The 283601-nt window shown below is 32.4% G+C and overlaps 39 protein-coding genes, 2 long non-coding RNA genes and 1 pseudogene across 59 annotated transcripts in view; 20 read left to right on the plus strand and 22 right to left on the minus strand.

The window, feature by feature from the left end:
• Window positions 1–2881: 2881 nt before the first annotated feature.
• LOC123907368 (probable methyltransferase PMT2) lies at window positions 2882–9299 on the minus strand. Its single transcript, XM_045957593.1, has 7 exons — window positions 8948–9299; window positions 7278–7929; window positions 6720–6930; window positions 6300–6594; window positions 5784–6152; window positions 5437–5514; window positions 2882–3591 (listed from the first exon to the last, which is right to left on the minus strand). Exons 2-7 carry the CDS (start codon window positions 7920–7922, stop codon window positions 3360–3362), a joined length of 1830 nt encoding a protein of 609 aa, XP_045813549.1. The 5' UTR covers window positions 7923–7929; window positions 8948–9299; the 3' UTR covers window positions 2882–3359.
• An 11763-nt stretch (window positions 9300–21062) lies between these two features.
• Window positions 21063–23805, plus strand: LOC123909042 (protein FEZ-like). Its single transcript, XM_045959824.1, has 3 exons — window positions 21063–21612; window positions 22182–22483; window positions 22981–23805. Exons 1-3 carry the CDS (start codon window positions 21432–21434, stop codon window positions 23686–23688), a joined length of 1191 nt encoding a protein of 396 aa, XP_045815780.1. The 5' UTR covers window positions 21063–21431; the 3' UTR covers window positions 23689–23805.
• Window positions 23806–27494: 3689 nt separating this feature from the next.
• Window positions 27495–45147, minus strand: LOC123905400 (telomerase Cajal body protein 1-like). Its single transcript, XM_045955001.1, has 13 exons — window positions 45031–45147; window positions 44852–44925; window positions 44483–44565; window positions 43953–44059; window positions 43742–43884; window positions 43613–43660; window positions 43364–43416; window positions 42445–42583; window positions 39996–40439; window positions 39751–39909; window positions 31823–32239; window positions 31578–31736; window positions 27495–27863 (listed from the first exon to the last, which is right to left on the minus strand). Exons 1-8 carry the CDS (start codon window positions 45086–45088, stop codon window positions 42517–42519), a joined length of 633 nt encoding a protein of 210 aa, XP_045810957.1. The 5' UTR covers window positions 45089–45147; the 3' UTR covers window positions 27495–27863; window positions 31578–31736; window positions 31823–32239; window positions 39751–39909; window positions 39996–40439; window positions 42445–42516.
• LOC123904417 lies at window positions 28808–34052 on the plus strand (annotated as a pseudogene).
• On the plus strand, window positions 34363–35404 carry LOC123905401 (TMV resistance protein N-like). Its single transcript, XM_045955003.1, has one exon. The coding sequence runs from the start codon at window positions 34706–34708 to the stop codon at window positions 35171–35173; it is 468 nt and encodes a 155-aa protein (XP_045810959.1). The 5' UTR covers window positions 34363–34705; the 3' UTR covers window positions 35174–35404.
• On the plus strand, window positions 37083–41657 carry LOC123905397 (TMV resistance protein N-like). Its single transcript, XM_045954998.1, has 5 exons — window positions 37083–37714; window positions 37844–38942; window positions 39329–39604; window positions 39693–40520; window positions 40858–41657. The coding sequence occupies exons 1-5, from the start codon at window positions 37215–37217 to the stop codon at window positions 41353–41355; spliced, it is 3201 nt and encodes a 1066-aa protein (XP_045810954.1). The 5' UTR covers window positions 37083–37214; the 3' UTR covers window positions 41356–41657.
• A 210-nt stretch (window positions 45148–45357) lies between the features above and the next one.
• Window positions 45358–54693, minus strand: LOC123905398 (bifunctional riboflavin kinase/FMN phosphatase-like). The gene is made up of 12 exons (XM_045954999.1): window positions 54439–54693; window positions 50965–51147; window positions 50780–50850; window positions 50489–50675; window positions 48419–48549; window positions 48242–48311; window positions 48070–48135; window positions 46571–46725; window positions 46379–46474; window positions 45986–46137; window positions 45824–45907; window positions 45358–45736 (listed from the first exon to the last, which is right to left on the minus strand). Exons 3-12 carry the CDS (start codon window positions 50841–50843, stop codon window positions 45611–45613), a joined length of 1131 nt encoding a protein of 376 aa, XP_045810955.1. The 5' UTR covers window positions 50844–50850; window positions 50965–51147; window positions 54439–54693; the 3' UTR covers window positions 45358–45610.
• On the minus strand, window positions 51213–54425 carry LOC123905399. The gene has a single exon (XM_045955000.1). It carries the CDS (start codon window positions 52608–52610, stop codon window positions 51849–51851), a length of 762 nt encoding a protein of 253 aa, XP_045810956.1. The 5' UTR covers window positions 52611–54425; the 3' UTR covers window positions 51213–51848.
• Window positions 54694–60088: 5395 nt separating the features above from the next.
• LOC123905402 lies at window positions 60089–67810 on the minus strand. Its single transcript, XR_006808368.1, has 3 exons — window positions 67653–67810; window positions 64958–65413; window positions 60089–64871 (listed from the first exon to the last, which is right to left on the minus strand). It is a non-coding gene; the product is annotated as an uncharacterized LOC123905402 (long non-coding RNA).
• LOC123905396 (disease resistance protein Roq1-like) lies at window positions 61737–66349 on the plus strand. The gene is made up of 5 exons (XM_045954997.1): window positions 61737–62294; window positions 62404–63502; window positions 64290–64565; window positions 64655–65494; window positions 65604–66349. The coding sequence occupies exons 1-5, from the start codon at window positions 61792–61794 to the stop codon at window positions 66120–66122; spliced, it is 3237 nt and encodes a 1078-aa protein (XP_045810953.1). The 5' UTR covers window positions 61737–61791; the 3' UTR covers window positions 66123–66349.
• Window positions 67811–70071: 2261 nt separating the features above from the next.
• On the minus strand, window positions 70072–71994 carry LOC123905017 (60S ribosomal protein L34). The gene is made up of 4 exons (XM_045954625.1): window positions 71834–71994; window positions 71666–71745; window positions 70478–70587; window positions 70072–70374 (listed from the first exon to the last, which is right to left on the minus strand). Exons 1-4 carry the CDS (start codon window positions 71910–71912, stop codon window positions 70281–70283), a joined length of 363 nt encoding a protein of 120 aa, XP_045810581.1. The 5' UTR covers window positions 71913–71994; the 3' UTR covers window positions 70072–70280.
• A 2965-nt stretch (window positions 71995–74959) lies between these two features.
• LOC123905006 lies at window positions 74960–78869 on the plus strand. The gene is made up of 2 exons (XM_045954608.1): window positions 74960–75542; window positions 75615–78869. Exons 1-2 carry the CDS (start codon window positions 75338–75340, stop codon window positions 76352–76354), a joined length of 945 nt encoding a protein of 314 aa, XP_045810564.1. The 5' UTR covers window positions 74960–75337; the 3' UTR covers window positions 76355–78869.
• Window positions 78870–82913: 4044 nt separating this feature from the next.
• On the minus strand, window positions 82914–88502 carry LOC123905005. The gene is made up of 5 exons (XM_045954607.1): window positions 87794–88502; window positions 85920–87688; window positions 84585–84995; window positions 83900–84102; window positions 82914–83451 (listed from the first exon to the last, which is right to left on the minus strand). Exons 1-5 carry the CDS (start codon window positions 87913–87915, stop codon window positions 83197–83199), a joined length of 2760 nt encoding a protein of 919 aa, XP_045810563.1. The 5' UTR covers window positions 87916–88502; the 3' UTR covers window positions 82914–83196.
• Window positions 88503–101895: 13393 nt separating this feature from the next.
• LOC123905012 (lipoate--protein ligase 1-like) lies at window positions 101896–104398 on the plus strand. The gene is made up of 4 exons (XM_045954620.1): window positions 101896–102123; window positions 103166–103404; window positions 103582–103730; window positions 103929–104398. Exons 1-4 carry the CDS (start codon window positions 101939–101941, stop codon window positions 104139–104141), a joined length of 786 nt encoding a protein of 261 aa, XP_045810576.1. The 5' UTR covers window positions 101896–101938; the 3' UTR covers window positions 104142–104398.
• Window positions 104399–116023: 11625 nt separating this feature from the next.
• On the minus strand, window positions 116024–119537 carry LOC123905011. Of its 2 annotated transcripts, none has more exons than XM_045954617.1 (8): window positions 119370–119537; window positions 118993–119276; window positions 118311–118382; window positions 117423–117490; window positions 117104–117260; window positions 116807–116890; window positions 116614–116703; window positions 116024–116430 (listed from the first exon to the last, which is right to left on the minus strand). In XM_045954617.1, the coding sequence occupies exons 2-8, from the start codon at window positions 119257–119259 to the stop codon at window positions 116299–116301; spliced, it is 870 nt and encodes a 289-aa protein (XP_045810573.1). In that variant the 5' UTR covers window positions 119260–119276; window positions 119370–119537; the 3' UTR covers window positions 116024–116298. The 2 variants fall into 2 exon arrangements, with proteins under 2 accessions (XP_045810573.1, XP_045810574.1); XM_045954618.1 differs by having other exon boundaries at window positions 118993–119304; window positions 119370–119431.
• A 5721-nt stretch (window positions 119538–125258) lies between these two features.
• On the plus strand, window positions 125259–126035 carry LOC123904418 (PHD finger protein PERSISTENT TAPETAL CELL 1-like). The gene has a single exon (XM_045954085.1). The coding sequence runs from the start codon at window positions 125259–125261 to the stop codon at window positions 126033–126035; it is 777 nt and encodes a 258-aa protein (XP_045810041.1).
• A 2814-nt stretch (window positions 126036–128849) lies between these two features.
• Window positions 128850–131983, plus strand: LOC123905014. Its single transcript, XM_045954622.1, has 6 exons — window positions 128850–129000; window positions 129279–129362; window positions 129755–129811; window positions 130721–130810; window positions 131225–131433; window positions 131549–131983. The coding sequence occupies exons 2-6, from the start codon at window positions 129359–129361 to the stop codon at window positions 131636–131638; spliced, it is 450 nt and encodes a 149-aa protein (XP_045810578.1). The 5' UTR covers window positions 128850–129000; window positions 129279–129358; the 3' UTR covers window positions 131639–131983.
• Window positions 131984–134524: 2541 nt separating this feature from the next.
• On the plus strand, window positions 134525–136044 carry LOC123904419 (metacaspase-5-like). Its single transcript, XM_045954086.1, has 2 exons — window positions 134525–134900; window positions 135518–136044. Exons 1-2 carry the CDS (start codon window positions 134525–134527, stop codon window positions 136042–136044), a joined length of 903 nt encoding a protein of 300 aa, XP_045810042.1.
• A 357-nt stretch (window positions 136045–136401) lies between these two features.
• On the plus strand, window positions 136402–137382 carry LOC123904420 (heat shock cognate 70 kDa protein 2-like; the record flags this gene model as incomplete). The annotated part of the gene is made up of 3 exons (XM_045954089.1): window positions 136402–136794; window positions 136942–137051; window positions 137370–137382. Coding segments are annotated over 3 exons (516 nt in total), but the record flags the coding sequence as incomplete, so codon positions are not given.
• A 1188-nt stretch (window positions 137383–138570) lies between these two features.
• LOC123904421 (PHD finger protein MALE STERILITY 1-like) lies at window positions 138571–141816 on the minus strand. The gene is made up of 3 exons (XM_045954090.1): window positions 141663–141816; window positions 140753–140894; window positions 138571–139995 (listed from the first exon to the last, which is right to left on the minus strand). Exons 1-3 carry the CDS (start codon window positions 141814–141816, stop codon window positions 138576–138578), a joined length of 1716 nt encoding a protein of 571 aa, XP_045810046.1. The 3' UTR covers window positions 138571–138575.
• Window positions 141817–142734: 918 nt separating this feature from the next.
• On the minus strand, window positions 142735–143518 carry LOC123904422 (heat shock cognate 70 kDa protein 2-like). The gene is made up of 4 exons (XM_045954091.1): window positions 143507–143518; window positions 143381–143422; window positions 143159–143278; window positions 142735–143058 (listed from the first exon to the last, which is right to left on the minus strand). Exons 1-4 carry the CDS (start codon window positions 143516–143518, stop codon window positions 142735–142737), a joined length of 498 nt encoding a protein of 165 aa, XP_045810047.1.
• On the minus strand, window positions 142918–146633 carry LOC123905010 (protein SHORT ROOT IN SALT MEDIUM 1-like). Of its 2 annotated transcripts, none has more exons than XM_045954616.1 (8): window positions 146507–146633; window positions 146341–146420; window positions 144478–145552; window positions 144313–144387; window positions 143542–144178; window positions 143381–143422; window positions 143163–143272; window positions 142918–143058 (listed from the first exon to the last, which is right to left on the minus strand). In XM_045954616.1, the coding sequence occupies exons 3-5, from the start codon at window positions 144757–144759 to the stop codon at window positions 143594–143596; spliced, it is 942 nt and encodes a 313-aa protein (XP_045810572.1). In that variant the 5' UTR covers window positions 144760–145552; window positions 146341–146420; window positions 146507–146633; the 3' UTR covers window positions 142918–143058; window positions 143163–143272; window positions 143381–143422; window positions 143542–143593. The 2 variants fall into 2 exon arrangements, with proteins under 2 accessions (XP_045810572.1, XP_045810571.1); XM_045954615.1 differs by having other exon boundaries at window positions 143163–143278.
• Window positions 146634–146653: 20 nt separating this feature from the next.
• LOC123905007 (60S ribosomal protein L34-like) lies at window positions 146654–165881 on the minus strand. Of its 4 annotated transcripts, none has more exons than XM_045954609.1 (6): window positions 163672–164740; window positions 163507–163581; window positions 162736–163372; window positions 162575–162616; window positions 162357–162472; window positions 146676–146795 (listed from the first exon to the last, which is right to left on the minus strand). In XM_045954609.1, exons 1-3 carry the CDS (start codon window positions 163951–163953, stop codon window positions 162788–162790), a joined length of 942 nt encoding a protein of 313 aa, XP_045810565.1. In that variant the 5' UTR covers window positions 163954–164740; the 3' UTR covers window positions 146676–146795; window positions 162357–162472; window positions 162575–162616; window positions 162736–162787. The 4 variants fall into 4 exon arrangements, with proteins under 4 accessions (XP_045810568.1, XP_045810565.1, XP_045810567.1 ...); XM_045954611.1 differs by lacking the exon at window positions 146676–146795 and adding an exon at window positions 162112–162252 and having other exon boundaries at window positions 162357–162466; XM_045954610.1 differs by lacking the exon at window positions 146676–146795 and adding an exon at window positions 162112–162252.
• On the minus strand, window positions 151972–155103 carry LOC123905015. The gene is made up of 6 exons (XM_045954623.1): window positions 154956–155103; window positions 154594–154677; window positions 154145–154201; window positions 153146–153235; window positions 152522–152730; window positions 151972–152406 (listed from the first exon to the last, which is right to left on the minus strand). Exons 2-6 carry the CDS (start codon window positions 154595–154597, stop codon window positions 152317–152319), a joined length of 450 nt encoding a protein of 149 aa, XP_045810579.1. The 5' UTR covers window positions 154598–154677; window positions 154956–155103; the 3' UTR covers window positions 151972–152316.
• A 1251-nt stretch (window positions 165882–167132) lies between the features above and the next one.
• LOC123904423 (metacaspase-5-like) lies at window positions 167133–168651 on the minus strand. Its single transcript, XM_045954092.1, has 2 exons — window positions 168276–168651; window positions 167133–167659 (listed from the first exon to the last, which is right to left on the minus strand). The coding sequence occupies exons 1-2, from the start codon at window positions 168649–168651 to the stop codon at window positions 167133–167135; spliced, it is 903 nt and encodes a 300-aa protein (XP_045810048.1).
• Window positions 168652–171503: 2852 nt separating this feature from the next.
• On the minus strand, window positions 171504–174579 carry LOC123905013. The gene is made up of 6 exons (XM_045954621.1): window positions 174464–174579; window positions 174113–174188; window positions 173663–173719; window positions 172666–172755; window positions 172054–172262; window positions 171504–171938 (listed from the first exon to the last, which is right to left on the minus strand). The coding sequence occupies exons 2-6, from the start codon at window positions 174114–174116 to the stop codon at window positions 171849–171851; spliced, it is 450 nt and encodes a 149-aa protein (XP_045810577.1). The 5' UTR covers window positions 174117–174188; window positions 174464–174579; the 3' UTR covers window positions 171504–171848.
• A 932-nt stretch (window positions 174580–175511) lies between these two features.
• On the minus strand, window positions 175512–176288 carry LOC123904424 (PHD finger protein PERSISTENT TAPETAL CELL 1-like). Its single transcript, XM_045954093.1, has one exon. It carries the CDS (start codon window positions 176286–176288, stop codon window positions 175512–175514), a length of 777 nt encoding a protein of 258 aa, XP_045810049.1.
• Window positions 176289–178715: 2427 nt separating this feature from the next.
• Window positions 178716–179193, plus strand: LOC123905018. The gene is made up of 3 exons (XR_006808296.1): window positions 178716–178730; window positions 178839–178948; window positions 179053–179193. It is a non-coding gene; the product is annotated as an uncharacterized LOC123905018 (long non-coding RNA).
• Window positions 179194–181584: 2391 nt separating this feature from the next.
• LOC123904425 (metacaspase-5-like) lies at window positions 181585–183104 on the plus strand. The gene is made up of 2 exons (XM_045954094.1): window positions 181585–181960; window positions 182578–183104. The coding sequence occupies exons 1-2, from the start codon at window positions 181585–181587 to the stop codon at window positions 183102–183104; spliced, it is 903 nt and encodes a 300-aa protein (XP_045810050.1).
• A 357-nt stretch (window positions 183105–183461) lies between these two features.
• LOC123904426 (heat shock cognate 70 kDa protein 2-like) lies at window positions 183462–188402 on the plus strand (the record flags this gene model as incomplete). Its single annotated transcript, XM_045954095.1, has 2 exons — window positions 183462–183832; window positions 188291–188402. Coding segments are annotated over 2 exons (381 nt in total), but the record flags the coding sequence as incomplete, so codon positions are not given.
• On the plus strand, window positions 184374–188117 carry LOC123905008 (protein SHORT ROOT IN SALT MEDIUM 1-like). 2 transcript variants are annotated; one of them, XM_045954613.1, is made up of 8 exons: window positions 184374–184500; window positions 184587–184666; window positions 185483–186557; window positions 186648–186722; window positions 186857–187493; window positions 187613–187654; window positions 187757–187872; window positions 187977–188117. In XM_045954613.1, the coding sequence occupies exons 3-5, from the start codon at window positions 186276–186278 to the stop codon at window positions 187439–187441; spliced, it is 942 nt and encodes a 313-aa protein (XP_045810569.1). In that variant the 5' UTR covers window positions 184374–184500; window positions 184587–184666; window positions 185483–186275; the 3' UTR covers window positions 187442–187493; window positions 187613–187654; window positions 187757–187872; window positions 187977–188117. The 2 variants fall into 2 exon arrangements, with proteins under 2 accessions (XP_045810569.1, XP_045810570.1); XM_045954614.1 differs by having other exon boundaries at window positions 187763–187872.
• Window positions 188403–192335: 3933 nt separating the features above from the next.
• Window positions 192336–195265, minus strand: LOC123905016. Its single transcript, XM_045954624.1, has 6 exons — window positions 195104–195265; window positions 194751–194826; window positions 194452–194508; window positions 193453–193542; window positions 192832–193040; window positions 192336–192716 (listed from the first exon to the last, which is right to left on the minus strand). Exons 2-6 carry the CDS (start codon window positions 194752–194754, stop codon window positions 192627–192629), a joined length of 450 nt encoding a protein of 149 aa, XP_045810580.1. The 5' UTR covers window positions 194755–194826; window positions 195104–195265; the 3' UTR covers window positions 192336–192626.
• Window positions 195266–197741: 2476 nt separating this feature from the next.
• Window positions 197742–201287, minus strand: LOC123905019 (PHD finger protein MALE STERILITY 1). Its single transcript, XM_045954627.1, has 3 exons — window positions 200981–201287; window positions 199952–200222; window positions 197742–199169 (listed from the first exon to the last, which is right to left on the minus strand). Exons 1-3 carry the CDS (start codon window positions 201276–201278, stop codon window positions 197747–197749), a joined length of 1992 nt encoding a protein of 663 aa, XP_045810583.1. The 5' UTR covers window positions 201279–201287; the 3' UTR covers window positions 197742–197746.
• Window positions 201288–204742: 3455 nt separating this feature from the next.
• On the minus strand, window positions 204743–216633 carry LOC123905020 (probable apyrase 6). Its single transcript, XM_045954628.1, has 8 exons — window positions 215821–216633; window positions 210465–210577; window positions 210175–210282; window positions 209433–209487; window positions 208455–208646; window positions 208248–208345; window positions 207495–207691; window positions 204743–205566 (listed from the first exon to the last, which is right to left on the minus strand). Exons 1-8 carry the CDS (start codon window positions 216407–216409, stop codon window positions 205293–205295), a joined length of 1626 nt encoding a protein of 541 aa, XP_045810584.1. The 5' UTR covers window positions 216410–216633; the 3' UTR covers window positions 204743–205292.
• A 953-nt stretch (window positions 216634–217586) lies between these two features.
• On the minus strand, window positions 217587–222577 carry LOC123905021 (putative disease resistance protein RGA4). Its single transcript, XM_045954629.1, has 3 exons — window positions 219109–222577; window positions 218839–218982; window positions 217587–218193 (listed from the first exon to the last, which is right to left on the minus strand). Exon 1 carries the CDS (start codon window positions 222503–222505, stop codon window positions 219146–219148), a length of 3360 nt encoding a protein of 1119 aa, XP_045810585.1. The 5' UTR covers window positions 222506–222577; the 3' UTR covers window positions 217587–218193; window positions 218839–218982; window positions 219109–219145.
• A 736-nt stretch (window positions 222578–223313) lies between these two features.
• Window positions 223314–227581, minus strand: LOC123905022. 3 transcript variants are annotated; one of them, XM_045954632.1, is made up of 6 exons: window positions 227330–227581; window positions 225706–226127; window positions 224903–225307; window positions 224206–224724; window positions 224001–224121; window positions 223314–223558 (listed from the first exon to the last, which is right to left on the minus strand). In XM_045954632.1, exons 2-5 carry the CDS (start codon window positions 226049–226051, stop codon window positions 224003–224005), a joined length of 1389 nt encoding a protein of 462 aa, XP_045810588.1. In that variant the 5' UTR covers window positions 226052–226127; window positions 227330–227581; the 3' UTR covers window positions 223314–223558; window positions 224001–224002. The 3 variants fall into 3 exon arrangements, with proteins under 3 accessions (XP_045810588.1, XP_045810587.1, XP_045810586.1); XM_045954631.1 differs by having other exon boundaries at window positions 223315–223558; window positions 224001–224124; window positions 227330–227461; XM_045954630.1 differs by lacking the exon at window positions 223314–223558 and adding an exon at window positions 223594–223610 and having other exon boundaries at window positions 224001–224124; window positions 227330–227438.
• A 2359-nt stretch (window positions 227582–229940) lies between these two features.
• On the plus strand, window positions 229941–234721 carry LOC123905023 (pentatricopeptide repeat-containing protein At2g02980, chloroplastic). Of its 2 annotated transcripts, XR_006808297.1 has the most exons (2): window positions 230015–232113; window positions 232898–234721. XR_006808297.1 is itself a non-coding variant. In XM_045954633.1 (1 exon), exon 1 carries the CDS (start codon window positions 230162–230164, stop codon window positions 231986–231988), a length of 1827 nt encoding a protein of 608 aa, XP_045810589.1. In that variant the 5' UTR covers window positions 229941–230161; the 3' UTR covers window positions 231989–232584. The 2 variants fall into 2 exon arrangements, 1 of the variants encoding a protein (XP_045810589.1); XM_045954633.1 differs by lacking the exon at window positions 232898–234721 and having other exon boundaries at window positions 229941–232584.
• A 5821-nt stretch (window positions 234722–240542) lies between these two features.
• On the plus strand, window positions 240543–242926 carry LOC123905024 (ribonuclease 1-like). Its single transcript, XM_045954635.1, has 4 exons — window positions 240543–240733; window positions 240997–241152; window positions 241797–241995; window positions 242479–242926. Exons 1-4 carry the CDS (start codon window positions 240623–240625, stop codon window positions 242700–242702), a joined length of 690 nt encoding a protein of 229 aa, XP_045810591.1. The 5' UTR covers window positions 240543–240622; the 3' UTR covers window positions 242703–242926.
• A 5871-nt stretch (window positions 242927–248797) lies between these two features.
• Window positions 248798–251345, minus strand: LOC123905025. 3 transcript variants are annotated; one of them, XM_045954638.1, is made up of 3 exons: window positions 251012–251345; window positions 250310–250472; window positions 248798–249428 (listed from the first exon to the last, which is right to left on the minus strand). In XM_045954638.1, the coding sequence occupies exon 3, from the start codon at window positions 249420–249422 to the stop codon at window positions 249006–249008; it is 417 nt and encodes a 138-aa protein (XP_045810594.1). In that variant the 5' UTR covers window positions 249423–249428; window positions 250310–250472; window positions 251012–251345; the 3' UTR covers window positions 248798–249005. The 3 variants fall into 3 exon arrangements, with proteins under 3 accessions (XP_045810594.1, XP_045810592.1, XP_045810593.1); XM_045954636.1 differs by having other exon boundaries at window positions 251008–251333; XM_045954637.1 differs by lacking the exon at window positions 251012–251345 and adding an exon at window positions 250849–250958.
• A 7713-nt stretch (window positions 251346–259058) lies between these two features.
• On the plus strand, window positions 259059–261361 carry LOC123905026 (ribonuclease 3-like). The gene is made up of 4 exons (XM_045954639.1): window positions 259059–259247; window positions 259436–259591; window positions 260275–260473; window positions 260955–261361. The coding sequence occupies exons 1-4, from the start codon at window positions 259143–259145 to the stop codon at window positions 261176–261178; spliced, it is 684 nt and encodes a 227-aa protein (XP_045810595.1). The 5' UTR covers window positions 259059–259142; the 3' UTR covers window positions 261179–261361.
• Window positions 261362–266028: 4667 nt separating this feature from the next.
• On the plus strand, window positions 266029–267732 carry LOC123905027 (ribonuclease 3-like). Its single transcript, XM_045954640.1, has 4 exons — window positions 266029–266202; window positions 266302–266457; window positions 266569–266767; window positions 267375–267732. Exons 1-4 carry the CDS (start codon window positions 266095–266097, stop codon window positions 267596–267598), a joined length of 687 nt encoding a protein of 228 aa, XP_045810596.1. The 5' UTR covers window positions 266029–266094; the 3' UTR covers window positions 267599–267732.
• Window positions 267733–280879: 13147 nt separating this feature from the next.
• The window catches only part of LOC123905028 (beta-1,3-galactosyltransferase GALT1), a 5899-nt gene continuing 3177 nt past the window's right edge, over window positions 280880–283601 (plus strand). The window contains exons 1-4 of one of the 8 annotated variants that reach the window (XM_045954647.1): window positions 280926–281095; window positions 281780–281943; window positions 282706–282867; window positions 283042–283601. The exon at window positions 283042–283601 is cut by the window's right edge and continues 236 nt beyond it. In XM_045954647.1, coding sequence (XP_045810603.1) covers window positions 283072–283601 — 530 coding nt within the window. In that variant the 5' untranslated portion in view covers window positions 280926–281095; window positions 281780–281943; window positions 282706–282867; window positions 283042–283071. Of the gene's footprint in view, window positions 281096–281759; window positions 281944–282705 lie in introns of all 8 variants that reach the window. The other 7 variants (XM_045954648.1, XM_045954649.1, XM_045954646.1 and 4 more) reach the window with 7 other exon arrangements.

Raw genomic sequence — 283601 nt, forward strand, 5'->3', positions numbered from 1 at the left:
CAAGTAAAGATGGTTCACAAAACATACATTTCTCCTCTGAATTCCTTTCGTTCGATCGCTGAGTACTTAGAATTTTAGAGAGAGTGTTTTGTATAAAATTTTGTGACCCTTGTTCTGAATGAAAAACTACTATAAATATTACTACAAAGTGGTAACTGCTTCTTGATCATCTGGACGCTCTTCGATCTGCCACGTCGACCACGTTCTCCACTTCCATCTTCCATTCCTTCAGCGCGCGCCAATGCCTCTTGGGCCGTTCGTTGTTTCTATTTTTTGGGCTTGGCCCAACTATCCCTCGATTCGATTTCGCGCTTTCGATAGCCTCCTGGTGAAACCAAAACTGGACGCGTTTTCCACAGCCCTCGAAACGCTCCTTGGCTTCGACATAGTTAGCTCTCGACGCCAACTTTGAAAGTTTTATTTTGACAATATAACCTCCAAATAAATATTGGACCCACCAATTATATTTAATTGATAAATACCAAATTTATATCCAACAGAAACACAGAGTCAAATCATAGTTTTGACATCATCAGTCATTGGAACCTGAATTATAGAAGAAACATAGTTAGAAGTCTCCTCAAAATGTATAAAAATTCTAAGTAAAATCATACTTTTTGAAAGGTGACATTTCAAAATTTGTTTCCCCTTCAATATCGGGATAAAGAATGACAATGCAGTGATAAATAGTCTAATGCATCTAGATATTTAGTAGCCCAATAACAATGATACGTTCATTTTTTTCTTTAATTTGTATTCCATTCAATTCATCGATCAATTGATTTATAATACCTAATTAACGATGAATTGAATGGAATACAAATTAAAGAAAAAAATGAACATATCATACGATGTTTGGTGGACAAAAGGTTATTTTGGTATTTTAGACAAGTTGTGCTGAGGACAAAAAGTGTCCCGTGGTTATCTGGGGGACAAGAATTTCAGTTTTTGTCTTGTCTCTTGGCCCCCATTTTGTCCAGTACTAGGAACAGATTTTTAAAATCAAACACAGTACAACAAAAGTTGTCCTGTCCAATCCCTTATTTTTTAGCGGATCAAACGCACCCTAAGTAAACTTAAAGGCCTTCTCTTGTATATTTTGTTGTGAGGATTTCAAGACCAGACAGGGACGGAACCACCAAAAATTGAGGGTGGTATAAATATAACACACCATAAACAACATTGATTAATATAATTTGGAAGACTTCATCAAGTCTTCCATGGTGCACAAGTTGCTCATATTATTATAACGAATACGAATTTTACAAAATCGACCGTTGGATTGAAAATTTATATTGTATAGATCATCCATAATTTATTTTAAAAAAATCGAAAATCGTTTGATATGTTATTGAGACCCATCAAAATTAACGGTTTATGAGTTTTTATTGTATACCGTTAATCTTGATTGGTCTCAATAACATATCAAACGATTTTTGATTTTTTTAAAAAAAATTATGGATGATCTATACGATATAAACTTTCAATCCAACGGTCGATTTTGTAAAATTCGTATTCGTTATAATAATATGGGCAACTTGTGCACCATGGAAGACTTGATGAAGTCTTCCATGTTAGCCAAAGCCTATTTTGGTACATATACATGAAATGACAAAACAATAAAATCTTACACAAAGTGAATGAACTAAAGTTCGAACTTCAGTCATGACATCCGACTTAGTAATTTTAGCATTTTTATCTGTCAATTGAGCTAGAATTTATATAAAAGTTGTCCAACAAGCTATTGATTTTAACAATTCTTTTAAGTGTTACTTTGGTTTTTCTTTGGGCGGATTCTATGGTGGGTGAGTGGATTAGGTCTCCCACAGTGGGCAAGCTGCCTGAACCGTTGGATGAAGAATAATACCGTGCACCATCAGTACCTTATGCTTTTCTCTGTTTCTCTTCCCATAATTTCTCTCATCCGTCTGCATTTCTTGTTCTTGTATCTTGCTTCCTTTCTTCTACCTCACATCCACACTCTCTTTATTTTCTATAAATCAATAATAATACACAAACCTCGCAATTTAATCTCTTATTAATTTTATTCAAATTTCAAACCAAGGATATAAATAAGACTAATGTTTTGTGTTTTGTTTTTGGTTTGTGCTTTTTGATTTTCTGGTGCTGGCCTTCCTATTAGCTTTGGAATCATCTTTGTCTTGGTGCTTTTCATGATGTTGGGTGTTTTAGTTTCTTTTGGGGTGCCATTTTTACTTATTTCCTGTATTTGTTTTGTGAAGCTTTGTATTTGACTTTGATGCTTTCTCTCCCCATCCCCCGTGTTTCTTTTATACCCCCTGAATTTCCAATTTTACCCTTGCAAAAAACTTCGGTTTATAGAAACCGAAGTTTTTTTTGCCTTGAAAACCGAAATTTACTTTGAATTTGTACTAGAAAAAATTCGGTTTCTGCGAACCGAAGTTTTTTGCAAGGGCAAAATCGGAATATTGGGGGGTATAAAAGAATCACGGGGGGTGGGGAGAGAAAACATCTTTGACTTTGGTCTTGTATTTTTTATTTGGTAAAAATTGGTCTTGTATATGTTAGTTTTACCTGTGCTGAAGATTGAAGTTTTCATAAGAAATAACAAATTATAGAAGTAGTTGTGAATTTTGTGTTTAATTAATTTGTGAACAAAAACAATTGAACGGAGAGATGAAAGAAAATAGAGTTACAAAGCCTATAGATGATGAAAGAAATATATGGTACTGACGGTGCATGGTATTATTCTTCATCCAACGGTTCAGACAGCTTGCCCACGGTGAGAGACCTAATCTACTTACCCACCCTAGAATCCGCCTTTTCTTTGATGCAAAAGTATTTCCTTAATGGAGCCATAATCAAAGAGCAATTCAATTTTAGTCTCATTTGCAAGCAATGAGGGAATTCTAGCAAGGAAGATATATATAAATAACCATACAGTATAACAAAATAAGCCAGTACAATGGGATCAGTAGAGAGGCTTCAACTTAAAAAACCAGTGTTTGCTCCCTATAACAAGATAACTAAATTCTTAGAGAGAAAAAAAAAGAGCCTAATACCATTAACCTCAAACTAAGGGACAATTGACCATAACTTATCAGCCCCTATAAAGCACTAACACAGACACACTACACGGGACATGACACTGACACGTAGACACCGTTAAATATAACGGCATGTGCAGATGTCGGACATTAGACACTCTTTCAATCTGAAATGTTGGTGCTACATAGATCATCCCTCCTTGTACCATAGATGTGATGATAATCAAGCCAAACTGCTCATATCACAAGACCATATGAACTCTATAAGGATTGTATTGTGAAAGGCACCAGCAACCTAAGGTCAATCCCTCCAATTTTCCTTTTGAGTAGTTACTGTGTTGATGTAGCATTTGTATCAGCAACCCAATACTGCTTAACAGCAATTAGTATCTTTTCCGGAACAAGTGGACCATCCTCATGGTCAACCAATTTAGTATCCCATCTCATTCCTCCAACAATTTTCTTTACCTTGATTAAGATATCGACTTCATCACGGAATATTACGGCACCTTCTGGTCGTAAAATCCGGTCCATCTCCAGAAGAATGTCTTCTATGTTACATCTGCATTTCATCATTAGATACAGGTTTTTGAGACACGGAAAGCATACAGCTCAAAAAGCTAAAAAGAGAACCAAAATCAAGTGGTTCTACTGCTAATACTAGACTAGATAAAGATGTTATAAGCTCCAAATTCTATTGAACCTCTTCGTTGTAGCTCTTCAAGAGCGTTTGTAAAAAAAGTGACGATGAACAATATTTAGTGAACATAACAACCAGTTTTAAATTGTGGTCCGCAACCGCAATTGCGGCGAATAATGCTAGCAACACACTCTTTAACAAACACACTCCAACACACTCTCTTTTATTGGTTGAAATTCACATGGGTCCCATAAAAAAATGTGGACCCGTATAACTTTTATGGGACCCATATAAATTTTAACCAATAGAAGAAAGTGTGTTAGAGTGTGTTTGTTAAAGAGTGTGTTGCTAGCACTCCTCGCGGCTGCAATATAAAGGTTTTAGAGGTCTCTTCAACGGCATCACAACTGCACGTTGACCGCAGACACAATTTTTAACCATGATGATAAGCATAAAAACTGTAACATCAAACTCATTTTAAGGTTTGACAACTAGCTGATTCCCAGAGCGAACTATGACGCTCGGGATTCATGATAAGAATTAATTATAATCTATTTCTAAATGCTAGTTGGTTACTTGCAAGATCCTACGCATGGTTCCATTTTCTCTGGCATAAGTTAATCCTTTTGTGTTTTTAAATTTAAGCAAATCTGATCCTCAGGTCAATTTTCTTCTACTTTAAATTCTCAATTTCTCATTTTAAAAATTGACCTGGCAATTAACTCACAAAAGCAACCACTAAACCATTTTCTATGTCTCCGTAAAAAATAAAAATAAAAAACTTTTCCATGTTATAAGAAAAACTTTTTTCCATGTTAATGAAATTGTGTAGCAACCACTAATAAAGCAAATAACTTTCAGATTTCTTATGCATTTCGGTTGTTTCCCTTTCCTGCAGATTGTAGCATGGGCTCTTCCCAAGTTTCAATCAACCATGCGTTATCACACCTAGAGATGCAAGGTTGCAGTAGGGACAAATATGGAAAAGAAAAAATTAACATCACTGTTCCCTTTCTTCGCAGTTTTGGAGAGAAATGAAACAGGCATGGGTCCCATGAAATTTTGTCTCTCTCCTTTGTATCTCTCCTAAACCAAGCAGGAGAAATTACCTCTCTCCTCTCAACTTCTGTCGCACCTCTTTCTCTCTATCATATTTCTGCTCTACCAAACACAGGCTAAATGAAGACATTACTGCAAAATTTTGGTTCTCTAGTTCTAGGCTTTTTGAATTTGGGAAAGAAAAAAACCTTAAAAGATCAATCCGGAAAATGTTCAAATTTAAAGGACTGCATGCATTATTTTGCCAAAAAAATATCATTGCAACAAAAACCGAGGTCCAAGGCAAGGAACTGGTGCTATTTGCTTAATGATATTCGTCTATGCAGTTGCTTTTGATTAGTTTTGGTTTAGAGAATATTGTTCCGTCACTAATAATTTAATATTATATACTCTGTTACATGTCTATGAATTAAACTGACATACATAGGTTCCATAATGTTGCATTTATCTTGTTAGCTACATATTGTAGTTTCTCCTAAACATGTTTTTTAAACTAACATACTATAATTGGTGAGGTATAGATGAGAAATGGGTGTATTTTATACAAAGTCGGGTATACTTGACAAAAATTGGGCGTCGAAATATCAGTGTTGAAACAGCAATTTATAATGCACTCTCGATGCATGAACTATTGATTAAGACTTGATATCAAATTCAAAAATAACTAGAAGGGTAACTACATAGCCATAAAATCAAAGGAATACTCACTTGTCCTTGTACAGACTAAAGAGACCATTGCTATGAATGAGGTCGTATGTCCTTGGATAGGTGGAGAAAGCTTCGCACCTGGATCATAAAGGGACAAATAAATAAGAAAAAACACGAAATAAGAAAAAACACAGAGAAAGAGTCAACCCAATCACATATTCTTTTTAAAGCTAGTAACAATACAAGACAGTGTTTCTACATTTTCATATTATTTATCATGAAAAATAAAAATCAAATAATCATAGAAGATTAATATTATCTAAGATTCTAAGCAAGCATTCCAATGTAAGTATATACAATCAAGACATGCCGTGAATAAAATAGAAGGAAGAATTGGAAAACTATACCAATCGTGATAAATGCCTATAAGTCCTCGCTGATATATGGCACCCAGTGTATGTTTCTGTGCTATGGTAGGCACGACATTCATGACCCATAACTTAGGAGATTGAATAGCAGCAGCAAAACTACCCAAACCAGCATTCATATCCATGATATTGCGATACCTTCCAGAATCCAGGAGTCTATTTATTTTCTTGTAAGCACTGACATGTTTTTTCCACTTTTTGTTGTCATCTTGGTATGTCTCAGCTGAAACTCCGGGAACAGAACCACTGGCAATTTTAGGAGGAACAGCATATAGTCTCTGTGGAAAAGGCTTAAGATCACCGGATACTTTAGAATTAGGAGTAACACATGCCTCCATTTTCTTATACCTGAAACCACAAAACAAAGCAAGTTCGACTCAGAACACAACTTCTGACCTGATTATATGCTAATATTGTTAACTTTTCATCTCATGGTTAGTAGAAATAGATACATGGAATATCAATAATCGATGTTAACATATATAAAGCACATACCAAACATCATCAGCATCTGTTGATTCACAGAATTTTGCACCAGAACTTTCTTGTCTGCTTCGACATGTTTCAGTGTCAACCGTTTTTTGCCAGATGGCAATTTCATGTTTCTCGGACTTCTTCTCCCAGCAAAGGAGCTTAGCTACCTCTTCAATCTTTCTTTGTTCTTCCTCAAGATCCTCCTTAGGTCTTTGCCAGGCTTTGTAATTAACCTTCCAATGGATTGGAGGTCCCGAAAGCACCCAATAACCACCAGGTCTTAGAACTCGGTCAACTTCCATCATATAAATTCCACCTACCAAACACAGCCAGAAATGCACTTTTAAATAGCTTTTATCACAAGTCAGGTGATATATGGGGACAAATCAAATAGAACATGAATGCACCAAGGAATTATAGTTCTTAATGTAAATTTCTCACCATTTGATCCCCAAGGAATTAAGCAACGAGAACAATGCGCCATGTCAAAGGCTGCAGATGGATAAGGCAATCTTATTGTTCCCAGGACACCAATGACAGCAGGTACACCCCTTTCAAGTGCAAATTGTACTTGTGCTTCATGAGAGTCCCTCGGTGCAAATGACATGGCAATAACATTTCTGCTCCAAAGATATGCACCCCAACTGGCAACCTGTGTGAAACAACCTTGCATTATGGATACATCATACATATACATAGCTGAAACAAAATAACTAAGGGGTGTCAATTGCGGATTGTGGAATATAGTGGTTTGTTCAAATTCTGCAATGCTATAGTGCCACTATAGTCGCTATTTGACAATACTTTGTGCTATGCTAGCGCATTGCGGAACAATCACGATTTGTTCAAATTCTGCAGTGCTGTAGTGGCATATTGCCACTATAGCCACTCTATGACAACCCTGAACTAACCATGCTGCTGATCAAATTAACATGAACAAAAACGACAAAAGAATGTGATACAAGCCCCAAGGAATTCACGATGATAAACGGAACGTACCCCACAACCAGTGTCCAGTGCTGTCCTGACTGTTCCATTCTCTATCGGTATCACAGAAGCAATTTGATCAATATACTTGTCAGCCCCTTGAGGGAATTGGGTTCCACCACCAGGGAATCTAAACACATTTCCCTCATACTGGATCCAGTTCTGAATAGCCTTCTCAACGGTAAGACTCTTGTAGGGTGCATTTGCATACGGAACATAATCACGGCTCTTTGGCCATGGAAACGGAGTTACATACCCTTTAGGTGCTGGTATCAAACAGTGTAACTTCTCTTCCTCGCGGGGGCAATGCCTCTCTCGATAAATCATATTTTCTCTAGAAAATGTCATGGCACGCCGTTGATCATGGCAGGGCGTGTAATCAATATATCGGGCCTTGCAAGGTTTAAATACCTTAGGTTTTGAATCCACCTCATCAATTTTGCTAACTTCACCACCATGGTGAGAATCAAAACTTAAATTTGGAACTATATCACAGCCACCACTTTTCTTAGTGATCTCCAATGCTAAGCTATCTCCCTTTCCAAAACCACTTCTTTGCCATGCGCCTAATATGTAGAAGAAACAGCAAAGACCAACTACTATAACGATATGCACAAAGCTTCTAGTTCTACTACCAGATGAACTTGGTTTTGCCATCTAGAACCTGAAAAACGCCAGTTCTTGATCAGAACTACATAAACTACATGATTAACAAATTCAAAAAGCTAAGTTCTACACCATCCACTCAAGATCCATAACAAAAGTCTTTTAGTGAAAGCAAGTTAATTGCTTCCTATGAATAAATAAACTAACAACATATGCTCATTCCAATAAACAAAATTAAGCTCCAACAAGTTGCAATCAGTTAGTTTTTCACTATCACGAATCAATTATTTGACTTTGAAAGGTCAGTTAACTATGAAGCACGGACACTCCTCAAATAGGCGTGTCTCCGGTGTCGGACACATTCGGTGTCACGTGTTCAACTGACACTTATGATTACACTGAATTATGTCATTTTTTTCAAATTATTATCGGTTTCAAATTATTATCGGTGTCGACAACTCGACATGTCAGTATCTGTGTGTGTCCGTGCTTGATAGTCGGTTAGGATTGCCTTATTTGAGCTTATCTAGTGGCATAACCACTTGTGAGACTGGTTAAAAGAGTGTATGAAAATAGCTAATGATATGTCCATAAGCTCTCCAGAATAGCTTATACGGAAACAATTCAAGTTTATTCTATCTTTTGTTATAAAAATAGCCTATACATAAGCACTTATGCGATTAATTAAGTTGTTTATCCAAATAGTGCTTAAAAGAAGAAGGAAAAAAAATACAAAACAAGGTTCAGATCTTCCCAACAGCATTGAGCTTAAGCAGCATGAGTAACAAACACATGTTACACGTGGCAATCAACAAATTAAGACTGTGCATTAGTGCAAGGTGAATCATATGGGATCTATCTAGCTATAGTAATTGCAATAGAAGATTAATGGAGAAATTCGGTGCTATAAATGAAGACCCACAAAATCTTACTAAACATGAATTACTAGGGACACGAAATTGACCTCAAAAAACTGAACTTTCGAAGTACCCATTTGGAAAAAAAGCATTTTTATAAAAAAAAAACAAAAAGAAGCAAGAAAATGGGAAGAAGAAAAAGAGAGAGGTTAGTATTACCGATTATATGAAGCTGAAGGGAGCAATTGTTGAGAAGATCTGGAAGAAAGAGAAAAGACAATAGTATAGTATGTATCTAAGAGGTGTTTTTGTATAGTACTATGATGATCATTATTGTTTTTTTTTTCTTAGGTTGTTTGGTGAAGTGAGTGAGAGAAGCTAAAGGAGTTCAATGGAAGTGTATCTAAAACCCTACGATTCAACAGCGTCAATCATGTTCAGATGAACAACTACCGACACAGGAAAAGGGAAAGAATTTAGAACAACAAAAACAAATGGAAATTCTGTATTTTTTTACACCCCCCTTATTCTATAAATTAACTTCTTCTTTTTTTTTTTTATTATTTCGATCAGCATAATATTGTTACTAACTTTTCTTTAGATGCGGTAAGTTCTAAAGTTTGGTCTAGTGGTCAGGAGTTTGGGTAGTATGTTATAAGTCTTAGGTTTGATTCTCAGTTCATTGTAAACAAAACAAAAAATGTTCTTATGTACCAATCGAATTTTTGTACATGTAACCGCTCGGTGGTCCCGACACAGTCAACTCCTGATCTTCTCCACCACATTTTTAGTGGAGTTTTTGTCTTCCGTAGAAATTGAAATATATACTTGAGGATAAGCACACTTACCCGTACTCGTACCTGCACTCATATCCGCTCACTTTTATAGGTAATTACTCATATCCGTGTCCGTACACAAAATGCAAATTTTTACCCTATACGTTGTGAATATTTTTTGTGGATACCAATGGGTATGTTCAAATTGTCATCCCTATTCATGGGTGAGAGTTCATGGGTATGAGATCTAAAGTGGAGAGGAGAGTTCATGGGTATAAGAATTATTATCAAACAAACAAATATTTTTTTTTTGAACGGCAGAATAGATGGAGGTATAAATAGGGATGGTTGGAGATTCTCGGTTAGACAAGCTTATCGTGATCTTAGTCAAAAAATCATTATGCCTTTTTCTTTAAAGTCAAGAGAAGTGTCAAGTTTTGAGTTCTTTCTGGGAAGTTTTCGCTCCATCAAAAGTCATTGTTTTTTCTTTTTATGAAAGTTTTTACTACATTGGTTGCAAACCAAATTTAACTTATTTAGAAGGAATGTTATTATATCTCTACACGCTGCTTTGTGTCAGTATGAAAGGGAATCGAAAGCTCATCTCTTTTGCAAATGTAACTTTATAGTGGGGTTGTTTCATATGTTATTCATAAGTGGATGGAAGTTTCAACCGTGATACCGGCAAATTTGTTTGTTCTCTTTGAATCTTTTACTTCTCATATCTTAGAGATAAAAAAGGAAGAGAGGGTCTTTATTTGATTTGGAACGTCATGGTTTGAGTTATTTGAAATGTGCGAAATCGCCTCACATTCTCCTCCAAAGATTTAAATGTTGAAGAAGTTGTCGATGCAATTAAATATCTTTCTTGCAATTGGCTCTCATCGTTAGAGTCGGGTAGTCCGTGTCTATACTATGAGTGGTTTACATACCCTCTTGATTGCATTTTTCATTAGTTTTTGGGCTTCACCTTTTCCAGAGTTTGTTAATGTTCTTTGGGAAGGTAAGAGTAAGAGTACACCCTATTGGACCATTGAGCATTATTTTGTGTGAATTGAAAATGAAATTCTTGAGTTTCACTTCGGGTACTTACTAGAGCTAGCATACTAATGGGGTGTGTAAAATATACTTAAAGGTTATCAGAATTTAGTTTTTACGTCAACTTATTTTGGCTAAGTGGAATCAAAATGTATATTCAACTCGTAAACTCGTAGAGTTTGACTCATATTAAAATAAACATATATAATATATATTTCATTATTTAATTTTGAACGAAATCGAAAATTAATAATTTTATTTTTAATTTAGAAGTTTAAGTGTTATGAATATTATTTAAAGAAAATATAACAAAATTAATATATTATTAATTTTAAATAAAAATAAATTTTAAATATTAGATAATTCACGCGTAATTGAATTTATCTCATTCTCATTAGTTAAATATGACTATATAGTTATGCATTTCAATAACAAATAACACAACAAATATATGTCCATATATCTTTTTAAAAAATAATATCTCTCATTTATTCATATATTAAATATGACTCTTTTTTTATAAGGTAAGTATGATATTCTTTGAATCATGCATGTCATATGACATATTGAATATTATATATTATTGAAATACAAAGTGATTGTATATTTTAACCCCTGCTTTTTTTATTTATTTTTACGAAAACCCTACTATATTATATCTTTTTTTTTGACAATATTTATTTATCAAATAACTTATTATATTTAAATGTCCACAAATCTTAGCTCAACTGGCAGAAATATCGATATTGCTAGGTCAGACGTCATTTCTGCTATGTACAAAAAAACTTATTATATCTAAATAATCGCATAAATTTTGCAATATTATATTATTTTATCAAAATATAATAATTAATTAATTATTTGTTTTGTTTCTCACTCTTTTTCATCTATTCTTTTTGTATTGTTTTTTTTTTTTTGCACATGTGCATAAAAATAACTAAAAATTATTATTTGTCTAATTCTTAAGGTATTCTATGTGTTCTTGTCCCCTTATATAAGCAAATATTCTTTTTTTAGGATCATTGAGAAATCGATATACCAACGTATAATATAGACCATATAATTAATTATTCAACTATGAACTTTTGCATAAAAAAAAGAACAAAGAAAATATACTATTATAAAAAATAATCACAATTGTAAATAATTGTTACTCCTAAATATAAACTATTATAAAAAATAAATTGCCTTTTAGATATAATATTGTATTTATTATTGATATGATAAAATTGAATTTTTAAATTGACTAAAAATAATAATTAAGTTTTTGAATTGTTAGGTGAAAAGTTTAAGTGATTTTACTAATTTTATAGGGAGTTTAATCGTGTAAACTCATTTTGACTTTTGATTTTACTCAATAATTTTAGCTCCGATTTAAGGTTTGTTTGGTAAAAATAAGCTATAAGCTAGCTGATAGCTGATAAACTAGCTGATAGCTGAAAAGCTAGCTTATAGCTGATAGCTGAAAAGTTAGTTAATTGAAATTAAAGTGTTTGATAAAATTAGCTTTTAAAGTGGTTAATAGATATAAAATGACATAATTGATAGTGGGTAGTTTATTTTTTAGAGTGGGTAGTTATTAAATTAAAGGGTAAAAATGGAATAAAGTGTAGAAAGTTATAAGCTATAAGCTCAAACGCTACTTGAAATAGCATCTGGAAAAAAGTTATAAGCTAGTAAAAAAAGTTTGTTACAAAACACATCTAATTTTTTGAAATAAGCTTATAAGCTCATATAATAAGCTATAAGCTAGCTTATTTGTGTTATCAAACACACCCTTAACATAAAAGTCATACATAAAAACGTAGAATTCATAGAGTTTATAATTTAAAACGAATTCTTAACAACATTCATGATAGTTAATGATTAGATTTTCTTCGATAATGTTCTAAACAATCATTATTTAAACAACCCTTAATGGTAACTCGTGGTAGTAAAATACAATCAATGTTTGATGTTTATAAGAGGCTAAAGAACCATGCCGCCTTTTTTCATGCTGTGTTCATTACTTTGTTCTGGTTGTATCTCATATAATGTATTTGTCCGGTTGTCTCGGTTTGGTTGAGTTATTCTTTCCAAAGTCTGAGATGGTGTTAGTGGCAATACGCGAGATCCCAAAACTTATGTAGTGTCGAAGCGGTTGCTGCTGGATTGTATCTCTGGTTTAGTTAAGGTTGCGTGTGGAGCTTTTGAGAGAATTCGCAACAGTCTTGTGCGTGTACATGGGCAAGTAGGGTGGTGTTGGTGCTTGACTCTTGTGTAATGGAAGCATTTGAATTTGGTGTATTGGTTTTTTTTATTTGTTTCTCATCTGTAGTGAGGCTGCTCCCTAATTGGATAGTAGATGACTTTGTAAGCTCTCTGATTGATCACTTGTAAAAAGGGAGGCCTCTTATTTTTGTAGTGGTGGTTTGTTCTTGTACTTGACTTGATTTTAGTAGTGTTTTAGCATATCTTGTACTAATTCACTCTTTAACAATATTTTTGCTTTTCGAAAAAAAAAAAAAAACAATGCCGCCACCATGTCCCACTTGTAGGAGGAGTGGACAACCTTGACCTCCTTGTTTCATGGCTCAATTCTTTCCAAATGACACTCTTATACCCATATACATCACGGTATTGTAAGACTCTTAATTGGTTAACAGCTATGTCGCGTCAAAACCGTCAGTAACTTTGCATTGCCCTCCATCGAGAGGCTCAAAGCAGGATGACTTTGATGGACTCGGTTTTTTTTTTTAATGAAGTAAAATGTAAAAATAGTAGTTATTAACTGTAGTTATCTTCCAATCTTATATTATTGATAAACAAAAAAACTAACACTTGAGAATTAACTCCAATTTAAGAATTAACTCGTACTCGTAGATATAAGTTCTTCCTTGTTTCTTTTTCTCTTCTTTAACATTCTCATTAGCAGTGGCAGTGGGGGGACTTGTGGAGGTTATTATTCCCCCCAAATTTTTCAATTTTTTTACTATCATTACTCTATATTACAATATTATATATATTGAGTTGAGTCTCGGTCTTCAACTATAAAAGCCTCTTTCTTATATAAAAAGATAATACAATAAATTAAATCATATGAAAAGTTGAAGCATATACTAGGCTACTAAATAAAATAAATAAAAAAGACAGTTCTAAAAAATTTTGTTTTTGACAAAATAATTTTAAAAAAGTTGAATACATTGATTTTTGTAACTTGTACTTTAAGGACACTCGTCTATATTCTCTCATTTTTTATAATGGACTATATTCTCTAATTTTTTATATTGGATGTTTGTGTTTTTCCATTCATTGGTCCGAATTGATTATGGTAAACAAATTATCAAATTTATCATTCTACTTTTTAAAAAATATAAAAAAAAATTATTTGTTCCATTGTGAATTTATTTCTTTTAGTGCTGAAAGTATTATTTAGTATGACACTTAAATAAATTATTTATATTAGGAAGAATGATTACAAAGGAAAGATAGAACAATAAACGAAAATGAGACAAAGTCACACAAATTCAAAGATAGACAATATATTAATAAAAAAAATAGGGTAGGCTAAATAGCGTCTTGCCGTTTCTAGGGCAATGATTAAGTAAATAAAATAGAAACAAAAGAAAATGTTTTAAGTAAAAAAGTATTTGTTTTCAAAATTATTTTTTTCATGAATGCATTACTTTTAAGATTATATTTTATTTTTATTTTTTAATTATTGCTCTAAAAATACTATTTAGCATTTCTCAAAAAATAAGGGGTCAAAGGCATTAGTGGCATTAGTAATAATATGGACCTGGATTTTCTGTAGGCTTAAATGATCAATTCGTCCCTCTATAAGTTCGCAAGTTTTTGGTTTTCGTCCCTGTATCTTTTTTTGTTTTAAATTGTCCCTGAATGTGTAAATCTTTTTGGTTTTAGTCCCTAATGTTAAGTGTCGTTTCAAAAATGATAACGTGGTAAACGAAGGCTGACGTGGCACTGCGTGACGTGACAAACGAGGATGACATGTCAATGATGATGCACAATCATCCACTTAGAGGGACCAAATCCAAAAATAAAATTGCAGAGATGGAACAAAACCAAAAAAACGAAATTAAATCTAAAACATATTTTTATTCTCTTTTCTCTAAACTCAGAAATTGACTCATATTTCAATGAACCCATAAATTGCAAAACAAGTTTTAATGGATGCGATTTGAGATTCAAAAGAAAAAAAGGACTATAAGGGAGTCATTTTATCTTAAAAGTTTGTGAATTTTTTTGTTGACATTTGAGGATATAATGAAACTCAAATTTTACAAGTTGTTTGATTAAAAATTCATGTCAAATTTTGAAGATGGTGATTAGTGAATATGGTCTTTTGATTAAATCAAAATAAATGGTGTATTAGGAAACTCAATTTTCTGTTGGTTAAAGAGTTTTTTGGAATTTTAGGTTGGGGAGAAGAAAGAAAAAGAAAATATTGGTCTAGTACATTCAACACTAATTTTTGGATTTAGAGAAATACGAGTCCATTTTTGAGTTTAGAGAAAAAAGAAGAGAAATATGTTTTTGAGTTTAATTTCATTTTTTAGTTTTGGTCCCTCTCTGCAATTTTATTTTTGGATTTGGTCCCTCTAAGTGGATGACTGGACATCATTATTGAAACATCATCATTGTTTGTCACGTCATCATTTTTGTAACGGTACTTAGCGTTAAGGACTAAAACCAAATAGTTTTGCATATTCAAGGACTATTTTAAAACAAAAAAAGATACAAGGATGAAACTCCTGAACTTACATGAACGAATTGATCATTTAAGCCTTTTCTGTATTTAAGTTTTCATGCATTTTTTTTTTTCAGACAAAGTTTTCATGCATTCATGTATTTGAGGAAATTTAGATAGTTTGCAAGATTTATGCAACGACTCACAGCACATCAATAAGAAAATATTAATTTTTTGAATGACTAGTGCAAGATTAATTTTTTTAGATTAATCTTCTGTTTTTTTTTTTTTATCTAAAAATAATAATCTTGCAAATCTTCTAACGGTAGGAAATCTAAATTCGCAAGAATACACTTGATTTTGTTTTTCTTTATTTCTTTTCCCTACTTGCTAATTCAATTTAATTTTTTTGTGAAGTAAACTATCTCTCGACAAAGTGACGAGAAACACATGACAAACCAATTTATTATTAATTTAAGGTGCATCCATTTTTGTAACATGTTTAAATGAGGCCATGAGGCAACTCGTTGTTAGCATTAATTTGTTGAAGTAATTCATGAAACTTAAGTAATTGGAGTTTGGCCCCTAATTAGGGTTGGTGGTGACGGTGTGTGTTGCACATAGAAAGAGGCATACATGTGTGGGTTTTGAGAGTTTGACTATGTTTTTAAACTTTTGTTACACGCTTGGGTAACAAACCCAAGGTCAATTATGGTTTAAACCGAGGGCTAAATTTTAGGGTTGATGGAGCTTTCACTGACTTTTGAGTCCCAAGTTTGTCATTTGACTTCATCAACATTTTTCATTCAATCAATGGTACGGTTTTGTTATCCAACCAGTAGACATATTTGGCAAAGAAAAAAAATGGAGAAAATCTAGATTGTAGTATTAATAGGTGTGTGTGTCTCGACTCTTGAATGAGGATCTTATTAAGATCCTTAATGAATTAAAATAGGTAAAACCGTTTCAAATTTATTTTTTAGGCCTCGTTATAATAATTTTTTTTTTTTTTGGTAGAAATAATAATTTTGTTTGGTCTGATTCAGCATGTTACCCGTCTATAAATTTCAACGTTGAAATGGCTATAACTAAAAATGGCATATTTAAGAATAAGAAAAGTCTCATCCAAAATTGCATTTGAAATGTCTTTGGGACAAATATATTTTATATATTGTCCAAATGTGTCACTAATTGTGTGAAGGTGGATGTATCATTTTTCATTGGTCCACTTAATCTCACTGTATTAGTATTCAGTACAAGTGTAAAACAATTAATAATGCAAGGGTATATTGATCTCGTAAGTGTAACTTAGATGATAGTTATCAAATATATTATTTATAACGTGTGGATTTTATAAAATTCGTATTCGTTATATTAATATTTATGACTTGTGCATAGTGGAAGACTTGGGGAAATATTTCACTGTAAAGATACCCTTATAATAGCAAAAACTTATGTGCATTCCTTATTAAATTGATTGTATGACTTTTTATCTCAAGCAAAAGCTAACTAAAATACCAAATCATCCTTTCAACAATAAATAAATATTCTCTCTCATGTTATCTTTCAATATGTTATCTTTCAATGTCTGATATAGATTTCATGCAGAGAAATGGTGCACTCATGTCAGTGTATTATGTGTTATTTCATTGAGATTAAATGATACAAATTTAACACTAAAATGTATTGATTTGATTCAATTCACATGTCACTATTTAACGGCAAGAAATCTATATCCTTCTATCACCTCTCCTCTATACCTCTCTCTCCCTCTCTCATATTTCACACTCCTCTGTCGTATTTCTCCTTTCTTTATCATATCTTTGACCTATCTCTCTCTCTCACTCACAACACACACTTTTCTCTCTCTGCCACTTTCTCCTCTACATATATTTACATCCAAAAAATACATTTCTTTAAACTTCACATTATTATATTTATATTGTACATGGTGAGCGATAAATATGATATAAGGCAAAAATATACCTAATAAATTAAATATTTATCTTCCATAAAAAAAAACAAATTAAATATTTACATTTTATATTGTTCTATACAATATTTACTCTACTGCGACTCTAATTATATCCTATCAATGAGTTATGATCCTCCTTCAAGAGTCGAGACATATACCTAATTAATGCTACTATCTATATTTTTTCCTTTTTTTTTTTTTTGCTTTGCCAAATATGTCAACCAGTTGAATAACAAGAACCATACCAAATAACACTATGGCAAGTAAGAGGTAAAAATAAATATTTTAAATGTGGGGTAGAATTAAAATTTTAGTATAATAAAATTTAATTATTAGTTTTTCATAGGACCGTGGTGGAGCTACTTGCTGACTAGATCGGGGCAGAGTATATAATTTAACTATGTTTTGAATGAGGAGAAAGTTTCAAGTTTAAAAGTGCTATTTTTGCAATTCCTTTACATTTTATTGTGAAATAAATAAATTAAAATCTCAAAATACAAAATCTATAATTTCAACCACGTTTTTACTTCCTACATAATCGATCACTTGATCTTTTTTCTTTATACATTTTTATTTACTTATTTATTTTGACTCTTCCATAAAATTATTTGAAACTGATCACTATTTTTTTTTGTTTACAATGTTGTTGTTAATGATGATCGAATCTAAGATCTCATGCATATTACCCAAATCATTTACCATTAGACTAAACCTGGATTGAAACTCGCTATTGTTGGAGTACACATAAGTTGGTTAATCAGAGTTTGAATTCTTTTTTTTTCTTCTCCTAACTCTCTTAATCTGACTCTCACTCTTCATTAAAGAGTATATAATAATATAATGAAGAGAGAAAATATGATTAAGAGAAAGATTATAGTAAGTTAATTAGGGGGGAGAGAGAGAAGAAGAAGAAGAAGAAAATTTAAGTCGTACATCAGCTCCATGTGTACTTATCACATCATCATCATAGTTAAGAAATGAATAACAACTTAACATAATAATCTTGTTAAAATATGACTACTTTTCAGAGGAAACCCTATACCCTGTCCAAAATCCATTAAACATAAAATAAAAGATAGGCAAAATTACATCAGTAGTCTTTTATCTTATTTATTTGTAATACTTTGGTTATTTATATTTTATTTGTAACATATAAGTCATTTATTTTATATATTTGTAACATTTCAGTCATTTTTCTCATTTTTTATTAAAAAAATGTTGATGTGGCTTGCCACATCAGATAATTTTATTTTTTAAAAATATTTCTATTAAAAAAATAAAAAAATTTAAAAAAAGATGAAGATCTTCATCATCTTCGTATTCTTCCTTATATAAAAAAAAAAATAAGAAACTCAATACACCTCCATATAATATAGATCTATATATTATGTTCATCTAAACTCAAAAATCCCTAAATATATCATTAACCCTAAAAATTGTTAAGATTGGAAATTGACTTTAAACATTAGTATTTTTTAGGGCATTTGGATCTGGAAGTGATATGATATACATGTAGAAGCAAGATGATTGACCAAGGATTGCTCTGTTTCCTTTTGAAAATTTATGGAATTAATTTCCAGATTTTTTTTTCCTTAAAAATCCCAAATTTGTTGACAAATCATTTATAGGTTTAATGATAATTTGGAGATTTTTTAGTTTAGAAGACATAACACATAGATCTATATTAAATGGAGAGGAAAAGAAATGCTTTGAAAATTAGAGATGAAGATTCAAAAGAACATGATGGAGATGATGAAGATCTTCTTTTTTTTTTTTTTTAATTTGTTAATTTTTTTTAATAAAAATAGATTTTGAAAAAATAGAATTATCTTTTTGTAAAAAAAAAAATAGAATTACACATCAATATTTTTTTAATAAAAAATGAAAAAAAAAGGATCGAAGTGTTACAAATATACAAGATAAAAGACCTATATGTTACAAATAAAAGATAAATGACCAAAGTGTTACAAATAAATAAGATAAAGGACCCTTGATGTAATTTTGCCTAAAAAAGATATTACAAAAATACTGGGGGGACATCAACCTGACTCAGTCAACCACACAAAAATGTAGCAAAATAAAGATAAGACAATAAAATCCAACTACAAGTGGTTTTAGAACCAACACTTTTGAGGTAATAAACCAAAGCAAACACAGTCACATCGAGCACTATCCAGCGAACCCGCGTACGGGCGCGAAACCAGATAGCAAAAAAATAGATGTATGAGCATTTGTGAGGTATAAAACGGTTAATGAATCGACCGCCAACACGGACAAATTCACGTACCACGACCCCCTACTTAACGTGCATTTAAATTAACACAGTCATATTTTATGTTTATAACTAAATAATTTTTTTTAGCCTAAAATTTGGGATCTAAAGTTCTTACTTGGATCGCTTGATCCTTATCCGACTCTATATATTGTAGTATAACATCTAAATTGCCTACTTAACGTGCATATAAGGGTAAATTGCCTATGTTAAGTTTATTACAATCCTACTCTGAAAAAATTTCAAAGAAAACAACTTCAAGTATAGTGAAACACCACATTGAAAATAAGTTTTACCTAACTCTCATGTTTGACACATTGATAGTAGTAAAAAAAGAAATAGCTAAATTGGCTTTTCAAGATTAAAATTTGGACACAAACACAATGTTCCTAAAAGGGCAAAGCGGTCCCCTCATGCATGCATATATTTTAGACTTAGTACACACGCTTGCTTGTTTTTATTTGAAATTTTATTAGATTAATTAATAATATTATTACTACTGATTCAAACCTGGTAAAATCAGTAGAATAGAAGCTGTGAGAATGGAATAGAAACTGGATTTTATGATTCCAAGAAGCTTACAATAATATAATCCTAAATGTGTCACAGTGGAATTTGCAGTTGAATTATAAATTTGAGCTGTTTTGGAATCTGGCTCACTACCACGTTTCCAAATGTTATTTCAAAGTTTCAAACATTTTATATTGTATTAATTACATGGAACTTTGATCTAGTGTATTGACTTGTAGTAATGGATATAGACCAAAACTTTCATGACATTAATGTGTTTAAAGGGTTATTAAATACTATATGATCATAATCCCCAAACCTACTATAAATTAGGCATTTTATTGAGATTCCACCATTAAGGTCATAGTCTCATAGACAAATCAACATTTAAAAAATGTTACAAGTGGTAAAGATTCAACTCATTTAATTAAATTTGAATTTTGTTGTTGATGTGATGATTTTATTTGTTCTTTGAATTTTTAGGTTTTTTCTAACTCTAATATAATGAGTATATCTGACTAAGACCCAAGTCATTTAAATTTAATTTAATAAATAAATAAATAAAAGATATTGTACTATCATATTTAGTGTAGCCTAAGGGATATATATTTTTGGTGATCTTTATGAAAGATTGGTCTTTTAAATAGTTTCAGTTAGCTATATATATTAATTTTTATATTAGGTAACACATCATTACAAAATCGATTGACTTTTAAAATAACGAGCGTTACTCGGTATAACTTCATTTAAGCAATATCTTTACATATGCTATTTATGCTGTAAATAAATAGTTAGTGGCCTAAATGAATAGTTTTCTGATAGCGGCCACATTATGCTTTTAATTATAACATAACGTATTCTTACAAAATCGATTTATAAGGTGAACGTGTCTCTTTATAAACTACTATATGTATTCTAAGTTGGACTACTAGTTTTTTTCATACTAAAAAAAGAACTTATGAATAATCTAGCTAGTATAGTGATCTCTTATTGACTTGAATAGTAAGTGGCTTTAACTATACATATATTTCTTGGTAATTGTTCATTTTTAATTAAGACAAATTGCCCTTTGCTTGTTGTCATAAACCAAATCTAAGCAATCCTCGCAAAACACACAATGCTTTAAAAGTCACCAGAAAAGGTGGCTGATCCTTCGGTACCATACCCCTTATCAGGAACCATATAATCACTTCAAATTAACTCTAAAACTTCACTCTCACTTAACCCTTCATTTTCTTCCATCTTTTCAAAAACTTCTCATATCTTTCATGCACTTCTAGGGTAGTGGTTCTTCTTGTTTTTCAAAACAGCTTCCACTTCTCTACCTTGTTTTTTAGCCTTGTTTTTTCTTCTTACTAGGTTTGGCTAAAAAGATTCCTAAAGAGAGTTAGTTTAGTTAGGTTTTATTTTTTGTAGAAAGAAAAAATAGCTAGGTTTGAAATATGGAAGAAAAAAATGATGGTGAAAAACTTGATGAAGTTATGTTACCAGGGTTTAGGTTTCATCCAACTGATGAAGAGCTTGTTGGTTTTTACCTAAAGAGAAAGGTTCAACAAAGGCCTCTTTCTATTGAGCTCATCAAACAGCTTGATATCTATAAATATGATCCTTGGGATCTTCCAAGTAAGACACATATATATCTCCCTTGGTTCTTCACATATAAGCACTTTTTTCAAACCCTGTTTGGATAAACAACCTAATTAAGCGCTATACGATTTTTATCATGTTATATGCCCTTATGTGTAAGATATTATGTTTATAACAATAGATAAAATAAGTCAAACTGTTTTCGTATAAACCGCATGTTGTAGAGAATTGGTAATAGTTAAAGTGTTAACCTAGTTGAGATTTTATCCGATATCTTGATGTTTTGCATGTCTCTAGCTTTTATAAAAATAAAAATAGAAGATAGTTATTTTCATAAGTTATAATGTAGAGCTTACAGGAATAAGTTGTTTTCATAAACTCGATCTTAATCAGTATCACAAGGAATTACTACTCTTATTTTGAATATAAGCAAAATATAATTTTCTAGGTTCATTGAATAAAATATGTAATTGGAGACAATAAAATGGTCGAGATACATGTTAAGTATATCAAGTAGATGCTTGACTAGTTTAGCTAGCTAGAAGTATTTAAATATTATTTTCTTTTGTCTAATGCAATATGTTTTTATGATTTTATGTGTGCAGAGTTTGCTAGTACAGGAGAGAAAGAGTGGTATTTCTACTGTCCAAGAGACAGAAAATACAGAAACAGTGCAAGGCCTAATAGGGTAACTGGAGCTGGATTCTGGAAAGCTACAGGTACTGATAGACCTATCTATTCCTCAGAAGGTTCAAAGTGCATTGGCCTTAAGAAATCATTAGTCTTTTACAAAGGAAGAGCTGCTAAAGGAATCAAAACTGATTGGATGATGCATGAGTTTAGGCTACCTTCTCTCACTGATCCACTTTCACCTAAGAAGTACTTGGAGAAAACCATTCCTGCTAATGTGAGTAAAACTTGTTCAAAATTTATCATTATCTTAGCAAAGTTGTTGGTTTTGAGTGTTGTTTCAAATGGATTTGGATTTGGATTTGGTGCAGTTACTGCATGATGCAGTAATGCATCTGAACCGTCCGAGCACGATCTGACAGATGAGATCTTTAGTTTGAGACATCCGATCATAAATTGACGGTCGAGATTCAAAACGTGTGAAACCGCATGCTTTCTCCAAATTTGTTTCAAATGGGGTAGCAGTCGTGTTGCGATACATGATATTGTGGGGAATCGCAATCAAATGTGACTCATGCGACTTCAACATCCATAGCATGCATGCATACTTCCTCTATCTCATTATAAAAGTGTCTTTTTAGATTAATGCACATTTCTTAAGAAAATGATTAGTTATTTTAGTTTTGTTGTAGTAGTTAAAAAAAAAATTATGTATAGCCTGATACCTAAGATTAATGAACATCTTAATTAACATGTTTGTTTTTTGACATGTAGGAATCATGGGCTATCTGCAGAATATTCAAGAAAACCAATTCTACAGCTCAAAGAGCTTTGTCTCAATCTTGGGTTTCTTCCCTTTCTGAAACAAGAACCTCTAATATACTAACTAAAAATCAAGAAATCACTCAATTTTGTTCTAACAACATGTTATTGACAAAGAAAACTACCTTAGCCGACAACTTTTGCCCTAACAACAATGATAACCAAAATTTTGATGTTACCCCTTACAAATCCAATATTAATCCATTACTCCACAAAGCCTTTGATAACTTATTACCAATATCATCAAATGAAGATCTTAATGCAAGCATGATATTCTCATCACCATCTCAACTACAAACATCTGATAACAATAATTTTATCTCCAAATCTACATTAGATGTTTCATCAATGTTGTTGAACATGTCATCCTCAACGTTTGGTGATGAGGTTACAACTACAAATTTCATGAATGGTGGGTTGCAAGAGCAATTTAGTGAGTACTACTCATTACCATATGGTAACAATTATGAAAATAATAATGCATTGGTAAAGGTACCTTATAATGTGAATGTGAATGTGCCTCGTATTGATGATGAACAAGAATTGATGCATTTCAATATTGGTGATGCATGGAAGTCAAATTTGCTTTGGGATACTTCATTTTGTCCTTGTGATGTTCCCTCTAGTTATTATTCTACAACAACCAAGTGTTACACTTAATTAGGATCTTTTTATTTATACATAATTAGAATTTAGAAGCACTTGTTTTTTCTAGCTAGCTTCTATTGTAGGAAGTGAGAACTAGTAATTCTCACTTTTTTAACTTTAAATTTTGTGTTCAATTTTACATTAGCATGTAGAATTTTTTTTTTTTAGTTGATGTTAGTGATGTACTTTTAAAGTTTTTGTAACTTGAGGAAATATGTGATGACCTCAAATCAAATGTCTATGGAATAGAAATTTGACTGCAATATGGGTGAGTTTCAAAATGAGAATGAAGCTAAGCAAATAAGGCCAATATAATATGGGTGAGTTTTTGCTCTAACGAGCTGTCCACGATTGTTCCGCAGACACATTCCTTTTTTTGGTTTTTCACCACCAGTTTTATCTGATTTGGGGGTCAGTTCTGACATCAAGTGGTTTCAGCCCCCTCCCGATCGCAGTTGTGGGGGATCGAACCGTGGTCCTCCCTGCCAAGTTCAGCGTCAATCACCACTGAACCGACTAATGGTTGGTAACAGACACGTTCCTATTCCAAACTTAGTATCTGTTGCGCTATATCCACTCAAATTTTAAATATAAGACTATGTTTTTAGATTTAGATATAGGAAACCAAAATTGCAAATAAAAAATAGAGATGCTATCCGATAACTTGTATATCATTTGACTATATATTCACGTAGATTGCCAGCTACACAATATTAGAAAAAAAAAACTTAAATGCAGTTTTGCCCTCTATTTTGATTAAATTGGAATTTTACCCCCCGTTTTAAAATGCAGACTGTTACCCCTCCTATTTTATAATTTTTTGGATTTTGCCCCCCACCAAAATTCTGCACAAAATCTGCTTTCGAGTCTCAATTTCAAAGTTTCGCACAGAATTCAATTTGGATCAATAATTCACCAAATTGGTACCGAAATGACCAAATTAATTGGTATCATTTTAGTGAAGGTCTGTCCAAATTAATTATTGTATGGAACTATTACTGGTATTTTTGTCATGTCTCTCACTCTGTAGCTCATTTTTTAATAGTATTTACATGTCTGGAAAGCTAACAAAATTACCCTTGTTTTAATTTCAATTTCGTCGAATTTGGATTTACGATGTGTTTGGTAGACGATGTTGAATTTGAAGATCGGAAGTAGATTTCTGCAAAATTAGTAATTGGACAGACCTTCACTAAAACGGTAATTAATCTCTCTTTGTAACTCCAAATTTAGTGGGGTTTGATTCAGTGGAAAACTAACTCGATTACGGTCATTTCGGTATCCATTTGGTGAATTATTGATCCAAATTGAATTGTGTTCGAAGCTTTGAAGTTGTGACTCGAAAGCAGATTTTGTGCAGAATTTTGGGTGACATACCTTCACTAAAACGCTAATTAATCTCTCTTTGTAACTCCAAATTTAGTGGGATTTGATTCTGTGTAAAGGTAATTCGATTACGGTCATTTCGGTATCCGTTTGATGAATTATTGATCTAAATTGAGTTGTCTGCGAAGCTTTGAAGTTGTTACTCGAAAGCAGATTTTGTGCAAAATTATGGGAGACATACCTTCACTAAAACGGTAATTAATCTCTCTCTGTAACTCCAAATTTAGTGGGGTTTGATTATGTGGAAATCTAACTCGATTATGGTCATTTCGGTATCAATTTGGTGAATTATTGATCTAAATTGAGTTATGTGCAAAGCTTTGAAGTTGAGACTCGAAAGCAGAATTTTAGGGGAGGACAAAATCTAAAAAATTATAAAACAGGGGGTAAAAGTCCGCATTTTAAAACAGGGAGGATAAAATTTCGATTTTATCAAAAAAGGAAGGTAAAACTGCATTTAAGCCTAGAAAAAATAATTATCAACTACACATTATAAAAATTGTGTCAAAAGAACAGCACATTTTAAAAATAAAAATTGCTTGACCTATAAAACCCACATAAATTAGAGAGAAAAAATTCATCATAGCACTTTTGAAAAGAAAAAAAATCATAGAAAATGGATGAGGAAACTAGTGAAGTTGTGTTGTTGGGATATTAGGCAAGCTCTTACTGCACTAAGGTTGAACTAGCCCTTAAGCTTAAGGGCATACCTTACAAATACGTTGAGGAAGATTTGTGAAACAAAAGTGATTTTCTTTTAAAGTACAATCCTGTCCATAAAAAGGTTCCAATTCTCTTTTACAAAGGAATACCAATCTGTGAGTCTCAAGTCATTCTTGAATATATTGGTGAGAGATGATTTCTCTCCCGACCCCACCTTTCTTTTATACCACCCAAAATCTTATTTTGCATCTTGTGGTTTGAAAAAAATTTGCCAACAAACTTCGGTTTTTACGAACCGAAATTTTTATACATGAAAAAAAAATCCGGTTTATATAAACCGAAATAACATAAATTTACCCCAAAAAGAAGAAAGATTTATGAGAAAATTCATGTAGCGCTACTTGTGGTAAATTTAGCATATCTCTCTGAATATAAGTCGTATGCTAATGATTTTTAATCTAGTGTAAAGAAGACAAAATTTACTACAAGATTGTCACCGGAATTGTTAAATTTCATTAAATATAGTATGAGAAAATCTACCTACAAGTTTGAGAAAAGTTTCTGCAAAATGTTGTAGAGATACCTGTGGTAAATTTATCATAGCTCTCTGAATATAAGTCGTATGCTAATGATGTTTAATCTAGTGTAAAGAAGATAAAATTTACTACAAGTTTGACACCGAAATTGTTAAATTTCACTAAGTATAATATGAGAAAATCTACCTACAAGTTTGAGAAAAGTTTCTGCTCTGTTTCTGTGCCAGTATCCATTATTTGGTCAAACTGAACCAATTGGATAGTTAACCCTCAAAACAAAAATTATATTTGTATTCTTGACACCCTAACCAACGAGTAGTCGTTTATGCAAATCGGACATCGTTTAGTATTTCAAATAAATTGTGGAACACAATATTTCGGTTTATATTAACCGAAATTTTTTAGCATGACAAAAAAATTCGGTTCGTATAAACCGCAGTACCCCCAAGAACAAAAACGGAAATTCAGGGAGTAGAAAAGAAATGCGAGGGGTCGGGAGAGAAAACTTCTTGATGAGATTTGGGATCACACTCCCAAACTGTTGCCAGAGGATCCTTATCAAAGGGCCAAAGTTCATTTTTGGGCCAACTACTTTGATCAAAAAGTATGTATCATTACTTGGTGTTTTCTTTATTTTTTTTCGTTTTATATATATAGACGAAATTATAAGTCATTAAAAATTCACATGTAAAATGGAGAGGATCGAGGTTGGAACCCCGACCATGACGTTTTACCTACCAATTTGGATATTTACGTCGGTTGAGTTAGAATTTGTGGACTGTTTTTCAACTTTTTTATTATTTGGTAAAGAAAAAAAAATCATGGAGTAAAAATAATTTTGGTCTTTGAATTGTCACAGCAATTTTTTTTATAGATTCTCTTCAAGCCTGCCCAATGGGTTTAGCTAAAACTAGAATTTTAGGCCAAATATAAAACGTAATAAAAATCAATTTAGTTAAGATAAAGGTACCAGTTCATTTTGAACTTAGCAAAACATTTTTTTAATTTTGTTAATATAAATTGTGTTATCTTTTTAATTATAAAATTTCTCACTATAAAATTTGCTTTGAACCTCTAAACAAATCGTTCAAATGTAATTTTCATTAGACAGTTTATTTCTTAAACTTCCGTTGGTCAATTTAATATCCAAAATTATTAACAATATAACAGTAGACACATTCCTAGATGTTATTGCGATTTCAATATGATGGCGACTTATCACACATTTAGACATCAAAATAACTGTCATATGCAACAATTTTTAAGTACTTACCATATAGTTTTTATTTTAACAACTTAAACGTATTACTTGAATATTCTAATTTCTAATAATAACATATGTTAATTTTGACAATGTTTATTTAGATCCAGGAAGGTTTTAACTTTTAATGATCAGATCCAATTCTTCAACGGCGAAACACCAGGAATCTTGGACATTGTGGATGCCGCACCTTGTTGCACCCGCAAAGCATTTTACGAGGCTTGCAACATAGAGGTCTTCACGCCCGAAATGATGTGAATTTTTTCAGGTGGGTAAATACCCTGAAGGAACATCCTTTAGTGAAGGAGACACTTCCTCCTCATGACAAGTTGGTGGAAAAACTGAAAAGCATTGTTGGAAATTGAATTCATAAGATTGAATATGAATATTTGGTCACCTTATGCTACTAAATAAAGTAACTAGCTTTTTATGTAATTTACTATTTGCTATAATATGTTTATATTTTGGTTTCACATGTTGGCCTGATTGATTCTAAGTATGTCATAATTTATTTGGAATTTATTTGAAACACGTTTGCTGCAATAAGGAAATATATTCTTCCTTCCCTGAAATGTCTATCTGCATTAGATATATTCACTATGAAACAGACAGTTCAAGCTAATGCCAAATTGCCAGCCATATACCTGCATACATTTTTTCACGAAACTTACTATAAATTTCAATCAAAAGACTGTAAAACATTGACGGGAATATTGTCTTAAGTTTCAAATAAAATAGTTGCTGAAATATAGTAAATATATAAAACATCACTTTCTTACGTTAAATATATTCAAAAATCTGTAAAACGTCACTTCTTATGTGAAAAGTTTTGTCTCATTTGACATATTCTATGAAAAACGCGTTTGTTAGAAGTTAAACGAAAAAGTTATTCTACAAACCTGCAATTTCTTACCTATTTAATCACAAAATTTAAAAAGTTCGACCATACAACTACAAAATTTGATGAAAGTTGTTTGAAGTTTCATCAAGATAGCTGCTAAAGTATTGGACAAATGCTTTCCTCCCTACGTGTTGCTCACATACCCTGCCAGAAGATAGCCTCTGGTAGTGTATGTTAGCAACTCCGCGGAAGAGAGCAAAATTTGAAATATTATTACATACACAAGGAAGGCCGGCCTCACATTTTCTAAAGATAATGCTAAACTAGCTTTATATAATTGGTCCACTATTTGATAACTTAAATATAACTGCAAATGCTAATCACACAATAACTTACATTCATTTAAAAAGTTGATATCTATTAAAAAAATATTTTTTGCACTGCATGCTTAAGAGACGCGAATATCTATCGTTTGTGTCAAGAACAAATATGGTATCTATAAACAAATATTGTTCATACTGCAATAACTAATATGGTATCACCTTGATTAATTGCAGCTGCTACATCTTTTTCCTTTTCAAGAATCATAAAGGCTACAATGAAAGAGTTAAAACCTCAGTCCTCCTCTTCCTTTACCTGTGAATGGGTTTACGATGTTTTCCTCAGTTTTCGAGGAGAGGACACTCGAAACGGTTTTACTGGAAAATTTTATAATGCTCTTTGTGTAAAAGGAATCAACACTTTCATAGATGATCAAAATCTAAGAAAAGGAGAAGAAATCAAACTAGCTCTCATGACAGCAATCCAACAATCAAGGATGGCAATTGTGATTTTTTCAGAAAACTATGCATCATCCACTTTTTGCTTGGAAGAACTTACAAAGATCATGGAGTGCATAAAACACAAAGGCAGGTTGGTTTGGCCAGTTTTTTATCTAGTTGACCCTTCTGATGTGCGCCATCAGAAAGGGAGCTATGCAGAAGCACTGGCCAATCATGAAAGAGAAAAAACCATAAACAAGGCAACAGTCAAACGGTGGAGGTTAGCTTTGCAAGAAGCAGCTAATCTGGTAGGTTGGCATTTCAAACACAGGTGCGTGGCTCATCAGCTCACTCTATTTACTAATTAGTTTTCTTTCAAATTAGTGTATGCAACATTTACTATTATGAAATTAATGCCACTTCAGACTTAAATTTGGCAATTGACCAGGAATGACTGCGAGTATGAGTTCATTGGGAAGATCATTCAAAAGATCTCAGAAAATATTAATCGTAGACATTTACATGTTGCTAAATACCCTGTCGGGTTAGAATCGCGAGTGCAAAAAGTGAACTCGCTTCTAGAAGTTGAATCAAATGAGGTAGTTCAAATGGTAGGGATTTATGGAATGGGTGGGTTAGGCAAAACAACAGTTGCATGTGCTGTATACAATTGCATTGCTGATCGATTTGATTGTCTCTGTTTTCTTGCTAATGTAAGAGAAAATTCAAAAAAGTATGGGTTGGTACAACTCCAGGAGATGCTTCTTCGTGAATTAGTTGGGGAGAAATATCTTAAGTTGTGCAGTTTAAATAAAGGAATTTCTATTATAAAAAGTAGACTTTGTAGGAAAAAAAATCTATTGATTCTGGATGATGTTGACAGTTTGGAGCAACTAGAAGCACTTGCTGGTGGACTTGACTGGTTTGGTTCTGGTAGCAGAGTTATTATCACAACAAGGGATAAACATTTGCTGCATGTTCATGGCATTGAAAGAGTCTATGAAGTAGATGAATTGAAGAGTGGAGAAGCCCTCGAATTGTTTGCTTGGAATGCTTTCAAAACAAAAGAAATTGATCCTAGTTATGTCGACATTTCAAAGAGAGCAGTGCTTTATTCTAATGGCCTTCCATTATCTGTTGAAATAATAGGTTCTGATTTGTGTGGTAAAACAAAATTGGAATGGAAATCTGCTTTAGATACTTATGAAAAAATTCCTCATGAAAAAATTCAGGAAATCCTAAGAGTAAGCTATGATGGCTTAACAGAACGTGAGAAGGAAATTTTTTTAGATATCACTTGCTTCTTCAAAGGATACAAACTAAGTGATGTCAAGAACATACTATGCAGTGGTCGTGGCTTTTCCCCAGACTATGCTATCAAGGTGTTGATTGATAAGAGTCTGATTAAAGTTGGTGGTTATCGTGTCAGGATGCATGACTTGATTGAAGATATGGGTAGAGAAATTGTGCGGCTGGAAGCACCCTCAAAGCCAGGTGAACGCAGTAGATTATGGTTCTCCAAAGATATTCTTAATGTTTTCAAAGAGAATAAGGTATGTGTAAAGATTGTATCTAGAATTCTTATTCTTTTTCCTTTTTTGAGAAAACACATCTGACTTATAATCTAGCATATCTCCATTGTTTGATGACTCTTAGAATTTGAATTGGCCTCTAACTCAAACCCAAAAGTTTGCTCATGAATTGAGGTTGGGCTCCACTTATAACCATTGTTCAACACATCCCCCACGCATAACATTAGATGCCAGGAGGGTGAAGTTTGACATCTGCATCTGTGGGTGGCCAACTTCAACTCGGATAGATTCTACTATCATTTTAGAATAGATTTGACCTAAACTCAACCTCAAAATCTAGTTCTTGGGTGGGGAGAAGATTGACACTACTTATAACCATTTATCAGGTCATATCATTGTCCAAAGTGGGATTGTTATTCAAACCATTGACAATATTTATTAGCGCTAAGATATCCTGTATAATCAGAGGTGTATAATATTTAGTGTTTTGGTTTGAAGGGATCTGATAAAACTGAGATCATCATGCTACGTCTACTCAAAGATAAAGAAGTCCAATGGGATGGAAATGCATTGAAGAATATGGAAAACCTCAAAATACTGGTAATAGAAAAAGCTCACTTTTCCAAAGGACCTAATCATTTCCCAAAAAGTTTAAAAGTGCTAACATGGTGTGATTATCCTGAATCGTCATTGCCGGCTCATTATGATCCAAAAACACTTGTCATACTTGACATGTCTATGGGCCTTTTTACATTCGGCAATCAAAAAATCATGGTATTGATATTTTATATGTTTTCTGAGTTTAAATAATAAGATAAAGCTACTTAAAAAGTCATAAAATAGTTATTGATTTCATTTTTCAGAAATTTAAATCTTTGACGGAAATGAAGTTAAGCAGTTGTCAATCCTTAAAGCAAGTACCTGACATGTCTGGAGCTCCAAATTTGAAGAAACTGCATCTTGATTCCTGCAAGAATTTGGTTGAAGTTCATGATTCTGTTGGGTTCCTTGGAAAACTTGAAGATTTGAATCTTAATCGTTGCACTGGGCTCAAGATTCTTCCCCGTGGCATCAACTTACCTTCACTTAAAACCATGTCCCTTAGGAATTGTACATCTCTTAAGAATTTTCCAGAAATTCTAGGGAAGATGGAAAACATAACATACCTTGTTTTGAGTGATAGTGGAATAAGTGAATTGCCTTTTTCCATGGGACGTCTTGTGGGGCTTGCAAACCTGTCTATAGACAGATGCAGCAAGCTACTTGAACTACCAAGTAGTATTTTTATGTTGCCAAAACTTGAGACCTTGGAGGCTTACAGTTGCAAGGGGCTTGTGCGAATCAAGAAGGGAAAAGGTCAATTGCAGGAAACAACGTCTTCAGGTGTGAGAAGTGTTGTTGACTTCAGCTTTTGCCATCTATCAGATGAATTTCTCGTTGCACTTCTTCCTTGCTTTCACTGTGTCACATATTTATCCCTTGATTACAGCAGTATCACAATCCTTCCATCATGCATCACTGCCTGCCACTCTTTGAAGGAACTTACTTTGAATAATTGTACAGAGCTTCAAGAAATCAGAGACCTGCCACCAAACATAAAACATTTTAGTGCAATAAATTGTACATCATTGACTTCCCAATCCAAGAAAATGTTACTGAATAAGGTATCATATCTTTAACATCATCAATAGTTTTTCCTTTAAAATTAAAATAAATGTATTCCATAATCCAACAGGTTTAATTCAAACTTTTTAATTATATTTGATCGACAGATACTTCCGAATTCTGGGGCCAAATATATCTGTTTTCCAGGATCAACTATCCCAAGCTGGTTCCATCAAAATAGACAGGCACTGTCTATGTCCTTCAAGTTCCGAAACAAATTGCCACCGATGGCTCTTAGTGTTGCGGTAATTGCAGGTGGTTGTTATTGTTCAATATGTTGTCTGAAGTGTGACTTTGACCTGATCATTAATGGCAGTAAACGGCTCACGAACTTTCTCCATGTTAGTTGGTCTAAAACTAATGCAATTGATACAAATTTAAATCATATAATTCTGCTGGATCTGCAGCTCAAAGCTAGTCTTGATATGATTGGAAAACTACGTATTAAGAATGGATGGAACCATGCTGAGATTTCATTAGTAAAAAACTGTGGACAAGATATGAAATGGATGAAACTTCATGTACAGGAACAAAAAACAAGCATGGCAGATATTCAAATTATCAATCCTAAGGTTGCAATAGAAGGAAAAGAAAAGAAAAATGTCACGCGTGGAAATAAAAGATAACCCAATAATATCGCAAGGTCTAGGCGGTAGCTACTCTCATCAGGTATGGTTTAAGATAGATGAGTGAACAGAAGCTCGTGAACATTGATTCTGTTTTATGGTATTTGTAGACCTGTAAAAAACTAATGAATGTATGATTTCCTCTGTTTTCTAGTTTAAATTTTCTTGCATTTATTTAAAAGTGCAATATATCCTATCAAAAAAATTATCCTTTTACATATCTCTAACTGGATAAATATTTCTGTAAAAAAAAATATCTTCCTGGTTATTTGATTGCTTTTCTCCTTAACAGTTAGATATCAATGTTAGTACAAAATAATTGAGATATCAAAATAATTGTCTCGCATGCACCAATGTTAGTACTTACCCATGTAGTTTTAATTTTTAACTTTTTAAATATAATAACAATAACATGTTAACTTTGACAATGTTCAGTTAGATCATTCCTAGTTCCTACCGCGTTCTCCAGTTAAAAGGGGAAGATAGAAAGGAAGCTATTGGAGGCATGGTTGAGATACTTGGGTGTGTGTTTGAAGAAGGGGTCAAGAAAGGTTTTGATGAGAAGTTCTGATTCTTCAACAGCGAAACATTGGAACTCCTTGACATTGTGCTCGCCGCAACTTGTTGCATCTACGAAGCATTTTACAAGGCCTGTAACACGCCGAAATGTTTCATGTGGCTAAATTCCATGAAGGAATATCCTCTTGTGAAGGAGATACTTCCTCCTCATGACAAGTTGCTGCACTGTATATATAAATAAAGTAACTAGCTTATTATGTAATTTACTATTTTTGCTATAACATATTTTTCTTCACAAATAAAAGCTTTGTTTATATTTTGGTTTCACATGTTGGCCTGATTGATCTTAAGTATGGTCATGATTTATTTGGCATGCTTTAAAACAAGTTTGCTGCAATTAAGAAATATATTATTCCTTCTCTGTAATGTCTAACTGCATTAGATATATTCACTATGTGCTAAAAATTCAAGCTCTTAATCAAAAAAAAGTTCAAGCTAATTGTAACCATATACCTGCATTTTTTTCTCAGGAAATTTATTAAAATTTTCAATCAAAAGACTGTAAAATTTTATGGTAAATTTTTTTATTAAGTTTCAAATTAAATAGTTGCAGAAATATAATAAATATATAAAATATCACCTTGTGATAAAAAAATATTATCTAATCTTAGTATTAAAAAATGTGTAAGACGTCAGTTATGTGAAAAGTTTTGTCTCATATATTTGTCACATTTTACGAAAAACGCATTTATTAGAAGTTAAACGAAAAACTTACTCTACAAACCTACAAATCTTACCTATACAGTCACGAAATTTAAAAAGTTTAACTAAACATAACAAAATTTAATGAAAGTTATATTGAAATTTCATCAAGATAGCTGCTGTAGTATTAAATATACAAGGAAGGCCGGCCTCAAACTTTTCTAAAGATAATGCTAAACTAGATTTATATAATTGATCCACTCTCTATGAACCAACTCATTAGAGTTGGTAAAAATATAGTCAATCTCAAGTGTAATTAAGAATGTGTTTATCTATCTCTTATTTAGAAAGAAAAAAATGGTATCTTGTATTATAGAAATAGAAAACATATATCAAACTGCGTAAGAAAGGAAATGGTATTTAAGGCAATGCAATTGTCTGATACACAGATTCCATTGTAGCTCAACCAAATTCCTACATATCATATACATATTTTATCTAGTTGCTACATCTTTTTCCCTCTCAAGAGTCATTGTTATGTCTATGATGAAAGAGTTAAACTTTGGGACTTCATCTTCCTTCACCTATGAATGGGTTTATGATGTTTTCCTCAGTTTTCGAGGAGAGGATACTCGTAATGGTTTTACCAGGAACCTTTATAATGCTCTTTGTGGAAAAGGAATCAACACTTTCATAGATGATCAAGAACTTAGGAAAGGAGAAGAAATCACACCAGCTCTCATGATGGCAATCCAACAATCAAGAATTGCAATTGTGATTTTTTCAGAAAACTATGCATCATCCACTTTTTGTTTGGAAGAGCTTACAAAGATCATGGAGTGCATAAAACACAAGGGCAGGATGGTTTGGCCAGATTTTTATCAAGTTGACCCTTCTAATGTCCGCCATCAGAAAAGTAGCTATGCAAAAGCACTGGCCAATTATGAAAGAAAAAAAACCATTGACAAGGAGAAGGTGAAACAGTGGAGGTTAGCTTTGCAATAGGAAAAGAAAAGAAAATGGTCACCTGTAGGGATAACAGATTGCAAAAAAAGTTACAAGATATAGCTAGTAGTAGCTACTCTCATCATGATCAGGTATGATTTAAGATAGAGGAGTGGATAGAAGATTACGAATGTTGATAATGCTTTGTAGTGTGTTTATAAACCACTTAAAAGTCAATGAATGTATGATTTCCTTAAAAGTCAATGAATGTATGATTTCCTCTGCTTTCTGTTTAAACATTTTAGCACTTAAAAGTGTCTTTTTACTCTATAAAAAAGAAAGTGTCCCTTCATGTATCTCTACCTTATAAATAAATATTTTATGTAAAAACACTTATATAAATATAACTATATAAATAATATAATAGTATGTATCATTGTTAATATCATCATTATATTAGATTTTTATTATAATGTTATCTCTTTTTTTGAACAAGCCAAAATGATATATATTAACAAAAAAGCCTCCTCGGCACAAGATGTGCCAAGATAGACTACCAAAGTTTACAAAGAGTCACAAAGAGAGATACAAACAATCATACAAGGCCCAAACATAATAAAGGACTAGACCACCAACTATGGTAGTTTGAGACTTATTATATATAGAGTTGAGTTATTATAATGTTATATATGTTGTAAAGATTTAAACATGTTATATTACATATTTAGTTGAGTTTATAAATTAATTAGTAATAACTTTATGACTTATTTAAATGCCTTGTTACATAGATTTAAATGTCTTTTGGCCTTATTGTAGCAACAATATGAACTTAAATGACCTTTCCATCCAACCAAACTTTTAAAAAAGTCAAATGATACCTTAAGAAAGTCTGATAAGATATACGTGGCAATATGCCGGGCTTAGGTCTAAGAAAGCTTATTTCCACCTTTAGTTTTAGCAAATCCAGGGATTAAACCGTTTAGCTGAGGTTAACCATTTGATTAATCTAATGACTAAGAAAATTCATCTCTCAGTTATTTGATTAATCCAACAATCGGCCTCTAGCTGGGTGTGCTGCAGAAGTAGGAGAGGATCACTACACTGGATCCATACATATGTATGTGTGTCTATCCTAACTGTTAAAGAAGTCCCACATCGGTTGGGATATGGTCTGACTAACTGTTTATAAACTAGAGGCAATTCTCACTTTACAAGCTGGTTTTGTAGGATTGAGTTAGGCCCAATACTTCCGGCTTGTAAAGTGAGGATTGCCTCTAGTTTATAAACACTTAGTCATATGAATGGTGGAGGGGTGGGCCCGATCAGAAACCTGATTGCAGGCGGCCCGACGAAGTGGCCCAACGAATCGTGGATAGGCTCTAATACCATCTTAGAAATGAGTATTCGGCCTAACTAATCCTTACAAAACTAGCTTGTAAGGTGAGGATTGTCTCTTACTTATAAACTCTTGTTCGGGTCATCTCACAGCCGATGTGGGACTTCTTAACACTAACTATACACACATAACAAGAATCAGTCATTTATCTATTTATGACATGTATGATCTAGCTTGAGCGGGAGTGTTAGAATTAAGTAAATCTGCCAATATTCATTTAATTGTACAACTTCCTAGATTAGTGCTAATTCATTAGCCATTCAATATATGTATTATAACACCATTACAAATACAATTTGTGTGATCACGAACGTATCAAAAAGTTGTGTGAGCTTATGAAAAAGTAATTAATTAAGAATCAACTAAATTGACAGCTTAAAAATAAAGCAATCACAAAGTGTGATCACGAACGTATCAAAAAAGTCGTATTATAAGCATTTATCATGCATATATAGAACATACATACAACTCTTTTTTTTAAAATGTTATCTTGTATTATAAGAAATAGAAAGTTATAACAAATGTTATTAAAAAAACAAAAGTCAACTCACTAGGTGGACAAGGAAACGGTCTTTAAGGCATTGCAATTGTATGACCTCATTGCTGATCAACCAGGTTTCTAAATATCATATATATCTGGTCTCTCTCCATGATTCATGAAGCGGCTACAACATATCTTTCCTTCTCATCTCAAGAATCAATGCTATGGCTACCATGAGAAAATTAAAATCCTCATCCTCTTCTTCCATCACTTATGGATGGGCTTATGATGTTTTTCTCAGTTTTCGAGGGGAGGATACTCGCATGGGTTTTACCGGAAACCTTTATAATGCTCTTGTTGGAAAAGGAATCAACACTTTCATAGATGATGAAGAACTTAGAAAAGGAGAAGAAATCACACCAGCTCTCATGATGGCAATCCAACAATCAAGGATTGCAGTTGTGATTTTTTCAGAAAACTATGCATCATCCACTTTCTGCTTGGAAGAACTTAGAAAGATCATGGAGTGCATAAAACACAAAGGCAGGTTGGTTTGGCCAGTTTTTTATAAAGTTGACCCTTCTGATGTGCGCCATCTGAAAGGGAGTTATGCAGAAGCACTTGCCAAATGTAAAAGAAAAACCTTTGACACAGAGAAGGTCAAACAGTGGAAGTTAGCTTTGCAAGAAGCAGCAAATTTGGTAGGTTCGCATTTCAAACACGGGTGCGTGACTCATCCATATTTTTCACTTATTAAATTTCTCTATCATAAATAATTTAGTGGATGCAATGTTCATTACTAATTTACTATGATATCAACTTGATTTAAAATTTAAATTTGGCAATTGACCAGGTACGAGTATAAGTTCATTGGCAAGATCATTCAAGAGGTCTCTAAAAAGATTAATCGTAGACCTTTACATGTGGCTAAATACCCTGTTGGGTTAGAGTCTCGAGTACAAAAATTGAACTCACTTCTAGAAGTTGAATCAGATGAGGGGGCTCAAATGGTAGGGATTTACGGAATGGGTGGATTAGGTAAAACAACACTTGCATGTGCTATATACAATTGCATTGCTGACCAATTTGATAGTCTCTGTTTTCTTGGTGATATTAGAGAAAATTCTATGAAGCGTGGTTTGGTACAACTACAGGAGATGCTTCTTTTTGAATTAGCTGGAGAGAAAGATCTTAAGTTGTGCAGTTTAAATAAAGGAATTCCTATAATCAAAAGTAGGCTTCGTGGGAAAAAAATTCTATTGATTTTGGATGATGTTAACAGTCTGGAGCAACTAAAAGCACTTGCTGGTGGACTTGATTGGTTTGGTTCTGGCAGCAGAGTTATTATAACAACAAGGGATAAGCATTTGTTGCATGTTTATGGTGTTAAAAGAGTCTATGAAGTAGAAGGATTCAATTGTGAAGAAGCCCTTGAATTGTTTGTTTGGAATGCTTTTAAATCAAAAGAAGTTGATCCTAGTCATTTGGACATTTCAAAGAAAGTAGTACTTTATTTTAATGGTCTTCCATTGGCTGTTGAAATAATAGGTTCTGACTTATATGGTAGAACAATATTAGAATGGAAATCTGCTATAGATACTTATGAGAGAATTCCTCATGATAATATTCAGGAAATCCTACGAGTAAGTTATGATGGCTTAAAAGAATTTGAGAAGGAAATCTTTTTAGACATCGCTTGCTTCTTCAAAGGATACAAACTAACTGATGTCATGAACATACTTTGTAGTGGTCGTGGCTTCGCCCCAGACTATGCTATCCAGGTGTTGATTGATAAGAGTCTAATAAAAATTGATGAATATAGTGTGAGGATGCATGACATGATTGAAGATATGGGTAGAGAAATTGTGAGACTGGAATCACCCTCAAAGCCAGGTGAACGCAGTAGATTATGGTTCTCCAAAGATATACTTCATGTTTTCAAAGAGAACAAGGTACGTGAAGGGATTATTGCTCTAGGAACCTTATTCTTTTTTACTTTTTTGAGAAAACCAATCTGATTTTTAATCCTGTATATTTTCATATTTTGTTGACTCTTAGAATATGAATACGGGTCTCTAACTCAATCCCAAAAGTTTGTTCATGGGGTGAAGTTAGAACCAACTCCACGCCCAAGTTTGTCATTTGCATCTGCAGGTGGCCGACTTCAACTTGGATAGGCTCCAATATCATCTTAGAATGGGTTTGAGCTTAACTCAACCTGAAATTCTAGCTCATGGGGTGGCGTGAGAATTGCCACCACTTAAAATCATTTATTAGGTCATATTACTATGTTGTATAATCAGAGGTGTGTATATTATTTAGTGTTTTTGGTTTGAAGGGGTCTGATAAAACTGAGGTCATTGTGCTAAACCTACTCAAAGATAAAGAAGTCCAGTGGGATGGAAATGCATTTATGAATATGGAAAACCTCAAAATACTGGTAATAGAAAAAGCTCGCTTTTCCAGAGGACCTAATCATCTCCCAAAAAGTTTAAGAGTTCTGAAATGGTGTGATTATCCTGAATCGTCGTTGCCGGCTCATTATAATCCAAAGAAACTTGTCATGCTTGACTTGTCTATGGGCCTTTTTACATTCAGCAACCAAATGATCATGGTATTTTATTTTTTTTGTTTTCTATGTTTTAATAATAAGACCTAGCTACTAAAAATTCATAAAATAGTTATTGTTTGGATTTTTTTAGAAATTTAAATCTTTTAAGGAAATGAAGTTAAGCAAGTGTCAATCTTTAAAGCAAGTACCTGACATGTCTGGTGCTCCGAATTTGAAGAAACTGCATCTTGATTCCTGCAAGAATTTGGTTGAAGTTCATGATTCCGTTGGGTTCCTTGGAAAACTTGAAGATTTGAATCTTAATCGTTGCACTGGTCTCAAGATTCTTCCCCGTGGTATCAACTTACCTTCACTTAAAACCATGTCCCTTAGGAATTGTACATCTCTTGAGAATTTTCCAGAAATTCTAGGGAAGATGAAAAACATAACATACCTTGTTTTGAGTGATAGTGGGATATGTGATTTGCCCTTCTCCATTGGACTTCTTGTGGGGCTTGAAAAGCTGACTATAGACAGATGCAATAAGCTACTTGAATTACCAAGTAGTATTTTTATGTTGCCAAAACTTGATACTTTGGAGGCTTACTGTTGCAAGGGGCTTGCACAAATTACGAAGGGAAAAGGTCAAGTGCTGCCAGAAACACTGTCTTCAGATGTGATAAATGCTAGTTCTCGTTTGGTTCCTAGATATGTTGACTTGAGCTTTTGCTATTTGCCATATGAATTTCTTGCTACACTTCTGCCTTCATTGCACTATGTAACACATATATCCCTTGATTACAGCACCATCACAATCCTTCCTTCATGCATCAATGAATGTCATTCTTTGAAGCAACTTACTATGAATAATTGTATGGAGCTTCGAGAAATCAGAGGCCTGCCACCAAACATAAAATATCTTCATGCAATAAATTGTGAATCACTGACTTCTCAATCCAAGGAAATATTACTAAATCAGGTATATCTTTAATTTCATCGGTTCTAATGGTCATTCAGTATAAAATAAGGTTTTAAAGAGTAAATGTCTAAACTGATCCTCGATAAAAAAAAACACGGACACTTATTTGATCCCTAAGAAATACAAAATACCAATTTGATCCTCCAAAATATCAAATGTCAGACAAATTTGTTCTTTTAAGGATAATTATTTGGTCCTATTATTAGAGACTATTTTGACAAATTTGTTCTTTGTGTTTTGCTCAATGACAGATTTGACTACTTACTCTAAGAAAAGAAACTTATCTCATAGTGCCAACAGCTTTAATTCAAACTTTTTAATTATATTTGATTGACAGATGCTGCTCAATTCCGGGTTCGAAATCAAATATATCATTTATCCAGGATCAACTATCCCAAGTTTGTTCCATCAACATACATGTGAACCATCCCTGTCCTTCTGGTTCCGTAACAAATTGCCAGAAATGGCACTCTGTTTCGTCGGAGTTTTGGGTGGTTCCGTAACAAATTACCAGAAACGTCTTGTTGAGTATAATTTTGACCTGATCATTGATAGCAATCAACGAATCAGCAACATTTTCCATGTTGATTGGTTTGAAAATAGTTTATTTGACACAAATCATATATTTCTGCTAGATGTGCAGCTCAAAGCTAGCCTTGATATGATTGGAAAACTACATTTTGAGAATGGATGGAATCATGCTGAATTTCGGTTGATGAAAAATGGTGGCGAATATATGAAGCAGACGAGAGTTTATGTACAAGAACAAATGATAAACATGCCAGACATTCAATTTATAAATCCTGAGGTTCCAATAGGAAAAGAAAATAAATAAATCACCTGTGGGGATAAGAGATCGCAAAAAAAAAGTTACAAGATCTACGCTCATCATGAGGTATTGTTTAAGCTATAGGACATCATAGAAGATCGTGAATGTTGATAATGCTTCTTAGTCCGTTTATATACCACTGAAAATCAATTAATGTATGATTTCCTCTGTTTTCTGTATTAAATTTTCTAGCATTTAAAATTGTCTTTTTACTCTATCAAAACAAAAGTGTCCATTCACCGACTGTATCTCTAACTTATAAATAAACATTTCTGTCAAAACACTTAAATAAATATAATTATATAAATAATATGTATCATTGTTAACATCATCGCTAACTTACATTTTTATTTTAACATGTTATATATGTTTGTTGACTCGTAAAGATTTGAACATGTACATTACATATAGAGCTGATTTTATAAATTAGTGAAAAAATATGTTTGTGGTCTTTTAAGTTTGACCATTTTCCCAGATTTGTCTTTAAGTGTTTTTACGAATTGGTCCATTATGTTATACATTTTGTTTGCACGTTAGCATTTTTAACAAGTTCAGTTAAAAATTACCTATGAAGCACGGACACTCCTCGGATTAGGCGTGTCCCGGTGTCGGACACGTGTCGGTGTCCGACACCGACACTCGCGATTACATTGAATTATGTCATTTTTTCAAATTATTATCGGTGTCAACGTGTATATCAAACATTTTAATATTGAGATAACTGGCATAGACATGTCAAAACCATCTCCTTCCTTTCTCCGGTAACTTCTTTAAATCTAAATTTCCAAATTAAAAAACCCTAGAACCAGAAAACCTAACTTTTTTACGGCAATGTCTTCATTCATTTAAGAGCAATGGTTCTAATTCACAAACCTAAAAAAGTGGATCGTTCAACTCTAGTGTGAGGAATGATTAATAGGCACCTGAATGCCATTGTAGAAATCCAACTCTAGTGTGTTTAATTGAACTAATTATTATAATTAAGTAGGTCTCTGTTTAAATTGAAGTAGTTTACTAGTATAAAACATGAAGCTAAATCGTAAAAATTAGGTCAGATTGAGTGGTGAGATGTAAAAGGAGGCAAAAGCAACTGACCTGAGGCGGCAACGGCAGCAGTGAAAATTGAACGCGGTGGTGATGATATTGCAAGAATTTATTTGGTTGAAGTTAATGATTACGTTGATGATTTGAATATGAATCGTTGCACTTTGCACTCGTCTCAGGGTTCTTCATTCTTGGTAGCATCAAATGTAAAGTAAAAATGCATCTCAGTCCTTACATTAGTTAATTTGACAAAATAATGGATAAATAATTTTATTTTATTTTTTGACAGAAAATGGATAAATAAATTTAAAAAGTTAGTTTATTATTTTGGAAAAGATTGAAGATAACTCTTTATTTTTTTATGGGTCAGAATTGAAGATAAGTTTTTAACTAGTGGTTTTAAATTTATTACTTACAATGTTATTAACCGATCGAAACGTTAATACTTCCTGATCCCACAGGAGGGGTTCATGTCTCATTGACAAGCTATTTTTTTTTATGTGTTATTTCATCTTGAGCACAATATTGGTTTTGTTGTTCCATTGATTTTAATTCGATATTCATTATATATAATGTAGAAAATTAATTTAGAATAAAATATTTAAATTTGTTATAAAATATTGTTAAATATAAGTGAAACTATTGTGTTATTTTTTTGTAAAACTTATTTATCCAATTTTTTATATTTCAGTGAAAAATAATGGTCCCGTATATATTTTTTAATCGAAAATTAGAAATTTTATTAGGAATATCTAGGGTAATTTAGTAAATTTGATAGTAATTAACTTTATTTTATTATTATTAATAGTTAGTACTTAGTAGTAAACTTGGTAGTAATATTTTTTATTTTATTTTTGATAAAAAATATTGTTTGTTTCTTTTTTTTAATATAGTTATTGTTTATATTTATATTTCTATATTCCTTTTTTATGAGAAAAAACCAGAGTCAAATGAGAAGAGAGAATAGTACTTGTAGACACAATCAACAGCTTTGCACACATCCCAGCAGAGTATATAAGGGTCCTTCAAGAAATTTGAATGTTAGACATTGCTTAAAATCATACATGATGTAAAACTGTGTTAAAAAACAACCATGAAATTAAGAAGGGGGCACCCTGCATCAGAGATATTAATATTATGGTTGAACTTGAAGTAATAACACGTGATCTATAGAGCTGACTGTAATCTAGATAAAGAAAAGGAAAATTGCAAACTTTACCTTCCAACCTCCAGTATATAAATAATTACCATCTCTTGAAAATTGGACCTGAAGGAAGGGAAACGTTAGTCTGTGCTAGGTTTCATAATGAGAATCAATCATATACAAATTGCAAGTATCCTAACTTACATGTGTAACTCCGCCTTCTTGACCATGCAAAACATACAAAGGTTCCATGTTATCTTCCGTATAAATAGCAGTAGTTTGGCTATAAGAACCCAAAGCTAGCATCCCATTATGAGATGGATAAAAGGCCAATGCAGATATAATACCTACATTAATATAGACCACTGAATTATAGCCATTAAAATAACAATTTAGTAGCCCTATCAGAAATTACCTGTTTGGCCTTCTTTTTTATCTTTTACTGTTGAATGCAATTTAAAATCTCTACCAGGGCGATGTAAATCAAACATCCTAATACATTTGTTGTATCCAGCAAATATCCTGCCAGAAAATGTAAGATCTCTGTTAGTGACTTTCATAATTTAAGTTGATACAATCATCAATCTGATCTAAGTAAACCAAAAATAATACCACATTATGAAAAACAAGAATCAGATGTCAACTCAGACAATCACAGACAGGAATCTCAAGGATGTCATTTGACATGTCTTCCAAAACCTTAACAATGGCAGCTAACCAAAGAAATGTTTATTTACTTTCTAATAGCAGTTTGAACACAGCAGCACGATGGATGATAGTATATTCAACTATTTAAGTGTCCAAAAGAAAGTTTACGAATGCTCGAAGGAGAAAAAACTTGGTATTTGTGAGCACGAAGTAAATGTTATCAAAGAAACATTGTGCTATGTAAAATGTAAATTGAATGTGCCAACTTCTGGTCCTTGAAAAGAAACAAGTACTTACTTAGTTCCAGCAGGATTAAAAGCGACAGAAAAAGCAGCAGTAATTTCATCCATAGCATCGTATGCCCGATATGTGCAGCGTAACTGCAAGTTTCATTGTAAAGCAATGATCAGAAAACACAATAGCATACAGAAACAACAATGTGTTTACGAAGCTGATAATAGTAACATCAGTATTCAACCCATAAAAGAACAAACACTTTAAAGAGAGAAGCTATATCCAACACCTCAAAATGCTACTCCCCTACTTTCAATTTTGGAGTAAAGAAGAATTTCAGACTTGAACGCTTTTTAAAATCTTTCACGCAAGGGTGATGTTGATTATTTGGATTCCATAGAAAATCGGAAAGCCGTGATAAACTAAAGTTACCTGGCCTGATGTAGCATCCCATAGATGTATAGGATGGCCGCGAGTAGTAGTCGCAAAAACATTGGTCACCGGATCTGAAACATTCATTAACAATCATCAAAGAATACAATACATTAAGCCTCTCTCTCTCATCATCCAACAAAGAAAAAGATACAAATATCATCAGATAAAAGAAAGACCTGAGGCAGACATGTAAGGATACCAACACAAATCATGTATAGACTCTCCTTCACTCATGACTAGACTCGCAGCATAAGAATCTGCAGCCAATTAACAACAATAAAAACAGGAACCAATAAAAAATTATATAATGCAAAATGATTAGAGCATGGTATCAATTATTTTTCATGGTGAGAGATGACATTTTTTCTCTCATGTGGAAATTAGAGAGAATGCATTCCCCTCAAGAAACAAATCATGCTAAAAACATATGTAACAAAGTTTATCATGAAAACTACTTCAATAGAAGGATTTGGATTCTATAACATGAAATTACCATTTTAAGATTGAAAGGACAATACAGTTTGTTCATTCAGAGGAACAAAGATTTCATATATGAAACAAGAAATTGTTAGGAGTTCAATTAAGGATTCAAACCCCTGATGGACACATCACATATTCAAAGTGAAATAGTGGCCTTTTTCATTACAATGAATGTAGTTTGGTGATTAAGAATCACAGGGAATAATACAACAGAATTGTTTTTGGCACTAGTACAAATGATGAGTATCTCCCTAAGAAGCTAAAAAAATATCAGTATCATGAGACTCTCAAATGTGAATCATTCTTGTAACTTGAATACACGGGAAGATCAAGAGCTTTTTCAGCAACTCTGCGGTCTTCATGAATCTTAGCAATCAAGCTTTCAAGGGAGGGAAAATTGAACTGCAATGCACAATGCCCAATTTTAGAGAAACTCAAAAGATGAAGAACAAGACAAGCACGACGCATAAATATTATAGGAATTTATACCTCAGGACGTATGTAACCAACTATAACCAGCCGCAGTTCTTCACCATAGAAATCCTCAGTGAATTCATGAAGCAACCATGGTTCCTATAGGGAAAAAAAATATAGATCATGACCATAGGTTTAAATTAAACAACTTTTGACAGATTAAAATAAACAACTTACTATAGTCTTTTCTTTGTTGCTGAAATATGGATTCCAACCAATGCTCATGACCATTTTAAAAATACCTCTTGTTGATAATCCAGCCCAACCAAAATAAACTCCTGAAGGATATTGTGCAAGGAGATCCGAACAGTCCTTTGTTGACAAATTGGCTAAAAAATAGTGCATCAACACCCTTAGTATAAGTATATGCTAAAACAAACTTTAAGATGGCATAATCCTCATATATTCAGGGGAAATTCCAAAATCAGGATCTCAAGCTTATTAAACAAGCAACGACTAAATAGAATTGCAATAATCTCAGGGCATCATTTTGAATACCCATCTTTTGCTCCTCTACATTTCAGCTCCATGCCATACAGCACAAGAAATAAGTGAGAACGGAAAACAAACCTGTAGGAATCCCGAGTACTTTCAACCCACGACCAAATCCCTTGATGACAGGACCACCAATATACCAAGGATCTACAGGCAAAGTTCTCTCCACCCCTGCAATAATTTATAATACTAATTCAAATGTAAATGTCATACCAATAAAGGAAATGCACAGACACAAAGCGTTATCTTAAGGTATTCAGGATTTACAATCTGCAAATGGTGGTAGACCCCACTTTTCAAGTTGCAAATCAAGTAGGGAATTTATCACCTCATCTGCTGCAGTATAGAGATGAGACTGTTTCGGGAGTGATGGTACAGCAACCACTTCCATTTCAGCAGCCTTACCTGCAGTAACACCTGGTCTGAAGTAGCCAAGTAGATATTTTTTAGGAAAAATATATGGAGCAAATAGCAGTCTAACATATTTTCAACATAGAAATCATTGTAGAGTGTAGACCATGATGGAAGGGGAAGATTCAGCCAAAATGTAACAAGGATCAAACAGATTATTTTGTCTATCAAGTTATAAGGATCCTTTTTTTCTTTCTTTTTCTGATAGGCAAATGTTAGTTGTTATGTTATTATATGCTGGAAAAATCCAATTAAATTAAGTGAGGATTTTAACCAAGTCCCATAAACCATGATGAAAGTATTAAAGAGTATATTTGTGGGATACAAGAGTATGGTTCTTCCACAGATAGTTGTAACAGGACAGGACCTAAATTAATTGAGAACCATGAAGATGTCATAAAAAAAAGTTTAAATCATAATAACAAAGAGCATTCAACCTGAGCATGCATACACTAAATAATATTATGAAAGATTTTCATTAAAAAAAAATCATGGATTCTCTCAAATTTCGATTACAAGTCTCAATGCACTCAACTCAAATCATCTGCTTTCTCTATTAATCAATCACGTGAATACTGCACCTAAATAACCACTCATTAAATACAAAAGCGGCAATTTAATATGTTTCACTTCCTCAAAAACAAGCTATCATATTTATAAGTAAAAAATGAGTAGTTCTGTCTGGCCAAGCTATCAACATAGCGATAGTCCTCCGCCACTAGATCTATTTACTAGTTGAACATCTAATTATAAACTTAAATGGGATCACTAGGCTAAAAAATTCAGACAGTCAGAATCACTGGAGGGGGGTGTAGGATGTTTAACGGTTCTCCCGTAATATTTACATTCTTTTCTTTTTATAAGAAGAGGCAAAAGAAAGAAAGGATATCTATAATTCTTTTTATAAGATCAGGTTTCAAATTTTACTTTAACGCCAAATCCTATCCCTCCATTTTTCTTGAATCTAAAGACTATAACCAATTTAGTAAAATAGCAAGTGACCTACGATGTCTCTCCTTCAGTGTCTCGCTATTTCTTTCTTAGTTCCCCCTATCACACCCAACAATCAATATTGGTTCTACTATGCCAATTCAACACAAATAAGCTATCATGTGCCATCAGATTAAACACAAATAAGCGAGCGTGATTTGGTGTCAAAGCTAGCCTTAATAATCTAGTGTCATTTGACCCTATCCTATATTACAAATTTAATTAAGCGAATATCCAAGAATTTTGAAGAAATTTCTTTTTGAAGTATAATGACAGGATTAAATTTTCAACAGAAGGTTTAGCCATCAAAGAAGACTTGAAGCCGGCACATAAACCAAACAGAATTAGAACAGAAGGAAACTCACAGAGAGTCTTCAATGACAAGACAGCTGGAAGGCTCCATCCTTAACCTCCTTGCAGCTTCAAAGAATCTGACGCCATAAATCACAGTTTTTTCAGAAGAAAAGTATCTTACTTCTATAGTAGACAAGTAACCCTCAGTAATCAAGGCTAAACAAAACATTATTTGCATCTCACATGTCAGGGGAAGGTTTTCCTGTTCGAACTTCGTCTCCCCCAATTATGACAGAGAAAGAATCTTTCCATCCTGCATGGAAAAAGAATATAAATTAAGAAACTAGCTCATACTTTCATTATCACAAACAATGACGAAAGGAGTACAATAAGCCTAAGGTTTCTGAAATAAATCAACACCATTATGAAAGGATATTTTGGCATCAATGCTTTCCCTTGGAGAGTTTGATGCCAAGGCCATTGGAACTCCATTGCTCTTCAAATGTTTAATCAATCGATTAGCACCAGGAAGTGCTTTAATATTGCACCACCTGAAATGAGAATCAAGCAAAAACTTCATAAAAAATTCCCTCATAACTTTGAAATACAAGTTGAATTGGATTGACCAACCAAGTAACTGTGTTTACAGAAGCTTTATAAAACAGTATGATTTATTTGCATCTCCAATATGAAACATATAATACATAAAGGTTTCCAATTGAACGAAGATCATATTGGACCATAAACTAATTGATTGGGGACATATTTTCCAAATGTTGGCTTCATACATGTTAATAAATTTCCCAAGGTAAAGAGAATTGGATACGGTTCACTATGAAATGAGGGAATCACTTTATATAGAGAATGTGTACTTATAGCCAGTAATTGAAAATTTAAAATAATAAAAAATTGAGATTGTAATCATATTCTTATGTATAACTGTTAGGAACCTTGACTCAACATTCAACAATGCTATTTAGAAAGAACAATTTATTACAATTGGAATGATGAATAAAAATTTTAGTCGGTGGTTTATGACAATATTGGTTTAGCAAACCCAAACACATCAACTCCCCATAGTTACATTTCTAGAAAGGAGGTTTCCTCTATTCAAATAAAACATTAAAAAAAACAAAAAAAAACCTTCTGCACAGTGCATACAGCCAAGAAATGCACCGATGAATATGCTATTCAATTAAGATCACAAGAGCTAACCAACAAAAAAATTAGAAAACAACGTAACAGAATAACATCCTACAAAAAGATAAAGATAAGATGGAGATATTAATACCAACAACCTTGAACAAACTAAACCTGCATAGCTAAGTATTGTGGGTCAGCGGTATAGCAATGGTATGAAGTTATTTAAATTTCAACAGCTGATTTATCAATCAATGACTACAATTCTGCACTTTCTCTTAAAGTAAATATCTCAACGGTGAATATAGTGTGAACCTTCCCCTAAATAATGATGCAGCAGGGCGTCTTCTTTTACATCAAATATTAACTGAAGAGGCAGTTCTCAGGAGATATTATCAGCATAATGTTTGCAAAATAAGCTCCAACGGTGCATTATTTAGCCTTGAAATTTTATAAGCAACTTGGAAGGTTGTAATGTAATACATTAATATTGTATCTATCTATTATCTATATATTAAACCAATTATCTAAGCTAGACGTGGGCAAATTCAGAATTAATTTGTTTCTCATCCGTGTTGAGCACGGGTTTTATACCACTGGATAAGAATGACACAAGCCTATGCAGCAAAAGAGGATTTAAGGCTTTAACATATATCTTCTACACAATTATGTTCTTAAATACTACTCCCTCCGTCCCATTTTATAAGAACTATTTTGACTAAATGACACTATTCATTTATCTTGCTTTGACCACATTTTTTTAATGATGTGTAAATATAAAAATTAGCATATAAAATCTTGTTTGATTTGTTTTGATGAGTATTTTCAAAATATTAAGTTTTTATAATTTTTACTAATAGAGAATTGATGATATTTGTGATCAAAATTGTGCGTTGGCATACGTGCATTAGTCAAACTAGCTCTTATATTTTGGGACGGAGGGAGTATTGTGTATGTTTGGTTCCACTTTTAGAGGGGCCAAAAGTGATTCTAGAGGTATAGAATTGATTTTGCCTCCATAATTGACTCTACTTGAACCTATAAATTGTAGTTTATGGTTCTAGCATTGATTTTTACAATCAAATTTAATGTTCAACTCACTTTTATTTGAATGTAAGCAAACATAAATCACTTTAACTTCAACTAAATTTTAGCCCGAATCAACTTTAGATAATCAATTCACTCGAAATTATTTTTTCTCACTGCAGGACCAAACATAATGTAAGCAGTTTTTATTAATTTAACCATAATCAGCCCCATAAAGCACCCGGCACCGCAGTTCAACATTTAACTAACAAGATATCTCTACTCAGACTAAGAACAATGATGCAAGGGTTAAGAGATAATTACTGCTGAGAGAATAGCGGCGAAAGCTCAGAAACAAATTCAATTGGTGAGCAAGGAAGTCCATAATCGTCAACAACAGCAGAAGCAGCTTCAAACGGAGTCTTCCCAACAATTTTAAGGGTTTCTCTTCCATCCCATTCTTTTCCATACTTTCCTAATGAAATCTTCAAAACGTTACAAACGATGCCATCTGTTATTAATTCAAACGCATACATTAATGAAACAATTAACAAAATTAAATCTCAAGCATGAATAAAACAAATTTAAAAATAGTTGCAGATAGTTGTTATTGACCTGTGTTGAGTAATGTTCCATCCAAATCCAGAATAACACATTTAATCAACTTTGTAACAGACATATCGTAACTGAAATTGATATATGAACAAAAAAGTATATGAAAAATATTTGAAACAAAAAAGTATATGAAAAATTTAGATAATTGAAAGTAAGGGGATGCACGGTGAAGAAGAGTGTTGAACCTGTGATGACAGCGAAGAAAACGATTGGGAGAAGTTGTTGTGAAAGATGAAGTAATCGCCCAATCATATGTATTGGAAATGGATTGCCTACGGTTGAGGCGCCAAAAGCACCCTGCCTTTGAAACTTTTTCAGCCTTGAGATCAATCAGGTGTTGTAAATGAAACCACGTGGCCCTCTCTTCACTGTTTTAAGAAATTAAACTCAGATGAAGTAACAAATTCAGTAAAGAAAATTCTGAGAACGAGATTTTATGTACAAGAACAAATGATAAACATGCCAGACATTCAATTCATAAATCCTGAGGTTCCAATAGGAAAAGAAAATAAATAAGTCACCTGTGGGGATAAGAGATCGCAAAACAAAGTTACAAGATCTAGCTAGTAGTAGCTACGCTCATCATGAGGTATTATTTAAGCTAGAGGACATCATAGAAGATCGTGAATGTTGATAATGCTTCTTAGTCTGTGTTTATATACCACTGAAAATCAATGAATGTATGATTTCCTCTGTTTTCAATTTGTCTTTTTACTCAATCAAAACAAAAGTGTCCATTCACATACTGTATCTCTAACTTATAAATAAATATTTCTGTCCAAACACTTAAATAAATATAATTTTTTTTTTTTAAAAAAGGCTAATTTTATTAGAGTAAAACAGTACAAGGAGTACTACAAGTTTACAAGATACAACAATAAGAGGCACCACCTGCCCAACACCAGTAAAACTACCCCAGAGCAAAAATAACACGTAATAAGGCAGAAGCAAAGCCACCAGAGCCAGACCAGCAGAAGCAAACAACGCAAAACTGAAAAAAGGCACCAAAACAAAGGCCTGCAGCTCAAATCGAACCACGCCACCACCCCGAACACCACCTCCGTCGACCTCAGCGCCTTAAGCATAACCCAGGATCCCAACACCATTCATAAAATAAACACACCGGGATTTTATGCTGTCTCAAACCCCATTTCCACGACAACAGTTTAAGCGCATTGACGACCTTCTCCAGGTCTTTCACTCCATTTGAGAAGATTACCTCGTTTCTCAATCTCCAAATCGACCACACCGTCGCGTGCCAAATCAAAGAGAATCCACTCCTAATATTCTTACTACTCGCAGCACCTAAGAAACAATCAAAAAGCAAGAAAGGATTCGGCGGAATGACGATAACCAAACCAAGCCAACGGCAGATCGCCTTCCACACTAGATCAGCAAAATCACAATAAAGGAAGAGATGGTCAGAAGTCTCCTCCCTCCCCCGACAAAAAACACACTCCATACCTCCGTTTACATGAATCCCATGATGCACTAAGTTCACTTTCGTCGGGATTCGACTCCGGAGAATTTTCCATGAAAAGGCTAACACTTTTGAAGGAGTCGGGCTCTTCACAATGTTTTTAAACACTTTCAACTGGGAATCATTGAACACCGATTCCGAATTAAACACACTGCCCAAAAGTAGATAAACGGATTTGACCAAGAACCTTCCATCATCTTCAAGGTCCCAAAACCAAGCATCAGCCGAGTCCGAAAACTCAATAGCCGGAAGAACCTCCAGGAGATCGCGAAGGAGGTCTTGCTCCCAAACAAACAACCGCCGCCGCCACCCCAACTCCCACTGCGAAGCACCCGACCCATTACCTGCCATCTCCCTCACAGTCGAACGCTGATGAGAAGAAACCGAGAAAAGACGCAGGAAACGCAGAGAACTGTTACCAAACCAGCAATCAAGCCAAAATCGAGTCGATTCGCCGTTACCTATTCTCCTGCTAATATGCTGGCCGAACCAACTACATCCATCAATAACATCAACCCCACAAATATCTCTCCACCAATTAGAGGGTCTTCTAGGTAACACACTCCCAATCCAATTCACCCTTTGGCACGCCTCAACACCATACTTTGCCACTAAAATATCTTTCCATAAAGCATTCTCGCTATACAAAAGCCTCCATTTCCATTCAATTAGAAGACTAAGGTTGACCTTACCGACATCTCGCACTCCAAGGCCACCTTGACCTCTCGGCTTACACACCTCTTTCCAACTAACCTAACTAATCTTCCTACCACCCTTAACACCTCCCCAAAGGAATTCACGTTGGATTCGCACAATCTTCTTAATAACCTAAGCCGGCATTTTCATGAAAGAAAGATAGAAGATAGGTATTGCATTTAAGACTGAATTTATAAGGACAATTCGACCTCCAAGACTTACAAACCTATTCCCCCAAGAGAGAAGCCTACTCCTAAGCTTGTCAACCAAAGGATCCCACATGGAAGCGCGCCTCGGATTAGCCCCCACCGGGAGGCCTAAATAATTAAACGGGATCGCACCTTGTTTACAATTAAGGAAGTTGCAAGCCAGTATCCATGAATTGAGGAGACACATTAACCCCTATAAGCCAACTCTTCCAAAAATTCACCTTGAGCCCCGATGCTAACTCAAAGCCTCTCAAAATAGCTTTCAACGTCCACAAGTTATCGTAAGACGCTTCTCCTATACACAAAGTGTCTCGGCATATTGAAGGTGGGAGGCAACCGAACCATCATTTCCAACATCAAACCCCTTAAAGAGGCCCTTTGTCACCGCACTACGCATCACACCCGCGAAGCCTTCCGCCACTAGAAGAAAAAGGAAAGGAGCCAACGGGTCCCCTTGCTTAAGACCCCTTGCTTATTATATTTATTTATATAATAAATAAATATAATTATATATATAATTATATAAATAGTATAATATGTATCATTGTTAACATCATCGCTATCTTACATTTTTATTGTATCATGTTATATATCGCTAAAGATTTGAACATGTTACATTACATATAGAGCTGAGTTTATAAATTAGTGAAAAAATATGTTTGTGGTCTTTTAAGTTTGACCATTTTCCTAGATTTGTCTTTAAGTGTTTCTCCGAATTGGTCCATTATGTTATACATTTTGTTTGCACGTTAGCGTTTTTAACAAGTTCAGTTAAAAATTACCTATGACGCACGGACACTCCTCGGATTAGGCGTGTCCCAGTGTCGGACACGTGTCGGTGTCCGACACCGACAATCACGATTACATTGAATTATGTCATTTTTTTCAAATTATTATTGATGTCGACGTGTATATCTGACATTTTAATATTGAGATAACTAGCATAGACATGTCAAAACCATCTCCTTCCTCTCTCCCATCACTTCTGTAAATCTAAATTTCCAAATTAAAAAACCCTAGAACCAGAAAACCTAATTTTTTTAGGGCGATGTCTTCATTCAATCAAGAGCAATGGTTCTAATTCACAAACCTAAAAAAGTGGATCGTTCAACTCTAGTGTGAGGCTGAATGCCATTGTAGAAATCCAACTCTAGTGTGTTTAATTGAACTAATTATGATAATTAAGTAATTTACTAGTATAAAACATGAAGCTAAATCGTAAAAATTAGGTCAGATTGAGTGGTAAGATGTAAAAGGGGGCAAAAGCAACTGACCTGAGGCGGCAACGGCGGCAGTGAGAATTGAACGCGGTGGTGATGATATTGCAAAAATTTATTTGGTTGAAGTTAATGATTACGTTGAAGATTTGAATATGAATCGTTGCACTTTGCACTCGTCTCAGGGTTCTTCATTCGTGGCATCAAATGTAAAGTAAAAATGCATCTCAGTCCTTATATTAGTTCATTTAGAAAGTTAGTTTATTTTTTTGGAAAAGATTCAAAGATAACTCTTTAACTCATGATGAACTTATATCAAATAAACTAACGGTTTTAAATTTTAACTTATATTACTTTGGTTGATTTCTCATTGACAAGCTGGTTTATTTTATGTGTTATTTCCGCTCTTTTGGGCAAAAATAGCTTTTGGCCGATAAGCTAGCTGACAACTGATGACTGATAGTTGATGGTTGATAGCTTCTAATTGATAAGCTAATCAAAGTGTTTGATAAAATTAGCGGTTCCACTGATTGATAAATATAAAATGACATAAAAAGATATCTTCAATTCAATAAAAAAAAAATATCAAATTTATACTACTTAAGATATTTAGAATTTAATATTTTAAGTTTTTTTTTTTACAATATTTTAAGTTTATTAATTCAATAAATATATCTCTTAAATATTATTATTAAACTAATTTTTATATGCTGATTTTTTTTAAAAATATTATTTTCATTTCAGTTGATATGATTTATGAAAAAATAACAACAAAATATAATGGTTAATTATAGTAAGGTATGTTGTTTCAAAAAAATTATAGTAATGTACGTACTTAATAATTGATAAATATATATATATATGTGTGATTTTAAAAGAAGCAACGTTAAAACATGTATTTACTTATTTTATTTTAAATTCTAATGATAACAAATTATAAAGGGTAAATGTGGATTTTAGTTAAAATAACAAGGGTAAAAGAGGAAGAAAAAATGAAAAGCTATAAGCTCATAAGCTACTTGAAATAGCTTATGAAAAAGAAGCTAAAAGTCAGTAAAATAAACTAAAAGCGCTCTTTCTGAAAAGACCGTTACCAAACAGATTTTTTAGCTTATAAGTCATAAGATAAAAGCTAAAAGCTAACTTCTTTGGTTTGCCAAACAGACCCATCATCTTGAAGACAATATTGATTTTGTTGTTATATTCTCTAGTCATTAATTATGCTTGTTTTTTTGTTGGTTTGTTAGTCTTCTCATGTGCTAATTACTCTAGCACAACTTTAGTACTGTTGTTTCACTTTGTAGCCATCTGATCTTCTGGCATTCACTAGTTGTGCTTCTGTCTCGAGTGATTGAGCGTTCTTGATGGTTAAGCTTTGTTCCTTTGTTGGCTTTATTGATGTTAGCTTCTACCATATGATGGTTAAACTTTATTGCTTCTGTTAAATGGTTAAGCTTTAAGTTATGACTTATGCTTAAATGTTATTAATGTTAGCTTCTATCATATGGTGGTTAAGCTTTATTGCTTCTATTAAGTGATTAATCTTTAAGTTATGACTTCGGCTTAAAGGTTAAGCATCTTGCCTTATGGCTCTTATTTTAGTCGATGTATTTTCGGCATCTTTCATTCTATTTTCTTTCGATTTGATGTACTCTTGTATTGCTTATTCCAAGCTAGAAGTGTAGTGAACACTTTCTACTAGCTAGTTGGTAATTAGGAGGATTAGTTAGTTGATGCCTATATAGGCTTTGATGTAATCTTTCACACTCACTTTTCTCATTTGTGATATTTATATTTCATAAATAATACTCCCTCCGTCCCAAAACTTTAGTCTTTTTGAAGTTTTGCACGGAGATTAAGAAATGATAAGTAAAGTCATTTTTACCCTTACTTTATTAAGAAAGAGAAAATATATCATTAATGCTTTAACTTTTGTAAGGGTACAAATGGTAAAGTATCATTAAATGTGCATTGGTTTCTTAAATAGACTAAAGTTTCGGAACAAAATTAAAAAGCTAAAAATACTAAAGATTTGGAACTGAGGGAGTATACTTTTGAATTTTTCTCTCTCATTCTTTCATGGATGTCATGTTTCTTAACAAATACCTTATCCAAGTGGCAGAGCTAGAAATTTTATTGAGTTTGGACAAAATTTTAGTCTAACAAATTTTTTTTAGTTTTGTCTTAAATTAACCTCTAAAAAATTCGGTTTATCTCAGTGTTGAACAAAAAATCTCAGTTTTAACATAAACTAACCCCTAGAAATCTCAAATTTGCCCTAAACTAACCCACTAAAATACCAAAAAATTTGACAAGAGCCTGAACAACTGTCTGGGCTTGCCCATGTGTAGAATCTCTTATTCCTTATCCCATTGATTTTTTTGTTTACCACAACTAATCTCCACCAAAAAAACCTATTGATTTGTCTCATTCAACCGAATTTTTTTTCTATATATACGCACCAATCAGAATTGGACGTTTGACCACGGCTTATGAGGCCCAAATTTCTTACACTTAAACATATTTAATATTGTTGGTTACCTCGTCCCATTGATTTGCAAAATTACAGCCCTCGTGCTAATTAAATCACTCAAGCAACGACGTAATTACAAAATGCTTTGAGCATTAAGGTTTACCAATTTCTCTTTCCTTAAAGAGAGATTAATGTGTAATTTGTTTTTTGTGTTAAACATCTGGTTCCTAGGTGAATGGATCATAGTAATCTAGAATTCGGCTGTGAATTACGTAAGTTCTAGCCAAAAAATTGTTCCATCTAAGAATCAAACTTTGATTCTTCTGAATGATTCATCCTTTGGTGAAAATCATTAACCACTTGATTCGTTCTTCTAGTGAAATGGTGTTGTTGGGATATTGGGCTAGCTCTTACTACACCAAGGTTGAACTAGCCCTTAAACTTAGACTTATTCTTTTCGCGTCCTCCGAGTTTTACACGCGCCCCCGAGCTTTTCAATTTTACCCTTCTTGCAATGTAAGATGCAAGTGTGTAAATATTAAAATTTAGGGAAAAATAGTTGGCATCTTAGAATGCGAACTGTTTTTTTTTTCCTTTCAGATTTTCTTTCATAAAAAATATGTTCATTTTATGTAGTAGTAAAGAGATGAAAATAGAAAGAGTTTAGAAACAAGTGGGAGAATATGATTTGATTAAAGAGGTGAGGAGAGAACAGAGATGAACTTGTGTGTGATGGTGTTCAGTGTTGCGTATGGTGTACGTTGTAACTTGTGAGAGAGAACAATTGGAAGATGAGAAGAGGTCTCTTCACTGCCTTGAAGAGAAACAAAGTGAAAGGGTAACGTGTATATATTTGTGTCTAAATGGTGTGCATATGCAAGACTTCCTCCATGTAATGAATGTGATAATGAAATTAAAAAGGAAAATGCTAAACAGTGTCTCCGGGGCACTGATTAAGCATGTTAAAATAGAAATTTTGTCTCGAAATACGTGTATTCAATGCCTCAAAAGTACAAAAAATTGTCTTTTCAATATAAATTTTATTTTTATTTCCTTTTTAGGTATGCTTAACCAGTGCCCCGGGGGCACTGTTTAGCATGACCCAATTAAAAATAGTGTACTTTGTGATTTTTGTGTCTTAAAGAGAAGTATGTGTCAGCATTCAGTAGATGAGTAGAAAAAAAGAGCAACTCTTCAGTTTTATTGGACAAATATTGGTAGTAGACAAAAAATTACTACAATAAACAATTTTTTTACACTTATAAATAATTTATTAAATAATAGTAATAAATAAATAAAATTTATGGGTGCCGTGTGACCGACTTGTGAGGATTTGAGGTGAGATTGACATGTGATGAGTACAATTTAATTTTTATTTAATAGATAGGGGTGATGGAGGAATTCTTGCTTGGACACAAATTCAAGAAATTAGGCACATATACATGAAAAAAAATTAAATAAAAAATACTAAATGATGTGATAATATTAATTTTATTTTAATTTAACTTTTATTCATTTGTGAGTGTACGCCTAAAATTTTTTTTCTTGGGTTTGTGCCCAACGGGTGATATGTGTAGATTTTTATATTTTACTGGAGTTTTACTACTATTATTAATATTAATAAATAAAATTTAATTTTATATATTACTTCTTCCGGTCTTTTTTATAAAAAATAATTTATGTTTTAGACTCATCGAATAATTGATGTATTTGGTCTATATTATAGTTCATACTATATATTAATAATTGAATGAATCTAAAAAGTCAATTATCTCTTATAAAAATGACGGAAGAGAGTAATAGTGTAAAAAGTTTTACTATTCCCATGTAAAAAGTTATAAAAATGATATAAACTCATTGCAATGTTCAAACACTTGAAAATTTGAAATTGCTTACAAGTAGGGTTTTCAATTTGCAACCGGTGGAGCGGATCCTCATGGGGATTGCCCCGTTCAGAGCTCCGAAAACAAAGATTTTATCCCCGTGGGATGGGTTTTATTATTAATATATATTAAATGTTGATTTTTTTTTTTAAAAAAAAGAAGTAACTTGAGGAGTCATCCACTATTTTCTCCACTGATTGTTCGTTAATTTCAAGCGTTCGTTGCGTATTTGCGTTTTCCAAGTTCCAACTCCCAACCGTAGAAAAGTGGCTACTTTCTCCTAGACCCTAGAAGTAATTTTATTTATCTAATTTGGTTGGATATTTACAAATTACCAACAGTTTTGAGATATTTTGGTTATGAATTTTTGTATGATTATTCATATTTTGCTATGGAATATTTTAGCTGTTGGTTTTTGTATGATTATTAGTAGCCAAATGTTTTTTTGGTTTTGAATGCATCATGTGTTGTTTTTATTTTTTAAAAAAGAAAGATGCAACATTTTTTTTTAAATAAGGCAGAAAAAATAACATCATACTAGTGTCATAATTTGACCAAAAAATATAAAAGTTTTGTTAATATTTGATATATGTGAATCTCCGCGGGAATCGTAGGGATCTCTGGGATGGGGATGTGGACAAATATTGCTCGTGGGGACGGGGATGGAGACAAAATCTCCCCCATATGCACTTTGGGGCGGGGAACGGAGAAGTTTCCCCCGCACATTCCCTGCCCCGTTGACATCCCACTGAGTTAAAAATATTTGAATTTCAATGTGTCACTAAGTAAAATTTTTACGGTAAAAATAGTAATTGCAACCATGTGTATGTATCGAGGATATAGACACATTGCAATTAAACGGAGAAAGTATTATAGTTACACATTCAAGCACTCGAAAATATGAGTTGCAAACTAGTAATAATAAATTAAAAATATTTGAATTGCAATGTATGTCATATCACCAAGTATAATTATACGATTAAAATAGTAATTACAACAATATGCATCAATAATACAGACCCATTGCAATTATACAGAAAGAGTGTTTATAGTTACAATTATTCAAATAGTTGAAAATGTGAGTTGCTAAGTTAAAAATATTTGAATTTCACCAATATAATTATTCAAATAGTTGAAAATGTGAGTTGCTAAGTTAAAAACTATTATGTCCACCGTTTCTCACTATAATGTCAACAATTTTTACTACACTTTTAATACATGCTAATACTATTATATTCCCACCATTAGATTTCTCAATCATAAGATTCTCTACTTTCTTATCAAGTACTCTATTCTTATCATCAACCACTACACAATTATTTTAATTTTTTACTAAAATAAACTTAATTCATTTCATCAATCAAAGTGTTCTCAATACAATGAGCAATCAAATCAAACAAACAGTGACTAGAGTGAGAATAGGCCGCCCTTTTTAAGGTACGAGAACTTCACCTCAAAGTTGGGATACAATAATAATAAAGTTTTGATATTAAAAATTAAAATGCTAAACTCGGATGTACCAACACTCACGTATTGCTTCCTTGAATGCCACAGCTTCCCCTTCAATTGTGTTGAGCCTTTGTTGAATATAGTTCGAGGCTGCACTAACGAAACAGCCCTGGTAATCCCGAACACACAAGCCCCAACCAGTTACACCTGCTGCATTGTAGAAGCTCGCATCCACGTTACACTTTAATCGACCTTGCATAGGGGGTTGTCACTGTGTTGCTGTCATCTCAGACAGTAGCTGCTGGTGCGCATCTTCTCCATTGTTCACTGCTGCCATTCGTCCCAAAGGTTTGCTGCTTGATAACCAACTTGCCGTGCATTCATTTTAGTATCATTCCACACATAATTTTTCCTATTGTTCCATATTGTCCACATCACCATAGCCATTCTTCCCACCATTTTCTTATTTTCATGACAGCAAATATCGAAAATCAAATCATTGATATTATTAAAGAGTTGCATTCTTGGATAAATAATATGTTCTAATCCCATCACACTCCAAGCTTCTCTACTCCCTTCACATTCAAAGAAAAGGTGTCACTCTTTCTCTTCATGATGCAAGCACATTGAACATTCCATTTGACAGTTGACATGATGATCCGTTAATCGAGAGCGTGTTGGTAAACAACCTTTGCAAATAAATACACCAAAACAAGTGTTTATATTCTCGGCCTCTACCCAAGCTTGCTCCAAGCTTCATTACCTCTCGGCCTGTACCCTCCTTCATTCTCTCTCATCAGTTTGTTTCATGCTACAATTTTTATATTCTCCCCTTTACAGACATTTTTTCAATGCTAACATTTTAAACTTTTTTATACTTTTCAATTCTAATCTAAATTAACAATTTAATCTAAAAACCTTTTCTATTTTTTCATTTATATAAAAAAAATAAAAAATCATTTTTTAAATACGCACAGCAACTACGGCGCGCTCCCCGTACGGCAGCACGGGTATCCTACTAGTACATAATTTAAAAGTAACAAATTTAAGAATCAACTAATTTGAAGTAGTAAAATAATCAATCACAAACTATAAAAGTTAATGTGTATGTATAGTTGAACTTTGGTCATCCCATTTATCTACCTTAAGAGTGGAATTTCTAGCCACTAGTCTACTTGACAAAAAAATATTATTAAGTCACTAGACTTAATAAAAATAAAATAAAATAAAAACTAGAGATCTTGGGTTCGATCCTCAACTACATTGTAAATTAAAATAAAATAAAAAAAGCATCAATAACAGAATATGGTATATGATTGAATGAGTTAATTGTTCTAATTCGAGAAGGAATATGTCTTGATAGAATAGAGAAAAATCTTTTCGGAATAATTTTCTTCATTCTTTTTACACATACAATACAAATATTTTAAAACTACTAATAACTTCTGAAAACTACCAATAACTACCTATATATTTAAATACATAATTAATAATTTAAATTAGATATTACATATAAAATACATTTTTAATAATTTATTTAATATACGTAGCATATCACCTTGATTAATTGGAGCATCTACATCTTTTTTCTTTTCAAGAACCATAATGGCTACAATGAAAGAGTTAAAACCCCAGTCCTCCTCTTCCTTTACCCATGAATGGGTTTACGATGTTTTCCTCAGTTTTCGAGGAGAGGACACTCGAAAGGGTTTTACCGGAAACCTTTATAATGCACTTTGTGAAAAAGGAATCAACACTTTCATAGATGATAAAGAGCTAAGAAAAGGAGAAGAAATCAAACTAGCTCTCATGACAGCAATCCAACAATCAAGGGCGGCAATTGTGATTTTTTCAGAAAACTACGCATCATCCACTTATTGCTTGGAAGAACTTACAAAGATCATGGAGTGCATAAAACGCAATGGCAGGTTGGTTTGGCCAGTTTTTTATCAAGTTGACCCTTCTGATGTGCGCCATCAGAAAGGGAGCTACGCAGAAGCACTGGCCAATCATGAAAGAGAAAAAACCATTGACAAGGAAAAGGTAAAACAATGGAGGTCAGCTTTGGAAGAAGCAGCTAACCTATCGGGTTGGCATTTCAAACACGGGTACGTGGCTCAGCAGCCTTCTTTCATAGATAAATTAGTTTGTCCAACATACATAGTTAATATTATGATATTAATTTCACTTCAGACATAAATTTTGTGATTGAACCAGGTACGAGTATGAGTTGATTGAAGAGATCGTTAAAGAAGTCTCTAAAAAGATTAATCGTAGGCCTTTACATGTTGCTAAATACCCTGTTGGGTTAGTGTCACGAGTGCAAAAACTGAACTCGCTTCTAGAAATTGAATCAGATGAGGTGGTTCAAATGGTAGGGATTTTTGGAATGGGTGGGTTAGGCAAAACAACACTTGCATGTGCCGTATACAATTGCATTGCTGATCGATTTGATAGTCTCTGTTTTCTTGCTAATGTTAGAGACAATTCAAAGAAGTATGGTTTGGTACAAGTACAGGAGATGCTTCTTTCGGAATTAGCTGGGGAGAAAGATCTTAATTTGTGCAGTTTAAATAAGGGAATTTCTATTATAAAAAGTAGACTTTCTGGGAAAAAAATTCTATTGATCCTGGATGATGTTGACAGGTTGGAGCAACTAGAAGCACTTGCTGGTGGACTTGACTGGTTTGGTTCAGGCAGCAGAGTTATTATCACAACAAGGAATAAGCATTTGCTGCATGTTCAACGCATTGAAAGAGTTTATGAATTAGAAGGATTGAAGGATGGAGAAGCCCTTGAATTGTTTGCTTGGAATGCTTTCAAAACAAAAGAAATTGATCCTAGTTATGTGGACATTTCAAAGAGAGCAGTGCGTTATTCTAATGGACTTCCATTGTCTGTTGAAATAATAGGCTCTGACTTGTACGGTAAAACAAAATCGGAGTGGAAATCTGCTTTGGATACTTATGAGAGAATTCCTCATGATAATATTCAGGAAATCCTACGAGTAAGTTATGATGGCTTAAAAGAATTTGAGAAGGAAATCTTTTTAGACATCGCTTGCTTCTTCAAAGGATACAAACTAAGTGATGTTGCGAACATACTAACCAGGGGACGTGGCTTCAACCCAGACTATGCTATCCAGGTGCTGATTGATAAAAGCCTGATAAAAATTGATCATTGTCACGTGAGGATACATGACATGATTGAAGATATGGGAAGAGAAATTGTGCGGCTGGAATCAGCCTCAAAGCCAGGTGAACGCAGTAGATTATGGTTCTCCACAGATATTCTACATGTTTTCAAAGAGAACAAGGTACGTGAAGGGATTATTGTCTATAGGATTCTTATTCTTTTTCCTTTTTTGACAAAACCCATCTAACTTATAACCCAGTATATCTCCAGTGTATGATGACTCTTAGAATTTGAATTGGGGTCTAACTCGGCCAAGTCTATGGTGCACAAGTGATATATATCTTGCATAATGCACAAGCTGGTTTCTACCATTGGATTTAAAAGATCACACCCTTGGAACAAATGAGATATGACGTGACTTATTGATCCAATGGTAAAAAACACACTTGTTCATGATGCAAGACAATTTTGTTTGTGCACATTAGACAAAGCCATCTAACTTAACCCCAAAAGTTTGCTAATGAAGTGAGGCTGGCCCCCACTTATAACTGTTGTTCAACACACACCCCACACCTAACCTTAGATGCCAGGAGGGTGAAGTTTGACATCTGCATCAGATAGATAGATTCTAATATCATTTTAGAATAGGTTTGAGCTAAACTCAACCTCAAAACCCAGCTCCTTGGGTGGGATGAAGATTGCCACTAATAACCATTTATCAGGTCATATAGTCTTGGGTGTGAGGGTGAATCCATTTATATCCACACACTAAACCCAATAGTCTTGGGCGTGAAGGTGAACCCCCCACGGAGAATAAGATAGAGCCTGCAATGAGTTTATCAAGAGTGATACCCTTTACCTTATAAGGCGGTTTTGTAAGAATGAGTTAGACTGAATATAAAAACTTGATAGATAATATCCTGTTTAATTAGAGGTGGTGTATAATATTTAGTGATGTTTGTTTGAAGGGGTCTGATAAAACTGAGGTCATCATGCTACGCCTACTCAAAGATAAAGAAGTCCAATGGGATGGAAATGCATTGAAGAAAATGGAAAACCTCAAAATACTGGTAATAGAAAAAGCTCACTTTTCCAGAGGACCTACTCATCTCCCAAAAAGTTTAAAAGTGCTAAAATGGTGTGATTATCCTGAATCGTCATTGCCAGCTCATTATGATCCAAAGAAACTTGTCATACTCGACCTGTCTATGGGCCTTTTTACCTTCGGCAAACAAAAAATCATGGTATTGATATTTTATTTATTTTCCGAGTTTAAATAATAAAACCTAGCTACTTAAAAATTCATAAAATAGTTATTGATTTTATTTTTCAGGAATTTAAATCTTTGACAGAAATGAAGTTAAGCAAGTGTCAATCCTTAAAGAAAGTACCTGACATGTCTGGAGCTCCAAATTTGAAGAAACTGCATCTTGATTCCTGCAAGAGATTAGTTAAAGTTCATGATTCCGTTGGGTTCCTTGGAAAACTTGAAGATTTGAATCTTAATGGTTGCACCGGTCTCAAGATTCTTCCCCGTGGCATCAACTTACCTTCACTTAAAACCATGTCCCTTAGGAATTGTAAAGCTCTTAAGAATTTTCCAGAAATTCTAGGGAAGATGGAAAACATAACATACCTTGTTTTGAGTGATAGTGGGATATGTGATTTGCCCTTCTCCATTGGACTTCTTGTGGGGCTTGCAAACCTGGCTATAGACAGATGCAACAACCTACTTGAACTACCGAGTAGTATTTTTATGTTGCCAGAACTTAAGGCCTTGGAGGCTTACAGTTGCAAGGGGCTTGCACGAATCAAGAAGGGAAAAGGTCAATTGCGGGAAACATCTTCAGATGTGAAAAGTGTTGTTGAATTCAGCTTTTGCCATCTATCAGATGAGAAAAGTGTTGTTGACTTCAGCTTTTGCCATCTATCAGATGAATTTCTCGTTACACTTCTTCCTTGCTTTCACTGTGTCACAAATTTATCCCTTGATTACAGCAGTATCACGATCCTTCCATCATGCATCAATGCATGCCACTCTTTGGAGGAACTTACTCTGAATAATTGTACGGCGCTACGAGAAATCAGAGACCTGCCACCAAACATAAAACATCTTAGTGCAATAAATTGTACATCATTGACTTCCCAATCCAAGAAAATGTTATTGAACAAGGTATTATATCTTTAATATCATCAATAATTTTTCCTTTAAAATTAAAATAAATGTATTCCATAATGCCAACGGGTTTAATTCAAACTTTTTAATTATATTTGATTGACAGATGCTGCCCAATTCTGGGACCAAATATATCTGTTTTCCAGGATCAACTATCCCCAGCTGGTTCCATGAAAATAGACAGGCACCGTCTATGTCCTTCAAGTTCCGAAAAAAATTGCCACTGATGGCTCTTAGTGTTGCAGTAGTTGCGGGTGGTTGTTATTGTTCAAAATGTTGTCTGAAGTGTGACTTTGACCTGATCATTAATGGCAGTAAACGGCTCACGAACTTTCTCCATGTTAGTTGGTCTAAAACTAATGCAATTGATACAAATTTAAATCATATAATTCTGCTGGATCTGCAGCTCAAAGCTAGTCTGGATATGATTGGAAAACTACGTATTATGAATGGATGGAATCATGCTGAGATTTCATTAGTAAAACACAGTGGACAAGATATGAAATGGATGAGACTTCATGTACAGGAACAGAAAACAAGCATGGCAGATATTCAAATTATCAATCCTAAGGTTACAATAGAAGGAAAAGAAAAGAAAAATGTCACGTGTGGTGATAAAAGTTAGCCCAATAATATCGCAAGGTCTAGCCGGTAGCTACTCTAATCAGACATCAGGTATGATTTTAAGATAGATATGCGAACAGAAGCTCGTGAACATTGATTCTGTTTTGTGGTATTGTAGACCTCTACAAAATTAATGAATGTGTATGATTCCCTCTGTTTTCTGGTTTGAATTTTGTTGCATTGAATTAAAAGTGTAATATACCCTATAAAAAAAAATGTCCTTTTACATATCTCTAACTTAATATGAGCATTTGTCAAAAAAAACAACTTAATATGGGCATTTATAGGCATGTTATCTAGCAACGAAGAATCATGAACATGTAAGTAACCCTTGAATTGGATAGAATTACTATACTACTTATTTTCATGATGATATCTTAAGAACGACTTAAATAATTTCCCTTTCTTTACGGAGCAAATTAAACTCATGGGAAGCCACAATTTGATAACAATTTTCACTTTATAACATAGTGATCCATAAAAGAACAACATATCCTACATGTGAAGGCCAACTCCAAATTATCATTCAGATCTACAATATAACATAAAAGAAGCATGTTACCACCATGAATATTGAAAATCACTGGTTGTCAGTGGCTATATATGTTAGAAGTAGACATTGGCTGCATATCCAAACATGTAAGCAGTGTTGTGAAATTGCACAGCTGCTGATTGGGTTTATTTTTGTAATTTTGAATTTTCTAAAGAATAATGGTTGTGTTCTAACATGATTGGGTAGAGATGGTGAGTTTGCTGTCGCATTTATGGGACGGCATCATTGCCCTGTGTTGGTGGGGTTGAAAGACTAGATTCAATGCTCGAAAAATAATGATGATTTCATTTTGAAAATAAACAGCGGAACAAAACTGCATCATAATCTTTGATAATATCCATAACAACATTGCAAATCATCACGTTAGATGGATGAAGCAAACAAAGATTTAAAGGCAAATGAATATAAAAACTCATCTATCTTTATTATTTAAGTATGATGCTTTTTCTGGCATGGTTTCAAACAGATACTATATTATGATATGAAATGAACAATGGTTATGAAGCACAGACACTCCTCAGATTAGCGGGACACCCCGTATCGGACACCGACACTTATGATTCCACTTAGTTATGTCATTTTCTCACATTATTATTGGCGTCACGTGTCAGTGTCTATGTCGTGTCCAGACTTCATAGTAGTAGACTTTCAACTTGAAATTGAAATCATATTCATAGACAGAAAATTTTGCGAATCACTTCATTCCAATTGATTTCTAAAATTTAAAAATACATCCATGCCTCACTAAATAATGTTAGCAAGTAGCAACACAAAGTCATGAGTTACTTGTACTATTGGTATCTGATTTTTGTATTCAAACTCGTATTAAATTGAACTAATTATGAAAATTAAGTTGAACAAGATTATGATAATTGAACTAATCTACTAGTCTAAAATATGAAGCTAAATCGTATAAATTAGGTCAGATAGAAACAATATGGTGAGTGGTGAGATGTAAAAGGGGGAAAAGCAACTGACCTGCGGCGGCGGCAGTGAGAATTGAACGCGGCGGTGAGAATATTGGTAGAATGTAGTATTTGGTTGAAGCTAATGATTTCGTTGGTTTCTTTTTTTTTATACTGATTTCGTTGGTTTCTTTGAAAGCAAAGAAATGAAAACAAAAATATTTCGTAGCCGGGGATCGAACCCGGTAATTCACCCAAAGAATTTATCAGTTGTGCTACTACGAATTGTTGATTACAATGTGCAATGTATCATATATATATATAATAACTGTAACGTATCATATACTTATGAGACAAAAAAAAATGTATTGAAAAGAAAACCAATTTTTTATGTATTTGGATGTCATTTATGAAAATTGCTGAATCGAATTTTGGATTAATTTAAGACATCGAAAAGTTCCTTTCTCAAAGTAATATTATTCTATGTCATGCATACTTTCATAGAGGGAATCAATTGTGCAATTTTCTTAGCTGAGTTTGGAGTCTCTTCAGATTCCGATTTCACAGCTCACGTATCTCCCACAGGAGGATTCTTTGATATTCTTAGGAATGATGCGGCTAAAACTTTCTTAGAGAATAGTTCTCATTTCTTTTTTCTTTCTCTTGACTTTTGTTTGTTTTGATTAGTCTTGTAACTCAAAAAAAAGCTATCAGCTGATTTATAGTTTAGTTTTACCAACTTAGATTTTTCTTCTAATTCTTTCTTCACTTGAAATGCATGTGTTTATCAATCGTTAGTTGGTTCAGTGGTGATTAGCGCTGAACTTGGTAGGGAGGACCACGGTTCGATCCCCGCAACTACGATCGGGAGGAGGCTGAAACTACTTGATGCTAGAACTGACCCCCGAACCAGATTCAACTGGTGGTGAAAAACAAAAAAAAATGCATGTGTCTTTGGTTGCCATCCAAAAAAATGTCCCAATTAACCAAACAAAATTAACTATCTAAATAACTTACGGTGCTTAAGAAACATGAGATCCGGATTGCATCCGGCCAATACTTATTTCATGCAGTTCTACAGTTATGATCTAACTGTCAAATCAAGATAAACAGTTCAAATTTAAAATAGATTTATTCTTTTTATTAAAATAAAATGTTTTAAATCTAGACCATCTAATTTTGATCGGATGATCAAATCCATCCTGTATGCAATCCAAAAACATGGGTGTGTTAGAAGCTGACCCAAGCGTTTTAGAGAATAAACTTCACCTTCTTTTTAAGTGTTTTATTTCTTTTACATTCACCAAAAAAGAGGTAATTTTGTGTCATTTTATAGTTGAGATCACCTCACTGCATCTATTTTTTCTCTTCTACTTTAACTCGTGGATGACAGACCTTCAATTTGTCAAGGTTGTCCTGAAGTTGGCCAACATTGTATGTGGAGCAGCTCTGAATCGAAATTATAATTGATCACTTGGTTCTGGAAGTGTTTGTTTGTGGTTAAGCTTATTGATTTAAATATATATATATATATGTGTGTGTGTGTTGTGATATAAATGTTTGACTTTATTAGTTCATCTTTGCTGGTTTAAGATGATATTTACGAGACACAATGAAGATTGATTAGTATGTGCCTGTGCGGCAAAGTCTAATGTGCACAAGTCTACCAAGTTGTGGACCATGCACAAGTCATCAAAAACACTATAATGAATACGAATTTTACAAAATCTACCGTTGGATTGAAAGTTTATATCGTATAGATCATCCATAATTTTTTTTAAAAAAATTGAAAATCATTTGATATGTTATTGAGATCCATCAAAATTAACGGTTTATGAATTTTTATTGAATACCGTTAAACTTGATGAGTCTCGATATCTTATCAAATTATTTTCAAAAAAATTTAAAAAATTTATGTATGATCTAATTATCTAAATGTTATAAACTTTTCATCCAACGGTGGATTTTGTAAAATTCGTATTCGTTATAAAAATATCGAAGACTTGTGCACCATGCACCACTTAATCAAGTGGTGCATGTTAGACAAAGCCTGTGCTGCAAGCTACTCTTTTATTGTTTCGTGAATGAGCACAGTTATGATGAACTTGGCCTTTGGTAATTACAGGTACATTTTTAAATGGCAATAATTTATATAAGTTTATCTGTGTTGTGGTCTTGTTTTTATTTTATTTCTTGATTTGAAGCTATTCGTGCCAACTAAAACCAACCAAATGTGTTTTTGTAAGAACTAATGACTAAAAATAGTAAGGAATTAGATCTCAAATTTTGTGCAATTTTAGCTCTAAAATTTGAACAAAAACAGTAATAATTTCGCAATTCAACCAAAAGATAGTTTTCTTTGACTAAATATGACAACGTTTCCCTTTTAAAAGTGTATTGCCAGTTTTTAACACAAGATAAACATCGTTTTTGTGGCCATACATGGGAAATAAAAAAATGTTGAAATTGAAACAATTAAAAGCAAATGGAAGTGGCAATAAAGCATCAAGAAAATTGAGATAAACAAAACTGTATCACAATGGAATAGTAGACAATGTTAACAATAGCTCTGGAATGAGTTCAAACAAAGCCAATTAAACACAATTAACAAGGGAAAAACTAATAAAATTTGTGATTTACTATAATCACCCAAATCTAAGAGTCCTCCAAAAAGATCTGTATCTCACGCTTTGCTCCAAAATCATGCCTTTGTGGCAAGCTTTTCCTTTGCCTTCTGAATTTTGAGGACCTTCTTCACTATCTTTTGCTCTTCAACCAAGAAAGCCCTGATGATCCTATAGAACAAGAGACAAATATAATCAAATTACACCCGCAATTTAACCAAATAAATAACTGTGAAAGTTATAACAGCCTTTAAAAGGTGAGCAGCATACAAACCTTTCCCGAACAGCACCTCCAGACAAAACTCCGCCATATGCACGGTTAACAGTCCTACGGTTTCTAGGCAACCTTGATCTCTTGTACTCTGTAGGCCTCAAGTGTGGAATCTGCAATTGTCAAGTGTATATAACATTAATAATCTTGAACGATCAAAATATCATTGGATGACCAAAAGCAAGAAACATAGTATGCCTCCAAATAATGAAAACATATCACTGAGGAAAATCACACATAATAGAAAATACATTTAGCATCATAGGTTCATTCAATGCTATGCTGACAGAGAAAGCAAAGACTGTTCAATGTTTATATTTTTTCTGGAAACAAGGTGCTCACGAGTCATTCAAAGGCAATGGAAAGAAAAAATACTATCAAGTTTAATTTTCCAAATGTATATGTTAGAAACCCCAGTAATATTAATTAAAATAAAGGTATTCTTTGCCTCTCAACCTTGTTAAGGATACAGGAATGAAGGCATGTACATATCTATAAAGAATCTCAAACTTTTACCATGACAATGGAAATGCTATTCACAATGTAATTAAGTATTCCAATTATATCTAATATCTAATATATATGATTAATCAAGGTTTGTGTTGAAAGCCAAAGATGTGCATAATTTTTCTAGTCAGTGTCTAAAAGATAGAAGAAATCAACATCATAAACAAAAACTAGTTGTTAACCAAACACTCATAACCACATTTACAAGTTTGAAAGGTAGGAAAACAAATCAAACAAAAGATAACAAAACATATCAAACTCCAGGTTGCAGTAAGTTGCAAGCATTATCCAAGTTAGATAATCATGTCAATTCAGCTAAAATACAACCAAAAAATCCAATTCGCTACAAATCACAACATTAAGCTATGAAAAATGGTAACATCTGTTATTTCATACAATACATCCATATCCATGAACTTGAAAATTTTCCAATTTCTAATTCCCCATTTCTTTAATTACACACAGCTCAGTAACACAAATTAATCAAACACCATACTAATCAATTATCATAACTAATCACACACAAATGAAACATGCATAATCACAATCATCAAAGTATCAAATCAACGTAACACAAACAACAAAAATAATTAAGAGCAATAAAAAAACACATATAAAATTACACAAACACAAATAAAAAAACATTTCAAATCGAAAAAAAAAGAAGAGGAATAAAATGCATACTCCTTGAATTCTCTTGCCAGTAACAGGGCACTTAGGTCCACTAGCTCTCTTTTTGGTAGTTTGATAAACAAGCTTACCACCTACATTTTCAAAACACAAAATCAAAATCAAAACCAAATTCATGAAACGAAACGAAATCTGAGATTGAGAATTTGGGAGTGAAATTACCAGGGGTTTTAACAACCCTGTGTTGATTAGATTTGGTTGCGTAGCTATGACGCCTGCGATAGGTGAGACGCTGAACCATCTTCGATCAAGCTTTTGCTGCGTCTCGCTAAAACTTTGCTAGGGTTTTCAGAGAAACAAAACTATGCGCCGTAGTCACATATAAAAGCGAGCGATTCTATTTGATACCCTAGATCTAACGGTGTTAAATACGCATTCATCATTCACCGTTGGATGTCTGCTATGTGTATTATTTTAAGGCTTAATTAATAATTATGCTTTTAGGTGTCTGGGTTTCTCAATTTTGCAATTTTAACCTCATAAAATTCTTTTTTGACTGATTTTTACCCCTTTCTGATTTTTTAAGCAATTTTTAATGACGTGGCATTCTTGTCATGCGACCACAATGGATAATAGCTAAATAAAAAATTAAAAAAAATCATTAAATATTGTGTGTTTGTCTTTCTTTTCTTCTTAATTTCTCAAATATTAACCTGTAAAAAGTAAAAAACTTAGAAATGACTAACAAAAAAATGAACCAATTCGCTCATAATAAAACAATTTCTCGAACGATTTACGATGGCCTTGTTGAAACAAGGTTTCAATAGTTGGATGAATAGGGGTGTTGAACCATGTGTTGAAAAATATGTGGATGTAAACAAGTTGAATGTATTCAACACGTTGAAACAAAGAATGGTAGGGGAGTGGTAGGGGAGTGAGTCTCCTTCCTCCGCTTGAAAACATATTATTGGTTCTGTGATTTTTATCTCATTTTTATTATTTGGGGTCAATTATTTTGTAGTAAATTAATTTTTTTTTATTTTTTTTCCACCAAAATTCATCATTTTTTCCTTCTAATTTTTTTATTTAGCCTTCAATAAACTCTTGTTTGTAGCTCTAAACATCTTTTTAGTGAAATGGATCCCAACAATAACCTTTTTAACACCCAAAATTCTACTAATTACCCTTTCAACTACCCAAATCCAATCATGATTATTGAGGATGAACGAGATACATATGCTCAACATTGGACAGATTATGAAGAGAGAGAAGATGACGTGGAGTGTAAAAAGTGAAAAAGGTGAGTGTTGAGTTTTTTTTTTTCCATTGTATATAGTCTCATAATCATCATCTTCAATAGTCGATTTTGAAGCGGCAACCTCTATTTCAAATCACTCACAACCTTCACAGACCCATCCTCCTCCACGTCATCGTCGTCATCATGTCAAATATGTCGTTGATAGCGCCAAAATTTCATTGAAAATTTTCTCTCTTCAATTTTCCCCTAAGTATTTTGCTTGTTGGGCTTCCTTTAAGTGGCAAAAAAAGCAAGAGTTATTATTACTAAAACGACCGGGCTTCGTTTTTTCCCATGCAATGCAAGAGGTATGCATGAACTAAGTTCTATTGATGATAAATGGGTGAAATCTTTTTTTAAGGATGCAAAGCAGTGTTCACTTTGTGTAATTTTCATCGATGAAATTGATGCCATCGGTGAAAATCCAAAGGACCGGGCTATAAATGCATTGAGCGAAATTAGAAGAAAAAATGAACACATCTTAGTAATTGCCACAATTCAATCATAAGTCTGAAGAAGACTCTATCATTCTCTTGATCCATTACCAAATTGTCATAAATATCATGCGGTGAGACTATCACATTTTCTGCACCATTTCTTATTTTAGTAAACAAATAAGCAATAGATTCACACGCCGCAACATATATGAAATCAAAGTTAAATAAAATTAGTAATTTTAATTAAACATGTGTATAAAAAGAACATATTTCATCTAGTTTCCTTATTCCGACTATAACCAGTTATTTTATAGCTAAATTGTTACCTCCACCAGCTTAGTCTCTAATTGGGTTTAAGTAATCAATTATATTTTTAAGGATTTTATTTGCTCTTTCTAGGAGTGTTACTGAATAACAACAATCTACTATGAGGGTAATGATAAACTCCAATTTAGTGTATTATATATAGATACTTTTTGTGGTATTTTAGTATAATTACTTATTATTATATAAATTACTAGCTTCACTTAAGTATTTATTATTACTAACTATTATTAGTATATATATTACTAATTATTATTAATATTAGTCACTTAAATATATATTTGTGTAGATATAATGGGAAGCCCGAATGATGCATACGATGGCCCAATTAATTGAATGAGAGCTTCTACACTCTGGTGGACATTGGTAAAAAGGAAATAGAAAAGGCTATAGAAAAGGCTTATGAAATAAGAACTTAAGGCATAAGAAAACAATTTGTCTTCTACCAGCAGCACAACACAAAGGGATGGCAAGTTGAAAAGGTCTGACAAGCTTAAATCAAGTTGATTAGCGGTGATACAAGACTTAATGTTGAAGATTTGCGAAGGCGGCTAAGCAATTGGAAGGCAGAGTATAAATAGAGCTCTTTGGTGAACACTGGAGATCACGCTTTTCTTCTGTTCTGCAAGCACGTTGTACATAGAAGACATATTTTTGAGAGGCAGAGATTGAAGAACATAGAGGAGAATACCAACAACAATTGAAGCATTTTTGGGTTATTCTCTTCTCTTAATTTCATGAATCTTTTAGTGTTCTTCATGATTATATGTAGCTAAATACTCTTCTAGGGTTTATGGTAGATCTTGTAATTGAAATTCCTTATACTATGTCTTAGTTTTATGTTCTAGTTTCTTGTTTGGATTTCTATTTTTAGTTCAATTAATTTTATCCTATTGATTTTATCACATGATTAGGAATGATCAACCTGTGAATGTTTATAATCAATTGATTGATCAGCGACCGTACTGCAGTTAATTGGTGGACCTATAGGATAAATGAGACTTAGATTATTGCATGACCAAACCTTAATCTTAGTCTTCTAATCATTCAACCTTTTTGCACTTTATGCTTTTCTTGAATTTAAACTCTTTGCATGACCAAACAAGGGGTTAATTTAGGAAAAAGAATATTAATCACGAATGACCAAACGGATTAATAGTTTTAGTAAAGGGATTGGTAATTGAGTTAAAATAATGGAATTCAAGTGGAACTAGACATAGGGAATCAATGATTGTGAGTGAAACCATGACCCTAGACCTCTCTATTTTGAATCACAACTTTTACTTTTGTTCTTATTCGTTATTACTTTCTATTTACTTATTTAGCTACTATAAACAATGAAATCATCGATTAGTCTAAATAATAAATAATCTTAACTAGTTTGGTAATTGTTAATTAATCCCTGTGGATACGATAATCTTTTATACTACTTCTGCGCTAGAGTACACTTGCTCTAAGTGTGTTTTTAACGCAACAAGTTTTTGGCGCCGTTGCCGGGGATTAATTCAACAATATTAGACGAAAAAGATTTTTTTTATTAATTTAGACATTGTACAGTTTTTGTCTATTTATTTTGTTATTTTCCATTCTTAATATCACTTCTGCGTACTCACCTGCTCTCAAGAGCCTGTTTGTAGTTGATTGTATTTTGCAGGAAAAGAAAAAGTCATGGCTGAGAGAAAAACAATGAGAGATTACATCATAGAAGCTAAATTGGATGCTATAATAGCTAATTTGGAAATTCTTAAAAGACAATTTGGGATATATACCTCTCTTCCTTGTGAACATTGTGATTTAGTGGGGCATGAAAGTGAAGAATGTCCGACAAGAAGTATATGGGATGATGGTGAAATTGTCCATAATGGGGAGCAACATGATCCTCACCCTCCCAAGCGGGACATTAACTATATACCACCTTGCCTGCGACGTTGGTCGCAGGAGCAACATGATCCTCACCCTTTCAAGAGGGACATTAATTACATACCACCTTGCTTGAGACGTTGGTGTCCAGAACAAGCGGAAGAGCCATATGTTAATGAGACACTTACAACCTTGAACCAAAACACTCTTACTGAGTTATCTCAAAAACCTCAAGACTCAATATCCACACATGTTGAGCCCAAACAAGAGGAAGAATACGAAAATGTCACTCTCATTAGTGGTGTAGACTTAAATGAAAAGCTTGAACATGAGGGACTTGTATCAGTAGGATGTGAACAAGCTCTTACTGAAGAGAGCAATTGTGAAGAAAAATACCTTGTGGTTCAAGACAAAAAAGAAAGTCTAGAAGCCCCGATCATTTTGGGTCAAACTCTAGTAACCATTGGTGATGTGGTAATTGAGGTTCAAAAGGGAAAGGTAAGCTTAAGGCATGGTAAGGAAGATGATGTTTTGAAAGCTTTAAATTCTGTTGAAAAATTCTCTCATTTTATTTCTTCCTATTTTGACAATCTGGTTATTACTAATAATTTTAGTGATTTAAGGATGCAGGACCCTTTGGAAAAGACTCTTATTTTGCAGGATCCTAGCATAATGGTGGATGTTATGGAAGTGAAAACTTCACTTTTTTTTGAAGCTCATCCACCACATGGAAAAAGAAAGAATAATATGAACCACATGATTAGAAAGTTAAGAAGGGGCAATGCATTAAAGGTGAAATTTGCCCTTGGAGAGCCACCTGATTGATTATTTGGCTCTCGTCAAGCTCAGGACGTTAAATAAGCGCTTCGCGGGAGGCAACCCGTGTTTATTGTTTTATATTTTAGTTTATTATATTTTTATTATGTTGGTATGTTTAATTTTATTTTGAAGAAAATCAGCATCTTTATCCCGAAATGTTGCACTCAAGATGGTTCAGACGTTACACTGTCACTGGAGTTCTTCCTCACGGAGCACTTGAGGTTTCTAAAGAAGATGACACTACTTTCAAAGTTAATGGGCAGTTGCAAAACATTATGATGAAGGGTTGCTCCAAGTGAGATATGTCGCTCGCCTCAATGGTTGAAAGCTTTCTCAGGGAAGCTACTTTTACTCTCTCTCACTTATTTACTTTTGTGTCTAGTTGAATATTTTGTTTTGAATTTTGACCATGTTCTGAACTAGTGTGGGGGAGGGTCTATATTTTGGCACTTGACATTTGCTAGTTCTAGTTGATTGCATTTTTCTGGCTTGTTTTGATTGAAATTATGCTGAACAATTGAAAAATAGAGATTATGCCTTTGAAAATTTTATTTGACAGACTTGTTCAATTGAGATAATGGGGTTGTCTTTAGGTAGCTAATAATTAGCATAATGGTTCGTCTTGACTATCTTTTTGTGAACCAACTTCTATATGTGAGATTTGAGCCTTTATAAAGGGGATTACTTGTTAAGTATATGTTTTGACCCCTTCTTTTTGTGTGAGTGTGTTTCCCATTTTGTCACATTCTAGAACTTGTATTGTGACCGTGCTAAAGCGAAAATTGATCTGCATCATGTGAAAAATGTTGGGGCATTTTGTAGGTATTCTTTTGGCCTTTAATTTTGTTGTTTTAAAATCATCCTTAGTTGCCCACTTTGAGCCTATTGATTATTTATTCATTGGTACCTAGATATGATTAAGTATATTGTTTTTTTTTGTGGTAACCATTTGAAATTGAAAGTGGAGTAACTATTCAAAAGAAAATTTCCTATATTTGAGATGTTCAATTGTATGTGCATGCTACTGTCAAAAGAAAATATGTATGATGAGCAAGAAGGAAAGAAATAAAAGAAGTAGGTTGTGTCATTATAGTGAACATTTCTTTCAAAAGAATGAGAATTGCAAAACAAAAAGTCCAAAAAGAAAAGAAGAAGAAATAAGAATTTTCATGTTTGAGTTGCTCAATTGTTTTATGAGCATGATAGAAAGAAAAAATAAAAATAAAAAAATAAAAAAAAAATAATAAAAAAAAAATAAATTGAAAGAGCACATTTTTGTAGAAAAGAAAGGAAGAGGGGTTGATTTGGAGTTTGAAGCAACAGTTAAAAGTATATATAGGAGCTCCATTTTGGTTTCAAATGTTGCTATTTGTTTCTTGTATTTTTACCCCTTTGATTATCCATTTCTTCTTATATCCCACCTTGCACGAATTAACCATGGCCCCGTTACAACCCGTAAGACCCCATCTTTTGCATGCATATGGACTATTTAGTGGAGATTTGGTCAAATTACAAGCCTATGGTAATGTGCATTTTGTGGAAACTTGAGTGCTTATTTTCCAAAGTCCCTAAACACTTAAGAGAGATTGTGAGAGAGCGCTCCTGTTCATTTAAAGGTAGTCTTCATGGACATATAAGACTCTAATTGGGCAACCTTTTGACACTCCATATATTTTATATTGTCTGTCATTGTTGTTTATGATTTTTGGTCTCTTATTTGGCTATTTGAAAATGTATTGAGCTAGGAAGTTTGCTTGAGGACAAGCAAAGGTTAAGTGTGGGGGAGTTGATAAACTCCAATTTAGTGTATTATATATAGATACTTTTTGTGGTATTTTAGTATAATTACTTATTATTATATAAATTACTAGCTTCACTTAAGTATTTATTATTACTAACTATTATTAGTATATATATTACTAATTATTATTAATATTAGTCACTTAAATATATATTTGTGTAGATATAATGGGAAGCCCGAATGATGCATACGATGGCCCAATTAATTGAATGAGAGCTTCTACACTCTGGTGGACATTGGTAAAAAGGAAATAGAAAAGGCTATAGAAAAGGCTTATGAAATAAGAACTTAAGGCATAAGAAAACAATTTGTCTTCTACCAGCAGCACAACACAAAGGGATGGCAAGTTGAAAAGGTCTGACAAGCTTAAATCAAGTTGATTAGCGGTGATACAAGACTTAATGTTGAAGATTTGCGAAGGCGGCTAAGCAATTGGAAGGCAGAGTATAAATAGAGCTCTTTGGTGAACACTGGAGATCACGCTTTTCTTCTGTTCTGCAAGCACGTTGTACATAGAAGACATATTTTTGAGAGGCAGAGATTGAAGAACATAGAGGAGAATACCAACAACAATTGAAGCATTTTTGGGTTATTCTCTTCTCTTAATTTCATGAATCTTTTAGTGTTCTTCATGATTATATGTAGCTAAATACTCTTCTAGGGTTTATGGTAGATCTTGTAATTGAAATTCCTTATACTATGTCTTAGTTTTATGTTCTAGTTTCTTGTTTGGATTTCTATTTTTAGTTCAATTAATTTTATCCTATTGATTTTATCACATGATTAGGAATGATCAACCTGTGAATGTTTATAATCAATTGATTGATCAGCGACCGTACTGCAGTTAATTGGTGGACCTATAGGATAAATGAGACTTAGATTATTGCATGACCAAACCTTAATCTTAGTCTTCTAATCATTCAACCTTTTTGCACTTTATGCTTTTCTTGAATTTAAACTCTTTGCATGACCAAACAAGGGGTTAATTTAGGAAAAAGAATATTAATCACGAATGACCAAACGGATTAATAGTTTTAGTAAAGGGATTGGTAATTGAGTTAAAATAATGGAATTCAAGTGGAACTAGACATAGGGAATCAATGATTGTGAGTGAAACCATGACCCTAGACCTCTCTATTTTGAATCACAACTTTCACTTTTGTTCTTATTCGTTATTACTTTCTATTTACTTATTTAGCTACTATAAACAATGAAATCATCGATTAGTCTAAATAATAAATAATCTTAACTAGTTTGGTAATTGTTAATTAATCCCTGTGGATACGATAATCTTTTATACTACTTCTGCGCTAGAGTACACTTGCTCTAAGTGTGTTTTTAACGCAACAGGTAACCGAATAACCTTCTGAAAATGTTTAAATAGCTTGGTGTATACCCTACAAAAGGCTCGTATTAGTGGTGGAATTCATCAAAAAATCAATTAATTCCATTTTTCTCTCTCTCACATGTTTCCATTTTGTTTTACATTGCAAATTATCAGATGAAGTGTGTGTGATTTGTTTTTTAACAGAAAAATTATGTGGCACTTGAAAAGTGATAAAAATGGCGTGTAATAATAGTACATAATTTGAAAAATTACGTTTTAGGTTCATTGACTACAATTTTTTATTTATAGTAAACGAACCTTGAAGACAAGCAAAACTTTGTTCAACGGCGTCGTACGTGATGTTGTTGTTGTGTTTGATGTTGTTGTTGGTAATGTTAATGATGTTGTTGTTGGTATTGTTGTTGATGATATTCTTTAAAATCGATTTTTTTTTTAAGAAAATTATGTTTTTATAAAACAATTTCAAGTGGCATTAAAAATTAATCGAAAAGAAATTAGAATTTCAACTAAGCTTGACACGTCATCAAAAATAAAGATTTCAAGTCATAGTTGTCTATTGAGGGGTTAAAATGATGGAATCTTTACGTTATGAGGGAAGAATATTTTTTTTATAGAGGGTAAATCAAAATTCGCTAATATTACAAGGGGTAAACGCGTATTAACCCTAAAACTTTTGTTGTTGACTATTATTCATCTCAATATCAAGATTTGAAAATCATTATGTTTCCATTCCTTAAGATGTTAGAAGTTGTAATGTGTTCAAATGATTTCAACATAAAAACTATGAATGATATTTCTCCCTCACAAACTTGTCAACCCTTAGGGATGACAATTTGACCCATACTCAATGGACACCCGCAAAAAATACCTATAACGGGTAGAGTAAAAACTCGCATTTTGGGTACAACCACGAGTATGAGTAATTACACACAAAAATGAACGGGTATGAGTGCGGGTACGACTACATTAGTACCCACCCTGTCCCATATACCCACATAATAAATATTTATTTATTTTATATATATTATTATACAATAACATATGTATATCAATTTTTTAAAAAAAAAAACTAAAACACTATTAAACTATTACGCATTTTTAATAAAAATGTTTATTAATAACATAATACAATGACAAACACAATTGGAATATGTCAACAATGAAATGAACTTTAACATGAGATTAGTAAAAAATTGCTTTATAATTTTCATGAGTCAACGTTAAAATCTTAAAAAAAAAATTATTAAAACGATATGATATTTTATAATTGATCAATTTATTTTTAGCAAAAATGCGGGTAACGGGTAGGGTATGTGTACTTAGGTACCCATAGGGTATGGGGACGGGTACAAAAGTTGTTACCCACGCAGATATGGGGATGAGGATATGGGGATGAGTACGAATATTTTTTCAAACTGCGGGTATGAGGATGGGTACTATAGTACCCTACCCATTGTCATTCCTAATTGTGGTTGAAAAGCATGAACAAAATGTTTTAGGCACAAAAACTCCGAATGATAATCCTCTTACAAAAACTTGCCAACCATCTGATGTGGTTGAAGAGCATGAATAAACTTATTTAGTTATTTAAGGGGGAAATGTAAGACAACAAACACAAATTGTGAACAAAATTTTGATGGTGTAATGATTTTGGGAAATATTAACCTTACATTTTTATATAAGGATGATGTCATTAACAAAAGAATATGTCAAACTGTTAGCCATTTCAAGTTTCATAACCGACAAATTGTTCCAAAACCAGTACTTCCATAAGTGTGGACAAAAACTTCAGCTTTGATAAGCACAAGCGACCTAATGAATACTATATGAACTTTTTAAAAAGCACATAAGGATATCCGTTAACAATGAGAACGATGATGAGATAAACCAAATAACTAAGAAACTTTTCAAACTTCTTGCCCAAGATCACACAAAGTTGCCGCAAGAAAGAAAAGATTATACATCATCAAAAGGAAACAAAAACCAATTTTGTAGTATTACTAAAGTATAACATCAATAATGAATTTCAACATGAACTCGAACTTTACAGTTTACAGTATTACTGTCGATTATATTATTAATGAATTGCAACTGTAACTCAGTTTTTGTTCCTTTTAAGTTAGCATGACTCTAATAATAAAGTTTTACTACTATTTTTTGGTTTTATAACATGGAAAACAAAAAGAACAAAAATCGAGTTTAGTTGCAATTCATTAATAAATGTATCATACTTGTTATATATATATTTTTATAGACAAAATGATAAAGCCATTGAAAACTCACACACACAAAGTGGAATGATCAGGGTTCGAACTCTTGTCCTGACATCCGACACTAGCAATTTTGACATTTTTTATACTTATTATAATTTAGCATTAAGTACAACATGGTATTCAACATTTTCCTTATTAAATGGAAAACAAAAGGAACAAATATATTTTTAAATTTATTACACTATGTTCTTCAATATTTTCCTTATTAAGTTGATGCCTTAACATATGCCCTAAAAACACTTCTTTAAAATATTGATTGATATGTTTTTAAGTTGATTGACTATTTTTTTATTATCATGTTACCGGTACAAAATTATGACTAGATGGGTTCATGGGTGCGGGTCAATCTGCGAATCTACCGACCCAATCCATTATTTACTTGAACCCGTTCATTCGCGGGTAGAACCTGACCCAACCCACCATACTAGCAAGTAATCAGTTCGAGTATTGGATTTGAATTTTTGAATATGTCTACCGGTGTACCCAACCCGGTCATGGAAATGATGTGTTATGTGAAAATTTGCCACTCTTATTTATTTTATTAAGTGTTATATTATTTGAAGTTAAATGAGTGTGTTTTATTTAATTTTTTTTATCAAGTAGTCTACTGGCTAGAAAATTCACCTTAAAGGTGAATAAGTAGAGTATCCCGGGTTCGAACCCGAGCTCCTGCACATATAGTACGATGTCCCTACCAACTGAACTAAGCTCACGGGGATTGTGTTTTATTTAATTTAATTGCTAAAAATATGTCACAATTGTGTTATATTGTATTATAGGTTTTTTTAAAAGTTTTTAAAAAATGTAATTTTTCTATAAAAAAAATTATTTTTGATTTTATGAACAACACGCGAACCCAACCCATTAATAACTGAATGGTTCGGATTTGATAGTGAAAGCGCGGGTTTGATGATGAACTCAACTCAATGAATATTGAACGGGTTGGGTAATGGATTAGGCCAAATCCGGTCCAACCCAACCCACATACACCCCTAAATTGTTGACTGCCACATTTAGCGATGATTAATCTCTGTTAAAGAATCTATTAAACACAAGTTGCATTCTCGCCCTAAACTTTTTTGTTTTGTTTTGAGGAGATAAGGCCTTTTTTTTTTTGGTACAAATAGATAAGTCCTTTTTAAGTGAATGTGATAATACTTCATGGAATAACATTAATAAGTTACTACAAGCCAATAATAGGTTCATACATTTATTGAGCTGGCCAAACTTGTTCCCAATTAACACAAAAAAAGTTTGCACTTTTATTAGACAATAACTATGATGTATGAGCAAGGACCTTCTATAGTTCTATATGCATATATACAAAAGCTGGGAATTTTATAAAGACTCTTCAATTTCTGTATAAGCTAGTATATATCATTTTATGTAAAAAAAAAAAAGTATATCTCTAAATTGGTTGAATTAATCAACATGGAAAAAGCAAAAAAGAAGGTTCCACATGAACAATCTTCCTGCTTAAAAATTTAATTCCGTTCAACTTTTCACTACACCATAGTACTTGTTCTTTTCTTAATTGTGACATGTTTATCACCCTTGAAATCAATTTCAACCCAACTTGAGCAACTAATTGCTCGTGATCAAGTTGATCCTCATGGTGCTTTTGGAACTTTTTCACTATGCAATTCCCACTTCTTACTATGTCCTTCAGCTTTCTCTCCTTCTGCAACATGTAACACAAGATTAGGGACTATAAAATTACGAGAGAATAATTGATACAATTTGTAGTAAGACCTTACTCCCTTCGGTAAGGCTTGGAAATGAGTCGAGCTGAGTCAAACTTGAGTTTAGTTCGGCTCAACTCGATAATAATTAGCTCGGCTCGAAATTCAACACGAGTTTGTGACAATAAAATTATTGAATTGAATCTCAAACCATTTTCAAGTTGGTTCAGTTCAATGTCAGCCTCCGATTTCATTGAGTATCAATGAATCTAAAAAATTATTTTTTTCTTATATTTGAAATTAGAGAGAGAGTAGGTCACTAAAATTAGTTTGCAAAATCTAATCATTTAAAACTAAATTTGTAGAACCTCAAGCTTATGCAAACACACAATGAAAAGCATGCAAGTGTGTCAACACAAAAAGTGGTAATCTAAGTAGAAATCTAACCTTCAATAGTTGTGTTCGAATGTCCACTAGAAGATTTGAAATTGCAGGGTCTTTAAGATCACTTCCAATTTCCTTAGAAATCACATTCCCATTATCTTTATTATCTGTTCGGACAAATTCCCAAAACACCCGCATTGATTCCTTGATGATATCTTGCAATCTTCCACTTGCAGTAGGATCCTCCTCACCCCCTTTACTATCATCTAAGAATCACATTCACATAAAGAAAAAAAATTAGCATCTCACTCGAGGTTTGCTATGCGCAAAAAAAAAGTTTTTATAAGTTCTTAAAAATTAGATCGAGTCTGACTCATTCTTACAAAATCGATTTGTAAGATGAAGATTACTTTCAGTTATACATATATGTTGTCAACTTAGAACTCATTCAATGTTATAAGGTAAGTAGCATCTTAAAAATGTCATAAGCTAGTGAAACTTAAATGCTATAAGTTATCTGCTATAAGCTAGTGATTCAGTCTAAATAAATCGAATCCAAGCATAGTCGATACAAAAGGGTTTTATGGCCATGTTTAGTTTTTGTTTTGGTTGTGAAAATTGTCATGTATACTTAGTCTTCGAAATCACCAAATTGAAGACTAAACATGAATGAAAATATATGTAGAAGATAAACTATATAACATGAAATTAGGGACTAAAAATATATTCAACGAAATAAATGTGTCACCTTTTATAGCTGGAACATGAAGTAGGTTTCTAATCACACAACGATTCTTTACATAATTTTGAATCCTTGGTCCACCTTGAAATGGCTCATTCTCTATGAACCTTTGCATCAATACTTGAAAAAGTTGAAATTCACCAGCAACATGGTTATACCTATGAGACCCTTTTGAATCATATTGTTGTAACTCAATGGCTTTCATGTGTAGCCAACATAGAATTTCCCATGAGAGGCAAATTTGTCCAACATATACCAATTCCAAATCTCTATGAAGTTGATGAACAAGTTTTAGAAATGGGTCAGATGTGATCTTTGTTGATTTTCTTGGCCACAAATTTTGAGAGATTATTGCATTTGAGATGGTGGATTTTGGTATTGAAATTAATTTAAGAGGGTCTTTTAGTTGAAGTAGACCTACAATTAAGGGTAAAGTGGAATGAGTTAGTTATAATAATCAAAGGGAAAACATGATGATTAATTTGCTTAGTGCTAAATAAATAAGTCTTCTTTGCTTAGAGTATAATATTAGAAACAAATCCCAATTAAAACTTTTTTAAAGTAATATTGAAGGTTCTTTATTCAACTTTATTGAGTGCTTTGAATATTAGGAGGAAAAAAAAAAGAGAACAAATCTTAGTCACTGATTTTGATGTCTTTATAAAGTAGACCTATGAAGAATAGGAAAAAGATTACTAGAAACTTGAATTTAAATCCATGATGTAGATTTGTCACTATCTCTAGCTTAATTATTGAATTGAATAAATAAACAAGATAACTTTATGTGCACATAATTAGCAAAATATGTTGGGTGTGAGTGAGATGAGTAATGGCCCACTATACTAAAATTGATTTGTTTTAATAAATCCTCCAAATTGATTTACATGTCAATAAACTATTTTTAAGCTTATTTTTATAAGTCACTGTAATATCTTACGAAAATAATTGGGGTAGGGAGAGTAGCTGAACCGGTTTGAGCTAAGAGTGAAAGAAGTAAAGATTAATGAAAAAACTAACATTAATAACTAATTACTAACTTTGCCGTTTCAATTTTTTTTATGAAAATGACTTATAACTTCTTTTATAAGCTTGTCATGCTTAAGTTGTTCATCCAAAAATAACCTTAGACTAAAAAAGATTTCAATATGCAATTTTTTAAGTGTGGAAAATAGAACTTAAAATTAAGCATATATGATCATTATGGTAAAGACTCATGACTTCATGTTGTAAATTTTAAGCATCATGCTAAAAAATTTACTCTAACAAATATGATATTGCATAAATTTAAAATGTTCCATGGCAAGAAATTAACAAAAAAAATGAAGCTAATTTAATTCTTACCTAATGCATGCATGGTTTGATAATTCAAGATATCAAGTTTCCTCATTTTCTCTGCATAGCTCTTGTAAACTTTTTCAATCTCATTCATTTGATCCTTGTGTTCTAATAACTTCACTTCAATTTTCATTGGTTTGAATTCTTCAAACACTTTTGGTGATTCTTTTTCATCTTGTTCTTCTTCATCTTCAACTTCTTCTATGATTGTAGCAAGTCCACCTTGTCTTGAATTCTTCAATTCTAACTTCAATTGTTCCACTATTTCTTCATGCTCCCATTCAAATTCATCTTCATCAGATTCTGATTCTGACTCATTCAACTTAGCTTCTTCACTTTTCTTCATAACTTCTCTTTGATCTTTCACTTCAAAACCATGTTCTTGAAATGATTTCAAACCCTTCATTTCATGTTCTATTTCTATATACTCATTTTCAAAATCAGCTTCATGAACTTCAAATTTTGAAACTTTATCATCAAATGAAGATTGGTTTTCTTCTACACCTTCTACTTTTTCATCTCTCATCATCAACTTTCGAATCTCCGACTCAAATTTTTCGCTACCAAGAAACCGATAGGAAAATGAATCATCAATTTTGTTATTGGTGTTGCTCCATATTAAACCACTTGAACAAGATGATTCTGACTCAGAATCAGATGTAACTGAATTTTCATTGAAAATGAAATAATCTTCATCAGATGAATCAGTTACACCAAACGTTTCACTCTCAAACACTAATGGAACATCATTTGAATGAATAGATTCCTCTTTTCCTTCTTCTTTTTCAGTTACAAAGTCTTTCTCTAAATCAAGCTTTGAAAACTCTTTGTATGCATTATTAGAAATGGATGAAACTTCTGGACTCGTGTAAAATTGTCGAAAACTGAATCTCAATGTCGTTGGTTCTTCGACGAAAACACTTATATCTTTTGCTGAAAAGAATTCATACTTACTTGTGATTGTTTTTATAGTATCACTATCCACAAAAACAGAGTCCCCTGTTTCTTGCTCTGTTTCCTCTGCTATTTTACTATCATGGTGAAGATCGAAAATTTCATCGCCGAAAACAAAGTTCTCTTTTTCAATTTCATCTTTGTTCATACTAACATCATGAAGATTAGAATCACTGCCCTTAGAAACAGAGTCCTCTATTTTCTTACCATCTTCATTTGCATCATTCTCGGCGAAAACAGAGTGCTCTGTTTCATTTTCATCAATTTTGCATCCATCTTCTTGAACATTAGAGTCAATCTCCAATATATCATCTCCTAATTCTTTTTCTTCTTCCTTGTCTTCATCTATCTTCATACTACCATTATATAGATCATAACCATTCTCCATGGAAACAAAATTCTTGTTTTCAATTTCTTGAAAATTTGATTCACTCTCTTTTGAAACAAACACTTCTTTTTCTCCTCCATTTTCCTTGCAATCTTCATGAACTACAAAATTTTCAAACTCACTATCCAAGAAAACTGATTCAATCTCCTTTGAAACAGAGTTGTCCATATAAACCTCTGTTTTCACACTATCATCAAGAAAATTGGAGTGAATATTCTTTAAAACAGAGCACTCTGTTTTTTCTTCATGAACATGATCCATGAAAACAGAGCACTCAGTTTCACCTTGATGAGAATCTTCACTCCAAAAAAGAAAATTAGCCAACTCTTCTGGGAAACCATCAACCTTAGAATCATGAAAATTTCCATCAACTAGTTGTTGTTGTGATGGTGAATTTATGACAGCTTTTTTAGCATCTCCTAAATGAAGAAACCTGAAATTAATCAACCAAACAAAATTACTCATTTTTCATGCACTCATAATAAATAAATAAATAAATACATAAAACCTCAAAAGGAAAAAAAAAAATTCACCAAACCTGAAGAAGTATTTGAGGATCAATCCAAATGAATAGAACAAATAATTGCTTATGAAAACCCTCAAAGAATCAAAAGCCAAAGACATGTTTCCATGAACAAAATCATTCAAAGAATCAAACATATTGATGAAACCAATGTGAAGGTTTTTCTTCAGCTTAAAAAATGGTCTTATGAGTCATGACCCATCGTTCAAATACCACTCAACTTTAAAATTAAAAAAAAAAAATGTCAAAAATTTTCCATGGCCAATTTAGAGTATGGAGAAAAAATGGGTCAAGGAGAAAATTCCAATATCAAATCTAACATTCTTCATAGTGGAAAAGGGGACACATTTTCCATCTTATAGAATGAGAACTTTGAGGCATAATTTGTATTTGGACCAAAAAAAATACCGAAATTGTAGGAGAAGATTTTGCACACATGGACAAAGAAAGAAAGCAACGTGTGAATTTTGATTAAGAAAACAAAGAAATGAGGATGTTTTATTTTCACTTGGTTTTGTTGTTGTTGTAGCATAAAGCCATGAACAGTTTTGAAGTGGTTAATGGTTATAATGTTTGACACGTTTTGGAGAATTGAAATGAAACGGACTTTGTTATTATTGATTGATTCCTATTGAGCAGTTTACCTATAAAGGGTAGTGTTTGGAAATTGGAATCAGTGAGTCAGTGTGTTGAATGCTCCTAACAAAACTGGAAGAAAAACGTTCATATATATATATATATAGATACATAGATAGATAGATAGATATGCTTAGACCTGTGATGAGTTTGACGGAATCACCGTAATACTATAATTTTGTTGAATTTCTTTTTATTTACAATAAAGCTGAGGATCGAATCCTAGATTTTGTTATTTTTACCGCAAATCTCGTTGGGTTATGAGAGAGTCCATGAATCATCACATCAGACCTTGAACAACTACACAAGTGAGTTAAACATCACACTTCTACCAAAAATCTTAAGACATTAGGTTTATGGATCATCTCACTTGTAAAGTATTCAACATCTATTTTTTCATTCAATGTGGAACTCAACTCACACTTGAAATATCAATAAATCTAAACACACACAAGTAGCGTTGTCAATATTATGGCCTAACTAAATAGGTTGTTCCGATTGATTTGTTTATTAGGATGCATTGAGGTGTAAAAATATAAGTTAAAAATTATCTCTCTTTTTTACTTGATTTCAGTGAACTTTATGTTAATCAAATATAGTGAAATGATTTTCTTTTTGTCAAATAGTCTAATGACTAAAAGTTTACATTTTCAGATGAATTTGTGGGAGATCTAAGATTTGAACCTGAGTCAATTTTTCTATTAATTGAATTTTGGTCACGGAAATAAATAATGTATTTTTTGACCAAACTTCAAATTAGCGAGAGTCTTTTTTCCTGTGACAACCGAAAATTAAGACAAACAAATAGATATATTTTGGTCTCTATTTCTGTTACAACTGTAATTTTATTTTTCTACTATTGAAGGGACAAATCGAGATTGCCAGTAGTATCTATTTTTTTGTTCCCACATTTGCCCATACTAATTTAAAACGATAATATTTGTTTGCTAGCCCAAAATAATGAAATGTACTCCCACTACCAATACCATATATTAATTTATGCAAATAAACCAACCCCACCTGCTTGAAGAAAATAATGGATGATGAATCAACCTTAGAAGAAATATCATACATCAATTTAGGCACGCTTCATGCATATATGTTTATTTACTATAAAAAAATACTACACTACAAAAATTTGTTAACTTGATTAAAATTTAGTTAATAAATAAACCCAATTGTGTACGTGCAAGTAATATACTAGTATTTATTTATTTATTTATTTATTTTTATTGAGAAACCATAGACAGAGTCATACTATATTCATTATCAGAGTTACTAACTATAACTTAGACAAGAAGAAACGTTGTGTAGCATAGAGCATCGTGAATTTGTGACATATGGTATCCACGCTTTGGGTAGAGGGGATGTAACCTGAACTATTTTTTTTTTTTTTGTTGGTTTAGTTGTGTTATATAAAAGTTTATATTATTTAATATATTTTTCGTATTTTGTTTGACACACTCACAACACATCTAGTTGATGTATCATGAGTTTGATTGAATGTGTTACATAATAAAATATTGGGCTTAGGTTATTTGGCTCATTCAGTTTGTAGTCCACTAGGTTTTACTATTACTATATATATATTTGCTCGTAACTTATAGAATGCGATTGTAATGTTATGAAACTCTAATATCTCTATTGTTAACAAGTTGTAAGATCCGTCCTTAAACTCACTAAAGTCACGACAAATTTCAAGATTTAAAGAGCGTTGATAGTGTATATACATTATACACATTATTAACAATGAATTCTCACATAGTTCAATCGGGAAAGTTAAGAAATTCATCTTTTAAGATGAATAAGAGGGAGATTCCGAGTTCGAATCTTAACCCATACATATAAAATGTCAATATTCCTACCAATTGAGCTATGGTCACGTGACAATTAAGTCAGGAAAGTTTAAAAGTTAAATCTTCTTATATTAAGGACCGGAGGGATCGTAGTTCTTTACCAATGACTAACCCATTCTCCGTTGAACAAATATATTTTAGTCACTAAAAAATATTTTCTTAATAAATTTAGGTTGCCAATATTTTTACTATTTTTTTGACTAAAATTATTTTTATTATTGTTAGTCAAATATAAAATTCATCATAACCATCACTTTTTTTAAGCAACCATAACCATCAAATTAATCAGAGACTAAATATTGATGGTTTTTTTTTTTTAGGATTAAATAATTTTTACACAATTCATTTTATATTTGACATTTAACTTAAATAGTTAAAGTCAAACTAATAATCAAACTGATTATGATTTATTACATATAATTTTTTATTAGTTTGGATCTTTTAAAATGAGTAAAGTAAAAGAAAAAAAAATTGTGATTATAATCATAATTTGTTATGATGTACGAGTATTGTATTTATCTTTAATTTAATTAATTATCAGTTCATATTATTCACTTTACTTCTAAAATAAATTACTATGATACAAAATACTCACCAAAAAAAATTACTACGATAAATCTTTACAATAGCCGTACAATATTAAGAGTACGGTACATATTAGTATTTTTAGACGTAAAATGCAACACTTTTCCATTTACAAGAAGTGAGAAATTTGTTCATTGTCATAAATATATTTCTTTCAATTAATGCAAGAAAATGGGGTATTTTATTTTGGATGTGACTCTGCACTGGTTAACAAATAAAGATGGTACATAATAACTTTCTGAAAAGCCTATACTACCTTCAAACCACCACGTTAAATCTCTTTTCTATAATGTTTTTATCGTGAACGACTTTAATTTGAGGTGTTACTATTAGAGATTCTTACATCAACTTTGTGATAGAAAATAAGCCACTTGGAATTTTTATAGGTCACTATTTAAACGGCATAATTCATATTCAGTGCATGCTGGCTATCGTCATATTCTCGAATATGGACGGTGTGTGTATTTTGGCAGGATGTGGGTGTCATTTCAGTGTAATCTAAACATATTAGTTAATGGCCTTAACAATCATTTAATTTATGAAAAATACTACTACTAGTGGTAGTGTGGTAGTAATCAAGTCTATTATGAAAGAACCAAATGTTAGTTGGTTCAGTGGTAATTGACGCTGAACTTGGTATGAATGATCGCGGTTTGATTCCCTTCAACTGTATTTGGGAGGGGACTAAAATTACTTGATGTCAGAACTCGTCCCGAACTCTGGACTACTAGAGTCCCCTTCCCTATGAACTAGAGGTGGAAAAAAAAGTCTATTATGAAAGAGGTCTAACTTGTTTAGACTTTAAATTCAATTTATTAGTATTTATATGTATCAAATAAAATTATTAGTATTTATATATGTTAAACCAAAACGAGTTTTAGGACAATAACTCTGAGGTTTTGTTGATAAAAATGTATTATAAGAGAACAATTGAATATTCTATATTTAAGTGTGCAGAACAATAGATTAAAAATTTACTTTTGATAGTAGAAATTTGCATCTGAAAGACATGTTGAACGCACTTCAAAAGTCAACTATGGATGACAAAAGTAAACTCTAATGACTTAAGGCTCGTTTGGTGCGCAGGATAGAGAGACAATATATGATAAAATTATCCTATCCTATTCTAATCGCTTGTTTGGTGCACCAGTCGGAAAGGATAAAATAAACCTATTACTTATCCTATCTTATTGAGCCTTTGTAATTTTAATCCTTGTTTTAAGCTAGGATAGCAACAGGATAGCTTAGACTGAGCATTTTCACGCTAGTCCTCTCTTCAAATCCTGGTGATTGCATTTTGCTGAATTGTTTTTGGTTTTATTCACACGCTTGTCCTATATCTATATGATATGCATATAAATTTTTATTATTTATTAATATATATTAGTATTGATCCACACATGTTTATTAATATTTACTACTAGTATTGATCCACACGTGTTGCTAGACTGCTCACACATACTATTTTTTTTTTACTTAACCCACATACTAATTTTATTTTATTTTTACTAATCTTTTGTATGTTTATATTATTATTATTATTATTATGTTCAAATAACTTACCAAAAAAAATATTATTATGTTCAAAATATATCAAGGACATGTTAAAACTATGTCCATTAGAGACAAAAGGTGAAACATAACTTTTGTTTTTTTTTTTTTACAAAATGAAATAGAAATTTTGGGAGGACAAAAAAATCCTATTTTTATATTTAGGAGCTAAAAATCAAAATTCACTATTTTTTTCAAGTACAAAAAACTTATTCAACCCATTTTTTAATACCAATTAAAATATTAAATTATTTTATTTTATAAAAAATGTGTATACAATAATTTTGTCATTACGTATTTTATTTTTCTAAATGTTTATAAAAATATAAAATTATTTGTTTTTTTTTATAAAAATGTATTTTTTTTTCACAAAGAATAATTTTCTCATTTAAATATAACATGTATCTTATCATGTCAATATCAAGTATGCACCAAATATAAGATATGATAAAATAATGTTATCCTCTTTTTTATCATGTGTGCACCAAACACATGACAGAATATGTGTTTATCCTGTCATTATCCTATCATATCCTTATCCAGCTTCTTATCACATCCTATCTATATCCTATCTTGCGCACCAAACGGGCCCTAAGAGTTTTGAAGGCTGACGTGGTTATGAAGAAAGTACTTTTAAGAAGAGTCAACAAAGTCAAAGTTTTGTGCAAAGACACTTTAAGAAGAATCAAGAGCATCATCTGCATATGAAGAACAATTTTTAAAGATTGATCAAGTAAAAGACAAAATCTGAAGCTGAAGTGAGATTCTGACTAGATCAAGTTTCACCAAGATTCTGAAGTGACGGTGACAAGTACTATACTTATCTGATGAGTCTGCACATAGAACTGACATCTTTGTCCTCTTGCTCGAGAATGTCAACATCCTTAACCTGCTCCAAACATTTTATCCCTGATGCATTAAATGACATAGCAATAAGCAAACATGCTCACAATTCAACGATGTTCACAGTGTTCATTTCCAAGAAAGCTACAACGGATCATTTCAATTATAGTAAATGATTTTTTTATCAAGTAAATAGTTTATTGATCAAATGGAGAATGTTTTCAATGTTCAAGTCAGCTTTCAACGGATTTATCCAAGCTGGCAAAGTCTTCATCAACAACTATATTATATCTCCTATATATACGAGACTTTGAGCAACTTGAAGATTTACAATTCTTCAGCACATCTTCTGAAATCTCACAAGCTCACGACTCTTTGTAGTTATCTGTGAAGCATAAACACTTAAATAAATTCTTACAAACTTGTATCTTAGAATATTTAAGTAGTTTATAAACAAACACTACACTTATTGAAGCTTACCACTCTTTGAGCCCCAAATGTAATCACAAACCAAACAATCTTTGTATAACCTCCGATTAAAAGTCCTTAGTTGTAAGGAAAGAGAACTCTCTTAATCAGTGATATCTTGAGCAACGAAGTCTTGAGATCAGTAATATCTTGAGCAATGTGAAACCTTGGAATCTTAGTTAACGGGTGAACTAGTATAAACTCCTTGTGTCATTCTTTCTCTATCTTTTTATATTTCTCTTTCATTCAAACTGTTTTTATATTTGAAAGAAGTTATAAGTTCATGGAAAAATATCGAATGAATTTTTTTATCATACGGACTTATAAGCATACATTTGCAAAGATATGTTAACAACAACCGGAGAAAGAACAAGAGCCAACTTTTATATGTTGCCAAATAATAATTTGGCTTTCTTTATAAACTTCTATCTCACATATATATCTATATTTTATATGTGGAGTTTTTTCCCATTATTAAGATTTCTATTCTATGAAAATCCTAGCCTATAATTTGATCACTGACATTACAATTATACAAGACTTTTGGGTTTAGATTGAAAAATTACTTTGTTCATCTCAGCAAAATATATATTACTATGAGGAGTGCTAGCAACACACTCTTTAACAAACACACTCTAATACATTTTCTTCTATTGGTTAAAATTTATATGGGTCCCATAAAAGTTATATGGGTCCCATAAAAGTTATATGGGTCCACATTTTTTTATGTGGACCCATATAACTTTTATGGGACCCATATAAATTTTAACCAATAGAAGAAAATGTATTAGAGTGTGTTTGTTAAAAAGTGTGTTGCTAGCACTCCTCATTACTATAGTTCAACGATGTCAAAATTGTTTTTTCGCCCTCTCTACCAACCCAACCCTTAATCCTAATCCGATCAATTTTGTTTCTCTATAATTGATTAGAAAATCTCACTATTTCAATTCACGTCAAAGTAATTTATTAGTAAAAATTCCATGACATTAAACACTATGTTAGAGCTTATAGGTTCGATCTTCAGCTCCATTATAAAAAAAAAAAATACATGACATTTGACATTTTTTTGTTGTTGTTGATTTATATGAAGACTATATATTTATATTCATATATTAAGACAAGAATTTATCTTTATTCTATAATTTATGTGAGACTTTTGTATTTATAATTTATATGGGCATATATTTTTGCACATGTATTATTTTGGGGCTATACTTACGTGGCGGTCGAACTCTGAATTATCAGAGAATTCTTCCATGAGAACAAGAGGGTTAATACCAAAAAAATATATTACTATAAGGACTATATTTGTATTCATATATTAACACAAAGACAATTTTTTTTTAATTTATACGATGTTCTATATTTATTTTATTTGGAGGATATTGATGTGAAAATTAACTAATATAAGATATATTCAGATAACCTTTTTAGGGTATTTTTGTTTCATATTTATTTTCCTATGGATATTATGACATTAATTTAACTTTTTTTGTTTGTTTGGGGGGCTTTTTTTTTTTAAGTTTACACACAAGTCTATATTTTTTTTTGTCTTAGATGAAGTGATAATCCACTGAAATTAAACTCACGTATAATTTTGAGATCCCGGATTCGAACCTGGGTCACGACGTCCGGCGTAACAATTTCGGCATTTTGTCAGTTGAGCTAGGACTTATGGAACCAGCAGTCTATATTTTTATGTATAAAGAGAAATGATTTATTTTTTTGTAATTTATACGAGGCCTACTTTTTTTTTTGTGATTTACACAGGAACTATATTTATATATTAATACAGGATCATATTTTATTTAACTTTTGACAAATACGGGATCCTACTTTTTTTTTATGTTATAACTTTTTATTTTTCATTCTTTTTATTTGAGAATTATGAAAATTTTAATATTAAAATATTAAATTTTTGTCTCATTTTACCCGTGCTTGGCACGGGTCCGGATACTAGTAAATTTTACAGGTGAGATTTATCATATAAAAATTCTACCGGTGAGAAAAATCACATAAATAGTAAGGACTTAATCATATAAATTACAAATTAAACATACATAAAATCTTCTTTAAAACATGTCTCATGTGAGTTTTTACTTAGTTGGTATGAACATCGTATTATATATATAGTAGCCGGAGTTTGAATCCCAAACACTTCATTTATTCAACTTAAAAGAAGAATTTCTAGTTACTAATAAACTACTTGACCCACCAACAATGAATTGATCCAAATGATAAGAGTTTTTGGTGTCAGGAGTTCAATTCATGACTAATGCGTATGGAGAAAGTTCGTTTGTAAAGTGAGAATTCACCTTATGTGCCCCACAAGTTCCTGACGAAAATTAATCATCGCTAATGACTGTCGAAACTTCGTATTACTATCATCGTAACTAAAAAAACTACTTGACCCCCAAAAAAAACTTTTGTATCATTTTCCATATGTGAAATCTTCAAATGAAGTAAGGGAAAATTTGGCAAGGTGCCAAAAATAGGTGACTAGAATCATGCTGCCGACTACACAAATAAATAAGCATATGTCGTAATTAGCTGAGTCTCAAATACGTTCTTAGCTTGCATGAAACATGAAGTCAATGGAAGAATTTTTTGGCAGCGACTTCATACATCTATCGACATGGTTTGGCTTAAATTTAACACGTTAAAAAAAAGAGAACAGATAAGTTCCATTTATGTGACTTTTCTTTTTCTTTTCACGTGTCTTCTACAGCTTTATATTAATGGAAATAAAAGAATTATTTTTCAAACTTGGAGGAGAATGGTTTGATGTGTAAAAGTAGGCACAATTGCATTTCAATTCATGATGCCTTTAATTAATACTATATACGCGTAAAGAAAATTAAAGAAGATCCATTTTGTATGTTGCGAAGGTTTTATGGTCATACTATATGGAAATGATATCTTAGATGTGAAGAAACATTAAGGAAGAAAATTAATTAGATCAAAGAACACTAGGATACTTTGGGACAAAATTTTATTTTATTGTTAAAACAAACACAAAATCATCTCCAAAGACATTCAATTTTGTCACACTTTTTAAGCACATTATTTAATATTGAAGTAATTTAATACCAATTTTATTAAATCCTGTAACCGGGTCTTTAATCAGTGAATTTGGGCTAAATTCTAATATGTGGACTACGTCGAAAAATAGATGTTCAAAATATCAATGAGGTTAATCGTGTTCATAATTTTTATGATAAAAAAATAACTTTTTTATACCAATTAGATTAAAATAACAGGATACAGAGTATACCAATTGTTAGTTGGTTTAGTGATGATTGACGGTGGATTTGATAGGGAGGACTACAGTTCGATCTCCTGCAACTACGATCAGTAGGGAACTGAAACAACTTAATACTAAAAATATCATCAACTGTTATTAGAATTTATGATAATTTTTTTAAATTGATCCACGATGGCCAATGTTAGTACTTGTTGTAGATTTGGTATAAATTTCAGTAGCATTTTTTTATGGTAAATTTCACTAACTTTGGTATAAATTTGTTTCATTAACTAGTGTCTCTTATTAGCATGACTCTAGAAAATTAATGGTAACAAATTTCTTGGGACACATGTTTTAGAGCGAAGTGATATTTTATGTTGAAAATTGTTTTTTTAGACTTCATAAATTTGACTATAGAATTTTGAATAATATATCATATATCGTAAACTTAACTCAGTTGGTAGAAACATCATATTTTACATGTAAAAATCAAAGCTGAATTTTACAAAAACTCCACTTATTCACCTAACGAATAAAATTATAGCAACTAAATTATGAAAAAAAAAAAAAAATATCTATTGATAGAGCACACAAAATGCAAAGATTAGGCTGGAAGTAAAAAATCAACATTGGACAACTTTGGTACAAAAGCAACCATGCAAATATGATTCTTCCATGTGACATTTAATTAACATGAATGAGAGAAGTGTTTAAGTTGGATTGGATGTTTTTTTTTTTTTTTTTTTTTTATATATATTTTGGTAGAAAATGGATTGTGATTTTGTGAGGGAATTGGGTATTTCCTACTAAAGACCTCTCTCATTATAATCATCGCCCTTTGTTTGTACCTTAAGCAGAAAAACTGAACATTGGATTGGATGTTGGATATTGAATTTGAAATATGATTGCACATGCAGAGTAATTGAAACACCACGAGGGAAACAAGATAGGCATGACAATATAACCCATATTTGCGCCCAACCTCGATTTTGACGTGGAAAAATCGAGTTGATTGAGTTTGATTTTGGGTTTAGATTTCCCCGATTTTAAAAGAAGGGGGTGAGGCGAGTAATGAGAACATTGATACCCACCCGAACCCATCCATCTCGATTATGTCTAATTATATTTTAACTCTCTTAAATTATAAATGCATAAACAAAGTCTTAAATTATATTCATGTTTATTTTTAAGTTGAATATTAAATAAAGTTATTTTTTTCTATTTATATTCTTTGTTTAAAAAAATCATATTGTCGAAAACAAATAGTTTTCAACTTTTACCGTTTTTTTAATAAAAAAAATTACCAAACTTAACCAAATTCAGATGGAAGCGAGGTGGAATAGGGATACCCGAACCCCGTGGGATACCCAAACTCCCGTTGGGTATGAGTTTGGGGTTGTACTATTCATACCCGTTGAGAATTGTGATAGGTATGGGAAAACTCAAACTTTATAGGTTTGAGGAAGTCAGGGGCGGAGCCCCTCATGGGCTGGACAGGGCCATGGCCCGCCCCAACATTTTTATTTTTTTTTTCATATACATGTGTTCTAGCGGCGGTTTTGATACTATTTCGCGGGGGTTCTAAACCCCCGCTAAATAGTACGTGTAGTTTGTTTTCCTCCAGTTTTGAGGGGGTTTCTATCTCCAGTTTAGGACAACCCAAAATTATTTAAAAGTTTGCAGGGGTTATAAACCCCCTCTATATGGAATTGTTACATAATTTATATATGTTTTTGAAAAATGTGTAATTTATTTTGTAATAAAGTTCTTAAATTTTTATTTAAAATAGAGTTTTAGTGTATAAAAACTCATGTTTGATCAATTTTTTGTTAAACTTTTTTTTTAAAGAGATTCATATAATACTATAAACATAAATACAAGAATTAATTAAAAAGAATCAATTTTACACATGAATTGACATAAAATATATTTCATAATATATTTTTAAAATTTATTTATTAAAAATTGTAATGGTTCATCTTTTGATTATTATTAGATATTCAAATTAGATACACCCTTAAATATGATATGCTTATATATATATATATATATATATATATATATATATATATATATATATATATATATATATATATATATATATATATATATATATATATATATATATATATATATACTGTTTTTTTAGTAATTTTTTTTTTGCTATTCGATTTATATTTATAGCGGCCCGCCCCCATTTTTTAGGCTAGCTCCGCCACTGGAGGAAGTCAAAATCCGCCCCCGACCCGTCCGATCTCATTGCCATGCATAAACGAGTGTCAATTTTTGCAACAACATTAGCATCTAAATCATGCTTGCCAACAAAGCTCAATTCAACCTCAAACTATTCAAGTCAAAAAATTTGTGCCCGAAAGATGTCTAAGAAAATTACAAAATCAATTTATTGCAATTCTTCAAATAAAAAATTAAGACTTTAATGCAGTTTTGATCTCCCTATTTTGAAAATCATGAACTTTTGATCCTCTATTTTAAAAACCAGCTTTTTGATCCCCCTATTTTAGTTTTTTATGAGTTTTAGTCCCCCAACTCATTTTGATCAATTTTTGATGATGTGTCAAACTAATTAATGACATGGCAGTGTCCAGGTTGGACACACATATTTCATGTCATTATTTTGTAAAATTTAAATCAAATATTATATTTTAAAAATATTAAAACAATAAAATAATTAAATAAATAATTAACAATAATTAGAAAATCAGTTTAATTCCAATAAAAATCATGAACCCTGAGTACCCAAATATGAAAAACGCAGCAATGCATAAAGTTTCTCTTTCTCTCAATCATGTCCTTCATATTGCTCCTCCTCTCTCTCAAAAGGAACAATGGTGGAGAAAAAAATGCGAAACACGTGTATGTGTTAGATGTTCAAAGAAATAGGAAAGAGATAAATAGTGAAGAGAGAAATAAGGGAAAAGTTGAGTGGAAATTCTATATTGTTTGGATGAATATAAATAAAGAAGAGAATGAATAGAAATATGAATAGAGAGAAATCAATAAAAATGAAAAAGACAAATTTATCCTTTATATTTAAAATTTAAATATAGTTGAATGTTAAAAAATAGTTGAATGTTAAAATTCAACAAAAATGGAGAAGGGCATTGTGGGAAATTTCACCTCTCCACTCCTTCAACCCACAAATCTCACTTATCGGGGAGAAATTTCTTTTGGCATGAGACTCACCTAAAAAACTTCTCTATCTCTCTCTTATTATTTCTCTTTTCATCCAAACTGAAGAAATACCTTATTTTATTTTTTTATTTCTCTCTTCCTTATTTCTCTTTCATATATCTATCAAAACAAACATAGTGTTATGTTGAAGAATAAAGTTTAGAAAGATGGTGATACTGATGGTGGAGTAGTAAAAGATATAATTTAGGTATTTTTTTCTTGGGCTTAGTGGACACCCACATTTATTTATTTAGATGTTTTCTCTCACGAACCCCCGTAATTCTTTTGTATCCCCCAATATTTTAATTTTGTCCTTATAGAAAAATTCGGTTCGCAAAAATTCCTTTTGGCATGAGACTCACATAAAAAACTTTTCTCTCTTATGATTTCTCTCTTCATTCAAACTGAAGAAATACCTTATTTTTTTTGTATTTCTCTCTTCTTTATTTTTCTCTCTCATATATCTATCAAAACAAACATAGTGTCATGTTGAAGAATAAAGTTTAGAAAGATGGTGATACTGATGATGGAGTAGTAAAAGATATAATTTAGGTATTTTTTTCTTGGGCTTAGTGGACACATACATTTATTTATTTAGATGTTTTCTCTCTCGAACCTCCGTGATTCTTTTATACTCTCCAATATTCCAATTTTTTTCTTGCAGAAATATTCGGTTCGCAGAAACCGAATTTTTTCTAGTGCAAATTCAGAGTAAATTTCGGTTTTTAGAAACCAAAATTTGTTTTCAAGGAAAAAAAAAACTTCGGTTTCTACAAACCGAAGTTTTTTCAAGGTCAAAATTGAAAATTCAGGAGGTATAAAAGAAACACGGGGTCAGGAGAGAAAATATCATTTATTTATTTATATTTGGATCCAATTTGAGCTTAATTTTTGGATTCTGGACGGTCACACTCTTTATCCCAGCCTCAGATACGACTTTGCACCTGTTAATCTTTAAAAGTAGATGTTATGATGCCTGAATTATCAACATCACTCCTTTTTAACTTAGCAAAGTTTTAGTTGTCACTTTATTCATTAAATTTGTTTGGAATCTTAATATTATTTTTGTTATAATAGAGTCAATGAAGCTTAAACTTAAGTCCTCGTACAAACTTCTCGCCACTAGATTAAACATAGTGATTTTTAAAAATAATATTTTATTAAGTGCATTTTTAGGCTAACCGATCAACCAAACAAAACGGTATATCATCGATAACATTTGATTCAGCTCTACTTCAAAAAAATGCCGAATACCAAACTAAATTGAACTTGTATAAATTTAATCAATTTAGACATTGTTTTGATCGAAAACTAAACCAAACCAAACCAAGTCGTTACACCCCTAAGATCAATCATCTAACATTATGTAAATTGAACCGATATACGTCGCGGACAGTGTTTGAGTAACGGGGGACAAAACTAACTCCTTATACTTATAGTTGGCCGAGTCCAGTTAATGGTTATAGATGGAAAATTTCTCAACGCACCCACCCACTTTCTCCCCCACTCCCCAAAAAATTCGGAAAACGTTTTCCGAATTTTTTATAGTGTAAATTTTACACTAAAAAACAGTTCGGAACGTATTTTCCGAATTTTTTTAGGTGCGCTAGGGAGTGCGGGAGAAATGTTGAGGTGCGTTGAGAAATTTTCTTATAGATGGGCCAATTCTGGCCCATTCAATGTCATGCACCGTAAAACGATGTCGTTTTCCGTATGAACTTGATCATCTTTTACTAATTGATTTCATTGAATAATTGCAGAAGAGAAGAAAAATTAGAGTTTATAATGAGTAGTGTGTTGGGGAAAGCTAGAGAAGGAATAGTTCCATTGATGAAAATTGTTAGGCTAAAAGGAATGTCTATTTTGGATCAATTGCATTTAGAAGAACGGTTACTTCGAACAAGTTCCGATAATTGGTGTCTTATTAATCATGGAACCAATTCCCCTGCCATTGTAATGGGTTTGTCTGGGTCAGTACTTAATGTTTTAGTTCTTTCTGCTTTAGAATCATAATTTTGTTTTGTTTTTAGCAATTATATGATAAGTACTTAAGCTATAAGCACTTAATTAGTTGTTTATTTATCCATTCAGAGTCTATGTATAAGCTATTTCTATAGCAAAAGATAAAATAAAGACTAGTTATTTCCATAAGCTATGCTGGACAGCTTATGGACATGTCATGTTTTTTTCGTAAGCTCTCTCAAATAGTCTTGCAAGTGCTTATTACCAATAGATTGGCACAAATAAGTCAATCCAAATAAGTCTTATGTCTTTATATCTTTGGAATGATGTTCTGTTTTAGAGTCGCAATCTAGTTTTGTTTTGCTAATATCCCCTTACGACTTGTTTTTCTTTCGATTCATTTGGCATGATTCCATGAAATAGTCCTCTAATTAATATTTTGGAAACATGTCTTACATGGAGTCTAAGAATCTGATGCACATGTCAAAACTGAAATGAATGAAGTGCTGATTTTTTTGTCAAAAAAAAGTATTGATTTTTCTGCGATAATCTAATCACTTTCCTAATTTTGTATTATATTTCTGTTTAAACTTAAGATTAGGTGCTTAAATCACCAATGAGAACTGAGTTCATGATATGTTTATTTTTTATTTTATTTTGGGGAATGTCTTGGCATTTGACTTGCTCAGGACACATTTGAGAGTGTTTTTTCTGAAATTCTTTAGAAGTGTTTTTCAATTTTTTTATTACTGAGTTTGGTTCTTTGAACTTAAAATCCCAATTAACATAGCCATTTACCTTAAATCACTTTTGGGTGGAAGGTAGTGGGTAATGCCATGTTTTATTTGTTAAAATAACTTCAACATTATGCGAACATACTATTTTCACATCTTTCATGTCAATGGTCTTCAAAAATCTTGTATCTAGCAAATGAATGTTACATTCTAGAGGCCACTTGTTGATTTGCTTTGTTTATGTTATGCCTCCTTGATTCCCTCTCGCTGAACATCGGAAGTAGGGCTTAATCTCAATGTGGAATATTTTACATAGGAAACTTTCAGAACTTGTTGAAACCAAGTCTGTGTTACGAGATCATATACCTATCATCAGAAGGTTTACTGGGGGAGGGACTGTTGTTGTTGACAATGGCACTATATTTGTTACATTGATATGCAATAAAGACGCTGTTCCAAATGTTCAACCCTTTCCTCGTCCCATTATGTCGTGGAGTGGTCTATTGTATGGTAAAGTTTTTGAAGGGCTTGCCGATTTCCATCTCCGTGAAAATGGTATAGTGATTGAGTCTTGTTGTATCAAAGTATGTTAAATGAGCACATAAAATTTACAGTGCAGAGTTGTGTTTAATTCAATGGTTCATTCAAAGTATGTTTAAATTTAAATCTGTTTCATGAATTTTATGATCAATTTCTGATCCAATTCTTTTTTCCTTTCCTTTGTGCTCAAAGATTATGCCTTTGGTGATCGCAAGTTTGGTGGAAATGCTCAATCTATAACCAAGAACCGTTGGATACACCACACGTCTTTTCTATGGGATTATCAAGTCAAGAATATGTCTTATCTCAAGTTACCTTCAAAGGCTCCTAAGTATCGATTAGTAAGTTTATTTTGAGATCTTTCTTTACTCTAAAATCAGGTTATTAGTTCTATAATTTATGCTCCCTATCTTGTGCATTTGTGTACAATTTAGAAGTTGGTTATTGTCTGCAAACATCATCATCAACCTCAAATAGTGTTAAGATTTTTGCTTTATTTGTTTATCGGTTGATGCTCACATTTTGTTGCTACGGTACAGACAAGAGACCACACGGATTTTATTTGTCGAATGAAGGAGCATATGCCAAGATCAGAATTTATAGAGAGAACTATAAAGGCGGTCGGAGATGAGTTTTCTGTGAGTCCCGTTAGCTTGGATTCCATAGACATTGATTCTGTTTCTGAATATGTTCATACTACTAGACTACTAACAGAGCAGGAAATTCGGGAAGCTTCTATTCTTCAAACTTGAAAACATAGTTACAAAAGCCCGACAATAATTTACGAGTAGTATTCGAGATAAAATCCATTGATGGGGGAAGGATAACATTGACATACAATTATGTAAAGTAGTGAAATTTGAACAAACTGCTTTTTTTTTTCTTTCCTTTCTTTGATCACGAATGGATAACATTGACATACAATTATGTAGGATTGTAGATTTCTAAACAGTAACCCTTATTTATCATCTTTGGCAAATTGGATATATTTGAACTAAATGGTATTACATACATGTGATTCATTTGAAAAACTATCTAGTCTAGTGTGTAGATTTTAGTCTCTTCGGTTAGAGTAAGGGTCCCTTTACACATCCTGATCATCAAATTCGGAAATATTTGCAAATGTTGCTTTGTCTGGGTTTAATGAAAACATTTTCCTTGTCACACTTAGATTCATGTTGCCATCTCTTTAGATAACATCAATATATAGGCGGCAATGCTGAACTCGTGACAATACAAATGGGAGAGGAAATATCATTATGCAGTGATCTCAACTAGAGATATGTTCTGGTTTATACATTAGTTGTCAATTCTTCAGTAGGAATCCTATAGGGAACTGGGTGGTGGGGAGATAAAAGGAAGTATTTGGAAGAAATAAAATGAATAAGTAGATTATGCTTCAGCATTATTGGTGAAAATATAACTGCTATAGAAATTTGAGTTCGACCGTACTTCCTATTCTTTATTTGATATGGGCTTATCATGCTCTAATCCCAATGTTACACTTTTGATTGGTTTGTTGAACCATAATTTACTAAAAGAATGTTAATACCTACCATTTTTATGCTGCTCACATCCTCATTAGTCATTTCTCTCTGCCAACATTGAGCATTTATCAAGAATCTTGTGTTTCTCAATCATGAAAAGGATGTTAACTTTGGTTTTGCTGTTATCACTGTTTCTAACATCGTACAATACATTCAAAGGATGTTGAAGCAACTTTTCCTTGAGTTTGCATCTCATATGCTATTATAGCCGTTATGACATTGATATCTATGATTGGAATGAATTCATGTTGGGTGACATGCTAGTTTTTGACTAAAATAGATTTTAAAAACATTCAAGTATTATGAAAATGAAAATGTTAAATATATTATTTGATAAGAATAATGCCTTGCTTTTGGTAAATTGGTAAGTTGCTTATCCTGTTTCATGCAGTTGAAATTTAGAATGCTCTTTATTTTGTTTTTTTAACATCATTGTTATTAATTTTTCTGTTTTCATGGCCAAACCTAATTGCTTTTCATAAAACATGCACCCCAGAATCACAAGAAGAAGAACAAATAAGAAGAGAAAAACTGAAAGTGTAAAGACAAACTCCTATTAAACAATGTTTTACATGATGAGACACACTCCTATAATACTTAACAACTGTACTTTTGTTGGTTAAGTGACAAGACTTGTCTGTAGAGTCCAAAGACTGAATATACGAAAGTTCGTTAGATTTGATTTCCTCCAAAAGATGACATTACAAAAAGAATTTCACTATAATCTCGCTCGCTGAAACTGAATAATAGTGCAAATAGATCTTTTCTTTCCCTGAATGAAACTAAAAGAAAACGTTTTCTGCTGGAGGAGATGAGATCAGCATCTATACTGTCTTTTTAGATGATGCTGGTTCACTGAATTGCTTTCCAAAATTTATGTAGTTTCTTGACTGTACAAAATACATGGCTCTCTATTACAAAACTCTTAAAACTTAGATTGAAACAAGAGAAAAAACCAACCAACTGCTGTGAAGAACTTTTGATGATAATGCAGGTACAGCTCTCTATTTTTCTAACCTGCTCTGCATTTCGAAGCATGCCAACTTTTGTTTCTCATTCTTCTGAATGTTAGCGACTCAGCATAGTTTTGCTTTCTCTCCTAGTCAAGAGAACATGAAATGTTAAGCCCTGTTGTGAATAGGATCTGATCCTCTTCGTACTCTTCTTTTGCTCGATTGATTTGGATCGAGCCTGTTGTTGACATTTGCTGAACTCTTCTTTGTAGGAACAGACACATTGTTGACACTTGCCGAATTCTTCTTTGAGTTCAACATTTCATTCTCTGTAGCTTTCAGAGTATGTTGATTCTGCAGCAATATCCTGTGCTCTTTTTGGCTTTGTCTTAGTGCAATTTCTAAACTTCTCAGGCCTAACACTTCCTTTGGTTGAAATGATATTAAGAACCCAACAAAGAGAAGAAGAATTATTCTAGAAGGATAGAACACCATATTCACTTCACTCTAAAACAACAATAGAAGTTATGTTCTTTTTGTTTAGAGTGACACAAGACAAGAGAGTAAACACCTCTCTTCTAGTACTATCTGTTTTCTTATGGTCCATTCCTGTAGATATAAGCTTGTTATATATGTCCCACTAGATTTGGATTAAGCTTTAAAGTGTAAAGCAAGGAAGGAGGGCCTACAAGAATTTTAGATTCATCTCGAATCAGAAGCCTGAAATAATCTTAACTAATTAAGGCTGTTATTTAAGAATCTGACAAGAATGAATAAAGGGGTTGGGATAATATCCTAGAGAGGCCAAGTATCTTTCTTTGTTTGCATTTCTTTCCCTACACATCTATCATATGCATGCTTTTTTCAATAAAAGAAACCAAACCTAGTCTCTTGGACCCTTGGCCAACTTGCCACATCACAATATTATACCTGTCTGCATATGGATAAATATACTTGTCTTACATTCTTGATTACATTTTTCATGTATAGGTTGGATTTTTTTAACTTGTTATATTGTTGGCAAAAAAAAAAAGAGATAATAATACTCCCTCCGGTCTTTAATATATGAAACAAACTACTTTTTAGGTTCATTGAAAAAAATTATGTATCTGGTCTGCATCAGTTTTTCAATGAACATAAAAAATAGTTTGTTTTTTATATTAAGGATCAGAGGGAGTATTATCTAGGAAGAAAAAGATTGAGTTTATATGTAAAATATTAATATCTTTATCTTAACCTAATTAAGGTTTTGTATTAATTTTATGTCAAAAATCTATCCAAAAGTTCATTAACCATGCAGGTATAGGTCTTGAATAGGGTTAATAAGGTAAATTGTCATTTCTTTGTGATTAAGAAAGGGGTTATTAAACATTAAGTTGCTTTTGATTGTAATGAGCAGGCAGACAAAAAATGGGCCATCCAGAAGCGGGAGATTAGAACAGTGGAAGCAGATCATATAAAGAATATAAATGTGGGAATAGAACAGTCCCCAAAAGAAACAAACTATTGCTTTATGCTCTTTACTAACTTCTAAGATCTCCCCTTGTTGGCTTTAGAATTCCAAGCTCTCTTCCCAAGTTAACAAAAATTAACAACAATACTTGTTTTCTTGGGCTTAATGTGTATCTTTATGCTTTGTTCTACTTTTAGATTGGTTGCCAAGCCATATTTGTCCCTTCAAAATTTCCATACCCTCTCTTTCTCTTGCTTATTTTACTTTCGGTATTAACCCTCTGATTCTTAGGAGGAAAGGGGTCCGGTAATTCAGAGTTCGACCACGAGGTAAATAAAATATGGCTACGAATTACTCCCATCAGGAATAGAACTCGGGTTCTTCCGAACCATTCGTCTTAGAGAAGTTCATTAACCACTTGAGTCATATGTCTTGGTTCTTATTTTACTTTCTTTTTAACTCAAAAATATCACATGCAACATAGAACTGTCCAAAGCATAAATTCTCCCACTTTATTATTATAACTAGGTGACATCGTTTCTTAAGATGAAGGGTGACTGGTCATAGTCCTATAGTGAAACAAACAAACAAACAATTAACCAGCGCATGAACAATTTATGTTCTCTATCTCTTTTTTGGTTTTTTTTTTTTTAACATCCAATCAAAGTGAGAGTTTGTATGATTTGTCGCTTTCCATTTTTTCATTTTTCATCTTAACGTTTGAAACTTACTTTTGAGTGTCACCTTGTTGCAAACCACATTCCCTTGAAGAATATGCTCTTTCTTTTTTATTCTCACTCTGAATAGTTGTTAACTTGCATTGGTATCATAGCATGTTGTGACATTCTAATGTTGGAAAACATTGATACTTGAAACAAGCACATATGACTACGGAAAGGGAGTGGTTTGAGCGAGTAGTGTTCTCTCTCTCGATGAAAGTTTGTCTCGTACTTGTCACATTCATGCTAATACATGTTATGCAAGATTTAAGAATCTCGAATAATAGCTATAGTGTTATTTGATTGGATGTACGTATAAATAAGTTTTACACTGTTAATACATATAAATTAATCTTATAATAAAATATGGAAGCAAAAAATTGTATCAAATTTCTAAAAGAAAAATTAAATTTAGCACTTCAATCATTACTTAATAAGTAAACATAATTCAACTTAGGAGCTACATTGAAATTCAATGGATTTAGTCTCACAAAGAGAGCTTGGTTGCAGAATATGTAGAGGTCTTTTACACCTCACCCAAACCATAAAATAAAAGAAACGCAGGTTTCTTTTATTTAAATAAAGATATTTTGAATGTTAGGTTTTTTTTTTGGATGGTCTTTTACTTACATGGTTTCTAAGGGGATCCTAGTGGCTTCACTTTTTTTCTTCTTTTGACTGAGAACTGTTTCATTAGAAGGATTTTGGGAATAATCAAATTATTACTATTGTGTCCCAAAAAAGTCTTATTGATCCAAGGGATGCCCTATTAATTTACATATGATTTAGATATCATCTCATGTTACTGTTCAGATGCTTTTGCCAAATTAGGAAATAGAAAAAAAATGCTGAGAGTGGGGCCTTATGCATATTATGATTCTCTATGATTAATAACATGTAACATGTGGTACGGTACGTACAATAATGAGGTTAACTTGATTTATAAGTTTGTTTTCCGGTAAAGAATAAGACCCTATCCATTCAACAAATTAAATCAAGAAATTGAGCTCAAGTGATTAATGAGTTACTCCTAAGACAATCATTGAGGATAACCCGGGTTTGATTCCAAATAGAATTAATTTTTGACCAAATTTTACTTATCTCATGGGCGAACTCTGGATTATCGGGCTGCATTCTCCTGAGAACCAGATGGTTAATAAAAAATATAATTATAGTGGGGTCCACTTTGCTGTTAATAAAATTTGTACAGCAAGAAACAAATTAACAAAGGTGAAAATTTTGCACATAATGGCTTTCATAGATTCTCAAGACTGGTCTTAAAGTTGAATGCTCTTTGTAAATTTGTTTTGAATGAAAGTGTGATCCATAATGCTAAGCATGACGGTCTTGGTACATTGAGCACTGACTGAATAAGGCCACCACACAAGTTTTAAAGAGAGAAAAAGAAGAATGACAAAGCAAATTAAAGAAGATAAAAGCAAAAACAAAAAACAATCAAAAGAGTAGTAATTGTTACGTTTGTATGGTATTTTGAATAGTTTTTTGCTTAGTTATTTGCTTTGTTCTTTGATATGGATGAGAGTTTCTATGATACTAAATGGACAAAGGTTTATGAAAAAGATATTATTTGTTATTAAGAAAATGATGTCCTATTATCATTTGAATGTCATTTTCTTACTTTTTTTTTCCTCTCTTTAAAATCATTACTAACCCACTCATAATTAAGGTTCTTTAAAAATCCCATTTTCGATTGAAATTAATTTAATTAATCTTGCGACATAGTAGTAAACTACAAACAAGATTTTGACAATTTTAAGTTAAAAAACTTCTCTTAACCAATGCATTAGTAACACAAATTTTATATAAAGATGATGGGTATGGTTTGCAAACATCAAAGTAGGAGGAAATGATCTCAACTAGGTTGAAATTGGAGAAAAAAAGATGTGCTTATCATATAGTATGTAGGTACAGCACTGGTGCGGGGTACGAGTTCAGGTGCAGGGTGAATACTAAGACTCTCGTTACTGACTTTGAATGTCGGGAAAAATCTGTTAAATATGTTTGGCCGACAAGCTAGCTCATAGGTGAGATTGCCTTCACATATTTATACATTCAGGTGCCCGAAAATCTAAACAATGTGAGACTTCAGACAAACTCCAACAACATAATTACATATTCAACAAAATCTACATTGACATCCGATCAAAGTGGGGATTCCCCTTCAATGTTAGGGAGCATTCATGTGTGTTTGAACGGTTATAAATTATGTTACCATGCCTAATTTTATGCCACGAACCAAACAAAATATTAAAGATAAGAAAAGACAAACCAAACAAAACCTAATTTTAAGTCAATTGTTTTCATTATTTTTAACAAATGAAATACATATTTTAACAAATGAAAATAAAAAATATTTTTACAAATTAAATGAGCCCCAAGTGTGCGAAGTAATCTTATCCCTAGGCCAAAGAAAAATGACTCATTTTTTATATGTTGAAGCTAGATCCATTGTGGACCTAATTTAGTTGTGCCTATAATTACAAATTACAAAAATGAGGCGTTAAGTATCATTTTCTTTAAGAAAATAAACCAAAACCCAAATGAAAATGTGGTGGAGAAAATTCGGGTACGGAGTAATCGACATTCTCCCATTTCTCCTAAGATAAAATTTTAACGGTAAAATACTAGTAATTGGTTCCCTTTAAAAAAGATCCAATCATCCAATGCGATCGCACAAGTTAAACATGGATGAATATGATCCAGTCTAGTTGAGGAATCTATTCAATTTGATCACAAACACAATAAATAAATAAATAAATAAGGAAAATGCTAAACAGTGCCCCGGGACGAAAATGAGTCATGAACATGGATGAATATGATCCAATCTAGTTGAGGAATATATTCAATTTGATCACAAACACAATAAATAAATAAATAAATAAGGAAAATGCTAAACAGTGCCCCGAGACACTGGTTAAACATGTTAAAATAGAAATTCTATCTTGAAATGCGTGCATTCAATGCCTCAAAAGTACAAAAAGTTGTATTTTCAATATAAATTTTATTTTTTATTTCCTTTTTAGGTATGCTTAACAAGTGTCCAGGGGCACTGTTTAGCATGACCCTATTTATAAAACAATTTCTAGCTCAACTATTGAAAATGTCGAAATTGTTAGGTCGGATGTCAATGTCAGGACCAGGGTTCAAACCCCGATCCATCCACTTTGTGTGTGTGAGTATTCAATGACTTATTATTTCGTCTACAAAAAATACTATTAACGAAGATTATGTGACAGTTTTGAAGCTTAAGAATGAATCACAAGTTTGGAACATATGTGATGATTTGAGTAACGTATGATTAGCAAGGACCAAAGTTGATGATAAGGCTCGTTGGCTGCTATAAATCTTTACAAAAAGAAAGGGAAAAAGTTGAAGCTACAAAGAGAATGTCACCAAAACATAAGCTAAAGTTAGACGCTTGTTTGTATGTGTTCTTATCTTTGATTTAAAATTGATCATGTCCATCTTGAGTTATAATTATCACTAGTCTGTGTAGATCGAATATATGCTTATTTGCTTTGTTCTAAAGAGAAATTGGAAGAAAATAAATTATTCAGACGCCAATTTCCTTGTAGCCCCACCAAGGGTCCTATAGTTGCTTCAATTAGCTACAATATCTCAATAAACATATGCTTGTGCCTTGTGGTAGTGGATGTGTAAATAGTTACAATTATATATATATAGCACATTGGATTAGGATGACAATAAAACTCATATTCATGGGTATCCGTCCAAACTCCAAACCCTATCTGCTTTGACGGGGAAAATTCGAATTGACTGGGTTTGGGTTCGGGTTTTCCCCGATTTCAAAAGATGGATTTGTGATGGGTAATTGGGACACTGATACCCACCCTGAACCCGCCCCGCTTATACTAAAATTAGATTTTACTTATTTTACATTAAAAACCCTTAAACAATCTTTTAAATTACATTCATATGTTTATTTTTATTTTTACATTAGAAGCCCTTTAACAAACTATTTTCTCTATTTCTTTTCTTTATTTAAAAAAATATTGTTGAAACAAAATAATTTTGGACATTTAACTTCTTTTTTTAATAAAAAAAATACTAAAATACATTTAACTTCATGTGGAAAGAGGCGTAACGGGGATACCGAACCCCGTCGAGTATGAATTTGGGGTTATACATTTTATTCCGCTCGAAATTTGGATTGGTTTGGGAAAACCTGAATTTCATGGGTTTGAGTTTGGGGAGGGCAATATCCGTCCCTGCCCCATTGCCATGACTACTTTGGATTGAATATGTATTCAAACACATGTGTCCAATATCGAATTAACATATATAATCGATAACTTTTATTTTCTTAAATTATTATTGAATCTACACGGTAGTGACATAGTGTTGTCAATGGCGGAGAAAAAAAGAGTTAGTGGTGCAAAAAATATATTCAAGGGGTTCATATGCAAATAAAAGGATATTTTTACTTTTTTTTTAAGTTCAAAGTCCTCTTGAGAGGGTTAGCTCCATTCACGAGTATTGTCCGATATTCGTGTCTGTACTAATACTTTACAACCTACAATTTTGGTTGTATCCTTTCCAACATATACTTTAGTAGAAGGCCTTAATTTATATCAAGAACATTTTACTCTCAAGTTTTTGTGTCCATTTTTCATTCTATTTGACAGATTATTAAACTCTTATTGTTATCAATTTTCATCTATAAATTGACACTCTTGTGTTCAATTTTTGTTTTCTTTCACATTCTCAAACTCTTCGTGTGTTCTATAAATTGACACTTTCGTGTTCAATTTTTTTTCTTTCACATTCTCAAACTCTCATTCTTTCAGTTTTCATCTTTTAATATATTTTCATCGACTCATTTATAAACGGACGCATAATTCGTCTTCGGTAACACACAGGAACGGATCTAGGATTTTTTTTGGTGTGTGACCAAATTTATTAGCATCAAAAGTTTTAAATGACAATGTTGAATTCAAGCATGAAACATATTTATCTGTCTCAAATTTTTGGTCATTTTAGAATTTCGCACATTAATTAAGAAATAATAAATATTGAAATGTTATGTTATTTTTACTCTTACTTTTTATTTTTTTAAAAAAAAATCATTTAATAGATTTTTTTAGTTTTTATAAGGAACAAAGGGTAACAATAACATATTATTAACTGTACTTTGGTCTTTTAAAAGAACTAAAATTTTGGCACAAAAAAAAAAAAATAGAGACAAAAGGGAATATTAAAAAATTTATTAATCTCTTCACTATATTTAACTTTAAACTTATGCGAGTGGAAATTTATAACACTAAATAAATTGTATTTCTCTTTTATTTATCATTTTTTAACATGATATGTATTTAACACTAGTGAATAATATATAACACTAAATTTATAACACTAAATAACTCTTTTTTTTTGTCTAGTAGCCTAGTGGATAGAAATTTCACCTTAAAAGTGAATAACTAGAGTGCTTGGAGTTTAAACCCCAACTTCTGAATAATATATGATGTCTCAACCATTTGAGTTATACTCACGGAGACAAAACATATTTAACTCTATACACATACCGGCTTAATGTATGTATGTATGTATAAAAAAAATTGAGAATTTTGGTGTGGCAATGAACACACTCGGCCTAGGCATAGATCCGTCCCTGGTTACGCATAACATTTCCATTGGTGTTATTTAATGATCAGGTTGAAAATGTTATGGTAGGTGACAAGGATTTTTTGCCAAATCAAAAACATTATGACTAACCGAAATGGATTCTACCAAAATGGAATTTTCTTATACACAAATGAGACTGTTCCATGCTACCAAACTAGAAAGTGGAAGCAACTAAGTGGCATGTAGGACCAAAAGCAGAAGCCTGTAATACACAAAGCAGGACCTGCCCCTGATCTTCTCCTAAAAGTTGAGATCCTTAATGGGGACTAACATGGACAAGAGCAACCTGCTCCTATCCTTTGGAGAGATATTCCATTTACTTCCAATTATTTTTATGCTTGATGGGGACGCAATTATTTATCATACAGGTTGTTGATGGACAAGGTAATCTTAAACAATTTGGAGATTATTTTCTAATTTCAAGAATGGGTCTCTAATATAAAAAGAAAAAGAAAAAGAAAAAAGAAAAAATAGATTTTTTTGACTAAATAACATCAATAACATTTTCTTTGACTAAAATAGATGTTCTTTATTTAAATTATAAATAATATCAATAATATTTTTTTTATTCAATAACATTTCACCAAAATAAAAAAAAAAAGTCGATAACATAAAAAATTCATCCTTACAAATAACATTAAAAAGAGAGAGGGAGAGGAACAAAGTGGGTTGGAGCTGAAGTGAATTAAACCCTAAAAAGTAGAATCACATCTTAAATCAAAGGGCACAAACAATAATTGAAGATGTATGAATAAAAAAAATGATAAAATTATGAAAAATCAGGTACTCAAAAGACTTAGGATCTTAATTGAGAAAATAGACTTGTGAGGTGAAAATTATTTCCACTTTATAAATTCATGTTCAAATCATCTCACATTCATAGTAGATAATCAAAATGTCTCATGGACAATTGCAATTAAGTAGGAATTGTTTCCCCTTGGTGAAGGGTTATTCATGAGTAAACATATTGGATAATCAAATTATCATATATATTACAATTGAATTGAGCTCACGGCATTGCCTAATTTGGTAGAAAATATCTTTTCCATAACCCAATCAAAGTGGCTAGAAAGTATACACCAAAGCTCACGGCATTACCTAATTTACGAGAAAATAGTATACACTAAAGACTAAAGTAGAAAATAGTATACACTAAAGTAGTAACATACTAATTAATAGTTATAAATCGAATTTTGTTTCATTACATTCAACGGGTGGTGGTAGTATCCACCTCAAGAGCATTTCTATCTAGCTCAAAGTCTGATTAGACAAAACAAATTAAAACCCAAATGTTCTGTACTATAGACTTGTTTTTAGTTCTGAGTCTGACATTTTTGTTGGTTACTGCGCCGGTGGGTTTGTTGGTTCCATTCTAGTTTTGCGCTGGTGGTTTTGGTGGCTGCGCCAGTAGGGGGTGTTGGTTGATGGCAGTGTTTTTGTTGGTCACTACAGCGCAACAGGTAATGGATGTTAGCAGCGATGTTTGTTCTCTCTGTCGTTACCCTTTCCTATGCTGATGTTTTTCATAGTCTTCTCCGACAACCATGCAATTAGATTGCAAATGTAGATCTTTTGCTTTTACCAGAGGTTTTCGGCGGTCTTCATTAAGCCTGTTACTTTGGTGGGTTGCAGTTTGCTTAGATCTATGTGGAGTGTGTTTAGTTGACGACGTTTACTTTTAGTAAAGAAGATTTTGGTGTGGCAAGGGTTAGTTGACGAGGTTTACTTTTAGTCTGGAAGGTTTTGGTGTGGCAAGGGTGCTTATCAGATGGTTCTGTTCTACTTCAATTCAGCAATGTTCTGCTCACGATTTGGTTTTTTGTGTTGGAGGACGATGTGTGTTCATGTTTTAATTTCAAATGTTGTTTTTAATTCGGTGATGTTGACTATTGATTTCATTATATAGTTGGTATTGTCAATCGTGATGTTGGCAAGTTTCATCAACTTGTTAGCATGCTTGTTGTTTCTGACAGTACTGTGGTCTTTTATGTACTCATCAGATGCCTCCTACATCCACCATTTTGGGAAAGAAATTTCCCGGTCACCCAAAACTGAAAATACTGTCACAACTAAAACAGTAACAAAATATCATAAACTCAATCCTTGACCTGTTTTATCATGCTCAAAAAAAGGTTGGCGAGCCTTCTCTTGTCGCATATATACCCCAAAAACTAAAGAGTAGTGCTTTTATCATCCTATTCTCAAAAGAAATGGACCATAGAAATATAAAATTCAGGAGGGGTAATCAAACCATACCATAATCGTTACTTCGTTTCCTTTTGTAGAGAATCATTCAAGTGCTATCGAAATAATCCTTAATTGAACGAAAATGAGATCCTTAATCATCATTGTACATATAAACCTCTAATTATTATAGCCGCGTATAAATTCAAATACATTTCACATATCGATAAATTGAATGGGTAATAATGCATTCATGCAGATTTACCGCTGCTGGTATATGTACATACATATAGTAGAGCTGTGAAAATCAAGATTAACAATATATGGCATCTCAACAAGCCTTCTTCATATGGCATACATGCCATGACGTCTCACATAAAACATACATACTACACTTGTTCTTGCTGTATTGTAGGTCCTGGTGCTGGTGCCGGTGCTGGTGCTATTGCAAAGTGTAGGCCTCTACGCTGCCCAGAATTTAGAACAAAAGCAACTTGGGTTGCTGCTAGTGCTGCTGCCTCCTGTACAAAATACAAAAACAGTTAAGAAAATCGCAGAACATATTTCAGAATGTGTTGCAGTTTACCAGAACACTGTATGCGACTTAAAACAGAAGAATATAACATAATTTGAAAACAAAACCAACAAACAGACTATAGGCAAAATTGTAACAAAATTTAGTTCTAACTACAATGAACACTGACTTGTCTTTGTCGTCGGCGTTGCAGAATACTGATTGCCCAAGCCATAATATAGCAAGGTAAAAGAAATCCAGCAGCTCGAAGCAAGAAAAGCTGCAGAAGATGGTAGGTTAGTTAGGTAGGCTCCCCATCACATTTGAAATCAATACAACAGTAAGCATGTGAAAAATTAACAAATGAAACTTAAATCACTTACAGAGAAAAAATTGGATGGATCATCATCAGAAGAATCACCATCTGTTACAGAGAGTGCATGCCGCAGAAGTAAAAGTGCCATCAACTGTACCAAATATAAAAAAAATTGGGATTAAAATCATGTCTACTAGCTAGCATACTGGCATGCCAATACAAAGACAGAAAAAGTGCAGTGAAACATCAGGGATCTTAGCAAGTATAATTAATTTGTTAAAAATTCTAAAAATAAATTGCCAGGATGCCAATAGCTTGACATTTTTAAGTGATAAAATGGAATGCAAGGATAATAATTCCTTACAATTAGAGCAGCTGAGCGGCAAAATGCAGCTCCACTAGCATTAGAAGCAGCATACTCATCATATTCAGCATCCAGGAATTGACGTTCTGCCTCTGCAATTGCCAATAGTCGAGGATCACGCAAGTCCAAGGGTGAGCCAGATAATGTCCAGCCTCCTCTGCAAGAAAGTTAATAACAAATTAAGGACAATTTCAAAATCTCAGTAAATAAATCACTGCAGACTCTACATAATTTTGCAAACTAAATAATGGGCATAGAACTAACGCAACATAAACAATAAAGTGCTAATTTAAAAATACAAATATATATATCATCTTACCCTATTTCAATAGTGGTTTCTTCAGGGTTAGGACGAGGTGGTGGGGCAGTATACCCAGGTTGATAAGGCTGAACATTACATGAACAGAAGAAAAAAAATGAAACCATCAGAGACAAGAACAAAAAAAACACACATGATACTGAGCATTGGGTTCAATTCAAAATGTTAAGAAAAAACCATACAGAATACAGAGTTACAATCTAAGAATACAAAATGTAAAACATCTGATAAGTATAATTTAGATATGCACATGCCTAAAGTGTCCCTGTTCCCCCCAATTTTTTCTTTATTAGACAAATGCAGAAGTCAAGAGGTTGAATAGCAAATGAATCCTCAATCAGGGTAGAAATCTGCCATCATAAACTGAAAATCAAGATATTTTTTGAAGATTGATTCATTTATAACGAGTCTAGGAACATATAATAGTTTTGAAATGTGATACCAAATACATTGACCATTTGGTGCAACAAAGCTCTCACCATGATGGAGTCCATAAAAGGAACGGATCCATTAGATCTATTTATGTTGGATACAATGATGTCCACATGGACCATCTTAAACCCACTTAAATCACTCTGTGGCATCCTATATGTTAGATACATCATCTCAACTTTAAGCAATGGAAGGTCTATTATTACAAAAGGAACGCCATCTAATGGCTTGTTTATTTAAGAAAAAAGGGAATTACATTGCAGAAGAGAGGACACAATTAGCGGTACTATTGGTAGGGTGGGTCCAAAACTCTATTCGAATGAGTACACATATGCATAGGATGGTTAGGCAGAAGGGTGTTTGATACTTCTGAAAAATAAGCATTCACATAATTTCCTATCACCAACAAAAAAGATAGTAGATGAAGAAAATTAATTATTATACAGAACGGCATACCTGATGACATATCTCACAAGTAATGTCTCCTTTCTCATTGCACCAATGTTGGACACACTTTCTGTGAGCATACTGTGCAAAACCAAATACCAACAGTTCAATAATCGTTAAAACTAAAAGTAGTGACGGAAGAAATACAAGTCAATATCACATACAACAGCAATGTTTGTCAACACCCTTCTCTGTAATTCTAATTTCTAAACCTCAATCAATATCCCGGGGTTGGATACCAGCACATTAATACATTAATAAGCTCAATAGCATGAAATCATTTAGTTCCCAATTCTCAATTTACAGCTGAAATGTAAATAAGCGTAAGTTGAAATCGTGAAATCCTTAATGCAGACATGACCTCTTTAAAACCTTGATAGACACATAAATAACTTCAAAACCTTCTACCAAGGCAAAAGCATAATCTTTTTATTGATACAGTAAATCCCATCAAAACATAAGGTTAAATAACACACAAATTTCCCCAAAAAAATGTCATTTTTCACATTGATCGATCATTTCATTAATATTTTATACATAACAAAGGCAAAAATAATTATAATCAACAAAAACAAAAACAAAAAATTCCCTTTCAAATCCAACAATACAATCATTCAAAAACAAATCCTAAATTACAATACCTAAAAAACAAAACTTGAAAAAATGATTAAAGATAAAAAATTGATGATACCTTAAGACTACCGCTACAGGCGCAAGGAGTCTCCAAATTGGAAACGCTGTCTTCTTCCTGACAGATACGGCACTCAACCATCTGGATCAGCGGCTCCTCCTCATCATTGCCATCCCGATCCTCCATCGATGAAGCAGATCCGGATGATCCGGAAGCTTCATCGACGGTAGGCGGAGATGGAGATGATTCGGAAGGAAGGTGAACAGGGTCGACAACAGGAACTGGGCGGACGAGTTGGTCAACGATGAGTACCAAGTGATCGCTCATTGGATTAATCAAAAACCCTAACAAATCAAAATTGAAATTGGAAAACTCAAATTATTATTATTATGAGATGGATTTGAAGATGGAGATGGAAAAGGAGAGAAAAATTTTACCGAAAAATTGAAGAATTGGGAAAAGAGAAGAGAAAATGAAAAGTTGAATTGAAATTCGAAACAGTGTGCGTTGTTGTTGTTGTTGTTGGGTTATCTTGTTCTTTATATTATTATTTAATTTAATTTAATTAATTTAATTGAGATTAGATTTTTTGGATAAAGGAAAGTGGAATGGGTATGGTCATGGTGTTATGTTACGCGTTTCTTCTCACGCTTCATGTCTGCCTTGGAAAATGTCGAACGAAACACGTGCGAGTTTTTTTTTTTTGTTGAATTTAACAAACTAATTTAATGACCTGTTCAATTTCTATTTATTGTTTTTTATGACACCATAAATTATTTGCATATATGCACTTGTTATTATCCCTACAACTACAACACCAAACTTTCAAGTACATGTACACTTTGTCTTGATCTTTCCGGAATGTAGGGTTGGGAATAGGTTAGACGGCTTATAGAGGCTTTTGATCTGGCCTGTATAAGTCTGGTCTGATCTGACCTGGTTATTAAAAATGTCAGGCTTAGGCTTTAAAAACGGCCTGTTTACATAAATAGGTCAGACTTAGGCTTTTAAAAAGGCCTACGAAACCTGATAGGTCGGCCTGTATATAATTATTATTATTTATATCTTATAAAAAAATATTATTTATATAAATACAAAATATCAGAGAAAATATTTTTTTTAACAAAACAAAGAAAATATATTTGTTTTTATATTTCACGCATATAAATTAAAAGTAGAAACCCTACCTCCATTCCATCTCTCATTCTCTCGAGCAAGTAGCAACTCATCCTATATTTTGGTTGTTGGCTTGTTGCTGACTACAGTTAGCAAACAATTTGTATTATGGCGACTTTGACGTAATCGTATTTGTTATTTTAGTAGTTTTTAATTATTGTGCTAATCATATTACTAACTTCTTTTTAATGTTGTAAAAATTATAAAAATTTAAGTGTGAACTTTTTAAGGCCTGTTTAGCCTATTTAAAAAGACTATATAGAGAAGCTTTAATGTAACACAGACTTTTAAATAGGCTACAAGGTCAGGCCAGACTTTTAAAAGGCTCAGGCCAGGCAAAAAAAAAAACATTTGATAGGCCGCAGGCCAGGCTCAAGCCTGAAGAAAAATCGTAGGCCAGACTCAGGCCTATCAAGGTCAGGCCTGTTCCCAACCCTACTGGAATGTACCGCTAGATATTTTATAGTCGGCAAACAATTCTTGCATTGCATCTACCTTATTGAGAAACAAGTATTTTTGGTTTCTTCAGAGTACAGTCATGTTCTTTTAAACAGAGGTCGTTGCCACCGATGTGAAAAATTATACTCTAGTGGTGTATATGGATTGGCAAATTTGGTCAACCCAGTCAAAAACATCCAATCTAACTCAAAAAAGTGGGTTGGATCGGACAATTGGGTGGATATGGATTTCAAAACTGAAAAATCCATAAAAAAATTGGGTTCCGGGTAAAATCGGACTCAATCCAAAAAACTCACCCACTGATCTTATGTTTTTTTTTGAAATACTAGTATGTCTACCCGTGTGATGCCCAAGACAGATAATCAACTGTTTTTTACTAAGAAATTGAAAAGAAATAGACATACTTTTATAAAAATTTATATGACTTCTTTAAGCAAATTGAGACCACTTCTGAAGTAGTATTGAGAACTAGGGCTAGTTTAGTGGTGTTGACTTGGAATTTTGGAGTGTGTTTCTCTCAATGTCATATATTTCATTTATTTGGGTGAGATATACAGGGCAAAAACAATTTTGGCTTTAAATATGACCCTCAAATGTGCGATAAATTTGGTCTCTCGAATTAGCTGGTCTTTTAAACAGATACCGAATTTTTTTTTTAAAAAAAATCATTATTTTCATGTCATGTAGTCAGGTTAGTCCTACATTTTGTACTAAAAAAATATCAAACCTCTATAAGCAAACGGTTCCAATTTTTTTATTTTGTCTAGTAGTCTAATGGTTAGAAATTTCACCTTTAAGATGTATAAGCTGGATGACTGGGGTTCAAACCCTGATCCACTGCATATATAGTCCAATGTTCTACCAACTGAGCTAAGTTCACGCACAGTTCCAACATTATTGTAGTGAATTGTAAAAGAAAAAAAATCGTATTGTTGTCATAATAAATTGACTAAATAGGTATAATAAGCACCGTAAAAAATGTTATAATAATCTTTTGAATTTAATGGAGATGCACTGATGGTGTAAAAAAAATTTACACAATCTTCCAATAGAAATTTATCAATTTGTCATTTCATATTAAAAAGGTAAAATTATGTGACGAAAAATATGATTAACAATATAAAATTATTTTATATTGTCAATGCATATTCTTTTTTCTTTATTCTTTCTCTTTTGACAAAACAATGAGACCTTAGAAATAGTATTAACGGTATAAAAATATTTTATATTAGTTTATACTAACGTGCATATTTCATATCATATGCTTAAGGCTCGAGAGTTTTATCTTTTAATGACTTTAAGCTAGGGGTGCTCGCGGTTCGGTTTGGATCGGTTTTGAGGCAAAAACTCATCCGATCCAAAAATAAATTTATTTGCGGTTTGGTTCGGTTTTGGATGACAAATAAAAAAAATCCGATCCAATCCGATCTAATATTACGCGGTTTAATTTTGATCGGTTTTTGAATATCCAAATTATAAATTGTAATTTTTTTTAATAAATATAAATATTATAAAAAACGCTACAAAATAATAGTTTGACATTTTTGACAAAATAAATATTAAGTTTGATGTAAAATATAACATATAATATAATGAAAATTAATATTTTGGAATGACAATTACCAATTATATTCGAAACATGTAAAAAATAAAAAAAATAGATTAAATTAAACTAACATATAGTATTAACAAAATTTAAAATAGATTAGATTAAACTAACATATAGTATTAACAAAATTTAAAATGAAAAAAAAAAGGTTAATGCAATATATATTTATAATAATAAAAAGATAAATAAATATTAAAATATATGTATGCGGTTTGGTTCGGTTTGAATCGGTTTTAAGAAATCAATCCGAAATCCGATCCGATCCAGCGGTTTTCACAAAAGAACATCCAAACACATCCAAAAAACTTCGATTTTTTGCAGTTTTCGGTTTTTTTGGATCGGTTTTCGATTTTTATTTGGATTGGTTTGGATTTGAGCACCCCTACTTTAAGCTATTAGTCTCATTTTTTTTTGCCTTAAAAAAAGAAAGACTCTTTTTATACTAATTTGTGGAATGCCATATAGCCCATAAGCCAAAAATGGCTATTAGAAACCAAATAACAGATTCTAAATCCATCTAACAACCAAACTGGAGAAATGCATGGAAATATATTATATTATATGGAAACATTTTAGATAAGAAAATAATATTATATGCATCACCATGCATGTTGATCCAGAAATGCTAGCTTTTCCTTGTGTTCCAACTTTCCAGGATCTACTTCTTCTAATCAAGAAATAAGCGACTTGAAATCACACAAAAACGGAGACACAATCAATTATGTGCGTACTGAGATGTTCAGCAATTTAGATTTGATCATATGAGGAGCTTTCAACATACTTCATAGAAAACTCATAGTCAAAATCCAAACAAGCTTTCAGACAAATCAATGTCTTAAATTAATTTATTTGAACTTATTTACTGATATAATTAACTTATTAACTTATTTGAACTTATTTACCGGTATACACACCTTATAACATGTCTGTAAGCTGATATCGGCTTATTTATATAAGCTCTTAGGATAGCTTATAAAAACAACTTACGACTTAAATGAAAACATTTTGAATTTACTTTATTTTTTTGTTGTAGAAATAACTTATAGCACTTAATTAGATTGTTTATCCAAAATGGACATAAGTCAGACAAAATTTCATGAGACCAGATTTACCTTCATCGTGGACAATGGCTGCGAATGACAAGCACGCATAGGTTTGGCTAAATAATCTTCTTAAAGAGATATTCCTGTAAATCTTGCACGCCGATAATAACGAATGAGCAGGGTCGACCCAACATAATTATAGATCTAAAGTAGATTCTGTTGTGAGGCTTTGTAAAATAAATAAAAAATTACATTAAGTTGTATGAAAAATAAATAGAAAATCTAAATATTATTAAGGTTGACTTGAGTCAAAAAGAATATCCAACTTCAACTTTACCAACTCAAATAAAAAATATGAAAATTAATTGTCATATTATATATTTATAACTAAATTGAACTATTTAAAAAAAAAAAAATTCCCAAACTTTTAGAACTTAAAATCCTTGCTTAGATTGTTTGACTCTTAATCCGGTCCTTCAAATGAGAACGATAAACACGAGAACTGTGTTTTACTTTCTCCAAAGTCTCAAGTTCATATCTACAATGTTCCAAGTGCCTTTTCTTCCACAAGGTAATTTTTTTTAAAGGTCATGCTAAACAGTGCTCCCGAGCACTTGTTAAGCATACCTAAAAATGAAATAAAAAATAAAATTTATATTGAAAAAACAACTTTTTGTATTTTTGAGACATTGAATGCACGCATTTCAAGACATAATTTCTATTTTAACATGCTTAATCAGTGTCCCGGAGACACTGTTTAACATTTTCCTTTTTAAATCTTCAAAATATAGCCAGACATATAATAACTTGACCAAGAGGAAGCATGACTGAAAAAGCACATGGCAAAATGTCACCAGTAAGGAATGCACAAAGTCATGCGCTTGGCATTCATGATACATAATTTCTCTCAAATGTCTCAAAATCAGAGAAATTACATGGTCCTTAAGATATCATAATACTTCAGCTTCAAAATAGTTGACACCGTCTAAGTGATCTAAACACTAAGCTTTAATTTATTAATGTTTACATACAATATCTCAACTCCATAATAGTATTGATCACCTGCGCTATCCTTCTTTGCATCCATGTATCAACATAAAATTCATTCATCCATGTAATAACATAAAATTATGTATCATCCATATTCTATACTAAATTCACTCCCTCCAAATTTGATGTCAACAATATGAATATGTAGAAGTAATATAACTTTGAACAAACATGAGCCATAAGTTCTGACCTCTATTGACATATATATATGTATGACAGCAGGGCCGGTCCCGAGTATTTGGAGGCCCTGTTTGAAAATTTAAGATAGATCTTTAATAAAAATATAATTTTTTTTAAAAGTCATTCTCTATTTAAATTGTAAATAATATAAAAAATAGTTATCATAGTAAATAACATCTAAAAGCGACATATTTTAATCAATGACATTAAAATACATCTTCAATCTAATATCATTATCAACTTTACATTTTCTTGGGGAAAAAAAACTTTCCTCTAATGTTGCTTCTTTTTTTACAATCAACCGCAAGTTATTTATAAAATTAAGAGTGTATTTATTAAATATTTTAATTTTTGAGTTATAAAATATTTTTAGTAGTAACAAAGTCATTAATTTTTTTTTACATATATAAATTTTTTAATAGACCGATATAAACAATTAGACACCCTAAGTATTTGAGGCCCTGTGCGGTGGCTCACTTTGCACACCCACAGGGCCGGCCCTGTGTATGAGCCGGATAAGTCACGCTATACTTCATTTCACATTAAAAATGAACCACATTCTAAGATTTGACTACATAAAATCACAAAAAAGAAGTGTTCATGCACAAAGGCAATAGATCATATACATTAGCAAATGTTTGCAGAAAGGAAAGAACTATATATATGACCTAGACATCCACCTTCTTAAAGTCATATAACATATAATGCTGTGGCCACCAGATAGAGCAACAATGTCCTGAGATCACTAAGCCCCATAGTATTGTTTAGAAGACATTTCTAATGTTTACCCTTGTAATGAAGGGTTGGTTATGAGTAGTAGTAATAAAGTTAAGGACAAGTACAAGATCACAAGGGGTCAACTCATGAAAGACATGATTTGTTTGTATAGATACATACTAATTGACACAAAACCAATTATAGGGTCAGAATTTCTTTCAGCTATACCATTGGCAGCTAGAATAATTCTTGACACTAAATATTATATCAAAGACTATGGAGAGGTTCCTTTGCAAGTTGAAGTAGGATCGGAAGGAAAATTCAATCTTTATTGTACAATTTTGCTGAGGAATGTTAACAATGGAGTACATGATCATGAGTATTATTTGAACAAGGATATGCCAATGACAATTCCAATTCCAATGCCACCTTATGAATGTATCACATTGAAAAGTTGTGCTACAATTAATGACTTAAAGCTAGAAGTTGAAAGGAATTTTATGGAAATCTATTGGGGATTAAAGAGTTTTGTAGTGGAATCTAATGGGAATTTGATGAATGCAAAAGGGAATGAAATGGTTTTTGGGATGATTGAAGTTGGTGGAAAACTTGTACTTGAAGGTTGGAATGGTGGTGACATTGGAATCAATATGGTTGAGCAAATATGTGAAAGGGATCCAAATAAAGGCATTGTTGAGTGCATTTGTGGAACTAAAGAAGATGATGGTGAGAGAATGGTGTCTTGTGATATTTGTGAAATTTGGCAACACACTAGGTGTGTTAGAATTCCAAATGATGAAGAAGTTCCTCATATTTTTCTATGTAAATGGTGTGAGCAAGAAATTGTTCTTTTCCCTTCTTTGCCATAACTATATGAAGCTATTGATTTCTTTGTTGATGTTTAGTCAATCAATGATCTCTTATTCTTATATGATTCAACATTATTTCTTTCCTATTGAGATCTTTTTCTTAGTTATGTTGATTTTTATGTAAATTTGATCTAATTTATGTTTAAATAATAAAAATATTTCTATTTTATTTTATAGTTTATCACATCTATAAACTAGGGATGACAACGGGCGCCCATGGGTGCAGGTTTCACACTTACCAAACCCACACCCGAAATCATCACCCAAACCCAAACCCAAACCCAAAGGCTGTTCGGGTGGCAAAACTACACCCACGCCCACACCCATTGGGTTCGGGTTTTTTCCACCCAAACCCAAACCCGCAACACATTTGAAAATAATTTGCAAATTTAAGAAATTAAATTCCAACATAGACTTTGAATTAAATTACAACTAAAATTAAGGTCTTCCAAGGAAATTCAAACATAGACTTTCAAGAAATTACAACATAGACTTTCAAGAAATTAAATTACAACTAAAATTTAAGGTCTTCCAAGGAAATTGAGAGAGACTATGAGGGTAATTAGGTAATTATAAAATATTTCGGGTGGGTGTATGGGTTTCGGGTGTGGGTTTGACTGATACCAAACCCACACCCATATTATCGGGTGTCACCCAAACCCAGTCAAATCTGGTTTCACCCGTTGACTTGAGTTTGAGTTCGGGTGGGTCTCTCGGGTTTGGGTTTTTTTGTCATCCCTACTATAAACTAGACACTATAGCTATAGGTTTGGCCTAATACCAAAAATTTTGAAATATTAATTGAGAAACAACAAAAAATGAACAAAATTGATTAACAAAAGTGAATATGATGTTGGTAACATGAATTTCTGGCCAATATATATAGTATAGGCATATATAGTATCATATCTGTGGAGTTTTGAGTTTGATCTAAGGTTTCCAAAAGCGATTTACAAAGAGTTTCTCTATGTTAAAGTTTTCAAGTTTTCATAGAATCCTTACAAATATAATGTTATGAGAGAACAATAAAAAGATTAATTGTGCATTAAGCTGCTAAAACATGTTCTACCAGAGATGTAAGCAGACAGTATGCAAACCGGCGAAAAATCAAAATCACTTGAATGTGATGAAGTTCTATTAGACAGCCGACTACTTCACAAGTTGTCTGCCTCAGGAGATTATTGATTGATTAATTACATCTTGTCTTAATAAATTAAACCTCAAATTGGCAAATTTAAAAATAGTATTGCAACAGAACATACAGGTGTTGAGAGGTTCTAGTAAAGTTATCCCCTACATTTTGGAGATTCACACAAACAAGGAGGGCATTCGCGAGACACAAGCTCATATTGAAAGCCAAATGTTAGCTCTGTTGAGATTTGTATAATTCACATTGTCTTAGAAAGTTACTTATTCTGCAAGTAACAGTTTGGTTAGATTCAACTTTCAATCTATTTTCTGGTTTTTCCGCTTTCTGGCTCATAGGCGCGTTCTGCACCAGAGACTTTGTGTGTGCGCGCTTGGTTTGATCATTGTGCTGCGCTAACAAGCACTTCACCTAAAACAATTTCTCAATTAGAAAAAAAGTGAAATATAATTCATTAGTACAATGATGCAGCTCATTACAGTCTAGTGCAAGCAATTCACAATATAAAAGTCACCCTAATATTAACAAAAATATGAATGTCCAGAACATTTCAGACAACTGATATAACATTATATTATGAAAAGAATAGTAACCTTACTGCCCATCCCTACAAATCACATCATAGAGAACCATTTAAATTAATCAAAAGAAGAGTAACCTTTTTCTCTATTTTAAAGACTTCCAAATTGACCGGACTCCATTTTGCAATATTCTGTTTGGGCAGAATTTATTGCATCTGCATATATGGTTCTATTCATACACAAGGTAAACTACCTGCAATTTTGTAAAACAATAGTATTTTAAAAAAAAATATAAAATGGAATTAAAGGGTGCAGATCACGCCATTGCTCATGTGAATGACCCCAACCTTGTCTTTCTATCTCTTCCCCTTGAATTTGACGCAAACAAACAACACTTTTGAAGTGTTTCAACAATGTGGCGTAGAGTATAGTATGTAAAATATTGATTTATATCGCAGTATAACCCTAGTGATTGCTTCCTTCCGTCCTCAACAACAATCTCTCTTATCTTCTCAACAAGAACTTTGTTTGAGATGTTGACTTCAAACTTGTTGATTGTGGAAATAAGTGTGTCGGTAAAATAGGCAAAATGTTTCTTTCTAACATCACAATATTTAGCTCCAGTCGTTTCATAACTCTGACAAGTGGAGATTAATGTCCCAAGTCAACGACAATTTGACGGGTCAACAAGTTTTAGATCTAGTTCACTCTCTTTGGTGCTGAAATTTTGTAAGTTATAGGGAATTGAGTACTATTTCCAACGATTTGCGTTGCTCCTTCGAGAAGTGCGCATGAACAACAACAATCTGCTATAAACGTAAACGAACAACCCTGTGGAAGTGGTTCAACAATCTGGCGGAGAGTATAGTCTGTAAAATGTTAATTTAAACAGTTTAAATATATACATTCAATGATTTCAAATATTTTTATGTTTCAATTCAATCAATGCAATTATGTATAGTTCCTACTCCTTTACGAATCAAACGTACCTTAAGAATGAAATTTCTATCCACCGGATTACTTGAAAAAGAAAAAAAAAGTTAGATGGGCCATTATAGTTTGTATTGGGCCGGGCGCGGGCGGGTAAGCATTATATAATATTTTTGGTTTGCATATATATCATATTATTATTATTATTATCTCCCGCGAACCCCAATCAAGCAAGCGCGTTCTTCACTCACCAATATCTGCATTCATTCTGCACTCATCTCTCTCTCTCTCTCTCTCTCTCTCTCTCTCTCTCTCAATCCAGTTCCTGCTTCGTTTTCAAATCATTATTTCCCTTTTTCACTTTCAGGTATTTTCATTCATTCTTTTCCAAATCTACTTCTTAATTTAATAATAATAATCTCTTATGTGGTGTTGCATGGAAGAATTAGGGTTTATATATAAGCTTTTATTTTCATGAAATTAAATCCTCAATCGCACTAAATATGAGAATCTGTTTTCTTATGGTTCAAAATTTTCAAATCTTTTACGATTTTTTGGGATTAGGGTTTAAAACTTTTTTAATTCAACGAACGTGTTTTCATCAAATTGAGTTTTTGCCTAACAATTTTGTTCTTTCATTGTTAGTTGTTCTATCCGTTGGAGGAATTTAAAGGAACGTACGTTGCCACCGCCCGATTCTCTACTCAATCAGACAATCACCACAAATGGGTAACTCAAATCACCTCTGTTTTGTAATGTTGTATTATTAATACATTAATCAATTGCAGATACAATTCATCCATATTCCATCTCTTATGGTTTAGATATTATTCACTTTAGAACCTTATGAACAAGAAGATAGATACAATTCTGTTTGCTTTTCCTATTTTATGAAAATGCAAGCTCTCGATTGATTCAGTGCTAATATATGGACATATGTTGGTTATGTTTGTTTTGCCATTGCTGCCGGATACAATTCATCAGTTGTTGCTGTTTTTTCTGTCTTCTATTGTGTTTTTGGCAGCATTTGGCTGTTGTGCCTTTTTTTTTTTTTTTTTACTTTTAGCCAAATTAAAATATCCTCACCCGTTGTTTTCTTATTTGATCAAAACAATAAACAGAAGTTGCTTGGAAGCGGAGCATAGATGAAGAGCCTCATGCTGAGAAACAAGTAGAAAGTAAGTTTTACTCGATGCTGTATTAATATGTTCTTTGCAGTTGATTTAATTTTCACTTCATCCATCTGTTATGATTTATATTTTGACTTTAGAACCACAATTCTTTTTTCTTTACTGTTTTATCAAAATGCTAGCTCTTGATTTAGTGTTAATATGCACATAAGTTGGTTATGTTTATCTTGCTATTGTTGCCAGACTTAGAAACTGATCCCATTTCATTCTATAATTTATTTTGGTGCTGTTTAGTCTGTCCTGTCCCCTATTATGTTTTTGGCTTTTTGATAAATAAATGCATTTGGCTGTTGTATTAATACATTATTTGCAGTAGAATTGACTTGCATTTCATCCATGTTCCATTTTTTTTAATTTTTTTTTTGGTTTACAATGAGCTGGGAATCAAACCTAGGACCTATAGCGTACCACCAAAACCCCTCACCACTAGACCAAATCTAGCGGCTTATCCATGTTCCATTTCTTATTGTAAAATATGTAAAACTGCGTGTCTAAAAGAAGGTCACGCGCCTTCTATTTATAATGATGCTGCAACAATTACATTCAATGTCTAGGAAGTTGTAATGACTAGGAATACTAACAATTAGCCTAGGATGTTGTAAAATCAAAGAATAGTAAAAACACACCGACTTTTAACACTTATGATTTAGATATTGACTTTAGAACCTTGTGATGATGATGCCATTCTGTTTACTTGTTTTATGAAAATGCAAGCTCTTGATTTGGTGTTGATATATGCACGTTTGGTTATGTTTATCTTGCCATTTTCGCCAGACTTGGAAGATGTTTTTGGCTGTTTGATGTATCACTTCACTGTTGTGTCTGTCTTTTTCTTTTTTAACTTTCAGCCATATTAAAATATCCTCACCCTTGCGTTTCTTATTTGATCAAAACCAGGAGTTGTTAAGAAGCAAAAGGTAGAGACCATAGAGGGAAAACCTCATGTGACAACCTACCCGATTCTTGCTGAGAAGCAAGAAGTAGAAAGTAAGTTTTACTCGATGTTCTAATGTTGTATTAATATGTTCTTTGCGGTTGAATTATTTTGCACTTCATATCCATCTATTATGTTTTAGATTTTGACTTTAGAACCATGGGATGATACAATTCTTTTTACTTCACTGTTTTGTGAAAATGCTAGCTCTTGATTGAGTTTTTTTTTTTTTTTTTTTTTTTTGACAGCTCTTGATTGAGTGTTTTAGATTATGTTTATCATGTTATTGTTGAAAAACTGAGCCCATTTCGTTCTTTATTATCTATATTGTTTTTTTTTTTGGCTGTTTGATATATTTATTTGACTGTTGAGCCTTTAAATTTTCTTTTTTAACTTTCAGCCATATGAAAATATCCTCACCCTTGCGTTTCTTATTTGATCAAAACAATAAATAAATAAATAAACAGATGCTAAGAAGCCCCATTCAAAAAACAAAAACGAAGAAGTTGTTAAGCCAGAAGTAGAAGTTGCTAAGGTAGAGAGCTCAGAGGGCTCAAATGAGTCTTTTGATCTTGATAAGGTAGAGAGCTCAGAGTGCTCAGATGAGGATTTTGATCTCGATCGTGCTACTTACGGGCAATGGGTGGAATGGTCTCCTTGCAATGATTTTGATGAGGCAAGTTTTTCTAGAACGTCTCAACAAAGTTTGTGTGGCCTTTAGCAATGCTTTAGATTTTTCACAAATTTATTTTATGTGTATGTTTCAACTCTTTATTTTCGATCTCTAACAGGATGAATATTATGCAAGATGGGCACAGATGAAGACTACGATTAGTGCTGATAGCAACATTGACGATGATATGAGTTCGGAAGATGAATGATTACAGAAGTGGGAAGAAGAATGAGGACCGAGAAAGAAAAGCAATTTTTAATGCAGTAGTTTTTAAAGTACTTTTGGTTATTAGTATCTTATGTTGTTGGCCAGAGAATTGTATTATCTCTATTTAGGATAGTTGTCGATATCGTGTTGTGTTTAGAGAAGACTGTTGTGAAATTAGTTATGATTAATTATTAGTAGCTTGGCAGTACTGTTGTGATTTTTTTAGTATCTTGTGTTGGCCTGAGAATTGTATTATCTCTATTTGTAGGATACTTTTCAAATGTTGTGTTTAGAGAAGACTAAATTTTTACTAGTAGCTTACTGTTGATTAGTCGATGTCTTTAAATAAATTTTTGTTGCAAATTAGTTTGAATTGTTGCCTCATAGTGGATGGAGTGATGACACATTGCTTTGCAGTTTTCCATTCCAAAGATAAATAATTAAGGGAATTTCTTCCGCAACTTGTGAATGTTGTGAAAATGCAAAATTTGAAAAAACACCGTTCTTTACTTTATTATTTGAACTGTGTTTGTTCTTCGCTTATGACATGAAATTTCAACAATTTTACTATATATGAGAAACACATCCAATTTTTTAGAGTTATCAATCAAGTATTAACTTGACTAAATTGAATATTTGATCTTTTAACTTATTTATTAGTTTTATGTTGATTTCTTATTTAATTATAGCCCTTAACTTTAATTTATGTTGATCCAAAACGACATGCATTTCTTGCATTTAAAGTGAAAGAAGAATTATTTTTTTGACAAAGTGAAAGAAGAATTAAAAGAAGCTAAATTGGTAAAACTAAACCATAAATTAGCTGGTAGCTAATACCTTGTAAGAATATCTTAGCTAATACTACCTTGTAACTTTTTTTCACGGTTATATTTAGTATATTATAGAAAATTTTCTTGCAGAAATTTATTTTTTTAATAAGGGATGAGGTTCTGATTAATTTTAGGCTTTAATGCAGTTTTGATCCTCCTATTTTGAAAAACTTGAATTTTTAATCCCCTATTTTAAAAGTCAACTTTTTGATCCCCTATTTTAGTTTTTTTGGAGTTTTAGTTCCCCAACTCATTTTGATTAATTTTTGATGACGTGTTAAGTTTATGAATGACGTGGCGGTGTCCATGTTTAACAAACATATTCCATGTCATTAATTTTGTTTCTTTAATTCAAATATTATATTTTAAAAATATTAAAATAATAAAATAATAAAATAATCCTTATTATTATTATTATTATTATTATTATTATTATTATTTATCAATAAGATAGGTTGGTGACAATAAAGTAAGTAACTGATTTTTATATCCTAGCTTTCTCGGGTTTTCCTACATCCATTTCCTTTAAAAGCTTCTAAAAATTGAATACTTCCTACACTCCTTCATTTACAACAAGCAAAAAAGAAGCATATAGAATATTTCTTTGCAAGTCAACATACTTTTGATTTGATTTGATGTAGACACATCAATGTATGAATGAGACTTTTTTTTTATGCAAAGACTTGTTGGCTCCATCCTCCATACATCTATTTTGGTGAATACATACATAGATATTAATTAGATAAAAGTTTGTTTTTTTATGTAAAGACTTGTTGGCTCCATCCTCCATACATCAATGCATGTTTCTTTTGTCCCTTCATATTAAATACTTTGGTTAGGGTAAACAGAAAAATGTAAGAAAATAAAAGAAAACTAGTGTTTGTTTGTTGCCACATGAGAACAAAACCAATTTTATGCGAAATACATGCAACATTCACATACCTGCCACAGAAAACAAAGTGACACAAGCTATAGTAGAACAATCTAAAATAATTCCTTAAAGATATTTTTGGTTTTACATTGTTGGTCGTTTAAAGGAAAAAAAGATCGAATAGGTATCTTAAAGAAAAAAAAAGAAGATATGAATAGGTCCCTTAAAGACATATCTGTTAATCAGTTTGGTTCCTTAAATACATCTCCGTTAATCAGTTTGGTCCTCGAATCGGGATCCTCCCTACCAAGTTTAGTGTTATAATCACTACTAAATCAACTAACGATCGGTGTTGAGTTTTTTAACTTGTATATTAAATTAATTAATATAGTTTGAAAATAATTTTTTATACATAAGAGAAAATAAATTTGAAAAAAACAAATTGAGAGACTTGAAAACAAAGTGTAAATGAGTTGGCCAAATCACAGGTGTTGGTTTGGTTTCCAAAATGTAGAATGATGGTTTGAGTTTTTCATAGCATTGCAGTGCCTATATCCACAATTGTTGTCTCTTAGCTAAAGACATTGTGAGAGTATAATCCCAATTATGGTTTTTGTGGGACAGAAAAAGTAGAAAACTTTTCAAAGAGGGTTAATTTGGTCTAAGCAAGTGAATATTAAGAGGTACTGTACTACATTTGAGAGGTGGACAGAAACCTGCTATGCTGCATTGCCAATGCCACCCTCCTCTTACGTATTGAAGAATCACAAAAGCACTTCCCACAACAACAAACAACACCATAAAAATTCCTTCTTTCATTTCACACTTCTTACAACCCTAAATCTCACTTGTTACCTCCATTTTATTTTTCTTTATATATGTTCAACTCTCAACTACTCATCTGTCTTATTATACCTCCATAATCACATGAGACTATCTTACTTACTTTTACAATCTTCAACAATTCCTTCAACTATTATATATATGTGACTTTTACAATCTTCACTAGCTTATATATTGTTGCTTGGTTTGCTTCAACTATTATCTGATTTTTTTTTATCTCTCTCTCAGATCTCAACTCCTTTTCATCTCTATATATAAAGTTCCAACTTTTGAGGGTTATGTATATCTTTTCCTTTGGGGATTTCAAGTTTTGAGCTTGGGAAGCTTATCACTTGTTGCAAGAATGGATAAGAAGAAGAAGAAGAAAAAGAAGGCACTTATAGTTGGTCTTTCATATAGAGATGATCCTGTTAGAACCCTTATGAGGGGTCCTATTAACTCAGCAGTATATCTTAAAAAACTTTTAATGAAAGAGTTTGAGTTTTCTCAAAAGGACATAACACTTGTTACTGATGCATTGGGTAAAACTCCAACAGATAAAGAAATAATAAATCATTTGCTAAATCTGCTAGCAAATGCACAACCTGGAGACATTTTTCTTTTCTACTACATCGGGCACGGGGGTCGCCGAGAATCAAAGGAGTACAATAATAACTCTGGTTATATTGAATACATCTCTCTTGGAAAAAATGCTGAGGGGGTCAAAACTTTTATATCCGGTATATTTTGTCTTCACTAAAATATTTTAACTGTGCATTTGATTTTTTCTCATTTAAAAATTATATTTACTAATGTTGAGCTTGTGTGATATTTGGTTTGATGTGGTAGTTTTTTTTTTTTTTTTTTTTTTTCAGTGTTAGTTATAAAGATGATTATTTTTAATGTCATTTAAATAAAAGATAATTTTTATTATCATTTTTCGTATTTTATTTTTATTAGAGGTTTATTTTTAATATTCGAGCAAGGTCTCTAAGTAGTTAGGATTTTTTTTTATAAGCATCTAAGTAGTTAGCATTGACCCTGACTATTATATGTAATTTAACAAATTTTTTTGGGCCTTTGAGATTTTTTTAGGTTAAAGTTGTTGATTGTGATCGAAGAAATTTATAAAATAAAGTGATGTTTGAAGTTTTAAATTTAGCTCAAATGAGTTTTTTAGGAATACATGTAAAACTGATGAAAATATTGAATTTTGATTCGATTGATTTTAAATTGATTTGTACAATGTCCTGTTAAGAAAATTAATGTGAGAATAATTGCATTGATTGATTTGAAACCATAAAAATATTTGAAATTACATGTATATATTTATATCGTTTAAATTAATATTTTACAGACAATACTCTCCGCCATATCGTTGAACCACTTCCACAGGGTTGTTCGTTTACCTTTATGGCAGATTGTTGTTGTTCGGGCGCACTTCTCGAAGGAGCAACGGAAATCTTTGGAAGTAGTACTCAATTCCCCGTGACAGACAAAATTCCGGCACCAATGACTGAACATCTGGATCTAAAACGTGTTGACTTGTCAAATTGCCGTAAACTCGGGATATTATTCTCCGCTTGTCAGAGTTTTGAAACAACTGGCGGTAAATATTGTGATGTCAAAAGGAAACAGGTTGCCTATTTTACCGACACGGTGATTGCCATAATCAACAAGTTTGGAGTCAACATCTCCAACAGATTTCTATTTGAGAAGATAAAAGAGGCATATGTTGAGGACGGAAAGGAACAGTCACCGGGGTTATACTGTGATATAAGTCAGGTGGATTTGTTATTTTTAAGTCTTGAAGAGGCGGAAACAAGTCAGCTTCCTGAAAATAGTGAGCAAGCTAAATTGACGGATAATCAACCGAGGGAATGATTGTATCAAATTCAAGGGGAATAGATAGAAAGACAAGGTTACTCTTCTTTTGATTAATTCAAATTGTTCTCTAGGTCTGTAATTTTGACTTCTATGGTGTGATTTGTAATGATGGGAAGTAAGGACTGGGGAAGCTATTCTATGCCGAAGTGCGAGTACATAAGAGAGGTGGTTTTAGATGTGCTGGAGGAGGCATACAATACAACATGAGCGCAAAAGGTTTATATTTCTTCAAGATGTAATTTCTTTCAAATTACTTGTAGTGGCGAAATATGGTGAAGATGTGTTGGGTAAGGCGAAGCTGGATGCGGAAGATGCTAGGACAGGGGCTTTCACTTGGTTAAATTGCTGGTGTAACTTGATTATATTTATTTATTTGGCCAGAAGAACAAGTTTGCAATTACTAATGACAAGGGTAGGCTCTCAAAGGAGGAGATTGAGAAGAAGGTACAAGAAGCTGAGAAGTACAAATCGGAGGACGAGGAACACAAGAAGAAGGTGGAGGCCAAGAATGCTCTTGAGAACTATGCCTATAACATGAGGAACACAATCAAGGATGACAACATTGCTTCTAAGTTGTCTGCTGATGATAAGAAGAAGATTGAAGATGCTATCGAGCATGCAATTCAATGGCTGGATGGAAACCAACTTGCAGAGGCTGATGAATTTGAAGACAATAATGAATTGAAGCATCAAGTATGCTATTGGGTGATTATAGTAAATCACAAATTTTATGATGCCAAGCAAAGTGTATTTTCTTCTACCACGTATGATTTTCCTAAGTGATATACTCCATGTTTGCATTATTTGGAGGCATACTATTTTTCTTCCTTTTTGTCATTCTGTGATATTTTAAACGTGCAAGATTATTAATGTAAATACGCTTGACAATTGCAGATTCCACACTTGAGGCCTACAGAGTACAAGAGATCAAGGTTGCCTAGAAACCGTAGGACTGTTAACTGTGCATATGGTGGTGTTTTGTCTGGAGGTGCTGTTAGGGAAAGGTTTGTATGCTAACCTTTTAAAGTCTGTTATAACTTTCACGGTCATTTATTTGGTTCAATTGCGGGTGGAATTTGATTATATTTGTCTCTGGTTCTATAATCCCAATTATTTGGTTTGGTTTTAAAATACTATTGTTTTACAAAATTGCAGGTAGTTTACCTTGTGTATGAATGGAACCATATATGCAGATGCAATAAATTTTGCCCAAACAGAATATTGCAAAATGGAGTCCAGTCAATTTGGAAGTCTTTAAAATAGAGAAAAAGGTTACTCTTCTTTTGATTAATTTAAATGGTTCTCTATGATGTGATTTGTAGGGATGGGCAGTAAGGTTACTATTCTTTTCATAATATAATGTTATATCAGTTGTCTGAAATGTTCTGGACATTCATATTTTTGTTAATATTAGGGTGACTTTTATATTGTGAATTGCTTGCACTAGACTGTAATGAGCTGCTTCATTGTACTAATGAATTATATTTCACTTTTTTTCTAATTGAGAAATTGTTTTAGGTGAAGTGCTTGTTAGCGCATCACAATGATCAAACCAAGCGCGCACACACAAAGTCTCTGGTGCAGAACGCGCCTATGAGCCAGAAAGCAGAAAAACCAGAAAATAGATTGAAAGTTGAATCTAACCAAACTGTTACTTGCAGAATAAGTAACTTTCTAAGACAATGTGAATTATACAAATCTCAACAGAGCTAACATTTGGTTTTCAATATGAGCTTGTGTCTCGCGAATGCCCTCCTTGTTTGTGTGAATCTCCAAAATGTAGGGGATAACTTTACTAGAACCTCTCAACACCTGTATGTTCTGTTGCAATACTATTTTTAAATTTGCCAATTTGAGGTTTAATTTATTAAGACAAGATGTAATTAATCAATCAACAATCTCCTGAGGCAGACAACTTGTGAAGTAGTCGGCTGTCTAATAGAACTTCATCACATTCAAGTGATTTGGATTTTTCGCCGGTTTGCATACTGTCTGCTTACATCTCTGGTAGAACATGTTTTAGCAGCTTAATGCACAATTAATCTTTTTATTGTTCTCTCATAACATTATATTTGTAAGGATTCTATGAAAACTTGAAAACTTTAACATAGAGAAACTCTTTGTAAATCGCTTTTGGAAACCTTAGATCAAACTCAAAACTCCACAGATATGATACTATATATGCCTATACTATATATATTGGCCAGAAATTCATGTTACCAACATCATATTCACTTTTGTTAATCAATTTTGTTCATTTTTTGTTGTTTCTCTTTCTCAATTAATATTTCAAAATTTTTGGTATTAGGCCAAACCTATAGCTATAGTGTCTAGTTTATAGATGTGATAAACTATAAAATAAAATAGAAATATTTTTATTATTTAAACATAAATTAGATCAAATTTACATAAAAATCAACATAACTAAGAAAAAGATCTCAATAGGAAAGAAATAATGTTCAATCATATAAGAATAAGAGATCATTGATTGACTAAACATCAACAAAGAAATCAATAGCTTCATATAGTTATGGCAAAGAAGGGAAAAGAACAATTTCTTGCTCACACCTTTTACATAGAAAAATATGAGGAACTTCTTCATCATTTGGAATTCTAACACACCTAGTGTGTTGCCAAATTTCACAAATATCACAAGACACCATTCTCTCACCATCATCTTCTTTAGTTCCACAAATGCACTCAACAATGCCTTTATTTGGATCCCTTTGCTCAACCATATTGATTCCAATGTCACCACCATTCCAACCTTCAAGTACAAGTTTTCCACCAACTTCAATCATCCCAAAAACCATTTCATTCCCTTTTGCATTCATCAAATTCCCATTAGATTCCACTACATAACTCTTTAATCCCCAATAGATTTCCCTAAAATTCCTTTCAACTTCTATCTTTAAGTCATTAATTGTAGCACAACTTTTCAATGTGATACATTCATAAGGTGGCATTGGAATTGGAATTGGAATTGTCATTGGCATATCCTTGTTCAAATAATACTCATGATCATGTACTACATTGTTAACATTCCTCAACAAAATTGTACAATAAAGATTGAATTTTCCTTCTGATCCTACTTCAACTTGCAAAGGAACCTCTCCATAGTCTTTGATAAAATATTTAGTGTCAAGAATTATTCTAGCTGCCAATGGTATAGCTGAAAGAAATTCTAACCCTATAATTGGTTTTGTGTCAATTAGTATGTATTTATACAAACAAATCATGTCTTTCATGAGTTGACCCTTTGTGATCTTGTACTTGTCCTTAACTTTATTACTACTACTCATAACCAACCCTTCATTAAAAGGGTAAGCATTAGAAATGTCTTCTAAACAATACTCCAAAACTTTGGTAACCGGATTCAAACTTCGACGAACCAAGTAGTTTCCAACAATGTGGTTTCCTAGCGACTTCAAAACAAAATCCAACAAACCAGTGTCGCCAATGTAAGCACGTGCGGCATCCCTAACTTCTTGTCTTGAAATCCACCTGAATTCCATTCTTTTTAAGGCCTCGACAATGACCCTTGTTGCCATTTCGATCCTTTTAGGTGACCAACGACAATTTGTTTCGACTAAAGCACTTGTGTTGTAGGAACTAATGGATGTTTCGCGTGGAAGCCGTGACTTGAGCTCTAACATGTAGTGAAATAAGTCACCAAGTGTGATAAGAGAGTGATCAGAAAGTGTTTGGTACCTTGAGAAGATTAATGGGATTTCATGATTGAAATTTGCAATGTGATGTGTGAGTAAGTATAGTGGCATGCTTCTTATTGCTTCTATGGCTTTTTGGTACATTGATTGTGTTACACCAAAACATCCTCGACCAAATTTATATCCCCAACGACCAAACCATGGCTCACTGTATGCTATTCCATTCACAAGTCTCAATTCCATGCCTCTTTTTTGTGATGTGTCATTCAAACTCACTTTCCTATCATGTTTTGTACAAATTAATAATTAGTCTTTGTTAGTTATACACTTTTTTTTTTAATTAAGTAGTCACTAGGCTTAGAATTTTACCTTTTTGTTAGTAACTTAGTCTGAGAATTTAACTCACATTGAGGAACTATCTACTAAGTTCAAATTTTCTCACAAACAGTTGTAAGTTTTTTGTATAAACCGGATATTTTCTAAGTGCAATTATAAAGACTAATTCTTCGAATTGGGTAGGACAATATAGGGTGACAAATCTCACCCTCAAGAGAATAGTTGTAAATTGGTAATTAAGGTCCCTTTTAATTTGACTTATTTTTGAGCTTATTAAAATAACATATGCAAATAAATAAATTTTTATGTTAATTCATAAGTGTCCGCAATAAAAAAATTGTATAAACTATTTTTTCATAAATTATTTTGAAAAAACTTATAATAATACATAAAAACTTATTACCCGCAGAAACTTTCCGGTGGGCATCCCAGCCCTTCATTTAATTTTGACCATAAAAAATAACACATGATCAATGGTTATTATTACCTGCAGAAACTTTCCAATAGAGAGGATCTACTCAGGTGATCATCTATCATGTTTTTTTTTTTTGTTTTTTGTTTCAATTATTTTAAAATATTAACTATACTAGTACATTATCAAAATATAAACTCAATCTTCTAAAACTCTCCTCTCAAAACCAACCCGTAAACCACAAATTTAACATATTAGTAGTAATTAAAAGTATGTGAAATGAACTAACCTTGCTTGCAATCCATTGCACAAACGATTCCAAAACTCCATAATTTGATTCCCACCCAAATTGGAACCAGTTTCCAAGCCATTAACACATAACAAATGTCCAAATCCATTAGAGTGAAATACACCATGCATCATATGTCCCTCTAAAAAATAAAAAATATATATTTATCTAAATTGTACAAACAATTGCTCAATATCATAAAATTTACCAACAACTGAATTTGTATTAAATTTTTTAGCAATTCTTCTCTCGGTGTAAGTAATGTCATAATTAGTTTGAAATTCATTTTCTATCTTGTTTCTCAAACTATTTTTCACAATCTTCATAATAGAAAATAATCTAGCAAACAATCAGAACTAACTTAATTGAATTTGGACTTTAGTAGTGTATAATATATATTATCAAAGTATTTTAAAGTAAATTGTTACAATTACTATGTTGTGGGTACATGTTTTGTACGAAACGGTAGTTACTAATCTTTAAACACATCTATCAAATATCAATTTATGTGTACATATATATCAATAACAAGTATATGAAAAAAAAAAAATACGACAAGAGGGGGCCTCATCCCCTACTTGTCCCCTTATGTCCGTCCGGTGTTGAGGTTATTTCTCTAGAACTCAAGTTGGGAATAAGGTTTAGAAAATTTCTCTTCCTCCCCCGACTCTCTTTTTCCCCTAAGTTTCACTTGAAAGGCAAGAAATGCAAGACTTTGTTTGGGAAGCCAAATAAGCTAGCTTATAAGCTAAATGTGTTTTTGGTTGCCATCTAAAAAAGTGTTCCAATTAACCAAATAAAATTAACTATTTAAATAATTTAGAGTGCTTAAGAAACATGAGATTTGGGTTGTATGCATGTCATATTTTTTATAATCCGGATAAATTTGACTGTCAAATCAAGAACAAACCGTTCAAATTTAAAGCAGATCTATTATTTTTATTAAACTGTTTTAAATCTAGATTGTCTAATTTTGATTGGATGGTCAAATTTATCCTGATTGCAGCACTGTATGCAATCGAAAAACATGAGTGTGTTAGAAGCTGACCGAAATCCAAAAACATCAGCGCGTTAGAAGCTAGACGAAACTTTTTAGAGAATAAACTTCACCTTTTTTTTTTAGGTGAAGTAGCTTAGTGGCTAGAAAATCCACCTTAAAGGTGAATAAGTAGAGTGTCCCGGGTTCGAACCCGGGCTCCTGCACATATAGTGCGATGTCCCGGGTTCTTTTAAGTGCTTTATTTCTTCAACATTGTTAGAAGTCCCACATTGGCTAGAGATATGACATAGATAACCTTTAATTATAAGTGTAGTACAAACCTCAACTTTTAAGCTAGCTTTTGTGGTTGAGTAATGAACATTGTATGCGGAGCTGCTCTGAATTGAAATTATAATTGATCACTTGGTTCTGGAAGTGTTTATTTGTGGTTAAGCTGATTGATTTATACAAGTTTATCTGTGTTGTGCTCTTCTTTTTATTTTATTATTTCTGTATTTGAAGCTATATTCGTACCAACTAAAAGTTACAAAACAATGTGTTTTCGTAAGTGTTAGGATGTATTTTACACTTACACTTATAGGTTATAACTAAATACACTTATTCAATACACTTATAATTAGAACTAATAACAAAAATAGTAAGGAATTTTAGCTCTAAAATTTGAACAAAAACAAAAAATAATTTCACAATTCAACCGAGCTCAAATAATTTGGCAGAAATAGTGTTATGCAAAGAGACGCACAGTTTTCCTTGTCTAATATACTTCTAAATATGACAATGTTACAAGAGAACCATTTAAAGTTACATTTTTTTCCTTGTCTAATATACTTCTAAGCAATAAAGCAAATGGAAGAGCCAATAAAAAGCATCAAGAAAATTGAGATACACAAAACTGTATCACAATGGAATAGTAGACAATGTTAACAATAGCTCTGGAATGAGTTCAAACAAAGCCAATTAAACACAATTAACAAGGGAAAAACTAATAAAATTTGTGATGCTTCAATTCATTATTGTCTTCAAATTCATCAGCCTCTGCAAGTTGGTTTCCATCCAGCCATTGAATTGCATGCTCAATAGCATCTTCAATCTTCTTCTTATCATCAGCAGACAACTTGGAAGCAATGTTGTCATCCTTGATTGTGTTCCTCATGTTATAGGCATAGTTCTCAAGAGCATTTTTGGCCTCCACCTTTTTCTTGTGTTCCTCGTCCTCCGATTTGTACTTCTCAGCATCTTGTACCTTCTTCTCAATCTCCTCCTTTGAGAGCCTACCCTTGTCATTAGTAATTGCAAACTTGTTCTTCTGGCCAAATAAATAAATATAATCAAGTTACACCAGCAATTTAACCAAATAAATAATTGCAAAAGTTATAAATAACAGCCTTTAAAAGATGAGAGCATACAAACCTTTCCCTAACAGCACCTCCAGACAAAACTCCACCATATGCACGGTTAACAGTCCAACGGTTTCTAGGCAACCTTGATCTATTGTACTCTGTAGGCCTCAAGTGTTGAATCTGCAACTGTCAAGCATATATTACATTTTGGAGATTCACATCATTCTTGAAGGATAAAAATAAAATATACAAACAATAATCATAAAATAAAGACCAAGGTGGGGTTACCCTAATGTAGCCAACACGATTCTGATCAAAAAATCGAAAAGCCTGCAATTAAAAATAAATCAAAGCATTATATCATGGAAACTAAATTATGACATACGTAGATGACCAAATAGAAGCAATAATAACCAACTGAAACATAGTGTAAAAGAAAAAACAAGTACCTTCAACAATTCTTTGTCCACGACAACTTCCGTAACAGCAGTAGTTTCTTTCTTAATTGTATATATCAACCTTGTTTTCCTTTTCATCATTGAGTTGAACATTGTCTTTGGACTCTTTCACCTCATATTTAACCTTTATTTCCCCTTTAGAAGTTTCATCTGCTGCTTTTTCATTGCTAGTAACATTTTCAGATTCATTTTTTGCATCTGCCTCTTGCTCAGCGTTTTTATCATTGGATGAGTCGTGTTGGGGACTATCATTGTCCATTTCCTCTTCTGGATCCTCTTCAGGGTCCTCTTCTTCCAGCTCTACTTCCTCATCTGATGCATTTTCCATCTTCACATCCTCCTCCTTATTACTACAAGTATCATTCTCGGCAACAGTTTTCTCATTATCTTCCTGGGTTGGATTTGATGCGTCCACTTTTGTCTCACTCTTAACAGAAGGATCATCACCCTTTTGACATTTTGTGGGTGTCTTGTTTGCATTATCCTTGTCAGGCTCCTCTTCCCGCTGCCTCTTTCGCTGAGCTCTTTTGATCACAAATTTTTCATGCAGTTTCTGAAGAAAAGTCAAAATCCTACTGCCCATTTGAAACTGAAGCATTTCATAAAATGATTCGGCGAACAATGAAAGCTGTAAAAATACCAAACCAGAAACACACATTTTGAGTCAGCAACAGCCCCATAGAGAATCAACAACAGTCACATTCACCAATAATGGGGAAAAATGTTGCAAAGAAAAAAAGAAGAAAAAACATATAAACAAACCTCAAGTGTTGATTCTTCAACATCTTTGTCAGTATAATCCAACAACGAATCAAGAGACAGTGACAATGACCGTAGCTGTACTGTACAAGAATTGACGTTAGAATTAAAGTGTACAAAAGATAGTGCATGTAAATGTTTCTTAAGTTAAGATAAAAAATACCATACTTTAGAATCTTTTGTCGATTTTGTTTTTGGAATAAGTCCAGGGTGCCGAGGAGGTTCATCAGACTTCCTCTTCTCTTTCACTTCTTTACTAGATTTGCTTTTAGGCTCATTTTTTCCATCTTTCTCTTTTGTTACTTTCTCATCTTTAGATTTATCCCCAACTTTAAGTTTCCCCTTGACAATTTGAGTATCTTTCTCAGAGGTTTTCTGTTTAGCTATCTTGGATCCACTTTTTTCTCCAGTTCCTTTTCCATCCTTCTTGTCTTCATTGTCAGACTTCATTTCATTTTTAATGGAATCACCTGCACCTTCTGGCTTCTCGGAGGTAGACACCTTTAACTTTTTCTTAGGAACGACCTTCACAATTTTCTCTTTTGCCACCGGCACAATATTTGTGTCTGCATCAGTAGCCTGCTTGCCGGTGCTCTGTATAACATCATTTGTAGGAGCTACCACGGCATTCTCTTCATCTTTTTTATCAGACTTTGTGTCTCTTTTGATGGAATCAGTTGCATCATCTTTCACCCCAGAGGTTGGTGTTTTTAACTTTCTCTTGGTTACTACTACTACCTTTGCAGGTTTCTTGGCCTCGGGCACTATGGTGTCTGCATCGGCAGTCTGCTTGCCAGTGCTGTCAGTACCATCCTTTGGCAGAACTGCTGCAAGCCTGCAACATTCTCCTCATTCACTACAGATTTAGAGGCCTCATCAACCACCTTCTTTTTAGGTACCCGCTTGATAATTTTCTTCTTTATTATAGTTTTCACGGTAGCATCCTTGGTACCTAAATTAACTGCTGGATCCAGTTTGTCCAGAGGCTTACCTTCCGAACTGTTTATTTCCTTGTCGTTTTTCCCTTCATCATCAGGAATATCTGCCGCAACTATGTCTTTCCTAGAAGTCTGAATCCCAGTAGGATCCACAGAAGGCTTGACCTCATCAACAGGAACATCTGATGTGGCGACTTTGTCTACAACATCCTTCTCACTTGGTTTCTTTGCAGTATCATTTGTCTTACTGACAACTTTTTTCACAATCTTCTTTATAATTTTCTTCTTCACAGACTTCACACTTCCTGTGGGTTTGACAAAGACAACATAAAGGAAAAAACTATCAAATCTAACTTTGCAACTGTGTATGTTAGAAACCACAGTAATATTGATTAAGAAAAATGGTAGGCTTTGGCTCTCAATCTTGTTAAGGATAAAGAATTGAAGGCCATTCACAATATAATTAAGTATTCCAATTATATCTAATATATATATATATATATATATATATATATATATATATATATATATATATATATATGATTAATTTTAAGTCAGTGTCTGACAAATAGAAATCAACATCATAAGCACAAACTAGTTGTTTACCAAACACCCATAACCACATTTACAAGTTTGAAAGGTAGTAATAAAACAAATCAAACACAAGGGGAAAAACATATCAAACTCCAGGTTGCAGTAAGTTGCAAGCATTATTCAAGTTAGATAATCATGTCAATTCAGCTAAAATACAACCAAAAAATCCAATTAGCTACAAATCACAACATTAAGCTATGAAAAATGGTAACATCTGTTAATTTATACAATATATCCATATCCATGAACTTGAAATTTTTCCCATTTCCTTAATTTCACACAGCTCGGTAATACAAATTAATCAAACACCATACTAATCAATTATCATAACTAGTCACACACAAATGAAACATGCATAATCATAATCATCAAAGTACCAAATCAATGTAACACAAACAACAAAAATAATCAAGAGCAATAAAAAAAATTGTAAAATTACACAAACACAAATAAAAAACATTTCAAATCGAAAAAAAAAATATATGAATAAAATGCATACTCCTTGAATTCTCTTGCCAGTAACAGGGCACTTAGGTCCACTAGCTCTCTTCTTAGTAGTCTGATAAACAAGCTTACCACCTACATTTTCAAAACACAAAATCAAAATCAAAACAAGACGAAGAATAATAATAAATCTGAGATTTAGAATTTGAGAATGAAATTACCAGGGGTTTTAACAACCCTGTGTTGATTGGATTTGGTTGCGTAGCTATGATGCCTGCGATAGGTGAGACGCTGCACCATCTTCGATCAACCTTTTGCTGCGTCTCGGTAAACTTTGCTAGGGTTTGTGGTTTACTATAATCACCCCAATCTGAGAGTCCTCCAAAAAGATCTGTATCTCATGCTTTGGTCCAAAATCATGCCTTTGTGACCAGCTTTTCCTTTGCCTTCGGAATTTTGAGGACCTTCTTCACTATCGTTTGCTCTTCAACCAAGAAAGCCCTAATGATCCTATAGAACCAGAGACAAATATAATCAAATTCCACCCGCAATTGAACCAAATAAATGACCGTGAAAGTTATAACAGACTTTAAAAGGTTAGCATACAAACCTTTCCCTAACAGCACCTCCAGACAAAACACCACCATATGCACAGTTAACAGTCCTACGGTTTCTAGGCAACCTTGATCTCTTGTACTCTGTAGGCCTCAAGTGTGGAATCTGCAATTGTCAAGCGTATTTACATTAATAATCTTGCACGTTTAAAATATCACAGAATGACAAAAAGGAAGAAAAATAGTATGCCTCCAAATAATGCAAACATGGAGTATATCACTTAGGAAAATCATACGTGGTAGAAGAAAATACACTTTGCTTGGCATCATAAAATTTGTGATTTACTATAATCACCCAATAGCATACTTGATGCTTCAATTCATTATTGTCTTCAAATTCATCAGCCTCTGCAAGTTGGTTTCCATCCAGCCATTGAATTGCATGCTCGATAGCATCTTCAATCTTCTTCTTATCATCAGCAGACAACTTAGAAGCAATGTTGTCATCCTTGATTGTGTTCCTCATGTTATAGGCATAGTTCTCAAGAGCATTCTTGGCCTCCACCTTCTTCTTGTGTTCCTCGTCCTCCGATTTGTACTTCTCAGCTTCTTGTACCTTCTTCTCAATCTCCTCCTTTGAGAGCCTACCCTTGTCATTAGTAATTGCAAACTTGTTCTTCTGGCCAAATAAATAAATATAATCAAGTTACACCAGCAATTTAACCAAGTGAAAGCCCCTGTCCTAGCATCTTCCGCATCCAGCTTCGCCTTACCCAACACATCTTCACCATATTTCGCCACTACAAGTAATTTGAAAGAAATAACATCTTGAAGAAATATAAACCTTTTGCGCTCATGTTGTATTGTATGCCTCCTCCAGCACATCTAAAACCACCTCTCTTATGTACTCGCACTTCGGCATAGAATAGCTTCCCCAGTCCTTACTTCCCATCATTACAAATCACACCATAGAAGTCAAAATTACAGACCTAGAGAACAATTTGAATTAATCAAAAGAAGAGTAACCTTGTCTTTCTATCTATTCCCCTTGAATTTGATACAATCATTCCCTCGGTTGATTATCCGTCAATTTAGCTTGCTCACTATTTTCAGGAAGCTGACTTGTTTCCGCCTCTTCAAGACTTAAAAATAACAAATCCACCTGACTTATATCACAGTATAACCCCGGTGACTGTTCCTTTCCGTCCTCAACATATGCCTCTTTTATCTTCTCAAATAGAAATCTGTTGGAGATGTTGACTCCAAACTTGTTGATTATGGCAATCACCGTGTCGGTAAAATAGGCAACCTGTTTCCTTTTGACATCACAATATTTACCGCCAGTTGTTTCAAAACTCTGACAAGCGGAGAATAATATCCCGAGTTTACGGCAATTTGACAAGTCAACACGTTTTAGATCCAGATGTTCAGTCATTGGTGCCGGAATTTTGTCTGTCACGGGGAATTGAGTACTACTTCCAAAGATTTCCGTTGCTCCTTCGAGAAGTGCGCCCGAACAACAACAATCTGCCATAAAGGTAAACGAACAACCCTGTGGAAGTGGTTCAACGATATGGCGGAGAGTATTGTCTGTAAAATATTAATTTAAACGATATAAATATATACATGTAATTTCAAATATTTTTATGGTTTCAAATCAATCAATGCAATTATTCTCACATTAATTTTCTTAACAGGACATTGTACAAATCAATTTAAAATCAATCGAATCAAAATTCAATATTTTCATCAGTTTTACATGTATTCCTAAAAAACTCATTTGAGCTAAATTTAAAACTTCAAACATCACTTTATTTTATAAATTTCTTCGATCACAATCAACAACTTTAACCTAAAAAAATCTCAAAGGCCCAAAAAAATTTGTTAAATTACATATAATAGTCAGGGTCAATGCTAACTACTTAGATGCTTATAAAAAAAAATCCTAACTACTTAGAGACCTTGCTCGAATATTAAAAATAAACCTCTAATAAAAATAAAATACGAAAAATGATAATAAAAATTATCTTTTATTTAAATGACATTAAAAATAATCATCTTTATAACTAACACTGAAAAAAAAAAAAAAAAAAAAAACTACCACATCAAACCAAATATCACACAAGCTCAACATTAGTAAATATAATTTTTAAATGAGAAAAAATCAAATGCACAGTTAAAATATTTTAGTGAAGACAAAATATACCGGATATAAAAGTTTTGACCCCCTCAGCATTTTTTCCAAGAGAGATGTATTCAATATAACCAGAGTTATTATTGTACTCCTTTGATTCTCGGCGACCCCCGTGCCCGATGTAGTAGAAAAGAAAAATGTCTCCAGGTTGTGCATTTGCTAGCAGATTTAGCAAATGATTTATTATTTCTTTATCTGTTGGAGTTTTACCCAATGCATCAGTAACAAGTGTTATGTCCTTTTGAGAAAACTCAAACTCTTTCATTAAAAGTTTTTTAAGATATACTGCTGAGTTAATAGGACCCCTCATAAGGGTTCTAACAGGATCATCTCTATATGAAAGACCAACTATAAGTGCCTTCTTTTTCTTCTTCTTCTTCTTATCCATTCTTGCAACAAGTGATAAGCTTCCCAAGCTCAAAACTTGAAATCCCCAAAGGAAAAGATATACATAACCCTCAAAAGTTGGAAGTTTATATATAGAGATGAAAAGGAGTTGAGATCTGAGAGAGAGATAAAAAAAAATCAGATAATAGTTGAAGCAAACCAAGCAACAATATATAAGCTAGTGAAGATTGTAAAAGTCACATATATATAATAGTTGAAGGAATTGTTGAAGATTGTAAAAGTAAGTAAGATAGTCTCATGTGATTATGGAGGTATAATAAGACAGATGAGTAGTTGAGAGTTGAACATATATAAAGAAAAATAAAATGGAGGTAACAAGTGAGATTTAGGGTTGTAAGAAGTGTGAAATGAAAGAAGGAATTTTTATGGTGTTGTTTGTTGTTGTGGGAAGTGCTTTTGTGATTCTTCAATACGTAAGAGGAGGGTGGCATTGGCAATGCAGCATAGCAGGTTTCTGTCCACCTCTCAAATGTAGTACAGTACCTCTTAATATTCACTTGCTTAGACCAAATTAACCCTCTTTGAAAAGTTTTCTACTTTTTCTGTCCCACAAAAACCATAATTGGGATTATACTCTCACAATGTCTTTAGCTAAGAGACAACAATTGTGGATATAGGCACTGCAATGCTATGAAAAACTCAAACCATCATTCTACATTTTGGAAACCAAACCAACACCTGTGATTTGGCCAACTCATTTACACTTTGTTTTCAAGTCTCTCAATTTGTTTTTTTCAAATTTATTTTCTCTTATGTATAAAAAATTATTTTCAAACTATATTAATTAATTTAATATACAAGTTAAAAAACTCAACACCGATCGTTAGTTGATTTAGTAGTGATTATAACACTAAACTTGGTAGGGAGGATCCCGATTCGAGGACCAAACTGATTAACGGAGATGTATTTAAGGAACCAAACTGATTAACAGATATGTCTTTAAGGGACCTATTCATATCTTCTTTTTTTTTCTTTAAGATACCTATTCGATCTTTTTTTCCTTTAAACGACCAACAATGTAAAACCAAAAATATCTTTAAGGAATTATTTTAGATTGTTCTACTATAGCTTGTGTCACTTTGTTTTCTGTGGCAGGTATGTGAATGTTGCATGTATTTCGCATAAAATTGGTTTTGTTCTCATGTGGCAACAAACAAACACTAGTTTTCTTTTATTTTCTTACATTTTTCTGTTTACCCTAACCAAAGTATTTAATATGAAGGGACAAAAGAAACATGCATTGATGTATGGAGGATGGAGCCAACAAGTCTTTACATAAAAAAACAAACTTTTATCTAATTAATATCTATGTATGTATTCACCAAAATAGATGTATGGAGGATGGAGCCAACAAGTCTTTGCATAAAAAAAAAGTCTCATTCATACATTGATGTGTCTACATCAAATCAAATCAAAAGTATGTTGACTTGCAAAGAAATATTCTATATGCTTCTTTTTTGCTTGTTGTAAATGAAGGAGTGTAGGAAGTATTCAATTTTTAGAAGCTTTTAAAGGAAATGGATGTAGGAAAACCCGAGAAAGCTAGGATATAAAAATCAGTTACTTACTTTATTGTCACCAACCTATCTTATTGATAAATAATAATAATAATAATAATAATAATAATAATAATAATAATAATAAGGATTATTTTATTATTTTATTATTTTAATATTTTTAAAATATAATATTTGAATTAAAGAAACAAAATTAATGACATGGAATATGTTTGTTAAACATGGACACCGCCACGTCATTCATAAACTTAACACGTCATCAAAAATTAATCAAAATGAGTTGGGGAACTAAAACTCCAAAAAAACTAAAATAGGGGATCAAAAAGTTGACTTTTAAAATAGGGGATTAAAAATTCAAGTTTTTCAAAATAGGAGGATCAAAACTGCATTAAAGCCTAAAATTAATCAGAACCTCATCCCTTATTAAAAAAATAAATTTCTGCAAGAAAATTTTCTATAATATACTAAATATAACCGTGAAAAAAAGTTACAAGGTAGTATTAGCTAAGATATTCTTACAAGGTATTAGCTACCAGCTAATTTATGGTTTAGTTTTACCAATTTAGCTTCTTTTAATTCTTCTTTCACTTTGTCAAAAAAATAATTCTTCTTTCACTTTAAATGCAAGAAATGCATGTCGTTTTGGATCAACATAAATTAAAGTTAAGGGCTATAATTAAATAAGAAATCAACATAAAACTAATAAATAAGTTAAAAGATCAAATATTCAATTTAGTCAAGTTAATACTTGATTGATAACTCTAAAAAATTGGATGTGTTTCTCATATATAGTAAAATTGTTGAAATTTCATGTCATAAGCGAAGAACAAACACAGTTCAAATAATAAAGTAAAGAACGGTGTTTTTTCAAATTTTGCATTTTCACAACATTCACAAGTTGCGGAAGAAATTCCCTTAATTATTTATCTTTGGAATGGAAAACTGCAAAGCAATGTGTCATCACTCCATCCACTATGAGGCAACAATTCAAACTAATTTGCAACAAAAATTTATTTAAAGACATCGACTAATCAACAGTAAGCTACTAGTAAAAATTTAGTCTTCTCTAAACACAACATTTGAAAAGTATCCTACAAATAGAGATAATACAATTCTCAGGCCAACACAAGATACTAAAAAAATCACAACAGTACTGCCAAGCTACTAATAATTAATCATAACTAATTTCACAACAGTCTTCTCTAAACACAACACGATATCGACAACTATCCTAAATAGAGATAATACAATTCTCTGGCCAACAACATAAGATACTAATAACCAAAAGTACTTTAAAAACTACTGCATTAAAAATTGCTTTTCTTTCTCGGTCCTCATTCTTCTTCCCACTTCTGTAATCATTCATCTTCCGAACTCATATCATCGTCAATGTTGCTATCAGCACTAATCGTAGTCTTCATCTGTGCCCATCTTGCATAATATTCATCCTGTTAGAGATCGAAAATAAAGAGTTGAAACATACACATAAAATAAATTTGTGAAAAATCTAAAGCATTGCTAAAGGCCACACAAACTTTGTTGAGACGTTCTAGAAAAACTTGCCTCATCAAAATCATTGCAAGGAGACCATTCCACCCATTGCCCGTAAGTAGCACGATCGAGATCAAAATCCTCATCTGAGCACTCTGAGCTCTCTACCTTATCAAGATCAAAAGACTCATTTGAGCCCTCTGAGCTCTCTACCTTAGCAACTTCTACTTCTGGCTTAACAACTTCTTCGTTTTTGTTTTTTGAATGGGGCTTCTTAGCATCTGTTTATTTATTTATTTATTGTTTTGATCAAATAAGAAACGCAAGGGTGAGGATATTTTCATATGGCTGAAAGTTAAAAAAGAAAATTTAAAGGCTCAACAGTCAAATAAATATATCAAACAGCCAAAAAAAAAAACAATATAGATAATAAAGAACGAAATGGGCTCAGTTTTTCAACAATAACATGATAAACATAATCTAAAACACTCAATCAAGAGCTGTCAAAAAAAAAAAAAAAAAAAAAAAAACTCAATCAAGAGCTAGCATTTTCACAAAACAGTGAAGTAAAAAGAATTGTATCATCCCATGGTTCTAAAGTCAAAATCTAAAACATAATAGATGGATATGAAGTGCAAAATAATTCAACCGCAAAGAACATATTAATACAACATTAGAACATCGAGTAAAACTTACTTTCTACTTCTTGCTTCTCAGCAAGAATCGGGTAGGTTGTCACATGAGGTTTTCCCTCTATGGTCTCTACCTTTTGCTTCTTAACAACTCCTGGTTTTGATCAAATAAGAAACGCAAGGGTGAGGATATTTTAATATGGCTGAAAGTTAAAAAAGAAAAAGACAGACACAACAGTGAAGTGATACATCAAACAGCCAAAAACATCTTCCAAGTCTGGCGAAAATGGCAAGATAAACATAACCAAACGTGCATATATCAACACCAAATCAAGAGCTTGCATTTTCATAAAACAAGTAAACAGAATGGCATCATCATCACAAGGTTCTAAAGTCAATATCTAAATCATAAGTGTTAAAAGTCGGTGTGTTTTTACTATTCTTTGATTTTACAACATCCTAGGCTAATTGTTAGTATTCCTAGTCATTACAACTTCCTAGACATTGAATGTAATTGTTGCAGCATCATTATAAATAGAAGGCGCGTGACCTTTTTTTAGACACGCAGTTTTACATATTTTACAATAAGAAATGGAACATGGATAAGCCGCTAGATTTGGTCTAGTGGTGAGGGGTTTTGGTGGTACGCTATAGGTCCTAGGTTTGATTCCCAGCTCATTGTAAACCAAAAATAAAATTAAAAAAAATGGAACATGGATGAAATGCAAGTCAATTCTACTGCAAATAATGTATTAATACAACAGCCAAATGCATTTATTTATCAAAAAGCCAAAAACATAATAGGGGACAGGACAGACTAAACAGCACCAAAATAAATTATAGAATGAAATGGGATCAGTTTCTAAGTCTGGCAACAATAGCAAGATAAACATAACCAACTTATGTGCATATTAACACTAAATCAAGAGCTAGCATTTTGATAAAACAGTAAAGAAAAAAGAATTGTGGTTCTAAAGTCAAAATATAAATCATAACAGATGGATGAAGTGAAAATTAAATCAACTGCAAAGAACATATTAATACAGCATCGAGTAAAACTTACTTTCTACTTGTTTCTCAGCATGAGGCTCTTCATCTATGCTCCGCTTCCAAGCAACTTCTGTTTATTGTTTTGATCAAATAAGAAAACAACGGGTGAGGATATTTTAATTTGGCTAAAAGTAAAAAAAAAAAAAAAAAGGCACAACAGCCAAATGCTGCAAAAAACACAATAGAAGACAGAAAAAACAGCAACAACTGATGAATTGTATCCGGCAGCAATGGCAAAACAAACATAACCAACATATGTCCATATATTAGCACTGAATCAATCGAGAGCTTGCATTTTCATAAAATAGGAAAAGCAAACAGAATTGTATCTATCTTCTTGTTCATAAGGTTCTAAAGTGAATAATATCTAAACCATAAGAGATGGAATATGGATGAATTGTATCTGCAATTGATTAATGTATTAATAATACAACATTACAAAACAGAGGTGATTTGAGTTACCCATTTGTGGTGATTGTCTGATTGAGTAGAGAATCGGGCGGTGGCAACGTACGTTCCTTTAAATTCCTCCAACGGATAGAACAACTAACAATGAAAGAACAAAATTGTTAGGCAAAAACTCAATTTGATGAAAACACGTTCGTTGAATTAAAAAAGTTTTAAACCCTAATCCCAAAAAATCGTAAAAGATTTGAAAATTTTGAACCATAAGAAAACAGATTCTCATATTTAGTGCGATTGAGGATTTAATTTCATGAAAATAAAAGCTTATATATAAACCCTAATTCTTCCATGCAACACCACATAAGAGATTATTATTATTAAATTAAGAAGTAGATTTGGAAAAGAATGAATGAAAATACCTGAAAGTGAAAAAGGGAAATAATGATTTGAAAACGAAGCAGGAACTGGATTGAGAGAGAGAGAGAGAGAGAGAGAGAGAGAGAGATGAGTGCAGAATGAATGCAGATATTGGTGAGTGAAGAACGCGCTTGCTTGATTGGGGTTCGCGGGAGATAATAATAATAATAATATGATATATATGCAAACCAAAAATATTATATAATGCTTACCCGCCCGCGCCCGGCCCAATACAAACTATAATGGCCCATCTAACTTTTTTTTTCTTTTTCAAGTAATCCGGTGGATAGAAATTTCATTCTTAAGGTACGTTTGATTCGTAAAGGAGTAGGAACTATACATAATTGCATTGATTGAATTGAAACATAAAAATATTTGAAATCATTGAATGTATATATTTAAACTGTTTAAATTAACATTTTACAGACTATACTCTCCGCCAGATTGTTGAACCACTTCCACAGGGTTGTTCGTTTACGTTTATAGCAGATTGTTGTTGTTCATGCGCACTTCTCGAAGGAGCAACGCAAATCGTTGGATATAGTACTCAATTCCCTGTAACTTACAAAATTTCAGCACCAAAGAGAGTGAACTAGATCTAAAACTTGTTGACCCGTCAAATTGTCGTTGACTTGGGACATTAATCTCCACTTGTCAGAGTTATGAAACGACTGGAGCTAAATATTGTGATGTTAGAAAGAAACATTTTGCCTATTTTACCGACACACTTATTTCCACAATCAACAAGTTTGAAGTCAACATCTCAAACAAAGTTCTAGTTGAGAAGATAAGAGAGGTTGTTGTTGAGGACGGAAGGAAGCAATCACTAGGGTTATACTGCGATATAAATCAATATTTTACATACTATACTCTACGCCACATTGTTGAAACACTTCAAAAGTGTTGTTTTTTTGCGTCAAATTCAAGGGGAAGAGATAGAAAGACATGGTCGGGGTCATTCACATGAGCAATGGCGTGATCTGCACCCTTTAATTCCATTTTATATTTTTTTTAAAATACTATTGTTTTACAAAATTGCAGGTAGTTTACCTTGTGTATGAATGGAACCATATATGCAGATGCAATAAATTTTGCCCAAACAGAATATTGCAAAATGGAGTCCAGTCAATTTGGAAGTCTTTAAAATAGAGAAAAAGGTTACTCTTCTTTTGATTAATTTAAATGGTTCTCTATGATGTGATTTGTAGGGATGGGCAGTAAGGTTACTATTCTTTTCATAATATAATGTTATATCAGTTGTCTGAAATGTTCTGGACATTCATATTTTTGTTAATATTAGGGTGACTTTTATATTGTGAATTGCTTGCACTAGACTGTAATGAGCTGCTTCATTGTACTAATGAATTATATTTCACTTTTTTTCTAATTGAGAAATTGTTTTAGGTGAAGTGCTTGTTAGCGCATCACAATGATCAAACCAAGCGCGCACACACAAAGTCTCTGGTGCAGAACACGCCTATGAGCCAGAAAGCAGAAAAACCAGAAAATAGATTGAAAGTTGAATCTAACCAAACTGTTACTTGCAGAATAAGTAACTTTCTAAGACAATGTGAATTATACAAATCTCAACAGAGCTAACATTTGGCTTTCAATATGAGCTTGTGTCTCGCGAATGCCCTCCTTGTTTGTGTGAATCTCCAAAATGTAGGGGATAACTTTACTAGAACCTCTCAACACCTGTATGTTCTGTTGCAATACTATTTTTAAATTTGCCAATTTGAGGTTTAATTTATTAAGACAAGATGTAATTAATCAATCAACAATCTCCTGAGGCAGACAACTTGTGAAGTAGTCGGCTGTCTAATAGAACTTCATCACATTCAAGTGATTTGGATTTTTCGCCGGTTTGCATACTGTCTGCTTACATCTCTGGTAGAACATGTTTTAGCAGCTTAATGCACAATTAATCTTTTTATTGTTCTCTCATAACATTATATTTGTAAGGATTCTATGAAAACTTGAAAACTTTAACATAGAGAAACTCTTTGTAAATCGCTTTTGGAAACCTTAGATCAAACTCAAAACTCCACAGATATGATACTATATATGCCTATACTATATATATTGGCCAGAAATTCATGTTACCAACATCATATTCACTTTTGTTAATCAATTTTGTTCATTTTTTTGTTGTTTCTCTTTCTCAATTAATATTTCAAAATTTTTGGTATTAGGCCAAACCTATAGCTATAGTGTCTAGTTTATAGATGTGATAAACTATAAAATAAAATAGAAATATTTTTATTATTTAAACATAAATTAGATCAAATTTACATAAAAATCAACATAACTAAGAAAAAGATCTCAATAGGAAAGAAATAATGTTCAATCATATAAGAATAAGAGATCATTGATTGACTAAACATCAACAAAGAAATCAATAGCTTCATATAGTTATGGCAAAGAAGGGAAAAGAACAATTTCTTGCTCACACCTTTTACATAGAAAAATATGAGGAACTTCTTCATCATTTGGAATTCTAACACACCTAGTGTGTTGCCAAATTTCACAAATATCACAAGACACCATTCTCTCACCATCATCTTCTTTAGTTCCACAAATGCACTCAACAATGCCTTTATTTGGATCCCTTTGCTCAACCATATTGATTCCAATGTCACCACCATTCCAACCTTCAAGTACAAGTTTTCCACCAACTTCAATCATCCCAAAAACCATTTCATTCCCTTTTGCATTCATCAAATTCCCATTAGATTCCACTACATAACTCTTTAATCCCCAATAGATTTCCCTAAAATTCCTTTCAACTTCTATCTTTAAGTCATTAATTGTAGCACAACTTTTCAATGTGATACATTCATAAGGTGGCATTGGAATTGGAATTGGAATTGTCATTGGCATATCCTTGTTCAAATAATACTCATGATCATGTACTACATTGTTAACATTCCTCAACAAAATTGTACAATAAAGATTGAATTTTCCTTCTGATCCTACTTCAACTTGCAAAGGAACCTCTCCATAGTCTTTGATAAAATATTTAGTGTCAAGAATTATTCTAGCTGCCAATGGTATAGCTGAAAGAAATTCTAACCCTATAATTGGTTTTGTGTCAATTAGTATGTATTTATACAAACAAATCATGTCTTTCATGAGTTGACCCTTTGTGATCTTGTACTTGTCCTTAACTTTATTACTACTACTCATAACCAACCCTTCATTAAAAGGGTAAACATTAGAAATGTCTTCTAAACAATACTCCAAAACTTTGGTAACCGGATTCAAACTTCGACGAACCAAGTAGTTTCCAACAATGTGGTTTCCTAGCGACTTCAAAACAAAATCCAACAAACCAGTGTCGCCAATGTAAGCACGTGCGGCATCCCTAACTTCTTGTCTTGAAATCCACCTGAATTCCATTCTTTTTAAGGCCTCGACAATGACCCTTGTTGCCATTTCGATCCTTTTAGGTGACCAACGACAATTTGTTTCGACTAAAGCACTTGTGTTGTAGGAACTAATGGATGTTTCGCGTGGAAGCCGTGACTTGAGCTCTAACATGTAGTGAAATAAGTCACCAAGTGTGATAAGAGAGTGATCAGAAAGTGTTTGGTACCTTGAGAAGATTAATGGGATTTCATGATTGAAATTTGCAATGTGATGTGTGAGTAAGTATAGTGGCATGCTTCTTATTGCTTCTATGGCTTTTTGGTACATTGATTGTGTTACACCAAAACATCCTCGACCAAATTTATATCCCCAACGACCAAACCATGGCTCACTGTATGCTATTCCATTCACAAGTCTCAATTCCATGCCTCTTTTTTGTGATGTGTCATTCAAACTCACTTTCCTATCATGTTTTGTACAAATTAATAATTAGTCTTTGTTAGTTATACACTTTTTTTTTTAATTAAGTAGTCACTAGGCTTAGAATTTTACCTTTTTGTTAGTAACTTAGTCTGAGAATTTAACTCACATTGAGGAACTATCTACTAAGTTCAAATTTTCTCACAAACAGTTGTAAGTTTTTTGTATAAACCGGATATTTTCTAAGTGCAATTATAAAGACTAATTCTTCGAATTGGGTAGGACAATATAGGGTGACAAATCTCACCCTCAAGAGAATAGTTGTAAATTGGTAATTAAGGTCCCTTTTAATTTGACTTATTTTTGAGCTTATTAAAATAACATATGCAAATAAATAAATTTTTATGTTAATTCATAAGTGTCCGCAATAAAAAAATTGTATAAACTATTTTTTCATAAATTATTTTGAAAAAACTTATAATAATACATAAAAACTTATTACCCGCAGAAACTTTCCGGTGGGCATCCCAGCCCTTCATTTAATTTTGACCATAAAAAATAACACATGATCAATGGTTATTATTACCTGCAGAAACTTTCCAATAGAGAGGATCTACTCAGGTGATCATCTATCATGTTTTTTTTTTTTGTTTTTTGTTTCAATTATTTTAAAATATTAACTATACTAGTACATTATCAAAATATAAACTCAATCTTCTAAAACTCTCCTCTCAAAACCAACCCGTAAACCACAAATTTAACATATTAGTAGTAATTAAAAGTATGTGAAATGAACTAACCTTGCTTGCAATCCATTGCACAAACGATTCCAAAACTCCATAATTTGATTCCCACCCAAATTGGAACCAGTTTCCAAGCCATTAACACATAACAAATGTCCAAATCCATTAGAGTGAAATACACCATGCATCATATGTCCCTCTAAAAAATAAAAAATATATATTTATCTAAATTGTACAAACAATTGCTCAATATCATAAAATTTACCAACAACTGAATTTGTATTAAATTTTTTAGCAATTCTTCTCTCGGTGTAAGTAATGTCATAATTAGTTTGAAATTCATTTTCTATCTTGTTTCTCAAACTATTTTTCACAATCTTCATAATAGAAAATAATCTAGCAAACAATCAGAACTAACTTAATTGAATTTGGACTTTAGTAGTGTATAATATATATTATCAAAGTATTTTAAAGTAAATTGTTACAATTACTATGTTGTGGGTACATGTTTTGTACGAAACGGTAGTTACTAATCTTTAAACACATCTATCAAATATCAATTTATGTGTACATATATATCAATAACAAGTATATGAAAAAAAAAAAATACGACAAGAGGGGGCCTCATCCCCTACTTGTCCCCTTATGTCCGTCCGGTGTTGAGGTTATTTCTCTAGAACTCAAGTTGGGAATAAGGTTTAGAAAATTTCTCTTCCTCCCCCGACTCTCTTTTTCCCCTAAGTTTCACTTGAAAGGCAAGAAATGCAAGACTTTGTTTGGGAAGCCAAATAAGCTAGCTTATAAGCTAAATGTGTTTTTGGTTGCCATCTAAAAAAGTGTTCCAATTAACCAAATAAAATTAACTATTTAAATAATTTAGAGTGCTTAAGAAACATGAGATTTGGGTTGTATGCATGTTATATTTTTTATAATCCGGATAAATTTGACTGTCAAATCAAGAACAAACCGTTCAAATTTAAAGCAGATCTATTATTTTTATTAAACTGTTTTAAATCTAGATTGTCTAATTTTGATTGGATGGTCAAATTTATCCTGATTGCAGCACTGTATGCAATCGAAAAACATGAGTGTGTTAGAAGCTGACCGAAATCCAAAAACATCAGCGCGTTAGAAGCTAGACGAAACTTTTTAGAGAATAAACTTCACCTTTTTTTTTTAGGTGAAGTAGCTTAGTGGCTAGAAAATTCACCTTAAAGGTGAATAAGTAGAGTGTCCCGGGTTCGAACCCGGGCTCCTGCACATGGGTCTGTTTGGTAAAAATAAGCTATAAGCTAGCTGATAGCTGATAAGCTAGCTGATAGCTGAAAAGCTAGCTTATAGCTGATAGCTGAAAAGCTAGCTTATTGAAATTAAAGTGTTTGGTAAAATTAGCTTTTAAAGTGGTTATTAAATATAAAATTACATAATTGATAGTGGGTAGTTTATTTTTTAGAGTGGGTAGTTATTAAATTAAAGGGTAAAAATGGAATAAAGTGTAAAAAGCTATAAGCTATAAGCTCAAATGCTACTTGAAATAGCATCTGAAAAAAAGCTATAAGCTAGTACAAAAAGCTTGTTACCAAACACCTCTAATTTTTTGAAACAAGCTTATAAGCTCATATAATAAGCTATAAGCTAGCTTATTTGTGTTACCAAACAGAGCCATAGTGCGATGTCCCGGGTTCTTTTAAGTGCTTTATTTCTTCAACATTGTTAGAAGTCCCACATTGGCTAGAGATATGACATAGATAACCTTTAATTATAAGTGTAGTACAAACCTCAACTTTTAAGCTAGCTTTTGTGGTTGAGTAATGAACATTGTATGCGGAGCTGCTCTGAATTGAAATTATAATTGATCACTTGGTTCTGGAAGTGTTTATTTGTGGTTAAGCTGATTGATTTATACAAGTTTATCTGTGTTGTGCTCTTCTTTTTATTTTATTATTTCTGTATTTGAAGCTATATTCGTACCAACTAAAAGTTACAAAACAATGTGTTTTCGTAAGTGTTAGGATGTATTTTACACTTACACTTATAGGTTATAACTAAATACACTTATTCAATACACTTATAATTAGAACTAATAACAAAAATAGTAAGGAATTTTAGCTCTAAAATTTGAACAAAAACAAAAAATAATTTCACAATTCAACCGAGCTCAAATAATTTGGCAGAAATAGTGTTATGCAAAGAGACGCACAGTTTTCCTTGTCTAATATACTTCTAAATATGACAATGTTACAAGAGAACCATTTAAAGTTACATTTTTTTCCTTGTCTAATATACTTCTAAGCAATAAAGCAAATGGAAGAGCCAATAAAAAGCATCAAGAAAATTGAGATACACAAAACTGTATCACAATGGAATAGTAGACAATGTTAACAATAGCTCTGGAATGAGTTCAAACAAAGCCAATTAAACACAATTAACAAGGGAAAAACTAATAAAATTTGTGATGCTTCAATTCATTATTGTCTTCAAATTCATCAGCCTCTGCAAGTTGGTTTCCATCCAGCCATTGAATTGCATGCTCAATAGCATCTTCAATCTTCTTCTTATCATCAGCAGACAACTTGGAAGCAATGTTGTCATCCTTGATTGTGTTCCTCATGTTATAGGCATAGTTCTCAAGAGCATTTTTGGCCTCCACCTTTTTCTTGTGTTCCTCGTCCTCCGATTTGTACTTCTCAGCATCTTGTACCTTCTTCTCAATCTCCTCCTTTGAGAGCCTACCCTTGTCATTAGTAATTGCAAACTTGTTCTTCTGGCCAAATAAATAAATATAATCAAGTTACACCAGCAATTTAACCAAATAAATAATTGCAAAAGTTATAAATAACAGCCTTTAAAAGATGAGAGCATACAAACCTTTCCCTAACAGCACCTCCAGACAAAACTCCACCATATGCACGGTTAACAGTCCAACGGTTTCTAGGCAACCTTGATCTATTGTACTCTGTAGGCCTCAAGTGTTGAATCTGCAACTGTCAAGCATATATTACATTTTGGAGATTCACATCATTCTTGAAGGATAAAAATAAAATATACAAACAATAATCATAAAATAAAGACCAAGGTGGGGTTACCCTAATGTAGCCAACACGATTCTGATCAAAAAATCGAAAAGCCTGCAATTAAAAATAAATCAAAGCATTATATCATGGAAACTAAATTATGACATACGTAGATGACCAAATAGAAGCAATAATAACCAACTGAAACATAGTGTAAAAGAAAAAACAAGTACCTTCAACAATTCTTTGTCCACGACAACTTCCGTAACAGCAGTAGTTTCTTTCTTAATTGTATATATCAACCTTGTTTTCCTTTTCATCATTGAGTTGAACATTGTCTTTGGACTCTTTCACCTCATATTTAACCTTTATTTCCCCTTTAGAAGTTTCATCTGCTGCTTTTTCATTGCTAGTAACATTTTCAGATTCATTTTTTGCATCTGCCTCTTGCTCAGCGTTTTTATCATTGGATGAGTCGTGTTGGGGACTATCATTGTCCATTTCCTCTTCTGGATCCTCTTCAGGGTCCTCTTCTTCCAGCTCTACTTCCTCATCTGATGCATTTTCCATCTTCACATCCTCCTCCTTATTACTACAAGTATCATTCTCGGCAACAGTTTTCTCATTATCTTCCTGGGTTGGATTTGATGCGTCCACTTTTGTCTCACTCTTAACAGAAGGATCATCACCCTTTTGACATTTTGTGGGTGTCTTGTTTGCATTATCCTTGTCAGGCTCCTCTTCCCGCTGCCTCTTTCGCTGAGCTCTTTTGATCACAAATTTTTCATGCAGTTTCTGAAGAAAAGTCAAAATCCTACTGCCCATTTGAAACTGAAGCATTTCATAAAATGATTCGGCGAACAATGAAAGCTGTAAAAATACCAAACCAGAAACACACATTTTGAGTCAGCAACAGCCCCATAGAGAATCAACAACAGTCACATTCACCAATAATGGGGAAAAATGTTGCAAAGAAAAAAAGAAGAAAAAACATATAAACAAACCTCAAGTGTTGATTCTTCAACATCTTTGTCAGTATAATCCAACAACGAATCAAGAGACAGTGACAATGACCGTAGCTGTACTGTACAAGAATTGACGTTAGAATTAAAGTGTACAAAAGATAGTGCATGTAAATGTTTCTTAAGTTAAGATAAAAAATACCATACTTTAGAATCTTTTGTCGATTTTGTTTTTGGAATAAGTCCAGGGTGCCGAGGAGGTTCATCAGACTTCCTCTTCTCTTTCACTTCTTTACTAGATTTGCTTTTAGGCTCATTTTTTCCATCTTTCTCTTTTGTTACTTTCTCATCTTTAGATTTATCCCCAACTTTAAGTTTCCCCTTGACAATTTGAGTATCTTTCTCAGAGGTTTTCTGTTTAGCTATCTTGGATCCACTTTTTTCTCCAGTTCCTTTTCCATCCTTCTTGTCTTCATTGTCAGACTTCATTTCATTTTTAATGGAATCACCTGCACCTTCTGGCTTCTCGGAGGTAGACACCTTTAACTTTTTCTTAGGAACGACCTTCACAATTTTCTCTTTTGCCACCGGCACAATATTTGTGTCTGCATCAGTAGCCTGCTTGCCGGTGCTCTGTATAACATCATTTGTAGGAGCTACCACGGCATTCTCTTCATCTTTTTTATCAGACTTTGTGTCTCTTTTGATGGAATCAGTTGCATCATCTTTCACCCCAGAGGTTGGTGTTTTTAACTTTCTCTTGGTTACTACTACTACCTTTGCAGGTTTCTTGGCCTCGGGCACTATGGTGTCTGCATCGGCAGTCTGCTTGCCAGTGCTGTCAGTACCATCCTTTGGCAGAACTGCTGCAAGCCTGCAACATTCTCCTCATTCACTACAGATTTAGAGGCCTCATCAACCACCTTCTTTTTAGGTACCCGCTTGATAATTTTCTTCTTTATTATAGTTTTCACGGTAGCATCCTTGGTACCTAAATTAACTGCTGGATCCAGTTTGTCCAGAGGCTTACCTTCCGAACTGTTTATTTCCTTGTCGTTTTTCCCTTCATCATCAGGAATATCTGCCGCAACTATGTCTTTCCTAGAAGTCTGAATCCCAGTAGGATCCACAGAAGGCTTGACCTCATCAACAGGAACATCTGATGTGGCGACTTTGTCTACAACATCCTTCTCACTTGGTTTCTTTGCAGTATCATTTGTCTTACTGACAACTTTTTTCACAATCTTCTTTATAATTTTCTTCTTCACAGACTTCACACTTCCTGTGGGTTTGACAAAGACAACATAAAGGAAAAAACTATCAAATCTAACTTTGCAACTGTGTATGTTAGAAACCACAGTAATATTGATTAAGAAAAATGGTAGGCTTTGGCTCTCAATCTTGTTAAGGATAAAGAATTGAAGGCCATTCACAATATAATTAAGTATTCCAATTATATCTAATATATATATATATATATATATATATATATATATATATATATATATATATATATATATATATATATATATATATATATATATATATATATATGATTAATTTTAAGTCAGTGTCTGACAAATAGAAATCAACATCATAAGCACAAACTAGTTGTTTACCAAACACCCATAACCACATTTACAAGTTTGAAAGGTAGTAATAAAACAAATCAAACACAAGGGGAAAAACATATCAAACTCCAGGTTGCAGTAAGTTGCAAGCATTATTCAAGTTAGATAATCATGTCAATTCAGCTAAAATACAACCAAAAAATCCAATTAGCTACAAATCACAACATTAAGCTATGAAAAATGGTAACATCTGTTAATTTATACAATATATCCATATCCATGAACTTGAAATTTTTCCCATTTCCTTAATTTCACACAGCTCGGTAATACAAATTAATCAAACACCATACTAATCAATTATCATAACTAGTCACACACAAATGAAACATGCATAATCATAATCATCAAAGTACCAAATCAATGTAACACAAACAACAAAAATAATCAAGAGCAATAAAAAAAATTGTAAAATTACACAAACACAAATAAAAAACATTTCAAATCGAAAAAAAAAATATATGAATAAAATGCATACTCCTTGAATTCTCTTGCCAGTAACAGGGCACTTAGGTCCACTAGCTCTCTTCTTAGTAGTCTGATAAACAAGCTTACCACCTACATTTTCAAAACACAAAATCAAAATCAAAACAAGACGAAGAATAATAATAAATCTGAGATTTAGAATTTGAGAATGAAATTACCAGGGGTTTTAACAACCCTGTGTTGATTGGATTTGGTTGCGTAGCTATGATGCCTGCGATAGGTGAGACGCTGCACCATCTTCGATCAACCTTTTGCTGCGTCTCGGTAAACTTTGCTAGGGTTTGTGGTTTACTATAATCACCCCAATCTGAGAGTCCTCCAAAAAGATCTGTATCTCATGCTTTGGTCCAAAATCATGCCTTTGTGACCAGCTTTTCCTTTGCCTTCGGAATTTTGAGGACCTTCTTCACTATCGTTTGCTCTTCAACCAAGAAAGCCCTAATGATCCTATAGAACCAGAGACAAATATAATCAAATTCCACCCGCAATTGAACCAAATAAATGACCGTGAAAGTTATAACAGACTTTAAAAGGTTAGCATACAAACCTTTCCCTAACAGCACCTCCAGACAAAACACCACCATATGCACAGTTAACAGTCCTACGGTTTCTAGGCAACCTTGATCTCTTGTACTCTGTAGGCCTCAAGTGTGGAATCTGCAATTGTCAAGCGTATTTACATTAATAATCTTGCACGTTTAAAATATCACAGAATGACAAAAAGGAAGAAAAATAGTATGCCTCCAAATAATGCAAACATGGAGTATATCACTTAGGAAAATCATACGTGGTAGAAGAAAATACACTTTGCTTGGCATCATAAAATTTGTGATTTACTATAATCACCCAATAGCATACTTGATGCTTCAATTCATTATTGTCTTCAAATTCATCAGCCTCTGCAAGTTGGTTTCCATCCAGCCATTGAATTGCATGCTCGATAGCATCTTCAATCTTCTTCTTATCATCAGCAGACAACTTAGAAGCAATGTTGTCATCCTTGATTGTGTTCCTCATGTTATAGGCATAGTTCTCAAGAGCATTCTTGGCCTCCACCTTCTTCTTGTGTTCCTCGTCCTCCGATTTGTACTTCTCAGCTTCTTGTACCTTCTTCTCAATCTCCTCCTTTGAGAGCCTACCCTTGTCATTAGTAATTGCAAACTTGTTCTTCTGGCCAAATAAATAAATATAATCAAGTTACACCAGCAATTTAACCAAGTGAAAGCCCCTGTCCTAGCATCTTCCGCATCCAGCTTCGCCTTACCCAACACATCTTCACCATATTTCGCCACTACAAGTAATTTGAAAGAAATAACATCTTGAAGAAATATAAACCTTTTGCGCTCATGTTGTATTGTATGCCTCCTCCAGCACATCTAAAACCACCTCTCTTATGTACTCGCACTTCGGCATAGAATAGCTTCCCCAGTCCTTACTTCCCATCATTACAAATCACACCATAGAAGTCAAAATTACAGACCTAGAGAACAATTTGAATTAATCAAAAGAAGAGTAACCTTGTCTTTCTATCTATTCCCCTTGAATTTGATACAATCATTCCCTCGGTTGATTATCCGTCAATTTAGCTTGCTCACTATTTTCAGGAAGCTGACTTGTTTCCGCCTCTTCAAGACTTAAAAATAACAAATCCACCTGACTTATATCACAGTATAACCCCGGTGACTGTTCCTTTCCGTCCTCAACATATGCCTCTTTTATCTTCTCAAATAGAAATCTGTTGGAGATGTTGACTCCAAACTTGTTGATTATGGCAATCACCGTGTCGGTAAAATAGGCAACCTGTTTCCTTTTGACATCACAATATTTACCGCCAGTTGTTTCAAAACTCTGACAAGCGGAGAATAATATCCCGAGTTTACGGCAATTTGACAAGTCAACACGTTTTAGATCCAGATGTTCAGTCATTGGTGCCGGAATTTTGTCTGTCACGGGGAATTGAGTACTACTTCCAAAGATTTCCGTTGCTCCTTCGAGAAGTGCGCCCGAACAACAACAATCTGCCATAAAGGTAAACGAACAACCCTGTGGAAGTGGTTCAACGATATGGCGGAGAGTATTGTCTGTAAAATATTAATTTAAACGATATAAATATATACATGTAATTTCAAATATTTTTATGGTTTCAAATCAATCAATGCAATTATTCTCACATTAATTTTCTTAACAGGACATTGTACAAATCAATTTAAAATCAATCGAATCAAAATTCAATATTTTCATCAGTTTTACATGTATTCCTAAAAAACTCATTTGAGCTAAATTTAAAACTTCAAACATCACTTTATTTTATAAATTTCTTCGATCACAATCAACAACTTTAACCTAAAAAAATCTCAAAGGCCCAAAAAAATTTGTTAAATTACATATAATAGTCAGGGTCAATGCTAACTACTTAGATGCTTATAAAAAAAAATCCTAACTACTTAGAGACCTTGCTCGAATATTAAAAATAAACCTCTAATAAAAATAAAATACGAAAAATGATAATAAAAATTATCTTTTATTTAAATGACATTAAAAATAATCATCTTTATAACTAACACTGAAAAAAAAAAAAAAAAAAAAAACTACCACATCAAACCAAATATCACACAAGCTCAACATTAGTAAATATAATTTTTAAATGAGAAAAAATCAAATGCACAGTTAAAATATTTTAGTGAAGACAAAATATACCGGATATAAAAGTTTTGACCCCCTCAGCATTTTTTCCAAGAGAGATGTATTCAATATAACCAGAGTTATTATTGTACTCCTTTGATTCTCGGCGACCCCCGTGCCCGATGTAGTAGAAAAGAAAAATGTCTCCAGGTTGTGCATTTGCTAGCAGATTTAGCAAATGATTTATTATTTCTTTATCTGTTGGAGTTTTACCCAATGCATCAGTAACAAGTGTTATGTCCTTTTGAGAAAACTCAAACTCTTTCATTAAAAGTTTTTTAAGATATACTGCTGAGTTAATAGGACCCCTCATAAGGGTTCTAACAGGATCATCTCTATATGAAAGACCAACTATAAGTGCCTTCTTTTTCTTCTTCTTCTTCTTATCCATTCTTGCAACAAGTGATAAGCTTCCCAAGCTCAAAACTTGAAATCCCCAAAGGAAAAGATATACATAACCCTCAAAAGTTGGAACTTTATATATAGAGATGAAAAGGAGTTGAGATCTGAGAGAGAGATAAAAAAAAATCAGATAATAGTTGAAGCAAACCAAGCAACAATATATAAGCTAGTGAAGATTGTAAAAGTCACATATATATAATAGTTGAAGGAATTGTTGAAGATTGTAAAAGTAAGTAAGATAGTCTCATGTGATTATGGAGGTATAATAAGACAGATGAGTAGTTGAGAGTTGAACATATATAAAGAAAAATAAAATGGAGGTAACAAGTGAGATTTAGGGTTGTAAGAAGTGTGAAATGAAAGAAGGAATTTTTATGGTGTTGTTTGTTGTTGTGGGAAGTGCTTTTGTGATTCTTCAATACGTAAGAGGAGGGTGGCATTGGCAATGCAGCATAGCAGGTTTCTGTCCACCTCTCAAATGTAGTACAGTACCTCTTAATATTCACTTGCTTAGACCAAATTAACCCTCTTTGAAAAGTTTTCTACTTTTTCTGTCCCACAAAAACCATAATTGGGATTATACTCTCACAATGTCTTTAGCTAAGAGACAACAATTGTGGATATAGGCACTGCAATGCTATGAAAAACTCAAACCATCATTCTACATTTTGGAAACCAAACCAACACCTGTGATTTGGCCAACTCATTTACACTTTGTTTTCAAGTCTCTCAATTTGTTTTTTTCAAATTTATTTTCTCTTATGTATAAAAAATTATTTTCAAACTATATTAATTAATTTAATATACAAGTTAAAAAACTCAACACCGATCGTTAGTTGATTTAGTAGTAATTATAACACTAAACTTGGTAGGGAGGATCCCGATTCGATCCCCAGCAACTGCGATTGAGAGAGAGCCGGAACCACTTGATGCCAGAACTGACTCCCGAATCAGATTAAACTGGTAGTGAAAATCCAAGAAGAAAATAAAAACTCAATATAAAAATAATAATCTTAAAAGTTGTGTAATTAATTTTTTAAAAATTAAAATATTATATTTTTTAATAAAACTTTTACTTTTAGGCTTAATTACATAACAATATGACTATGATTGTTCTAGGCTTAATTAACATGTCTCGTTAACAACACCAAAGAATAAATACATAATAATGACTATGATTGTTCTAGACTTAATTAGTAAAGTGTTCTCTTAAAGACATTTTTTGTTAATCAGTTTGGTTTCTTCCGTTCATTGTTTTGAGGACCAAACTGATTAACGGAGATGTATTTAAGGAACCAAACTGATTAACATATATGTTTTTAAGGGACCTATTCATATCTTCTTTTTTTTTTCTTTAAGGGATTATTTTATATTGTTCTACTATAGCTTGTGTCACTTTGTTTTCTGTGGCAGGTATGTGAATGTCGCAGGTATTTCGCATAAAATTGGTTTTGTTCTCATGTGGCAACAAACAAACACTAGTTTTCTTTTATTTTCTTACATTTTTCTGTTTACCCTAACCAAAGTATTTAATATGAAGGGACAAAAGAAACATGCATTGATGTATGGAGGATGGAGCCAACAAATCTTTGCATAAAAAAACAAACTTTTATCTAATTAATATCTATGTATGTATTCACCAAAATAGATGTATGGAGGATGGAGCCAACAAGTCTTTGCATAAAAAAAAAGTCTCATTCATACATTGATGTGTCTACATCAAATCAAATCAAACGTATGTTGACTTGAAAAAAATATTCTATATGCTTCTTTTTTGCTTGTTGTAAATGAAGGAGTGTAGGAAGTATTCAATTTTTAGAAGCTTTTAAAGGAAATGGATGTAGGAAAACCCGAGAAAGCTAGGATATAAAAATCAGTTACTTACTTTATTGTCACCAACCTATCTTATTGATAAATAATAATAATAATAATAATAATAATAATAATAATAATAAGGATTATTTTATTATTTTATTATTTTAATATTTTTAAAATATAATATTTGAATTAAAGAAACAAAATTAATGACATGGAATATGTTTGTTAAACATGGACACCGCCACGTCATTCATAAACTTAACACGTCATCAAAAATTAATCAAAATGAGTTGGGGAACTAAAACTCCAAAAAAACTAAAATAGGGGATCAAAAAGTTGACTTTTAAAATAGGGGATTAAAAATTCAAGTTTTTCAAAATAGGAGGATCAAAACTGCATTAAAGCCTAAAATTAATCAGAACCTCATCCCTTATTAAAAAAATAAATTTCTGCAAGAAAATTTTCTATAATATACTAAATATAACCGTGAAAAAAAGTTACAAGGTAGTATTAGCTAAGATATTCTTACAAGGTATTAGCTACCAGCTAATTTATGGTTTAGTTTTACCAATTTAGCTTCTTTTAATTCTTCTTTCACTTTGTCAAAAAAATAATTCTTCTTTCACTTTAAATGCAAGAAATGCATGTCGTTTTGGATCAACATAAATTAAAGTTAAGGGCTATAATTAAATAAGAAATCAACATAAAACTAATAAATAAGTTAAAAGATCAAATATTCAATTTAGTCAAGTTAATACTTGATTGATAACTCTAAAAAATTGGATGTGTTTCTCATATATAGTAAAATTGTTGAAATTTCATGTCATAAGCGAAGAACAAACACAGTTCAAATAATAAAGTAAAGAACGGTGTTTTTTCAAATTTTGCATTTTCACAACATTCACAAGTTGCGGAAGAAATTCCCTTAATTATTTATCTTTGGAATGGAAAACTGCAAAGCAATGTGTCATCACTCCATCCACTATGAGGCAACAATTCAAACTAATTTGCAACAAAAATTTATTTAAAGACATCGACTAATCAACAGTAAGCTACTAGTAAAAATTTAGTCTTCTCTAAACACAACATTTGAAAAGTATCCTACAAATAGAGATAATACAATTCTCAGGCCAACACAAGATACTAAAAAAATCACAACAGTACTGCCAAGCTACTAATAATTAATCATAACTAATTTCACAACAGTCTTCTCTAAACACAACACGATATCGACAACTATCCTAAATAGAGATAATACAATTCTCTGGCCAACAACATAAGATACTAATAACCAAAAGTACTTTAAAAACTACTGCATTAAAAATTGCTTTTCTTTCTCGGTCCTCATTCTTCTTCCCACTTCTGTAATCATTCATCTTCCGAACTCATATCATCGTCAATGTTGCTATCAGCACTAATCGTAGTCTTCATCTGTGCCCATCTTGCATAATATTCATCCTGTTAGAGATCGAAAATAAAGAGTTGAAACATACACATAAAATAAATTTGTGAAAAATCTAAAGCATTGCTAAAGGCCACACAAACTTTGTTGAGACGTTCTAGAAAAACTTGCCTCATCAAAATCATTGCAAGGAGACCATTCCACCCATTGCCCGTAAGTAGCACAATCGAGATCAAAATCCTCATCTGAGCACTCTGAGCTCTCTACCTTATCAAGATCAAAAGACTCATTTGAGCCCTCTGAGCTCTCTACCTTAGCAACTTCTACTTCTGGCTTAACAACTTCTTCGTTTTTGTTTTTTGAATGGGGCTTCTTAGCATCTGTTTATTTATTTATTTATTGTTTTGATCAAATAAGAAACGCAAGGGTGAGGATATTTTCATATGGCTGAAAGTTAAAAAAGAAAATTTAAAGGCTCAACAGTCAAATAAATATATCAAACAGCCAAAAAATAAAACAATATAAATAATAAAGAACGAAATGGGCTCAGTTTTTCAACAATAACATGATAAACATAATCTAAAACACTCAATCAAGAGCTGTCAAAAAAAAAAAAACTCAATCAAGAGCTAGCATTTTCACAAAACAGTGAAGTAAAAAGAATTGTATCATCCCATGGTTCTAAAGTCAAAATCTAAAACATAATAGATGGATACGAAGTGCAAAATAATTCAACCGCAAAGAACATATTAATACAACATTAAAACATCGAGTAAAACTTACTTTCTACTTCTTGCTTCTCAGCAAGAATCGGGTAGGTTGTCACATGAGGTTTTCCCTCTATGGTCTCTACCTTTTGCTTCTTAACAACTCCTGGTTTTGATCAAATAAGAAACGCAAGGGTGAGGATATTTTAATATGGCTGAAAGTTAAAAAAGAAAAAGACAAGACACAACAGTGAAGTGATACATCAAACAGCCAAAAACATCTTCCAAGTCTGGCGAAAATGGCAAGATAAACATAACCAAACGTGCATATATCAACACCAAATCAAGAGCTTGCATTTTCATAAAACAAGTAAACAGAATGGCATCATCACAAGGTTCTAAAGTCAATATCTAAATCATAAGTGTTAAAAGTCGGTGTGTTTTTACTATTCTTTGATTTTACAACATCCTAGGCTAATTGTTAGTATTCCTAGTCATTACAACTTCCTAGACATTGAATGTAATTGTTGCAGCATCATTATAAATAGAAGGCGCGTGACCTTCTTTTAGACACGCAGTTTTACATATTTTACAATAAGAAATGGAACATGGATAAGCCGCTAGATTTGGTCTAGTGGTGAGGGGTTTTGGTGGTACGCTATAGGTCCTAGGTTTGATTCCCAGCTCATTGTAAACCAAAAAAAAAATTAAAAAAAATGGAACATGGATGAAATGCAAGTCAATTCTACTGCAAATAATGTATTAATACAACAGCCAAATGCATTTATTTATCAAAAAGCCAAAAACATAATAGGGGACAGGACAGACTAAACAGCACCAAAATAAATTATAGAATGAAATGGGATCAGTTTCTAAGTCTGGCAACAATAGCAAGATAAACATAACCAACTTATGTGCATATTAACACTAAATCAAGAGCTAGCATTTTGATAAAACAGTAAAGAAAAAAGAATTGTGGTTCTAAAGTCAAAATATAAATCATAACAGATGGATGAAGTGAAAATTAAATGAACTGCAAAGAACATATTAATACAGCATCGAGTAAAACTTACTTTCTACTTGTTTCTCAGCATGAGGCTCTTCATCTATGCTCCGCTTCCAAGCAACTTCTGTTTATTGTTTTGATCAAATAAGAAAACAACGGGTGAGGATATTTTAATTTGGCTAAAAGTAAAAAAAAAAAAAAACAAGGCACAACAGCCAAATGCTGCCAAAAACACAATAGAAGACAGAAAAAACAGCAACAACTGATGAATTGTATCAGGCAGCAATGGCAAAACAAACATAACCAACGTATGTCCATATATTAGCACTGAATCAATCGAGAGCTTGCATTTTCATAAAATAGGAAAAGCAAACAGAATTGTATCTATCTTCTTGTTCATAAGGTTCTAAAGTGAATAATATCTAAACCATAAGAGATGGAATATGGATGAATTGTATCTGCAATTGATTAATGTATTAATAATACAACATTACAAAACAGAGGTGATTTGAGTTACCCATTTGTGGTGATTGAGTAGAGAATCGGGCGGTGGCAATGTACGTTCCTTTAAATTCCTCCAACGGATAGAACAACTAACAATGAAAGAACAAAATTGTTAGGCAAAAACTCAATTTGATGAAAACACGTTCGTTGAATTAAAAAAGTTTTAAACCCTAATCCCAAAAAATCCTAAAAGATTTGAAAATTTTGAACCATAAGAAAACAGATTCTCATATTTAGTGCGATTGAGGATTTAATTTCATGAAAATAAAAGTTTATATATAAACCCTAATTCTTCCATGCAACACCACATAAGAGATTATTATTAAATTAAGAAGTAGATTTGGAAAAGAATGAATGAAAATACCTGAAAGTGAAAAAGGGAAATAATGATTTGAAAACGAAGCAGGAACTGGATATGAAGTCGTTGATTGAGAGAGAGATGAGTGCAGAAGGAACGCGCTTGCTTGATTGGGGTTCGCGGGAGATAATAATATGATATATTATATAATGCTTACCCCCGGCCCAATACAAACTATAATGGCCCATCTAACTTTTTTTATTTTTTTTTCAACTAGTCTAGTGACTAAAAATTTTACTCTTAACATACGTTTGATTCGTAAAGGAGTAGAAACTGGACATAACAAAATAATACAGGACATGGCAGAAATATATTGGAGAGGGATATATAGGACAATAATATTTTTATATTCAAAAATAAAATGGATATTTTCGTATTTTTTATAGTTATAGCGAATGTTATAAAAATAATATTTTTTTGAAAAATTATCTCATAATTTTTTATTTATCTGTTAAATTAAGAAATAAAAATAAGAGAAAATATGTGTATATTGGCCAGAAATTCTTATATGTTTTATTTTTTATGTGTATATTTTTTTATTGTTTACCTTTTACTAATTTCTAATATTTGGACAATATGGTAGTATTGTTGATTAGTCCAAGTCCTTAAATAAATTTTTGCATCCATGATTTTCTCTCCCTCTACTGCTTTGATACAAACTTAACTTCATAACTAGGATTTGAACATAACCCAACACTACACTTCCCAAAAGATGATTTACGACTTCTTGATTTCATGTTACCAACATCATATTCACTTTTGTTAATCAATTTTGCTCATTTTTTGTTGTTTCGTTTCTCAATTAATATTTCAAAATTTTTGGATATTAGGCCAAACCTATAGCTATAGTGTCTATAGTTTATAGATGTGATAAACTATAAAATAAAATAGAAATATTTTTATTATTTAAACATAAATTAGATCAAATTTACATAAAAATCAACATATAACTAAGAAAAAGATATCAATAGGAAAGAAATAATGTTCAATCATATAAGAATAAGAGATCATTGATTGACTAAACATCAACAAAGAAATCAATAGCTTCATATAGTTATAGCAAAGAAGGGAAAAGAACAATTTCTTGCTCACACCTTTTACATAGAAAAATATGAGGAACTTCTTCATCATTTGGAATTCTAACACACCTAGTGTGTTGCCAAATTTCACAAATATCACAAGACACCATTCTCTCACCATCATCTTCTTTAATTCCACAAATGCACTCAACAATGCCTTTATTTGGATCCCTTTCACATATTTGCTCAACCATATTGATTCCAATGTCACCACCATTCCAACCTTCAAGTACAAGTTTTCCACCAATTTCAATCATCCCAAAAACCATTTCATTCCCTTTTGCATTCATCAAATTCCCATTAGATTCCACTACAAAACTCTTTAATCCCCAATAGATTTCCCTAAAATTCCTTTCAACTTCTAGCTTTAAGTCATTAATTGTAGCACAACTTTTCAATGTGATACATTCATAAGGTGGCATTGGAATTGGAATTGTCATTGGCATATCCTTGTTCAAATAATACTCATGATCATGTACTCCATTGTTAACATTCCTCAGCAAAATTGTACAATAAAGATTGAATTTTCCTTCCGATCCTACTTCAACTTGCAAAGGAACCTCTCCATAGTCTTTGATATAATATTTAGTGTCAAGAATTATTCTAGCTGCCAATGGTATAGCTGAAAGAAATTCTGACCCTATAATTGGTTTTGTGTCAATTAGTATGTATCTATACAAACAAATCATGTCTTTCATGAGTTGACCCCTTGTGATCTTGTACTTGTCCTTAACTTTATTACTACTACTCATAACCAACCCTTCATTACAAGGGTAAACATTAGAAATGTCTTCTAAACAATACTATGGGGCATAGTGATCTCAAGACATTGTTGCTCTATCTGGTGGCCACAGCATTATATGTTATATGACTTTAAGAAGGTGGATGTCTAAGTCATATATATAGTTCTTTCCTTTCTGCAAACATTTGCTAATGTATATGATCTATTGCCTTTGTGCATGAACACTTCTTTTTTGTGATTTTATGTAGTCAAATCTTAGAATGTGGTTCATTTTTAATGTGAAATGAAGTATAGCGTGACTTATCCGGCTCATACATATATATATGTCAATAGAGGTCAGAACTTATGGCTCATGTTTGTTCAAAGTTATATTACTTCTACATATTCATATTGTTGACATCAAATTTGGAGGGAGTGAATTTAGTATAGAATATGGATGATACATAATTTTATGTTATTACATGGATGAATGAATTTTATGTTGATACATGGATGCAAAGAAGGATAGCGCAGGTGATCAATACTATTATGGAGTTGAGACATTGTATGTAAACATTAATAAATTAAAGCTTAGTGTTTAGATCACTTAGACGGTGTCAACTATTTTGAAGCTGAAGTATTATGATATCTTAAGGACCATGTAATTTCTCTGATTTTGAGACATTTGAGAGAAATTATGTATCATGAATGCCAAGTGCATGACTTTGTGCATTCCTTAATTACTGGTGACATTTTGCCATGTGCTTTTTCAGTCATGCTTCCTCTTGGTCAAGTTATTATATGTCTGGCTATATTTTGAAGATTTAAAAAGGAAAATGTTAAACAGTGTCTCCGGGACACTGATTAAGCATGTTAAAATAGAAATTATGTCTTGAAATACATGCATTCAATGTTCAAAAGTACAAAAAGTTGTTTTTTCAATATAAATTTTATTTTTTATTTCATTTTTAGGTATGCTTAACAAGTGCCCGGGGGCACTGTTTAGCATGACCTTTAAAAAAAATTACCTTGTGGAAGAAAAGGCACTTGGAACATTGTAGATATGAACTTGAGACTTTGGAGAAAGTAAAACACAGTTCTCGTGTTTATCGTTCTCATTTGAAGGACCGGATTAAGAGTCAAACAATCTAAGCAAGGATTTTAAGTTCTAAAAGTTTGGGAATTTTTTTTTTTTTAAATAGTTCAATTTAGTTATAAATATATAATATGACAATTAATTTTCATATTTTTTATTTGAGTTGGTAAAGTTGAAGTTGGATATTCTTTTTGACTCAAGTCAACCTTAATAATATTTAGATTTTCTATTTATTTTTCATACAACTTAATGTAATTTTTTATTTATTTTACAAAGCCTCACAACAGAATATACTTTAGATCTATAATTATGTTGGGTCGACCCTGCTCATTCGTTATTATCGGCGTGCAAGATTTACAGGAATATCTCTTTAAGAAGATTATTTAGCCAAACCTATGCGTGCTTGTCATTCGCAGCCATTGTCCACGATGAAGGTAAATTTGGTCTCATGAAATTTTGTCTGACTTATGTCCATTTTGGATAAACAATCTAATTAAGTGCTATAAGTTATTTCTACAACAAAAAAATAAAGTAAATTCAAAATGTTTTCATTTAAGTCGTAAGTTGTTTTTATAAGCTATCCTAAGAGCTTATATAAATAAGCCGATATCAGCTTACAGACATGTTATAAGGTGTGTATACCGGTAAATAAGTTCAAATAAGTTAATAAGTTAATTATATCAGTAAATAAGTTCAAATAAGTTAATTTAAGACATTGATTTGTCTGAAAGCTTGTTTGGATTTTGACTATGAGTTGTTCTATGAAGTATGTTGAAAGCTCCTCATCTGATCAAATCTAAATTGCTGAACATCTCAGTACGCACATAATTGATTGTGTCTCCGTTTTTGTGTGATTTCAAGTCGCTTATTTCTTGATTAGAAGAAGTAGATCCTGGAAAGTTGGAACACAAGGAAAAGCTAGCATTTCTGGATCAACATGCATGGTGATGCATATAATATTATTTTCTTATCTAAAATGTTTCCATATAATATAATATATTTCCATGCATTTCTCCAGTTTGGTTGTTAGATGGATTTAGAATCTGTTATTTGGTTTCTAATAGCCATTTTTGGCTTATGGGCTATATGGCATTCCACAAATTAGTATAAAACGAGTCTTTCTTTTTTTAAGGCAAAAAAAAATGAGACTAATAGCTTAAAAAGTCATTAAAAGATAAAACTCTCGAGCCTTAAGCATATGATATGAAATATGCACGTTAGTATAAACTAATATAAAATATGTTTCAGTTGGTTATTATTGCTTCTATTTGGTCATCTACGTATGTCATAATTTAGTTTCCATGATATAATGCTTTGATTTATTTTTAATTGCAGGCTTTTCGATTTTTTGATCAGAATTGTGTTGGCTACATTAGGGTAACCCCACCTTGGTCTTTATTTTATGATTATTGTTTGTATATTTTATTTTTATCCTTCAAGAATGATGTGAATCTCCAAAATGTAATATATGCTTGACAGTTGCAGATTCAACACTTGAGGCCTACAGAGTACAATAGATCAAGGTTGCCTAGAAACCGTTGGACTGTTAACCGTGCATATGGTGGAGTTTTGTCTGGAGGTGCTGTTAGGGAAAGGTTTGTATGCTCTCATCTTTTAAAGGCTGTTATTTATAACTTTTGCAATTATTTATTTGGTTAAATTGCTGGTGTAACTTGATTATATTTATTTATTTGGCCAGAAGAACAAGTTTGCAATTACTAATGACAAGGGTAGGCTCTCAAAGGAGGAGATTGAGAAGAAGGTACAAGATGCTGAGAAGTACAAATCGGAGGACGAGGAACACAAGAAAAAGGTGGAGGCCAAAAATGCTCTTGAGAACTATGCCTATAACATGAGGAACACAATCAAGGATGACAACATTGCTTCCAAGTTGTCTGCTGATGATAAGAAGAAGATTGAAGATGCTATTGAGCATGCAATTCAATGGCTGGATGGAAACCAACTTGCAGAGGCTGATGAATTTGAAGACAATAATGAATTGAAGCATCACAAATTTTATTAGTTTTTCCCTTGTTAATTGTGTTTAATTGGCTTTGTTTGAACTCATTCCAGAGCTATTGTTAACATTGTCTACTATTCCATTGTGATACAGTTTTGTGTATCTCAATTTTCTTGATGCTTTTTATTGGCTCTTCCATTTGCTTTATTGCTTAGAAGTATATTAGACAAGGAAAAAAATGTAACTTTAAATGGTTCTCTTGTAACATTGTCATATTTATCAATAATAAAATAATAAAATAATCCTTATTATTATTATTATTATTATTATTATTATTATTATTATTTATCAATAAGATAGGTTGGTGACAATAAAGTAAGTAACTGATTTTTATATCCTAGCTTTCTCGGGTTTTCCTACATCCATTTCCTTTAAAAGCTTCTAAAAATTGAATACTTCCTACACTCCTTCATTTACAACAAGCAAAAAAGAAGCATATAGAATATTTTTTTCAAGTCAACATACGTTTGATTTGATTTGATGTAGACACATCAATGTATGAATGAGACTTTTTTTTTATGCAAAGACTTGTTGGCTCCATCCTCCATACATCTATTTTGGTGAATACATACATAGATATTAATTAGATAAAAGTTTGTTTTTTTATGCAAAGATTTGTTGGCTCCATCCTCCATACATCAATGCATGTTTCTTTTGTCCCTTCATATTAAATACTTTGGTTAGGGTAAACAGAAAAATGTAAGAAAATAAAAGAAAACTAGTGTTTGTTTGTTGCCACATGAGAACAAAACCAATTTTATGCGAAATACCTGCGACATTCACATACCTGCCACAGAAAACAAAGTGACACAAGCTATAGTAGAACAATATAAAATAATCCCTTAAAGAAAAAAAAAAGAAGATATGAATAGGTCCCTTAAAAACATATATGTTAATCAGTTTGGTTCCTTAAATACATCTCCGTTAATCAGTTTGGTCCTCAAAACAATGAACGGAAGAAACCAAACTGATTAACAAAAAATGTCTTTAAGAGAACACTTTACTAATTAAGTCTAGAACAATCATAGTCATTATTATGTATTTATTCTTTGGTGTTGTTAACGAGACATGTTAATTAAGCCTAGAACAATCATAGTCATATTGTTATGTAATTAAGCCTAAAAGTAAAAGTTTTATTAAAAAATATAATATTTTAATTTTTAAAAAATTAATTACACAACTTTTAAGATTATTATTTTTATATTGAGTTTTTATTTTCTTCTTGGATTTTCACTACCAGTTTAATCTGATTCGGGAGTCAGTTCTGGCATCAAGTGGTTCCGGCTCTCTCTCAATCGCAGTTGCTGGGGATCGAATCGGGATCCTCCCTACCAAGTTTAGTGTTATAATTACTACTAAATCAACTAACGATCGGTGTTGAGTTTTTTAACTTGTATATTAAATTAATTAATATAGTTTGAAAATAATTTTTTATACATAAGAGAAAATAAATTTGAAAAAAACAAATTGAGAGACTTGAAAACAAAGTGTAAATGAGTTGGCCAAATCACAGGTGTTGGTTTGGTTTCCAAAATGTAGAATGATGGTTTGAGTTTTTCATAGCATTGCAGTGCCTATATCCACAATTGTTGTCTCTTAGCTAAAGACATTGTGAGAGTATAATCCCAATTATGGTTTTTGTGGGACAGAAAAAGTAGAAAACTTTTCAAAGAGGGTTAATTTGGTCTAAGCAAGTGAATATTAAGAGGTACTGTACTACATTTGAGAGGTGGACAGAAACCTGCTATGCTGCATTGCCAATGCCACCCTCCTCTTACGTATTGAAGAATCACAAAAGCACTTCCCACAACAACAAACAACACCATAAAAATTCCTTCTTTCATTTCACACTTCTTACAACCCTAAATCTCACTTGTTACCTCCATTTTATTTTTCTTTATATATGTTCAACTCTCAACTACTCATCTGTCTTATTATACCTCCATAATCACATGAGACTATCTTACTTACTTTTACAATCTTCAACAATTCCTTCAACTATTATATATATGTGACTTTTACAATCTTCACTAGCTTATATATTGTTGCTTGGTTTGCTTCAACTATTATCTGATTTTTTTTTATCTCTCTCTCAGATCTCAACTCCTTTTCATCTCTATATATAAAGTTCCAACTTTTGAGGGTTATGTATATCTTTTCCTTTGGGGATTTCAAGTTTTGAGCTTGGGAAGCTTATCACTTGTTGCAAGAATGGATAAGAAGAAGAAGAAGAAAAAGAAGGCACTTATAGTTGGTCTTTCATATAGAGATGATCCTGTTAGAACCCTTATGAGGGGTCCTATTAACTCAGCAGTATATCTTAAAAAACTTTTAATGAAAGAGTTTGAGTTTTCTCAAAAGGACATAACACTTGTTACTGATGCATTGGGTAAAACTCCAACAGATAAAGAAATAATAAATCATTTGCTAAATCTGCTAGCAAATGCACAACCTGGAGACATTTTTCTTTTCTACTACATCGGGCACGGGGGTCGCCGAGAATCAAAGGAGTACAATAATAACTCTGGTTATATTGAATACATCTCTCTTGGAAAAAATGCTGAGGGGGTCAAAACTTTTATATCCGGTATATTTTGTCTTCACTAAAATATTTTAACTGTGCATTTGATTTTTTCTCATTTAAAAATTATATTTACTAATGTTGAGCTTGTGTGATATTTGGTTTGATGTGGTAGTTTTTTTTTTTTTTTTTTTTTTTCAGTGTTAGTTATAAAGATGATTATTTTTAATGTCATTTAAATAAAAGATAATTTTTATTATCATTTTTCGTATTTTATTTTTATTAGAGGTTTATTTTTAATATTCGAGCAAGGTCTCTAAGTAGTTAGGATTTTTTTTTATAAGCATCTAAGTAGTTAGCATTGACCCTGACTATTATATGTAATTTAACAAATTTTTTTGGGCCTTTGAGATTTTTTTAGGTTAAAGTTGTTGATTGTGATCGAAGAAATTTATAAAATAAAGTGATGTTTGAAGTTTTAAATTTAGCTCAAATGAGTTTTTTAGGAATACATGTAAAACTGATGAAAATATTGAATTTTGATTCGATTGATTTTAAATTGATTTGTACAATGTCCTGTTAAGAAAATTAATGTGAGAATAATTGCATTGATTGATTTGAAACCATAAAAATATTTGAAATTACATGTATATATTTATATCGTTTAAATTAATATTTTACAGACAATACTCTCCGCCATATCGTTGAACCACTTCCACAGGGTTGTTCGTTTACCTTTATGGCAGATTGTTGTTGTTCGGGCGCACTTCTCGAAGGAGCAACGGAAATCTTTGGAAGTAGTACTCAATTCCCCGTGACAGACAAAATTCCGGCACCAATGACTGAACATCTGGATCTAAAACGTGTTGACTTGTCAAATTGCCGTAAACTCGGGATATTATTCTCCGCTTGTCAGAGTTTTGAAACAACTGGCGGTAAATATTGTGATGTCAAAAGGAAACAGGTTGCCTATTTTACCGACACGGTGATTGCCATAATCAACAAGTTTGGAGTCAACATCTCCAACAGATTTCTATTTGAGAAGATAAAAGAGGCATATGTTGAGGACGGAAAGGAACAGTCACCGGGGTTATACTGTGATATAAGTCAGGTGGATTTGTTATTTTTAAGTCTTGAAGAGGCGGAAACAAGTCAGCTTCCTGAAAATAGTGAGCAAGCTAAATTGACGGATAATCAACCGAGGGAATGATTGTATCAAATTCAAGGGGAATAGATAGAAAGACAAGGTTACTCTTCTTTTGATTAATTCAAATTGTTCTCTAGGTCTGTAATTTTGACTTCTATGGTGTGATTTGTAATGATGGGAAGTAAGGACTGGGGAAGCTATTCTATGCCGAAGTGCGAGTACATAAGAGAGGTGGTTTTAGATGTGCTGGAGGAGGCATACAATACAACATGAGCGCAAAAGGTTTATATTTCTTCAAGATGTTATTTCTTTCAAATTACTTGTAGTGGCGAAATATGGTGAAGATGTGTTGGGTAAGGCGAAGCTGGATGCGGAAGATGCTAGGACAGGGGCTTTCACTTGGTTAAATTGCTGGTGTAACTTGATTATATTTATTTATTTGGCCAGAAGAACAAGTTTGCAATTACTAATGACAAGGGTAGGCTCTCAAAGGAGGAGATTGAGAAGAAGGTACAAGAAGCTGAGAAGTACAAATCGGAGGACGAGGAACACAAGAAGAAGGTGGAGGCCAAGAATGCTCTTGAGAACTATGCCTATAACATGAGGAACACAATCAAGGATGACAACATTGCTTCTAAGTTGTCTGCTGATGATAAGAAGAAGATTGAAGATGCTATCGAGCATGCAATTCAATGGCTGGATGGAAACCAACTTGCAGAGGCTGATGAATTTGAAGACAATAATGAATTGAAGCATCAAGTATGCTATTGGGTGATTATAGTAAATCACAAATTTTATGATGCCAAGCAAAGTGTATTTTCTTCTACCACGTATGATTTTCCTAAGTGATATACTCCATGTTTGCATTATTTGGAGGCATACTATTTTTCTTCCTTTTTGTCATTCTGTGATATTTTAAACGTGCAAGATTATTAATGTAAATACGCTTGACAATTGCAGATTCCACACTTGAGGCCTACAGAGTACAAGAGATCAAGGTTGCCTAGAAACCGTAGGACTGTTAACTGTGCATATGGTGGTGTTTTGTCTGGAGGTGCTGTTAGGGAAAGGTTTGTATGCTAACCTTTTAAAGTCTGTTATAACTTTCACGGTCATTTATTTGGTTCAATTGCGGGTGGAATTTGATTATATTTGTCTCTGGTTCTATAGGATCATTAGGGCTTTCTTGGTTGAAGAGCAAACGATAGTGAAGAAGGTCCTCAAAATTCCGAAGGCAAAGGAAAAGCTGGTCACAAAGGCATGATTTTGGACCAAAGCATGAGATACAGATCTTTTTGGAGGACTCTCAGATTGGGGTGATTATAGTAAACCACAAACCCTAGCAAAGTTTACCGAGACGCAGCAAAAGGTTGATCGAAGATGGTGCAGCGTCTCACCTATCGCAGGCATCATAGCTACGCAACCAAATCCAATCAACACAGGGTTGTTAAAACCCCTGGTAATTTCATTCTCAAATTCTAAATCTCAGATTTATTATTATTCTTCGTCTTGTTTTGATTTTGATTTTGTGTTTTGAAAATGTAGGTGGTAAGCTTGTTTATCAGACTACTAAGAAGAGAGCTAGTGGACCTAAGTGCCCTGTTACTGGCAAGAGAATTCAAGGAGTATGCATTTTATTCATATATTTTTTTTTTCGATTTGAAATGTTTTTTATTTGTGTTTGTGTAATTTTACAATTTTTTTTATTGCTCTTGATTATTTTTGTTGTTTGTGTTACATTGATTTGGTACTTTGATGATTATGATTATGCATGTTTCATTTGTGTGTGACTAGTTATGATAATTGATTAGTATGGTGTTTGATTAATTTGTATTACCGAGCTGTGTGAAATTAAGGAAATGGGAAAAATTTCAAGTTCATGGATATGGATATATTGTATAAATTAACAGATGTTACCATTTTTCATAGCTTAATGTTGTGATTTGTAGCTAATTGGATTTTTTGGTTGTATTTTAGCTGAATTGACATGATTATCTAACTTGAATAATGCTTGCAACTTACTGCAACCTGGAGTTTGATATGTTTTTCCCCTTGTGTTTGATTTGTTTTATTACTACCTTTCAAACTTGTAAATGTGGTTATGGGTGTTTGGTAAACAACTAGTTTGTGCTTATGATGTTGATTTCTATTTGTCAGACACTGACTTAAAATTAATCATATATATATATATATATATATATATATATATATATATATATATATATATATATATATATATATATATATATATATATATATATTAGATATAATTGGAATACTTAATTATATTGTGAATGGCCTTCAATTCTTTATCCTTAACAAGATTGAGAGCCAAAGCCTACCATTTTTCTTAATCAATATTACTGTGGTTTCTAACATACACAGTTGCAAAGTTAGATTTGATAGTTTTTTCCTTTATGTTGTCTTTGTCAAACCCACAGGAAGTGTGAAGTCTGTGAAGAAGAAAATTATAAAGAAGATTGTGAAAAAAGTTGTCAGTAAGACAAATGATACTGCAAAGAAACCAAGTGAGAAGGATGTTGTAGACAAAGTCGCCACATCAGATGTTCCTGTTGATGAGGTCAAGCCTTCTGTGGATCCTACTGGGATTCAGACTTCTAGGAAAGACATAGTTGCGGCAGATATTCCTGATGATGAAGGGAAAAACGACAAGGAAATAAACAGTTCGGAAGGTAAGCCTCTGGACAAACTGGATCCAGCAGTTAATTTAGGTACCAAGGATGCTACCGTGAAAACTATAATAAAGAAGAAAATTATCAAGCGGGTACCTAAAAAGAAGGTGGTTGATGAGGCCTCTAAATCTGTAGTGAATGAGGAGAATGTTGCAGGCTTGCAGCAGTTCTGCCAAAGGATGGTACTGACAGCACTGGCAAGCAGACTGCCGATGCAGACACCATAGTGCCCGAGGCCAAGAAACCTGCAAAGGTAGTAGTAGTAACCAAGAGAAAGTTAAAAACACCAACCTCTGGGGTGAAAGATGATGCAACTGATTCCATCAAAAGAGACACAAAGTCTGATAAAAAAGATGAAGAGAATGCCGTGGTAGCTCCTACAAATGATGTTATACAGAGCACCGGCAAGCAGGCTACTGATGCAGACACAAATATTGTGCCGGTGGCAAAAGAGAAAATTGTGAAGGTCGTTCCTAAGAAAAAGTTAAAGGTGTCTACCTCCGAGAAGCCAGAAGGTGCAGGTGATTCCATTAAAAATGAAATGAAGTCTGACAATGAAGACAAGAAGGATGGAAAAGGAACTGGAGAAAAAAGTGGATCCAAGATAGCTAAACAGAAAACCTCTGAGAAAGATACTCAAATTGTCAAGGGGAAACTTAAAGTTGGGGATAAATCTAAAGATGAGAAAGTAACAAAAGAGAAAGATGGAAAAAATGAGCCTAAAAGCAAATCTAGTAAAGAAGTGAAAGAGAAGAGGAAGTCTGATGAACCTCCTCGGCACCCTGGACTTATTCCAAAAACAAAATCGACAAAAGATTCTAAAGTATGGTATTTTTTATCTTAACTTAAGAAACATTTACATGCACTATCTTTTGTACACTTTAATTCTAACGTCAATTCTTGTACAGTACAGCTACGGTCATTGTCACTGTCTCTTGATTCGTTGTTGGATTATACTGACAAAGATGTTGAAGAATCAACACTTGAGGTTTGTTTATATGTTTTTTCTTCTTTTTTTCTTTGCAACATTTTTCCCCATTATTGGTGAATGTGACTGTTGTTGATTCTCTATGGGGCTGTTGCTGACTCAAAATGTGTGTTTCTGGTTTGGTATTTTTACAGCTTTCATTGTTCGCCGAATCATTTTATGAAATGCTTCAGTTTCAAATGGGCAGTAGGATTTTGACTTTTCTTCAGAAACTGCATGAAAAATTTGTGATCAAAAGAGCTCAGCGAAAGAGGCAGCGGGAAGAGGAGCCTGACAAGGATAATGCAAACAAGACACCCACAAAATGTCAAAAGGGTGATGATCCTTCTGTTAAGAGTGAGACAAAAGTGGACGCATCAAATCCAACCCAGGAAGATAATGAGAAAACTGTTGCCGAGAATGATACTTGTAGTAATAAGGAGGAGGATGTGAAGATGGAAAATGCATCAGATGAGGAAGTAGAGCTGGAAGAAGAGGACCCTGAAGAGGATCCAGAAGAGGAAATGGACAATGATAGTCCCCAACACGACTCATCCAATGATAAAAACGCTGAGCAAGAGGCAGATGCAAAAAATGAATCTGAAAATGTTACTAGCAATGAAAAAGCAGCAGATGAAACTTCTAAAGGGGAAATAAAGGTTAAATATGAGGTGAAAGAGTCCAAAGACAATGTTCAACTCAATGATGAAAAGGAAAACAAGGTTGATATATACAATTAAGAAAGAAACTACTGCTGTTACGGAAGTTGTCGTGGACAAAGAATTGTTGAAGGTACTTGTTTTTTCTTTTACACTATGTTTCAGTTGGTTATTATTGCTTCTATTTGGTCATCTACGTATGTCATAATTTAGTTTCCATGATATAATGCTTTGATTTATTTTTAATTGCAGGCTTTTCGATTTTTTGATCAGAATCGTGTTGGCTACATTAGGGTAACCCCACCTTGGTCTTTATTTTATGATTATTGTTTGTATATTTTATTTTTATCCTTCAAGAATGATGTGAATCTCCAAAATGTAATATATGCTTGACAGTTGCAGATTCAACACTTGAGGCCTACAGAGTACAATAGATCAAGGTTGCCTAGAAACCGTTGGACTGTTAACCGTGCATATGGTGGAGTTTTGTCTGGAGGTGCTGTTAGGGAAAGGTTTGTATGCTCTCATCTTTTAAAGGCTGTTATTTATAACTTTTGCAATTATTTATTTGGTTAAATTGCTGGTGTAACTTGATTATATTTATTTATTTGGCCAGAAGAACAAGTTTGCAATTACTAATGACAAGGGTAGGCTCTCAAAGGAGGAGATTGAGAAGAAGGTACAAGATGCTGAGAAGTACAAATCGGAGGACGAGGAACACAAGAAAAAGGTGGAGGCCAAAAATGCTCTTGAGAACTATGCCTATAACATGAGGAACACAATCAAGGATGACAACATTGCTTCCAAGTTGTCTGCTGATGATAAGAAGAAGATTGAAGATGCTATTGAGCATGCAATTCAATGGCTGGATGGAAACCAACTTGCAGAGGCTGATGAATTTGAAGACAATAATGAATTGAAGCATCACAAATTTTATTAGTTTTTCCCTTGTTAATTGTGTTTAATTGGCTTTGTTTGAACTCATTCCAGAGCTATTGTTAACATTGTCTACTATTCCATTGTGATACAGTTTTGTGTATCTCAATTTTCTTGATGCTTTTTATTGGCTCTTCCATTTGCTTTATTGCTTAGAAGTATATTAGACAAGGAAAAAAATGTAACTTTAAATGGTTCTCTTGTAACATTGTCATATTTAGAAGTATATTAGACAAGGAAAACTGTGCGTCTCTTTGCATAACACTATTTCTGCCAAATTATTTGAGCTCGGTTGAATTGTGAAATTATTTTTTGTTTTTGTTCAAATTTTAGAGCTAAAATTCCTTACTATTTTTGTTATTAGTTCTAATTATAAGTGTATTGAATAAGTGTATTTAGTTATAACCTATAAGTGTAAGTGTAAAATACATCCTAACACTTACGAAAACACATTGTTTTGTAACTTTTAGTTGGTACGAATATAGCTTCAAATACAGAAATAATAAAATAAAAAGAAGAGCACAACACAGATAAACTTGTATAAATCAATCAGCTTAACCACAAATAAACACTTCCAGAACCAAGTGATCAATTATAATTTCAATTCAGAGCAGCTCCGCATACAATGTTCATTACTCAACCACAAAAGCTAGCTTAAAAGTTGAGGTTTGTACTACACTTATAATTAAAGGTTATCTATGTCATATCTCTAGCCAATGTGGGACTTCTAACAATGTTGAAGAAATAAAGCACTTAAAAGAACCCGGGACATCGCACTATGGCTCTGTTTGGTAACACAAATAAGCTAGCTTATAGCTTATTATATGAGCTTATAAGCTTGTTTCAAAAAATTAGAGGTGTTTGGTAACAAGCTTTTTGTACTAGCTTATAGCTTTTTTTCAGATGCTATTTCAAGTAGCATTTGAGCTTATAGCTTATAGCTTTTTACACTTTATTCCATTTTTACCCTTTAATTTAATAACTACCCACTCTAAAAAATAAACTACCCACTATCAATTATGTAATTTTATATTTAATAACCACTTTAAAAGCTAATTTTACCAAACACTTTAATTTCAATAAGCTAGCTTTTCAGCTATCAGCTATAAGCTAGCTTTTCAGCTATCAGCTAGCTTATCAGCTATCAGCTAGCTTATAGCTTATTTTTACCAAACAGACCCATGTGCAGGAGCCCGGGTTCGAACCCGGGACACTCTACTTATTCACCTTTAAGGTGAATTTTCTAGCCACTAAGCTACTTCACCTAAAAAAAAAAGGTGAAGTTTATTCTCTAAAAAGTTTCGTCTAGCTTCTAACGCGCTGATGTTTTTGGATTTCGGTCAGCTTCTAACACACTCATGTTTTTCGATTGCATACAGTGCTGCAATCAGGATAAATTTGACCATCCAATCAAAATTAGACAATCTAGATTTAAAACAGTTTAATAAAAATAATAGATCTGCTTTAAATTTGAACGGTTTGTTCTTGATTTGACAGTCAAATTTATCCGGATTATAAAAAATATAACATGCATACAACCCAAATCTCATGTTTCTTAAGCACTCTAAATTATTTAAATAGTTAATTTTATTTGGTTAATTGGAACACTTTTTTAGATGGCAACCAAAAACACATTTAGCTTATAAGCTAGCTTATTTGGCTTCCCAAACAAAGTCTTGCATTTCTTGCCTTTCAAGTGAAACTTAGGGGAAAAAGAGAGTCGGGGGAGGAAGAGAAATTTTCTAAACCTTATTCCCAACTTGAGTTCTAGAGAAATAACCTCAACACCGGACGGACATAAGGGGACAAGTAGGGGATGAGGCCCCCTCTTGTCGTATTTTTTTTTTTCATATACTTGTTATTGATATATATGTACACATAAATTGATATTTGATAGATGTGTTTAAAGATTAGTAACTACCGTTTCGTACAAAACATGTACCCACAACATAGTAATTGTAACAATTTACTTTAAAATACTTTGATAATATATATTATACACTACTAAAGTCCAAATTCAATTAAGTTAGTTCTGATTGTTTGCTAGATTATTTTCTATTATGAAGATTGTGAAAAATAGTTTGAGAAACAAGATAGAAAATGAATTTCAAACTAATTATGACATTACTTACACCGAGAGAAGAATTGCTAAAAAATTTAATACAAATTCAGTTGTTGGTAAATTTTATGATATTGAGCAATTGTTTGTACAATTTAGATAAATATATATTTTTTATTTTTTAGAGGGACATATGATGCATGGTGTATTTCACTCTAATGGATTTGGACATTTGTTATGTGTTAATGGCTTGGAAACTGGTTCCAATTTGGGTGGGAATCAAATTATGGAGTTTTGGAATCGTTTGTGCAATGGATTGCAAGCAAGGTTAGTTCATTTCACATACTTGTTATTGATATATATGTACACATAAATTGATATTTGATAGATGTGTTTAAAAATTAGTAACTACCGTTTGGTACAAAACATGTACCCACAACATAGTAATTGTAACAATTTACTTTAAAATACTTTGATAATATATATTATACACTACTAAAGTCCAAATTCAATTAAGTTAGTTCTGATTGTTTGCTACAACTGAGAGATTATTTTCTGCTATGAAGATTGTGAAAAATAGTTTGAGAAACAAGATAGAAAATAAATTTCAAACTAATTATGGGATTACTTACACCGAGAGAAGAATTGCTAAAAAATTTAATACAAATTCAGTTGTTGGTGAATTTTATTATATAGAGCAATTGTTTGTACAATTTAGATAAATATATATTTTTTATTTTTTAGAGGGACATATGATGCATGGTGTATTTCACTCTAATGGATTTGGACATTTGCTATGGAGAGTTTTAGAAGATTGAGTTTATATTTTGATAATGTACTAGTATAAGTTAATATTTTAAAATAATTGAAACAAAAGAAAAAAAAACATGATAGATGATCACCTGAGTAGATCCTCTCTATTGGAAAGTTTCTGCAGGTAATAATAACCATTGATCATGTGTTATTTTTTATGGTCAAAATTAAATGAAGGGCTGGGATGCCCACCGGAAAGTTTCTGCGGGTAATAAGTTTTTATGTATTATTATAAGTTTTTTCAAAATAATTTATGAAAAAATAGTTTATACAATTTTTTTATTGTGGACACTTATGAATTAACATAAAAGTTTATTTATTTGCATATGTTATTTTAATAAGCTCAAAAATAAGTCAAATTAAAAGGGACCTTAATTACCAATTTACAACTATTCTCTTGAGGGAGAGATTTGTCACCCTATATTTTCCTACAATTCGAAGAATTAGTCTCAAAAATTCAAGTTTTTCAAAATAGGAGGATCAAAACTACGTTAAAGCCTAAAATTAATCAGAACCTCATCCCTTATTAAAAAAATAAATTTCTGCAAGAAAATTTTCTATAATATACTAAATATAACCGTGAAAAAAAGTTACAAGGTAGTATTAGCTAAGATATTCTTACAAGGTATTAGCTACCAGCTAATTTATGGTTTAGTTTTACCAATTTAGCTTCTTTTAATTCTTCTTTCACTTTGTCAAAAAAATAATTCTTTCACTTTAAATGCAAGAAATGCATGTCGTTTTGGATCAACATAAATTAAAGTTAAGGGCTATAATTAAATAAGAAATCAACATAAAACTAATAAATAAGTTAAAAGATCAAATATTCAATTTAGTCAAGTTAATACTTGATTGATAACTCTAAAAAATTGGATGTGTTTCTCATATATAGTAAAATTGTTGAAATTTCATGTCATAAGCGAAGAACAAACACAGTTCAAATAATAAAGTAAAGAACGGTGTTTTTTCAAATTTTGCATTTTCACAACATTCACAAGTTGCGGAAGAAATTCCCTTAATTATTTATCTTTGGAATGGAAAACTGCAAAGCAATGTGTCATCACTCCATCCACTATGAGGCAACAATTCAAACTAATTTGCAACAAAAATTTATTTAAAGACATCGACTAATCAACAGTAAGCTACTAGTGAAAATTTAGTCTTCTCTAAACACAACATTTGAAAAGTATCCTACAAATAGAGATAATACAATTCTCAGGCCAACACAAGATACTAAAAAAATCACAACAGTACTGCCAAGCTACTAATAATTAATCATAACTAATTTCACAACAGTCTTCTCTAAACACAACACGATATCGACAACTATCCTAAATAGAGATAATACAATTCTCTGGCCAACAACATAAGATACTAATAACCAAAAGTACTTTAAAAACTACTGCATTAAAAATTGCTTTTCTTTCTCGGTCCTCATTCTTCTTCCCACTTCTGTAATCATTCATCTTCCGAACTCATATCATCGTCAATGTTGCTATCAGCACTAATCGTAGTCTTCATCTGTGCCCATCTTGCATAATATTCATCCTGTTAGAGATCGAAAATAAAGAGTTGAAACATACACATAAAATAAATTTGTGAAAAATCTAAAGCATTGCTAAAGGCCACACAAACTTTGTTGAGACGTTCTAGAAAAACTTGCCTCATCAAAATCATTGCAAGGAGACCATTCCACCCATTGCCCGTAAGTAGCACGATCGAGATCAAAATCCTCATCTGAGCACTCTGAGCTCTCTACCTTATCAAGATCAAAAGACTCATTTGAGCCCTCTGAGCTCTCTACCTTAGCAACTTCTACTTCTGGCTTAACAACTTCTTCGTTTTTGTTTTTTGAATGGGGCTTCTTAGCATCTGTTTATTTATTTATTTATTGTTTTGATCAAATAAGAAACGCAAGGGTGAGGATATTTTCATATGGCTGAAAGTTAAAAAAGAAAATTTAAAGGCTCAACAGTCAAATAAATATATCAAACAGCCAAAAAAAAAAACAATATAGATAATAAAGAACGAAATGGGCTCAGTTTTTCAACAATAACATGATAAACATAATCTAAAACACTCAATCAAGAGCTGTCAAAAAAAAAAAAAAAAAAAAAACTCAATCAAGAGCTAGCATTTTCACAAAACAGTGAAGTAAAAAGAATTGTATCATCCCATGGTTCTAAAGTCAAAATCTAAAACATAATAGATGGATATGAAGTGCAAAATAATTCAACCGCAAAGAACATATTAATACAACATTAGAACATCGAGTAAAACTTACTTTCTACTTCTTGCTTCTCAGCAAGAATCGGGTAGGTTGTCACATGAGGTTTTCCCTCTATGGTCTCTACCTTTTGCTTCTTAACAACTCCTGGTTTTGATCAAATAAGAAACGCAAGGGTGAGGATATTTTAATATGGCTGAAAGTTAAAAAAGAAAAAGACAGACACAACAGTGAAGTGATACATCAAACAGCCAAAAACATCTTCCAAGTCTGGCGAAAATGGCAAGATAAACATAACCAAACGTGCATATATCAACACCAAATCAAGAGCTTGCATTTTCATAAAACAAGTAAACAGAATGGCATCATCATCACAAGGTTCTAAAGTCAATATCTAAATCATAAGTGTTAAAAGTCGGTGTGTTTTTACTATTCTTTGATTTTACAACATCCTAGGCTAATTGTTAGTATTCCTAGTCATTACAACTTCCTAGACATTGAATGTAATTGTTGCAGCATCATTATAAATAGAAGGCGCGTGACCTTCTTTTAGACACGCAGTTTTACATATTTTACAATAAGAAATGGAACATGGATAAGCCGCTAGATTTGGTCTAGTGGTGAGGGGTTTTGGTGGTACGCTATAGGTCCTAGGTTTGATTCCCAGCTCATTGTAAACCAAAAATAAAATTAAAAAAAATGGAACATGGATGAAATGCAAGTCAATTCTACTGCAAATAATGTATTAATACAACAGCCAAATGCATTTATTTATCAAAAAGCCAAAAACATAATAGGGGACAGGACAGACTAAACAGCACCAAAATAAATTATAGAATGAAATGGGATCAGTTTCTAAGTCTGGCAACAATAGCAAGATAAACATAACCAACTTATGTGCATATTAACACTAAATCAAGAGCTAGCATTTTGATAAAACAGTAAAGAAAAAAGAATTGTGGTTCTAAAGTCAAAATATAAATCATAACAGATGGATGAAGTGAAAATTAAATCAACTGCAAAGAACATATTAATACAGCATCGAGTAAAACTTACTTTCTACTTGTTTCTCAGCATGAGGCTCTTCATCTATGCTCCGCTTCCAAGCAACTTCTGTTTATTGTTTTGATCAAATAAGAAAACAACGGGTGAGGATATTTTAATTTGGCTAAAAGTAAAAAAAAAAAAAAAAAGGCACAACAGCCAAATGCTGCCAAAAACACAATAGAAGACAGAAAAGCAAAACAGAGTGAATAATATCTAAACCATAAGAGATGGAATATGGATGAATTGTATCTGCAATTGATTAATGTATTAATAATACAACATTACAAAACAGAGGTGATTTGAGTTACCCATTTGTGGTGATTGAGTAGAGAATCGGGCGGTGGCAACGTACGTTCCTTTAAATTCCTCCAACGGATAGAACAACTAACAATGAAAGAACAAAATTGTTAGGCAAAACTCAATTTGATGAAAACACGTTCGTTGAATTAAAAAAGTTTTAAACCCTAATCCCAAAAAATCGTAAAAGATTTGAAAATTTTGAACCATAAGAAAACAGATTCTCATATTTAGTGCGATTGAGGATTTAATTTCATGAAAATAAAAGCTTATATATAAACCCTAATTCTTCCATGCAACACCACATAAGAGATTATTATTATTAAATTAAGAAGTAGATTTCGAAAAGAATGAATGAAAATACCTGAAAGTGAAAAAGGGAAATAATGATTTGAAAACGAAGCAGGAACTGGATTGAGAGAGAGAGAGAGAGAGAGAGAGAGAGATGAGTGCAGAATGAATGCAGATATTGGTGAGTGAAGAACGCGCTTGCTTGATTGGGGTTCGCGGGAGATAATAATAATAATAATATGATATATATGCAAACCAAAAATATTATATAATGCTTACCCGCCCGCGCCCGGCCCAATACAAACTATAATGGCCCATCTAACTTTTTTTTTTCTTTTTCAAGTAATCCGGTGGATAGAAATTTCACTCTTAAGGTACGTTTGATTCGTAAAGGAGTAGGAACTGTACATAATTGCATTGATTGAATTGAAATATAAAAATATTTGAAATCATTGAATGTATATATTTAAACTGTTTAAATTAACATTTTACAGACTATACTCTCCGCCAGATTGTTGAACCACTTCCACAGGGTTGTTCGTTTACGTTTATAGCAGATTGTTGTTGTTCATGCGCACTTCTCGAAGGAGCAACGCAAATCGTTGGAAATAGTACTCAATTCCCTGTAACTTACAAAATTTCGGCACCAAAGTGAGTGAACTAGATCTAAAACTTGTTGACCCGTCAAATTGTCGTTGACTTGGGACATTAATCTCCACTTGTCAGAGTTATGAAACGACTGGAGCTAAATATTGTGATGTTAGAAAGAAACATTTTGCCTATTTTACCGACACACTTATTTCCACAATCAACAAGTTTGGAGTCAACATCTCAAACAAAGTTCTAGTTGAGAAGATAAGAGAGGTTGTTGCTGCGGACGGAAGGAAGCAATCACTAGGGTTATACTGAGATATAAATCAATAATTTACATACTATAAATCAAGGGGAAGAAATAGAAAGACAAGGTTGGGGTCATTCACATGAGCAATGGCGTGATCTGCACCCCTTAATTCCATTTTTTATTTTTTTAAAAATACTATTGTTTTACAAAATTGCAGGTAGTTTACCTTGTGTATGAATGGATGGAACCATATATGCAGATGGAATAAATTCTTCCCAAACAGAATATTGCAAAATGGAGTCAGGTCAAATTGGAAGTCTTTAAAATAGAGAAAAAGGTTACTCTTCTTTTGATTAATTTAAATGGTTCTCTATGATGTGATTTGTAGGGATGAGCAGTAAGGTTACTCTTCTTTTCATAATATACAGTTATATCAGTTGTCTGAAATGTTCTGGACATTCATATTTTTATTAATATTAGGGTGACTTTTTATTTGCACCTTGTCACGAAGACAATTAACATAGGTTCATATCGAGTAACGTGTTATATTGTGAATTGCTTGCACCAGACTGTAATGAGCTGCTTCATTGTACTAATGAATTATATTTCACTTTGTTTCTAATTGACAAATTGTTTTAGGTGAAGTGCTTGTCAGCGCAGCACAATGATCAAACCAAGCACACACACACAGTCTCTGACGCAGAACGCGCCTATGAGCCAGAAAGCAGAAAAACCAGAAAATAGATTGAAAGTTGAAACTAACCAAACTGTTACTTGCAGAATAAGTAACTGTCTAAGACAATGTGAATTATACAAATCTCAACAGAGCTAACATCTGGCTTTCAATATGAGCTTGTGTCTGGCGAATGTGGTCCTTGTTTGTGTGAATCTCCAAAATGTAGGGGATAACTTTACTAGAACCTCTCAACACCTGTGTGTTCTGTTGCAATTACTATTTTTAGATTTGCCAATTTGAGGTTTAATTTATTAAGACGAGATGTAATTAATCAATCAGCAATCTCCTGAGGCAGACAACTTGTGAAGTAGTCGGCTGTCTAATAGAACTTCATCACATTCAAGCGATTTGGATTTTTCGCCGGTTTGCATACTGTCTGCTTACATCTCTGGTAGAATATGTTTTAGCAGCTTAGTGCACAATTAATCTTTTTATTGTTCTCTCATAACATTATATTTGTAAGGATTCTATGAAAAGTTGAAAACTTTAACATAGAGAAACTCTTTGTAAATCACTTTTGGAAACCTTAGATCAAACTCAAAACTCCAAAGATATGATATACTATATATGCCTATACTATATATATTGGCCAGAAATTCTTATATGTTTTATCTTTTATGTGTATATTTTTTTAGTGTTTACCTTTTACTAATTTCTAATATTTGGACAATATGGTAGTATTGTTGATTAGTCCAAGTCCTTAAATAAAATTTTGCATCCATGATTTTCTCTCCCTCCTCTGCTTTGATACAAACTTAACTTCATAACTAGGATTTGAACATAACCCAACACTACACTTCCCAAAAGATGATTTACGACTTCTTGATTTCATGTTACCAACATCATATTCACTTTTGTTAATCAATTTTGTTCATTTTTTGTTGTTTCGTTTCTCAATTAATATTTCAAAATTTTTGGATATTAGACCAAACCTATAGTGTCTAGTTTATAGATGTGATAAACCATAAAATAAAATAGAAATATTTTTATTAATTAAACATAAATTAGATTAAATTTACATAAAAACCAACATAACTAAGAAAAAGATCTCAATAGGAAAGAAATAATGTCCAATCATATAAGAATAAGAGATCATTGATTGACTAAACATCAACAAAGAAATCAATAGCTTCATATAGTTATGGCAAAGAAGGGAAAAGAACAATTTCTTGCTCACACCTTTTACATAGAAAAATATGAGGAACTTCTTCATCATTTGGAATTCTAACACACCTAGTGTGTTGCCAAATTTCACAAATATCACAAGACACCATTCTCTCACCATCATCTTCTTTAGTTCCACAAATGCACTCAACAATGCCTTTATTTGGATCCCTTTCACATATTTGCTCAACCATATTGATTCCAATGTCACCACCATTCCAACCTTCAAGTACAAGTTTTCCACCAACTTCAATCATCCCAAAAACCATTTCATTCCCTTTTGCATTCATCAAATTCCCATTAGATTCCACTACAAAACTCTTTAATCCCCAATAGATTTCCCTAAAATTCCTTTCAACTTCTAGCTTTAAGTCATTAATTGTAGCACAACTTTTCAATGTGATACATTCATAAGGTGGCATTGGAATTGGAATTGTCATTGGCATATCCTTGTTCAAATAATACTCATGATCATGTACTCCATTGTTAACATTCCTCAGCAAAATTGTACAATAAAGATTGAATTTTCCTTCCGATCCTACTTCAACTTGCAAAGGAACCTCTCCATAGTCTTTGATATAATATTTAGTGTCAAGAATTATTCTAGCTGCCAATGGTATAGCTGAAAGAAATTCTGACCCTATAATTGGTTTTGTGTCAATTAGTATGTATCTATACAAACAAATCATGTCTTTCATGAGTTGACCCCTTGTGATCTTGTACTTGTCCTTAACTTTATTACTACTACTCATAACCAACCCTTCATTACAAGGGTAAACATTAGAAATGTCTTCTAAACAATACTCCAAAACTTTGGTAACCGGATTCAAACTTCGACGAACCAAGTAGTTTCCAACAATGTGGTTTCCTAGCGACTTCAAAACAAAATCCAACAAACCAGTGTCGCCAATATAAGCACGTGCGGCATCCCTAACTTCTTGTCTTGAAATCCACCTGAATTCCGTTCTTTTTAAGGCCTCAACAATGACCCTTGTTGCCATTTCGATCCTTTTAGGTGACCAACGACAATTTGTTTCGACTAAAGCACTTGTGTTGTAGGAACTAATGGATGTTTCGCGTGGAAGCCGTGACTTGAGCTCTAACATGTAGTGAAATAAGTCACCAAGTGTGATAAGAGAGTGATCAGAAAGTGTTTGGTACCTTGAGAAGATTAATGGGATTTCATGATTGAAATTTGCAATGTGATGTGTGAGTAAGTATAGTGGCATGCTTCTTATTGCTTCTATGGCTTTTTGGTACATTGATTGTGTTACACCAAAACATCCTCGACCAAATTTATATCCCCAACGACCAAACCATGGCTCACTGTATGCTATTCCATTCACAAGTCTCAATTCCATGCCTCTTTTTTGTGATGTGTCATTCAAACTCACTTTCCTATCATGTTTTGTACAAATTAATAATTAGTCTTTGTTAGTTATACACTTTTTTTTTTAATTAAGTAGTCACTTTCCTATCATGTTTTGTACAAATTAATAATTAGTCACTTTTTTTACCTTTTTGTTAGTAACTTAGTCTGAGAATTTAACTCACATCGAGGAACTAACTACTAAGTTCAAATTTTCTAACAAAGAGTTGTAAGTTTTTGGTATAAACTAGATATTTTCTAAGTGCAATTATAAAGACTAATTCTTCGAATTGTAGGAAAATATAGGGTGACAAATCTCTCCCTCAAGAGAATAGTTGTAAATTGGTAATTAAGGTCCCTTTTAATTTGACTTATTTTTTAGCTTATGAAAATAGCTTATGTAAATAAATAAACTTTTATATTAATTCATAAGTCTCCACAATAAAAAAATTGTATAAACTATTTTTTCATAAACTATTTTAAAAAAACTTATAATAATACATAAAAACTTATTACCTGCAAAAACTTTCCAGTGGGCATCCCAGCCCTTCATTTAATTTTGACCATAAAAAATAACACATGATCAATGGTTATTATTACCTGCAGAAACTTTCCAATAGAGAGGATCTACTCAGGTGATCATCTATCATTTTTTTTTTTGTTTTTTGTTTCAATTATTTTAAAATATTAACTATACTAGTACATTATCAAAATATAAACTCGATCTTCTAAAACTCTCCTCTCAAAACCAACCCGTAAACCACAAATTTAACATATTAGTAGTAATTAAAAGTATGTGAAATGAACTAACCTTGCTTGCAATCCATTGCACAAACGATTCCAAAACTCCATAATTTGATTCCCACCCAAATTGGAACCAGTTTCCAAGCCATTAACACATAGCAAATGTCCAAATCCATTAGAGTGAAATACACCATGCATCATATGTCCCTCTAATTCTATTAATTTCATTGTACCAATTGAATCACAACAACTTTCACAGCTTGTGCAACTACTTAGTGCTTCTTTTGAGGGTAATAGGAAATGATACTTCTTATTGCAAATGAAATGGTTGCCCCACCCTAAACCTCAGTCAAATTGAAGTAATTAAGATATATAATAATCAAAAGAGATCAGCAAAGTAACATGTACTACTATTAGTCATTAGATTTTTATTTTTTTAAATTTTTATAGCAACACACTCTTGAACATATTTTTCTTAAATAGATACTCTCTACATGATTTAGTGATGCTCATTTAAATTTTAATAGATAAGATAGTGTGAGTTGATAAGTTAGATAGGAATCGAGATTTAATGTTGTGAAAAAAAACACAATTTTGAATATAGTTCGGATTAATATAGTAATAAAGTTGATAAACAATTTCGGCTACATGTTTTAGATCAAATAATTCTGATCTAAAATAGTGTGATAATTGTGTGGATTTCAATAGCATGAAATCTTGTTCCGTTAGAGAGTGTGATGATACCACTCCTCCAATAAAAAATATTTTCTCCAATCAAACTAATTTTGAAGCAAAAAAAGTTGGTTCAATTATACCATTTTTAAAACGTTAGTAAAAAAAAGTTAGCAAGTCACGTGATTTTTTTTTTGTTACCACGATATAAGTACGAAGTTTTCATCACTATTATTTTCTCTCATCCGAATTTTTCCCATACACAGAAGTCGGAAATCGAACTTCTGACCACCTATTTACCACTTGGATCGATTCATTGTTAGTAAATTGCAGGATTATTATTATATAGTAATAAACTAATAACTTTTTGTAAGCTAATGACAATGCAAAACAAATACTATATATCATATATAATTAACATTACCAACGTATTGACAATGGTTGCAATGACGATTGAGAGCTGCCTCAATAGATTCTTCAATCACAAACAACAAAATATGCAAAGGTGGATGATGATGCAATTCAAGTTGAAAAGACCACATTGCCATTCCCATATTTAAATTACTCTCCAAATTTGCATATTCAAGTAAAGCATTAACATTCTCACGAAATGATGTTCCATTAAACATAACGGGGTACCCTTGTTCACCAAAATTCTTGAACCTAAAAACTCTCCCACATCTTTTCCTTTTCTTGTTACCAATTACATCAACATTCAACATTTTTTTGAGGAAATTAATGTTGTTTCAAGCATGTTGTAACAAATGTGAAATTATATATATACACTTATGTTATGTTTTTATATACTCACATGTAACACTCACACACTTAGTGCCTTGGAAATAAAACTGGACATGTTAAAAAAGAGTTGCAATGACTTATGTAGCTTCTATTTGCATGACTTGTTTCAAAATTGAGTTTACTTGAAAATTTATCGTAGTAACCTACGAAATGGTTGGTGTTTTGAAGTAAATTATAGGTACCATGCAATTATAGCCTCCTATATTTTCCTACTAATTCTATAGTCAAATCAATTGGAGTAGTTAGTTAGTTGATTCCTTTCTTGTAGGATTAGAGAGAAATGCAACATTTCTTGTCTAACTACCGTTTTGGAACATAATTAATTTGTTAATTAAGTTGAACTTGCATTTCATGCATTGGTTTGTGGAATGACTTATTAAAATTTGTGAGTGTTTATAAAAGTGATTGATTGCTATTATATGGTGTTTGTGCAAAGGGTGTTTCAACAACATTTTTTTTTATGAAATCAAACTTGTATTTCTTTTCATGTACTTCACGGATCAACTTATTTCTTCAATTTCTTAATGGAATTTTTTAAGAATAATATTTTTAAGAATAATAATGAAAGAAAAAAAAAATATTCAAAGAGAGATAAAGCAAATTGATGGCATTGGTCAAAAGAAAAGGTAAGAAACACGGGTTTGGATCAAAATTTTGCTCATCAGAGACTAAAAATAAAAGAAAAATTTTTGTATGGATGAAAACAAGTGATTTTATTTTACAGGACGAAAACCAAAATTCGGTATAAAAGTAGTGACTGAAAACATATTTAGGTTTATCCTGTAATTATCCCTTCTCATTTATTTTATATAATATTTTAGCCTCTTAAGAAAAAGAAATTTTTTTTTTTACCATCCATGCTATTTCCCACTTTCATATTTTTTTTCCTTCATCTGTCAAAAAAAAAATATATTTCCTTCATATTTATCAAACAAAGAGTACAAAAGTCATTAAAGCTCTCTTTGGATATTTTAAAACAAGCAAAATGAAACGAAACAAAATGAAATGGAGTAGAATGAAACCGAGTGAAATGGAATATATTTTCAATACCATTATTTGAATATATTTTTTTGACAGAGCGGAATAACGTTTTCATTCCATTAATTGATTGGAAAGTGGACGGAATGGAACGAGTTATATTTTTCATTTTATTTTTATCCTTATTAAAATAACATTATTATGTAAAATGAAAACATAATATTTTTATCGATTTCTCTTATGTAACCAAAAATATATATATATTTTTATCGTTAAATATGTTTTTAGTCCCTATTAAATTTTAATGGTAATTTTAGTCCCTATAAAATACAAATAGGGACTAAATATGAATAAATATTTTTATGGACTAAACTTGAAAGCTCGTGATTTTGTAGGGACTAAAAATATATTTAACTCTATTTTTTATTTAGAGTTAAAATTAATAAATGAACTTTATATAATGTTTTAAACATGCCTACAAAAAATCATTCAAAAACGTAACAGTTTTTAATTTTTTTTTTTTTGGACAAGGATAATTAAACATATTTTGTTTTAGTAGAGACTAAAACTACATGTAAGAAAATTTTATAGGGACTAAAAATATAATAAAAATTAAGTATGGACTAAACTTAGAAGAACCCTATTTTATAGGGATCAATAACATATTTAACTCAATATTTATCGATGAAGATGAAAAAGTAGCACAAATGTTTAAAGTTACAGCTTTTGCCACAAATTTATACAAACTCTTACGATTTTATAAGCTTCGATATTATGAGTTTGTGCCTTGATATGGAATAAGGGTTTTTCTAACCTGACATACATGTGCAACACTGCATAAAGAAATTAATGTCTCAGTTTATACGATTTTTCTAAATTTTATTAATGCACCACATTCTCTCTCTTCACTCCAACAACTCTCTTTTCTCTCTCTTTTTCACTGAGATTTGGGTCTGCATCTCTCTCTCCTTTTCTCCCTCTTCTATGTTACAATCTTCCTCCTCTTCTCTATTTCTACGGAACACCGCCGCAGTGCCGTCGTGACGGAATTTCTAATCACTGGGCTACTTTATAAAAAATAATAATAATAAGAACAAGCTTGTGAATGATGAATTAGTTAATTACATCAGTTATGCACAAGAGTGGAATGCAAGCATACATTGATTAGTTTTGAAACCAAAGTTCCAACAAAATAAAATAAGATTGATCAAATAAAAAATCAGAACCTAATTGTGCAAAAATCAGAACCTAATCGCTACCCTACGGAAAGGGCACAAAGCCGCTTTATTGCGAATTACAAGTAAAAAAAAAAAATGTCTTGTATATAAAAGAGTATTTTAGCAAACACTTATTTAAAGAGTTTAAAGATGATAAAGAGACGGTGTAAAAGAAATTTACACGAACAACCAAACAAAATCCAAAATTTTGACATATCATTATTGTCATTAATTTAATAAGATATTTATAAAATTAATTTGTCATCTTTCCAACTGCTTGCCTTTTTCTCCATTCAAACTGCAACTTCATATAAGCAGAAGAAACAATTGGGGAGGGGAAGTTGGAGACAAACAAAATTGATAGAAAGTCATAGAAAACTAGAGATGAAGAACATAGGAAAAGCTTGTAAGGTAGTATCCATATTAGAAGTCATCTAACTCATTCAAGGGATGAAAACTAATTAATGTCAGGGAAAAACTTTGCTTTGGGAGACATGATAGGTATGTTGTACAGGGGGAGCATATATAGGAATCACAGGTGGCTGTATTTGATGGCCATTAACAAAAAGCAGTGAGGGTGTGTGCATGAGAATATTGAGAGGATGAGTTTTGAAGAAGAAAACGTGGGGAAGTGATTAGTAAGTAGAAGACTACTTTTTTAATATTTTAATTTAAAAAATAATGATCCGACAAAATTAGGAATTTTGATCGGTTATCCGTGTAAACCTCTTTTGCACACTGTCTGCTTATCAACTTTAAACTCTTATTTAAAACATAAGGAACTTTCCACTGTCTCCGATAGTTCTTTGGAACTATACCGGTTTTTAGAGCTATCAACCACTCAGCCATCTCTCCAAAAGCTAATTTCTATTTTACTATGATTTGTACACTTAAACAAAATATATAATCCGAAAGTACACTTCAAAAAATGTGTGATTTTTTAGAGGTGAAAAAGTTCATCCCAACTTTTATTGCGATATATATGCCATATCTAATTATCTATTATCTATTTAGTCCAATTAAAATTTGTACCCAAATCCAATACACTATTTATTCACTTTGTAATTTAACATTTAACAAGTCTAACAAGTACCACATTAAAGGTTTTTTTAGTAGACCTCACTTCATATCATTGATTTGAGCTTTTCCATAGCTGGAAATAGAGGAAAATTAAAAATGCTAGCAACATATTCACTGCCACAATCTTTTCAGCACATACACTTATATTGGTTGAAATTTATGAATCCCATATATGGGACTTGCAAGATTTAGTGAGACCCATTTAAATTTAACCAATAAGAATAATTGTGTTGGAATGAGTGTGTTTCTCTTTGCCTTTAGCAATTGGCAAATATAACAGTTGAGTCATTTTTTGGGTACAAAGTTGGGTACAATTACAAAGATCACATAACATGGTGTTTTCTGTTGAACGATGCAGCATCCAATTCCACAAGGCAATTCTCGGGGCTGACTTACTCCACTTCTTGCCGTACTGTTGTTATCTGTAACCAGTATCGCGAGTGGCATGACACAAAATGAAACTTACTACTCTACACTAGTTCCTCAATCTCCACATGTTGCATCCAAATCCAATGTTGTACAATCTCAGCCCAACTAGCATGGCCTTGATGGTGTGACGCACGCGGGCATCAAGTGAGAAAGGATAAATAGGTTCGTCAAAATCACAACATGCTGCCATGAATGTATACCAAGAACCAAGATCTGATCTACTATCAAACATTATCTACCAACTCGCGTAGTTATATAACGTCCCTTTTCTAGGTCATAAATAATCTTCAACTGAGGTTTCCTGCAGCACCTAGATATAGACCATGCTGTAAACAACAATATTATAAAAATTCCAAGCAGTGAGAAGAGAGTGGGTGATTCATTGCTGAAAATGGCGGCAATCCAGTTATGGTTCTGTGGATCTGCATCAGCTGTAGTTTGCATAATAAAAGCTCCCAAAGCCCAATCGAGCGGAATACTTCCCACCTGACTAGCAACTTTGATCCTGACCAACAGTGATTTTAATCCATTAAGATTCAACCAATAGGGACACAAATAAATTGATACGAGGAAACCAAGAAACATACATGCATGAACCCAGAAAGATTGTTACCAAGTGAAGCCAAGAAACTATAGTGTCATTTGGGTCAAGTACAAAAAAAGACACAAAGGGGCAGGCAGTAATTCGCCTATAAATTTACATTTTTGGATGCATGATACAGCGCAATACAGAAAAACTAATTGTAACCAAGTCAACTGATCATAAATGTGGCAACAGAATAGAGAATTCCCGATAAGCTAAAGGCAAAGAGAACTAGGCATGACTCAACTAAATCTTAGGCATGTTATAGATGCTACCCAAGATTTGGGAAAATTACACACGATACCTACCTTGTTTGCATACCTACACCGCCTTCCCTTAATTTATGCATTCTACCATACATAACATGCCATTAAAAGATCAAGCAGAACTAGTATTACGCCTTTTTATTGAAAATGGGTTACATTAAATGAATAAACTACCCTTCCCATTATTTAATTAAAATAGATTTTGTTCCTCATTTCTTCTTATCTCCTATTTTTCTACCCCCAACCCACACCATTGAACTAACAGAACAGCCGACCGACAATGAAGCTTCCATCTATTTACCATACACACAGCAACAACTTAAAAGCTTCATATAACCCACCGAAGCACCATCCTCTTTGATATCAACCAGCCAAGCCTCAACAGGAATCAACAATTTATCAACTCCCAAAATTATCCAAAATGATTATGATACTCCATTACCATCACCGATTCCACCACAAAAATAGCTTTGACGAGCCAATATCCAAACAGACACAACTTTCATGAATACAATAGGTTCCTCTTTTCAAGTTCTTTATCAAGCACTAGGACGATCGAGAAGTTTGGGATGGTGATTGAGCTTGTGGAAGTGGTTCCAAATTCCAATGCTGGCATTTGAGGCCCGAATGATACCAACTACCAAGCCACAAACCCACAAGCTTGCTCCTGCAAAATCCCCACATTGCACAGCCTTCCTCTGCCCAATAGAGCACCTGTTTGGTGAGTATTAGAGATATAAGTCTTTACCTTAGCACTAGACTAATATAGTTAGTGGAGTACAGCTGTCTTTACCTTAGTACCAGACTAATATAGTTAGTGGAGTCCAGCTGGCTATACCTGCCAGCTGTCAAGAGCTCATAGGCTCCAAGCTTTAGCTTGTGTAACCATCTATAAATGATGGATATGTAACCTCTTTGTAACTGACTATTCACAATTCAATGAAATTGATCAAGAAGATTCTTCTATTCTCTCACGTTTTCTAATAGTGAGAATCCTCTTTGGCGGCTTGACCCAATTGAAACTCGTCCACAGAAACTGAGAAATCTTAACCTACAGTGTCATAAGCAAGACGAAAGTGCCCATTTCTCTTCCTCCCAGCCAAAGACTGCACAACAACCATGAATTATTCTATCCTTCAAACAATGCTAACTGTGCCAGCAACTGCCTTGAACCCTCATCCGTTGATCACCTTTCTTTCTATGTTTGCTTTCAGCTGACAGGATAGAATAGGTAGAAGGTTTCATTGGAGATTCAAAAAAATATAAAAATAAAACACGCTTTTTTATCTTATTTCTCTCTTTCTCTTTTCACAAACTCTCTTTTACCTATTTCTCCCTCCCACTTTCTTCTCGCAACCAAACATAACCTGAGGAGGCTAATGTAGTATCCCACGACCCACACGCGTACAAACAAGAAGGGTATCATGTGTAGTTTCCCCAAACTTCAAGAAGTTATTGTAATTCGCCCTAAAATTGTTGTTTTGTGTATGAATGGGACTGAATGTTCAATGCCCATAAGGCAATACTATCTACTTCTGCACTGTACATATTCAAATATTTTGTAAGAAAAATAAGTGGGAATACCTCTCATCATCCATACCAATCCCAAGACTGTCATGAAGCAGAGCAACAATGTACGCTGAAGAGAAGCAATGTCGAAGTAAATCTTCCTTATCGTGGGAGATATATTTTTTCTTCAGCTTTGACCAATCCTCTCCACAGTATTCTTGCCCAGCAGTCATCAACTTGGACAGATAAGCATGTGGCCCCAACCCAAAAAACTAATACAGCACCAAAAGAAACAATAATCAGTATAAATGATGTACTCGCCAGACTCAAATATAAGCAAAAAATTAACTTGTAAATAGCAAAGATAACTAAATGCACACTAATTAAGAATATTAGTTGACCTCATTGAATTTTCTTGATGTAATAAAAAATAATTGCATTCTGAGAAATACCTTTTCTATTCATTTAATTTTCTGAGAACTTATTTCATGAGATATTAATTGAAGGGTATTTGGAGAATGGTAATGTAATGATAAATATGGTGAAGTCGGTTGGAATTTGATTATAATCGAGTCCGCCAAACATTAATTTTTTATTGTATTTGAGTCGAGAGAGTGTATCATATCAATTATCAGAACAGCAAAAGTAAAACTGAATGTGCTGCATGACAGTTGTTAAAGAAATAATATACTTAGGGTACATTAATATCATTCTGAATGCATCTAATTTAGACTAACGAAAAATGCACATTCATACTAGATAGCAGACAAGACAACAGTAAGAATGAACATAACATATTAACGAACAACCATAAAACATAAAAAGAACCTTAGATGTGTGAAAGAAATTTTCTGTAGCCAAAAATTTCCCCTGAAGCTTAGGTATAAAATTTGATCCAATGTCGCAATGCTGATAAGAACATGATTCTGCAAAAAATAAAAATGAAATAACCAACTTTTAGACAAAAACAACAATGATGAAAATCTCCATTAAAAGCGAACCTAACAATACAAGCTAGTAAAAAGTTAATACAACCTTTCCCTTTTTGTAATAGCATCAATGCTGCAGATCTGCACTCTGAAAAGTTTCCCCTTGTTTGGACAGTGGGCTGATATTGGCTTTTTTCACTGTGTGAGCTAGGAGAGGACTTCCATGAATCAACATTATAAGAGTACCCTGCAGGAGTACAAGGATCTATGTGCAATCCCTTCTGAATATATTGAGAAGCTGCACTGAGGAGAATAACGGATCAATACCAAATCATATTGCCATCTGAAGAGATTGTGTAATTATGCTGCATGCTTGCAATTGGTTGTTAAACAACAAAGAAAGAGGAAAAGGATGGCTCCTTGTGAAAAAATTGACAAATGAAAACCATAGCAAACACTAGATATGGTGCAACTAAAGGAGAACATATAGTCATCGAACACCTCAACGTTTTTTGCCGAAATAATGTAGACAAATTTAACATTCAGTAGAAATGTTTTGCTGTGTCCACCAATATAAAGATAGTGCTTCATATAAAGGAATTTAATTGCAAAATCATGACAAGGAAAAACACCAGCTATAATGAACTCCGAATAGTTGCAAAGTCACTACATTAACATTTAAAAGTCAAAGAACTGTGTTAGAATGTGCGTACATAGTATTTTATCCAGAATAACCTTGATGGCAAATAGAATATTGTTAGATATTATATTCTGTGGATGCCCCGATACTCCAAAATTGTCCAAGTATCGTTTTAGATATTTAATTTTAAATTTAATTTTTTATCAAAGTATCTTGGCCGTATCGTATCTTAAATTTAAAATTTCCCCGTATCTTCATATCCTAATTGTATCCGTGTCATATCAAGTATTTGGGCTTCATAAATTATATTTTATTGGAAAAACATCTAACAATTGTCTTAGAGGAATTTAATGATTCAAAACTGCAATAGCAGGCCATAAATTAAGCACAAAACAGCACGGTAATTAAGTTCAGAGGTCTCTTAAATTCGGCATGTGTAATTACCCAAGTTTAAATCTCCTGATATAAGTGCTTCTCTCCATGAGTCATGAGCAACATTCTGCAAAATGAATAACAATCAGAACAGAAAGTATAAAACACAGTGGAGTCTTTTCAACTATAGAACACATTAGCAGTCATATGACTCGCACACAGAATCACGTTGAATTAAAAGAAACCAATCAGAACTGTTAGGCTTTGTTTGCAAGTTTGGAGGGGAGGGGAGGGCTTTGGGGGTTGAAAAGTAGAGGCAAAAATAGATAATTCTCCCACATTTTTTAAGAGTGTTTTTTGTAGGGAATGATAAATGAATGCTTTTGATTAATGTATTTTGTATTTTAAGAATTCATACAAACCCTCCAAAAACCTCCTCCAATACAATTTTCGTGTTCCTCCAAATTAGCAGGGGGTTTTGTATTATGAAGAAAATGAATCCTCCAAAACTCTCCCCTCCCAAAATCTCCTACTTTTTCCCCCAAAACCTCCGCTCCCTTCCCTTCCAACTCGCAAACAAAGCCTTAACCTTTTGATATAGGTAGGATATTAAATCAATATAATTGTAAACATTACCATCCCTGCTTATAAGCAAAAAATTTAAAACAAATATTTCATAAGTTGTAATTTCCGTCCAGTGGAACGTCATTGGTAAATTGTGATTAAGAATCCAGTACATCAGTACAAACAAACATGCTAATGAGACTTAAGAATATGCTCAACACAAAAAAAAAAAAAAGAGATTAATAATCACCAGGCCAAAATGAAGCAAGCTGTGGCTGTAAAGGTTGTAAGTGACATTCCGAAATTTAACAGTGCGTGAGAACAAAGGCAGCATTGCTTCTCTTGATACAAAGGTTACCTACAATCAGAGTAAGGTCAAAATTCATTTGTTATGCTTCCCATTAAGTGGATGATTCTCTAAAACATAGGCTTTATTAAGCGATTGTGGCCAAACCATGAACAATTATGCATTAAAATAATTTGGACCTAACCAAAATGAAATTTTTGAACAATAATAAATCAGGAAAAAAGAAGTCTTACCTGAGCAGAAGCACCACCAAGTTCAATAATCCCAGTTGTCTCCGAAGGATCACCTCCAAGAGTTCCCAGTGCATAATTAGCAACAACCCAAGCATACACTCCTTCATCAGAACCTGTAAAACCATACTACAATAACATAAGTATAAAAAAAATAAAAAAATCAAAGAAACCAAATAACCCACAAATGTAGACACTGACTGATCTTAAAACTACTAAAATATATCACAAGACAAAAAGGAGAAAACAAAAGAAGCATCCCAAAAGAAGCATTATTGCGTGGGGAAAAGGAACTGTTTCACCTATAAACCTGATTGCGTATAAAAAATAAATAAAAAACCTATGGAACTGGGAACTTTGCATCGAGCCTTGCATCCCTATCCCTATATTCATCAACTGTATCCCTAATTTCATTAATGGTTGCTAATTATTCAATCGTATTCCCTAGTTCAGTCTCTTCTATAAATTCTCGTCATCTCTATGAACTATTCTCATCTCTTCAACCTCTCAGAACTGCACTTGCTCATATTTGCAATTCTTCTTACTTCCTTTCAAATTTTCAATCATGTCTTCATCCATTCCTGTTGGTGCCTCCTAATCTGCACCCCCTAGTGTTGCGAAAAATTCAAAAGGAAACAGAAATGATATTGCTTGGAAACATGGAGTTTCTGTTGATGGAGGAACAAGAAAAATCAAATGTAACTACTGTGGAAAAGTAATTGTTGGAGGAGTTTATAGGCTGAAGCATCATTTGGGTCATACAAAAATGAATGTTTCTGCTTGTGAATCTGCCCAGATGATGTCAAGGTACAAATGTGGGAGCTTTGTAAGGATTTGCAAGTCAAATTAAGCAAGAAAACTGAAGATGACAAGGCTAGCAGAGGAACGTGACAAGGCTACACCAGCAAATCTTTTCAAGAAGGGGGGAGTGAGTACTCAAGCTACCATCAACAGCATCTTTAAGAAGAATTTGAGAGAAGAAGCTTGTTTGGAAATTGCTTCATTCTTCTACAATAATGCTATAGCCTTTAATGTGGCAAAGAGTGATGAACTTCAAAGAATGTTGGAGATGGTTGCTAGACACGGCCTTGGCTTTAAGCCACCTACCTTATTATCATGAAATCAGAACCAAGTACTTGAAGCAAAAGATGGAGGAGACAACAAAGGTCATTGAGGAACACAAACTTGTTTGGAAGAAGACGGGATGTACTATCATGAGTGATGGGCGCACCGACAAAAGAAGAACAATTCTGAACTTCTTAGTGAATAGCCCTAAAGGTACAGTTTTTTTAACGTCCATTGATGCTTCATAACAAAAACTGCTGATAAGATATTTGAGATGATTGATCAAGTAGTGGAACAAGTTGGAGAAGAGAATGTTGTGCAGATTGTGACCGACAATGCTGCAAACTACAAAGCTGCTGGTGCTATGTTAATGGAAAAAAGAAAGAAGCTCTACTGGACACCGTGTGCAGCACACTGCATAGATCTCATGCTAGAAGATTTTGAGAAAAAGACTACTGTCCATCGTGAAACAATCTCAAGGGGTAAGATTCTTTACACAGTATATTTATTCAAAGTCTTCACTGATTTCTTTGTTGCAACATTTCACCAAAGGAAAGGATTTGGTGAGACCGGCTGTTACTCGTTTTGCAACATCGTATTTAACCTTGAAGTGTCTTGTGGAGAACAAAAGTGCATTGATAAGAATGTTCACATCAAATGAATGGACAATAAGCAAGTTTGCAAAAACAGCTGATGGGAAGCAAATTGAAGAAGTGATTATGGATAAAGAATTTTGGAAAGATGTTATAATTTGTTTGAAAGGTGCAGGACCATTAATCAAAGTGCTTCGATTAGTGGAGATGAAGAACCAGCAATGGCACTTATCTATGAGGCAATGGACCAAGCAAAAGAAAAAATTCAAGTCAACTTCAACTCAGTTCAGAGAAGGTAAAATTATGTTTCAGTCCTGTTTCAATACTGTACCAGTTCTGTTACTGTGTTTCACTATTCTGTGTACTTCTGTACTTCACTATTCTGTGTACTTTTATATATCAATTTTCTATTCTATTTCAATGTTCTGTTTGCTGAAGCAAAATCCTGTTTTCACCTTGTTTTAGTTACAAGCCATTGTGGGACATCATTGATGATCGATGGGATGGGCAAATGCATAGGCTTTTGCATGCTGCCGGATACTATCTCAATCCCAAACTACACTACAGTGCTGATTTTAAAGCTCATTATGAAGTTAAGCATGGGTTGTATGACTGTTTGCAAAAGATGATTGGTGATGTGAAAGAAATTACTCTAATTGATGCTTAATTAGAAAGCTTTAAGAAAAAAGCGGTGTTTTTTGGAGGTCCAATAGCAATGGCTGCACTTGGAACAAAAACTGCTGCACAATGGTGGGAGTCTTATAGGGACGAGCATCCGGAGCTTCAGAAGTTTGCAATCCATGTGCTAAGTTTGACTTGTAGCTCATCCGGGTGTGAGCGAAATCGGAGTGCATTTGAGATGGTAAGCTTCTTTAAAATTTTAGTTTTGAAAATAACCTACGCTTTCAAAATATTAATAGAGTTTCTTAAACTTTGTATATATTAGGTCCACACAAAGAGGAGAAATCAGTTGAAACAAAGAACTATGAATGATGTTGTCTTTGTAATGACCAACTCAAAGTTATCCAAGAAGAACAAGACTAGAAAGGTGGTAGATTGTGAACTTGAATTTGATGAGATTGATTCCAATAACGAACGGATTGTTGAAGAGGAAGGTGACAATGAAATTTTGGATTTCACTATAGGTGAGGATTTGGATGGGGAAGCTCAAAATGAAGAACATGAAGTGGCAGATGCTGAAGATGAATTTGAAATTCATAATCTGGATGATGAGTTTGAAGGAGATGAAGTTGGTATCGAAGACATGGGAATTGGGTTTGATCAGAATGTCTTGAACGACTTGATGAATTAGGGGTTTTTAAGTTTAAGAGTATAAGTTTTAAAGTTTTTATGTTTAAGAGTCTATGTTCAAGTTTTAAGTTCAAGAGTCTAAGTTATTTTTCTATGTTCTAGTTTTTAAGTCTAAGCTATTTTGGTTATGTTAAAGATTATTGAAGTTATTTATGTTTAAGATTATGTTTAATATTAATGAAGGTTTTATGTTTAAGAAAATTTGTGGGATCTTACGATCCTACAATCTACGATCTTTCTATACCCCAACGATCTTTAGTGGGATCTCGATCCTGACAACCATGATTATGATGCTGCTGACACCAAGAACATGGGCATGATACGATATGACAAGTCCACAATTGTGTTCACTATATTGTTATCCTTGAGATATCCACAAGCATTCTCTTTCACCATTCAATCTTATGCAAATATATGTTCTCCAATCACTTTTCAAGATACATTCCATTTGGCTATTTTCCCACTCTACCTTCCACATTCTTCCTTCTAAAAACTTATTATGGTCACATCCTACTCAAAACCACACTATTGATATATACTAAACACGCTTTTAGTGACATCAACTGAGATTTCATCATTAATGCCAACATGAAAACCAAACATAAGTAAATTAACAAAGCCACATTTCATATAAAGACCAACAATACAATTACTACTCCCTCTAGTCTCGAATACAATAAAAAAAAAAGTACCTAGTGGTCTTGAATATAAACAAATTTAATTACTTCCACTCTATTTAAAAATGCCAATCCTAAAATATCATTCAATTACTTCATTTTTTTTTTATTTTTCGGTAGACAAAGTGGCAAATACCACGGAGACTCACACACATTGCGAGGTACCAGGTTCAAACCTATGATGTTAATAGCGCGCTATAGCGGGATACCGTAGCGACAGGCCCCCTCCTCGCTATGCCAGAGGTCCACTTTCCACTATTTGAAGGGAAATAGTGGCGTCGTGTCGTGGCGGTGTCATAGCAGATCCATAGCGTTTTCTGGTCGCTTTTGCCTTTTGAGGGGATTTTTTTTATGAAAACTCTAATTTTGGAATTAAATCATTAAGTTAGGGGTATTTAGGGCTTTTCCGCACCCCTTTGGGTGCCCTAAGTTCTCAATAACTTCATATTTTCTCTTTGGGCCGTTTCTCAAATCCTTCAACGCTCTGCTTTCTCAAATCGCTCTGTTCCTTTCTCAAAACCGATCTGCTCTGTTCCTTCCTCTCTTCTCCTTACAAGGTTTGTTCGTTTCTTAAAATTGATCTGCTATGTTCCTTCCTCTTTGTTTTCTATTCTAAGTATTTTCATTTTCATAGTGCTCCGTTTCTATTCATCTATTTTCTACTGCTATTCTTCATCTCTGTTTCTATTCATAGTGCTCTGTTTCTGTTCTATTTTCACCTTCTTAGTGTTTTGTTTGTTATTTCTCTGTTAGGTTTAGGTTATCCCTGTTCTATTTGAAATGGCATAATCTTTTAGAACTTGCTTTGTCTTATTTTGGTGGGATGTCATTTTGAGTAATTCTAGAACTTGATGGAATGTTATTTAGTCTTCATTTATAACCTATTTCGATGAGAAATGACAAAGTTTATCATAATCAATAAGTATGAATGTCCCTTTAATTTTTTGCATTTTTCTATTTTTTTAGTATTTATGTAAGTATATTGTCGGAATTTATGTTTTCGTACATGGTCTTTTGGTCTTTACAATTGCGGTCATCCCACTATCCGCTATACCATTTTTGGGGGTCAGCGCTACGCACCACTATCTGAGATTAACAACATAGGTTCGAACATGGGTGAAGGTGTCCAACCTAGCAATATCCGCATTGCCGCCAATTGAGTTAGGACTTATGAACGTTTACATTTTGGTTTCCAACTACTAAACTAGTAAACAAGTTTCAGCGACTTTTCAAAATACACTACTACTTTTTTATAAAATCAAGAAGATTAATTGACTAAACAAAATTTCTCAACAGGTGCAAAGTTAGTTAATTTTGCTTATAATCAACTTACTTTTTTATAAAATGGAGAAAATTAATTGACTAAACTAAATTTCTTAAAGGGTGCAAAGTTAGTTTTTTATTTTTTTTTGTTACAATGGAGCCAGAGAGGATCGAACCTAGACCTCCTGCATACTACCCAAACCCCTGACTTTTGTTGTAACTAACTTTTACAACAAAAGTTAGTTACTTTTGCTTATAAACAACACCAAATGGAGTATTTCATAAGCAATCAAATCTCTCATATTCAAAATTTCACACATCTAACTCACCTAAACATCACAATTAAAAAAAAAAAAAAAACTCAACTTCATTGATATCTAAGTACCTAAATAACATAAAAAAGACAAATTTAACTTCACCATCATAATCCATATAAAAAAAGAAAAGAACCTGTTATCACAGAAGCCCAATTATCACTAAACTTGAATCCAGAAGAACGCAAAACCTTCCTACAAGAATCTAGAATCTTCTCCTGCACTTCAACATCCAACATCCTCATCCCAGCCGTAGCCATAAGCCGAATCTCCGTCTCCTTCCAGCTCTCCTTCGGGATCCGATTTTTCGCAAACTCCACCAGCTCCAAAACTGACCTACCCGCTCCATCCGGATCCTCCGCAAACGATGATAAACCCGGATTCACTCTCATCGAATCCAACCCTTTTTTCCCAAAATCCAACGCATTTTTAACCTTATATTTAAATAAATGAACCCTAGTTCCCGTACTTCCACCGTCGATAATAATCCGGTACCGGAAACCGGTTCCGGTCAACGGAGAACTAAAAAAAGTGTAATACGAGAAAACGAGGAGGAATGAGAAAAAGAGAGAAGCGATGAAAGCGTTATTGAAAAAGAAACATTTTGAATTGTTATTGTTGTTACGAGCGAAGAGATTTGTGGAACGGATTTGGAGCTTTTTCACCGTTGGATCCATTTGCTTTGGATTTGAATCGACCCGATTTCGAGCATTCAATCGTCGCATCAAATGGATTAAGGAAGATGGAGAAGGATGACGGAATTGTTAATCATGTCAAGGGATTGAGGTTTGCCGGAGATGGTTGCCGGCGGTGATGGGTCTGTTCTCTCTCCTGGTGTGGGCGGAGAGAGAGAGAGAGAGATTTACGGAGTTGAAGAGAAAGAATTAACGCGTGTGTATCATTTTATTTAATAATTTTAAGAAGCTGTATTTTTTGTATTTTTATTTTTTTTGTGTGGAAAAAAGTATGCTAGATTTTAATTTTAATGCCAGAGTTTAAGATTGTTTTCCTAAAAATAATGACGGTAATTAATTGATGTGTATAATTTTTTTTAATGATTATTAATATTAGCTCATTTTATATTTATTAATTAGTTGAATCACAATTTTTTATTTAATTGAAAACAATTTAGGGTGATACTTGACTAAAAAATAAAAAATTTAGGGTGATAGGATAATACTCCGGTTCAAGGTCCGGTTCAAGGCAAGGAAGATATTAGGGTTCTTAGAGCACTTACAAAGATAATTATATTTATCTTTCTCCAAGAATACTAGTGAAACTCAAACTCGAGACCTCCCAGATCTAAGACTTATCTTTTTACACTAGACCAAACTCTTGGAATTAGTTGAATCACAATTTTTACTAAACACAAGAGTAAGTGAGCTGTGTAATAGGCGACTATTTCGCACGGTAATTAGTTATGCCACATCAGCCTGTTAGTTAAGTTAGTTGGTATTTTGGTTTCAACTAACCTTGTAACTAAATGGGGTAGTATATATATAAGTTGATGTATTCTTGTAAAGAGATAGAAGAGATACACATTCTATAGAATCAGTGATAAAAGAGAGAAAATAGAGTGATTGTGTGAGGGGATTGCAACTTGCAAGTTGCAACTAGAAAGTCTTATACACATTGTTGCTGCTACACTCAGCTTGATCGTAGTGATGGTATCGACCTCAGCGAGGATGCAGGAGATCTTTTACTCTGAACCTCTGACTAGTGCAGTGCAAAGTGGCCTGCTACTGCTGCCAATGGATCAGCAATATTGCATTAAAAATGTTGATAGATTTCGTCAGGCATATCAGCCCTTATATAGTAGATGAAGTGAACCAATGGTCCACTCCAAAAAATTCTATATCAATTTCTTTATGTTAGATTTAGAAGTTAAAGAAACAGTAGATATGTTAGATAGAAAGAGTAAAAAAGACTTGAAATGTGCAGATTGCATTAACTGCAATACTTTTACAACACTTTTTTAGTGTCATTCATTGAGTGTTTAAAGTTTCATATTCAAGATTATTATGAACCAAAGTAGACCAATGTTAGGCTCCATGTTCAGCTCAATTGATTCTTTAACTATGTTCATAGACCTAATTAAATAATTGAGTTCAACTACACAAACTGCTTCGGTTCATTGCTAGTTTGCTACTATTTGGGCTGTATAGAAGATAATGTAAGGTTATCCTTTAGAATCCATACATTTTCGGTTTTTCCATATCATGTTGCTAATCTAGTTTTCTGTTGCATAAACAGTTATTTTGGTTCCTCAGTGCGAGACAGTGTCATTATAATCCTTGAATGTATTCAACTTCAAAAACATCCGTAAGTGTCTTATTTCATGGACCAAACTGAGTGACAGAAGACACGTTCAATGACCAAATTGACTAATTAAAGACACAAATTAAAATAGCTCATTAATAGTAGCACAAATTTCCATAGCAGCTTTGAAGGACTTGTTCTTGTAATGCAATCTAACCCTCTAAAATGCTTGCTACCAACCAAATCACATCTGCACAAGAAACATAATGTTGATCTCCAATTATTGACTGCATTTAGTTTTTTGCATAAAGAAAAATGATCATGTAATGATGTAATTGCATAGTACAGAAAGTATCATTGCATGAATGTCTGTTGTGTGTGATAAAAAAAGATATAAATGTTAAACAAACCTTTAGAATAGATGATCTTAAATATTGAAGTGCATGGATTTTCACTGTCAAAATACAGGTTGCAGAGATGAATATCAGTTGTATAATGCAACACATATTCAGGATTCTATTGGACACATATAAGTGCACCATAATCAGAAACTAGACTGAAGGAGATATATGCCTTGCTCATTTAGAGACATGTATTTGTCTACATGCTAGACTTCTTTTCTATCTATCTCAGTCTCTGAGATTCATCAAGCTGTGTTGAAAACTCTCTTAGGGTTTATTCACTTGGATTGTATAATCCAACTCTTAACAAGTTCTCTCATACTATATAATAGAGAAGTGTGACTTCTTTCATGTATTTGACTCTTCATGATTACTGGTTATTAATCTCCCACAACACAATATACATTCACCTCTATCCATTAACTCTCTTAATGATAATGGTGGTCTTCAAGAGTTACATCTATTAGTATGCGAAATGATTAATTTTCACTTACTTGGTAATGGTGCCTCATCAATTATAGGAAGAAATTCCGACAATTTTGTACTTGCACTTGCAGAAACGCCAAGCGGTTTAATGCACATAATTTAACAATTTTGTGGCTTATGGAGATGAAAACACACATCTAAGCTTACATGACCTGCAGGAGGGGTACAAGAAATAATATATGTACTTTTAATTACCTTTGTAAGATTGTAGAAGATTATAATAATAATGATAATTGGCATTTAATCATATAAATATATCAATGCAGGGCAGTGTCTACCTGATAAATGCAGTCATCCACAGAGCAATGGTGCACTCTATAGGGAGCAGTGCCCCAGGAAAACTTCACCAGCCCCATAATATCGATCGCCATGTACTACTTTCTTACTTCGTACTTCAATATGCTGAACATGAGCTATTTTTGACCAGTCCTCGCCTATTTCCTTCTGGCATCGCTTCTCCACCCGAGGGCAGCATTCAATACACAATAGTTTTAGACTGCTAAGACATTGGATGCTCGCCGGAAGACAGCTCAAATTAGGACACAAAGAAATCCTTAATGTCTGAAGCAAGGAAAGGTTTCCCAACCAGTCAGGCAAAGATTCTAGTTTTGGAAGATCAGACAATATTATGCATTGCAGAGAAGTCATATGTTGCAAAGCCTCATGCAAACTTTCTACTTCCGGACAGCTAGATATCGTCAATATCTCTAGACAAGTTAGGTATTGAAAACCTTCTGACAGATTCAACTTGTGGCACTTCACTATATGTAGCACCTTGAGAGAGCATAGTCCTTTCAATACTTCATCTGTCAATGACTCAATGCTATCGCAATTGCCGATATATAAGATTTGGAGAGCATGAAGGTTAATGATTTCATTTGGGAGTATCTCGAGTTTGGAGTGGTGATGAAAGCCTAATGTCTTTAAAGATCCAAGGTTTACTAAGATCTCATCTGGAAAGCAAGTTAACTCTTCATTCTTCAAGAAACGTAGGGTTTCAAGACTACCTAATTTATGAATTGATGTTAGTAAATGTTGATTGTATTTCCCTTCTATATACAACTCCTTGAGAGATGGAAGGCAAGGAAAACCAGACAAATTAGAACATTCAGTAATTTGAAGTAAACTAAGGGCCGGGAACATATTTTCTCCATCCTCCCTTGATAGCCTTATCAAGTTTGGCAGATTCTCTAGGACTAGAGCTTCCAAAGCCATTAAACCTCCAACTCCACCATTATAGGACTCATCCCTTAGGTATATTACATGACTCATGTTAGATATTTTTAGATTCTTCAAAGAAGCTAGTTTCCCTAGCTGCGGAAGGTGTAAACAGCTTTTGCAATCCGCGAGCTGTAAAGAAGTTAAGCCTTTTAGAGAAGGACTAGACATCCACTGTGGGAAATACGTACCTGTATATCCTCCCACACCCAAAAAATCAAGTTGTTGGGTATGAGGTTGAAGCACTTCCAGAATTTTCTCAACATTTTCTTGTAATTGTGACCCTTCATTTCTCCCCCACGACAACCTCAATTGGTTCAAGTGTTTACTGGACATATTGGCTTCTTTGGCCTGTGCTACACTTTTTACTCTCTCTAGGTGCTTGATGTGAAGCTCTCCCTTAAGGTTTAGTTGTCCCAATTCTTCCAAAAGGTACCCTATTTTCTTACCAACAACATATATACCTAAAGTCCTTAGGAAAGTCAGCTTTCCTATATGAGGGGGCAAGCTTGATAGTGAGTAGCAATATCTCAAAGATAGTTGTTGTAGAGCTTTTAAGCATGTTAAACTATCAGGCAAACTTTTTAGATGATAACAATAGTCTAATTTCAAAACCTGCAAATTGCAAAGCCTACAAAGAGATTGTGGAAGAGTTTTGAAACTACCATGAGAAATATCTAAGTACCTTAGATATTTTAAACGACCAATCAAAGTTGACAAATTTTTTAGTCTTTTGCTCGAAAGCACCCTCAAAGAATAACATTTCAATACTTGAGGTGAAAGTTGTTTAGTATCACTGGACTTCAACTCTATGTAGGTCTTCAAGGAGTTGGCATGGTGCAACTGGATTGAATTGTTTTCATCAGATGTGTGTTGTTCGTAAATTGAGAAGTGACGGGTTCTTGCATGCATATTAACTATACCCTTATTATATGTACTGCAACAAGTTTCCTCTCCAAAAGATTGAGCAAGATCATGAACAAGATCATGCATTTTGAAATACATAACCTTGCCAAATTTATCTGTTTGAATATCTTGAAAAAGTGAACTCCAATATAGTTCATTCCACACCTCATCACCAATATCTTCCGCTTCCAACATTTCATTGGATGAAATGAATCCATTGGCCACCCAAAGTTCAATTATAAGTTTCTTACTTATTTCTTCATCTTTTGGAAATATTGCACAAAAGGTAAAGCATTGTCTCAACTTGACTGGCAAGTACAAGTAACTTAATCTCAAGGCCTGCATGACAGAGTTCTCACCTTGTAAGGTCCACAACTTGCTTTCCTTGACATGGAGCCATTCTTTTTCTTCTCTTTTAAAGCGCAACAGACTTCCTAATGTTATTGCTGCGAGAGGCACTCCCCTACACTTCTTTAGTATCTCTTTTCCAATTTCCACAAGTTTTGTCGATTCTACCTCAGTTGGTCCAAATGCTCGATTTTTAAACAATTCCCAACAGTCTTCATCAGACATCATTGATAGTTCATGTGGAGGCACCGTTCCCATGATTTCTGCTACCTTTGAAAGCCGTGTAGTGACCAAAATCGAAGCACCCTTTCTTCCACAAGACAATACAGACTTCAACTTCTGCCAATTCTCTTGTTCCTCATCCCACAAATCATCCAAAACAAGCAAATATCTTTTACCTCGAAGTAACTCTTGCAGTCTTCTTTGTAGTGGCTCGAGATCCAAATCCTCACAATCATAGGAATTTCCAGATATTGATCCTATCATAGCTTTTGTCATTCTCTTCAGACTGAAATCTTCTGAAACACACACCCAAATTCTTAGCTCGAAGTGGTCAACTATCCTCTTATGGTTGAAGATGAGTTGGGCGAGTGTTGTTTTACCAAGTCCACCTATACCTGTTAATGGATAGACCGATAAATCCTCCAATTCAGATGCATCACTAACCAAAAAGTCTACAATTTTATCCTTGTCTCCATCCCTTCCATATACTTGAGGTTGAGTGACGATTGAGGTGGTTTCGCGCCAGTCAATGACTCCATTTCTCCTCTTCCTATCTGTCTCAACCAAATGAAACTTGCTCTTTTCTTCGCTAATTTCATCTAACCTCTCCCTTATCTTTTTCATTTTCTTAGCAATTTTGTAACGGAAAGCAACATGCTTTGGATGAAAAGATGATAAGAAAGAGGTTTGTACGTTCTCAGATTGTCCACAGTTGACTCGTTTGTACTCGAATGCTTCAGTGGCACACTCGTCCAAAATATCATCTAGAACATGAGCAGCATCTTTCAACTTTTGCAACCAATCCTTTATAGCTATGTTTGAGAATTGTTTCTCTTCAGCATCTTCAAGTGTAGCCTTGATTGTAGTGAGCAAGCTAGCAATACTCGTAAAGTCTTTATCGAAACCAAGAAATAGGCCAAGCTTGTTTGCAATGAGTGAGGTCAAATTCTTAAGCACAAATTCAACCACAGCCTCTGCCATCTTCTAAGTTCTAACTCAGAATGAAAATGCAAGATTTTGTTTGTTTGAGAAATGATGAGATTGTGAAGTCAACAACCCACTACTAGTAAATAAATAATAATGTATTTGGAATTTTGCTCAAAGTTGTTGAAATTTCCACACCTGATAATGTTATATTAACAAAAAAACCCAGCTGTCTAAAGTACTACTATATCTATTCTATAATTTAATAACTCCCGTTAAAAAAAACAATTTAAGAATAATAATATCAGTTAGCTTGTTAATTTAAATCTCATCTATATTCCAACAATTTAAGAATAATAATAATACCAGTTAGCTTGCTCGTACACATTTATTTGTTACGGTTGATATTGGAACACACGGTCGGAACACCGTACATAGTACATACATCGTACACCGTACATAGTACATACATCGTATAGCCTTTGCTTCTCAAATAATGTGCACCGAAACCGAAGTCGAGCAAAAAAAATATTAGAAAAAGGCAAAATGTATCCTGACCATATGAAAATACCGTGTCGAGTGTTCCTTTGTGTGTTCCTAAATCATTTCTTTTTTATTTTTATACAACTCTCCTATACTGTATCAAACAAACGTATTATCCTTGAAATGCGGAGATTCCATTCCCTGCAATGCTTTTAGAACATTTTTTTAGTACCATTCATCGAGTTAAAAGTATCGGTTTCTTTTTTTATGAACCACAAAAGTAGAACAATGCTTGACTCCATATATGTTCAGCTCATTTGATTCTTTAGCTATGTTCATGGAGCTAACTAGATAATTGAGCTACTATTTGATATAGAAGATAATGCAAGATAACCCTTAGAATCAATATATGGTTTTTCCATATCATATGAGCTAATCTAGTTTTGCATTAATATATCTCAAAAGAGAAATAATTACCAAACAAGTGGAGGTTCTATACAAAACATTATCTTAAAATAGTTCATTCAAAAAAATATTGGTGGCACAAATTTTCCATATCAGCTTTGCAGGACTTGTTCTTGTATGCTTTCTAGCCCCCTAAAATGCTTGCTACCAACCAAATCACATCTGCACAAAAACACAAGAAACATAATGTTGATCTCCCAAAGTTTTCTTATTCCTAATAGATAGATATACACATTAAAATAGTTATACGTTTTGCGTGTTTGCATATAAACAGAGTTCACAACAGATTTTATTTTCAGCCTGTGATTGTTGCGTGTTTGCATATTAAAGTGCGTCAATATTCATTATAAAAGACATGAGAGATATATGTCATGCTTGTTTAGAGATGTGTTTATCTACTAGCTAGCTTTAACTTAAAATGTCTTTAAAGGAGAAACAAAATGAAAATAGCTACAATGATACCAACCGTAGTTTATTCAAATATCATACATTTTATCATATCTTAGACGATTCTAGTATCTCTTCACTATTCACAGCATTTAGTCCAAATCTATAGGATATGAAAGTAGTAACTTTTCATTCAATCAAAGGGAGTAAGACATACCTCTAATTTTCATTAGTTCCTTGCATGAGAGAACGTTGATTCCCTATACGAACTTCACGTCTCAATTGAGTTAAGCGTAACTTTTTTACAGGTAAATTTTCCTTTTGTGCTTCGGAATTTGCTGCTGATACACATTAAGTTGTCAGACACATGTATTTGATAATTGATACTGATATATGAATGCATAATTTGTAATTTATGTTACCTAGTATGCGATTCTTTGATTTTTGCTTATACTTCAATGCCCTTTTCTCTTCGATACGCTCTGCTCTATGCTGGCGTGCAACAACACGGCGATACTCCTTGAGCTGCGCATGATGCATGTACAACACCCACCCCATATTCGGATCACATTGCTGGTATGTATAATTCGGTAATCCGGTGAAGAAAAGTACATTGTTTTGCACAGGAAGTCCATTTGAAATATGTTGATGAGATTTGCATCTGAGCCCTGATGATTCCTTGGATCCATGATGTCCTTGAAGTTCACTTGCGCCAAAATTTGATTCTAAGTTTTCAGTACATCCAGAAGTTTCAGGTAGCTCTTGTTCACATGTAATTAAATCTTTATCTTTTAGCAATTTATCACTAGCATGTAACCTTGTATCGGCTGAAGTTCTTACACACTCGGTCGTTAACTGTTGCCTGAGATCTTTAGTCTTGAATGACCTTAATCGCCTTGAAGCACATTTCCGCTCCTTATGATTTTCATTATCCTGCCTCGCTGTAGAAAAACGATGAATGATTACTTATTGATTGTAGTCTACTAAAGTTTATTTGTGTTCAATAGAATATATCAATCTTACTAGGTATACAGGTTGTCGCACCACCAAATAGAATTAGGGTTAGAATAATCAGGTGTTATACATCAGATAATGACTGGCACAAAAAGTGTAATTTACCTCGATATCTGTTGCAATGTTGATTTACACACGTATGTTCCTCTGTCCCTTCTTTCACCGTTGCATTGTTTTTAGAACGAGCTTGGTGTTTCATCTGGCTAAGTCGAATTTTCCTTCCCTGTTGCAGCTCATTTGAGTGTCGAGTGATCATTTGTGATGGTGACCAATTGTTCTTGCTTTTACATCTGGCTTGTTGCTTCATTTGGCTCAGGCGGATTGTTTTTCTTTGTAAATGTTTACACTGGTTATCCTCAGCTGTATCTTGATCCGATATAAGATATTTACATCTAGCTTGCTTCCGTATTTCAGATAAGCGTGTTCCTGTGACTTTATAACAAGGTTCACATCTTTCACTTCTCACATGAGAATCCGATGATAATCTATCAAGTAGAGAGTTCTCCTGATCTATAAACAAAAGAATAGCAGTTACAGTTATTAAATTCTTCACACATTGAGATTCTGAAGCGCATGCATGTGCAAATTAATCAAAGGTAGCATCATATCATTAACTATCACCAGTTACACACAGTGTTTTCAATTGTAAATCGCAGATAATAGCGGTTTGTTCAAATTCTGCTAAGCAAAAATGTTATAGCGTCGCTATAGCCGCTATATGAAAACAATTTTTACTAAGTGGCATATCGCGGAACAACATAAATTTGTTCAGATTCTGGTACGCCATAGCCACTATTTGACAACACTCATTCTTGAGACATATGATCAACTGGGTTGCTAGAAAAACCTGAATTGACGAAAAGGACATAAAATTAACAATAGTCAATTATATGAAATCAAATACAAACCTTTATGTTGGTTTTTTGCATGTGTCACAACCAGACTATCTTCAGATTGTGCTGTTACTATCTCAGCAGATTGTCCTACAATCAACAAACGATCAACACAGCCCTCGGACGTCTTTTCCTGAGGTACATGTTCTTCATGTTTGTTGGTTTCCGTACTATGCATATATACATGTTTATCTGTCTTTTCAGACAACTCACAATACTGGCTATAGTGGTTTTGTATTAATTCGCACTGCAAATCAGGCTCTTGCTCCGGATCTTGAGCAGTTACATTCAGATCAAAGTTTTTGTGAAAACTCCTACACCTCTTTTCTTGTTGATCATGCTTAAGTTGCTCACTTTTCATCTTCCAACAATTTCTGAGATGATGAGACTCAAAGAAATGTACATAATATTTTTTACAGATCTCAGTGAATATTTTTCTGCACCAAACCAAAAGGCTTGGTAAATATAAATACAAAAGCAAGTACAAAAGAAGTTAATCTTGATTGTGCAACTATATATGAATGTATATGGGTGGTCAATGTTAGTTTTAATCAAGGTTGTCAAAACCCTGAATACTACAGAGGAGCCACTGAATCACTGTAATTTTGGACATGTATGCAGATAATTAACCATCATATTGTAGACTCGTTCAATCAACTTCAAATTCAACATTACATGTAAGTTTTCCTGAGTTTACATAAACGTATTTATGAGCAAGTTATCCCGATTTTGCTAACTCAAACCATAAACAAGTACGGTTGTATGAGTGATACGGATTGAACCTAACTCGACCTCAAAACCATGGTTCAAAGGGGAGGATTGTCCAATCCTATATAAACCATCACACCGGGTTCATTACTTCCAATTTGGGACTCCAAGTTGGGTTCATGAAGCCCAACTTGCACATGGAAATCAGTAACAATGAGTTCACTCTCGAATTCGACTTTAACTCAAACCCAGTTTATCTAATATATGTTGGTGTCCGACACCAACACGACAGTGAATTGTGTGGTTACATTCAATCACTTCAATTTTTTCAAATTATTACCAGTGTCATGTTCGGTGTTTGTGCCTAAACATTTGTATCAACAAAAGAAAATGATGTATTGATGTGCATGTATTCAAAAGTAACATTCCTACATAACATTGTTAGTTACAGAACAGAACCACACATTCACATGGTCACAGCTAATAGGGTAAGGCTGAACCCAAAGATTTTTTTGACAGAACTGAATCCAAAGATAAAATACAATTTAAAGGTATCTAAAAAATGGGTTTTGAAATCATTGCACAAAAATAAAACTATGAAGCTCTTTCAAGTACATTAATAAGGGTATTATTCAAAAAATAAAATAAATAAATAAATAAAAGTTTAAATCTTGAAAACAAAAAAGTAACATTCAAAGCATGCAAGAAGCACCCAATGAGGTTTTTTATCAAATGGAAGTAACAGCAAAAATAGCTCAGTAGCTTTTAACATCATGCAGGTGAAAAAAATGGCACATTTCTGCCAAACAGTGAAAAGATTCATGTGGGGACCAAAATAAATTAAAATACAGTAATTTTTTCTATAGAAGTGAGAGCATATAGTTTTACTAAAGAATGTAGAAGACACATTGACTTAAACAGAAACACTTACCATGAATTAAAAGTGCTTATTTTGATGAAGATGTTGTTGTTGTTGCTGGATGTTCCAGTTTGTGTTGTTGAGGGGTAGAAAAATGGAGTGAAGTAATGAGACAGAAAAAGACAACAAAGAAACATTGTAAATAAAATAAATAAAAAATAGACAATATATATAACCCTAAACGGAGACTCCGAGGAATAAAAAAAAGAGAAGTGGGGCATGGTTTAAGGAATGTTCTCTCTAACTCTTTATCCACAAAGTTGTGTTGTGGTAACTGGTAAGCAAGGATGATATTTGATTTACGCTAAAAAAAATAATATTATTAATTGATTATAGAAACTGTTAAACAGTAGTATTTCGGATTGTAGAGATCTCTCAATTTCTTAAAATTAATGGACAATGCAATTTTCAAAGTTTTATGCATAAATATTCAAATAATGTCAATAGTCCACGTGCATTTATATTATAAATTTACTTCAAAAATATTTCCTCCGACCTTGTTTATAAGCAAAAGTCAACAAAAAATTTTGGCCTCAAATTTAAGTAAAAATTACTAAAATCAAATTTATTTAATGTTTTTCTTCCAAAATTATCCTTATTAATTGTTCTAATTTTTAACATGATTGCGTAATTCCAATACAAATTTAATGTATTGTTGGGGGTAATTAGTAAAAATGAAAATTTTCTTAATATTTGTGAAGCAATGGAATACTCCGTCCAAAAATATAAGTAAAAAGTGGTCAACTAAAGTGGATGTATTTGGTTAAAAATTTAGTCCAAATATATTTACTTTGGTTGACCACTTTTTACTTATATTTTGGGACGGAGTAGTACTTATTAACGATACTCTAGAGACAGATGACGTTTCAGGTTGTGTTCTTAACTCTAGATTATGTAGACTATATTAGGGGTGTACGTGGGCCGGATTGGGTTGGGTTTGACCAAAATCAAAACCCGAACCACATAGGATACTCCGGATTGGGTCGAGCAAAATAACTACCCGTTATAACATTGGGCCGGGTTGGGTAAATCCACTAATTTCCGGGTTGGATTGGGTTGGGTAGTGGGTTACCCAAATTATTTTTCTATTTTTTTATATTAAATATTTAAATGTCGAATCATCCTATTTTTTCATAAAAATAACTGAACCATATTATTTTCTTGAAAAATAGTATAACTTTTTTCACTATAAAAAATAATCACATATATTTTTCGTGTAAACCCACTAATTTACGGGTTAGATAGTTTGCTACCCAAATAATTTTTTTTGCTTTTTTTAATATCAAATGACTAAATGATGAATTATAATATATATTCATGAAAATTATTCAAGTTTTTCTTTTTATTTTTTAAATAGTGCGATAAATTATCATATTTGTTTATAAAAATTATTCAATCTTTCTATTTTCTTAAAAAATAGTATAACTTATTTTCAATATAAAAAATATTTAATGATCAAATGGAAAAATCTTTAGTATTTTCATAAAAAATATTTCAAAAAACATAGCACTAGTGAGTAAGTGGGTTTTTTGGGTTGGGTCCGGTTTTACCCGTAACCCAACTTTTTTTATGGGTTTTTCATTTTTGAAATCCATACCCACCCACTTGCCCGACCCAACCCACTTTTTTGGGTTGGATTGGGTGGATTTGACCGGGTCAACCGGATTTGCCCGACCCATGTACACCCCTAGACTATATATTTCCTCTCTTCTTTATGAGTGCTCTGGTTTTCTTTTTCTTCACCGGAAGTGCAATCTTTGTTTCTCCACTCCACCATTTTCTAGTCATTCTTCAATTAATAAACTAAAACAAATGTATTAGTAAATTATTAACAATTATTATTTATTATTTGTGAAATACCCCAATCCTCCATATTTGTAAAAAAAAAAAAAACTTACAGCCAATAATTCATTTCTCATTATTCATTGTTTCTTCCCTTTTCCTCAAACGATCAACAATTATTATTTGTGAAATCCCCCAATCCTCCATTTTTCTCCCCATTTTTCAATAGTAAGTAAGTCCTAATATATCAGTGTGAAACGCGTTTTACTATTGAAAAATGGGGGCTGGAGAATTTCACAAATAGTGATTGTTGTCGAAAATCGTTCGAAGAAATAGGGGAAACAATGAAAAATGACAAAGGAATTATTGGCGGTAATTTTTTTTTTAATAAGCATAATGTTAATAATTTACTAATTCATTTGTTCTCATTCTTAATTAAAACTAACAAACAAAAGTCAGTTTAACTCATACTAATATATTCCGTCCTTTTTTTTATGAACTTTTTTTTTCTTTCTAGTATTGGTATTTGTCTCAAGTGGTTCCAACCATCCTAAGTTGCAGCGTAGTATTTTATATCAAACCTAGTGTCAATCACTACTCGATTACCTAATGATTCTTTTCTAGTTTCTACTACAAGTGATCCAAAATCATATTATTATCTTAAATGTAGATTCCTTAATAAGGAGAACCACAATTCGATCCCCCGCAATTATGATCGGGAGGAGACTGAAATCACTTGATACCAGAACCGACTCGCGAAAAAGATTAGAGAGTCCACTGGTCCGGAAACCGGTGGTGAAAACCAAATAAGTGCATAAAATTAATTGAGCAATTTAGACCGTTGGATCTGACATAAATTTGGCCAACATCAATCAATTATTATATGAAGATGCTGCATCAACATGCAAACGCAGCAAATCTATTACCACAATTAAGTTCCTTTTGTGTCCATTTACTTTCTTGCTTGAAACTCTATCCATTTGTTTCATTTCATTCATTCATCTCTTGTTTCACACCTCTCAAAATCTCTACTAAATTTTCAAACACAATTTAAGATAATGAATGAATTCATATAACACAACAATGACAGCACCCATTCTCCAATTAACTTCATTTTCTCCCACAAAACCCAACACACAAACAACAACACTTGTTCCATTACCTCATATCCTTTCTCTCATACCCAAATGCACTACTCTCACAGACCTAAAGCAAATTCAAGCTTATGCCATCAAAACCAATCTCCAATACAACACCAATGTTAACACAAAGTTCATAAATTTCTGCACTTCAAACCCAACAAAAGCTTCTATGGACCATGCACACAACCTGTTCGATCAAATTACTCAACCAAATATTGTTCTTTTTAACACCATGGCACGTGGGTATGCTCGCTCTAACGACCCTCTTAGAGCGATTATTTTGTTTTGTCGCGTGCTGTGGTCTGACCTTGTTCCCGATGATTACACATTTTCTTCACTTCTTAAAGCTTGTTCAAAGGTTAAGGCTTTGGAGGAAGGGAAACAGCTTCATTGCTTTGCTTTGAAACTTGGGGTTAGTGATAACATTTATGTTGTTCCGACACTTATTAATATGTATACTTCTTGTGGAGAAATTGATGATGCTAGAAGGGTTTTTGATAAGATTGATGAACCTTGTGTTGTTGCATATAATGCGATTATTACGAGTTTGGCTAGGAATAATCAACCTAATGAGGCGTTGGCTTTGTTTAGAGAGTTGCAGGAGAGTGGTCTTAAGCCAACTGATGTTACCATGCTTGTTGCACTTTCGTCCTGCGCTATGCTTGGATCGTTGGATTTGGGGAGGTGGATACACGAGTATGTTAAGAAGTACGGGTTTGATCGATATGTGAAGGTAAATACAGCTCTTATAGATATGTATGCTAAATGTGGAAGTTTGGATGATGCTGTTAATGTGTTTAGGGGTATGCCTAAGAGAGATACACAGACGTGGTCGACAATTATCATTGCTTATGCAACACATGGGGATGGTTTCCAGGCCATATCGATGTTGAAAGAAATGAAGAAGGAAAAAGTGCAGCCTGATGAGATAACTTTTTTAGGTATATTGTATGCATGCAGTCACAATGGATTGGTAGAAGAAGGTTTTGAGTATTTTCATAGTATGACCAATGAGTATGGGATTGTTCCTAGTATCAAGCATTATGGGTGTATGGTGGATTTGCTTGGTCGAGCTGGAAGGTTGGACGAAGCCTATAAATTCATAGATGAATTACCAATCAAGCCGACACCGATTCTGTGGCGGACATTGCTATCTGCTTGTAGTAGTCATGGGAATGTTGAAATGGGAAAGCAAGTAATGGAAAGAATCTCTGAATTGGATGATTCCCATGGTGGAGATTATGTTATTTTGTCGAACTTGTGTGCAAGATATGGAAAATGGGATGATGTGAATCACTTAAGGAAAATTATGATAGACAAAGGAGCTGTAAAAATTCCTGGTTGTAGCTCTATAGAGGTCAACAATGTTGTGCATGAGTTCTTTGCGGGGGATGGAATTCATTCCATTTCTACCACATTGCACCGTGCACTTGATGAGTTGATAAAGGAATTGAAGTTGGCTGGGTATGTAGCTGACACATCACTAGTCTTTCATCCAGACATGGAAGATGAAGACAAAGAAATTATCCTTCGATATCACAGTGAGAAAATTGCCATTACTTTTGGACTTCTGAATACGCCCCCCGGAACAACAATTCGTGTCGTCAAGAACCTTAGAGTCTGTGGTGATTGCCATAATGCTGCTAAATTTATATCATTGGTTTTTGGTAGGCAAATTATTCTCAGAGATGTTCAGAGGTTTCACCATTTCAAAGATGGGAAATGCTCTTGTGGTGATTACTGGTAAAGTGGTAGTAGAGTGCTGAGTCAAGAATCAATCTTACAACATCTGTTGCCACAGGATTAAGTGCTACTAGTTTTGTTTGGAAGGATCAGCCAGTAAACCACTGTATGCAGCCTAGAAGAAGAAAGGTTTGTTTGGTTTTGGATTTTCTGCAGTCACAATTTTACACATTCACACAGCCATCACATCAGTGATCATTGGATTGAGATTGAACGGTCCATATTTCAAAATCTCGGTGTAAAAATTTTAAAAAATCAAAACCTGTATCGAAATCTGGATTGTCCAAACTTAATCCAACAGACACCAATGTGTTGATTGCGTTGGACTGGTAACTGCAGGCGATCTAAATCTGGTTTGTTCCTGCAATCCTGGGAAGGGATCATACATATTCGGATACTATTGAACATATTTACATAATGCACCTTTGTATAGATTGTTTTACCTTGGAAGATGAAGTTTTATTCTCATGTAATATAACTTATTTCGTATTGCTGGTATTTTTTTTAACATTGTATGTTTATTGTTTATCTATGTAAATACAATTTGTATATTTAACCTTGTGATAGTACATATATGCTGATGGCGCTGGAATTTAAGCAGTAACTAGTGTAATTGATTAGTCATATTTCTGTTTAGATATCAGTACTGAGGTCACCAGATAAAAATAAAAATAAAAAACAGTGCTGTAAGTAACTACCATGTAAAGAAAAGTTACAATAAGAATAATAGTAAAATTTGTTAACAGCAAATTGGAGCTAGAATTTTAGTGAGAACAAGAAAAACTATAGGTTCAATCCTCAATCAACATGACTATTTTGAAGCAGCTCTTAACTAGAAACAAAAAGCCATATTCTAAACTCTTAAATTGTAGGTGAATATCCAAAACTAGATTAATTTTTTCTTAAATTGTAGGTGACTATTTTTACATGACCAAGATAATCTACTTGGTTAGATGGAGAGAAATTGTTACAGGAGGTCAGACAAGATAGTGAATTGCAGAAAATTGTGGAAGAACTCAAAGTAAATCCTGAAAGTAAAGTGGGGTTCACAGTGAACCAAGATATTTTATTTTACAAGGGTCGTTTAGTGCTATCTCCTAATTCACCTACTATCCCATTGTTGCTGAAAGAATTTCATGAAACACCTATGGGAGGACATTCAGGATTTCTTAGAACTTATAGAAGATTAGCAGCAAATCTGTACTGGCCTGGTATGCAGAAGAGAATAAGAGATTTTGTTAGGGCTTGTGACACTTGTCAGAGGCAGAAGTATGCAGCTACTGTGCCTGGGGGTTTTCTCCAACCCTTATCTATTCTAAATGCCATCTGGGAAGACCTTTCCTTGGATTTTATTACTGGTTTGCCAAGGTCTAAAGGATTTGAAGCTGTACTGGTGGTGGACAGATTGTCCAAGTACAGTCATTTCTTACTGCTCAAGCATCCCTATACTGCTAAGTGTAGCAGAACTGTTTGTTAAGGAGATTGTGAGGTTGCATGGTGTGCCTATTTCCATCATTAGTGACAGAGATCCATTGTTTGTAAGTCATTTCTGGATGGAGTTATTCAAGCTGCAAGGTACTCAACTGAACGTGAGTTCAGCTTACGATCTAGAGACGGATGGCCAAACTGAGGTTACTAACAGGTGCTTAGAGAGTTATTTACGTTGTTTTGCTTCTGAACAACCCAAAACATGGTCTCACTGGATCCCATGGGCAGAGTTCTGGTACAACTCTACCTTCCATGTTTCCATTGGCAAAACACCTTTTGAGGTGGTGTATGGTAGACAACCACCAAACATAATTCGTTTTCTAAGCAATGAAAAGAAAGTTGCTGCAGTGGCTACGGAGTTAAGTGAAAGAGATGAAGCCTTAACTCAATTGAAGGCTCATTCGTTGAGGGCTCAACAATAAATGAAGAAGTATGCTGATAAGAAGAGAAGAGAGGTACAATTTTAAATTAATGATTGGGTTTTTCTCAAATTATTACGCCCTCATAGGCAACAATCTGTGGCAAAACGCATTAATCCTAAATTAGCTGCATGGTTTTATGGCCCTTTCAAGATCATAGAAAAACTGGGTGAAGTGGCCTACAAGTTACAGCTCCCTGCTCATTTACGAATCCATCCAGTATTCCATGTTTCGTTATTAAAAAAGGCCATTGATGACTATGCTGTGCAGGGTGATTTGCCAAAGGAGCTAGAGATTCAACCTGTAGAGGATTTCTATCCAGAGAAGGTTGTTCGATCTAGAATCATTAATCAAGGTGGGGTGAGCACTCCTCTAAGTCTCATACAATGGAAGAATAAATCTATTGAAGATGCGACTTGGGAAGACAGTGTGTTTATTAGGGGACAGTTTCCTGAATTTAATCTTGAGGACAAGATTTTTACTAAGGAGGGTGGAATTGATAGAAACTTGACTGAAGAAGTGGGCCTTGATGTGAATTATGATAAGCCCAAAATATGGAGGTTCTACAAGAGAAAACGTATGGAAGGTGCTGAGCTGGTACATGCACGAGGCATGAGGAATATCAAGTTAGTTAGTATATATGATGTAACAGGGGTGTGAGAGAATCATCCTTGATTTCTGTTTTAAGAAAGAGAAAGTAGATCACCATTGTGGTGAGGGAAGCCGTTAGTGCTTTTGGGGTTGGTAGCTATCGCTATCAATATATTCCATTTCTCTATTTCCTTTGTACTTGTTTCCAGTAATCAATATAATACCATTTTCCTTTCCAATTATTATTAATCCATCGTTTTTGAGTTCTGAATCCTATTACTTAATTCTTTTTGTGATCTGAATCATCTGATAGTATTCTTTTTTTTACAAAATATCCAAAACTAGATTAAGTTTCTTACATTCTTAAGAAACATGCATTTTTTTTTCCAGGATTACTATCTAGGTGGGGGAATCCCACAGCTTGAGATGCATTAATGGGTTATACAGGATGCAAATGCAATTGAGTGTACTTCATTCAGTGAATTTTATGCTGACCATTAACAAAAATATTATTGAGATAAGTTATATCAGTGACTGTTGTTTTGGATATATTTCAGATAAGGGTTATACCGGTTGGTTGAGTGTTTGACATATATTTCAGATGGTCCACAGTCGCTCGAGCTCCAAGCTTGACAGTCAAAGGAGCTCAAAGTAAGACTAGTGTTTAGATGAGTGTATCTTTGACGATTGGGTTGGCTTGTACAGTTTTAAAGTTTGAAATGGTAACTAGAATGTCTCAATGTGGTTTCTGTTTTGTACATATGGCTTATATGTGTTTATAAAAGACAATAGTATTTTCCGGTAGAGTCAAAGAAAGTTAAGTATCCCTCCCTTCAGATGCTTGCTTTCAAAGGTGCGAACATGGTCCTAATTGTTGCAAACGCCATCCATAGCTGGGTAATGCTTCACATTGATACCATCTGTTTAATTTTTTGCTGCTGATGTTGTAATTAGAGCTGACAATAGTCATATAGCAAGCAAATTACCATCTGTGATGACCTAATGGGATTCACTTATCTTATCGCATGAGGTAATCCTCACCTTCTATTCTCATTTGTTAAATAGAATAATATAATGCATGTTTCTTAAATTAAATGCGACTCAGGGATCTTAATCATGCAAATGCAAATTCATGTTTGTTTCCCTTTTTAACTTTATTTTTCATTATTTCACGGGGTTTTTTTGGTGTTCTTTCTTGGATGCCCGTATACTTCAACTCAGTAAAGCATTACTATATATAGCTTTTGATTGTCGAATTTCAAGCCATAAAATATTTATAAATCAACACCTAAACTGTCTACAAATGAAATTCCATTATAGGTATATCGTGTGGATATCAGTCAGGCAGCATGGTTTAGTGCCGTTCCATGGGCTGTGATGGTTATCATGAATTGCGTTGCTGGTTTTTGGTCAGATATGATGATACAAAGTGGTAGAAGTGTCACTTTGACTCGTAAGATTATGCAGGTATGTCAATACACTTGAAAAAAATGAGACTGTGGACTTCAAATTTATCCCTTCATTTGATGAATTGTGAAATTGTCAGTTACAAACTGTATGTCTGTTTTTGTTTAAAATATTTCTTTTACTGTTGTATGTCTGATACTTGTGTATAAATACCAGCTCTGTCGCTATCTCAATTCGTAATTTCTTCCAATATCATTCTTCTTTCTTTTTCCATCAAACTTTTAATTGTCTTTGCTTAAATATCGATGTGTAAGCATCAAGAAATAAGCAGTTAAACTATCAGTTTGCCTTGCTGTTGTTGGCTTAAAGCAATGGGAATTACGGGCAAGGAATTATTTTAGACAAGGATTGCGATCTGAGATTGTAAGGCTGGTGTGATGCTGATTAGGCTGCTTGTCCCCTTACTCGACGTTCTCCGGTGTCGTGGAAGACCAAGAAGCAGCAAACTGTGTCTTGATCCTCTACTGAAGCTGAGTATCGCTCGATGACTGATACAACCTGCGAACTTAAGTGGTTGAAAGCCATTCTCTCTAGATTCGGCATTATTATCCCATGCCTGTAAAGCTCTATTGTGATAGTCAAGCTGCTCTCCACATTGCTAAAAATTCTGCTTTTGACGAATGTACGAAACAAATTGAAGTAGACTGTCATTTAGTACACAATGAAATAGTTCATGTGTCACCTACAGCCTTCGTATGTCCCTACTAGTGTGCAACTTGCAGATACATTTACTAAGGCTCTTGGTCGTGCACCTTTGGAAGGACAACAACCACTGTATGCTGCCTAAAAGATGAAAGGTTTTATTCAGATTTGGACTTTCTGCAGTCCCAATTCGATACATTCACACAGGCGCATCAATAATAATTGAATTGAGATTGAGCGGTCCATATTTAAAAATTTGTACCAAAATATGGAACGTATCCAACGACCATTTATTGACTGCGTGTGATTGGTAACTGCAGGCGATCTAAATCTGATTTATTCCTGCAATCCTGGGAAGAAATCATGATTAACATATTGGGATAACTATTGAACATATTTACATAATTCAGCTTTGTGTAGATTGTTTTACCTTGGAAGATGCAGTTTCATTCTCATGTAATATGCTTTTTTTTTGTAATATAACTTATTTATGTAACACGATAGAAATGTTAGATACTACAGTAAATACCTCAAAAAAAAAAAGATACTACAGTTAAAAAAATGTTAGATACTATAGTATGAAATGATATATTGCTATTCCTTTCTCTATTGTGCCATAGATAATAGTGTGAACGAACTATTTTTTTGCATGTGAACACATTTAAAATTATAAAAAATACACCAACATGAAGTGGCATGTTGAGATTCTATAGAGAAGTGGTTAGAGGTTTCATTTTTGGTTCCCACTTATAAACCAACATGAACTACTTAGTGACTCTAATGGAAGATGAGATTTGCTTCAGTTGAAAAGCACACAGTTTTCACGTAGTTTTCGATATCAGCTGTTGATTGTTGATCAGATGGTTTAAATTGATAAAGTAATAAAATCAATAAAAATAATCACAGCCGTACATGCCAGATCGAACGGTCATAAGTGACTACTGCGTGAAAATTGCGTCAATGTTGACATTAGGATATCCACACGCGAAGATATGTGATGGATCCGATATTGAAAACATACGTGAATTTTACATTTGATTAATTCATTTGCTTAAATTATTATTGATGTTGTGTTAGGGTTATATCTGATGTCTGTATCTGTATCGATGTTACATTGGTGAATAATCAAGAAATCAACTCTGTAAGTATATCTTTGTATATCGAGATATTAGTCTTTTTGGCTTAGATGGAGATACCTTCTGCGATAAAAAAGATTAAGATAAATACTGTAGGTTGAATGAAAACGAATAAATGCGTGTTTGTGTTCATAGTAGGTTTGTTCATTAGAATTACGATGAACCACTGTGATTTTGATAAGTCCACCATGATATCAAAATGCACCAATAAATAGATTATGAATAGTAAATTATAATGTGCGTTCACTTGACCAAAAATATAAAAATAAAGTAAAAATTAATGTGTTTCACGCACAATTTTTTTTAAAGATAATAGACATAAACCGTGATATATGCTATCAATAATCCAATAAAAAAAAGTCATGCTAAATATTATCTCAGGACAATGGTAAGGAAACATAAATAAAAGTTTTGTTTTTCTTTCACCACCAGTTTAATCTGGTTCGGAGGTCAATTCTAGCATTAAGTGGTTTCAGCTCCCTCCCGATCGCATTTGTGGGGGATCAAACCGTGGTTCTTTCTATAAAGTTCAGCGCCAAACACCACTAAACCAAATAATGATTGCTAAAAATAAAAGTTTTAAATAGAAAAGATTTAAAGATTCCATGTTAGCGGCCGTTCCATTCGCTAGTTTGAACCCTAATTGCTCTATGTAGATAGCCACTATTCTCCTTTTTTTGTAACTTGGTTTCGCGCCTGTATGTGGGTACGCCGGGTTGCACTTGAGACGAGTGTTTGTTTGTTAGGATTGATTTGAGTTGTTTATGATCTATTTCTTTCACTTAGGTCATGTCTCATGTCTCCCCAATCTTTATATCTCTTTGTTTTATTTAATATATATATATTTCTTTTTGCCTAAAGAAAATGTTATTTTAAATAGTAAATTATTTTATTTGAATTTTAAATTTTTGTATTTTTTATTATGCATCTATTTTTAACATTCGAGTAGAACCTTAAAATAACCCCCGTCAATTTTATTTTAAACACAACAAGATATCTATCTGTAACAAATATATTGCCTAGTTATTTTAGGTACTCCCTCCGTACCACAATATATGACACTTTGGGGAAAAATTGTGTACCACATTAATGCTATTTTTCCTATTATACTCTTAACTATTTATTACTCTCTCTTCTTTCAATTCTTCAATTTATTTTTTTCATACTATAAATGAAGGATAATTTTGTAAATCAACTCATAATCTCTCTTTTTCATACAACATTAATTATCTTTTTTAATATGTGTAAAAATATTAAAGCGACATATATTATAGTACGGAGGGAGTAATAATTATCGACACCCAAAAGAATACTTCTGGTGTAAACATAGTTGAGCCTCTTTTGGTTTTTGGCCATAATAACTCCAAACAACTAAACAATAACAAATTTTGATTTGCACGCCACTCTACCGACCAACCACCTTCGTTCCAATATGAAACCACTGACTAAAAATCCATCACCCATGCATGCATACAACAACAAAATAATATTATTCAGTAAAATAATAATAATAATAATAATAATAATAATAATAATAATAGTATTTTACAAATTTATTTTTGAAGACCTATTTTAGTATAAGTTTTTTAAACATGGAAGTATCATGTCTAGAAGGATTTTTATAATTTTTTTTTTTTTTAGTTTACAATGAGCTGGAGATCGAACCCAGGACCTATAACGTACTACCAAAACCCTTCACCACTAGATAATTTTGTTGACCAAAGAAAGAATTTTATAATTATTTTAAATCTAATACCATAATAATTAGTATTATATTAATTATATTAATATCTAAATATTCACCAATTTCAATCTCCCAGTTTTTTTTCTTCTTTTTCAATAGGTAAATATAGATTAATGTTCTTAAATGGTGATTAAAGTTTAAGTAATTATTGATTGAGCATATCATATTTTTCTGTTTAAATTGGATATTTAGCACTAAAATGAAGATTCCTATTATTTCAAATGAAGATACGTTGCCATTCAGAAAAAAAATGAAGATACGTAATATTTCAAATTAGATAGGATCACATGCAGTAAAGTTTTCCTTCTAATATTTAGCACTAAAATAAATGTTTTTTTAGCTTAAAAGTTGTAGTTTTTTTTTTTTTTTACCTTTTTTTTTGAAGAAGCTAAATTAGCCCACCCAAATTAGCACCAGAGAGAATCGAACCTCAGATCTCAAGAGGAGCACACTCATAGGTCCCAAATCAATACCAATGCACCAACCCAAGTGGGTTTTTTTTTTACCTTAAAAGTGATTTCCATTCAAATTTATAATTGAGGCAATCAATCAACCTTTTGAGATAAAAAAGTTGTCTCGTAACCAATCATTAGTAGATTCAGTGATGATTAGCGTCAAATTTGATAGGATTTATGGTTCAATCCCCGTAACTGTGGTCGGAAGGGAACTTAAACTACTTGATGAGAGTTCGGGGTCGATGCTAGCGAAAAAGAATACTTTCGTGGCTGCCCTAGGTTTGTCCTAACTCCTAAGACCGCCACCTCTCTCTCACTTTAAAAAAAATACAAAAATACACATTTTATTTTTTAATATAAGAAAATATTATATTTCTGTTTCTCCCTATTATAGCCTATACTCAGCAAAAAAAAAAAGAAAAAAAGCACCGACATGTCACAATCCTTAGCGACGGTTACACACGGAAACCACATAATAATAATAATTATGATGATTTTGTGTCAAAAAAAAAATAATTATGATGATTTGGCATTTTGCTAAGCATATCCTACTATGATACTCTGCCCTTTCAGTTTTCTACCTTCATTTCTTCCTATAAATACATCAATCCATCTAAGTCATATCATAAGTCACACATTCAAAACCATAAAATCCTCACTAACTCTTTTGAGAAAATAACAACATTAGTCCAAAAAATGGAGTCCAAAGGGTCAATTTTAATTAAGCTTCTTTTGCTTCTTCAATTATCTGTTCTTTGTGCTTCACAAAAATCACAGGATTTTGATTTCTTCTACTTTGTTCAACAGGTACTATAAAGTTTTAATTATTTAAATGACCATATATGATTTATAATTTATTTTTTAAACAATAAAAATAAAAATTACATGTATCTGGTCCAAATTCTGAACTAAATACATGTACTCGTACTTTGTTATATCTAATGGTAGATACAATAAAAATTTGTATTATTTTTATGTGTACATTCGAAGTCGTGTTAGGGTAGGGAATTTTTATTCCCTTTAATTTGTTATGAATATTAAAATTATTGATTGCGATTTTGCATTTGCAGTGGCCAGGATCATATTGTGACTCAAAGAAGAGTTGTTGCTACCCAACAAGTGGAAAGCCTGCTGCAGATTTTGGAATTCATGGTCTATGGCCTAATTATAAGGATGGTTCATACCCATCTAACTGTGATCCTAGTAACACCTTTGACCCATCTCAGGTAATTTTTAGAACCTAATTTTTTTTTTTTTGGTTTATTATAGAATCGTTTTGGGTGATAAGTTTGTATTTATGAGTAATTTACATATTCATGTGTGTGCGCGCGTGCATGTATATGAGTGCATGCATGCGTGTGTAAATGTTATTTTTAATTTTTCATAAACTCATACAAGTCTAAGAGACAGATCTACGAATTGTGTTTTTGAATTCTTTACGAGTTTGTGTAAACTCGTGAGTCTGACAATTTTGAGTAAAACACGTTATGTAACCACAATTAGACCGGTTAATCATTTTTTTTCTTTCATAAGTCATTATAAAATGTGTTGGCCTTTCTGTTCCATCATCACAAGTCAAACGTTTTCTTATCCATTTTCAACTTTACGTTACGGAACGTTAGCTTATATACTTTCTGTTTGTCTTGATAACAACTTTTCAACTTTATCCTAAACTTTTAATTATTAAATATATATTCGTGACATAACTTCTAAGTAGAGAATAGACTATATATAAAAAATATATAATTTTTAAACCACATATCAGGATATTCTAAAAGGCAAAACGTACATAATTTATTTTTATCCTATAAAGTGTGATTATGTTTCAATGATGATTGATTTCCACTAATTTGTTTCTATATGATTACAGATTTCTGATCTCACAAGTAGTTTACAAACAAATTGGCCTACACTAGCATGTCCAAGTGGTGATGGAATTGCATTTTGGACCCATGAATGGGAGAAACATGGAACTTGCTCAGAATCAAACCTTAAACAACATGACTATTTTGAAACAACTCTTAACTTGAAACAAAAGGCCAACCTCCTCAAAGCTCTTACTAGTGCAGGTAAATATCCATAATAATTGTGTTATGTTACATTAAGGACAAAACATAGTTGCTAATACTCTATAAATACATTTTTGTGATTTATATTAATTTTTTTAAGAGACTAACGCATCATTATAAAACTGGCTTGTAAGATGAAAAATAATCTTTTGTATAAACTTTTGTCGGACATTATTCTTTTTGTTTTATCAAGTAGTCAAGTGACTAAAAATTTTACCTTAAAGTGAATAAATGATGTGTTTGTGGTTGGAAATCTGAGCCCTACGTATATAATGTGATATCCTTATTGAGCTAAACTTACATGGACAAACATACATCATCTTTAATCTATGTATGTTGGTATTTCTAATATACCCCCTCATATTATACGTGGATATAAGTGGTGAATGACCTGAATTGATACCGTATTAGATTTTTATACAAAATAATTAGACAGTGATATATTTTTGGCAAATTACTAATAAAACATTGATTTGGTGTCAGGAGTACAACCTGATGGAGGATCCTACAGTTTGAGTAACATCAAAGGAGCAATACAAAATGCAGTTGGGTTTGCACCATTCATTGAATGCAATGTGGATTCATCTGGCAACAGCCAACTATACCAAGTGTACTTGTGTGTGGACACTTCTGGAGCAGATTTCATTGACTGCCCAGTTTTCCCTCATGGCAAATGTGGATCTGAGATTGAGTTCCCAACTTTTTAAGTGCTAGTTTAATTTCTATGAAAATAATCTCAGGTTTACATATTGTACTTTCATGTATCCAATTCAACTTGGTAAAAAAAATGTATTCAATCTAATATTAGTGATGATTTAATTTGAAGCTTGTTTATTACTATTAAATAATTGGACTTTATATTCTATTCTAGAAACATGCAAACGAATCATAATAAGGTTTGTGTTTGTTTCGGAGGTTAAAATTATAATACTAGGAATATTATTCCCAGGAACATTATTACCAGGAATATTATTCCAATCAATGTGTTTGGTAAACAAATAAATTTTCTTGGAACATTTTAAAAATAAATTCAATTAAAATTTAAAAATATTAAATTTAAAAAAAAATGAGTTGAAAATAATGGGGGAGTGAGAAGTTATGGGTGGTTACTTCTTATTCCCATGAGAACGTAAGATTCTCACCCTTTAATATGAGAATAGAAAGTGAGAAAATCATGTGTAAATTTTATTCCAAGGAATAAAAGATTCCAAGGCATAATTTATAAAAACTTAAAACAAACCTAGGAATGAAAGATTCTCAAAGTCACGTTACTTGGAATTAATTTGTAATCCATGAAACAAACACCCCTAAGAATTGACACATAAGATTCTAACAATCATCTATAAGATATGATGATTATTTGATAAGATTCTAACAATCATCTAAAAATAAAAAATAAGGATTATGATAATTATAAAACATGTTACATAGATGAAATAAACATATATTCATGTGAACAATAACATTGGTTATGAAATTAATTAGGGATTAAATCCCACTAAAAAAAATGAGTTCATGATATACACGAGGAACTAAAAAAATGCATTATTTGAGTGATAATCAAACAATTTTCAATGAGCTTTTTGGTATGCTATCTCTACATTGTCATCACAAGCAACAGTGTATAGTAAAACCATCGTATCGTATTGCATTTGATTCAACTGCAAATAGGATGATACCAATCAGCTAGCATGATATAAGGGATCACGATCGCCGCTGGTTACGATACACATTTAGAATATCGATAACTGTTTGATCAATATAAATGGTTCAGATTTAAGAATGACATTTTAAATGATCAAATGAAATACCAAGCACGCAAACCGCTTTATTTAAATTGCGAATAACATTCCGATATCATAGTCGGCTCGGCGTTATAATTTTCAATAGTAAATGAGGCCTAAAACAAATTTGTGAAATCCCCCTCCCGCAACTCGCACCTCCCTAATTTTCCATAAACACTCTGTTTAAATTCTAGCATTCAAAATGTGTTTTTGGTTGCTCAAATTCTAAAATCCGAGCTAAGAGCATACACATAGGGTGTGCAAAATTTCTAGTTACCCATAACCAACCCAAGAACTACAATACAAAAGCTTCTCTTCCGGTCCCCCATGACTCTACCCTACCCCCTCCCAAAATTCATTCGAAAAACGCGTTTCGAAATTTTTATTGAAGGACAAATTAAAAAGAAATCCAAAAGAGAAAAAAGAAACATAGTGGGCCATAAGAGAAAGCTTTCCTACAATGTTCCACACCGTTATAGTCCAAGCCCATTTTAAGAATGATTAAACCAATCCATTTAAATAAAAAACCAATTAAACAATGGTTAACCATGGTTTATACTTTATATGATTTGGTTAACCATGCACTCTCTTATTTGTAGTGGTGCATATGAGTTGAGTAAATTCGATTGATCACACCAAATCCACCTAATCCAAAAAAATAAATTGAGTCGGACAATCGAATGAATATAAATTTAAAATAAAAAAATGGATTCCTAGTAAAACCCGACTCATACCCAAAAATCTCAAAGATTAAAGCACATACATTATGCGATTATTGAGTAATTATTTCACTATTTTACCCGGTATTTATTTATGCAGTGTAACATGTGTCTATAAGTTATTGTTCAATTGTGGCAATGCCTATTAAGTTGAAGTGTTGAACAATGTGTTTCCTTAGTTTAAGTGGTTTTTGTATTTTATTTCTTATAAAAAAAACTAGTAGTTATTATTGATAGATAAATTGCACGTATACAATTATCGTCAAGTAGTAATTAAGATATCTTCTCAATGAGGATTGTCTTTAACTTTGAACCAAAACAATTAAACCAATGTTTTAAAAGAAAATAAAAGAATATTTGGGGGTTTTGTTCATAAGAATTTGTTGAAAACGAATATTGAAATTTTATCGAACGGTTGGCGGGCGATTGGATCTCTTCGGTTCATTTCATAGTAATTTGTTTGGTGAATCATATTATATACTCATGAACTACTCAACTAGTTTCAAGATTGAATCAATAAAATGATTATCACCAATCTCTTGATAATAATCCTCTCACTTAATTACAACTCCTCAATCTCTTAAGTGAATTTGTGTTTAAGTGAGGTTTTCACAAGCATTGATTTCCTAAATCACAATCAATAAACCTAAATCTCTAAAGTGATTATCAATTGTTCAATCATTCCTATGTTCAAAGCTAATTTTCATTCTCATGATAAATCAACTATTAAGTTCATCACACAATTTCGTCAAATTATATGATGCATTAAGTGCAAGAAATAATCAATTGAAACTAGATCATAATCCAATTGCATACAATCAAGTTCACATGGTTCAATTGTCAAAAAAAGTTCACATGGTTCAAACAAAGAACAATGAAAATCCCCTAGAAATCCAATCCAAACATAGTGAAAGAGGAGATTACATGGATGAAAAGAATTGAAATCTTCATGACAAGAGGAATTGGATGTGTTTTCACATTTGATTCCTTGCTTGGATTCACCTTCTTGTTGCTTGAACTCAGCTCCAAAGACTCACTTTGATCCAAAATTTCGTAACCTTCCCCCAAAAAATGAGTTTCCAACTTATATTTTTCATCCTGTGTCAGATCTATCACGCCCAGCGTGATAAGCACCACGCCCAGTGTGAAAACCAGCAGCCAAACCAACAAAAAATCCAATTAATTACGCCCAACGTGAAACTTCCACGCCCAGCGTGACAGACCTACAACAACACTTTTTTGACAGTTTAAGGTTTTCAGCAACACTTTTTGACAACTTTTCCTTGTTTTTTCCAACATAATTCAACTCTTCAACAGGGCCGGCCCAACATATGTTGAGGCCTAAAGCGAAAAATTAAATGAGGCCTTTTAGAAATGATTAAAAAAAAAGTTTGCCAAAAAAAATAAAAAAAATGATAAAAAAAAAATATTAATCCTTTTATACAATAATAGTTGTCACACCTCGGCTAAAACAATTGTTTTAACAATTGTTTTATTTCTAATATTATTTTTAATTACTTTTTTCAAGTTTTCAAAAAATAGTGGGATTGGTCCCTTTGATTAGTCGATCCTAGGGCCGGATATCAAGTTTTAAAAAAAAAAAGAAAAGAAGTTATAGGTAATTTTGTAAAAAATAGTTTTTTTTGATAATTTTTTGTAAAATATAATTTAATCACTTATGAATAATTATAATAAATAATAAATCATCAGGTCAAAAAATTAACTTTGTTAGTGAATTAATTATATTGGTGTACTCACCAAGAAAGCAATTACGGTGGTGGTGGTGTGTTATTATTCAAACATTGGAAAATGAGGCTTATTAATAATTTTTGGAAAAATAAATTGAAAATGCAACAGTTAAGTTTCGATCCTGTGACCAAGAGCTAAAAAATGCAAGGCCTTCAGCCGCTGCGCTATTACTAAAATACTGTCAACAATTAGGAACAAATATCTCTATATTAAAAATTGAGGTCTATTTCCCCAACAAAAAAAAAAACAATTGAGGCCTATTTCTTGGCCCAAATTTTGGGGGCCTAAAGCCCTAACTTCACTTGCTTTGGGCTTGGGCCGGCCCTGCTCTTCAAAACCATGAATTTCACTTATTCTAAGCTTAAAAACTCATTAAAAGGTCCCCAAACTTCCTTGAATTATGTCACTTTTGGTGTGTAATAACGGAGTTATTAATTATTATGAATAAAAATAAAATAAATCCAAATAAAAAAATTGAATAGTTGGCTATTTCTTTCTTTTCATTAACATGATCTCCACATGATTAAGTACATTATTATACTTGGCCATTTTCTGTAAATCCGGATCCATATATTATCCAACACGTAGCATACAATTAATGTATGGATATTGAACGTGCGTGTGTATATATGAACGTGTATGGAAGCATCCATGCCTTGGAAGCATCAAGCATCGATGCCGATTAGAACTGTTCATCGATTAGAGACATTATATATAGATATTGAGATTTGAACCGTGATCCTCACTTATTCATCTTTTTTGTTTTTGACGATATTTATTTATTCATCTTAAAAAGATAAAATTTTATATATTAGAGTATTAGACTATATGACAAAAAATGAAACTTGTGATCTCTCAATTCAACTAAAGTCTAAAACTACACAACACTTGTTTCGTTTATGATTTTTGTGGTCCTGTTCCATTTTTTTGGGTACAACTGGTCCAATATTTAACTAGAAGGAAAGTTTCAATTGTTTTTCACATGTTTCATAATTTTCTATGTCGTATTATTTTAGATAAAGAAGAGTAACGAACTTGCATGAGACCTTATTAAGTAATGTCAAAAGTGAAACATGCAAGATCATTGTTGAGTATGACGTGAAATCTCTGTAATAAGAAAGTCAGAAAATCCTGGTTGCATTTTACTGCTTGCGCGAGGCACAATAGGAGTTACATGAGGCGCAAATTGTTTCAGCAATTCTTGGGTTCGTCACTGCCTGCTGCGCAAGGCGCAGGGCAGGCTGCGTGAGGCGCAGGTGCGTGGCTGTATGTGCTGTTTTGTAGATAATTTATTAGAAAATGAAAGGTGCACAATATTATGCGTACAGTTTTAAATCTGTCAAAAATTGAATGGCGCGACGTGCTCGCTTCTGACTTAATTAACTAGAGTGTAGAGATTCTGAATTCAAATTCTGTCATAAAAATGCATTCAATGTTTAAATCTCTTGAGAAAATATTTTGCCATATATTTTTGCCACCCGATTCGAAAAATTAGTCGCTACAATTATGAATAGAGGATAGATATCCTATTCACATGAGATGAAGTGAAAGAAAGACAAATGAAGAAGGCATACACATATGCATCACACGCCAAAGGGTCCCTAAAATTGACTTCCTTGTACGCAAGAACATCATAAAGCTCAAGAGTCAAGATGAACAACAGAATTAATATAAAATTAGACTTTACGTCTTCAATATGACAACATTGCAACAAAGCGTCTAAATCAACCTAATATAATTCCTTACGTTGCTTACTAAAGTCTAAATCCATGTTACTAATATTTGGTAATTAAGATTTCAAAAAATAAATCAAAGCTGCTAGCCTTGCCACGTTGATGCAGCAGATCAAATAAGAATATGAGTATCATATTACGAATATGCGATTATTGGTACGTTAGTTGAGTTACAAATTTACAATACAATGTTGACCTTGATGTCTTTAATTGAGTCACATAAAAAAAATTAAATAACTCTATTTATTAAGATTTTTTAATCAAATATTGTATTTTTTAAGATTTTTTTGGTTAGTCTAGTCACTACAAGAAAAACTGGATTTATTGGCAGAAATTATCCCTCACTAAGTGCCATTTTCCGCCAGTAAGTGTTAATTTAGTGGCAGAACAGGTCTGCCACTAAAACGCTCGCCAGTAAATTTTGTGGCAGAAATATCTGCCAGTAAATCCGTTAGAATGTGTGTGTCAGGAAGGCTGCAGATTGCTGGATGTAGTGGCGGAAATATCCGCCAGTATGTGGGTGTCAGTAAAACAGATTTAGTGGCGAACGATTCTGCCACAAAGTCAGTCAATGGATTTTTAATATTTTGTGGCGAAATAATCCGCCAGTTAATCGGTCACAGTTTATAAAAGAAAAAACAAATAAAATTAATGTTGTGGCTGAATATTCCGCCACTAAATGAGCAGTTTTAAAAAATATATTAATTACGTTTTACTTCATTATAATAATTATATTTCTATATCCCACATTTTATAAATATATTAATTAAAAACAAAAATTTAAATTCAACATAAAAATAATTAAAAATATTACATATTTAAATAAATATCATACCACATAAAATATAATTTTGTTTTTTGATAAATACATAAAAATATAAAACTAATATCTAATAGAATAAGAACCAAATTTTGTTCCACCAACAAGGCAACAAAATAGGAACTAAAATACCAGCAACAAAAAAGTAGTGCACACAACAAGCATATAAGAAAAGCCTCAACACCAAAAAAATATAGCAGCAACCTCATTGTGATAATCTCCTTTGGACAATTAATTCAATATCATCCCTTGCTTCAGCTCGGAGCCGCGACCTCATTGTGTCCATATGAGATTGGAGTTGAGATGCAACTTCAGCTTGAACCCGAGCATCATTGTCAGCTTTGAGTCGACGTTCCATCTCTTCAAAATCAACAGCTGCATTAGATCGAGCGAAAGAACTACTCGAGCTAAAAGTGGAGCTAGGATCAAGTCTATATCCCATCGGGGTCCTTATGACCAATGAAGATGCATTGCCTTGCCCCCTAAGATGATTTCTTTGCATCCCGCCAGCAACCTCGACAAATTGATCCAGCATTATTGTATCTCTAACCTCCTCAGGAGTCCGCTCACTAGGTGGAACAGCATTTTGTTGAGCATTAAAAGCTTCCTCGAATTCATCCATCTCCCTCTACAAAAAGAAAAGGTGGGGAAACATAAAATAGCAGCAGGCCAAAACAGAAGCAGAAAAAAAAAAGATATGCAATTATAGCAGCAGGCCAAAACAGAAGAGGGAAAAAAAAAGAGAAAGATATACAAGCCTGCAGACCTTGCTAATACTAATAGTTATACTCCTTTCCAGAATAGTTGGCCTGCTCTTAAGTATCTCAGCCACCAAATTACACTCTAAATTAATGTATTTTGCTTTTATTTGTGTAAATGGTATCTCTGCTGTAAGGTTCAGACAACAGCTCTATAAATACAGTTCAGTGTACACAACTTTCAATCAATGAAACATTTTTCAGATTCAGCTATGTTCGTTCTATTTCTCTTTCAAATAGACTCTTAACAGTAGAAAAGATCATAATATTGGTGTTATGTTATTTCAACTTTTACATCACTAATTAGAGATTGAATTCAGAAAATGATAAGAAAAAATCACTTTTAAAATGACCCAAATACAGTTCGGTCAAAATAGGTTTTTTAATTCTGCAAGTTAAGTTTAGAGAACGAGATAAAACTCAAAAAAACCCTGCGTGATACTGCATAGTGAGATTCAACAACATTATCTATTACAGTCTCGTGTATTGACTAAATGATTTAGCACAAGGCTTATTTATGTTTAGATGTTGAATAGACAACACAAAAGCATACAATCAGGTTTTATGTGACAAACAGTAGGAGGAAACACATACTGACTACTAAGGCAATAATATTTGCAAGTCCAACCTAATAGTACTTAATAATATTTTATGGAACCATACCTAGACCAACATTAATCAAGAAATATCGGCGAATTAAACATTCTCCTTTTTTCTATTTAATATAGTAAACAAAGAAACTTACACATACCTGTACTCGTGCCGCTTCTACTGTATCCCATGACCCGTCAGGTTTTTTATGGAAGTACTCGTCCACGTCTAGGTGGGTCTGATCTATGCCCACCTAAATCTCCACCACCACCAGGCGGAGGTAAGGGTGGCTCTCCTGATCCAGCTAAAGACGTCATGCGTACCTACACAACATACAGCAGCTCAATAATTATTGTTTGCATGCTTTTTATATAACTAATTATTGTGGATTTAGAACCATAAAAAAAGGATAACAACAAAGATAACAACATAGGTGCTACGAACAGAGAAAAAAAACATAAAATCAGTGGCAAATACAAGTACAATAGAACAATTTTATACAACAGCATCAACGTTAAGAGGACATTTGTAACATAAATTTAACATTCATTTTCATATATTTATCTATTTTATTTTTAGAGCATTCATTCATTTGGGAAATAGAAAGAAAAAAAACAGTCAAACAGATCAGAAAAAATAAAAATAAAAACGAGACACACAGAGAGAGAGAGAGAGAGAGAGAGAGAGAGAGAAATCAACTGGTGAGAAAGCAACTGGTTAGAGTATTTTTACAACATTCATTCATTCAGGAAATTAAAAAAAAAACACTTATTTATGCGTGAAATCAAACAGATAAGAAACAATAAAAAAAAATAAAAAAAAACAAAACGAGACAAAGAGAGAGAGAGAGAGAGCAACCGACTTAGAGAGAGAGGGGGAGAGGTCCGGCGGTGGTTCTAGCTATGGTGGAGGTGTTAGTGTTGATTTGATGGAATGAGTTCTGTTTGTTTTGGATGAAAAAATGGGTTCTATTTGTGAAAGAGATGGTGATGAAGGTGGAGGTAGTTTTTTTATGGTGGTTAAAGAGACGGTGGAGGAGGTAATCGCAGCAGCAGACGGTGGCGGAGGTAATCGCAGCAGCAGCTACAAGTTCCTTCCTTTTCTGGCGCCTCCTTTTCTTTCTCTACTTTGTCTGTTAAGTGTTAACCTTTTGCCTCCCCTTTACTTTTTGATTTGGATAGATTAGGGTTTGGTTTATGTTTTAATTAAAAATAAAACAATAAAATCTAAAAAAAAGGGTGGGTGGGGAACCGAACGGTGCAGCAAATTTTTTTTTTTTATTATTATTATTATATATTTTTTGTTTGTTATATAAGTAGTAGTAATAGTAATAATAATAATAATAATAATAATAATAATAATAATAATATTAATAATAATAATAATAATAATAATAATAATAATAATAATAATAATAATGACCCTTACTAAAATCTATACTAATAGTAATAACTAGTATAACTTACCCGGGCGATACGAAAAATATGGATTATTAAAATTTTAATATTGTGATTTTTTTAATTATTTGTAAAATTAATTTTATATTTAATGTAATAGTTTATTTAAAGGGGCTGCTAATTTAGACCCAGTTGGGTCTAAATTAGCAAAGTGCACCTTTTCAGTTGGACCAAAATACCCATGCTTTTTAATTAATTAACCAAATTACCATCAACGGACGCGGATCCAGTGTTGCGCGCGTACCGCAGGACCATGGTTACAGGCCGTTAATTTCCATCAGACAACCAAGATCTAATCTCATCAAGACTGTCTGATCAATCAGACAGCCCAGATCATCCGAATCCATCATATTCCAGCGCGTGCACCACACTGGATTACACCTTGGAGAGAGAAGAATCTACTTTTTAAAAGCAGGACACGTGTCGCTGTCTGATTGGCTGTGCGTGATTTTTTTTCATTTAATACTTTAAACTCAATTATTTCATTGTAAATTAATTTTTTATTTTTTTTTTATACCAAAATTCATAATTTTTTTTCTCTACAAATAGAGACTTGGTTCGTTTGATTTGGACACAGAAAAAAAAAACCCAATTTTTTACTACCTTAATCTCATTTTTCACTACCTTACATCAACTCACTGAAACCATTCTACCAGGAAAATGGTTTCAGACTACAAATCTCTGAAACCATTCTACCAGCTAAATGGTTTCAGAAGCAAATAACTAAGAATCAACTTACTGAAACCATTCTACCAGCAAAATGGTTTCAAAAGCAAACACAATTAATAAATTACTCACTGAAACCATTCTACCATTAAAATAGTTTCAGAGTACAACTATGTGCAACCATTCTACAAGCTAAATGGTTTCAGAAGCAAATAACTAATAATCAACTTACTGAAACCATTCTACCAGCAAAATGGTTTTAGATTACAACTCTCTGAAACCATTGTACCAGATAAATGGTTTCAGAAGCAAACACAATTAATAAATTACTCATTGAAACTATTCTACCAGTAAAATGGTTTCATAATACAACTATGTGCAACCATTCTGCCAGTAAAATGGTTTCAGAAGCAAACATTAGTTTTTAATTACCGTTTTATCTCATTTAATTAACTAAAAATAGTTTCAGGTATCCAAAAATTTCATAAAATATACCAAAAGTTCCAGAATATTATCTACTATTTTCCTGGTATAATGATTTCAGTGAGTTGGTTGAGTGGTGCGTGTTAAATTACAACACACAAGTAACGTATTTAGTAGACAAAAAATGAGATTAAGGTAGTGAAAAATTGCATTTTTTTTTCGGTGTCCAAATCAAACGAACCAAGTCTCTATTTGTAGAAAAAAAAAATTATGAATTTTGGTATAAAAAAAAATTAAAAAATTAATTTACAGCGAAATAATTGAGTTCAAACTATTAAATGAACAAAAATCACGTCCAGCCAACCATTGTGTGACACGTGTCCTACTTTTAAAAAGCAAATTTTTCTCTCTCCAGGGTGTAATCCAGTGTGTCGCACGCGCTGGAATCTGATGGATCAGGATGATCTGGGCTGTCTGATTGATCAGACAGTCTTGATAAGATCAGATCTTGGCTGTCTGATGGAAATCAACAGTCTGTAACCATGGTCCTTCGGTACGCGCGCGACACTGGATCCGCGTCTATTAATGGGTATTTTGGTTAATTAATTAAAAAGAATGGGTATTTTGGTCCAATTGAAAAGGTGCACCTTGCTAACTTAGACCTAACTAGGGTCTAAGTTAGAAAACCCCTTATTTAAATATGATAAAAGATACAAATAAATAAGAAATAACCAACAATAGCAATAGATTTTTTATTTAAAAAAAAAAACCCAACAATAGCAATAGATAGAAAAAAAAGTAGTGATTCTGTAAAAAAAAAAAAAAAAGTAGTGAAGGTGAGTTGGTCAATAATTCAAAAGTTTTCATATGTAAAAAGACATTGTAAAAGATAAATAGTACTTTCAAAAAATATTAAAAATTACATTGAAAATGGGACTAAGCAAATAAAATTGACTTTTAGTTGACTAAAAAATACATTAAAAATTAACATTAATTAATTGTTATCCCAATCTGATAGATCTTCATCGTCCTCTTGACCATCTTCCAAAGGTATTTCATCGTCTTCATCAACATCACCTTCGGGAGGTACCTCTTCTGCTTCGTCTCCATCGACACAAAGGCGAGTTAAAGGTTCAACTGTAACATAGTGGCGGAAATATTTGCCACAAAGTAATAGCCGTTTGATTTCGAGTTAGTGGCGGAAAATTCTGCCACAATGTCTGTCCTAAGATTTCGCCCTTAAATTTAGTGGCGGAAATATCTGCCACAAAGTAATAGCCGTTTGATTTCGACTTAGTGGCGGAAAATTCTGCCATAATGTCTGTCTTAAGATTTCGCCCTTAAATTTAGTGGCGGAATATTATGCCACTAAGTTTTATTTTCATTTTTTTAAAATTTTGTTAAATGTTCTGGCGGAATTTATGTTTTAGTGGTGGAATGTTCTGCCACTAACTTATTGAGGGAAATATTCCGCCACTAACTGATTTTAAATTTTGTTTGTAAATCAAGGTTTTCTTGTAGTGAGTAGTTAGAAAATGCTAATATGTGTCATTAGAGCACATATTAAAAATTAATGTAGAAATGTTACCGTGAGTATAATTCAGTTGGTAAGAACATTGCATGCAATATGTAGGAATCAGGGTAATTTGAACCCCAGTAATCTCGCTTATTCATCTTAGAAATGTGAAATTCTAGCAACTAGACTATTTAACAAAAAAAATATAGAAATATTCGTCTAAAAAATCATCCATTCAAGTTTTTAAAATCAAAATATTACTTTTTAATGTAAAATTCCTAGTTTTGAGTTATTTAACATGTGTTTTTAAGATACATATGACACATGTTAGCAATATCCTGTAATTAATCACTAATAATTTTTTGTTTTCATAAAAAAAAATGTGTTTGTGCAAAAGTGTTTGATAGAAAACTGGTTCCATTTTGAACCCCAAAAAAAGTTTTTTTCTTTTCTAATCTAGCATAATAATTTGGGGTATTTAACCAAGAACAAATGAGAACAAAATCCTTCAAAAAAAAAATAGAACAAATCACATGCATATATGAAGTTGCTTATGTTAGTTTTTTTTTTTTTTTGACTAAAAAGATAACAATATTCATTCATTCCAATAATTGATATAGTACATCAGATCCAAATACACATTCAACATTGCTAAAAACAAAAAAGATGAATCTGCGAACAAACTCACAGTATCCGTGTTAATAGCATACAACGGCAAAATGCCTACAAATAATAATATGATAAAACTAAAGTCACCGAAATATCCATGCTTCCGGATCTGCAACGTTGATGCCAAAATCATTGATTGGATCTGCAATTGATTGAAGATGATCTTTCAATATGAACTAAACGAACACCGTAACAAGACGGAGAATTCAACAACGTCGTACCAAGACGACGATCAACACAAACGCCTTACTCAGACGACGATATCACACAAATAAAAAAGAAAAACAACTAAAAAACTTAATCTATGTGAAAAATCACATATTTAGATTGAAAACAACAAGAAAAAAGGTGAAGAAGAGTGATTTTAGGCCAAATATAACCTAAAATCACCCCTAACTAGTAGAGGAATAAGAAACTCAGAGAAAAAAAAAACTCTTATTGCTATGTGGTGGAAATAGTTGTAATTAAGTTGCTTATGTTAGTTGTGGCCTTGTGGGTACGTAGATTAACACATCTAAATATATTTATGTGATTTGTTCTTATTGATTGTCAGTAAATATTTTCAAATTATCAAGGATAGGGCAAATCTTACCAAACAAAAAACTTGTTTCATTATATACAACTCTTTTTTGGTAGTTGCAAAGATATTGATATGCAAAGTTTGGATACGAGTCTAACGCAACATTAATTTCATACTTCATATTTAATACTATGTGTCGATGCCAAAGAGATACTGAAGAGAGACATAAGAGAGATATAATATATGTTTGACAAAAAAATATAAAAAAATCTTATTCTTAAAATATATATATATATATATATATATATATATATATATATATATATAAATATATATATATATATATATATATATATATATATATATATAGGGGTTTTCTAACTTAGACCCTAGTTAGGTCTAAGTTAGCAAGGTGCACATTTTGAGTTGGACAAAAATACCCATTTTTTTTTTTTTGAAACAATAGAGCAACTGGGGCATGTATGTAATTTGCATCATAAAAATACCCTTTTTTTTTTTTTTGAAACAATAGAACAACTATTACATTTTTTAAATTTCTTCCAAATTTCGACCTCATTTTACGTGCGAATCGAACGCCGATTTCAAAAACTAATACTGGAAACCTTTGTAAAATTGAAAAACGATCAAAATCCATATAAGGAACGTCGAGTTTCGTTGAGTATTGAGGGAGATCGAACCGGGTCAAAAACCGGGTCGCACGGCCCGTTTCTGCATAAAACGGGTGGGAGGGACGATGAACAGTGCGCGTCGCCCACGCCCACTCTCACCGGCGGCGCGTGGGGGCGCGTGCGGCCTCAGGGAGGCTCTATTTTTTTTTTAGTTTTTCATAATAAAATAGTAGATAATATTCTGGAAATTTTGGTATATTGTATGAAATTTTTGGAGACCCAAAACTATTTTTAGTTAATTAAATGAGTAAAAAGGTAATTAAAAATATTATAATTCCATAAAAAATTTCCAAAATTTTATGTAAAGTACTATGAATTATTTAGAACCCTCTTGTGTACCTCACTCTCCCTAGTTCAAGTCATGAAATTATTTTCATAAATTCCGCTGATTATTTAAAACCATTTAACAAATAATAATAATAATTTCATAGATTTGTACTCTGAAACCAATTGTGTTTTTATTTGTTTCTAATAAAATATTAGATAATATTCTGGAACTTTTGGTATATTTTATGAAATTTTTTGAGACCTGAAACTATTTTTCGTTAATTAAATGAGATAAAACGGTAATTAAAAACTATTGTTTGCTTCTGAAACCATTTAGCTGGAAGAATGGTTTCAGAGAGTTATACTGTGAAACCATTCTAGCAGTAAAATGGTTTCAGAAGCAAACAATTAAAAATCAACTCCCCTGAAACCATTCTATCAGTGAAATGGTTTCAAAGTACAACGCTCTGAAACCATTGTACCAGCTAAATGGTTTCAGAATGGTTTCAGAAGCAAACAATTAAAAAATTACTCACTGAAACCATTCTACCAGTAAAATGGTTTCAGAGAGTTATACTGTGAAACCATTCTACCAGCTAAATGGTTTCACAGTATTATATAAAGATAATTAAAGGTAGTGAAAAATTGAGTTTTTTTTTTTGTGTCCAAATCAAACGAACCAAGTCTCTATTTGTAGACAAAAAAAAATTATGAATTTTGGTATAAAAATAAAAAAATAAAAAATTAATTTACAACGAAATAATTGAGTTTAAAGTATTAAATGAAAAAAAAAACACGCCAACCACCCAGCAGTTGACACGTGTCCTGCTTTTTTAAAATGAAATTTTCTCTCTCCAGGCGCAGATCTAGTGTGGTGCACGCGCTGGCTTATCATGGAGATGGATGATCTGGACTGTCTGATTGATCCGACAGCCATGATGAGATCATCTCTTGGCCGTCTGATGGAAATCAACGGTCTGTAACGGTGGTCCTGCGGTAGGCGCGCGACACTGGATCATCGCCAATATGTTTTTTTTTTTTTTTAAAAAAAAAGAAAGGGTATTTTTGTCCAACTCAAAAGGTGCACCTTGCTAATTTAGACCCAACTGGGTCTAAATTAGCAGCCCCCATATATATATATATATATATAATTTATAAAATAATTTTTTTTACGTCAAAAAATAATAATATACATTTGAGACTAGAATATATTAAAAAATATTTTATAAAAAATAAGAATGTATAAAATTTTAAAAAACAAGTGCGAACGTGATAGGAAGATGCCAACTTGCAAAGGTATATCCATTATGGATATTGTTCCCAACATGAATAACCAAATATTTATGTTGATTTGGAAATGCATTGAATTAACAAATTTAATATTAGAGGACTTGATCTATATATTGTTAACTATTATGTATCAAAAAATATATATATTGTTAACTATCGAGAAGAATACTACCAGTATATGTAACCAAAAAAAAAAAAAATTTACCGGTATCCATGTTTTAGAAGAAGGATTTGTGTCCCGGTGAGCATAACTCAGTTGATAAGGGAGATTGCATGTTATTGCAGGGATCGGGTTCGAACCCCGATATTCACGATTTTTCACCCGAAAAAAGTTAAAATTCTAGTTGTTGGACTACTTGACAAAAAAAAATTGATAATAAGAATGTAAGTAAATTAAGTATTAGCATTATTTTAATGAGAATTTCAACTCAATTTTTTATGGAAAATCTTAGGATTTAAAGAGCATATTCACATTTACCTCATTTCAAATGAACTATCATGATTTAAACCCAAAACCTCTGTATATAAGATTTGTCTTTTTACCACTCATTCCAAATATGAACTATCAAAACAAAATCAAAACACTCATTGATCGGACTTTACTTCCAACAGAACTTTGAAATATGACTATGCATGTGATCAAAAGGTTTTTAAAGACAAAAATATACTCCCTCTGTCTCAAATTATAAGGGAAAAAAGCCAATTTTTTTTGTCCAAATTATAAGGGAGAAAGTCATTTTCAAGAATATTTTTTCCTTATTCTCATAAAATTAAATGCAAATTGCATTTAATTTTCTCTCTCTACCCTTTTCTCAATAAACAACAACCAATAAAAATTGTTTTTACATCTTCCTATGCAACTTATTCCAAGGAAAACCCACAAAAACATATTTCAAATTCTCATGTTTTACTTTTTCTTAATAAGTGTGATTTTTTTATTTTTTCTTATAATTCGGGACGGACGGAGGGAGTAGATAAACAAGTCATTAATTAGAATAGGGTACGGTGAAGATAGTAGTGTAGATGAAATCTTAAATTCACACTTATGATCTACTATTATTCATCGATGTAAAATATAGATAAACATATCTGTTAAATAATTAATAATCCAATGGAAACTTCAAAGCAACAAGTTGTAGTTTTTTTAAATGTAGATAAGCCTAAACTTTTTTATTTTTTATAATGCAAAGTACTTCCCATTATATTTGAAAATATGATAAACTAGTTCACAATTGGTTCACGTATTCCTTTGACATGCCTTATAAGTAACCAACATCAATATCATTGCACTATATATATATATATATATATATATATATATATATATATATATATATATATATATATATATATATATATATATATATATATATATATATATATATATATATATATATATATATATATGTAACACCTCTTCTTAGTCTAATATCGACACCATTCATTATTTCCCTTTGCTTGTAAAATTCCAAAACCTCATAAGAAAACATAAGAAAATGAAACTAATCAGCATTTCATTTTTGTCCAAGCTTTTGATACTTCAATATTTATCAATTCAATGTCTTTCTGATGATTTTGATTTCTTCTATTTTGTTCAGCAGGTAAATCATGAGTTATGTTAATCATAAATTTTTCATTTTCCTATAGTTTTATATGGCTCAATGAGGATCACAAATTTAGTGTATCGCGGATTTGAACCTGCGTGCTAACTATTGTTGTCCCTAATTTTACCAACTGAGTTGCACTTACGAGACTCATTTTCTTATTGCATTGTTTGTTAATGATGCAGTGGCCAGGAGCATACTGTGACACAAAACAGAGTTGCTGTTATCCGAAAACAGGAAAACCGACGGCTGATTTCGGTATTCATGGACTCTGGCCTAACTACAATGATGGATCATGGCCTTCAAACTGTGATCCTGATAGTACCTTTGATAAATCCCAGGTATTCATTTTATATTTTGAAAAGAACCAAAGAAAATATGGTGAACATTAAAAATGAATTTGATCCCAGGTATTCATATATGTTGGTGTCATGTAGGACACCAATACAATCTGAAGAGTGTTTGATTGATTTTCTTTGCCACAGTTCATTTTCACACTATTTTAAATCTGAGCCTTTAATTACTGATCAGACAGTGTAAATTAATTCTGTTATAAAATCAATTAAAACGATCTCGACCGTACAATTTAGATCGGTTGGTTTTGATGTAAAACTACGTGAAAACTGTGTCAAAAGCTACAACATAGAATCTGTTTCCCAGCTAAGAGCTGCTAGCTTGGCTTTGATGGAAGAAACACATACACACTTTATGTCTCCATATAGTACTAATAGCTTAAACTTTTGGGGGAGAATTAGAAAGAATTTCCATATCTTCTAGCTCAACAAACAACATGTATTTATGTTGTTGACTTCACATAATATGACAAAAATCAAACAAAAAATTTCTTGATTTACACTAAAATTGAATCATCAATAATTATTTAATAAGTTGTCAAATTTTGTTTGAAGCACGTGATGTAAAATTTGTTTTTAAATTAAAAAAATAATTATTTAATTGGTTTTAATGACATTAGTTCATTTCTCTACTAAAAAACTCATCGATGCTGATATTTAATTTGGTATAGATCTCAGACCTAATTAAGAACATGGAGAAGAATTGGCCATCTTTGAGCTGTCCAAGTAGCAATGGTTTTAGATTTTGGTCACATGAATGGGAGAAACATGGTACATGTGCAGAATCTGAGCTTGATCAACATGAGTATTTTGAAACAGCTCTTAAATTGAAGGAGAAAGTGAACCTTCTTCAGATTCTCAAGAATGCAGGTAAAAAGACATGAAAGTGTCTTGTTAGTGTCACACTAAACATGTCTTTAATTTGAATTGTCGGTTCTACATAACTGATGAGAGCTAAAGAAACATATAGAATTTAATTACAGTTTTAATCCCCTATTTTCATTAGTTGACAAAATTAATCATCTTTTATAAAATCTAATTTTTATAACCTTTTTTAGTCAGAATTTGGAACCCAAAAGCGGCAATGTGACAAATGTTTGTTGACGCGACCAAAAACATAATCCACTCGGATGAAATTGTTGTGACATCACTAAAACTTTGTCGCATGACAACTTTTGGTCCGAAAATATGAACCAAATTAAAACAAAAAATTTGATTTTAAAAGGGTGACTAATTCCATAAATGGCTGAAAATAGAGGTCAAAATTGCTATTAAGATAAATATATATGGCTAATGGCTCCAATATATATTATTACAAATTTTCTAATCATGTGATGGCAATGAATTTCAGGGATTGAACCAAATGATGAATTTTACAGCATAGACAATATTTCAGAGGCTATAAAAGAGGCTACAGGGTTTACTCCAGGAATAGAATGTAATAGAGATTCAGCACGTAACAGTCAACTTTATCAAGTTTACATGTGTGTTGACACTTCTGGATCAAATTTCATTGAGTGCCCTCTGTTACCAAAGAGTAGATGTGGTGACCAAATACAATTTCCCAAATTTTAAGAGAATTTATTTTGTTAAGCAAAACTTAATTGGTTTAATTTGTATTTTGATTTTCTAGTCACCATTGTATTTCTAATTCTAAACTATCATCATATCCATGCATTATTGAGATTTGAGAATGCATCTTCAATAAAGTGATGTGAAATGAGAAAATTCCATTCTCATCTTATCTTATGTTTTAAACATTGAATTTTGTTTTATATTTTGTAGTCTTTAATTGATAAGGCTATAATAATGTTGTGTCTTTACGGATTAGTTATGAAATTGATTGTGCTTTTATTTTCACATCACACCTAACATAAGAGTGCTAGCAACTAGCTTTCAAGTTAACTTAAATAGTTTGGCAACTGAATGTTGGCTTAGCACTTATGATGCACGAACATTGATATGGACACCATACTGGATATGATATAGATATTGACATGCAGTGGATATCATATCTCAACCATTGGTCAGGTACTTCTCAAATAGGCAGCAGCCTGAGGTAACAACGGTGCAATTATAGTCCTTCGAAGTGTTTTCAGAGTGAAGAACAATCTTAGGAGGGTGTATTGGATTGAGATTTCAAAGGATTTTAAAAGACTTTTTTGTGGAAAAAAAATCTTGTGGTATTCAATCAAGACTTTTATAAAATATAAACAAATCTTGTGGTATTCAATTAAGACAATTAAGATTTTTTTTTCAGGGCAACGAAATCAGTGGGTATTCAATTGAGATTTCTTATGACTTTTAAAATGTCTCTAGGTATTCAAAAGTCTACCGATTTTGATGGATTTTTTTGTGAAATGGATTTTGAGAGACTTTTTTGTTGAGAATATAAATACTTTTGTCATCCAACAATCCCACTCAAACCCCTTTTCTTTTCTTCCATAGACTTTTTCCTGCAGGCAAAATTGGAGTTCACCTTCTTTCTTTTACAACCTCCTATACTTTTCAATCATCTTGTTGAATGGCTATTATATATCACTCCAGTTTAAAATCGTTCATCGTATACATCCATACGCAAGAATAAACAACCAAACTATATGGTTCATTTCAATCTATGCCTGTGGAAAATTTCTGTAACATAATTTGCAACTTTTTGCAACCAAAAGAATAAACGATTCTTAAGATATTTTGATACAAATTTCTCATAAAGAAGAAAAGTCTTTGTTGTTTTTTTTCATTGTATATTGATTCGTTGATTCTGGTATATTGCAATTTCTGATAATTTGATACAACCTTCTTTTTGCAATTTCATCATCGTTGCTTTTTTTTTTTATGATTCATAGTTTTTTTTTTCTTTTTTGTTTTGTTTGATTCATTGTTTTTTTTAAGGAATAATTCATTTTCATTGATTATTAATTATTGATTGATTCATTATTTAGAAGAAATTTGTATCGAATTTATTGAGTCATTAAAATCTTAAAAGTCTATATAGTACCTCGAAATCTCAAAAGTCTGTGTTATAAAATCTCACGAATTCTTGTGTTAAAAATCTTGATTGTAAAAGTCTTTCAAAAAAGTCTCACAAAATCAATACAATCTCACAAAGTCTTTTAAAATCCTCAAGTTTTTTTTTGTCAAAATAGTCTTTTGAAATCTCAATCCAATACACCCCCTTAATTATACCAGCATGTAAAGCAAACCTTGAAATACGCCGCGGGAAATGCTACATTTATGGAAACCAAAACTATTAATAACTATAGTATATCTATATAATCCTACAATATAGAATTAAGAACAGTAACAAATACCAATACTTGGGCCTTTTTCCTGGAAGCAAGTGCCCTGGTAACCTCCATCTCCCAATGGTATATCTCATTCATCCCATCATCAACATCAACATCCCTAGAAGCACACTTATCAAAAGAACAATGAGTATCATCACTATTGGTATCACTTTCAGATTCAGAGTCACTTAATATAACAATACAGTAGGTACCCTACAAAATGAAATGGTGAATTAATTTCAATATGAACATTAAAATAGATCCTATCAAGAAAGATACCATGGAAATGAAATTTTACTTAATTAAGATGCAAAATTGACGATTACAACTTCCGTGGTTAAATTTTAACTATGAACTGCGAAGAAACAAAAAAATATGAGATTTAAATTTTTTATTAGGTAAATAAAGCAAAAAACATGTAAATACCAATTCGAATTTATTTAACCAAACAAATATTGGCAACACTGAAAGAGGAGGTGCTCATCAATCTTTCTCGATCTTAACACGTTTGAGACGTTTGCTACCTTCAACGGCAGCAACACCAATCTTAAAACTTCAGCCTCTACAATATCTGGATTAACAAAGATCCTGGTAGTGTTGTTGATTACATTATGAATAGATGCTTTGTCTGCATAACATGAGAATAAATTAGAGGTATACCAAATTATGCATACACAAATAGATACATACATAAAAAAAAATAAACATAACATACCTCTAAAAATCTTAACCTTTGCAAATTGAACAACAACAATAGGAAGACCTTCAGGAGTTTTCCCAATCAGTTTGTTCAAATAATCGACATAGTCACCAAACAATGCACATTCACACTTACCACTGAAATTGTAAATTTTTTATATTAGACTAATATAAATGACATAAACAGCATATAAACAACAAACTCACCAAACAATATATCTGTAGTATACAATCAAAGTTTAAGACCAACTACATCATACCTGTCATCAGTTAGCTCAATAACTATCTCTGCAACGCACAAACCACTACAAACACGCAAACACGTCCACCAGGATCGTTCCACCATCCAATTGCAAATAAGTCTTGCTGAGCAATTAAAATAAATCAATAATATGTGGAAAATGCCCAAACCACCGGAAATCGAATCTACAGTAGCATTTTGGTTACTCGTACTGTCAAGATTATAGATTGATGAATTAGTCTAGTGATGCTAATGCTTTGAAATGCTTGAGTAATTTTTCTCCCATGCTCAAATGTGCTGTGAATGTGTTTAATTAATCGTAGTTTCATGTGGTATAAGTTAGGAGTCAATGAGCAATGTTAAAAGTTGGTTTAAGAGCTTGATTTTCATGAAAAATCTCCATTTTATGCAATACCAATCGATTGAAACATAATCCCTCGGATGACTTCCAACTCATATGGTAATGGTTCTTGATTATAAAACATGTTCACACACCATTTCAATATCAATTTTTAGGATGAAATAATGATAACTTAGAGCTTACGACTTGTGCAAGTTTCCCTATAATTAGATACGTTAACCTCATATTCGATCATAGTATATATTGTGGTAATAACTTAGAGTTGACCGAATTTTATAACTATTAACTTATTTTTGAACTAAAGTGCTTAGCACAATATCTGTAAACCTTCAATCGTCTAACGGGTGTTACCATGTAAATATGCATGAGAGCATAAGCTATTTAGTTTCCCCAGGATAGGTTGTCAAGTTAAGAACACTAAGAATTATTAGAATAGTCGAATAGATTAGTGGTTAACACCCAAAGCACCAACGTGGATTAGTGGTCAATGAAGCTTGGATTTACCGAAGATCAGATATCCCGTCTCAGGGATGATGAGATAAATGATCACATGGACCGTGAGTTTCCTCGCCTATCCAACGCTGAGTTGGAAGCAGAGTTGCAGCGCATTGCAAAACTTAGGGTTACTCGCGACCCTGATTTATTCGAAGCACTTTTCTTGGGTAAATATCTTTGATATCTTCTTTATAACAACTTTCCCCTTATCAGTTTTCCATTGCTCATCTCCTTTCCTTCAGAATGCTTTTCATTGGCCTTTGCATTAGTTGGTCTCATGATCGTAGGGTTAACAGTAGAAGTAAGTCCAATATACTTTGATGTTTAGATACTAGATTATTTGCAATTGTTATTTATTCTCTGCAATATATAATTGTATTGAATATTTGGTGCCAGGAAGGTTTATCAAAGATATAGTACTATTGTTGCTATGTTATGATTAAGAAAATTCTGATAACAACTCTTGAGTTTTGGTGCTTTTGGTACGAATTCTCTAATCATTTTTGAAAACGTGGTTAATGAGAATATTCTGATAAAAACTCTTGAGTTTGATAGATTTTTCGTTTAATTACTATTACTAAGGCAGCCTTTATCGAAAATAAATACGTTTCCTTAGCTACTCGAATCACGAGAAAGAAATTTCTTGCATCTCAGTCATGGTAAGATGGTGGTTGGAACCATTCCTTGCTACATTGAATGGTAGGGCATTGTTGTAAAAAATCCTTTCTATAGTTTTTCACATAATTTCATTTTGAGTTAACCGTGAAGTTGTGGATTCAATGTGCACGGGATTTATGAATTTGTGTCCAGTGAGTGTATTAGTTTTCCTTTGAAATCTTAGGATCTGTCATCAATTTAATGTTTTAAGTGCATAATGCTACAAAGGCCTTCAGTATTGTTGAGGTTTCTGTCATCGACGGCAACACTGACAAGAAATCTAGTCCATGTCCTTACTTGGATGCAAGAAATTCCTTTTGCTGGTCTAATGCTCCAAAAACATGATTTTCTAATTATCAATAATGATATTTTAGCAAATTTAATTGCATTTTACATAAAATCTAAAAATTAATTACACTTAACTAACTTTTTTCTTTCTTATAATAATAACACAAGATATGGGAAACTATTTTTCCTCTCACAATCCATGACATTACATGAGAGGAATGGTAAGGATGGTGAAGAAGGTCTTTGTGGAAAACCATGTATCCACGTGGATCCAATAACATTTTTATCAGTCAACTCTGAAAGTGCATTTAAAGTTCAACATTATTGCACTACATATGTGTAACAACCACTTTTTGTGCCTCATTGATTATTCCCTTTGCTTGTGAAATTCCAGAAACTACTACTTATATATAAACTTATATATAAGCCCTTTATAGATAATAAAGAGAGAAAACATAAGAAAATGAAACTCATCACCATTTCATTTTTGTCCAAGCTTTTGATACTTCAATATATCTCAGTTCAATGCCTTTCTGCTCAGAATTTTGATTTCTTCTATTTTATTCAGCAGGTATCATGAGTAGATCTATTAATCATTAAGTTTATATTTATATTAACACTATATAAATCTGATTCTGAAATACTGCATATTTCTTTGTTAATGTTGCAGTGGCCAGGAGCATATTGTGATTCAAAGCAGAGCTGCTGTTTTCCGAAAACCGGAAAACCTACGACAAATTTTACAATTTATGGACTCAGACCTAACACCAATGATAATTCATCTCCTTCAAACTGTGATACTAAAAGTGTTTTTGATAAATCTAAGGTATATATTCATTTCATTTTTTGAATGTGTATTTAATTGGTCTTAAGGATTTTGTTAGTACTACATTTCAGTACTGAAAAAGTCATCAATAAGTCATTTAATTTTGTATAGATCTCAGACCTCATTAAGAACTTGGAAAAGAATTGGCCATCTTTGAGCTGTCCAAGTAACGATGGTATTAAGTTATGGTCACATGAATGGATGAAACATGGTACTTGTTCAGAATCTGAGCTTACTCAACATAACTACTTTCAAACAGCTCTCAAACTCAAGCAAAAACTTAACCTCCTTCAGATCCTTAAGAATGCAGGTAACAAGACATGATTTTGAAGCATATCATCAATTATTAAATATTCGACATACACGACATTGACACTGAGACACAAATAATTTTAAAAAATAGAAGTGATTAAACGTAATCACATGTGTCAATGTTATGGACAGTATATGTCAAACACCAGTACACCACACATGTCAGACATTAAATACACTTTTAATCCAAAGTGTTAAGAGCTAAATGATTTATTTTGGTTTAATTGCAGTTTGATCTTCTAGTATCACTCAGTCATGAAATTAATCCTCCTATTTTAAAATCTTCAAAATTTGGTCCTTTCCTTGGATTTATAGGATCCAAATTTGTGATGAGGCGAATTTTAAATGATGTGGCAAAATATATGTTGACGATGATGTAATTTAGGGATTAAGTTCATTGTACTATCATTGCATAGTGAAATTGAATCCAAAAAACATGTCAGATCACAAATTTTGAGTCAAAAAATTCAAGAGATCAAAATTGACCAATTTAAATGGGGATCAATTTTGTGAGTGAACAAAAATAGGAGACAAAAATTGCAATTAATAAAAAATATATATATTTGCAAAATTTCTAATAATTTAATTAATGGTATGAATTTCAGGGATCGAACCAAATGATAAATTTTACAACGTGGGCGATTTTTTAGATGCTATACAACAAGCTACAGGGTTTCTCCCAGGAATAGAATGTAATAGAGATTCAACACATAACAGTCAACTTTTAAATGTTTACATGTGTGTGGAAGTTTCTGGATCAAATTTCATTGAGTGTCCTGGTGTTCCAATGGGCACATGTGGTGCTAAAATACAATTCGCCAAGTTTTAAGAGAATTTGTTTTTGTTAAACATAACATGGTTTAATTTGTATTTTGATGATTTTCTAGTCACATTGTACTCCTAATTCTAAACTATGATGCAATCAAATTAGAATGCAGCTTCAATAAAGTCTATCACCACCATTATAATTATCATCGTGCCTCCTGTGTGTGTCGTCATTCACAACTGCCAATCATCGGCTGCATCCACAACCTTCAATGTTGGCCATCACCTTCTGCCTTCGTTGCCAATCTCCAGTAACCGGTCACCTTCGCTCAGGTAAGAAGAAATACAGTCAAGCATAAATGAATATGTGACGCTAATTGTCACAACCGTGGAATCGAAGATACAATATACAAGCTTTCATGGCAGCCGTCATCACAGGCAAAATTAGACTCGCCTCCTGTACCGGACTAGTCAAAATGATCATAAATCACTTGAGGCTAACCATACCAAGGCCCAATCCCAAAATACCCCCCATCAACGGTCAACCTCGGATCCTCTCTGATTCATAACGCCTCTTCGACCAGTAACGCCTCAATGCCCAACAGATGCAATCATTAATAGGGTGCAGTTCGTAATGACCCCCCTCTCCAAGTCCAATGTACTTTGAAGCTTCTCAATTTGAAAATTATAAACCTGCATCTACCATATTACAAATTGAAATGAGTGATTGTCTCCTATAGAAGCGTCGTTTTTGTGGATTGAACTGAAACTATTATTATTAGTCTTTATTAGGCAACATGCAGTAGATATTTAAGATAAGCCAGCTGATAATTGCTAATCATACAAATGATATAATGAACGAGTATAAATTGAACATAGATATGCAGCTAATAATTTCAAGTGTTTGATAAGATCAATTGTTAATTTAACTAACTTTTTTTTATTGAAATATATTAATTTAACTAGTAACTATAAATATAAAATGTCATATTAAAATGATACTGGTATCTAATCAAGACAAATGTGTAGTTCATATTAAAATTAAATTAACATCAATCAAATTATCATGTTATCCACTATCCATGAAATTAAAAGCGAGTCATGAACTAAAAATAGTCTTAAAATTATTGTCGTTCAACTTTCTTATAATTTTTATATATTGGTCCGCAATAGACTATTTAAAAAAAGGTAAAATTTAGGTGTTTTTTGTATGGTTGTTAATTAAATTATCTATGATTTCTTTAAATCTATAATTTTATCAAAATTATTACAATCATAAAAGATGAATTTTTAGTTAAGAATTATAGAAAAAACATCTAGAAAAATGAACCTAAGTTTGTCCATAAAAAAAATGGTCTAACTATGAAATTCACTTTAAAGTATCGTGTAAACTTTCACTGAAGAGCTATAAAGTCTCGATACGTGATACAATACGATACAACATCAATACTGAAATTTTTTCAAAATTCTCTATACGATATGGCCGGGATACATTATTTAAAAATTAAATTTAAAATTAAATATATATATATAAATGCACAATATATAAACATAACTAAAATCGATAATGATAGAAAAATTAACATTCAAATTACTCAATTTGAGCAAACAAGTGACAATTACATATCAAGGGGATAGGATGGATAGGTCAACTGGTTAAACTAGTTAAACTAAGGGTTTAAGAGTTGGAGGTCCAGGGTTCAAGTCCTGATAAGGAGACAAACTAACATAACAATATAATATATTAACAATCTAATCTATATAAGAAAATTGATTATTCTGGAAACCTTTCAATTACTCTTACTTAAGATGTTGCCATGTGTCAAAAGTAAGGGCAGTTGGTGTCCAAAAATTTGGTAACTAAACTAAAAGTACATAACTAACCAAGTCATCTAAGCCATATGGCATTTTGTGAGTGAAAAGGAAATGTATCATTGAGATTGAACCAAGTCATCTAAGCCAACCACATGAAAATGACACTTCGAGTTACAAATGAACCATATGACATGTGACATATCTGGTTTTGACTATTTTAACTTCTTCCAATTTCGGTTCCCAATGTATGACACTAAATTTCAAATTCAATTTTTTTCTCTCTCTTCACTTATTCAAAATATTCAATTGAATGTCTCTAAACAAATATTTTAACTATCGTATATGAGACAAATTATCATTGATAAAAAATTCAAAATAATTATCATATGTGAGACAAGTTATAAATAATAAAAATTTAAAAAATACTATTTTACACGGGATAAATTCTAATGGATGTATAAATTTTGACTATCATATACCAAATAAATTATCACTGATCAAAATTTTAAAATAATTATCAATAGAAGGGATTTTTTTGAATAAGTTGTGGTTGCTACCATAAATTCTCGATAGAAGGGATGCATCTTAAATGGTCTCTTATGGCAACACATTGTTCCCATACGAAAACTATGTTTGTTTCACAGTCAAGACAGGACGTATGGTGAACTCAAAGGTTTTCTTTTTTAAAAAAAGCGTATTCATTTTGAAGTTTTAATCTGAGTCATTAAAATAATTATGGATGATGAAAATACTAGAACTTCGACCCGTACGGACGGTACGGTGCACAAGTCTAATTAGCCTAATATGTAACAAAAAAAATTGTAATATTAAAAGGTGTTTTAAAAAAACTTTATTGTAAGCAAAAATTTCGGGTTTGATTCTCACGGTAGACAAATTTATTTATTTATTTAAAACTATAATAAAAAAAGAGGAAAAATGAGCGGGAAAAAGATTATGTTTAGGGTTAGCGTATCGGAATAAGGTTAGAATATATATAAGAAAAAATTATAAATGCATTTAATATTAGGTTAACATATTAGGATGGCAAAGGATGCGGGTTCGATTCCCACCGTAGACAAATTATTATTTTTTATATATAAAAACTGCAATAAAAAGATAGGGAAAATGATTAGGTTTAGGGTTAACTTATCGGACTAAGCTTAGAATATAAGAGATGTGACCATTAAAAATTTCAAAAAAAAATGATCATATGTACAAAAGGACTATTTTACACGGGATAAGTTACAACTGACATAAATTTTAACCATCATTATCAACAAAAAAAAAATAAATTAACTATCATATACGAGATAAACTATCAATGATAAAACTTAAAAAAAAAACTACTTTTACGGGATAACTTATTACTAACATAAATTTGAACTATCATATACGAGATAAATTATCAGTGATGAAAAATTCAAAATAATTATCATATGTGACACAAGTTATAACTAATAGAAATTTCATAAAAAAAACTATTTTATACGGGATAAGTTCTAACTAATATAAATTTCAAACTAATTATGATATATGGGGCAATTCTAACTGTCATAAATTTTAACTATCATATACGTGATAAACTATCACTGATAAAAATTTCAAAATAATTATCATGGATGAGACAAATTCTTGCTATTGAAAAGTTCAACATTTTTGGTCAAAATTTCTATCATACATGAGACAAATTATACTACTGACTCATAATACTGATTAAATAAATTCTTTTTTTTTTTTCAATTTTAATTAGCAAAGTGTAACTATCGCACAGGTCTATTACTAGTTTGCTTATTAAAAAACGTGTCGGTTATATTTTTTTTAAAAAATAATATTAATTACTGATAATTCTCCGATACATTTATCGATCATTCTCCGATACATATATAAAAAATTATCGGACGAATATCGATGTCAAGTACGTATCGAACACAATACTTCGTCATTTTTAAAATATCGGGACTTCACAAAGCGAGTGAAAAAAAAAAAAGAAGCAAAGTGGGCCATGTAAACAAACAAGTATGGGTGGATGAAAATTAAAAACAATTTTATCTTTTGACACATATACCCATAACACGACAAAGTCGAATTTCCTAATGTGATCAAACTTAACTTTAACTTATTTTTCGTTTGCTTCAAGCCTGCAATGAAACAATGTCATTTTTATTCTTTGGTGAGATGTCAATAACACATGGCAATCCTTAGCTTCATATGAAAACATCGACCTATACAGACACATATACAATAATGAAAGCTTAAGCTGACAACAATTTCTGTTGCCTAACAACTCAATATATAATGAAAGGCTTTTCATTGTGTTTAGTTAGTAACTTATAAATAATGTTGCATTATTCAATGTTTTATTTTAGGTATCAGTCCCCTAAAGACATTTTAGATTTCATAATAGTCCTTAAAAAAAAGTTCGGATTGGTCCGTTAAAGAAATAAAGGCCCGGATTAGTCCCTTAAAGACATATATGTTTGTCATTTGGTCCTTTCCGTTAAAATTTAACTCCAAATATAACAAAAAATTCCAATGGTTAAAATTTTAAAAATTAATAAGGTTTTTGGTATACCACTTACACTTAATGACATCCACAATATAATTCAGTCAACTAAAACTAACGTTTTTTGTAAAAAAATTGACGGAAATGACCAATTGAGAAACGAATGTGTCTTTAAGGGACCAATCCTAACATATTTTTTTTAAAGGATTATTGTAAAACCTAAAATATCTTTAAGAGACCAATAAACTAATTTAGGTTTTATTTTACGTCTCTTTGGAACAAGAACGATGAGTGATTGTTGCACGGTTGCAAAAGTTACATTTCTTAAAAAATAAATAATAAACTAATTAAAATGAAAGTTACATTTCACCTTATTATTGCCAAAAGAAGTTTACTCTAAATGATAGGGGCATTTTAGTAATAAATTATCTTGCCAGCGTTTTAGCCTGCCAGTTTTACAAACTTATAGTATTTGCCATCTGGCGACTTATTTCATAACCATAGAGCATTTTATATGAAAAATATGATGATTTTTTTTCTTTCTAAATAAATGAAATAATAAGTCATTGAAAAATTAACCTATCAAAAGCAGAGGAATCAACCAAAATTTAAGTTTCGATCATGATGTTCGACCTAAGAGTTTTAGTATTTTTTTTTCTTGTTTATAATGTTGGCAATGAAGATCGAATCAATAACATCATGCATACTATCCAAATTCCTCACCACTAGACCAAACCTAGTGGTTTAGAATTTTAATATATTTATATTAATTTTTTTTTTTTGGATCAAAAGGTGGAAGCAAAGAGCTAACCACCACACAAAAAATTTTAAAAAAATAGAATTATATTTTAATGTTAATTGAGTTAAAATTTATGGACAAATACAGGGCAATTTTATATAGAGCAGTGAATTATATTTTAAAAAAAAAAAATAGAAGAGGAATAAGAAGAAAGAAATATACCTTTCCTGACCAAAAGTAATACTAATAAGATCATAATAATGTTATAAAATAATCATAATAGTTAATAATTATTATATATAAAAATAATAAGATTTTAGACTTTTAGTGGTATATATTTACTTGTATAAGAATTTATTCCTATTTTAGCTTATGATATCAGTTTAGAATGCTACATCATTAATTTAATTTAGTGATTTCAATTAAAAGCATGAAATAAAAGTTAGGCAAAGTCAAAGGGAAGTCGGCATCTAGTTTCTGCCTGAGAAAACAATGTGTTCGGTTGTTGGGGTCACTATCAAATGGACCAGGTCAAGAACAAAGAACAGATGGACCACATCAAATAACAACAAAAAAATAACAAAAATAATATATTCACAACAAAGTATAATGGTTAATTATAATAAGATACATTGTTTTAAAAAATAATATGCTTTAGCTTTCATATTTGAAAATAGATAATAAGGCAACGTTAAAACATACTATATACTAGTACATGTGATATTAAAAGAAGCAATGTTAAAACATGCATTTACTTATTTTATTTTAAATTATAATGATAATAAATTATAAAGGGTAAATATGGATTTTAGTTAAAATAATAAGGGTATAAGAGGAAGAAAAAATGAAAAGCTATAAGCTATAAGCTCATAAGCTACTTGAAATAACTTATGAAAAAAGTTATAAGTCAGTAAAATAAGCTAAAAGTTCTTTCTGAAAATACTGTTACCAAACATGTCTTTTAACTTATAAACCATAAAACAAAAGCTAAAAACTAGCTTTTTTTGGCTTGCCAAACAGACCCTAAGAAAATTTTAAAAAAATTATTGTAAAAAATATTTATATGGTCACAAATATTTAATCACTTCATTTAGTCGTACTCACATCAAAATATATTATTTAATTATTTAAAAAAATATATGTTTGTCATTTGGTCCTTTCCATTAAATTTTAACTCCAAATATAACAAAAAATTTCAATGGTTAAAATTTTAAAAATTAATAAGGTTTTTTACAATTAATAAGGTTTTTGTAAAAAATTGACGGCAATGACCAATTGAGAAACGGATGTGTCTTTAATGGACCAATCCTAACATTTTTTCTTTAAGGGACTATTGTGAAACCTAAAATATCTTTAAGAGACGAATAAACTAATTAAGGTTTTATTTTACGTCTCTTTGGAACAAGAACGATGAGTGATTGTTGCACGGTTGCAAAAGTTACATTTCTTAAAAAATAAATAATAAACTAATTAAAATGAAAGTTACATTTCACCTTATTATTGCCAAAAGAAGTTTTCTCTAAATGATAGGGGCATTTTAGTAATAAATTATCTTGCCAGCGTTTTAGCCTGCCAGTTTTACAAACTTATAGTATTTGCCATCTGGCGACTTATTTCATAACCATAGAGCATTTTATATGAAAAATATGATGATTTTTTTTTTCTTTCTAAATAAATGAAATAATAAGTCGTTGAAAAATTAACCTATCAAAAGCAGAGGAATCAACCAAAATTCAAGTTTCGATCATGATGTTCGACCTAAGAGTTTTAAATTTTAATTTTTTTTTTTTTGTTAACCCACTTGGGGTTGGTCGAGTGGTGTTGGCTTGGGCCCTTGGAGTACCTTCCTCTCAAGGTCTCAGGTTCGATTTCCACTGGTGCCAATTTCGGTGGGCTAAGTCCATACAGAGCAAAAAAAACTCTGGCTTTAAATGGGGCCCCCGCAAGTGGGCGGTGGGATTGGTCCCCTTGGATTAGTCGGTCCTAAGGCCGGATACCAAGTTTTCAAAAAAAAAAAAAAATTGTTTACAATGTTGACAATGAAGATCGAATCAATAACCTCATGCATACTACCCAAATTTCTCACTACTAAACCAAACCTAGTGATTTAGAATTTTAGTATATTTCTATTAATTGAGTTAAAATTTATGGACAAGTACAGTGCAATTTTATATAGAGCAATGAATTATATTTTAAAAAAAAAATAGAAGAGGAATAAGAAGAAAGAAATATACCTTTCCTGACCAAAAGTAATACTAATAAGATCATAATAATGTTATAAAAAAATCATAATAGTTAATAATTATTATATATAAAAATAATAAGATTTTAGACTTTTAGTGGTATATTTAGTTGTATAAGAATTTATTCCTATTTTAGCTTATGATATCAGTTTAGAATGCTACATCATTAATTTAATTTAGTGATTTCAATTAAAAGCATGAAATAAAAGTTAGGCAAAGCCAAAGGGAAGTCGGCATCTAGTTTCTGCCTGAGAAAACAATGTGTTCGGCTATTGGGGTCACTATCAAATGGACCAGGTCAAGAACAAAGAACAGATGGACCACGTCAAATAACAATAAAATATATTCACAAAAAATATGTTTTAGTTTTCATATTTGAAAAAAAGATAATAAGTCAATGTTAAAAGATACTATATACATGTGATATTAAAAGAAACAATGTTAAAACATGTATTTATTTATTTTGTTTTAAATTCTAATGATAATAAATTATAAATGTTAAATATGAATTTTAGTTAAAATAATAAGGGTATAAGAGGAAGAAAAAATGAAAAGCTAGAAGCTATAAGCTCAGAAGCTACTTGAAATAACTTCTGGAAAAAAAAAACTATAAGTCAGTAAAATAAGCTAAAAGCTCTTTCTGAAAAAACTGTTACCAAACATGTCTTTTAGCTTATAAGCCATAAGACAAAAGCTAAAAACTAGCTTTTTTTGGCTTGCCAAACAGACTCTAAGAAAATTTTAAAAAAATTATTGTAAAAAATATTTATATGGTCACAAATATTTAATCACTTCATTTAGTCGTACTCACATCAAAATATATTATTTAATTATTTAAAAAAATATATTATTTAATTTTTTGTTTCTCTACCTTTTTTTTTATTTTCACCACCAATTTAATCTGATTCGGGGTTCAGTTTTGACATCAAGTGGTTTCAACCCCCTTTCGATCACAATTGCGATGATCGAAGTGTGATCCTCCATCATCAATCACCACTAAACCAATTTCTTTCCACCTTTTGTTAATCATGTGTTTGTGACTAAATTAAATGATCAAACCGTTAGTACCCTACAAGACTTTATTGTATTAGAAAAAGGGAAATTTGACTTTCAATTCCTCTTTAGGTTAAACAATTGATATTTAGACTTGAATAGTCAATGAATTCTTTTGTATATGCATATGTATTTTTTATCAATCATTTATCCATGCGCGAAATTTGTAAAGATTAATTCATCGAATCGGATATATAGGATAACAATAACTGACAAAATTTTCCATAAAGAAATTTAATACGATTACATTTTCAAAGATAGATTCGAACTCATGACGTCTAATCAACCGATAATTAAAGTGTTTTTGAATATAAAGTGATATGTCATATCATGTCTCGAATAGAATATATCTCTAATACAAATAAATATACGAAAAATGATTGAACTAGTTCAAATCTTTAATGAGCGCCCTTCAAAACTAAATTGTTTGAAAGAACATGAATTGGAAATCTAAGAAGTAAGATAGAAAAATTTATAATGAACCGATGGAAGAAAAAAAAAATCAATCTCAGTGTCTATATTTTATTCACGAGACTCTGAATTCAGTGCCACGTATGTTCATTTTTACTTCACACTTTTGTTGAATTTTTTTTTGGTACACCACTTTTGTTGAAACTTTTACTTTGTTATTTTTAAAGTTCAATAAACATATTGATTTATGGATAGATAAATAAATAAGTGAAATGAGATAATAATTGTTAAGAGTATAGTATCATAAGAAAATAGTAGTAAATAATTATACATAAAAAAAGTTATTTAATTTTTATAGTATTGAAAATAACTTTAAAACAAAAACTAACAACTAAAAATAAATGAAAGAGTCCGTCAAATAAAAAATAAATGAAAGAGTATCATACGCTAAACTTAAAAAGACGATTGAATATTAAAATTTAAAATATATTTGAGCTTATCAATAATATAAAGGGTTAAGAAAGGTTTTGCTATTGGACTGGCCTTAGAGTCGGCCTAACTAACACAGATGGAAGCTCAAGGTAATTTTAAAAGGTAAAATAAAATAGTATACAGTAGAAATTCTTTAAATTAATAATGTCAGGACCGGAAAAATTTATTAATTTAGAGAGTTATTAATTTATCGATAAATTAATAATTATTAATTTAAAGAGTTTTTAAGTAATTATACTGTACATACCAAACAAGAAGGCAAATTAGTCTATGCCTCTTAGAATTACGTTGCAGCGAACTTTGGGACTCAACGTAAATTAGTAACTATTATGTTCATATGCATTGGAAATCAATAATGACTTTTGAAGTACAGTAAATGTAAACAAGAGGAACAAATGTGTTCAATATTTTTTTTCAGTTTTTATGGATTATTAATTTATGATTTTCTTGGGACCCAAAATTATAAAGGGATCTCCCGAAAAATTATTATCTTATTATTTTATCAAGTTTTTCAATTGTTTACATTGGCCCAAGTCGGGACCGGACAAATTTATTATTTTAGAGAGTTTATTAATTTACCGAGTATTGATTTAAAGAGTTTCTACTATATTATGAAAGAAAAAAAATTGATTCATTTGTGTCCTCTAAAATTATGAATTTTGTTTTTAAAAGAATTGATTTTATCATTTAAAAAGGGTTAACAGCACAATAAATATTAACGGCACAACTTATGTCTATAAAAGATCATCTTAGATATATAAGAATGAGAAGCGCCAAATTAATCATCTTAGATATATAAAAATATAGGAAAAAATAGGTTATAATGAATCACTCTTTTATGTCTATTATGCTAGAAATAAATGAGAATATAAAATTTGAAGTACTAAATGACCACAATATATTGGTCAATATTGAAGTTCAATTTCAAATTTTAAATGCTACGCAATATGTAATAAAGAAAAATCAAATGCTCCAAAGAAAGCAAATCAAACATTGTAAAGAGACTAGAAATCAAAACAAATAATTCTGCACTAAGACGGGATTTAAACAACACCAAACGAATAAATCATAAAGAAGAAAACTCAAATATATGAAACTTATAACTATGTGAAAATCAATTATTTAAATAAAAAGAAAAATAAAAAACGATATTTCGGATCAAAATTGACGCTAAATCACCCCTCTAATTACATTTTGTTTTATCACTTTATAAATTATAATTTGACTCATGTTCAAATTAAAATACTAAACCTTTCTCTAAAAAACACACTTCTAAACCCTAAAATATAAATGGACCAAACTTATGTACAATTCCATATACACAGTTCTTACTCTGCTAGATACAACTTTCTTTTTTTTCTAATTAAAAAATATATATAACTACCTTTTTGTGAGAGGAACAGGAAAAACTGCATCTAAAGAAATGCATATAAGTTTTGTCCAATATAAAAAGACAACACAATCTTCTTTTTACCTTCACATTGAGACAACAATAAATTAAACATGTTCTTATCCTTTTTTATTTAGTCTTATATTAGATGTCATATAAATTTAAATATTATCCTATGCTTATTTTTTTATGGCCTTGCTTGCAATTTGAGTGCGTACGTACTTTATATAATTATAAGATAAATTTTTAACGTATGAGATCCATATTTCTACTCATACATCAAGACAGAGACCTATTTTTTTATTAAAAATGTATATGGGTACATATATTTCTACTCACATATTAATACGAAGGACTATTTGTTTTTTATAATTCTACGTGAACTTATATTTTTATTAATAAATAATAATATGAATATCCATATTTTTTTTTAATTTTTTATGAAATCTATATTTTTACTCATATTAATATGATGACTACTTTTTTTAATGACTAGATATAAACTTATATTTCTTTTCATATATTAATACGAGATCTATTTTATTTTATTGTAATTTCTATGGGAACATATAATTCTACTTATGCATTAATACATATGATTTTTTTTTTAATTTCTACTTAGATCTATATTTTTACGGACTCTATAATTGTAGTCATATATTAATAGGGAGACTTTTTTAAAAAATTTCAACCGTAATCTATATTTTTGCTTAAATATTAATACGGGAATCGATTTTTTTTGTTATTTATATTGTAGTATATATTTCTACTCATATATTGATACACAAACATTTTTTTTTTGTAATTCATATCCACCTAAAAAAAATATGACACTATACATAAATTTTACAGTTAGTTTAATTATTAAATTATATAAAATTGTAAATATTTATATAGTTGTCATTAATTATCTTCCATTATCAATTAAAATAAAATATATTATTTATAAGTCAATAAATCTACAAACGTATTTTTACCCGTGCTTGGCACGGGTATGCATACTAGTAAATATTAACGACACAACTTATTGTCTGTTTGTCTATTATATATTTGTTAATGGAAATTGAGCATCATTGAAAAAAATTATTTTATGATTGAGTAATCTCTTAAATAAAGGGGATAACACAATTTTACAATCCAAAATTCCAAATTAACATTCAATTAATAAAATTGTATCCTTTAATTAAGAGGCAACAATTGATTTTTTCATTAATTATATATAATTAATTAACATACTATCTAATGAATACTAGAATCTTACCAAAAAAATAAATAATGTATACATCAATTGTTGAGCTTGAAATCTTACCAAAAAAATAAATATGAACATCATTAATAGGGCCCTTTATCTAGATTTTTTGGCTTATTTGATAAATAAAAAAAAAAATTGATTATCTTTTACAAATGTTGCGACTCTATACACATAATTTGTTTTTAAAATCGCTAATGCTAATATGTTAATTGTTATTTTTAGTTATTGTTAGATTGCTAGATATAAGAATTGAAATTGAAACTTTCTTAAAAAAAAAAAAGAAAGAATTGAACTTGAAGCCATCACTCCACTCGCCATTTTTTATTATCCAAAAATAAAATGATAATCATATTACCAAAAATTCATACGCAACTGTATGATCTTAAATTCAAACCCGATTGAAGATGTCAAATCTAACTATATTGGTATTTGTCAATTGAGTTAGGTCCTACGAACTTATCACTTCACTTTTAACTCGAGTGAAACACATAATACAAACCTACTCTAATTTCATTAAAAATCGAATATTATACGTATTTTAAAACAAAATGACAATCATATTACCAAAAATTCATATGCAACTGTAAGATCTTAAATTCGAACCCGATTGAAGATGTCAAATCTATCTATATTGGTATTTGTCAATTGAGTTAGGTCCTAGGAACTTATCACTTCACTTTTAACTCGAGTGAAACACATAATACAAACCTACTCTAATTACATTAAAAATCGAATATTATACCTATTTTAAAACAAAAGTCAAGATCCATTTTAGTCTTTCACAAATTTTAGATGGGACAGTTCAATCCTTAACAAAAATAAAACTCAAATTAGTCTCTGAGAATTTTATCTTAAAAACAAACTTATCTTTCTGTTATAACGAATCATAGACTAGTTTGTTCTCAATATAAAAATATTAAAGAATAATTTGAATTATCCCGTAAAAAATTTGTGAGATCAAACTAAGTTTCACTCTTAAAAATATATTTATTTGGAAAAGTATGATATTTTTTCATGCAATTGGAAAAGTATGATACAAAATAATATAAGACTTTAATTGATATGCACCGACGATGTAAAATAGTTTTACATAATCGTCCAATAAACAATCATTATTTTGCGATGTCATATCAAGAAAGTGGGGTGAAGTGGGGTGATGTGGCGAAAAACATGGTTGATATTGGTTGACTGTGTAAAATTATTTTATATCATCGGTGCATATCAATTAAATCCATAATATAATAAGGAAGTATATATTTTCAGCACAAAATAATCTTGGAAAATGTATATATTTATTTACATTTATACCCTTTCGTGTGAAACAACAAAAAATACCTATTGACACCGGAGAAAACGGTGTCCGAATGTCTCCGTGTTTTATTTTTTATTTTTTTTACTTTTCCTTACCCGTCTCTTTTATTTTAAATATTTTCTTATTTTACTTTTTAATTAATTCTCTTTCAATCACTACTAGTTCGTTCGTTCGTATGGAACACTACACTATTAAGTTTTGAACAATGAAGAAAAAAAATTAGAAGAAAGAAACAAAATCACAAAAAAGAAAGAAACTTCAAACTTAGAAGAATTAGTAGAAAACAAAAAATCTCTCTTCACTTTCTCTCTCTCTACATTTTCCGCCATTTTCTCGAGAAAATCTCACAAGGTAAAACGATTCTCTCTTTCTCCTTCTCTTTCGCTGCTTTACATTGCGATTCTACTTCCTTTTCACACTCTCTCTATTCTCTTTTCAACTTTGATTCTTTATAATTTCTTCCAATTTCTCTCTGATTTTTCCCTCTCTTTGATCCATTCGACTCCGTTTTTACTTGCTTTTCCTTCAGATGCATCTGTGTTCAGTAGAATTCTTCATGAAACTAACTGCAATTTTTTAACTGTTTTAATTTTAGTTTTCTGTTAATTGTTGTTCATGATTTATGATTTCATTTTGTTCTTGCCGTTTTTGCTATGATTCCTACTTTTTCTGTTTTTGCATTTAATTTAGAGATCAATCCAGAAAAAAAGCTAAAAAAATTAACGCGTTTATGTGTATGGTCATAGGATTTTTACACACGGATACATAAATGAGAATATAAATATTTTCTTTTATACATGCATTTGTTCATTTAGTCATTTTAGTAGATTAAATGCTAAATTTATTATAAATAAATAAATAAATAAAATTAAACGATGGATTTAGTAAGATCTGAGTTTGGCGTGTGATGTGATTCTAGTTAATGCATAATTTGAAATTTCGATTGAATTTATCCTTTTCTGTGATTTATTTCTGTGTCATGTAACAATTAGTCATTTTGTCTTTGTTCTCATAGGTATTATTATTTTTTATCAGAAAAAATTGAAGTCATAGGTATTTTTTTTTTTTTTTGAAGAAGCTAAATTAGCCCCACTCAAATTGGCACTAGAGAGAATCAAACTTCAGACCTCAAGAGGAGCACACTCCCAAGTCCCAAGTCAATACCAATGCACCAACCCAAATGGGTTTTGAAGTCATAGGTATTATTATGATTTCACTTGTTTTAATTCCTAATTATTATTATTTTGGTCAAGTTGTTATTATTATTATTATTATTATTATTATTATTATTATTATTATTATTATTATTATTATTATTATTATTGTTGTTGTTGTTTTTGTTGACGTTTCTAATTTTTATTTTAATTTTGGTCAAGACATTTCTAATTTGTAATGCAATATAAATATGAAATATCTTAATGCTATGTTGTTGACTAAATGGTGATTGATTGCCTAGGTTTGGCATTGACCAGCAACACTTATTTATGGCTATAAAATTTTATTTGAAATGGCTGCTTTAAACTTCAATAGAGTGTACCTAAGAGCGTTTAGATGAGATGACGCGAGTCTTCTAACTTAACCAAAGTTCTAGGTTCGATCCTCGACTTAGGCATGCAGCAGAGGGTTTGCCGACCATTTGGTTGTAGAGGATATCTGGTTTACGCCAAAAAAAAACTTCAATAGAATGCTGGTAGGGGAATTGACTAACAACAGAAAAATGTCAAAGAAAATAATTTTTTCATTAGATGATAGTAGTACTAGCAAGTAATAAATTCCCAAAGCTATGATTAATTTTAAGTTTGTGTTAGAAAGAAGTCGCCATTCATATTACCTCACAGAACTGCTGAATTTTTAAGTTTGTATTAGTCATTTTATAGAACACCATGTTTGAGTTATTTTATCCACATCTGCTGCAATATTTAAAGGCATAAATAATTGTGAGTTTATTGTTTTGAATTCAGGTTCAGCATGCTAGCTACATTTGATGTGCTTTTGATATAGTTTCCATGGTGGTCGGTGGATGTATCATTATTCCGAACATGCTTCTAAAGACTTGGTAATTGGTACTTGCTATCAGATTGACAACAGGCATAAAAAAAATAACGCACTTCTATTTGGTCAAGGTTTCACTATACACATTTCCTTAAATCTAATAACAAATTTTACAATATCAGTGTTCCTTATAGTTTCTACTCTACCATTTTTGCTCAACAATTACGACAAGGAGTTGTTAGAAAGTCGATGATTAATTTGGTTGTAGTTTGGCATCCTTATGATTGAGTACCATAAAGATGCAGGAATATTGGTTCAATAATCGGATCATCAAGATGAAGAAATTGTATGGAGGAGTTCTGATTGCCTCATCATTTACACTTTTTATGCTTATGATCCTGCGATATGGGGTCATGAAAAATCCTATTGGCGAAGGTTATTTGACTATACCTGTCTTAATTAATGGAACTAATCCTCTAGAGTGGATAAATCCTGTGATTCCACCTGCTATTCAAAATCCAGCTGGTACTTCGCAAGTTATTTCTGCAGACATTTTAGTATCTAGCCTCTTCGCCAGGAACAACTTTTCCAAACAAGAGCAACAAAATCTGCAGACATGGAACCACTTGAAACACTTAATTGATCATGTTCAGGGTTTACCTAGTGCAGCAGAAGCTATCAAGGAGGCTGCGAGTGTATGGAATAGTCTTGTTTCCTCAGTTGAAGAGCAAAGGCAAGGTCATGCAAATGATAGTTCAAGAGCAAAAGAGAAACAGTGTCCCCATTTTCTTAATAAGATGAATTCTACTGAACTTGGTAATAGTAGTTACAGACTGCAAGTTCCTTGTGGTCTGACACAAGGTTC

The sequence above is a fragment of the Trifolium pratense genome, linkage group LG2, assembly GCF_020283565.1.
Source record: "Trifolium pratense cultivar HEN17-A07 linkage group LG2, ARS_RC_1.1, whole genome shotgun sequence".
In the NCBI taxonomy this organism is placed as follows: domain Eukaryota; kingdom Viridiplantae; phylum Streptophyta; class Magnoliopsida; order Fabales; family Fabaceae; genus Trifolium; species Trifolium pratense.

Bases quoted from the DNA above. Each gene is read 5' to 3' on its own strand.
- LOC123907368 (XM_045957593.1), bottom strand. From the start codon at position 7,922: ATGGCAAAACCAAGTTCATCTGGTAGTAGAACTAGAAGCTTTGTGCAT. The intron at 6,595-6,719 runs GTGAGAAATTTA...TGTGTTTGGTAG, and splicing joins AATTCCTTGGGGATCAAATG to GTGGAATTTATATGATGGAA. The intron at 3,592-5,436 runs GTGAGTATTCCT...GATGAAATGCAG, and splicing joins TTTAGTCTGTACAAGGACAA to ATGTAACATAGAAGACATTC.
- LOC123909042 (XM_045959824.1), top strand. From the start codon at position 21,432: ATGGAAGAAAAAAATGATGGTGAAAAACTTGATGAAGTTATGTTACCA. The intron at 21,613-22,181 runs GTAAGACACATA...TTATGTGTGCAG, and splicing joins TGATCCTTGGGATCTTCCAA to AGTTTGCTAGTACAGGAGAG. The intron at 22,484-22,980 runs GTGAGTAAAACT...TTTGACATGTAG, and splicing joins AGAAAACCATTCCTGCTAAT to GAATCATGGGCTATCTGCAG.
- LOC123905401 (XM_045955003.1), top strand. From the start codon at position 34,706: ATGTCTATGATGAAAGAGTTAAACTTTGGGACTTCATCTTCCTTCACC.
- LOC123905397 (XM_045954998.1), top strand. From the start codon at position 37,215: ATGGCTACCATGAGAAAATTAAAATCCTCATCCTCTTCTTCCATCACT. The intron at 39,605-39,692 runs GTATTTTATTTT...GGATTTTTTTAG, and splicing joins TCAGCAACCAAATGATCATG to AAATTTAAATCTTTTAAGGA. The intron at 40,521-40,857 runs GTATATCTTTAA...TTTGATTGACAG, and splicing joins AGGAAATATTACTAAATCAG to ATGCTGCTCAATTCCGGGTT.
- LOC123905400 (XM_045955001.1), bottom strand. From the start codon at position 45,088: ATGAGTGAAGGAGAGTCTATACATGATTTGTGTTGGTATCCTTACATG. The intron at 44,566-44,851 runs GTAACTTTAGTT...TGAAACTTGCAG, and splicing joins GGGATGCTACATCAGGCCAG to TTACGCTGCACATATCGGGC. The intron at 43,885-43,952 runs GTAATTTCTGAT...ATATTAATGTAG, and splicing joins TAAAAAAGAAGGCCAAACAG to GTATTATATCTGCATTGGCC.
- LOC123905398 (XM_045954999.1), bottom strand. From the start codon at position 50,843: ATGTCTGTTACAAAGTTGATTAAATGTGTTATTCTGGATTTGGATGGA. The intron at 48,550-50,488 runs GTAATTATCTCT...TTCTCATTTCAG, and splicing joins TCGCCGCTATTCTCTCAGCA to GTGGTGCAATATTAAAGCAC. The intron at 48,136-48,241 runs GTGAGATGCAAA...TTATGGCGTCAG, and splicing joins GGAAAACCTTCCCCTGACAT to ATTCTTTGAAGCTGCAAGGA.
- LOC123905399 (XM_045955000.1), bottom strand. From the start codon at position 52,610: ATGGCAGGTAATGGGTCGGGTGCTTCGCAGTGGGAGTTGGGGTGGCGG.
- LOC123905396 (XM_045954997.1), top strand. From the start codon at position 61,792: ATGGCTACAATGAAAGAGTTAAAACCCCAGTCCTCCTCTTCCTTTACC. The intron at 62,295-62,403 runs GTACGTGGCTCA...TGATTGAACCAG, and splicing joins GGTTGGCATTTCAAACACGG to GTACGAGTATGAGTTGATTG. The intron at 64,566-64,654 runs GTATTGATATTT...TTTATTTTTCAG, and splicing joins TCGGCAAACAAAAAATCATG to GAATTTAAATCTTTGACAGA.
- LOC123905017 (XM_045954625.1), bottom strand. From the start codon at position 71,912: ATGGTTCAGCGTCTCACCTATCGCAGGCGTCATAGCTACGCAACCAAA. The intron at 70,588-71,665 runs GTATGCATTTTA...TGACAATTGCAG, and splicing joins CTGGCAAGAGAATTCAAGGA to ATTCCACACTTGAGGCCTAC. The intron at 70,375-70,477 runs GTTTGTATGCTG...CTTGTTCTATAG, and splicing joins GGAGGTGCTGTTCGGGAAAG to GATCATCAGGGCTTTCTTGG.
- LOC123905006 (XM_045954608.1), top strand. From the start codon at position 75,338: ATGGCTGAGAGAAAAACAATGAGAGATTACATCATAGAAGCTAAATTG. The intron at 75,543-75,614 runs ATGATCCTCACC...CGCAGGAGCAAC, and splicing joins TGTCCATAATGGGGAGCAAC to ATGATCCTCACCCTTTCAAG.
- LOC123905005 (XM_045954607.1), bottom strand. From the start codon at position 87,915: ATGTTTGATTCTTTGAATGATTTTGTTCATGGAAACATGTCTTTGGCT. The intron at 84,996-85,919 runs GTAAGAATTAAA...CCTTAATTGTAG, and splicing joins TCAAACCATGCATGCATTAG to GTCTACTTCAACTAAAAGAC. The intron at 84,103-84,584 runs GTGACACATTTA...TGTGATTCTTAG, and splicing joins TCATGTTCCAGCTATAAAAG to ATGATAGTAAAGGGGGTGAG.
- LOC123905012 (XM_045954620.1), top strand. From the start codon at position 101,939: ATGAGTAGTGTGTTGGGGAAAGCTAGAGAAGGAATAGTTCCATTGATG. The intron at 102,124-103,165 runs GTCAGTACTTAA...TATTTTACATAG, and splicing joins ATTGTAATGGGTTTGTCTGG to GAAACTTTCAGAACTTGTTG. The intron at 103,405-103,581 runs GTATAGTGATTG...TTGTGCTCAAAG, and splicing joins TTTCCATCTCCGTGAAAATG to ATTATGCCTTTGGTGATCGC.
- LOC123905011 (XM_045954617.1), bottom strand. From the start codon at position 119,259: ATGAGCGATCACTTGGTACTCATCGTTGACCAACTCGTCCGCCCAGTT. The intron at 118,383-118,992 runs GTATCATCAATT...GGTTTTGCACAG, and splicing joins CCTGTAGCGGTAGTCTTAAG to TATGCTCACAGAAAGTGTGT. The intron at 117,261-117,422 runs GTAAGATGATAT...ACTTTCTTGCAG, and splicing joins GAAACCACTATTGAAATAGG to AGGAGGCTGGACATTATCTG.
- LOC123904418 (XM_045954085.1), top strand. From the start codon at position 125,259: ATGAGTAGTAGTAATAAAGTTAAGGACAAGTACAAGATCACAAGGGGT.
- LOC123905014 (XM_045954622.1), top strand. The intron at 129,812-130,720 runs GTAAGTTTTACT...GATCAAAACCAG, and splicing joins TGCTGAGAAACAAGTAGAAA to GAGTTGTTAAGAAGCAAAAG. The intron at 131,434-131,548 runs GCAAGTTTTTCT...GATCTCTAACAG, and splicing joins CTTGCAATGATTTTGATGAG to GATGAATATTATGCAAGATG.
- LOC123904419 (XM_045954086.1), top strand. From the start codon at position 134,525: ATGGATAAGAAGAAGAAGAAGAAAAAGAAGGCACTTATAGTTGGTCTT. The intron at 134,901-135,517 runs GTATATTTTGTC...AATATTTTACAG, and splicing joins GGTCAAAACTTTTATATCCG to ACAATACTCTCCGCCATATC.
- LOC123904421 (XM_045954090.1), bottom strand. From the start codon at position 141,816: ATGTTTTTGGATTTCGGTCAGCTTCTAACACACTCATGTTTTTCGATT. The intron at 140,895-141,662 runs GTTTGTTCTTGA...TTTATTTTTTAG, and splicing joins ATCTGCTTTAAATTTGAACG to AGGGACATATGATGCATGGT. The intron at 139,996-140,752 runs GTTAGTTCATTT...AAAACATGATAG, and splicing joins TGCAATGGATTGCAAGCAAG to GAAAGTGAGTTTGAATGACA.
- LOC123904422 (XM_045954091.1), bottom strand. The intron at 143,279-143,380 runs GTAACCCCACCT...TATGCTTGACAG, and splicing joins ATCGTGTTGGCTACATTAGG to TTGCAGATTCAACACTTGAG. The intron at 143,059-143,158 runs GTATGCTCTCAT...TTATTTGGCCAG, and splicing joins GTGCTGTTAGGGAAAGGTTT to AAGAACAAGTTTGCAATTAC.
- LOC123905010 (XM_045954616.1), bottom strand. From the start codon at position 144,759: ATGAAGTCTGACAATGAAGACAAGAAGGATGGAAAAGGAACTGGAGAA. The intron at 144,388-144,477 runs GTATGGTATTTT...TGTACAGTACAG, and splicing joins AATCGACAAAAGATTCTAAA to CTACGGTCATTGTCACTGTC. The intron at 144,179-144,312 runs GTTTGTTTATAT...GTATTTTTACAG, and splicing joins TTGAAGAATCAACACTTGAG to CTTTCATTGTTCGCCGAATC.
- LOC123905015 (XM_045954623.1), bottom strand. The intron at 153,236-154,144 runs GTAAGTTTTACT...GATCAAAACCAG, and splicing joins TGCTGAGAAACAAGTAGAAA to GAGTTGTTAAGAAGCAAAAG. The intron at 152,731-153,145 runs GTAAGTTTTACT...ATAAATAAACAG, and splicing joins TGAGAAGCAAGAAGTAGAAA to ATGCTAAGAAGCCCCATTCA.
- LOC123905007 (XM_045954609.1), bottom strand. From the start codon at position 163,953: ATGAAGTCTGACAATGAAGACAAGAAGGATGGAAAAGGAACTGGAGAA. The intron at 163,582-163,671 runs GTATGGTATTTT...TGTACAGTACAG, and splicing joins AATCGACAAAAGATTCTAAA to CTACGGTCATTGTCACTGTC. The intron at 163,373-163,506 runs GTTTGTTTATAT...GTATTTTTACAG, and splicing joins TTGAAGAATCAACACTTGAG to CTTTCATTGTTCGCCGAATC.
- LOC123904423 (XM_045954092.1), bottom strand. From the start codon at position 168,651: ATGGATAAGAAGAAGAAGAAGAAAAAGAAGGCACTTATAGTTGGTCTT. The intron at 167,660-168,275 runs GTATATTTTGTC...AATATTTTACAG, and splicing joins GGTCAAAACTTTTATATCCG to ACAATACTCTCCGCCATATC.
- LOC123905013 (XM_045954621.1), bottom strand. The intron at 172,756-173,662 runs GTAAGTTTTACT...GATCAAAACCAG, and splicing joins TGCTGAGAAACAAGTAGAAA to GAGTTGTTAAGAAGCAAAAG. The intron at 172,263-172,665 runs GTAAGTTTTACT...ATAAATAAACAG, and splicing joins TGAGAAGCAAGAAGTAGAAA to ATGCTAAGAAGCCCCATTCA.
- LOC123904424 (XM_045954093.1), bottom strand. From the start codon at position 176,288: ATGAGTAGTAGTAATAAAGTTAAGGACAAGTACAAGATCACAAGGGGT.
- LOC123904425 (XM_045954094.1), top strand. From the start codon at position 181,585: ATGGATAAGAAGAAGAAGAAGAAAAAGAAGGCACTTATAGTTGGTCTT. The intron at 181,961-182,577 runs GTATATTTTGTC...AATATTTTACAG, and splicing joins GGTCAAAACTTTTATATCCG to ACAATACTCTCCGCCATATC.
- LOC123905008 (XM_045954613.1), top strand. From the start codon at position 186,276: ATGAAGTCTGACAATGAAGACAAGAAGGATGGAAAAGGAACTGGAGAA. The intron at 186,558-186,647 runs GTATGGTATTTT...TGTACAGTACAG, and splicing joins AATCGACAAAAGATTCTAAA to CTACGGTCATTGTCACTGTC. The intron at 186,723-186,856 runs GTTTGTTTATAT...GTATTTTTACAG, and splicing joins TTGAAGAATCAACACTTGAG to CTTTCATTGTTCGCCGAATC.
- LOC123905016 (XM_045954624.1), bottom strand. The intron at 193,543-194,451 runs GTAAGTTTTACT...GATCAAAACCAG, and splicing joins TGCTGAGAAACAAGTAGAAA to GAGTTGTTAAGAAGCAAAAG. The intron at 192,717-192,831 runs GCAAGTTTTTCT...GATCTCTAACAG, and splicing joins CTTGCAATGATTTTGATGAG to GATGAATATTATGCAAGATG.
- LOC123905019 (XM_045954627.1), bottom strand. From the start codon at position 201,278: ATGTTGAATGTTGATGTAATTGGTAACAAGAAAAGGAAAAGATGTGGG. The intron at 200,223-200,980 runs GTAATGTTAATT...ACTGAGGTTTAG, and splicing joins CAACCATTGTCAATACGTTG to GGTGGGGCAACCATTTCATT. The intron at 199,170-199,951 runs GTTAGTTCATTT...AAAACATGATAG, and splicing joins TGCAATGGATTGCAAGCAAG to GAAAGTGAGTTTGAATGACA.
- LOC123905020 (XM_045954628.1), bottom strand. From the start codon at position 216,409: ATGCGACGATTGAATGCTCGAAATCGGGTCGATTCAAATCCAAAGCAA. The intron at 209,488-210,174 runs GTGATTATTAAT...TTCATTTTGCAG, and splicing joins GCTTGCTTCATTTTGGCCTG to AATGTTGCTCATGACTCATG. The intron at 205,567-207,494 runs GTATTCCCACTT...ACTGTTGGTCAG, and splicing joins ATTGGTATGGATGATGAGAG to GATCAAAGTTGCTAGTCAGG.
- LOC123905021 (XM_045954629.1), bottom strand. From the start codon at position 222,505: ATGGCAGAGGCTGTGGTTGAATTTGTGCTTAAGAATTTGACCTCACTC.
- LOC123905022 (XM_045954631.1), bottom strand. From the start codon at position 226,051: ATGAAAAGTGAGCAACTTAAGCATGATCAACAAGAAAAGAGGTGTAGG. The intron at 224,725-224,902 runs GTAAATTACACT...GTTTTTCTACAG, and splicing joins ACATTGCAACAGATATCGAG to CGAGGCAGGATAATGAAAAT. The intron at 224,125-224,205 runs GTAACATAAATT...AATGTGTATCAG, and splicing joins ATCAAAGAATCGCATACTAG to CAGCAAATTCCGAAGCACAA.
- LOC123905023 (XM_045954633.1), top strand. From the start codon at position 230,162: ATGAATTCATATAACACAACAATGACAGCACCCATTCTCCAATTAACT.
- LOC123905024 (XM_045954635.1), top strand. From the start codon at position 240,623: ATGGAGTCCAAAGGGTCAATTTTAATTAAGCTTCTTTTGCTTCTTCAA. The intron at 241,153-241,796 runs GTAATTTTTAGA...ATATGATTACAG, and splicing joins ACACCTTTGACCCATCTCAG to ATTTCTGATCTCACAAGTAG. The intron at 241,996-242,478 runs GTAAATATCCAT...ATTTGGTGTCAG, and splicing joins CAAAGCTCTTACTAGTGCAG to GAGTACAACCTGATGGAGGA.
- LOC123905025 (XM_045954638.1), bottom strand. From the start codon at position 249,422: ATGGATGAATTCGAGGAAGCTTTTAATGCTCAACAAAATGCTGTTCCA.
- LOC123905026 (XM_045954639.1), top strand. From the start codon at position 259,143: ATGAAACTAATCAGCATTTCATTTTTGTCCAAGCTTTTGATACTTCAA. The intron at 259,248-259,435 runs GTAAATCATGAG...TTAATGATGCAG, and splicing joins TCTTCTATTTTGTTCAGCAG to TGGCCAGGAGCATACTGTGA. The intron at 260,474-260,954 runs GTAAAAAGACAT...AATGAATTTCAG, and splicing joins TCAGATTCTCAAGAATGCAG to GGATTGAACCAAATGATGAA.
- LOC123905027 (XM_045954640.1), top strand. From the start codon at position 266,095: ATGAAACTCATCACCATTTCATTTTTGTCCAAGCTTTTGATACTTCAA. The intron at 266,203-266,301 runs GTATCATGAGTA...TTAATGTTGCAG, and splicing joins TCTTCTATTTTATTCAGCAG to TGGCCAGGAGCATATTGTGA. The intron at 266,768-267,374 runs GTAACAAGACAT...TATGAATTTCAG, and splicing joins TCAGATCCTTAAGAATGCAG to GGATCGAACCAAATGATAAA.